Source organism: Vulpes lagopus, chromosome 21 (genome assembly GCF_018345385.1).
Source record: "Vulpes lagopus strain Blue_001 chromosome 21, ASM1834538v1, whole genome shotgun sequence".
Lineage (NCBI taxonomy): Eukaryota > Metazoa > Chordata > Mammalia > Carnivora > Canidae > Vulpes > Vulpes lagopus.
Window position 1 is genome coordinate 35,024,415 of NC_054844.1, and position 229,382 is coordinate 35,253,796.

A 229,382-nucleotide genomic window follows, 5' to 3' on the forward strand; every position below is an offset into this window, starting at 1 on the left:
CATGTTGGGCTCCCTGCATGGAGCCTGCTTCTCCCTCTACCTGTGTCTGTGTCTCTGCCTCTGTGTGTGTGTGTGTGTGTGTGTCTCATGAATAAATAAATAAAATCTTAAATAAAATAAAGTCTGTGTTTATAACTTATTTTATATCGACATTGTTGATTCTATATTTTGAAATGTATTTCTAATCATATGACTTTTATAAAGGTAATTTATTACTCACATTATTCAGTGGTGGGTCTTGCACATTATTCAGTGGTGGGTCTTGCTTCATTCCTGCAAACTGTGGAGCTGACCTCTCCAAGCCTGCACAGCTATACTTAAAACCCTAAAGGAAGAAAGATCCTCTCTCTGTCAGAATCTCTATATTAAAAAATCTCTATATACACATGCACAGATACACATTACCGTCTCTTCTCTGAATTCCCTATTTCCTCTGGAGTCAGATGTTACGTTGAAAAACTGCCTTTTGCATTGCAGGGGCTGGGAGCTGGCAGGTGAAATCAGGAGGAGTCAGCAAGCACCACTAACCCCCCTTAACTAACTTGCCCTCCCCTGCACAGATTTTCACCTCTTTTAGGGAATATTTGTTGAGCCTACTCTTCAGGTCTTCGTATGCATTACAGTTGGGGTTAGAGTTTGTAGATTTAGTTTGTATTTAATAATTTATTGTTCTCAAGCAAGTTCCCATTGGCTTGTCTTTTTTTTTTTTTTTTAAGATTTTATTTATTTACTCATGAGAGACACACACAGAGAGAGAGGCAGAGACACAGGCAGAGGGAGAAGCAGGCTCCATGTAGGGAGCCCAACACTGAAGGTGGCACTAAACCACTGAGCCACCGGGGCTGCCCCTCCAGAAAGGTTTAAATCTCACACCTTTCAGTTGGGATCCCTCATCATCTCTGGGCCACTCATATCCCTGTGCTGTTTATAGACTTATTTTGTTTAGTGCATCTTTACTGTACTTTAAAGGGGTTGAGGAGGATGGTAAATTAAATACATGTGCTCTATCTGCCATCTCAAATTGGTGATCAGAATAGAAATAACTTATAAATCCTTGAAACAGATTTCAAATTTCCCTAGATGTGTCATTTGACTTTTAGAAGTATAGAAAAATTAATTTATAAATGAATACCCTAAATAAAATCATGGAGTAGGTAATATTTTGCAGGAGTTTTTCATGACTTCTCACTTGCTTGTAATACATTTTGCCACTTGCTTTCTTTTGCTCATTTCATTTTGGAATTACTTTTCCAGGGTAGTGCGATTTTTTTTTTCCAGAAAAGGTGAAACAAAGAATAAAATACTTTTCTAAAAATTTACTAAGATAGCAATGTATATTTTTAAAAATCTGTCTACAGCTTATAACACAGCTAGTTCAATCTATCAACTTCAAGCAAAGTATAGGAAATTACTTTTAATAACTTTTTTTTTTACTGATTACAAGTAGTTCATGTTCATTATAGAAAATTGTAGAACACGTATAAGCATAATGAATGAAATAAAAATAAAATTATCTCCTAATCCTATTATTAGAATGATGAATTTCTTGAATCTCTCCTTCCACGTGACTTCTCAAAGTGTTTAATAATGATACCAAGAGGGATGCCTGGGTGGCTCAGCGGTTGAGTATCTGCCTTCAGTTCAGGGTATGATCCCAAGTCCAAGGATCGAGTCCCACGTCGGGCTCCCCGCATGGAGCCTGCTTCTCCCTTTGCCTGTGTCTCTGCCTCTCTGTCTGTGTCTCTCATGAATAAATAAATAAAATCTTAAAAAAAAGTAATGATACCAAGAAATGTATCAAACATTTTGCTCATCTGATCTTACTAATGCTCATTCAGTAGGTTACTTTCTTATAATCATACAGAGATGTGCCCTAATGAAGACTTTAGAATTACTTTTCTTTTTCAAAGGCATAAGTTAAGCTCTAAAAGATTTGACAAATCATAATTTTTTTTAATACACACTCTCTCTCTCTCTCTCTCACTCTCTCTCTCTCTCTGTCAAAACAGGGATTCTTCAGCCATTTGGTACTAACCCTAAAAGTCAGCAATTCCAAACCTGGTTTGTCTGTATTTTTCCTCTTTTTGTTTGTTCAAGTAAGATTTGAAAAATGCATGTGGGTTTTGAAACTCCTGCTGCGCCAGCCACGATTTCCCATAAAAGGGGGAACATTTATTTGTGTATATGAAGTCCTGGACAGCAGTACTTGGTCAGACGTGAGACAGATGTATGTGTGCACAGCTGTTTGTGTTTAAGGACAGAATACAGACATAAATAAGGTTAGATATCCTTGGTTTGATGCTAGAATATTTTCATACACCATATTCAAAGGAATATCTGTCATAACTGAAAACAAGGGGAAATTTATCAGAAACAGAGCACAGACCCTTTCCCCAGAGCCAGGATAAACAAAACCAATATGGGCCTATCAAGCTATGGTCTTGTAAAATAAACTTCATTGTACAAAAGAAAACCACCTTATTTATTCATAAAAATATTGTCAGATATTAAAGTCAGATAGTACTGTCTTCTATGAAATTAAAGAGTAGAGCTAGATTTTTCTGGCTTGTCTGTCAGGATCAAAATTGCCATTATGTTTAAACCTAATAACTCTAGAAAAGAATGCTTCACGAAAGAGTACCATTGCTGTTTTTGCCAGTAAGCTTTCCTAAGACAGACTAGCAACCTTTTTCTTTTCTATGAAAAAAAAAAATTTATATTGAAATCAAACTGCCACTTCTGTGGTATATTTCAATGCAAAATGATTCCCAGAAAGATGGTTCTCCCTGCATGATACAAAAAGCACAGAATAAAAATGACAAATCTGAGACCTAAGGTCACAAAGAATTTTAGAGAGTCTTAGAATTTGTTTTATGGCTATGATGACCCAAAAATTTGAGGAGAGCCTCAGAAAAAAAAGGCTAATGGGGAATTTTACTAATTCATTTATTTATTTAAATTCTCTTAGCCTAATCTGATTAAGAATCATTTACATTACATGCTAGCTGGAAAAATAACTTATTTGTAAAGCAGAATCCATTCAAATACGTTTTTCTAATGGATGGTCTAAATAATACTCATTTTCACACTATATCTGCCTAGATTTTCACATCTCAAGTCCTCTTTTCCCTCTCCCCAGGTCTTCCCTCCAGAAAAATCTCATTAAAAGTTCAGAGCAGGCCTTCAAAGTAACTGCATACTTTGTTTAGAAGGTACTCTTGTTTTGATGAAAATCCTAAAACAATTCCTTTAAAGGGTTTGTTTAAAAGAATCCAAGACACAGAGATATCCATAAGACTGAAATGCTATACTTTATTTACATAAGTTTGGACTTTGAAGAAGTGTTTTGTTTTGTTTTCTTGTCAACTCAATAAATCATATTGAGAATCATGGGTGACTTACAATGTTCAAGACCCAAAGAAGACAACTTAGTCTGTCCTTTTAACCTCACTCTGGTAACTTGGCCATTATTAGTTGAAGTCATATGATAAAAACAGAGGACTAAAAAATAGAATTTGCTGTTGCAATCTTTGCCTGGATAATCAAGGTATTTCACACTGTGTCTAAAGTGGATACTTGCTAAGCTTTTATAGGTCTTCAAAAATTGTAAAATTTCTTTAATATGTATAGGTAGCACTTGCATAGCATCATTTTTAGAAGTACATATTTTGTGTCATTATATGTACAGAGATATATAAGGGGGAATCAATGGAAAGGGAACAAAATTATGGAGCAATGAAAAGTCCTTTTTTTCCCCTTCTAAACTTGAAATTAATACGTGAAACGGTGTTAGTTAGAAAGAAGTTTATACTTTAAAATAAGATGCGCTTTTTATTGCCATAGATAAATGGTGGCATCATAATTTGGAGGGGGAAAAGCTTGCCCTAAAGACTTAATATTTCCAAGAGGAAGCTTTTAAATGATATTTTGCATGAACATTTTTAGAGTGTTTGTTCATTTTCTGATTTGATTATTTTATTCTCAGTCTATTATTACTCAGAGTATTGTATTAACAATAAAGACAAAACCACTAGCAGAGAAAGAAAATTTGCAAACTGACAAGGTAAGACACGATTTCAAGTCAAAGGAAAAATCATGCAATCTATGGTGAGGTAAAGGATTCTTCTGACACCTGCTTAGTGCCATGCCCACCAGCATTACTCCTACAACACCTGACGACAATGGCTTCTTGGGTCATCTGTCCTTACCCCCACTGCATTTGTACCACGAGCTCCACGAAGGAAGACAAGACCTTCTCTTTTTTTAAAGATTTTATGTATTTTTCCATGAGAGATACAGAGAGAGAGAGAGAGAGGCAGAGACATAGGCAGAGGAGAAGCAGGCTCCATGCAGGGAGTCCGATGTGGGACTCAATCCCAGGACCCCAGGATCATGACATGAGCCCAAGGCAGATACTCAACCACTGAGTCACCCAGGTGCCTGCCCCCAAGACCTTCTCTTAAGTCATCCTTTTTTTTTTTTTTTAAAGATTTTATTTATTTATTTATTTATGAAAGACAGGGAGAGAGGCAGAGGGAGAAGCAGGCTTCATGCAGGGACCCCAAAGTGGGACTCGATCCCCGGTCTCCAGGATCATGGCCTGAGCTAAAGGCAGGCGCCAAACCGCTGAGCCACCCAAGGATCCCCTTAAGTCATCCTTTTATTCCACACGCAAGGACAATGTTAACTTTGCAGATGAAAGGAGCCAGTGCTCCCACATGGAAAATAAGAATATGTCACATTCCATCTGCGGGTGTCATCACTCCTAAGGATTCCACAGGGAGCCTCCTTCTTATCACTGGATCATCACTCCATCCTGCTCCCACAGACATGTGTCATAAATAGACCCTCTTCTTCTTCAGTCCCTCCCCTTATGACCCTGTGCCAACACACACATGCATACACACACATACCACTTACTCTAAGATTCCTGAGTCACCCAGCAGAATAACTAGATCAGGCTCTGACTTCTTCCTGCTGGGCCTGGGCAGTCTCTCTGAAGCTCAGCCATTGGTGCATTTGACTGTAGAATGTTGTCAAGTGGCTGCTTCCCTACCATGACCCATCAGTGGCCTGCTTATCTAGCTCCTGGCCAATGAGATGCAACCAAGAACTGTGTCTACCTCATTTTAAATGAAATATCACAAACATACAGAAAATTATGATAGAACGGATAACTGTGTGTAATCACCATCAGTCTTATTAAATCTCAATATTTTGCTATATTTTCTTCAGATCTCTTTCCTTTTTAAAACATAGTATATAGGGGCACCTGGGTGGCTCAGGTAGTTAAGCATCTGCTTTCAGCTCGGGTCATGATCCCAAAGTCCTGGGATGAAGCCCCACATCAGGTTCCCTGCTCAGTGGGGAGCCTGATTCTCCCTCCCCCTCTGCCTGCTGCTCCCCATGCTCTTTGTGCTCTCACTCTCTCTCTCTGTCAAATAAATAATTTAAAAAAATATTTAAAAAAATAAAACATATGGTTAAGCTCCTCATGCCACCCACCTAGAACCCATCTCACACCCCTGCCCATGACATATATGAAGGTCAACACTAATCCACATTTGGTGTGTATTATTCTCTTGCATGGCTTTGTACATTTACTAGAATTGAATGCATCTATAAACATTGTATAAGTACTGACTTTATTTTATTTGCTTATTTCATACAAATATGTAGGTTTCATATTTTACATTTAATTCCACAACTTTTCTTTCAACATGATGTTTGTGATTTATAGATGTTGATTTTGAGTAATCTCCATGTTTGTACTCAGAACTATATAAATTACTTAGGAAAAAAAAGAAGAAAAAAATAAATTACTTAGAACCTAAAATGTGCTCTTTATAATGTTTATGCATTCTGGAAGGAATACATTCGTTGTAAATAACTAAAATCTTTTTCTAAAATATAGCATATAACTACAAAAGCACTTCAAAAATATGTCTTGTTGTAAAACTGCCAAATTAAACTTCATATTTGCCCATTTTACTAGTAGACAAGCCATTATTCTATAGGAAATTTCCCCAAGAATGAACAACTAGGTTGATATATGACACTGAATGGCATACTTATTCCTGACTTGTAAGATACCAAGATTCTGGATAGCTGCCAATATCCATCAGAATAATTTAGAAAAAAAAAGAGTTCTCTTCAACAAAAATATTTTTTAAGCAAACAAGAAAAAGAAAAAGTAAAAATAATGCCCATATATTTATGCTATTAATATTTGGAGTAAAATACACTGACAATATTAATTTTAATTATTGAAATGCTATTTGATACTTGGAAAAATATAACTACTTTTCCTCAGTTTGTATGAAAGAGTATGCCTAATATATTTTTTTAAAATAAGTAACAGGGTAGCCCTGGTGGCTCAGCGGTTTAGCGCCGCCTGCAGCCCAGGGCGTGATCCTGGAGACCCTGGATCGAGTCCCACGTCAGGTTCTCTGTATGATGCCTGCTTCTCCCTCTGCCTGTGTCTCTGCCTCTCTCTCTGTCTCTATGAATAAATAAATAAAATCTTTAAAAAAATAAAATAAGTAACATACTGCTTAGATTTCCTAAATCCGTTGTAAAACATAAAAACCATGAGAGAGCAGAAGTGAATGAAAAACCCACGGATTCACATTTTTTAATGAAAAGCCCACAGATTCACATTTTTATTCTTAAATTAGTGATGCAATGATAGTAAAGAACAAAATATAAGAAAGAAGTAATGGACAGAAGTTAGAATATAGAATCAGCTTTTTTATATGTTCCACTACACATTGTCTAAAAGCTTATATATTGTTGATTTTCAACCAACAATATTTATTAACTAGGCTTAGAAGCTCCCTTTGACTTGTAACATATTATTAGCATTGGCATTAACAAAAGTTACATCCTATTGAGTTTTTATTATATTCCAAACACAATATATAGTGTACATAGTATACACATAGTGTATATACACAGATAACATATAATAAATATTGCATAATTTTCTTGATAATCCAGTTAGAACGGTTTTCGTGGGATTTTTTTGGTTTGGTTTTTTATTTGGTTTGGTTTTTGTTGTTGTTGTAGGTGCTGCTTAATTTTATGGTTTGGGAAATTGAAGCTTAGAAAGGTGAAGAAAATTTTCCAAGATCAGCCCACTAATAAGTGGAAGATCCAAACCCAGACCTATATAATTCTAACATAAGGTTGCCAAATTTAACAAAATTGGATATAGGACAAACAGTTATTTTGAATTTCAGATAAATAATAATATTTTTAGTGTAAGTATGGCCCATGCAAGATTAGGGACATTTGTATGCTAATTGCATATAGTTTATCTGAATTCATATTTATCTGGGAATTCTATGTTTTAACTGGCAACCCTATTCTGAAGCTGATCCAGAGTCTTAACTCTCTGTTATTCTGACTCTGAAGAACTAGAAAGATTACCTTGGACAAAGAAGGAGACAACCATTATTTTGCTTTTCTAGAAAAGTGAAGGTCAGTTGTAATTGTCTAGTTGCCCCTTCAGCACTACCCAATAGTTCAATGGTTCTCAATTTTTAATGAATGTAAATATCACCTAAGGTGCTCATTGTAAATACATATTCTCCGCCAGAGTCTTTGGCTAAGCCTAGGAGTGTGTATTTTTAACAAGCACTCCAGATGTTTCTGATGTAGGCAGTCCTTGGCCTGTTCTCTGAGAAATAGTGAAATAGCTGGCCAAACTCAAGAGAAATGTAATGTCACTTGAAAATATGCTAGAAAAAGTAAAAATCATTTTAGGGGCCATGTGGGTGAAATTTGACTAAAATTATTAGAAATGCAATCTGGAAAAACATAAGTTGAAAAAAGATCTGATTGACCTTCATGTTGTCATGACACCCAAAGGTCAATAGTGTTTTTTAAAATGGGGTGACCAACTAAACCAATGCACATTTGATAGTCTACTATTGTTCTTCTGGTCACTGGCCATGGGAATTAAGGATGATGCCCTTGAACATGCTATAATACATCATATTTTCATATTTCCGCTCTTCTACTGCTAAGTAGCTCCTTTCCACCCAATGCCTCTTCTAGCTATTAAAGTTGGCCATTAAAAAAATAAATAAATAAAGTTGGCCATCTGGGGCAGAGACAATTCAATCATTCTGATCTCCTTCCAGATTTTGAATTACTTACTGATCTTTAGAATCATCATACAGATTAATAAAATAAGAATCAATTTAAGTAAATTAGTGCAATTAAAGGTTTTTCTTTTTTCCAGAGAGTGGGAGAGGAGCAGAAGAAGAAGGAGGGAGAGAATCTCAAGCAGTCTCCATGCCCAGGCATAGCCTGACTCGGGGCTTGATTTCACAACCTTGAGATCATGACCTGATTGGACACTTAACCAACTCAGCCACTCAGATGCCCCAAGCTAAATATTTTCCTATTAAATGCCATAAAGGAGTTCAAATCCCAAGAAATTTTAGAAAGATATAATCAAATTACTTTGTTTAAATTACTTTGAGATTTCACCTCTCCACATTCTTTCAAATGTTACCTGTGGACATTTTAGTATCCACATTCTTTTTTTTTTTTTTTTAGTATCCACATTCTTAAGCACTGAAATACACTTCCTTACTAAATGTACAGCTTACTTACTTAAAAAAAAAATCTTATTTCAATAATTTGATAATAGTGAGGCCCGAAATTGGGGAAGCAGTGTTAGACATGGAAAGGAGAGACCAAATAATAAAGACATTTTGGTAGTAGAATCAATAGAACTTGGTAATGTATTAAATATGTGGAGTGAGTATAATATTAGTTTTTCTCTATTGTTATTATGATCATTTTATTACTAATTCTCCCTTGCTAAGTAGTATGATATGCATCGTTTTGGTATCTATTAGATTGTGAAGGATTCATTTTCTTTTTTCATTTAGTAAGATGATGGCTGGTGTGGGTCTTCTTTTAAATATTCACTCATAACCATAGTCACACTGCTCCTAATTTGCTGTTTTATCCCTCCTAGAAAGAGCTGAATGCCACCAGGAGACGATAGTTGATCAAAACCTTTAAATGAATGTTAATTTATATGCTACCCAAAGGATTTTCTCAAGTTATGTATCCTGAGAGACAACATGAAGTAGGTTTGAACCTGCCATAACTCTCAGAGCCATGGCCCCAGTAAATAGGCACAATGAGTCTCCAGAGACATTATTAGGTATAAATTATTTCCCAACCTATGTTTTTTTCAGGATTCTGTCCTGGACCTGATATTCCATCAATACACATGTACACACATTCTCACTTAGAATACTTTCCCCAGGGGCTCCTGGGTGGCTCAGTCAGTCAAGTGTCTGCCTTAGGCTCAGGTCATGATCCTAGCATTCTGCGATAGAGCCCGGCTCCCTGCCAGCAAGGGACTCTGTTTCTCCCTTTCCATCTGCCCCACTCATGTGCTTTCTTTCTCTCTCAAATAAATACTTTTTTTTTTTTTAAAGTACTTTACATAAAACAAAAACAAAACAAACAACAGTGATGAAATACTTTACGTTAACATATTCTGAACCAATGGTGGAAGAGAGGTTTCTCATTTCTTTTATATAACTTAAAGCAGGAGCATTGAGTAACCATTTTCTTCCTTCACAAAGTCATTTTGTTATATGTCATCTCCTTTTTCTAGATAGCCGAGTTGCTGGGTAAATGGGATGATGCTATTCTGTCCTTGCTCGGAATGATATATTCCCACCAGTAGAGAGCATGTGTAATCCCACCTACCTGGTGAATTCTGAGTCCTTTTCCCTTCCACATGAGTTTTTTTCTAATAGGTTTATTAACTGTTTTCAGAAATGCCTATTAGGACTTTAAATAGGATTGCATTGAATTTATAGATAGGGAAGATTGCCAAGTTAACGAAATTGAATCTTCCATTTCATAAAAATTGTCTTGTAATTCCTGAAACCATCTCTCCACTTGTTTAGGGCATCTTTATTTTATAAAGTTTCTTTTTCAGTCTAGGGTTTCCGTTTGGTTCTTTTTATGGTTTCCTTTTAAAAAAAAAACAGAATTTCCATTTTTCCATTGAGATGTTTACCCATTAAAAACATCTATCTTTCTTTCTTTCTTTCTTTCTTCTTTCTTTCTTTCTTTCTTTCTTCTTTCTTTCTTCTTTCTTTCTTTCTTGTCTGCCTGGTTGTTGTTTTTTACTTTATTGAGGACAGTTATATTACTTTTAAAAAACTTTGTCCAATAGTATAACATGTAGTTCATCTTCATTCAAACTATTTTTTTTTTCCTCTTGAGAATGTGTTTCTTCTTCTTGGTTTTGTATATTTTGGGTATTTTGGGTAATCCTGGATTAAATTTGGATATTATAAATTTAAAGTTGTGGAGATTCTGGATTCTGCTTTCTCTGGTGAGCATTGCCTCTTCTGTTTAGCAAGTAATTGTCTCCACTGGGCTTGAACTTCAAACTCTTCTGGATTTCTTGAGTGGCCTCTCCAGTCCAGTTCGGACCTTCTGCTTTTAGTGGGCTGCTTTGCATCTACATGCATGATTCAGGGGGCAGCAATTTGGGCAGAGAGAATTTAAGGATCCCATTTTTGGCCCTTACATGTGTGAGGTTTACCCACCCTCCAGGGGATCAGGTTTTTAGATGCATTCTTCTTCTTTTTTTTTTTTTTTATTATTATTTAACGATTTTATTTGAGAGAGAAAGCACAAAGCGGGGGTGGGGCAGGGTGGCCAGAGGAAGAGGGAAAAGCAGACTCTGCTCAGAAGCCTGACATGGGGTCCAACCCCAGAACCCTAGGACCATGACCTGAGCCGAAGGCAGAGGCTTAACCAATTGAGCCGACTAGGTGCTCCTGGGTACATGCTTCTAATTCAGCTGGCCAGGATTGGGTCTTTCCACATGGATTCCACTCCCTTCTCTGTATCCCCTGGATGGCTCTTAGTCCTGGAGAAAGGCTATCAAGAGAGGAATTCACTTAAAGAGAGCTCCCTGTATTCCCTCTTTTAAGGATTCTCTACCAGGTCTCTCTTCTGTTCACTACCCAGTACCTTCAGGTAATTATTTTATGTATTACTTCCAGGTGTTACAATTACTCTCTATAGATTTTTTTTTTCCTTTGGTAGAGTCTTAGTCTATTATTTTAAGAAATAGAACTCTCTACCTAAAAACTGATCTTCCCAATGACAAAGATATTATTGAATCTATGAATTCAACTTGGATTTACTTGAAATACTGTCTTTACCCCAGCTGAAACAAGTCCTTTAATTACTGGTGAGCCCAACACGACTAGACACTCAATTACTCAGTGTTGATCATTCGTGAACATCCAAATTCCAAGAATTCTTTATGTTTCCATTACACCATAGTCTTTCCTTTTCACTATGGCCATTGACCTACAACATCAACTAGTAAAGTTAGAAGTAATAAACTCCTGGTCATTGCTTTCAATAAAAACAAATAGGAGAGAAACTAGCCAGTTTTGACTATAGTGAGATTTAAGAAATTCCACAGGATCTGCTTTCCTTTGCTAACCTTGATCCCTGTCCCTGTTTGAGGTGTACAGCCTGCTCTTCCAAGTTTGTGCTTAAAACTACTTTTAACCTCTCTCTTTTTATTTGGTAGATTCACCAAATTATTCATTGCATATTTATTTTCTCAACTGTTACTTCTTCCCAATTGTATTTCTTCTCCACTATTTATCTCTATTTTCCACGTTTACTTCACTTTTAGTGGACCACCTACCAAGCCTATTTAGCCTACCCCAATAAAGTTTTTTTAATTGAGCAGTCCTAGTATTCTTCTTTCATTCTTAAATATCTATACATTTGTGGCTGAGAGGGTTACAAAACCCTAAATTTCTTTCCTTCTTGACATCATCCATTTTCTCCCAACCAACTTAGAGTAGTTCTTTTTTTTTTTTTTTTTTTTGAGTAGTTCTTGAAATAGTGTAAATATTTGCTTAGGATTTTATCCGAATACCCCACTCACTGAGACATCAGTGGTAAAGAAAACAGCAGGGACATGTCACAGGGAATTTTCTACATTCTACAACCTAATGACTAAAGGGAATCTTTATTTAATTAAAATTTTATATCTGTCTTATTTCCGCTCATAAACAACGCTGAATTTCTCAGGGCCCTTATTTGCATTTTCCATTTCCTTTACGTTAATGATGTCTTGAATTCTTGGTTAGACCTCATCAGAAAAGTAATTTTCCCTTGAGTATGAGGAGCAAATGAAGTATACCTCTTAGACAATACTCTAAATTTCCCAAAAGCTTCAGAATAAAGCAGGTCACTGCCAGGCCCATCATGAAGGGATGTCCAAAATCTCATAGGTCTAGACATTTAATCAGAGAGGTCAGAGAAGACAAATAAGCTGTCAATAATTATTTTTCTTAATGTTTTGGGTTTTTTAAATCTATACGTTAAAGATAATTTTCAGTTCTATATAAATCTAAAATAGTTCTTCAGCCATACTCTATGTGAGACACTATTTAATACTTTACAAATATTAGCCCAAGCGTGCTGGGTTCTATTAATATTCTCATTCCATTAAAGCTCAAAAATTTGTAAAATATCATACACCTACATTTGGCAGAGCTGGGGCTTGAATCCTAGTATTTGGCTTCAGAGGCTGTGCTCCCATACACTACACAACACTGTGCTATCTTAGTACGTGTCACTTATGTCCTAATAGAGAAGAGTACTCACCGGGATCCCTGGGTGGCGCAGCGGTTTGGCGCCTGCCTTTGGCCCAGGGCGCGATCCTGGAGACCCGGGATCGAATCCCACATCAGGCTCCCGGTGCATGGAGCCTGCTTCTCCCTCTGCCTGTGTCTCTGCCTCTCTCTCTTTCTCTCTGTATGACTATCATAAAAAATAAAAAAAAAAAAAAAAAAAAAAAAAAAAGAAGAGTACTCACCAAGAAAGGACTCAAACCCAACAATAAATGAACTAAGAGATACTAAGATAAAGCGCTCAAAAAAATCTTGGAATATATAGTTAACTGTAAATGAGTGGTAATAAAGTAAATGGGAATGCATAATGTAAGGATCAGTTTGCACCACATGAAATTGCCGTTTTTATATGTCAAAATGTCTGAACAATAACAATTTCAAAGGGTTCAATCAAATATTAAATCAGGATACTTGAAATAGATATTCAAAAGAAAAATGGAATTAAAACATTCGTTATTTTAGCACAATCTGGGAGTTAGTGAGATGTGGCTGGGTGAGAGGGCATAAGTGAATTATTCTTAAAAGGTCCCCCTGTCGAAGAGGAAGCATGGGGAAGTAATACTGTGCTCAGGTTTTAGCTTAGTGAGGAGACACACAGCGAGAACAAGAATACCTTAGTGTGGTAAGCAGTGGGTTGGTATCTTATTGTTGCAGAAGAGCAGAGAAATATGTGTTTGATTACAAGCATCAAAAAAGGAAGGGTGTTTCTGGGGAATTGACCTTCACTGCAAGCCGGTAGCCAGTGTCTGGAGAACAGGCAGGTCAGGAAGGGTGGTGGGTGTTGAGGACCCCACCCTTTGCAAAGCCTGTTGGGAATGGCAAAAAGGAATTTCTCACACCTGGTCAGAGCCTTACTCTCTGTGGGTGGTATCATCCCCAGCTGTACCTAATCTAAATATGCTAGTGTCTTTTATGAGCTGCCTCTGGTAGAACACAACAACGTAAAAATATTGTGACCTAAAGAAATTGCCCTACTTTGAACCCTAGGCAAAGTTGTAAACATTGCTGACATTTCTTGAGGGGGATTTGATTGTATTTTCTAGCATTCTTTCTTAATTGGTTTTGACTGGACCGAGACATACTAATGACTACAGAATTCTTAATAGTTTCTACAACTTTCCAAAAGTCTTCAAGAAACTAGAGCACACTACTAAAACTGCTTGAAATAAAAATTTAAGTATGACTTGAATGCTTATGACCATGAATAGTTAGAAGAGAATCTGAGATAAAATCAAAGAACTTTATTTGTCTCTAATGTCCATTTGACTTCCCTTACTTATTGAACAGGATGCAGAGTTATCATGCATTCTATGCTTGTGTAGTATTTGGAATACCCTTGAAGAAATGGGGTTTCCTTTTTACTTTTTGTATAGAATTAGTATACTTAATAGAAACGACACACTTAGATCTAACTCCAGGATTATTAAAGAGGGAAATGGAAAATTCAGAAACAGGGAAAATACTAATTTGAACACACTGTTTGATATGTTTATTCTAGCATGGTATACCAAATATAATGCAAAGAGAAGAAAGTATATTAATAAACTCATATTAAAACAGAGTGAAAATAGAAAGTTACTTAAGTAGTAATATGATTTATGACCTTCTGGGAAACAGGGGCTGGCTAATTGAAATCAGTTGAGCCTGTCATAGGCCACATGTCCGTAAGGATGCTTGAAAAAGACAAAAAAAAATATAAAGTATGCTAGAAAAAAAATCATACCTACTGCTGGGAGTCGAGTGGTCAGTAATCTATTTCTACTAAAAATGGATGAGGTTCAGAGAAGATAAATCATTCCATTAATGACAATTATCAAAAACAGTTAACCCTTGAACAGCACGGGAATTGGGCCACCAACCCCAACACAGTCAAAAATCTCCATATAACTTTTAACACCCCAAAACCTTAACTACTAATAGCCCATTATTGACTAGAAGCCTTATCGATAACATAGAGTTAATTCACACATATTTTGTTGTTATATGTATACTGTATCCTTACAATAAAGTAAGCTAGAGAAAAAATGTTAAGAAAATCATGAGGCGGGCAGCCCTGGTGGCTCAGTGGTTAGCGCCTGCCTTCGGCCCAAGGCGAGATCCTGGAGACCTGGGATCGAGAGTCCCACATCGGGCTCCCTGCATGGAGCCTACTTCTCCCTCTGCCTGTGTCTCTGCCTCCCTCTCTCTCTCTCTATGTCACTCATGAATACATAAATTAAAAAAAAAAATAAAGAAAATCATGAGGAAGAAAAAGTACATTTATAGTACTGTATTATTGAAAACAATCCATACGTAAGTGAACCTATGCAGTTCAAACCCATATTGTTCAAGGGTCAACTGTACTTTGATATGTTTAAGTGATAAATTACAGCCTCCTTATACTCTGGCTGTGATGTGAAAAATACTAAGGAAACAACCCAAAAAAGAAAGAATGAAAAGAAAGAGATGATGAGGGCTGTTGAGTTGACACACTTTAGGTAATGGAAAGGGTAGCAGGAGCTGACTGCAGACAAACTAAAGCCTGAATCTGTTGAGAAATGCTCTGGGTTTTTGGGAAATTGATCTTTGTTTTACCCAATATCTCAGTAAACATTCTGGAATGTGCTAGAATTGTTTACATCAGCCACTTGCTTCTCACGAGCCAGCCAGTTTTCAGAACAGCCAGATGTGAGGGAGATCAAGAAATAAAGCCTTTCATGAGAATTACAAAAGGAGCTTCTCTAGCCAGTAGCATCCTCATTCCTTGTTAGTGATATTCACATTCCGTGTCCTTTGTCATTAAAAACATTTCGCCTCTTCCTCTGTTGGCACCTCTCCATCAATAACCCTATCACCTCATTGTAACAAGCATGATCAAGTTGAACTACAAGTAGAGTGGATGCCAGAATTAACTGCTAAATTAGCAAGTGGGAAAACAATTTTAAATAGCAAAGTCAAAAAGGTCTCAAAAGTAACATCATACACATTCTTTGTGTCGGGGAGGAAGAACTTCCTCTGCCCCAGGGTCCTTCTAGCTGGACTTAGAATCAAATTGACATGAGACAAATAAACAGGAAAAAATGAAATTCAATAGGCTAATGTACAGGGAATCCTCAGAGACATGAGATTCCAAAGACAGTGAGGCAACATGAAGCATCTTTGGGCTACGGAGAGGGGCAGGGCCTGAAGACAGCCCTGAGCAGGAAGGTGAAAAGAGGTGTTGGGAAAAACAAAGGTCATCCTATTATGCAAATAAATCCCTTGGGTAGAGGGGAGCCGCTTCCTGGTACAGGCTCTCCTTTCCAATGTAAATTTAGGCTACTGAGGAAGAGGCAGAGAGCTTGTAGGCATCTGCTGGGTTTTAATTCCTCTTAACTCAAAATAGTCTTTATGACATAGTGGCACATTCTGGGTGTCTCATCCTGCACCCCTTCAACTGAAAAATGAAAAGTGATCAAGATGAATGTCTCTCCTTCCAGTTTTTAAATTTTACTGATAACAGATGAGAAGTCAATGATTTTGCAACAAAGGAAGCCTAGATGAAATTAAAAGAGTGGAGATTTTACAGATCATAAATCATAAATTTACTGATCATAAATCAAAACGATGTAAAAAGGTAATGGGGAAACTTAATTACATAGAACTAGCTGGAAATTAAGAGCTATCTTTCTAAAGAAACTTTAAATCACAAGGTAAAAACTAAAATTTCAAAGCCATGTACAGTAAAAAGAGATAACATTATACCAAAATATAGGATAGAGCTAAAGCAAGAATACTTTCAAATTTAAAGAAGTTACACGGTGTAAAATTAGAAAAAGACCAGCAAAATTAACCAAGAGAAAATACATAAACAAAGTTAATAACAAAATTTAGAAAAGGAGAAATAGAAAACAAAATATTTAAGAAAGTATAGATAGACCCAAATTGCATTATTTGAAAAGGCCAACAAGAAAACAATTCCTAGCAAGATTGATGAAGGGGAAAATACAGAAAGAAAAATGCTGTAAGTTTAGAAATTAGGAGAAGATACAATTAAAGAAATTTAATAAAATAAAAAATAAAAAAAAGAAATGAGAAGATACGCGGTTGGTGATATACGAGTTATAAAAGAATGCCATCTACAAATTATGATGGGCATTTTCAAGACCCATAGGAAACTAATTTATTTGCAAAATATAAAAAATTTACTCAAGTAGGAGTAGCATGCTTACATAAACTGGTTATAAGACAATGGATTTACAATGTGTGGTAGGTTCCTCACAGTACGCACATCCCCACCCTGGTCATCCTGTATTTTTTCACCTCTTGACTTTAGGCTTGGCAGTGAGACTCTGTTTAACCATTTACTCAAACTATTTAGTTTCTTCACTGGTGGATACAGAGATCTTCAGGAAAGGCCTAGATGCCCCGCTGTAGGGAGCATTATCAGCAGATGGCCTCCTGCTGTCAGCTCCTTCTCCTTCGGTGTCAGCCTCAACTGCAGAGAAGCACTGCACCCAAGTCCTTCTGCCCTTCCTAGTGCCACATGCATCTGGTAGTGTTGTGCCCAAGATTGGGAATCCGAGAAACCACCAAGGAGCCGACATGATGCAAGCACACGAGGGTTTATTTACAAGCTCGAGCTTGGGTCCCAGTATGCTCCATACAGCAGAGCAGGGACTTGGACCCCGAAGTGGGTTACAGCTGGGTTTTTTATGGGCTGGTCTAGGGGATCTTCAGAAGGGGTGGAGGAATTTTTTCCATTCCAATATGGGGGAAAGGGTGGGGGAGTTTCTTAAGATCTGATATGGGATTCCCTGCCTAGGACATTCTGCAGTTTTTCCCGTAAAGTTCAGCTCTTATTCCCAGAGGCCTAAGATGGCTGTACTTGTGCTAATGCTAAACTTGAGGTGGAATGGCCTTAATTTTTCTTGGCCTCCACAGTGGTTGGGCAAGTTCTAAACGCCTGGACATTTCAATCCAACCTAGACAACTCTGTTGGCAATACCTGCTCCAGAGCCCCCTGCCAGTTGGCAGAGAACTTGATGGGCCTGAGTTTCAGTCACTCTCTCCCCCTGCCCCATTCACCTACCTCTGGGTCTCTCCTGCTCCTGAGCTGTGGCCTGTGATGGAAGCTCGACAGATCACTGTCACCTCAACCCTGTCTATCAGAGATCGAGCTCTGTTCCTCAGTTTCTAACCTCTGTGCAAAGGAGCTCAGATCTGTCAAAGGTTTTCAAAGGATGGTCCGTGGAATGCTTTGAAATAGGTCTGTGTTTCCTAAGAACCAAGATACCACAATACAGTTTTTCTGCCTATAAGGCCTGCAGGCTTAACTCCTGGCTGGTACATAGAGGAATTCAGCAAATCTGTGGTAAAGAAAACAACAACAACAGTGATTTGAGTCATCACACCAGACCCCTAAACCAATACAAGCTTTGCTCATTTCTATTCCCCCAGCAGAGATTCTTTCTGCTTAGGTAAACCCAACGTTGGCCTGTGCCCACACTCAAAATCAGCAAAATCTCCAAGCGGGAAACAAAGAAAAGAGCAAGAGACTATTAGCTCACCTCAGGAAGATTCTTTCTCTGGAATTTTAGTTGCTCGAAGAATCTGTACTTATACAGCTGCCCCATGACTTTAAAAATAGGATTTTAAAAAATTATCCAGCTTCTCTAGTTGTTACAGTGGGAGTATTGGTTATGTGGGAGGTCACACATCCTACTCAAACCGGAAGTCCCAGTAATTGGTACATCTTATTATTATTTTCCTTCTTGATCCATTCCACTGCCAAGTCCTATTGATTCTATGACCCCAAGGTTGCAGGAATCTTGTTCTATCTTTTTCTTTCTGTGGCCACCACTTCAGTTTGATTATCCCAACTTTGTTAACAAGGACACCAGTTTCTCCTGCATACCTCCCTAGACTCCTCTATAGACTAATCATGGTTAAACACAGATTTAATGACTTTGATTACCAGCTAGAATTTTCCCATGGCTTTTGCCACAGTTTAATCAAAAATTTGCCCCAAGATATCTCTTGTTTTACGTTTCCTATTGCTCACGCTTCACTCGAACCAGGCTCGTTAGTGTTCCATTACCACGCTCCACAAATTGCCACTATTTGGCCTTTGTCCGTGCTACTCTCTCTGCTTGACAAGTTATATTTTATCACCTTCTTTCTAAACATCTGCTTATAGAAACCCTCCTCATGATTCAAGTCACTGTTTAAATGCTGCCTCACCCATGAAATCTTCATTTAAGCACCAAGTTCTCCCAATTTTGCCTCCCTTTAAATCTGCCTTTTAAGTAGTTGTAATGTGTCTTCCCTACTAAGTCTGTCCTACCTTATATTGGTGTATCTTGACTACTAATATGTAAAATTTCAAGATCAAGGACCTACTTGTACTATGCTGTTTAAAATACACATTAATTGGGTGTCTAGGTGGCTCTGTTGGTTAAGTGTCTGCCTTCGGCTCAGGTCATGATCCCTGAGTCCCAAGATGAAGCCTCCCTCCCCCCCAACTGGGCTTCCTGCTCAGTGGGGCGTCTGCTTCTCCCTCTCCCTCTGCCTGCTGCTCCCCTGCTTGTGCTTTCTGTCAAATAAATACATGAATAAAATCCTTTAAAAAATAAAATGCATGTTAATTAAGCACATTTTGCACAAGGACGAATAATCAGCATTTGTAAAGGAACATGAGAGTCACATGATTGATCAAAAATAAGCCAGGTGTCTTATTAATTGTATAAACAAATTTTCTGATAGGGGAGTCCATTCTCTCCCTTTGTCACTTTGTTCTTCACCATATCTCTCCAACATTGGGTGTGGGAGGTATTCAGATTACGTGCAGTGGATGCTTGGACCAAGGTAAACCTGCTTGACTTTTCTGTTTTAGCTTGATCACCTTCAAGCCATTGTTATAGAGAAGCGTGATTTGGTATAAGCACAAAATATTGCTCTAGGCAGAGTAGTACGTTTGTCGTAATTTACAAGTCAAAGTTTAAAAATTCAGTATCTGTCTGCAAAGTGCTTTCGGCACCTCAGAGGAGTAACATAATCCAAATACAAAGTACCATTATGTTGTTATCTTCAGCTTCCCAGTTTATGAGGTCATGCTTATTACTCATGAAGTTGGATACTTTACATTTCTACAAATCCTTCCCAGAAATAGTCCCACCCTACATAAAACTGTTCAAAGTGAAAATCCTTCGTTTTAAAGTAAAAATAAATAAATGATGAAACTGGGTACAATGATCTGTTAAACTCCACTTGGAACAAAGAAGCATCGATGAGAAACTTTATAAATGAAGCAGAGAAACATTTATTTGTGCATCAGCTAACCTCTTTTCTCTATCGCCTGCAGACTATCAACTGTCATGTTCCATAAAACCATGAGTTATGAGTTGCCAACAAGTGCTTATCATTGCCCGTCATCAGCCTATGTGGACTTGGAGTTGGGGGAAATAAGCACAAGGGTCTCAAGCTTGAAATGATTAATAACCCAGTTGAGAGAGGTTGTAAGAGGAGAGTTCTTTCCTACCATTGCATACTCTGGTGTAAGTTATTTTGGTTGCATCTACATAAAAAAAAAAAAAAGTAAAACCTACTTGGTTCAGTAACTTGGTTTAAAAATAGACAAATTAATAGATAATTGAAGCTGTGCAGCCTGTATTTAATAATGTAAATCATGCAAATAAAACAAGATGTATGGTTTCGTGACTTGTATAATTTTAAAGCAAGTACCTTTATCTTTAAACTCCAGGATTAAATTGAAAAGTAGCTGAGGGTGAGCAGAAGGGTCAAGAGTGTAAACCCTGCAACAAGACTGCCTAGGTTCAAATTCCCAGCTCAACAATTAGCTATGTAGACTTAAGCAAGTTAATTAGAATCAAGGTTCCAATATACTGCTTACCCTGATTGGGGTGTTAGTTACTGGGTGTATATGTTTATTAAAACCCATTTAACTGAACACTTAAGATCTGTGGATTTTATTTTACGTAAATTTTATCTCAATAAAAAAGAAGTTAAAACTCAGCATTCCTGTAGGAAGGGAAAAATCACAGCAGTTATTACATGTATTTATATCTGAAATAAGATAACACACATCAAATGCCCCCAAATCATAACTAGTATCATAAGTGATCAAAATTTTGCAAGGTAAATATTCCTTCCCCCCCCCCCCCCCCTTTAAACTAATGAGGAAACAGAGTCTCGGAAATGTGCACTACCTTGCCAAGGATTTGAAGTTGAGCTTTAAATCCTGATCTGTTAAATGCCAAAGTTTTCTCCAGTGTAAAAGAAAATTATTATGGACTTTTTAGAGGAAGTTTAGCTGGAATGCATGAACAGTTTGGTGCAGATCCTGTTCTTTCCTTGTAGCTTAATCCTGGGGAAAAGAGCTCCAATGATTAACATGTTTTCTTTAGAAATATTCTGTTCACAGAAAATTCAAATTCGAAAGTTGGCTATTGAAAACCTTATAATAGGGTACAATAGGGAGAGATAATAACATTCCGGAAGATGGAAACTTCAATCTTGCTTTCTGTTAGCTGCTAAGGGAATAGTTCATTGTTTCAAATATGTTTAGACTGGTAATTTTCAGACTGACAGACTAATGGATGATTCTACAAAAACAGATATACTTTATGTATGTCTTCCTTCAGCATGTGGTGAAATATATACATAAACATGAAATTGGCTGCAAACATGTTACTTACATGGTTTGAAAACCACCATGAACTATATGGTTTGCCTATGTGAACCTATTTCCAAGTGATATTTTGTAGGTTATAAGATATTCACCTAAACATTCCTGTATAAAATATTTCCCAAAACAATGTTCCCACATTTCTGCTAAATTACAGTTGAATTTAATTCTACTTTTTTAGCTCATCACCTTTGGCTATATGAATGTGACCTTGAGAATTAAATAATATTCTAAATAAGTCATCAGCTTGGATTCTCTATTGTAAACTCGTTCATATCTTACAATTCATTCTGATTTTTGAAATTCTGACATTTTAAAGAAATTATGTAAATGGTTTGACTGTTCTTTTGGAATCTCATTTAAAATACTTAGGTATCAGCATGTTCATATAAAAAAAATCAATGTGTTTTTTTTAAGATTTTTATTTATTATTAATGAGAGTCACACGGGGGGGGGGGGTGCAAAGACACAGGCAGAGGGAGAAGCAGGCTCCATGTAGGGAGCCTGACGTGGGACTCAATCCTGGGTCTCCAGGATCAGGCCCTGGGCCAAAGGCAGTGATAAACCACTGAGCCACCCTCGCCGCCCCTCAATGTGTTTCCTTTATTCACTCATTAAAATAGGCTAACAATCACATTCAGAAAGAAAAGAACCTGCACTAAGTGTGGCTGGTGTGCCCAGGCATCCTTAAAGAACTGTCAATTTAGCAAAGGGAAAAAGAATTTATGCTGAAGTGACTATCATAGAAATCAGTATTTAAGGACATCATTTAACCCAAGAGCAGTGAGAACAAAGCAGGAAAGATACTTCTGAAAAGGCAGTTTATTCTACGTAGAGAAGGTTCAAATTTAAAAGTCATATATTTAATATAGATTTGACAGAGGGTAATGCAGTGAGAGGAACTAAAATAAGAAGAGACACAAGAACACAAGAGCAGAGACTCAGAGTAGGAAAATACACAAAACACTCTTTCCTCAGAGTAGAAAATAAACAGGAAGATTTTTTTTTTTTTTAGATTTTATATATTTATGCATGAGAGACATACACAGAGAGAGGCAGAGAGACACAGGCAAAGGGAGAAGCAGGCTCCATGCAGGGAGCCCGACATGGGACTCGATCCCAGGTCTCCAGGATCCCACCCCAAGCTGAAGGTGGTGCTAAACCGCTGAGCCACCGGGGCTGCCCAACAGGAAGATTTATAACAACTAGTCTACACCCTTCAGTTAATAGAAAAATGGGAGATAAGTATTAGGATGGTTGCAATCATATTGAGAAGGTCTGAGAATACTAATATACGGTTTGGACTTTTGATCTCCAGCCTGTGAAATCCTGGCCTTATCTTTGTTCTACACAGTGGTTCTCAAAGTGTGGTCTAGGGAACCCTAGGCCTCCATGAGACTTTCAGAGAATCCAATATGTCAAAATTATTTTCATTACAATGGTAAGACATTAATAGCCATTGTCACTCTCATTGTCTCGCAAGTTTACTGTGGACTTTTCACAATGTGTGACATCACAAAAGATTGAATACAGAAGCAGATGTAAGAATCTAGGTGTCTCTTCTTAAGCCAGATATTAAACAGATTTATAAAAACAGGGACGCCTGGGTGGCTCAGTGGTTGAGCATCTGCCTTTGGCTCAGGGTGTGATCCCTTGGTCCTGGGATCGAGTCCCACATCAGGCTCCCCACAGGGAGCCTGCTTCGCCCTCTGCCTATGTCTCTGCCTCTCTCTCTCTGTCTCTCATGAAAAAATAAGAAATAAAATCTTAAAAAAAAAAAGAGATTTATGAAAACATAAACACATACCATTCTTCTCAATATGACTTTTTTGAAGAATATACTTATTTTTATAAAAACATTATACTAACATGTAGTGGTTTATTATAGTTGACAATATTTTTTAAGTTGTCACTTTTACTCCTAATAATATATATGTATCAGTAGCTATAAACGCATTAAACCTAAGCTGTTTGGAGTCTTCCCTGATTTTTAGGAGTTTAAAGAGATTAACCCAAAAGGTATGAGAACCATTGCTCAAATAGTACTTTGGCCTTGATATAGACTCAATCGTGACCCCTAGTGGATACATCCAGCAATTTGTGGGATAAACTTGGAATTTGATTCAATCACCAAAATAAAAGGATGTCATTCGTAATTCCACTGTCAATTCTTCCTGAGACTTCATTCAGAGATTTCTGTCAGGGGGGGCAAATGCAGTTTCAGCTGGACTGGCTAAGGCCAGGATCTCCCAAGACATCCCTGGACTGGACCTTGAGGACCACCTGTGAAGCAGCCTTCAGGGGAGGATTCCTGGGTCTGCCCCAGGACTCCCAGCCATCTCTTATGGCAGATCCCCTCTGTGTCCTGTCAAGAGTCCCACATTGTTCTCATGAACACTGCCGCTTGAGATTCTCATTTTAGTATATTTGTGGTGTGCTCAAGTTTACAAAAGGGCATCAGAAAATCGTCATTAAAACTCACATGATATCACATATTTCCACTCAGCTCGAATCTCAGTTGCCGCAGATGTAGGTGTTTTGCAACCAGTAGGTAATTGATCGTCAAGCAAAAATTGAGAACCCTGAAGTTTTTTGGGGGGGGGCTTTTTCAGGGAAAGACGAAGTACCTGTAACTAAGACCTTAATTCACCAAACACAGCTCTGCTCTCACGGATCAGGGAAGTGTGGATTAAACCTGAACTTCTAAATTTCCAATGTGCAAAGGAACCACCAGAGACTACAAAACCTAAACTACTTACTCTCGACCATTTACAGAAGTTTAGTGACTCCTGTTCTACATCAGTGCTTTTAACACTTCAACAAATTAATCTTCCAGAGATCTTGTTAAAACGTAGATTTGAGGGGCTCCTGGGTGGCTCATTCATTTGAGCACCAACTCTTGGTTTTGGTTCAGGTCATGATCTCAGGGTCTGAGATGGAGCCCCCCTGGTCAGACTCCAAGCTCTCTTAGGCTCAACAGGGAGGGGGAGGCTGCTTGAAGATTCTCTCCATCTGCCCCCACCTGTACTCACATATATCCCTTAAAAAGTTAATAAATAACTCTTTTTTTAAAAGCACTGATTCAGATTCAGTGGATCTGGGGTCAAGATTCTTATTTCTAACTAGCTCTCAGGAGATGCTGCTGGCTTGCTGGCCGCCAAAGAAAGGCTTTGAAATGCAGGGCCTCGGAGCCTACTGCAGTCCCACTAAACTGGAAGCTGCATTTCACCAGGATCCACAGATGATTTTCATGTTCATCGATGATGACACCAGAAGCACTGGGGTAGATTCTAGAAAAAGCATGGTTTTTGACTTCAGAGAATGCTAAATTGGAATCTCAGTCTTCCCTACCAAGTGTGGGAATATTAGCATGCAATTCAAGCTCTCCATACCTCCTTTTCTTCATCTTTATTTTTTATTTTATTATTTTATTTTATTTTATTTTATTTTATTTTATATTTTTTCTTCATCTTTAAAGTAGGGACAAAAACACTTTCTCCACCCACTTTATAACTGTTATAAAAAATCAAATGAGATGACAGAAACAATTTAAATAATTTAAATAATACTACCACATACTGAGAGTTTTCTCCATGTTAGCCGTTATGGTGAATAATTTACAAACCAGTAGAAATTCTGAGAACAGAACTGTGCAAATTCTGAACAGAATTGTGCAAATTCTGTGAAGCTTTCTGAGAACAGAATTGTGCAAATTCTGAAACAACTTGTGCAAATTCACATAACAAGCTTGGGAAGGGGAGACCTGGTATCCAGTCCTGGCCAGGGGGCCCCAGCTCCTACATGCCTTAGAATCATAACTGTGCCACCTTGAGGGTCTTCCAGCCCAATTCAAAATCTTCATCGATGACTTCTCTTTTTCTTAAACTTATTCCAAGACACATCTCATTGTTCATAAAATCTGGGCCATGGGGCAAAATGCTGCAGACTATAGTACACACACTTGACCTTCCCCGAAAATCAAAAAACAGTGGAGTAAATTAAAAGTTGTCCTAACCCATGTTTGAACAACTTTGTTTAATTAAGTTCAAGCTTCCAAAAAAACAGGAATGGTCAACTCTTTTGGTAACTAAATCATATATTGAAGGAGATAGCAACGTGCAAGTACTTCAATTATATCGTTTCCTTGTCTTTAAAATCACCTTAGAGTATTATTCTCAGGACAGTTTTGGCACCAACATCTCCATCTGCTTATAATTTCCCTAGTGTTTTCATGGCTTTTTCAGTCCTTGCTGTTTTGTGCAGCAGGAAGTCAAATTGCATGAATCATTTTCACCAGGCAGTCCCCATCTCTGCAACTCACTTTCATTTTCCCTTCCTGCCCTTCCTAGAGGGTCACAGCCCTGGAAAGCTTTCTTTGAAAGGACGCTTTATAAAAGAGGCAACAGCATCCTCTACTGACAGTGGCTCAAAGTGTCAAAGGGGCACAAATTCACTTTAGTATTTGGGTATATAGTTTGGGTCATTCCTTCTTTAGTGTATTTATTAGAGCTTTTAATTTTCTTATTTTATGAGCTTTTCGATTTCAAATGAAACATTAAACCACTTTACAGAGGTATGACTAATATACAAAAAGTTATGTATATTCAATGTATACAATTTGAGGTAAGTATACATCCAAGAGACTATCACCATTCTATGCCATAAACACACCCATCACACCCAAAACTTCATTCTGTTTTATTTATTATTGTTGTTGTTGTTGTTAAGAATACTTAACATAATAGCTGCCCTCTAACAGATTTTGAAGTGCACAATACTATATTGTGAAGTGTAGGCTCTATGCTGTACAGTAGAGCTCTAGGATTTATTCATCTTGCACACATAAAACTTTGTACTCTTTGACTATAGCACTTAACATAATGCTCTCCAATGCCCTCCAAATTTATCCATATTGTTGCAAATGGCAGAACTTCCTTCTTTTTCAAGACTGAATAATATTCCGTTGTATTACATACCACATTTTCTTTATCCATTTATCTATTGATGTATATTGAGGTTGCTTCTACATTTTAGCTATTGTGAATAATGTTGTAACGAACCAGATGGCTAGTGTGTGTGAATTCTACAACATTTAAAGAAGAATAAATACTGATCCTTCTTATACTCTTTCTAAAAATAAGAGGAAACACTTCCAAATTCATTTTATGAAGCCAGTATCACCCTGATATCAGACCCAGAAAAAGACACCACTAAAAAACTACAGGCTAATAACCTTGGTGAACACAGGTGCAAAATTCCTTAAGGAAATACTGGCTAATTGAATTCAGCAGCCAATTAAAAGGATCAAACACGTGATCCAGTGGGATTTATTTCTGGGATGCAAGAGTAGTACACAAATCAGTCTGAGATACCACATTAACAGAAAGGCTAAAAAAAAAATTACTTGATCATTTCAATAGATGCAGAAAAAGCATCTGGCAAAATTCAACATGCTTTCATGAAATAAACTCTTAAAAAATTAAGTATAAAAGGAACTTAGCTCAACACAGTAAAATCCACATATGACAAACGCACAACTAACTTTATAATCAATGGTAAAACATTGACAACTTTTCTCCTAAGATCTGGAACGTGGCAAGGATGCCCACTCTCATCACTTTGATTCAGCATAGTACTGGAGGTCTTAGCAATCGTCAAGAAAATAAAAGATATCCAAATTGGAAAGGAAGGAGAAAGATTATCTCAGTTTGAAGATGATATTTTATATATAGAAACCCTAAAGACTTCACCAAGAAATTGCTAGAACTAATAAATGAATTCAGGAAAGTTGTAGGATACAAAAACCAACATAGAAAAAATTACTTTGCCAAACACCAACAACAAACTATCTGAAAAGGATAATTTACTTTTGAACAGTGCTTTTCAACTGCTTTTGAATGGTGAAATATCATGGTTTTCGGCAGAATAGCATACCAATGATTTTGAAAAGCATACAATTCTTCTCTCCAGATGGCATAGCCTTGCTTCGGAACCTCAGGGCCTTGCACTGATTCTTCCTCCAAGTCTTGTTGCAAAATTCACATATTTTCACCACCACCATTGATACCTCCAACTCTATACAGTCTGTTGGATCCATCTGGCCCAAGTGACAGGGTTACTTTTCCAGCTCCCTCTGCTCTGAGATCTATTCAGAGGTATCAGACTGTCACATAACCTGGTATAAGGGTCAGAGTAAACTCACAAAGCACCTACAGCATAATAAGTATATAAGCAATGTTTCTTAGTGAGAGAATAGTTGAACAAATGACATGTTTTCAGGGTGGGAAGTCCTAGGTCTACTTCTGAAATTTAATTATAGTTTAGATATTTCCCAGACTTTCTTATTTAGGTGGGTAGAACAGAATCTCAATAAAATAGAACTCTGCCATGGTCAAATGTATGCTTAACGCAATAAAGAGAAACTATTTATAAACTTAAGTAACAGTATAACTAATACTGTAGCACTTCGTGAGGAACATTTATATTGTATTTACAATGGATATGCATCCTCAAATGCAGCCACAGAATAGCTATCCTTGGAACTGACAAGATTGGCAGCAGATACGTCCCACTAAAAAAAAAAAAAAAACCTTTAATTAGATATTATGTTTTTATTTTTAAATCAGAGTCCATGTATTTTTAACTTTGCTCAAATCTCTTAGAGACTGAAGCTTTTTATCTCGCCTAATTGTGAAACTCGTATCTCTATCCTCAAATTTTATTTAAGAAAAAAATCTAAAAGACTCAATAAAACCATGATGACCAAGAAAACAAATTGAACTATTTTTGTGGATTATGATTTGACATCAGGTTAGAATTAGAAACAGAGCCCTTTCTCTCTATATTATTCAGAGAAAACCTCTAGCAACACTGAACACAGATTGATACTAACTACGTCTGCATAGTAATCATTTTTTGTTTTGTTCCTCTTTGCTTCAGAAACTGATTCTGATTTATTCAAGACAAAATAAGGTGTATCTGATTGAAGCCAGGAAAAGGCGCTAGATTCACTCCAATAACTGATGTATTGAAGATATACCGTATGCTGATACAAACGTAACAGCAATGCACTGGTCTCCTTGGCTTCTTCTGCTGATATAGGATGCTGTCACTAGAGCTCCCACTGCTGCCTCTGGGCCTTGATGGTAGCCATCACCAGTATCACCATTTGTTACTAATCTGGATTCTGCACTGCCTCTACTTCTTAGAGTCACTAACATCTGACTAAAATCAGAGATAGTGCTCCTGATTGACAGAGTAAGAGTCATATGACTGTGTCTTAGCTGCAAGAAAAGTCAGGAAAGCAAATTATCTGATATTTTCAGGAATATCACAGGAAAACATGGTCCACCTGATAAAATGGCGTATTCGTGGAACATGGAAAAGTTAGTTTAGAGGCTATGCACCAAAATAAATGATGACTGTCCTTCAGAGTCTGTCTCTAGCAAAATTTTAAGATAAACTATCTTTGTTTTAGTTTCTGTGCAACTTTCCTTTTCAGTTTCTTTCTTTCACATCTCACCCCAAATTCCAAGTCTAGGATTTGCCCTGCCTATACTCTAAAGACACAATGCTTCATTTTTTTTTTTTATGGCCAGTCCTAACTAAAACAAAAGGTAAACAGAAGAAAACAAACAAACAAAAAATCTCTACTATTTACCTATTACAGAAGGTTCTGAAAATCTATGTACCAAACTACATACTGTGTGATAGCAGGGACTGTGTCTACTTTCTCAGCCATTCTTAGCAGAGTGTCTGGGCCAGAGGTGGTCTCTATAAATATATGTATAATGGCTTTGGGAAATTTCTCTCTCCTTGATTAGACCACAAAGCTAAGTTCTGGAAAATTCAGTTCTTCTTGACTAGCTATACCTTATTTCAAGAGAGCAGAGAGCTATCCCATCATGTGGCAAATGTGATAAATTGGTAGGGGTTACCCATGGAATTATACCAAGGAGAATTTTGAGGATACATTTGGACTGATCGATCAGTAGAAATGTCTGGAATGATTAATGTTCACTCTGTGTACCAAATGGAACAGTGTTGGCGCATTTCCTGGTATCTGCCATCTCTGGCATAGATACAGAGAGATTATTATTATTTTATATTTTATTAGTTCAAAGCAAAATAGAGTTTCTTTAAAAGACCCCTTTTATAAAGTGATGGAAAGACAGAACCAAAAGGAAGAATGAATATGAACGTATGGGAGAGATAAGTGTCTCCATATAAAGGCAGTCTTTATGCTAATGTGAAAGAAGTTGACTACTTTTTGGCATGGCTGGCACTTTAACAAACATCATACTGAGGTCATCTTTTTCTGTCATCCAGGTTTGATGAAGCTGCTGAGAAATCACTCAACATTACCTTCTAATTGGTATTATAATAGGTCACACTGCTCCATTCATTGTGTGGTATATTGAAAGGGAATAAAGATTAGGCAAAGGAAAAGAGCGGATGTATAGGAGAAAGCATAGAGTCAGAAGGGACAGAAATGGCAAATCCTAAGTGAGACCAATATTGAGAAATCTAATCTACAAACTGGATTGTGGTAATGGTAATTATTTCCAAAGTGAGTGGTGGTACCTAATTTAGAACAGGTCAGGAATACAAGCAGTGGGGTTAAGTAGATGAAAGCATCAGATTTAAATCAGATTGCCCATGGAAAGCTAACAGGAAACAATGTATGAAAAATCAAAAAGCCTTTCTACTATCCCTGAGGCCTGAGGTAATCAAAGAAACACATCTCCCACTTCCCTACACGTTTGTATATGAGCTAATTCTGATCACAGAGGTACAGAAAGAGGCAGCCAGCCATTGTTGCACACACCGCTATATACATGCCCATTGTTTGTTCTTAGGCAAAGCAACTTTCAGGAAGATTAAAAAGCCAATTTCCTTCTCCTTTTGGGAACCAGATATTAAAGAGCAGGACATTAAGAAAAACCCAAACAACTGCTTTTGTTTTTTTGTTTTGTTTTGTTTTGTTTTTATTTTTTTTTAATTTATTTTATTTATTTATGATAGGCACACAGTGAGAGAGAGAGAGAGGCAGAGACACAGCCAGAGGGAGAAGCAGGCTCCATGCACCGGGAGCCTGACGTGGGATTCGATCCCGAGTCTCCAGGATCGTGCCCTGGGCCAAAGGCAGGCGCCAAACCGCTGCGCCACCCAGGGATCCCAAACAACTGCTTTTGAATTTACAAAGCTAATGTGCATGTTCAAGGAAAGGCACAGACTCAGAAAAAAACCTGAGAAGACTTCAAATTTATACCCAAGCTGATCTTCGGCACAGAGACATCCTATATCCATCAAGATCAAAACAGAAAAAAAAAAAAACCAACAAACCCTGGGTAAAGGGGAGAATCTGATTACCAAAATTACCACATAATTCGAATGCCCAGGGATTTATTTTTAAGTTTTATTTATTGATTCATGAGAGACACAGAACATGAGAGACAGAGAGAGAGAGAGAGAGAGAGAGACATAGGCAGAGGGAGAAGCAGGCTCCATGCAGGGAGCCAGACGTGGGACTCTATCCTGGGTCTCCAGGATCACAACCTGGGCTGAAGGCGGCGCTAAACCGCTGAGCCACCCAGGCTACCCCCCCCCCCCAGTTTTTAACAAGAACATTGTAAGACACACAAAAAACACAGGATGATATGGACCATTCAGAAGAAAAAAATGTGCCAAACTGTCCCTGAAAAAGACCAGATGGTAGACCTACTTGATAAAGACTTTAGAACAGTTGTCTTAAAAATGCTCAAAGAACTAAAAGATGACATACAGAAAACAATGTATACACAAAATGGAGATATTAATAAAAAGAACACCTAAAAAGAAATCAAAAATAAATTCTAGAAATGAAAACTACAGTTTATAAAATACAAAATTCACTGGAGGGATTCAATGACAGAGTCAACCAGGCAGAAGAATCTATGAACATGAAGATAGGACAATTACAATTATTAAGCCTGAAAAACAAAGAAAAAGAACTGAAAAAATGTTAATGGAACCTAAGGGACCATCAAGTGGATGAACATATAAATTGTGGGAACCCCAGAAGGAGAGGAGAAAGAGGCAGAGGAATAAGGGCAAAAAAAATTTAATGAAAGACATTAACAAAAACAACCAAGAAGCTCAATAAATTCCAAGATGAATTAAGAGAGATCCACGCTGACATACATTATAATCAAACTGTCCAAAGCCAAAAAAAAGCAAAGAGATGATACCAAAAGTAGCAAGAGAGAAGTAATTCATAAGGATCCTCAATAAGATTATGAGCAGATTTCTAATCAGAAGCTTTGGAAGCCAGAGGCAATGGGCTGATGTATTCAAAGAGCTGAAAGGAAAAAAAAAAAAAAAACAGCCTAGAATCTTACATCTGGCAAAACTATCCTTCTAAAGTGAGGGAGATCAAGACATTCCCAGACAAATGAAAACTGAGAGAGTTTGCTACCATCAGACCTACCCTGCAAAAAAATGCTAAAAGGACTTCTGAGAGTTGAAATGAGGAACACTAGCTAGTAACTCAAAGCCATAAGAAGAGACAAAGATTTTAGTAAAGAAAAATGATATATTATAAAAACTAGTATTATTGTTAACAATGTTTTTTTTCAAGATTTTATTTATTCATGAGAGAGAGAGAGAGAGAGAGAGAGAGAGAGAGAAGCAGAGACAAAAGCAGAGGAAGAAGCAGGTTCCATGCAGGAAGCCCGATGTGGGACTCCATACAAGGACCCCAGGATCACACCCTGAGCCAAAGGCAAATGCTCAACCACTGACCCCTAACAATGGTTTTTAACTCCACTTATTTTCTACCTGATTTAAGAGTCTATCACATTATAAAAACTAATTATCAGTTTATGTTCCAAGACACACAATGTATAAAGATGTAATCTTCTGACATCAATAACTGAAAGTAGTGGGAAAAAGCTCTAAAAGAACAGGTTTTTGTATGTTATTTGAAGTTAAGCTGATATAAGTTCAAATAAGAGTGTTATAACTTTAGGATGGTAAATGTAATCCTCACAGTAACTTCAAAGAAAATAGTAATAGAATACCACAAAAAAAATGAGAAGAAAATTAATATGTTCATTAAAAAAAAAATCAACCGAACACACAGACAACAGTAATATAGGAAATGAGGGACAAAAAAGCTATGAGGTATATATAAAACATAGCAAATAAAAGAAGTCCTTATCAGTAGTTACTCTAAATGTAAGTGGATTAAGCTCTCTAGTCAAAAGATGAGATTGGAAGAATTGATAATTAAAAAAATGTTGTTTTCATGTCAACTGCTATCTACAGGAGACTCACTTTAGCTCCAAAGACACCAATAGGTTGAAAGTGAAATGTTGGAAACAGATATTTCATTCAAATAGCAATCAGAAAAGGACAGAAGAGGCCATACTAACATCAGATAAAATGACTTTTAAATCAAAAAGTATATGAGATAAACAATGACATTATACATTTAAAAGAGCTTCAAAATAGCAAAATATAATAATTAGAAACATGTTTGCACCTAATAACAGACCATCAATACACATAAAGCATAAATTGATAAAATTGAAAGGAGAAATAAACATTTCTACAATAGCTGGAGATTTTAATAATCCACTCTCAATAATGGATAGGAAAACCAGACAAAAGATAGTTACTTAAACAGAGGACTTAACACAATAAACCAACAAGATATATATATATGAAACATACATATGGAACACACTACACTACCTAACAACAACAGAACAACAGAATATACATTATTCTCAAGTGCACATAGGACATTTTCCAATGAGAACAATGTGTTAAACCACAAACAAAGTCTTAATAGGTTGTAGAAGACAGATATCATTCAAAGTATCTCCTCTAAAAAAAACAAAAAAAAAAAAAAAAAAAAAAAGTATCTCCTCTGACTACAATGAAGGTAAGAGTTAGAAATGAATAACAGAAGTAAAACTGGAAAATATACAAATTTGTGGAAATGGAACAATATACTATTAAACAACCAATGGAGCAAAGAACAAATCACAAGAGAAATTATAAAATAATTTGAGATAAGTGAATATGAAAATACAACATGTCAAAATTTTGTGGGACATAGCAAAAGTAATCCTGAGAGGGAAATTTATAGCTAAAACACTTACATTAAGAAAGATCAACAACCTAACTTTACAACTTACAAAACTAGAAAGACTACAAACTAAAATCAAAGCTCACAGGAGGAATTAAATAATATAGATCAGAGAAGCAATACATGAAATCAATAGTAGAAAAACAGGAAAAAATCAATACAACCAAAAGTTGATTCTTCAAAAATATCACTGAAATTAAAAACCTTCAGCTGGATTAAGGGAAAAAAGAGAAAAGACTCCAATTATGAAAATCAGAGATGAAAATGGAGACATTACTACCAATTCTACAGAAATAAAAATTATTATAAGAGAAAAATATAAGAAATTCTTTGCCAAAAAGTTGGATAACCTAGATGAAGTGAACAAATTCTTAGAAACACAACACCTTTTTGAGATGGAGTCACAAAGATATAGAAAATCTGATTAGTAAGTAGATTGAATCAGCAATCAAAAAAAATTCAACAAAGAAAAGTTCTGGACCTGAAGACTTCCCTTGTGAATTCCACCAAACATCTAGAGAAGAAATAAAACCAATCCTCTTACACTTACCCCCCAGAATTGGAGAGGGCACTTCCTGACTCCTAATTCCTCCTTTGAAACCAACACTGTTCTGATACTAAAGCCAGACAACAACACTACAAGAAAACTGCAGACCAATAGCCTTATGAACATTGATGCAGTCTATGAAGCGGGAGAAAATATTGGTAAATCATGTTTTTGATAAGGGACTAATAACCAGAATATATAGAGAATTCCTACAATTCAACAACAACAAAAAGCAAACAACCTAATTAAAATATGGGCAAAGTACTTGCATAGACATTTCTCCAAAGAAGATATACAAATGATCAACAATCACATGAAAAAAGATCCAAATTACTAATCCTTAGGAAAATGCAAATCAAAATGGCAATGAGAAACCACCTTATAGTCACTACTATCAAAAATAAATGATGATGAAGACATGGAGAAATTGGATCCCTTTTGCACTGTTGGTAGAATTATAGAATGCTGCAACCACTATGTGAAGGAATATGGTGGTTCCTCAAAAAATTAAACACAGGACTACCATATGATCCAACAATTCTACTTCTGGGTATACACTCAAAAGAAATCAAAGCTGGGTCTCAAAGAAATATTGGTACACCCATGTCCATAGCAGCATCATTCACAAGCGCTAAAACATGGAAGTAACCTACGTATCCATCAACAGATGAGTGGATAAGCACAATGTGGTATATTCATGAAATGAAATATTATTAGCCTTAAAAGATGGAAGGCTACTCTGACATATGCTACAACGTGGATGAAACTTGAATAGAGCATTTTCATTTAATGGATAGTGTTTCTGTTCTACCAGATGTTCTGAAGATGGATGGTGACAATGGTTGCACAAATATAAATTACTGAATACCACTAAACTGTACGTTTTTTAAAAAATGACTAAGGTGGTAAATATTATGTGTATTTTACCACAACAAAAATCTAAAGGAAAAAAAAAGAAACCAACTTAAGTGCATGACTTAACACCAATACTTTACAGATTAATATTTTCAGCAACAGAATGAGAAAGGTATTATTAATACCTCAAATTTGTAGCTGCAACCATGAAATTTGGAAAGATTGAGTGACTTCTCCAATGTCACAGAGCGTACATAACCAGAGCTGGAGTGGAGACCCCAGCCCCCCCAGGGCCTGCCTTCTATTCACTACAGTACTTCAGAGCTATCTTCTCTATTTAAAATGAGACAGTGAAGCTAATTTAGTATTTTGTACTATTAAAAACATATTCACAAACAATAGCTCATTTGATCTCATAATCTTTATGTTAGGAAGGTAAATAAGACAATTTTTCTTCTACCCATTTTACAATTCACAATATTGAGGTCTGGATCATGTGCTTTGTTCTGAGACCCCACAGGTAGAAAAGGGCAAAACATACCAAAAACTCAGGTCTTAACTATGAAACACTGGGTATTAAACTGTGAAAGGACCTTATCTTTGCTTTGTTTGCTAGTCTGAACACTTTCTGTGTAGTAAAAGTGAAAGAGTAGAGAGGTGATCTATCCTCTCACAGAACTGTGTTTTTTATTCACATTAAATACTAAATAGCTTTATTTATGTAACAAAGAGTAACTGCCAACTAATGTACCAGGCAAATTATATATATATATATAAGCTTTTAGATCTGGAAAGCACCTTAGGAGCTATTTATTTCAAACCCCTTATTTTACAGCTGACCGAACAGACCTAAAGTTTAATGTTACACTAATTATTAATATTAGAGCGTGGTCTAGAAAGCTGGGGTATCTCTAAACTCTTGCTCCCATTTCAAGTTTCCTCTGTTTATACCATAAATCTTCTCAAAAAAATATTGCATTCAAAACAACTTCTTTATCTGCTCTTAGAGGCTAAGGAAGGTTGTATGTTAATGTTCTTAGATTGGGGACACCTGGGTGGCTCAGGGGTTGAGCATCTGCCTTCCACTCAGGGCATGATCCCACAGTTCTGGGATCGAGTCCCGCATGGGGCTTCCTGTGAGGAGCCTGCTTCTCCCTCTGCCTATGTCTCTGCCCCTCTCTCTCTCTCTCTCTGTGTGTCTCTCATGAATAAATGAATAAAATCTTTAAAAAATAAATAAAATTAAAAATTAAAAAATTAAAACAATTTTTAAAAAGACTGTTTTCAGATTGAAGTAGTGAAAAGAATACATGCACATTTATATGACAAGGATATAACGGTGCCTGGGTGGCTCAGTTGGTTAAGCATCTGCCTTTGGGCTCAAGTCATGATCTCAGGGTCCTGGAATCAAGTCCCACGTTGGGCCCTCTGCTCAACAGAGAGCCTGCTTCTCCCTCTGCTCCTCCCCCCTGCTTGTGCTCTCTCTCACTCACTCGCTCAGGCTCACTCTCTCTCAAATAAATCAAAACTTTAAAAAAAGACACAGATAGAGGTATCACTGTTAAATTGTGTTAAGAATAACTCAAAGACAGTTTGCCCAGTGCGTGGCAAGCAGTTGTTCCTCAAACTCTTCAGAAAACTGCAGAGGAAAATCCAGTTGACATTTTTTCTTTATTCCACTGAGAAATAGTTAAAAGTGGCCAGCAGATGCCACTGTTGTCAGTTGTAAATAATTTTTTACATTTCTATCTTTCTCTTCCCTTCTCTCTCTCTTGCTCTCAAAAAAAAAATCAATAAAATAAAATAAAATAAAAAATAAAATATCCCAGACAGAACAGTCCAGGAACTTTTATGGAGGTGGTCACACTGATTCTCATACTTGAGAGAGAATCAAGCATTTAAAGTGCAGAATAATGTGAAAGAATTTCATTTAAGATAAAGAGCAGACTATGAGAGAAGAACCAACAAAACATGGAACTCAACCCAATCATCATTCCTATTAACAGATCCAAAATAGTGTGTTTTAAAATCTGTTTAGAAATTAAGTGGTGAAATTTCTGAACTTCATAACTGTATTATGGTTATGTTAGAGACTATCTGCTTTCTTAACAAATGCCTATTAAAGTATTATGGAATAAAAGGGTCATGAAATACTCAATCTACTCTCATCTTAATAAGAATAAATAATATGTGAATATGCACATACATAATACATATCTATATACATATATATACACTTACATATTTATATATGCATATATTAAAAGAAGAAGAATGATGGGACAAATGTGACAAAATGTTAAAAATTAGTGAATCCAGCTAAAGGACATATGGGAACTATTTGTGCTATTCTTGTAAGTATTTGTAAGTTTTAAATTATGTCAGCATTTATAGATGAAGTTTAAAACTATGAAGGTGAACTAAAGACATTCCGATAAATGAAAGCTGAATTTGTGCCAGCAGGCTCAAACTGTAAGAAATTATGGAGAAGTTTCTTCAGGCTGGAGAAAAATTATAATAGAAAGGAACTCACATCTATAGGGAAGAATGAAGAGCAAGAGATAATAAATATATGGGTTTATATAAAGAATAATTTTATATTATCTTATTTATTTTAAAAGACATCTGACTAAAGCAAAAATTTATGTAAGATGTATTTTGGGTTTATAGCATTCAAAGTAGATTGTGATAGGTTAAGGATTTATATGGGAATCCCTAAAGCAAACACAAAGAAAAGAGGGGAGATAGATTAAAAAGAGAACATAAAATTGAGTATAAAAATAATCAATTCAAAAGTAGGCAGGAAAGGAAGAATAATAGAAGAAAGAATGTATGGGACAAGTAGAATACAAATAAGAAAATGCTGGGCTTAAATCCAACTCTATTAGTAGTTGCATTAAATATTAAATATAAATGGCCTTATATTTTTAAATATAAAAAAACTCACAGATTTTCAAAGTGGATTTAAACATTTTAAAAGCACAGAACAATTATAAGCTATTTACAAGAGACATTTAAAGATATATATTGGTTAAAAATAAAGGATGGCAAGAAATGTATCATGCAATGCTAACTAAAAGAAAGATGATGTACTTATTTCACTAACAATGTAAACTTTAAGGGAAGGAGTATCACTAGAGCTATACAGGAACATTTCATAAGGATAAGGGTGTCAATTCATCAAAAAGACATAACACTCAAGGGGTGCCTGGGTGGATCAGTGGTTAAACGTTTGCCTTTGGTTCAGGGCATGATCCCAGTCCCAGGATCCAGCCCCACATCAGGCTCACTGCAGGGAGCCTGCTTCTCCCTTTGCCTATGTCTCTGCCTCTCTCTCTGTGTCTCTCATGAATAAATAAATAAAATCTTTTAAAAAAAGACATAACACTCATAAGCATATAGATAGCTAATAACAGGACTTCTAAATTCATGACAAAATTTGGCAAAACTAAAGGGAGAAATAGACAAATCCACAATTATAGTTGAAGAATATAACATTACTATAATAGAATATCAATATCAGCATCATGTTAATATAATAATGATTATCAGTACTATAGTTAGAAGAGTAATCGATAGTACAATCGAGAAAAAATCTCAATACTATAATTGACACTATAATTTAAAAAACTGCATCTCTCAATAATTAACACTGCAATTAGAAAAATAATAATATAGAAAATATTTGAACAATACAATAACTTAACAACATTATTTACTTACCCAAATCTACACAAAATTACTGCCAAAAACACATTATTTTCATGAGCGCAGGGAAAACGCACCCAGATAGAGCATACACTAGACCATTAAACAAATCATAGAATTTCATGGAACTTTCCCTGCCAAATGCTATTGAGAAATTAAACGGGGAAAGAAAAACCCAACTCGGAATATATCAATTGTGCTGGGCAACTAGGAGTTCATGGTGATTTAGGGAAAGCAGTTTCAATAAAATATTGAAGGTTGGAAGTCATGGTATAAACGGACCAATTGAATGAAAGGTGAAGATGAAGAGACCATGAGGAGAGCAGTTTCTCTCAGAAAATAAGAGGAAGAACAGTGAGTAGTGATGGGCGAAGGGGGAGACATCTTTTTGTTTTAAAATAGAAGAGGACCTAGAATATACTATGCTAAGTGAAATAATTCAGAGAAAGACAAATACCATATGATGTCACTTATATGTGGAATCTAAGAAACAGAACAAACAGAAACAGACTCATACATACAAAGAACAAACTGCTGGTCCCTAGAGGGGAAGGAAATGGCAGGGAGGGGGAGGGGATGGGCGAACTAGGTGGAGAGGATTAAGAGGCACAAATTTCTAATTATAAAATAAATAAGTCACAGAGTGAAAAGTATAGTTTAAGAAATACAATAATAGTGTAACAACATTATATGGTAACAGGTGGTGACTACACTTATTGTTGTGGAATCCTTATGGTGTTCACCGTAAGCTAATAAAACATTGTTAAGTCAACTACAATGAAATTTTTTAAAAATAAAATAAAATGGAGAGAATTGAAAACTTTTTTTGGGGTGGGAGGGGATGAAGAGAAGGAGCCAGCAGAGAAAGAAAGGAAAGAGAGGGAGAGATAATAATCTGTGGGAAAAGGTTCTGGAGAATTCGGAGTGAGAAGAAATATGAGAGCAGAGGTTGGGGGACTGGCCTTCAGCAGGAGCAGGGAAATCTTTCTCCTTAAAGAGTGAGGGAAAATAGATAAAATACTTGTACAGAATGATTCATCTTAAATGATAAACAAGTATAGAAAATTACTATACACTGCATACTAATATTTGCAACTAATTTAAGGGAGAATCAAAAGCATGCTTTTTGATAAGAGATTCCCAAATGGTTTTTGTTTTAAAGATTTTATTTATTTATTCATGAGAGACACAGGGAGAGAGCCAGAGACACAGGCAGAGGGAGAAGCAGGCTCTCTGTGGGGAGCCCGATGTAGGACTTGATCCCACAGCCCAGGGATCACGACCTGAACCAAAGGAAGACACTCAACCACTGAGCCACTCAGGTGTCTCAACCAATTTTTTTTTTAAGATTTTATTTATTTATTCATGAGAGACACAGAGACATAGACAGAGGGAGAAGCAGGCTCCATGCAGGGAGCCTGACGTGGGACTCCATCCCAAGACCTCGGGATCACACCCTGAGCCTAAGGCAGATGCTCAACTACTGAGCCACCCAGATGTCCCCAGATTCCCAAATATTTAAAAACCCATTCACATAAAATGCTATACTCCCTTGTGTTTGTTTCTTTTTGTTTTTAATGACATGAGGAGTAGGGTAGGTGTATGAGAAGATGGGAAAGATGGTGGAGAAGAGGAGCAAAGAGAATACAAAACGATCAAGCAATTCTCAGAGAGAAACCTAATGGCAAAATATATATAAAAGAATCCTCATTCAATATAGCAATCAGATGAATATAAATATTCAAACAATGAAATACTGTGCTATTCCCCAGCAGATCAGATTTTTTTTTTAATTCATGTGCCATTGAGGATGTGGATTCTCTACAATTTTTACACGTGACCAGTAGTAATCTAAGTTGATTTAATTTGGATAACACTTTGACAATTTTGAGGGAAATTGAAGATGGATGGCTAAAGCATATTACTGTTTACAAGGATCTGTTCCTCTTAGGAGAGAATTCGAAGTCCTCACCCATTTCCCTGTGCCTAGCAATCCTCCCCTGTAGAAAGAGTATATTTCCCTGACCCAATGACTATGATTTGGTCACGTGATGTCATTTGGCTAATTGAATATGAGTATATATTCAATGACATGGGTATCCCTTGTATATACAGAAGCTTTTGTCAGTTTTTGTCAGCCTCCTGCTGTATTCCCTCTGCCATGATAAGGGTGTATAGCAGACATGAACCATTTCCATTCCAACTGCAACAATTTGAATAAAAAGTTCTCTGAATTTCTAGAGTGGTCATAGGGTTATAAACCTTCTTGGTAAAGAAATATTTTTTTTTTACACGTAAGAAAAATGAAAGCAAAATGCTAACATATCACACAAATAGGTTTATTATTCACATGTATATAAGTTGTAAGATTTTATGAATGAAAACATTTCTAGAAAATGTTACACATTTTGTACTAATGATTGTAACTGGTTTAAGGCACATAGTGCAAAATACTTTATTTCTGATACAGAGATCCCTAAATGTTTATCTAACCACATTGGCACAAAATTGCTTTAGTACCTTATATGGGGGAAAGAAATGTTTGGAGAAAAAATAAATAATAATAAATGTTTGGGGGGAAAAAGTTCGTGGGTAAAACTAGTACACTACTATTTACTGGCAAAAATCTATTAGTAGATTCATTTTTTGGTTTACAGAGTAAGTTGCCATAGAAAAATATTGTCTATGATTCTTTTAAAATCATATTATTATATAATACACAAATTATTCACCTGAAAAAAATCTCTTACTACCTGAGAATTTGCCCATGAATAGTTAATTTTTATACTATCTTTTATGTTTTGGCTTTGAGAAACCTCAGATGTAGAATAACTTGGACATCTCTAATAAAAATTTTGCACATATAAACATAATTTTGTCTACCAAAATAGGATTTTCAAAATTTCAATAATTCTCACTTCTCTACTTGATTAATAAAATACAGTACATAACTTTGAGAAAATAGATTTTTAAGAGTAAATATATACATATATGAGTTACAGAGACAGAATATAAACATTATAAAAACAATGTATTGCTCTTATAAGTACAATCAAATTAGAGGTAGGTGTTTTAGGTAAAATTCTACTATAGCATATCTTCTTCTGTTATATCCACAAATTTTCATATTTACTATTTAACCCAAGCATAGATTTTTAATATAAAAGTGTACTGCATTTTTAGGATTTTTTTTATTTGAAGCACCATAACCCACAATTTAAAATTAAAGGAAATATAAATCAAGGTATCTAAGCTGTATCAGTAGAAAGTATAATGGCTATGTACTTTTTTGATATGACTATGGGGATTTGCTGTTTGCCTGACAGATTCAGTAATGTTCATAGGAGTTTTAAATAAATTCATTTTCCTAGTTTTTACTTGCTCCATTTTAACAAGTAGAATAAACATTCATTGTACAGTACAATACTGAGTAGAGATTTATATGTGCGTTCATAGGCATAATATAACCACGATCCAGTCCAAGATGTTTGTTAACAGCAACATTATCTTGGTAGAATTCATGCAAATATCTCTGAATATCATACCATAAATTATTATGTCCTTTAAAAGAGTTCCTAATTAGAGTCATATATTTGTTAAGTTTACTTTGAAGGCTTTGGAAAAATTAAGCAGTGATTTGATTCCCTGATGAGCACCCTGAAAAAAAAAAAGGCACAGACATTTTGGACATGGAAATCTCAGGAAGAGAAAAGAAATGAGCACCGGTTATTTGCAGATATTCCAGGGAATATCTCCTCATACGTCCCACTTCTGAATGTTCATACTACTTGAATTGGGAGACCAGTAGTCATGTGAGGAACACACTTTCCACAGAACCCTCCACATCTGCCGTAGACTTTGGTTCCATCCTGAAAATAGGGAAAGGCAGAAATATAGGAGAATCGGACACAAACTGGTATCTTCGTGCATAGGCAGAAAAAGCAAATGCTTCGAATTATGTGGCTGAAATCATTAGCCAAAGTTTCCTATAACAATTACATCTGAGGTCAAAGATCATACCGTTTCAGGATCAGTTGAAACTGGTGGTCATTGGAATCAAACAACCTGAAATTCATATTAGCTCCTTGATGGTTATAAGCCACATTATAATTTAGACAATTCGTCTCAAGCCACATATTTTTCATCGAAGCGTCTATTTGCTTCAGTGAAGTTGTTAAAACCTCTCCCAATTTGCTGTTCAATATTTACATGATTTTATATAAGATTCTCATGGGCTAAATAAGGAATATGCAAACCAGAACTGTATACGAGGCATATTCTCTCTCATTAACCTCAACCTCAGGGAAGCCTTAGAAACACAGCATGAAGAAAAGTATAGAATTTGTGATAAAATAGGGGGGAAAACTGGAATGGAAGCAGTAATTATAATTAGAAAAGAAATAAGAAAGGAATTCTTTTTTTTAAAGAAAAGCAGAGCCCTTCACTGAGGACTAGGTTGACAGAAGCTGGTGAGAAGGGTGTGACAGTTGTTCTCTCTAAACAGTTTTCTATCGTTTGTCCAAAAGTCAAAAGACTGAAGGCATTTTGATAGGATGAGGCAAAACCAGTTTGAGCTTCTATGAGTTTCTGGAGAAAGTAAGGGTGATTTTTTGGGGGTGGGGTTTCTTTTGAAGGTTTGTTTTTATGATCAAAACAGGGAGGGCAGAGAAGGAAACTTTGAGTTCCTAGAACATTTTGGGATAAAGGCTGTTTTGAGATCAGGGGCTTTTGAAGTTGCCTTTTCTTTCAGAAATTTTTTTTAGCTCTCAAGAATCTAAGTAAACAGAGAAGATGGGAAAGGTAGTAAAAATTCTCATTTATGTACATCCCTATTACCAAATTATTTACATAAAAACCTAATCTTGATTAAATGTCTTGGCAAATGAAAAGACGTTTGCATTTCCACATGTAAACTCAGGTTCTACCTGTTGCAGCTTTACACCAGGTCACAGGCCTCAGGAAATACTTTCATGTGCAATATTTTTGATCGAGGTAGAAATTCTCAGTTGATTAAATAATTAATCTTTAGAATGGAACTCAAATAGAACCACAGGAATGATCATACTAAATATTCATATCTACTGGTGACCTCTTTACAATTAACCAAAAGATATCTAAAAGTTGGGTAAATAAGGTCAAAATATTTCATTGAGCTCTTTACACTGCTCAGAATATACTTTAGTTAAATAATTTATTCCCATTATTAGAATAATAATAATGGGAATAAATTCCCATTATTCCCATTATTTAGGATTAGACCTAAAAATGCCAAATGAAAATTTATAGTTGTTGGTTTTATTTTTTTAAAGGTTTTATTTATTTATTCATGAGAGACAGAGAGGCAGAGACACAGGCAGAGGGAGAAGCAGGCTCCATGCAAGGAGCCTGATGTGGGACTTGATCCTGGGACTCCAGGATCAGGACCTGAGCCAAAGGCAGATGCTTAACCACTGAGCCACCCAGGTGTCCCTATAGTTGTTTGTTTTAAAAGCCAATTTCTGGGGATGCCTGGGTGGCTCAGCGGTTGGGTGTTTGTCTGCCTTCGGCTTGGGTTGTGATCCTGGGGTCCTGGGATCGAGTCCCACATTGGGCTCCCTGCATGAAGCCTGCTTCTCCCCTTGCCTGTGTCTCTGCCTCTCTCTCTGTGTCTCTCATGAATAAATAAATAAAATCTTTAAAATAAAATAAATAAAATAAAATAAAGCCAGTTTCTTACCCGAATGACAGAAATAATTCAAAAAAATTAAATTCTTTGTTAATTAAAACTCAGTTTCATAGTCTTCAGAAATAGAATGTTAGAGACTATGAATATTGGAAAATTGAATTTCATTATAAATAATATTGATACAAGTGTAAAAAATAGTCACTTTTATCAAAAGAAAGAAAAAACACAAAACAGAATGAGCAAGGGCTGTTGATGGTGCTGACTGATGAGCAACAGAGGTGAGAACACTTATAAAATAGATCCTGATTTACTACAGATAGAGTCATGCTATCTGAGACATGGTCACTGTACGTAACAGGAGCCATCTCATAAAGTATCTTTGCCCGTACGCTATACCAGCAAAATTAAATGTGTTCTATCTGTAATACATATGCTATAGGTAAAAGCTAAGTACGATGTTATCTGGATAAAGGTGGAGGAAAATATTCATACAACCACAAAAATAGTCCTAATTCTTATAGTAACTATAAAGAGGTGTTAGATGAAAAATGGCTCTAACACCACCCCCATCACTAAATCAAAGCTGTGAGACAAATAAACCAAAAACCTACTCCTCAACTTTGAAATATTAAACCTACCAAATCTTTAATAATTAAAATATAGCTAACAGCACTACTTCTTTTTGAAGTACATGCATTTCAAATCATTAGGCCCAAACTTGAGCCTTAGTATTTGATATTTTAGGTTCAGATATCTGTAGCCTATACATGAATTTATATACGTATAAAGCAATATATGTACATTCATAAAAATGAACCCACTTTCATTATTTCATTAATATTATGCCCCATTATATGTAATATGCCTCATCTATGCAATAATTCATTAGTCATTAACTTTATAACTCATTAACTTTATAACTCAGTGAAAGTAGAGGACCTTTAATTCTAGTTCACAGCACTAAAGTATTTCAAAACGGTATTTGGGTCCAGCAGGACTTACTTGTGATCTGTGTATGATGACAGAGGCATAATTGCCCTGAGCAAGCCATTTTGCTATGCTGGATATCTTCATCCCCGTTCCTGCCAAGTTAATGCTGAACTGCCCCTAGATCATAAACAAAACAAAATAGATGAAATTCATAAAATATTTAAGAATGCTCTTTAATAGAACACCTGAATTTCATTTATATAAGAAAGGTCTCAAATTGCTTTTCAAGGGTCTTCCTTTAAAAAATGAAAGGATATTTTTTTTTGAGAGAGAGGAAGAGAGAGACAGAAACAATGCACACACAAGACAGGGGCAGAGGGAGAGGGAGGATCTTAAGCAGGCTCCATACCCAGCACTGAACCCAAGGAGGGGCTCCATCTCCTGGCCCTGAGATTATGACCTGAGCTGAAAACAGGAGTCTGATGCTTAGCCTATTGAGCCACCCAGGTGCTCCAAAATGAAAGAATATTGATAAAACTTTACTCTAAGGGAAATGAACCAGCTAAAGTTTTTTTTTAATTGATTGAAAAAAAAAAAATAAAAGGGACGCCTGGGTGGTTCAGTGGTTTAGCACCTGCCTTTGGCCCAGGGTGTGATCCTGGAGTCCCGGGGTCAGGTCCTACATCAGGTTTCTAGCATGGAGCCTGCTTCTCCCTCTGCCTCTCTCTCTCTCTCTCTGTGTCTCTCATGAATAAATAAATAAAATATTTTTAAAAATAAAAAAAATAAAAAATTGATTGTAAATAAGTCTTCTCAATACAAGACACGTGAATCAACACCATAAATGTTATTTGTGAAAAAGTAACTCTGTCCAACCCTAGGATTCTAAGACTTGACAACTAGAGCTAATGCTCCCATAGCAATGGGAAAGTCAGTCCTCACAGAAGGTGTGTTCATTAGGGATTAAGCAAGACTTTAAAATTTCTCCAATTTCTATTTTTTACTTCTTCTTTCTAATTTCCTTGATAAATTATACTTATGTAATATATTTTCTAGAACCTCCCCTTAATGTGCTCTTCTCTGTTGCCATAAAAATATTACTTCTTAATCCCCCACACAAAAGTACGGAATGTAATATTATTGCCCCAGGTAAACAGCCTTTTAAAAGTGCCCAGAATTGTATGTGGGATGTGTGATGCCACATGATTTACACACGTGGTGTGTGAGCCCCCTAGTGGCTTTATGATCTAATTCTTTTCAAGACACGAGAATCATTTTCATGTCAAAATATTTCAGACTATCTCTTTAAAAAATTAAACCTCAAGTATATGTTAATTAAGGAAATGTGTGACTAAAATGGGTAAAATTCTGGCACATTTACATTATCTTTCAGTACAAAATTACATACTGAAAAATAGAATTAATTAATCCTAATTAAGCCTATTGTCAGTGTTCAAATACACATAGATTCAGAGTGATAATCTTAGATCACATCACTATATCCCATAGTCTATATCCCATATCCATAGTATATCCCACATCACTATATCCCTCATGAATCTTGAGCAGGACTGTGATAAAATATTAGGGGTTACATTATGTGAATGAAAAAGTTATCTCATCATAAAAGCAAAAGTGAAGTAGATTTCAAATATATTTATAATGTAAATTATTACTATTGCTAAAGCAATTATATATCAATTTAGTTTATTGCTAAGAAGTCTAAGTTATTTCTTAATTAAAATAAAAGTAAATTCAAAGATATTTATAATACAATTTTAATAAATAATTTTCCCTATAAGAGAAACAATGTTTAGATAAACACCAAAGAAAATTTCTTATTATATACCATATTTAGTTATGAGTTTAGAATATGACCTACACGTTACATTGCTGTATTCTCATAGCCCAGAATAGGGTTTGGGTAATCACTTTTTTTGAATGAATTAAGTGCAGCATTACAAATATTAAATTTTAGCATTACATACACATAAGTAGACAAATACACCTCTAAACCTTTCACATGCCATGATAATGAGTGACATTAACACCAAACACATTGGTATTTTATATTGGTAAATACTTGAAAAATAACTAATTCTAACTACTTCTCTAATATTTGATACTTAGTCAACCTGATACAAGTTTTGCATTGAATATCATTATTATTAACTCATACTAGGTTTCTCACCAAATGAAGTCGCTTTAAAATAGAAATATATTCTGTGATGTAGATTTCCTGGACTTGCCACTTATTGAACACCCAAGTGGAGCCATACAGTGTTTTCAGAACCTAAATTCTATACTTTCACTAATTCTTTGCCTCTCTCCTCAAGATTGCTTCGGAAGCATTCAAATGTGTATGCACTGGAAGTGAAAGGGAAAGAAATCTGACTAGTGAGAGACTTAGACGGTCGTTAACACAATTGGTTGGACTAAAAATTATCTGTTGCTCCATTTCTCCAGAATAATTTCCATGAGCTTTACTTATGTCCTTAGTCGTCATTAAAAAGCAACATAATACAATCTCAAAGAAATGGTAAAATGATTCATCTGAAATTTGAGATAGTATTGATAGACATAAAAATACATTTCACTTACTCGTTCAAAATTAACTGAGTGACAGACATGGTGTCAACTACTGTGGCACTACAAAGACAGATCTCACTCTAAATATTTTAAGTGAAGAACAGATTGGTAGTTGCTGGGGAGGTTCAGGGGGATTAGGTCCTCACCCATGGTCAAAAGATATAAACTTCCAGTTATAAGATAAATTCTGGGAATGCAATGTGTGATTATATATAGATGATTATAGTTAAAATACTGTTCTGTGTATTTGAAAGTTGCTAAGAGTATAGTTCTTAAAAGTTCTCATCCCAAGAAAAAAAATTTGTAATTATGTGGGGTTACGGATGTGATTTTTTTTTTGATGGATGTTAATTACACTTTCTGTGGTGATCATTTTGCAATACATACATAAACAACTGACTATCTTGCATACCTTACACTAACTCAATGTTATAATGATAATTATATTTCACTAAAACTGGGGGAAAATAAATTAAAATATATATATATATATACACACACATACATATATATAAATGTTCATTTATATGGACATACTTTATGTCCATATAACATAAAAAGGTACTGGTACATTCCTATAGAAATTCAGAAGTAATAAATGATTGAATACATTATTTCAGTTCTATATTTCCTTTAAGATTAAAATGCAAACCACTTTAAAACCTAATCTTTAACTTAAAATTACTTCAATGTAGCTAATAAAAGTTTATTTTTTAAAAAGTAGTATGAGGTTTACCACCTCTTCTACTCTCAACATTTTTTTAGACTAGGCAAAACATAAGAAGTAAAATTCTAATAGCGAAATCACAAGTGGAAGGTGATTGAAAGATCCAATAATTCAACAAATTGAAATAGCTCTCCTTGAGTAATTTACTGCATCAAAAAAAAAAAAAAGATATGAGAAGAACCATAGACATAGATACAAGTTCTTTTTTTCTTTTAAATACAAGTTCTAATGTTCTACTTCTCTTTTTGACTGGTTCATGTGTACTCATTACATCATCATACTTCTATAATTTTAGAACATGTTGTACATATTTTATTATGAATGGGATCTATAATCTAATGCAATTCCAATAAAATTCCATTGGAGTTTTTGTAGCTCTAGAGAACTGATTTTTTAAAAGATTTTATTTTATTTTGTTTATTTATATTTTTATTTATTAGAGAGAGAGAAGGGGAGAAAGAGCACAAGCAGGGAGAGTGACAGGCAGAGGGAGAGCGAGAAGCAGACTCCTCACTAAGCAGAGAGCCCAATGACATATGACATACGGGGCTTAATCCCAGGACCCTGGGGATCATGACCTGAGCCAGCTGAGCCACCCAGGCACCGCTAGAGAACTGATTTTAAAATTTATATGAAAAGACAAAATAGTTAATACCATTTTTAAAAAGAATAACCTTGAGGAGCCCACACTACCTTATTTTAATGCTCATTGTAAAGCTTTCATTACCAAGACACTACTGTAAAAGATAAGTAGATCAATGGAACAGAATAGTCCAGAAATACACCCACATAAATATGTCCACTTGGCTTCTGACAAAGATGGAAAGGTAATTAAATGGAGAAAATATTGTCTTTTCAACAAATGGTATTTGGACAACTGGATATCTACATGTAAAAACCATCATTTTCACACAAAATTAATTCAAAATCAATCATATGTCTAGGTGTAAAACTATAAAACTATACAAACTTTTGAAGGAAATGAGAAAATCTTGGTAACTTAGAGTTAGTCAAAGAATTCTTCAATATGAAACTAAATACACAACCCATATAGGAAAAAATAATAATTTGATTTCATTAACATTTAAAATTTTTGCTGTGTGAAAGACACTTAAAAGAAAGATACAGTTCAGACTAGGAAAAATATTTGCAAATGCCATATGTAACAAAGGACTTGCATCTATGATATGTAAAGGACTCTTACAACTGAACAGTAGGAAATGAACAATCCAGTTTTTAAAATGGGCAAATGACTCGAACATACACTTCACCAAAGTGGATATGCAGATAACCAATAAACAGATGAAGGTTACTTAACATCTTTAACCATTAGTAAAATGCAAATTAAAACTACCTTGAAATTCCATAGGATATGGCGGGGGGCGGGGTGCAAAAAACTTGACATTACTAAGTGCTGATAGGGAAGCAAATCAACTAGAACTTTAATTTTCACTAGTGGGAATACAAAATAGTATAGCTATTCTATAAATCAGTTTGGTATTTCTTATAAATTAAATACACACATACTATAGGACCCTATAATTCCATTCATAGGGTATTTATCTCAGAAAAATGAAAATATATGTTTACACAAACACCTGTACACAAATGTGCATATTAGCTCTATTCATAATCTTCCCAGACTGTAATCAACCCGTATTCTTCCAATGGATGAATAGGACAACTGTAGAGCATCGGTATGATGGGATAATATTCTTAGCAATAAAAAAGGAACAAATTACTGACACATGCAACAACACAGGTGAATCTCAAAGGCATTATGCTGAGTGAAGAAAGTCAATCTTAAAAGGTTATATACCATATGACTCCATTTATATAACATTTGTATGACATTCCAGAAAAGGCAAACCCATAGCAACAGAAAAGAGATCAGTGTTTACCAGGAGTTAGGTCCAAGGGAGAAATTGACTTCAGGAAAGGAATGTGAAGGAACTGTCCTATACACTAATTATGATGGTGGTAAAATGAATCTGTCCATATGTTAAAACTGCATATTAAAAAAGGTAATTTTCTGTATGTTATAAATTTTTTAAATGTGAATGGGTATAACATTTATTTAAAGAATAAAATTTTCAATTCACTTGCAAACAAAACCCAGCAACATGTTATATGCAAGAGCTACTTAACATGATTCATAATGGCTAAAATTCAAAATTAAGCAAAAAAATATATACCAGGAAAATGATCATAAAAAAAGAAGGGCAGCAATCCTCAGGGACAAAGTAGAATTCATGTCTCAAATAAGGAAAATATGACCAATAAGTACTATAAACCATAATCTACAGTGAAGAAATATCACATAAATATCATGAATTGAATAACACAGCAACTTTTATGAAGCAAAATGACAAGAGATGCAAGTAGACATAGATCCGTAGAGATCCCCAATAGGAAATTTTAATATACTACTTTTAGTAACAAGGCAGACCAAAGAGGCAAAAATAGAGAGATAATCTAAACAATATAATCAAAAAGGTAGACCTTATGGATATATATCAAAATCTATATCCTTGTAGTAAAAAAAATACATGTTCAAAATATTTAACTGGCCCTGAATATTCAAAATAGATGCTGGCCATGATCAATTGACATTGGCTCAATGTGGTTATTTCTCTTGCTCTTATGTGATCAGTATTAATTACAAAAGAGCTGAAGATATACACATTAGGTTTTATTGTCAAATTTTTGTGGCTTTTTGAAAAGTACCAAACATTTTACTTTACTTCACTTTTGATATATATGTATTCTAAAGTCATCACACTCCTTAATTTCATCTTATATTGCAATGTGGCAAAGTTTATTTTCCCTAAAGAGTGCCATATGTATCCATTCTCTTTTTAGCATTCATGTCCCAGAGTGCCCTGTCATATGCAAACACAGAGGATGTGGTTTTGATGAATCCCAAACAAAATAACTTCTTTCTGTGACATCAAACATCTGGAGAGTATTCATGCAAATGTTGTATAACTTAACACAGAATCTGGTTTATATATTTGACAGAATATCTCTAGGAACACAGGACATTTTGTATTTTTGGTAACAGAAACCTCAGTCAGTTGAATAGAGAATGAATATAGATAGGCAAAGTTTCTATTGACAGCACATACCTAATCTATGCCCAATAACATCTAATTTTGGAAATAAAACTTTGTATTCCAGAAATGTCTGGAGAATTACATGAGGGAGTCATCTCACCTTGATGAGCAGAGAGGAATATTTTTATTACTGTACTGGTTCTGCCTCTGATTTTCTCAAGGTTCTTGGGCAGGTTATTAATATAGTTTGTTCTCTCAACTATAAAGAGAGAAACTTGGGATACTACAGGGGACAAAAAGAGGCTACGTTGAAATTGAATAAAAGGAGTTAGAAATTAATGGAAATAGCTATATTACCATTTGAAAACCTGATTGTGCTAACACCTCTTATTCAGGTTCCATGCTCATCAAGAAATATTCTGTTTATAATAATTAGCTTAATGGGGGATCCCTGGGTGGCGCAGCGGTTTGGTGCCTGCCTTTGGCCCAGGGCGCGATCCTGGAGACCCGGGATCGAATCCCACATCGGGCTCCCGGTGCATGGAGCCTGCTTCTCCCTCTGCCTGTGTCTCTGCCTCTCTCTCTCTCTCTCTCTCTGTGACTATAATACATAAGTAATAAATAAAAAAAAATTAAAAAAAATAATTAGCTTAACGTTATTTCCCATTAGGAAAGTTAAATGAGATAAAAATTTTGATTCCACTCGACAGTTATACAATTTACTTGATATCAGCCCTCTTATGAATTTTGTTGATGTCTTATTGACCGGACCTCAGAGAGTCACATTCTGGAAAGTAGATCAATCATCTGATAGGTCAATATGAATGAAGTAGGAAAGGGGAAGAATGAACATAGATAAAGCTAACCAGCTTCAAAGAAATGAATGAGAGCATGAGCCTCCTCTACCAAGCTTTCTACCTTTAAAAATATAGCAAAAAGAGGAAACACTTCTAGCATGAAAACTTGAGGAATCCTGTGGCCTCACTCTCCAGCAAAACCATCATAAATTTTTTATAACTAATCTTATAAAAATTATGAAATATAACATCCGTTTAAGGTCTCTGAAAATTATCTTAAGGTTAAACAATGAATGGAAAAAATTAATTCACAAAAATCTGTATCTAGGTAAGGACAAACATCTGTGACATTCGAACCATGACTTGCCCTTTCCTCCTCCTACCTCAGCAAAAATGACAGTTTTACTCTTGATGGGAACATTAAGACTCTATGTTCTCAGCTGCTTGTTAGGATTAAGTTTTCTCCCTAGGAGTGGCAAACCACCAGCAATTCTCATCTGACCCATCTCTGCACCACAGAAGCTCCATTATAGGCAAGAGTGGCCGAAGGTCTGAAGCTCCTGTCTATCACTCAGTTCCTACTCATAGAACAGAAGATCTACTCCAGGCACCCTAGGCTAAGAACACAAGGCTCAAATCACCCTCATTCAAAATTAATAGTAGGGCAGAGGTTCTATGCTGAGATGGGCAAGCCAAAAAGACCAGAAGCTACAGCTATTGCTCAGCATCCTGCTTCAAAAACTGGGATTGTTACTCTGAGAAGTTGTCCTATCCCTAGATCCACAGAATTGGTACAATGTTTCCTCCTTAGGAGAGAATCAAGATATAAGGACAAAAAGTTCCATAGCATTTTTTAAGAAGTATGAGCTTACTTGAGAGAGAACACGGGAGAATTTCAAGTCTAAAAATGCTACTGAAAACAAGACTTTCATGGTGTTCATCTAAGAGGAGGATGGTGATAGCTCAATGAGAGCAAGAAGCAAAATGGTAGATCAAATTGGAGTTTAAGAGAGAGAACCAAGCAAAGAGGCAGCTAAGAATGCTCCTTTTGAGGTCTGACTTGATCTCAAATCCCTGACCCATAATACCACCCTGGCCAAAGAGCTTAAGTTTAGGTGGATCAGACCATGGAGTAATTTACTCCTCCAGGATGTTACTGAAAGAATAGAGCAATCATCTAGCAATTAGTGGAGGCTAAGAGCCGAGTACGGTATCAGCAGATCAGACCAGTTTAAAAACTTAATTGGGAGTCAATAAAGAGACAGAGATCCCAGCTAAAAATACTATCATTCCAGGAGGATCAGAGTAACTATACATGTCCAAGGCTATGCCTTCCAAGGAATGACATCTGTGACTATCCACTACAGGGAAAAGAGATGTCACGGAAATAGTCCATCCAAAAAGCTAAGAAATAAGTAAGGAAGCAAACAATGTCCTAAAATAGTGGAGAGATTAATGCCCACAGTTACTTAAATACATTACCTAAAATGCCCAGTTTTCAACAAAAAAAACTGAGATATGTGAAGAAATTGGAAAAGATGACTCATATTCAGGAGAGAAGGGCAATAGAAACTGCCTTTGAGAGGTTTCAGATGTCTGGCTGAGCAGATAAAGACTTCAAAGCAGCTATTATAAATATGTTCAAAGAGCTAAAGAAAACCATGTTTTAAAGAAAGGTATGATAATGTCTCATCAAATAGAGAATATCTATACAAAGACAGAAGTTACATTTAGAAAAAGAGCAAAAGGACAATTCTGGAGTTGAAAGGTACAAAAACCAAAAATAAAAGCTTCATGAGAGGGGCTCAAACAGTAGATTGAAGGAGGCAGAAGAAAGAATTGAACAGATATCAACAGTGAATCTGAAGAAAGAAAAAAGAATTAAGAAAAATAAACAGAGCCTCAGAGATACAAGGGTACACCATTAAATGCACCAACATATGCATAATGGGAGTACCAGAAGGAAAGGAGAAAGGAGAAGAAAATATGTTTGAATAAATAATGTCTGAAAAAATTTCAAATTTGGTAAAATGCATCAACCTATACATCCAAGAAGCTCAATACATTCCAAGTTTGGTAGATACATAGAGATCTACATCTAAATATGTGATACTAAAGTTGATGAAAGTCAAAGACAAAGAAAATCTGAAAACCATCAGGAGATAAATGACCTCATACATAAGAACCCCCAAAAGATAAATAGCTGACTTCCATGTTTTTATGTAGAAGCCAGAATAGAGTGGGATGACATATTTAAAGTGCTGAAATATAAAAACTGTAAGTTGAAAATTTTATAACAAGCAAATCAATCTTTCAAGAATGAAGACATTTCCAGATAAACAAAACAGAGAGGATTTGTCACTAGTAGACCTGTTTCATGAGACATGCTAAAGGAATTTCTTCAAGCTGAAACGAAGTAATACCAGACATTAATGCAAAACAACCAAAGAATCCTGGTAATGGTAATTGTGTAGTAATGGTAACTGTGCAAGCCACTGTAATTGCACATTTCTCTTCCTTTCTTCCCTTACTTATTTTAAAACAATTGTACAAACTAATAATATGATCATATCATTGACCTGTAATGTACAGAAATTTAATATATTTGATAATAATGACAAAAATGAGGCAAGTGGAAGCAAAGCTGTTTGGGAATAAGAAAATGACACCAGCTAATAACTCAAACCCACAGGAAGAAAAGAAGGAAACTAGAAATGCTAAATATAAAGGCTCACATAAAAATCTCTGTGAATATGTAATTCCTGTTATTACTTCTCTCATATTCTCTGGAAAACATAAATTTGTATAAAGTTATTATAAAAAGGTATTGCCAGTTTATTACATACGTAGATTGTATAACAAACATAACACCACAAAAGGGAAGAGCACATAAAGGAGTAATGTTTTTATATTTCACTGAAATTAGGTAGTATAAATCTGAAGTCGATACTGATGTTTATCATAAACTCTTAAATAGCAATTAAGAAAGAAATCTTAAAAATACGGTGAAAAAATTATTACGGAAATGAAAATTTTACATTCAAAACATTCAATTGATAAAAAAGAAAGCAGTAATGAAGGACTGGAGGAAAAAAACAACATAAGACATATAGAAAACAATAAGTAAAATGGCAAATATAAATCCAGAAATATCAATATCATTAAACAATTCAAATCAAAGGCACAGATTCAATAAAGTGCTCTGTATAGGAGACACTCTTAAGATCCAAAGATATAAATAGTTTAAAAGTAAATGGGATAAAATTACATATCATGCACTATCTGTGAACTGAGGGGCCATTCTAATGCCAGATAAATTAGGCCTTTAAAACAAACAAAAATGCTACTTCAGATAAAGAAGAATATTTGATAATGATAAGAGTATCAATATATCAGGAAATTATGGCAATTTATAATCATAATCATATACAAAAAGGCAAAGTAAACTAACAAAATACAAAGTAAATAAAATAATAAGAATAAAGTAAGAAATAGACAATTCAATAATAATAATTGCAAACTTTTAGTGAATAGAACAGCTAGGCAGAAGGTCCACAAGGTAATGGAAAAGTTGAACCATACTTCAAACCAACTAGGCCTGACAAACATCTATAGAATATTTCACTGACAACAGAATACACATTCTTTCCCAGCACATATTGAACATTTTCCAGAATAGCCATATGCTATGTCATAAAACAAGACTCAATGCATTTAAGAGGTATTAAGAATATACAAAGTGTATTTTCTTTTCTTTTCTTTTTTTACAAAGTGTATTTTCCAATCACAGTGGAAAAAACTCAATAAGAGAAGGAAATTTGGGAAATTCACAAATATGTGGGCGTCAAACACTACATACTTAAAGAACCAATGAGTCATTGAAGACCTCACACATGATAATGGAAAATACTTTAAGATGAAAATGAACACACCACATACCAAAACTCATAGAATGCAGCAAAATAAACACATAAAGGGAAATTTAAATCTGGAAATGCTTATATTAAAAGAGAAAAAAAGATATATCAAAAACCTAATTTTCCACCTTAAAACACTGGAAAAAGAGCAAATTGAAGCAAGCGGAAATAAAGAAATAATAAAGAAATAGTCTGAAAATTGATTAAATAAATAAAAAATAGAGAAAATCAATAAAATCAAGTGTTGTTCTCTTTGTTCCTACAAACATATAACCTATCAAAACTAAGGCAGGAAGAAATAGTATATTCGAACAGACCAATTACCAGCAATAAAGTGGAATTAATAATCAAAAAACTCCCCAAAAACAAAAGTCCAGGATCAGATAGCTTCACAGGTAAATTCTACCAAGTATTTAAAGAGTTAATAAGTATTCTCCTCCTCTCTCTCTCTGTCTCTCATGAATAAATAAATAAAATCTTAAAAAAAAATAAGTACTCTCCTCAAACTGTTCAAAAAAATACAAGAGAAAGGAAAGCTTCCAAGCTTATTCTATGATGGCAATATCATTCTGATACAAAAACCAGATGAGACACCACAAAAAAAAAGAAGTATAGGGATCCCTGGGTGGCACAGAGGTTTAGCGCCTGCCTTTGGCCCAGGGCGCGATCCTGGAGACCTGGGATCAAATCCCACGTCGGGCTCCCTGTGCATGGAGCCTGCTTCTCCCTCTGCCTGTGTCTCTGCCTCTCTCTCTCTCTCTCTCTCTCTCTCTCTGTGACTATCATAAATAAATAAAAATTTTAAAAAAAGAAGTATAGGCCAATATCTCTGATGAACATAGATGCAAAAATCCTCAACCAAACACTAGCACACTGAATCCAACAATACATTAAAAAAATCATTCACGATGACCAAGTGGGATTTATTCCTGGGATGTAATGGTGGTTCAATATCCATAAAACAAATACGATACATCACATCAACAAGAGAAAGGATAAAAACAATATGTTTATTTCAATAGATGCATAAAAGAATTTGACAAAGTACCACATCCATTCATGTTAAAAAAGAAAACTCTCTGCAAAGCAAGTATAGTGGGAACATTCTTGAATATAATAAAGACCTTACGTGAAAAATTCATAGCCAATATTATACTTAACAGTAAAAAACTGAGAGCTTTCCCCCTAAAACCAGGAACAAGACAAGGATGTCCACTCTCACCACTTTTATTCAATATAGCACTGGAAGTCCTAGCCACAGCACTCAGATAACAAAAAGAAATAAGCATCCAAATTGATAAGGAAGCAAAGCTCTCACTATTTACAGATGACATGAGATTGAATATAGGAACCCTAAATACTCCACCAAAAAACTACTAGAACTGATAAATGGGTTCAACGTACAGAAACTTGTTACATTCCCACATACTAATAATGAAGCAGCAAAAAGTGAAATTAAGAAAACAATCCCAATTATAATTATACCAAAAAAGAATTTAAAAATCTAGGAATGAACTAAACCAAAGAAGTAAAAGACGTATACTCTGAAAACTATAAAACATTGATGAAAGAAATTGAAGACGATACAAAAAATGGACAGATATTCCATGCTCAAGGACTGGGAGAAGAAATATTGTATAAATGTCATACTACCCGAAACAATCCATAGATTGTTGGATTGGCTCAGTGGTTTGGTGCTGCCTTTGGCCCAGGGCCTGATCCTGGGGACCCGGGATCGAGTCCCACGTCGGGCTCCCTGCATGGAGCCTGCTTCTCCCTCTGCCTGTGTCTCTACCTCTCAGGGAGAAACCTCTCTGTGTCTCTCATGAATGAGTGAATAAAATCTTTTTAAAAAAATAAAACAATTGCTATAAAAACACCAACAGTATTTTTCACAGAACTAGAACAAACCTAAAATTAGTATGGAATCACAAAAGATTTTGAATAACCAAGTGATCTTGAAAAAAGAGTAACAAAACTGTAGGTATCACAATTCCGATTTCACATTGTATTATAAACTGTAGCAATCAAAATAGTATGGTACTAACACAAAAATAGATGCATAGATCAATGGAATAGAATAGAAAACCCAGAAATAAACCCAAGATTATACATTCAATTAATTTTTGACAGAGGAGGAATGACTATGTAATGGGAAAAAGACAGTCTTTTCAACAACTGGTGTTGGGGAAACTGGACAGCTACATGCAAAAGAATGAAGATGGGCCACTTTCTTGTACCATACACAAAAATAAACTCAAAATGGATTAAATACCTAAATGTGAGACCTGAAACCATAAAAATTCTGGAAGAGAGCCTAGGCAGTATTTTCTCTGACACTGGCCATAGCAACATTTTTCTAGATATGTCTCCTGAGGCAAGAGAAACAAAAGCTAACAAACTATTGGGACTACATCAAAATAAAAAGCTTCCGCACTGCAAAGGAAACAATCAACAAAGCTAAAAGGAAACCTACTGAATGGGAGAAGGTATTTGCAAATGACATATCCAATAAAGGATTAGTATCCAAAATATATAAAGAACTTATATAACTCAACACCAAAAACCCTCCAAAAATCCAACTACAAAACGGGCAGAAGACATGAACAGATGTTTCTCCAAAGAAAACATACACGTGAAAAGATGTTCATCATCATTCATCACCAGGGAAATGCAAATCAAAACCACAATGACATATCACCTCATATCTGTCAGAATGGCTAAAATCCACACATGAAACAAGTGTTGGTGAAGATGTGGAGAAAAAGGAATCCTCATACACTGTTGTTGAAAAAGCAAACTGGTACAACCACTGTGGAAAACAGTGTGGAGTTTCCTCAAAAAATTAAAAATAGAACTACCATATGATCCAGTAATTGCACTACCCCTGAAATACAAAAACACTAATTCGAAGTGATATGTGCACCCTTATGTTTGTTGCAGCATTATTTACAACAGTCAAGTTTTGGAAGCAGCCCAAACATTCATCAACAGATGAATAAAGAGGAGGTGGTGTGTTAAAAAAAAAAAAAATATATATATATATATATATATATGACTATTACCCAGTCACAAATAAGAATGAAATCTTCTCATTTGCAACAACATGGATAGATCCAGAGAGTATAATGCTCAGTGAAATAAGTCATAAAGACACATGCATATAATTTCATTCATATGTGGAATTTAAGAAACAAAACAAAGGAAAAAAGAGACAAACAGAAAAAAAGGCTTTTAACTACAGAGAACTAACTGATGGTTACCAGAGGGGAGGTGGGTGAAATGGGTGAAATAGGGGAGTAGGATTAAAAATGCATTTAACATGATGAGCACTGAGTAATGTATAGAATCATTGAATCACTGTATTTATACAGCTGCAGTTTAACACTATATATCAACTATACTGGAATTAAAATTTGATAAAAAGAAAAAAAAGAATTAATTATTCACAAATTGTTTCAAAAAAGTAGAAGAGGATGGAATACTTCCTAATTCACTTTACAAGGCTAGCATTTCCCTAATATCAAAACCAGATAAGGACCTCAAAAGAAAATTATTAGGCCAGTATCTCTTATGAAAATAGATGAGAAATTCTCAACAAATCAAATCAAATCTAGCAACATATAAAAAGAATTACACTCCATGGCCAAATGGGATCTCTCCCAGGAATGCAAGGTTGTTTCAACATAACGATAGTCAACCAGTGTGATACACCACAACACTGCAAGAATGGACAACAACCATAGGATCACCTCAGTATGTGGAGAAGAAGCATTTCAAAAACTGACACTGTTTCATGATAAACCCATTTAAATTAGGAATAGAAGAGCACTTTCTCAACTTGACTGAAGGTATCTACAACACATTCACAGCTAACACACTTAACGATGGACTGAATGCTTTTCTCATAAAATCAGGAATAAGACAAGTATGTCTACTCTCATCACTTTTACTTAACACTGCTATGGAAGTTTTAGACAGGGTAAGGAGGCAAGATAAAAAATAAATAGTATCCATATTGCCAAGGAAGAAGTAAAACTATGTTTATTTGTAGATGACATCACTGTGTATATAGAAAATCCCAAAGAATTCAGTAAAAAACTATTATAACTAAGAAATGAGTTCAGCAGGGTTGCAGGATAAAAGACCAATTTATAAAAACCGTAGGTAAAAATTAGTGATTTATTTGGGCCCCAGATCTGGGGGCTCTTTTTAGTAGACAAGTCTCTCTTGCCAGAAGCCTTCTTTATCTTGAGCTGGAATCCTCTCCTCTAGTTATGCCTCTTGGGATAACACACTGATCTTATTCCTCTTTCATGGAGCTCTTTAAATATTTAGAGATAGTTACCATAACTTCCAATTCTTTCCCTAGCTACTTTCATTTTCCTTATGTGACATGATTTAAACCCTCCTTTTTTCCCCTGGGTTTTGCCTCCTATCTCTAGATATATTAATAATTTACCTTTTTCAGAAATTTAAAATCTTTAGAGGTCAATATTGTGTTTGGGTATTTCATGATTACATGGAATGGTTTAGAAATTACTCCATAATCTACATGAGTCATACTGAATTCATGGTGGTTGGATAAAATACCTAGGTCTTTTTCATGTGACTTCACTGGATTTCTTTTGCATTTCTGGACCTAAAATCTATAAATTTATTCCAGTTAAGTTTTTCTTATTAATTTGAGCCCATACTCCTAATGTATTTGCTCTCCTTTACGTGTCCTTCTGTAGTATAGAAAATGCCCTCTCTTTTCAATATAAGCATACCTTCTCCATCATATGATGAAAACAGTGAATTGGACATTCCAAGAAGAGAATGCTCTGGCAAATCAGTAGCTATTTCTCTTTAAAATATCAGTATTATAATCATTACTTTTTGTACATGATTTTTTCAGTTAGTTCCAAACCTACCTAACAATGCCATATTACTCTGGCTTACGTTTCTCCATTTGATTATAACACTGTTTTTCACATAGACTACAAAATCTTTTGCTAAAAATGAGATGATAAATTTCTTCTAGAAAGCATACTCTATACTGGAAATCACAGAGGTGGCAGAAAGGGTGTATGAAAAGAACTCTGGAAATAAAAAATAAAACAAGAATAAAGTCATGGAAATATACTATTTCACAAATAAAAGAAAATTACTCTGGGATTGGTACAGACCCAGAAAGCTAATATAACCAATGTTAGCAACAGTATAGGAAGGTCACATGCTTGTGATCCATTCCTTCACTTTAGGTATATCCATTCATTTCCATTGGTTGGAAAGGTTAAAAATGAAATGTATGATGAAAGGAGAAATAGGTTCTTAACAATTCGAAATCCTTGTTATTATACACCTTTCAAACAAACCTAAAATTGGCAACAATGTTTATCCTCCAAAATTTATCTCTAACCTTTGAAATAAAATTCATATAGGAAATTCACGTTTCTCTATTTACTTATGTTTCTTGCAATATTCTGGTCAAGAAAACTAAGAGAAACAGTATCCATTTATTTTTTCATAGTGAGGGAAAAATAAACAAATATGAAATACCTGTGGGCATCTGGCAGCACTATAGCAATCTCCAGCTGTGGCAAATGGCACTGCTTTTCCAAATATTGTCTGAGCAAAAAGAAGATCTGTGGCTAAAAAAATAAATGAAACTTTTCAGCATTGAGGCATTGTATATTTTTCAAACTTCACTGCAAAACATACAGTCTTCATATTATATTCTTAAATATATTTATATAATTAGTTCAAAATTTTAAGCAAATGTGCTATGCAATTATAGTACACATGTCAGATTTTCAATAAAAAAATTTAATACAAAGATGTTTATCTCAAAAATTGCCCTAAAAATGGCAGGTACTTGTGTAATTAATCCAGAAGTTCTTTTTTTTTTAACTCAAAATGGATGAAACATCTAAATGTGCAACAAGATTCCATCAAAATCCTAGAGGAAAACACAGGCAACACCCTTTGAACTTGGCCACAGCAACTTCTTGCAAGATATATCTATGAAGCAAGGTAAAAGAAAAGCAAAAATGAACTATTGGGACTTAATCAAGATAAAAAGCTTCTGCACAGGGTAGCCCTAGTGGCAGAGTGGTTTAGCACCGCCTGCAGCCCGGGGTGTGATCCTGGAGACCCGGGATCGAGTCCCACGTCTGGCTTCCTGCATGGAGCCTGCTTTTCCCTCTGCCTGTGTCTCTGCCTCTCTCTCGCTCTCTCTGAATGAATAAATAAATAAATCTTAAAAAAAAAAAAGCAAAGCTTCTGCACAGAAAAGAAATAGTCAACAAAACTAAAAGACAACCTACAGAATGGGAGAAGATATTTGTAAATGACCTATCAGATAAAGGGCTAATATCCAAGATCTAGAAAGAACTTATTAAACTCAACAACAAAGAAGCAAACAATCCAATCATGAAATGGGCAAAAGACATGAACAGAAATCTCACAGAGGAAGACACAGACATGGTAGTGGAAAGGGAGGTGGGCGGGGGATTGGGGTGACTGGGTGATGGACACTGAAGGGGGCACTTGTCGGGATGAGCACTGGGTGTTATGCTAAATGTTGGCAAATTGAACTCCAATAAAAGATCTTTTAAATAAATAAATAAAACTAAATGCCTTATTATATTTTACCTTATAGTGAATATCTAAAATAAAATGCAAGAGCAAATTATAGAAGAAAAAACATTAAAGGTTAATACATCATGACAAAGCCACACCTGAGTGCTTATAGACGATATATATGATGTATATCAATTCACTTAGGCAACTGAAATACAAAAACATCCAGCTAAAACATTTGCTTTTTTGATTTCTAATATTACTGCATTACATTATTATTTTCTTTTGAATCTGACTTTTGCTAACATTGTTAGTGTGTCTCTTCCCAACATCATGTCCAATGAGCTCAGGTTGGTCGTTCAAAGTTAGCATGGTGGGAATATATTTAACCATGAACGTTGGTAAATGCTATAAACCATTTTTTTCCTGGTTGTTAAACATTTATCCACACACCACTGCTTATCCTGGCACTTATGGGTTAGGCTGAGGCAGGCAGACACAACTTTCAAATCAAGCATCCTTTGATACTATCTCCCTCATCTTTGCCTGGACAACCCATAGATACCCATAGATAGCTCTAACTCAGCGTGCCCAAACTAAATGCATTATCTTTTTCTCCAAACTTATTTCTTCTGCTATATTTCTCATCTCACTGAACTATATCACCATCCACCCTGGTATTTTGGAAATCTTTTTAAATATTCTATGTTGCAAATCCTCATATTCCTTCTGTCTGAAAGTTCTACAGAGTGTACCTCTTTAATACTTCACAAAGGCTCCCTATTCTTTTCTTTTTAAGATTTTATTTATTTATTCATGAGAAACACAGAGAGGAGAGAGAGAGAGAGAGAGAGAGAGAGAGAGGCAGAGACACAGGGAGAAGGAGAAGCAGGCTCCATGCAGGGAGCCTGACGTGGTACTCGATCCCAGGTCTCCAGGATCACGCCCTGGGCTGAAGGCGGCGCTAAACTGCTGAGCCACCGGGGCTGCCCAAGGCCCCCTATTCTGAACCATGTCTTATTTTAAGCCTGCATCACTTTCTTTTTTTTTTTTTTAAGATTTTTTATTTATTTATGAGAGATAGAGAGAGAGGGGTAGAGACATAGGCAGAGAGAGAGAAGCAGGCTTCCTGCTGGGAGCCCAATGTAGGACTCGATCCCAGGACTCCGGGATCATGCCCTAAGCCAAAGGCAGACACTCAACCACTGAGCCACCTAGGCATCCCAAGCCTGCATCATTTTCTATCTGGATTATTAGATTAGCTTCTTAGCTATTTTCATGGATACAATTTGTTCTCCAAGTTTTGTCCCTCTTGCTGAAACCGTCCCCCAGTGGTTTCTCATAACTTTTAAAATTCAAATTTGTAGTTAGTATACATTGTTTTTTATGATCTGCTCTCTGGGAACTTCTCTAACCAGCTGCCATCCCCCAATTTCCACTTAATTTATTCTTAGAGAAAAATGGACTTTTTTATTCTTTAACAGAAACAATAGGTTCACCTTTCCAGGCTTCTGTTTATGCTGTTCCCTTCTCCTGAAACTCCTTTTCTCCACTTCAGTTAATTCAAATTTGTCTTCAAGATTTCCTCAAGATGGCTTGTTGAGGAAAGTTAAAGACTTTTTATTCAACAAATACTTATTTAGAATCTATTATGTATTGGATATTATTTTAAGTACTCTAAGAACACATCAGTGGAGGAAACCGAGGCTGATGGAACCTGAGTCCTAACAGAGTGAGACAGGTAATAAAGTAAATGTTACATTAGACTAGGGGTGATAACTGCTATAGAAAAAAACACAACAAATTCATTTAAAAAAAGGAGAGAAGGGGATTTTAGGAGTACAGAGTGTTCCAGGATGACCTAATTGAGGAAGTGAAATTAAGCAGAAACCCAAAAGAAATAAAGGAGTAAACCATATAGGTAACTATACACAACTGTTCCAGGCAAATAGAACAAGGTGCAAAGGCCTTAAGATGAGAGCATCCTTGCTGTGTTTTAGGAACAGCAAAGAGACAAGTGTGTCCAGAGCAGAGTATGCAAGGAGGGAGCAGAGAGGTGATGGAGATGGGAGGTCATGTTGAATTTTGTTGACCATTGGAAGGAGTTTTCATTTTACTCTGAGTTACATGGGAAGTGTATGGAGAGTTTTGATCAGAATTCATGTCTGTTAAAAAGATGAAGTATGATAATGTATAAAACATGACGTGGCTTGGGACACCTGGGTATCTCAGTGGTTGAGCATCTGCCTTTGGCTCAGGTTGTGATCCTGGAGTCCTGGGGTCGAGTCCCACATCAGGTTCCCTGCAGAAACCCTGCTTCTCCCTCTGTCTATGTCTCTGCCTCTCCCTCTGTGTCTCTCATGAATAAACAAATAGAATCTTAAAAAAAAAAAAAAAAAACCATGACATGGCTTACGTTTTATAGGATCACTCTGTCTTGTCTGTTGAGAATGTAGGTCAGGAGGTGGGAGAATGGTACAATGCTGAAATAGGACTACTACAATTTTAGTAGGCATAATAATCCAGGTGGAAAATGGTGTGGACTGAGATGAAGGTGGTAGCAAATGAGGTAGTAAGAAAGTGATAGTTGATATGTGTCTTAGCTCAAGCTACCTAACAAACCACCATGAACTGGGTGGCTGAACCACCATAAATCTATATCTCTAAGATCTGGAGGCTGGAAGGTAGAGATCAGTGTGCCAGGATGGCATTCTGGTGAGGGCCCTCTTCCTGACTTGCAGATGGTCATCCTTCTTACTGTGCCCTCATATGGCACAGAGAGAGCTCTAGTGTCTTTTCCTCTTTTTATATTGGCATTACTCCCATCATGAGCACCCTACCTTCATGACCTCATCTAAACCTAATTATCTCTCCATAACCAAATATCATCACATTAGGGATTAGGGCTTCATCATATGAATGTCGGGAGACACGATTCAGTCCATAGTAACATATATGTTAGAGATTCACCTGACAGAATTTGATGATGGATTGCCTGTAGGTGGAGAGAAAGGGAGGAGCTAAGATGTTGCTAGATTGTAGCCGGAGTAATTAGGAGATTATAGGTACAATTTCCTGAGATAAAAATTTGGGATAGAGTAGATGTGGGAGGAAATACTGAAAGTACAGTTTTGGATACATTGAGTTTGAGATGCCAATTAGACATTGACGTGGGTGTGCTGAGTCAAGAGCTGAATACTGGAGTTTAGGGAAATAGTACATATTGGAGGTATACATTTGGGGCCATCGTTTAGAATCTATAAATAGGATGAGATTCCCAAAGGGATGACTGTGTCCCAAGGCTCTTCAAGATTCAGAGTTGTGGAAGATGAAGAGTAACCAGTCAAGCTGAGAAAGACAGGAGAAAGTGGCCAGGACAGGAATCCAGTAAGGTGAAAACCAAGAATTGTCACTGGATTTTGAGAAATGGAGGTAGAATTGGTAACTTAAAAGGGAAGGTAAAGTTTGCTGGGCAAATGTTCTCAAACAGGTACAAAGTCATGAGACTAGAGCACAAGAGAAGGTTGCCTTCGGTGGGAGTGGGAATAGTCCACCCACCGTGAGTAGGAGGGAAGGAAAAGTATGTAGGTAAAGATTTGGGTAGGTTCTAGATGGGGTGGTGGTAGATTGTGGAAATGCTCTTCTAGTTTAGTTTGTTTTTTCCTCAGTGACATCGGAAGCAAGATTATTGGCAATGAGCTAATAAAGCGGAAGTGTTGGAAATTTTAGAAATTTGAAGTTAGAGGAGATGCTAGTTGGGCATTTAGGGGGATGGGGGTGGGAATGAACTAGTGAAGGGCAACAGGATTACTCAAGCAGCATGTAGCTTGGTATCCATGCATTTAAGGTGAGATCAGTCAGAGGGGCAGTATATAAGGTGCCACACTCATGTTTTATTACAAGCGCAGCACAGAGGAAATGTTTAATCAAGACTAAGTTCCCCTAAAAAAAAAAAAGACTAAGTTCCCCTTATGTACTTAGCAATGCTACAACATGTGTATTAAACAACAACCCGTATTTATTGAGCATTTACTATATACAAGGCAATTAGTAGGTACGTTACAAGTATTATCCTTTAATCCTCGCCAGAGAGGAAAACAGAAGGAAAGAAGAAAGAAAGAAAGAAAAAAAAACCCTGAGAGGCAGTTTTCACTTTACAGATGAGGGAATTTAAGCTTAAAGAGATATGTCCAAGGTCACGTAACTGGTAAATGGATTCAAAGAATTTACTCCCAGTCAACTCCAGAGTCATTAACAACAGTATAATGTTTCCCCAGTTCAGTAACAGTAGGTGTTCAGTAAATAGAGGCTATTATTACTAACAAGAAGAGTTCATCATCATGTGTCTGTGATTTAGAGATTTTTTACTCATGCAATCCCTGCCTCAATAATTTTTTTTTTGTTTCTTTCTTTCTATAGTGTCTGCACCATGCTAGGTACTGGTGATTCAACTGCAATTTAAAGTTCCTGCTCCTGGGATCCCTGGGTGGCGCAGTGGTTTGGCGCCTGCCTTTGGCCCAGGGCGTGATCCTCGAGACCCGGGATCGAATCCCACGTCGGGCTCCCGGTGCATGGAGCCTGCTTCTCCCTCTGTCTATGTCTCTGCCTCTCTCTCTCTCTCTCTCTCTGTGACTATCATAAATAAATAAAAATTTAAAAAAATAAAAATTAAAAAAAAAAATAAAGTTCCTGCTCCTGAAATGAACTTCTTTGCCTTTTCTTGTAGGAATGCAAGTTCCAGAATGGCAGGTTGCGTCGTGTTCAGTGTATATTAGGTTCCATAAATATGTTTTGATTTTACTATACTCTGAACTACTTCCTAGAAAGGCAGCAGGTATAGAAGCTGGGATCTGTGGGTGGGACTTTATCTCTCAAGGCCAGTTACTAACTCTATGAATTGGGACAAGTCACTTAAGTTTTATTTTATTTTTTTTTAATTTTTTATTTATTTATCCATGATAGTCATACAGAGAGAAAGAGAGAGAGGCAGAGACACAGGCAGAGGGAGAAGCAGGCTCCATGCACCGGGAGCCTGACGTGGGATTCGATCCCGGGTCTCCAGGATCGCGCCCTGGGCCAAAGGCAGGCGCCAAACCGCTGCGCCACCCAGGGATCCCAGTCACTTAAGTTTTATAAGTGCGTCTTAATTTCATCACTTGCAACAATGTGATGCAATTCTGCTTTAACTAGTACAGAAAAAAAGATCCAAAAAAAAAAAAAAAAAAGAAAGAAAGAAAGAAAAGAAAAAAAGATCCAATGAGACAATTTATGGGAAAATACTTGACAAATTGTGACCTGAAACTAATGTTAATTATTACTGTAAGCCCTACAAAAGGCTTATACAACTATGTTGAAGATATTAGCTTCCTTGTCTTTAATGTGATTGAGGATTTTAAGGTAAAGGGTTTTATCTTGGAAGGGCAGCATCTTATCACTGCTGTTACCACTGCATTTTTATTGAGTCCCCGTAGTCCACGTCATTGCAAGAGAATTATGTAGCTGATAACTCTTTTTAAAAAAATTAAGTAATTATTGCACAATGCTGGGCCCTTCTCTATACCCTGGCTACCCACATATTAGAATTTCACTAGCAAATAGAGATCTTTCATTTTAGAGATTCAGCACTTACTTTTAATTTGCATGGAATTGAGATCAATTCTTATTTTGCTGAAAACAGTGCGTCCAGCAGCCAGGTAGTCATTTTTACACGCACAGTCTTGCCTCCTACTTCCATTAAAAGGACATTCATATGGATTTTGTAGTCTGAAACAACATTAGAATATTTTTAGTATTAGATGGTAATCCCATCACGGAGCTAAATGGTAAACTTTGGAAGTGGGAAGGTAAAAGATGCGCTCTTTAATATTATAATGTAATTTAAATGAGAAAGAAGTAAAAACTACTCAAGATTAACATATTATCCTCAATGGGAAGTTCAAGAATGGTGTATGGAAAATAATTCAGCTATAGTTCTCAGTTCTCCTCACCTTTATTACTGGTATTAATTTTGTTTCTATTAAAATACACTTAGCTCTAAACTCTTTTTTGTTGTTCCACAGCTCCCCCTCGGTATTTTTCTTAGTCAATCTGTGAGCATGTGTTAGTACTCAAGTATTTGTTATTCAACAGGCAAGGACAACATCTGGCTTAGGTCCTAATATTTCCACCTGCTCCTAAATTACTTGTCCCGCTTGTGAGATACTCAAGTATCACTCTGAAAGCTGGAACTTCTAATACTCTTGATGGACCATTACAATGCACGGATAAGCCAAAAATCTCCTACCTAACACCATACACTTCAGAGAAGTTGTCTTCTTCACCTTTGACCAATGATATATATTCCTTGGGGTTCTCTGAGTGCATGCCTGCGCAATAGATCTGGAGGGAAAATGCAAACATCTAGAAAAGCCGTTTCCAGTCAGTGGCCAATGTTAAAATCAAATACAAACTGCTTCCAAAATACCTTTATTATTCTTCCGTTAATGTTGAGATCATAGTCGCCATCCTTGGTAACGTTGTTTTTCACTTGGATTTCTTTGCAGCTGGTGAATGTTTTACCTTCAAGGACAAGTGAATGTAACTTGTTGACATTGAACCAGTTACAAACAATAGCATGAATTTAGCTCACTCATACAAATATTATACTTGGAAAAAATAGGCATTTTGTTTTGCAGAGCATATGAGCACTACAAATATTTATTTTCAAACTTTAATTGAAACTTCCTAGGAACACTTACATATTTGGTAGATTTTTAAAATCGATTACTTACAGTCATTGATGTAACACTTCTTTTGAGCATTTGGTTTTAAGCGCTTTAAACATAAGTTACTGGGCCAACCATGTTCAGCCATGCATTCTACTCTTCTCTCCATTGTCCCAGCTCCGCAAGTCACTGAGCACTGTGAACAGGGTACAGTTTAATGGATCCATTACAGTATAATGGATAAAAGGCCAGGAAACCCATATTTCCTTCTCTCACACTAGGCCCCTTTGGAACAAACTGACGATCAACTATTTTGTATAGTTATAGCAACAGAATATAGTAAATACTTGATATGCATTAATTAGTGATGGTTATTAAGACTACAGAGTTTTTCCCTCATTGTTATATGCTAGGGTTGCAAAGTAACATTTACTTGCTCTCTATCAAATTGGCAATGGGATATAGTACCAATGACTTTCATTATTCATATGTTAGATCTATTTACTTCTTCATTTGATCAATAAATATTTCAGAAGCATCGACTCAAAATGCAAGCCACTGCGCAAGGCTCTCTGAAGAACGGAAATAAGTTATTAGTTATGGTCCCTCCTTATAAACAGATTATCGCAAGCATAGAGAAAGAGATATTTAGGTAAGTAATTGAAAGTGGTTTTTATAGACAGAAGGGGTAGGAGACTAGATCTGAGATCTAGTTAGACATGCAGATTACCAGGCATCCTACACCTAGAAGATCTCAAAGGGCTTTCAATTCATAACTATATACTGACCTTGCTCCATTTCCCCACTTTCCAAGTGGCCATATGCAAACAGCTCCTAAAATTGCATTTGTAAACCTGAGGGGAAGGCAGCACAGGACATTCTCGATAGTCTATAGGCCAAAGTTGATGAAGCTTATATTTCTCAGTAGGCCAGATTGCAATGCAATATGTAATCCTTTGTCGGTGACTAAATCCACAGTTACCTGCACACTGAAAAATATACGATTTTAAAGGGAGAAAAAGATGCCTTTAAATTTAACGAGGGCCTACTACTTGCCAGGTGGTTAATACATATTAGGCTACATCATCTCCACAATAATCTTATTTAATAGCCTAACTTACAGATGAGTAAATAAATGTTCAGAGATATTAGGTAACATTTCCAGATGTGTGCCAATAAATGGGAAGGATGCAGACTCAGGCTAGACTATCTACTGGTACTGCCTATGTTCTTTGGTTTTGTTTTCCATTACACTGCTAAAAACAGTTTAATTGGATAAAGCTTTATCTCCTGATAGGCACAGCTTCAGATAAATGGAACATATTAGGGGTTCTTACCTGAAATAAAGAACAGTTATGATACCCACCATTTGCTTCAACGTGGATGGAACTGGAGGGTATTATGCTGAGTGAAATAAGTCAATTGGAGAAGGACAAACAGTGTATGTTCTCATTCATTTGGGGAATATAAATAATAGTGAAAGGGAATATAAAGGAAGGGAAAAGAAATGTTGGGAAATATCAGGAAGGGAGACAGAACATAAAGACTCCTAACTCGGGGAAACGAACTAGGGGTGGTGGAAGGGGAGGAGGGCGGGTGTTGGAGGGGCATGGGTGACGGGCACTGAGGTGGACACTTGACAGGATGAGCACTGGGTGTTTTTCTGTATGTTGGTAAATTGAACACCAATAAAAATTAATTAAAAAAAAAAGAACAGTTATGATTAACTTACTAGTAACTATATATGTTAGCATACATTTATCTTAATACACATAATGTGATGTATAATACCATTTGACTAAAATAACTAAGTGATAGATATAAATTAAAGAGCAAAAAATGGGCAAATCAATTTCTGCTTCCAGCAATAATGGAGCAACAAGAAATAAGTTACCTTCTAATATAAAGCAACAAAAACATCTGGTGAAAAGATAACAAACAATGGCTTTTCAGACACTAGACGTTGGACAATAAAGTGGTACATGGGAGACATAAATAAAACAAGTAATCCTACAACTGCTCTCATCTGCTACCTTGAGAGAGCTTCCAGGTCTTGGAACAAGAAAAGGAAACACAAAGGGACAGCAGAGTTCTGACCTGTGCACATACACACGTGAGGACATCAAGTAAGGCCAAAGAATGAACCAACCAAAAGATAGAAATTACTGTATATGGTACTCACATGGGATGAAATATCATGCTTATTTTCTCCAGCCAGACTGGAAAACTTTATATTCATGGGACAATAGGTATATTACTCAAAAGGGTCTTGCCACAGAGGAGAGGAATAATGTACCTTAGACTAAATAATGCACTGGCCTGACCTAACAAATCTTAAGAGCAAGACAAGAAAGGATCCAACTGTCTCCAGACAGAGTAACTTCATTCCAGAGTGAAGCTCATAATATGTGCATAGGAATCAAAACTATCCAGTAGGCAAAAAGGTAAAATTCATGTCTAACATGAAATCAGGAAAATTTACAGGGCATGCAAAGAAGCAAGAAATTATAACCCACAATGAGGAGAAAAACCCAGCTTTCAAAGCAGACCAAGGGGGTGAGTGAAAACAGCCAACTAAGGATCTTTGAAAATTCTCTCCTCCATAAAAACAATGAGAAGTTAACCGAAGGTTTACAGTGGTCTGGGAAGCATTTATTTCAAAACAAGGCTAAGTCTCAGGATGAAGAAGGAGCTTTGTGGTGTTTTGACTTACCCTATACCCATTCTCCCCTAACTCCATAGCAGCCTTCAAAATCAATAGTCCTGCAAACACGGTGAAAACCAGCAGCCTGGCAGCCATAAGAGAGGTGGAACTGGGTTGGACATCCTTCAAAACTTCCTTCCCACAGAACTGTCATAATTTGAACTGTTTGATGGTCTTCTAGAAGATCCCCCTTGCAAGGCTGACTTTATTTGACTCGACTCAGAGCTTGCCCAGTGCAAAAAGCCATTTCCCTAGGGGCATTTGTTGAGCCCAATTAAAGGCCACTGTTTAACTTTACAGCTTCCAGAACAGGGATAACAGTTTAGAACAAAAAACAGGCTAGTCAAAAAAGCTTAAAAGGAAAATCTGGGAAATGAAATATAACAGCTTTGAAAACCTCCAATATATTCATAGGAATCTGGAAACCTGTGGACATGCATGAGGTTGTGCGCATGTTCAGGGCTGCACACATGCTCAGGAAGCACCTGGGAAGGGCCTACACTCTCATCTCTGGCTGACATCCAGGCTATGCACAAAATCAGGACATTAAGCTTAAGAAAGAGCTGTCAACTTCCTGGCTGGGTGTTAAAGGTGCCTACGCCTTTTATTCTATCTGCATTGCCATTACTCTATCTGCACCATCCAACTGTCAGTGGTTTCATTCCCGCGATTGATATGCATATTGTTATCTACCCCCTTAGTCAAAAATTTTAAATGATTTTATTTATTTGAGAGAAAGAGAAAGAGAGAGAGAGAGTAGGAGCAGGGGGAGGGACAGAAGGAAAGAGAGAAGCAAACTCCTCGCTGCGCAGGGAGCCAGATGTGGGGCTCAATCCCAGGACCCCAGGATCATGACCTGAGCTGAAGGCAAACTCTTAACTGACTGAGCCACTCAGGTGCCCCCCCACCCACTGTATTCCAATTTAGTGACACAGTTTCAACTGTGTCAAGTTTGAGACTCAGTTGTTGAGACTCTTTCCAGGATCAAAACTTCTAAACGTTCTTTGTCTTACCTGTGATGAGTCTCCTGTTACCACAATATACCTGCAGGAAGGGTTCGGGCACTCTTTGATAGAAAGAGGCCTGGTGGAAGGATCACAGAAGCTCTCATTCACTTGACTGTTTTGTGCATCAGTGCACTTGACTTGCCGATGTGTCTCTTTTTGGTTACATGAAGTTGAACACTAGAAGTGCAATGACAGAATGAATAACACATTCTTTCATGCAATTCTTTGAAATTTTGCTTGTCAGTACTCACGTTCAGCCACTCTCCTGCCACCCACTGGTACTGTATGCAGTCCTGGTGCCAACATTGCCGCTGAGAATAAGGCCGAGTGGATTGAGCACACATTTCTTCAGCCACCCGACCAACGCCTCTGAGTCTACAGTACACATCTCTTTGCTGAACTCCAGAGCCACAGGTCACAGAGCACTACAGAGAAGCCCAAATGATTTGAGCAATTAGCTAACAAATATCAGATTTCAGAAAGATAGCAAAATAGTGCCATGGCCTGTTTTCTTATTTCTTTTAAACATAGCCTGATATTATCAGGCATTAAGTAGAAAATACATACAATTAGTATTTTTAAGACTCTCTAGTGTGAAGCATCTATACAAATAGGCAAATAAATTTTCTTTTTTTTGTAGTACCCCCTTAAGCCTTATGGAAACTATGACAAGCTGTATGACAAGTTATGTCAGACACTCCATCCCAATTGACAGCTCCCTATTCTCACTTAAATGTTCTTAATATCTTTAAAACTCATTGCACAACGAAACTATTCTACTATATTGCTTTTTTTTTTTTCAAAAAAAGATTTTATTTATTCATGAGAGACACAGAGAGAGAGAGAGGCAGAGACCCAGGCAGAGGGAGAAGCAGGCTCCATGCAGGGAACCTGATGTGGGACTCGATTCCGGGGCCTCAGGATCACACCCTGGGCCAACGGCAGGTGCTAAACCGCTGAGCCACCCAGGGATCCCCAACTACATTGCTTTTAAACATCACTTAAATTCTTAGACTATATGCATCATCTCCCTCAAAGGAATAATAATTTCCAAAATTGTGTTATATATTCATTTTTATACTTGCAGCACCTACGGTAGTTTGGGGACCCAAGTATTTGCTAATCTGCTGATTCATGATTATCTTTCAATGGACAAGTGTTTGGGGAAGCTGGTTGTATAAACCATAATAAACTTGGACCATCTTATCTTAGCCACCCCAGGTCTCATTTCTCTTCTGTGCACAAAGGAGATTTTGTATTATTTGCAAAATTTCAAAGAACGTTTCCATACATTTATTCCTGGTAACAGTTCAACCTCTGACAAGCAGTGCTGAAGACCTGAGACTCAGAGATGATAAGTCACTTACTTGAGCTCCTGCCTCTAGTTAGCAAAATGAAGCTCAGTTCTTCCTGACTCTAGATGCTGAGGTGTTATTGCGATGCCTGTGGGGGATGGAGAAGGATCTGGTAACCTCTCAGAGCGCTTGCTCCTCTAAAATGCTAGGTTCTATTACAACAGAGCTTGACTACAACCAAGAGCTGTGGTACCGACATCAATAAACTATGGAGAATGCCCAGGGTATTTATTTAATTTGCAAGCTTGGTTTTTTTATACTCTTTGTTATTTCAGAAGGGATGAGAAGTCCTACTGAGGAATATCTGTGGTCTCATCACTGTTCCCAGTTTTGATATTGTAAGGGTAAAAAATCATGTCCTTTGGGGCACCTGGATGGCTCAATTGGTTAAGCATCCCACTACTGATCTCTGCTTAGGTCATGATCTCAGGATCATAAGATGGAGCTCCATGATGGGTTTCATGCTCTGTGTGGAGTCTGCTTGGGATTCTCTCTGCCGCTCCCCTTGTTTGTGTGCAAAAATGCACTCTCTCTCTCTCTCTCTCTCTCTCTCTCTCTCTGTCTCTCTTTGTCTCTCTTAAAAAAATAAATGAATACATCTTTAAAACAAATCAGGTCCTTCACCAAGTTCTATGTTTCTGCAGGAGTCTCAGAGGGACAAACTTCTTTTTCCACAACAACAAATGTATATCTGCAGCATATGGGTTTACCATGAATGAAAAATTTTTAAGATCCCACAAAAGCTAAGAACTTGGCTCACTTGTAGACTTGAATCCCTCATACAAACTGTTGTAGCATTTTACTCTAAATGCATTTGACAATTTAGTTTTCTATTTTGTGGGTATAAGCAGTAACCACTGACTTGAAGAGAGTTTATATATATTTTTTAACCTATGAAGAACAGTCTTACCTACATAGCTTACATTTACCTTCATTGTATGCTTAGGCAGTTGAATTTTGCCCCCATTGAGTGTTTTCACAAAAAAACAGCTCCATTGCATGGAGACAACAATAATTTAGTGTGTGTTCTATGCTAGACACAATATTAAGTAGACTAAAATGTCTGGATGTAGTTTAGCTTATCTGAACCTCTTGTGAAAATATTTAGCCTATAAAATAAGGCTCCTGCAAACATTTTCCAGGGATAATTTCAGAAATATAAACTACATTTGGAAAACTTCCTACCTCTAAACCTGGAAAAATATAATTCACAAATCATAGCTTAGCAAGAAGTTCTAGCAGACAAATATAATTTTCTAAAATTCAATAAACCACAAGCGTTCACTGGTCCTTCTTTGGTCACAGCACATGTTTAGAAAAATCTTCTGTGACCATGGGTAACTACTATTACGGACCTCTTCCTTTCCCTTCCCCTATTATGGAAAAAAAAAAAAAAAAAGGTCTACTACTTGGAAGAAAACAAGTAACTTCTTGTTTTACAGTTTTTTTAAAGATAAGAGTACAAAAAAGTAAACTGATGCAACTTTAGATTTGAACAGAAAAGATAATATATGGCTTAAATGAAATATTTCTTAACCCAATGCCATCAATAACCTTAACTGCCAGATCCAACAAAAAGGTTTCAAATCTTTTTCTTAATCTCACCGACACATTCAGCAGCATTGATCACTTTCTGTTGAGCCACTCTGGCTTTTGTGATTGAAATCCCTTCAGGTTCTACTCTGCTTTTCTTAGATTGCTCCTTCTCAGAGTCCTTAACTGACTCTATTTTCTCAGTTAAGCCTTAAATGTTAGCATATCCCGGGATTCTGGCTTTTTTATTTTAAGATTTTATTTATTTATTTGAGAGAGAGAGAGAGAGAGAGGCAGAAATGGTGAGAGAAAGCACAAGCGGGCAAGAGAGGGAGAAGCAGACTCCCCACTGAGCAGGGAGCCCATTGTGGGCTCCATCCCAGAACCCTGGGATCATAACCTGAGCCAAAGGCAGACACTTACCCAACTGAGCCACCCAGGCGCCCTTGGGATTCTGTTTATGACCTGCTTCTCTTTATACCCCCTGAGCACTCTAAGCAATTTCTTCAATTTTCTTTTCTTTTTTTTTTTTTTTAAGATTTTATTTATTCATAGACACACAGAGAGAGAGAGGCAGAGACAGGCAGAAGGAGAAGCAGGCTCCATGCAGGGAGCCCGATGCGGAACTCGATCCCGGACCCCAGGATCACACCCCAGGCTGCAGGCAGCACCAAACCGCTGTGCCACTGGGGCTGCCCAATTTCTTCAATTTTCTAAATCTGTTCTCTCCAGCCTTGATCCTAATTCTGACCTTGGCATTTACATTTGCATGTGCTTACAAGAATGTTTTATGTATTTACAGAAATCTCATGTGTCTTCTATGTAGATATGTCAAAAGCACCTCAAAATGCAACATTTCCAAAGCAGAACCTTTGCCAGGCCAGGTCCCCTACGGTGATGGATGCTGTGAAGATATGATTAATTCACTCTTCGGTTGAGTGACTTCTAGAATGAATTCTCAAGGTACACCTCTACCTCTAAAATATGCATCCTGATTTAAGAGCTTCATAGAACATACTTATAAGCATGTTATACATTAGCTTTTTTTAAAGTCCAGATATCTAATATGAAAACTATAATTACAACACAAACGACTGAATGCACTAACTCATCAACACTGCATAATTTAATTTAGACAGGAAAAATAAGCCAAATATCCTATTTATATGTGATATACTATAACATTGCATGGACTGGCACTTGAAAGACTTGACAGCGGAATTGGAGAAGGTGAACTTTAGCCAATCCATGGGTACTGTAGCTATTTTAGCTACTGTAGAGTGGGCTTAAAGAACCATTAGAATGTGCATTGCAAAAATAGGTTCATCAAACTGCTATTTCATAAATTATTTAAAATGCAAATAGTGAAGTCTTCTCTCTTGATGCATTATTTATTAGTTCTTATTAACAGATTTAGGTTTTGATTTCCTCATAGTTATTTGGAACTATGGTTTAATCCAAGTGAGTCAATAATGTAGCAGTAGTATTAGCAACAACAGAGCATTTGGAATTAGGAAATACTCTAGGAATATGTAACTTCAGTTTCTCTTCAATTTTGAAATTCCTTTTCACAGTTATAGTAAATGAATAGCCATCAAACCTACCCATACTTACATACCTTTAATCTGGGTACATTTGACTACATCCTGAGAGCAGTCATTCCATTTTTGGGTGACTTTAAAGTTAGCAAATACCTATATTGAACTGAAATATTCTTATTTAAACATTTATCCATTGTCCAGAATCTGTTCCCCTTTCCAACACAAAACAAATACATATTCACTTTCATGTGAGAAAGTATGAAGCTGTAAGGGGTGACTATTTTATGAGCAATAGGAGTTGAGCAATAAAATCAAGAAATGCGAGTCCAGCACACTGACATTATAAAGCTGCTAAATCAAACTTAAAACCGGTGACCTAGTTCTGTTATGTAAAGAAGAAATGTCTTTGAATTTAAGCCTCGAATCATCAGGGCTTTTCCTACTTGGAGTAGGACACAGTGGAACAGACATAGAATAGTTGAAGCCATTTGATTATACTTCTCAGGGGATTTGGTAATTTGTCAAGACTTTTTTTTAAAGATTTTATTTATTTATTCATGAGAGACAGAGAGAGGCAGAGACACAGGCAGAGGGAGAAGCAGGCTCCATGCAGGGAGCCCGACGTGGGATTCGATCCCGAGTCTCCAGGATCGCGCCCTGGGCCAAAGGCAGGCGCTAAACTGCTGCGCCACCCAGGGATCCCGGCAACATACTTTTTTGACATAAGCTTGCAGTGAATTCAATACAACACAGAAATTACATTTCTGTTGAATGCATTACCATGGGATGCAGTGACAATCTACAATTGTTAACTTTAGGTGCCCTGGTAGGAGTGGCAATAAGTTGCTAAGGAAATATTAAAAAAAAAAAAAAAGGAAATATAAGGATAGGCTGATGTATAATGATAATAAGGAAATAATTATGACAGCAACTATTGTAAGGAGAGCTTAAGCACACCTGTGTTCAAATGCTTCCCCCCACCACCACTCACACAATTTTAGTCTGTGACCTGTATAAGCTACTTGGCCCCATAGCTGTTGCTTTCTCATCTCCGCACAAGGTCAAGAAGCAACTGTCCCTTATTGCTCCCCTCTTCTTCCCATTTCTTCACTTTTCTGGCAGAGATAAAGTTATGTCTGCCTTGAAACGTTTCTTGATACATGCCTTAAACCAGAGAGCTAGTCATCTCAGCCCACTCAAAGAAAGGCCATCGTAAGTATCAAGAAAGAGGAGAAACGAAGAGAGTGAACAGACAGCATAGAAATGTAAGAACAGAATTGTTGGCACCAGCCAGAAGGGATTGAGAAGCACAGTTTACTCAGCCCCAGAGCAAAAAAAGACATTCCCCCTGTCCTGTGGCTCCAGCCTCTCTTCACTGGTAGAAACATCACTTAGGAAGAGGATCTGGACTCTTGGTCAGTGGCTGTGGAAACTCAATTAAGATTTACTATCTTTCTAGGTTATAAGTGATAATATATGTATATATCAGAAATTTCTGAAAATATATAAATATGGACTTAAGTACTTTGAAAATACAGAAAATATGGAATTAGAGAAATACAAAATCACTTAAAATGCTAACAGCACAGAGTTTCAAAAATTTTTTTTTCGGGGGCTTTGGGAGAAGGGGACATTAGCTAATAGATTTGTGAGATTTTGGAACTTCTCTCACCTTTGGTTCCAGCTCTGATCTTAAACTTGTAGAAAGAAAATTATGGGTCTCAGAGAAGGGGAACGAGGCAAATGGTTGGTATCACATACTCTAGATTCAACAGAGTTGAGTGAGACCCCTCAGGCTGTCTTTCTAAGTTGTCCAACAGAAGTGTCATGATCAAGAGGAGGCAAGAATGCAGGACTTTTTTTTTTTCCCCTTGAGCATAAAAATTACATTTGGATGGTTCAGTAACCAAGTAGATGGAGCATGAGACAATGAGTACTTGAGCACCATGCTGGCCTTAAAAACTTGAATATACAAGTAAAGCTAGTATTCCCAAATAGGTAAAATTAAGTTAAAAAAAAAAAAAAGAAACAAACAAACAAACAAAAAGCCTTTCTGGTTTCAGAAAGTGGAGGGAATTCTTTTTTAAATGATTCCAGTATTTACTTTGCCTCTAAAGATATACAGCTGGAGCCAGAGGATAAATGGCCCCGTATACCAATGCTTGTTTCTGCTTAGCAGCAGTCACTGACATGCATTACTAAATCCTTTCATTGAAAAATGATATCAAAGACCAAATGAAGAGCGCTACTTCAAAACTCATTTGAGCACCTCTGTGGTCACAATTTGCTAAATGAGTCTTTCCATTTGAGGTATAATGTAAAATAGTAATAAAATGAAATTATTTTATAGTGAGTGATTATACTAAAGCAATGTTACAATTTATACAGTCGGAACAACGTAGCAACCAGTGATTATCTCGTATCTGCCTCTGAAATTACACTTCTGTTGAATATATTATTATATGTAGTGCAGTGACAGCCTGCAATTGTTAACTTCATGTGGGTACTTTTTATAGAATAAATCAAAAGCCAACGACTTCACAAATGGTCATTTGTTTCTGGCAGAGATTTGAGGACTGTGTGGGTGTCTGAAGCTAATTTCTATGACAAGGAAAACCAATTCAAAGAGAAGAAAGCAGACTCTGTACAAAAGCATCTGTGTTTTTTAACAGTCCTTGAATATTCATATCTATGTCTTAGAAACCTCTTAAACATGCTCACTTAAGTGAGTCTTATATCATTTTATACTTGGTGGTAAGCCAAGGCCAATTTGTTAGCACTGATGATTGATTCACTGTTGTGGGGCTGGAGGTCAAGGATCAGAAAGCGTCCCTCGTGAAAACTGATCACAGCAGCTGCAGCAGCTGCATAGCAGCAAGGGGGGATCCTGGGGATCAACAGGAATCCTGGTGGCCAAGATGCAAAAATTCTCTCCCTCTTCCACACGCCGGATGGCCCCCGCCACACCGCCCCGTGGTCCCTGAATGATGTCAGATTTAAGAAGTCTCTGCCACAGGCTGGGTTCACTAACTTTACAGCATTTCAGCCTTATGGGAAAGGCACTTTGCCATAATTCGGGCACATCTGGACCCAGATAAAGTGAGGCAAACCCTGATTTTACTCAGGAAACCACAATATGACAAATATATAAATTAAGAGTTAGAAAGTATTTTGGGCAACTAAATTACAATATTCAAGTTAAGAAATACTTAACTAGATGCGAAGTTAGGTGCTTAGTGAACAAGTTACCCATTGTCCCTGAGATTCAGTGGCCTGAGACAAGGGTGAAGAAGTAGGCATGGGTTAGGTTGTAGACTTACCATGTAAAGACAATGGTCAATCACAGAAGATAATAAGAGACACAATGATATCTAAGTTATTTTAGAGCTCACACTTCATGCAAATAAATAATGGCAAAAAGACATAGAGGGAGGCCATTGTCCACCTGGGAAGAGGTGATGAACTAGACTGGAGTGTCTGCAAGGAGACTCAAGAGTTATTTTGAAGGAGAATTGGAAGAATTTGTTGAGTCACTGACTGCAGGGTCAAGAGAGAAAGAGACAGAAGGATCCAGTGTTTCCTTCAGAATGATCCAGTGTTTTTTTCTTAAACAACTTAGTATGTAGTGGTGGTACTTACGAAATAAAATAGGTTTGTGGGAAATCTTTGAAATCGTGGCCTGTGCTAAAGCATGAAAAATCATTTTATTACCTTACCAAAATTCAATGTCAAAGCAAATGCTCATGATATATGTTTGTGTGTGTGTGTGGGAGGAGGATGAAAACAAACATGTTTTCCCCCAGTTTTCAGTCAAATATTAAGCACTATTCTGAACCTATGAACACTTGACAGAGTCTGTCTCTTCTACAAAGAAACCTGAGATGCTCAACTTGGAAGCATTTTATTCAAGAACAATGACAGGCCGACAGTGCCACTCAGAAGTCGGTGCCCTGTACTGAGGCTCTAACCTCACAGAGTAAATGTGACTTAGGAACCCAGGGGGACCTCACTTCTTCTAGATCCTCTCTGAACCCCTATCTTTAATAGACATTCACTACAACATCACACAAAAGCAAGGAATCTGCATCAGCAGAGGAGAGGTTTTCCTTCCATTCTCAGAACTATGCCCTTTTAGAAATGGCTAAGCACCCTGAGGTGCTGCTGAAAGCAGCCAGACAGCCTAACCCCACTGAAATCAGGCCCCCAGAAATTTTTCTAGTGACGTTTCCAACTTCATTCAGGGATTTTACCTCTTTGCTACTGCCCAAGCTGGTCTTTGCTTGACAGTCATGATCAAATGCATGCCACTCTCCATTTAGATTTTGAGCTTTTTTCCCTGAGTATGCCAGGGCACCTATCAATCACCCTCCTTTTATAAACTGAGTCCTCAGTCTGGATCTCATGTATATATCAGCTTCATTTTTTTTTTTGCTGAGTCTTTCCAAGTGTGTCTACTCTAGCCTTAGACTAGCCCAGGCTACCTAGTTCTGACATGTCCCTAACTCTTAACTCCAATTATGATGCTGTTTAGAACTTACCAGTCCCTTCTCCAACATGTAACCTTAGCTCAAATCTAAGACTTTGGTGTGGAAATACGGCAGTTATTAAATATCTTATTATCTATACTTTACTTTTAGACTACCTGGAATAATATTATGATTATGAGTAGATCCCTACCCCCCTGGTATTCAGGAACAGAATTTCTTGTAAAGTTTACAGTCACAAAAAAAAAATCAACCAACGATTCATTATTTAACTATAGACTTAGCAATTGTGTTAACATTGTACATTAATTCAGAGCATGCTGCAAAAAAATGTGTAACAGAATAAAACACACTTTAGTGGAGTAAAGCTGTCATGATTATTGAGACAGAGAATGGAGATTTTCTTTGTAAGCGCAAAAATACATTTATAATTATAAAATACATCACATACCTCCTTCCATCTATTGGCTTTCCATGAAGGGCATCTGACAGATCTACAAGCTTTGTGAGTTCGAGGTTTCTGTAGATGACTGCAATATTTTTCTTCTAATTTCCCTTGGAACTGGTCAACGCAAAGCACCTCACGGTACTTTAAACCTTTACCACAAGAAGCTGAGCACTAGAAAATAAACATGAATGCACTTGATTAATTTTATCTTGACTAATTTATCTTCAAAATGTATATTTAAAAAGCAATCAAAACATCATTGCTTTGATGTTTTCATTAAGATATACTTTGATATTTTTAACTAGAGAGAATTTATAATTTGTCTTTCTGCCCTGGACTACCAGAAGATGTTGATGCCATAAGGTATCCATTAATTCCACAAAAAGTACTGATTGTCTACAGTATACCAAGCATTTTTCTGGTACATAAATGTTTTAGATCTTTTAAGGTTAAAGCTAACTCCTGTTATCACACATAATCATTTAATTTTAATTTTATATGATCACAACCTATTCTATTTTTAATCCCATGTTTCCCTTACTTCGAAGTACATGTTGGATGTTTAAAAAAATGCAATGATTTCTCAATACAGGGATTGAAAAAGGAAAAAAATTATTTTTTTAAGTCCAATTCAGTTCAGCCTTGTTTTTTTTCATCAATCTGGGGAAATATCTCTCTGTACCATCAACCCTCCAATATATTCAGTAAGAAAAAAATATATGTATAATCTCTGTAAAGATATAAGTGAAATAATAATATGACTTCATTTTTCAGCCAGTTGCCATTTAATAAGTAAGGCCAGTGCAATGTAGTGGAAAGAGCTTGGGCTCTGGTATTGAAAACCAGATCTACCTCTTACTACTTGGGTGATTCTAGGCAGATATCATCATCTGTCCAAGATTCTGTTTCTGCATGTACAAATGGAGATAATAACACCAATATTACAGGTTCATTATGAAGATGAGATAAAGAATATGAAAGGTCTAATCTGGACCTATTAAATGTGGTGCATCCTCAGTAAATATTAGCTTCCTCTTCTACTGTTGTCATTTATGTAGTCTCAGGATGTTGGCAATTTTCAGCATGATATATGTACCAGAGAAAAGTTAAGCAAAGACATGGATTCCAGACAACTCCTCTCATACCTCTAAGACAGCTGTTCACATATGGTTTCATTTAGAAACATATACTGAGTTCAGAGAACATCAGATAATATATTATACATTTTATCTACTAGTTCAAAGGCTGTTAGACTTTCTAATACAGACTATTAGATGCTTAAAATATTTTAAATCAAAAAATAATTGGGAGATAATTTATCTTTTTATATTATCTGCAATATTATATCTCATTTGTGTAGCCAATTAATTTAATACAGGGCCTTGATTATTAGGATTTATTACCATATCCAAAATGTTATCTTTAACACAGCTTTACATGTCACTTAGAACATACTTTATTCTGTGAAAATCTCTAAGGGATCTTTGTAACTTGTACTGAGTATACATTCTTTCCTACTGACCTTCTCTTTTGGATCTACCTATATGCTCTATTCTCCTGACTTGATACTTTTCTGTTTCTTGACTTCCCTGTCTATTTTTCAAAGAGTAAGGCATGTTTTACACCAAAGACATCACTTATTATTGAGTATCAAGCATATATTCATCAAGAAATATATATACATATTCACACAAGGAAAAAATGGTATTCTCCTTAGGTATACATTATTTTTTCTAACCTTCATGATCTTTAAAACAGAAGAATATTCATTACTCTTCTTTGTAGCCCTTTTTAAAAAATAAGCATTACTGTGAATATTTAAGCTCAACACAGTTGGTCTTATGGAAGATGTAAAAATATTTAGTATCTTATTCATTCTGTGAATATTATTGCATTTCTACCATAAACCAAGAGTTGCAGACACAGACTCATTAAACATCTCATGCTTTTGCCCTTGATTTATTCTTTTTTTTTTTTTGCCCTTGATTTATTCTCAAAGTGCTTATAATCTATAATTTTCCAGCATGTGCCATTGATTAAATGAACAATACCAAAGTGGATCTTAGATAATATTAAGCCCAATAAGATCATGAAAAACACAAGACATAAAGGCCATGAAAATAATACAATAAAAATTATGGATTTAAGAAATTCTGAAAAGTAGCCATTCCTTTCTGGGATCTTTGATAAGTTCTCAAGGAGAAAGTGATATTTAAACTCAGTTTTGAAGAAGAAGGCTTGTTGATGGAAAAGATGGACAGTCATATATTTGTTTAATATCCTTATTTGGACATTGCCCACATGTCTGTTTTGTAAAATTCTCAGGTTCTGACAGTGCCAAGAATCAAGAGTCCAAGAATCACACCATAACTATGCAGTAAATTATTGATATTTCTGATAAGAATGACCAATTCACTTACAAAACTATGTAATATAAGAGGGGATACTGAAGATTCTTCTTTAGATTCAGCAATATATTTCTGCTATGAGCAGTTATCTACAAATGGAATGTAAACTCATACATTGATAGTGTACTTGCAGTATACTATCAAAGTCAAGATTATTTTTCACAAGATTGAATAGTGTCTCCTACTCTAACTCAAGATCATCTTTCTTTCTCTTCTTTATTATTCTAATCTTTAACCAAAACTATTATTAAATGTAATTTTAAATATTTTTTCTCAAAAAATGACAATAGCTGGGGCATCTGGGTGGCTGAGTGGTTGAGCATCTGCTCAGGATCCTGGAGACCCAGGACTGAGTCTCACATCGGGCTCCCTGCACGGAGCCTGCTTCTCCCTCTGCCTGTGTCTCTACCTCTCTCTGTGTGTCTCATGAATAAATAAAATTGTTTAAAAAAATAACAATAGCTCTTATCTTCAAAAATAGTCAGAATTTATATTCTTGTTTTTTTGAGCCACTAAATTTCAGTCAACATACCTTTCTGACCTTATATTCTGTTACTTTTTAACATGCAGCTTTGTTCCACTTAGGCATAATGTATTCACTCAACAAGAGTGCCTAATTCATGTTATTTCCTTTTACCTCAACCAATCACTTCCCCTGGTGCTTTCTAAATGTGACTTATCCTTAAAGCTTTAAGTCAGTCCCATGTCTAAGGTAAATACATATCAATCTTTCACTCCTCTGAACTCTTCTGAATCTCACTGGTTTTTAGCACTTCATCATTTTTTGCTTTTGTCACATGCTTTATCTATCCAGACTTCTGGAGGTCAAGGACCTTTTAGAGATTACTCATATCACCCACAAAATGGCAGGGACAATAAATATTGGCTGATTAATTGATGTTGATACTTAGTGTAAGCAATTCTTATTTGTTTTTGTTAAACTCGAAAGTAATTTATTAAAACATTTTAAATTCCTTGAAATATATTTATTGGCTTATAAACACAAGGCTTCTCTAGGAAAGATAGACAAAAAGTGCAAAATTACAGAACTGGAAAATAAATTGTGCTTGGTCACACTTGTAAAGTAGAGCTTTCATTCCTCAAACTTTGAAGAGGAGTAAAAACATTATCTTATGTCTGATGAATTCCATGTGAGGATTTAAGTAAAAGAGAACATGCAAAGAATTATGTTTTAGCTGGAATGAGGTAGTCATAAAGTAAATAACCAGTGAAATCCTACCCTCTTTCTCTCAAACCACAATACGTGCTGAGTTGTAAAGATACTACAAAATAGCTCACTTGATAGGGTACTCAAACATTACAATTCTTTTCTCTGGTATCCCAGCGATTTTGTTTGTTTTTTTCTCTATTTTATATTCCTGATGCCATCCAACTCCCGTGAGATTTTATTAACTCTGTATATTTTCCAGCATTCTTGTCAAAAGAATTCTTAAAAATCACCACTATTGTCCTTAGTTGACATAGTCTTAAATTCTGAGATGTATTTTCACGAGTACCATGGAACAGTAGATAGAGGATACAATCTACTTCAGAAGTAGTGACATTAAATACAACTAACCTGAACTGACTATTCCTGTAAATTAGGTGAGGACAAATGTCTACTTAAGGAAAAGAGAACATTTGAAACAAATGTAGAATTCCCAAGCCTTAGAAATGCAACAGAATCTCAAGAATTTTGCAGGTTGGATGGCACTTTCAATTCCAAGATGGAATTTTGGAGTTAATCATTCTAATATGCTTAACTTTGGAACAAGTCTATTCTTGTTTTTAAAGTTGTACATAATTCCAGAATAAGATTACTATCGATATTTAAGGTGTGGATTATTAGTTTCTTAAAGATATTACAGAAGAATGAATGGACAGTTTGTGAAAAATGTTGATTCTGGACACTTAAATACTTAAGTGTTAAGTGTTAACACTTAAGCAAAATAGGGCAATGAAGTTTATTTAGCTCCAGTCCTAGGAAATGGAAAACATCACCATCCAGTGCATGAAAAGGTGCTCAACATCACTAATCATCTGGGAAATGCAAATCAAAGCCACAATGAGATATCACATCACACCTGTCAGGATTACCATCATCAAAAAATTGAGATAATTAATGCTGATGATGATGTGGAGAAAGGGAACTCTTTTGCACTGCTGGTGAGACTGTAAACTGATACAACCACTATGGAAAATAGTACAGAGGATTCTTAAAAAATTAAAAATAAAACTACCTTATGACCCAGCCATTTCTCCTGAGAATTGATCCAAAGGAAATGAAACCAAAACTTGAAAAGATATCTGCATCCCTACATTCATAGCAGCAATACTAAAAAAGCCAAGACATAGAAACAACCTAGGTTCATCAATGGATAAATGGATAAAGAAGCTGCAGTATATAAATATACAATGGAATATTATTCTGCCACAAAATTGCAGAAAATCCTGCTATTTGCAACAATGGATGAAACTTGGAGCACTATGATAAGTGAAATAAGTCAGAGAAAGATAAATACGCTAAATAAGCTCTCACTTATATGTGGAGTCTTAAAAACAATAACAACAATGAACTCAAGAGATTATATTACTGGTTACCAGAGGTGGGGGAGGTTAAGAGGGAATTGGAGAAAGGTGATCAAAGGTACAAACTTCATAAGGACTAGGGATGGAATATATAGCATGACGACTATAGTTCACATTGTCATAATATATTTAGGAAATTATTGAGAGTAAATTCTAAAAGATCATAATGAATTTTGTTTTTTTACTTATATGAGAGGATGGATGCTAACCAAACTTACAGCAATGATCATTTCCTAGTATAAGTCAAACCATTATGCTGTATACCTTATACAGTGCTGTATGTCAATTATATTTCAAAACTGGAAAAAATTAGGTGAAGTGAATTTTTTCTTTATTTCTAGATATCACATCATCTGTTAGTTATCTGCTGAAAATGTAAAAATTCACAACCATATGGCTGGTTGTCATATCTATTCAATTGTTCATTGTATGTCAGGTTATTAACTAATTTCCTCAGACAACCAAGGAAAGCTTACTACCAGGTGACAAAAGTGTTCACACAGTCTTTTTAAGAAGAGCTAGACACAGAAATGCAATCATTACACATTAAAAATCTAAATCCAAATATGCTTTGTTACAAATTAGGAAATCACTTCCATCAAGTGCAACTGAAGAAGCATCAAATTATAATGTATTAAATGGAGTGGTTTTGATTTAAACTCAATAATAGCTAAAATATAATCAGGTATTGGAGTGTCTCTTGAAATAATTTGAGAGAATTAGCTGTGTTTTCCTTAGCCTCAAGTGACAATTCCAAAAGAATCAATGAACTTCTCAACATAGGGACATGTATTACTTATCTTTGTTTCGATCTTTTTTTCAAAACTGACTATATTATGGTTCTGTAGTAAAGTGAATTTTTTAAAAGATTTTATTATTTTATTATTATTTATTATTTTTTTAAATAATAAATTTATTTTTATTTGTGTTCAATCTGTCAACATACAGAATAACACCCAGTGCTCACCCCTTCAAGTGACCCCCTCAGTGCCCGTCACCCATTCACCCCCCGCCCTCCTCCCCTTCCACCACCCCTAGTTCGTTTCCCAGAGTTAGGAGTCTTTATGTTCTGTCTCCCTTTCTGATATTTCCTACCCATTTCTTCTCCCTTCCCTTCTATTCCCTTTCACTATTACTTATATTCCCCATATAAATGAGAACATATGTTTGTCCTTCTACGATTGACTTATTTAAAGTGAATTTTTTTAAATAAAAAGTTTAACCAAGCTATTTTGCAAGAGAATTTCTTTTAATGTTTTGGTGATCATATGCTAAATGTCTTTATAACACTATCACTAAACAAGATTTATCTATGAAATGATATAATAAAGAAATTATAGAGCTTAAGATCAAGATAGACCATAAATTAGATATTTCGTGGAATAAAATACTTGTGTGTATGCATTCATGCATGTATGTTTTATCTATTCTTTTTGATTTTTAAGAAGTCTGTAACATTCTCTAAATAAAATAAAGAGGCTACATCTTGAACCCCAGGAACAGCATGGTTTTTGAAATCTTCAGCAAGCCAGTAACATCTACATATCTAGGAGAAGAACCCAATTACAGTAAAATCTTAGATATGAGTTTTATACAATTACTCTGTAATTAGCGGCATTCCTCACATTGGTGGAACACTTTTAAATTGACTTCTCCTCAGTTATTAAAGAAGTAAAACATTAACATAGAATAAATAGGCCGACTATCCTAGAATAGGATATTCCTGCATTTAAACAAAAAATGACGAAATATGCATATTAAGAGTAAGATGTCAACTCTGCAAAATAGTACTGCTACTGTTCCTTTAATTCAATGCATATGTGCACTAAAAAGTAAGATACTAAATCTATCAACAGGGACCCTTTTCATAGTATTTCCTGAAAGATTATACTTAGAGTTTTAAAGTTAAATGGAGTTTGAAAATTCTTTTTAACCTGTTATAGTCTTTGACTATGCAGCTTTAATAAACCAAGACAGCATTTGGTATTAAAAATAATCACTACTGAAATACTTCATACTCTGTTGCATTTCCTCTAATTTAAAATTTACAACTTCAGACATTTAAAATTTTTTAAGTCAGATTTCATTTGCAAAAATGTTTTGAGTCCCAACTTAAAAGACAAAGAAATATATTATTAGCAAACATACCTAGCGAACTTTCATTATATTCAAGTCATTGTGCTAATTATAATATTTTAATTTCTACTTCATGTTCTAAAATGTTACTTCTAAATATATAGTCTATATGTATATATATTTATGTACACCATGAATTATAGTTCTAAACTAATAGGATTATCTCACATGTAAATAATTAAGCTAATTCAATTGGAAATACTATTTAAAGATAATTTGTTATATTTGTTAATATTTTCTAAATTAAAACTTTGGAAAAATTTTGTGATATTTTCACTTTCAAATATAAAACCTGAAGCAAAGTTGCAATAATTAATGCAAGTTCTTTACAGAAATTTTCACTTGTCACACAAAATTATTTTCTACACATAAAATATTAGAAAATCAGAAGGAAAAAAATCACACCTGTGAAAGATAACTAAAATATTCAATTATTGGATTAGTTTTCTTCAATAGTAAGATTTGATGAACAATCACCACAAACTCGCCAATGTCACTGAACTCAGGTTAATTTGCTATATGAAATAGTATATGTAATTCCAATTAAAAATGTTAACATTATCTGTAGCAAAAAAAATAGGAAAAAGTATTAGTTTAAGTCTTGTAATTTATCTTAGCTTTCTAATAGGATAGCTTATATGTAGTATAAAGGGGTAATTAACATTTTCAATTTTTTTATAAAATCTGTTTAGCAAGTGGAACTCATCTAAAGAGTTCCTGTTTAGAATTTTTATCGATTCATTGAGTAAAATAAATCTTTGCAATTATAGGGCAACAGGAAAAAAATGTTATCGTCAATATAAAAATAATATATATTTTCTCTTGGGGCCATTATTGTATGTTTACTTTTTCTTAATGTCTTTATACAAATCACAACAACTGGGACATAGTTACTTTTGTAAGACCATATGGCACATTCCCTGATGAAAACCCCACTCTTGTCCCCTGGGAGCCTACATCCAGAATCATGAGCATCTGCCTCCTGGATGGAACAAAGTAGAAAACTATTCAGTGTGGGCAGACCATAAAAAGGTAAAAAGATCAGAAAATAACTAAAGCATACCTTTTAAAAAAATATTGAATTTTAAGGCATTACTACGGTAACATTTACAAAATTCTTAATATCAAGTGCCAGCAGAATAACAGAATTTACCATTTCAAGTTTCTACAAATGTTTTTGTACTAGCTGTGGGAGTTAACAGAAATAAAGCCAAGAAGTTTGCTTTCAAGTAGGGTTATAAAGGTCTGAAAAGGAATATGCACAGAGAAGTCTCAGATGAGAAATAAAAAATGAGATCTATGAATGCTTTGATAAGACAAAGTCAGAGTTGAAATAAAAAAAATTTCCATTGAATACATTTATGTCTAATTATCATACGTAATAAGTTATGAAGCAAATATTGTAGGGATTAATTTCAATGACTTTAAGCTAATTTCATATTTAATTATATTAAAAAAGAATTCTTTCTGTTAGAATTTCAGGTGGGGTTTAATGTCTTTTACTATTGGAAATAGAAAATAAAAGGGCTTGGGATTTAAAATCGGACACGGATATTTGAATCTCCATGGTCAGTGGCTGAGCAACCTTGGGCTAGATGCTTAACCCTGCTGAACTTCAGTTTTCTTGGCAGAAGGTGGCAATAATAATACCTACCTCAGGGTAGTTGTGAGATTAAAGGATAACATATGAATAACCTAAAACAGTGCTTGACTAATTCTCTAAATGCATATTAATCTTCCATCCCCCTTTCTCTTTCTTCCTTTCCTAATCCTGAGGAAATATAAAATGGTGAAAATACAATCAATGACACGGATTTCTCTATGAAACACTTGAATAGAACATGGGGATTGTTCAAGGCTCACACATTTAGAATTCATTTAATGATAAGACTGAAGGATAATCACCCCAATGGAATTCCAGTAAGAGTCTATCCTGTTCTTCCTGAAAAAAAAAAAAAAAAAAAAAAAACCCTGCTTACCTAGACACTGATAAACACATCAGATATACCTTAAGTTATTGTCACAGTGGGCATAAAGAAAAGAAACTGAAAGCAAAGGCAAATAGATATCTGGTTAAAAAAATTAACCAGTTTCAGTTAAAAATGGTGGTGTGACCATATGTATTCATTTCCCTTTCCCCAAGTTTCTTCATCAAACAAAGTCAGAGTGAATCAAAGAGATTTCAATAATTTCTTATGAAGAAGACCAACACAAAGGAAGACAAACTTGTACCTGAAGAACCAAGAGGCTCAGCACCAGATGCAAGGAGGGGTGCTCTTACTCTCCCACTCTTCATTAGCCAGTTCAGAGGCTACTTCTCTGCAGAATTAAATGTGTGTGTTTGGGGGGCAAAGGAGCTGCTGAATTGGGGACGCTGAAGGAAAAACAATGGATTTCCACACATAGAACTCTTGACCCTTACTTCCTCTTTCTGTTCATAGCATTCTTGCTTGCAGACAGCGCATTAGAGGATCCTTCTCCAAGAAAGGAATAGATCTTCAAATATTGACTTACATGGAAAATCAGTTACTAAACTTTACTAAACTAAACCCCAATGCAGAGTTTCCAATCAATTCTCTAGTGCCTTATTTTTAAATAATAATGAGCTGCAGGAAATCATCAACTTTTGAAGAAAATCTTCAATAGGAAAAGCAGAAAACCATTCCCACCATCACCTTAAAGAAAGGGTATGAAGATTAAAGAGATAATCAAGAATCACTCCTCCAAAAAACTCTCATGAAAAAGAGTAGCTATTGTATAGATGAAATAAGAATAGGTTACTATGACCTCAAAACAATCAGGATGCAAGAAAAAAAAACTTCTAGTAATTAAAAACATAACTAAAATAATTCAAGAGATGGTTTAGATATTGACAGTTTCCCATTGAGTAAAACTAAAGGACAAAGATAGGAGAATATAAAGGAATTAGAGGATCAATCCAAGAATCCCAGTATCAAACTATAGTTCAGTAAAGAAAACCATTGCATAGAAGTTATATTTAAAAAAACAAATTTTAAAAAGATTTTATTTATTTACTTATTTACTTATTTACTTATTTATTTATTTGAGAGAGAAAGAGACAGAGATAGCGAGAGAGAATACAAGTGAGGAGAGGGAGAAGCAGGCTCCTGGGGAGCAGAAAGCCTGCTGCGGGACTTGATCTCAGGATCACCATCTAAGCCAAGTGCAGCCACTTAACCGACTGAGCCATCCAGGTGCCTTTGGACATAAGTCTCCTTAATGAAAGGGACTATAAAATGAATAGTAAACTGAATTTTAAAAACACATCATAAATTATTAGAATGACAGGGATAAAGATACCAAAGGCTTCAGCAGCATAGAAAGAAGGGCACATGGGACAGATTAGAATTCAGAAACATCAGGCTTCTCAATAAATAGGACAGATTGCTGGAAGATAATATCTTAAAAATTATAAGGGAATTTTTTTTCACTCATATGTGGAATTCAAGAAAACAAAACAAAGAAAAAAGATAAGATGATAAAAAAAAAAAACCGACACCAAACTTTTAACTTTACAGAACAAAATAGTGGTTGCCAGAGGGAAAGTGGGTAGGAGGCGATGGGTGAAAGAGACAAAGGGAATTAAAAGGTAAAAACTTCCAATTGCAAAATAAATAGGTTGCAGAGAAGCACAGTACATTAATTTGAAACAATATATGCACCCCTGTTTATTGCAGCATTATTTACAACAGCCAAGATATGGAAGCAACCCAAGTGTCCATCCATCAATGAATGGATAAGGATGTTGTGTATACATAGAATGGAATGTTACTCAGCTATAAAAATGAATGAGATCTTGCATTTGAAGCAACATGGATGAACTTAGAGGGTGTAATGCTAAGTGCAATAAGTCAGACACAGAAAGACAAATACCATATGATTTCACTCATATATGGAATTTCTGACCAAAAAAAAAGCAGACCAAAAAACCCCGCTCAAATACAGAGAATTGGTGGTTGCTAGAGGAGCAGTGGGTAGGAGGATGAGTGAAATAGATAAGAAGGTTAAGAATACACTTATTGTTATGAGCACTGAGTAATGTATAGAATTATTGAATTATATTGCCCACCCAAAACTAATATAGTGCTGTATGTTAATTATACTTCAATAAAGAATATAGAAAACATTGAAGAAAATTATTCTCAAACTAGAATTCTATAACCATCCAAATTATTAATCAAATATGAAAATTGATTAAAGATCTTTTCAGGTTTACAAGTTGGAAAAATGTTCTCTCGCTTTTCTTTTTTAGGAAGATGCATTGAAGTTTTTTAGAGAGAGGAAATTTTTATTTTATTTTTTTAATTTTATTTATTTATGATAGGCACACAGTGAGAGAGAGAGAAGCAGAGACACAGGAAGAGGGAGAAGCAGGCTCCATGCACCGGGAGCCCGACGTGGGATTCGATCCCGGGTCTCCAGGATCGCGCCCCGGGCCAAAGGCAGGCGCCAAACCGCTGCGCCACCCAGGGATCCCGAGAGAGGAAATTTTTAAAAAATGAAAATGAAAGTCATCAAACTTGAAGATGAGTAAAAGACTTTCATAGGATGAGAGATCGGTACAACTGGGTTAAGTTCATCCAGGCCAGATCAGAGGAGGAAGATTTTATTTTGGAAGGCGGGGGCAGTGTCTGTCTGCAAGGAGTCTAGGAAAGAGGAAATATCTGGGCATTTAAGAAAAAATGTTCATGGATATTTTACATACCTCTTCAGGCACTTGAGAGAAAAACTAGTGGTTGGACATTTAAAGAACTAAGGAAATTGTTTTTTAAGATTTATTTATGATAGAGAGAGAGAGAGAGAGAGAGAGAGAGAGGCAGAGACACAGGAGGAGGGAGAAGCAGGCTCCATGCCGGGAGCCCGATGTGGGACTCGATCCCAGGACTCTAGGATCGCATCTGGACCAAAGGCAGGCGCTAAACTGCTGATCCACCCAGGGACCCCCAGAACTAAAGAAATTTTTAAACAAAGCTACTATTAGCTCCAGGAAAATTAGAGTTGGATAAGTGCACCACAGTGTAGACAATGGCATAAAGAGTACTATTAACTGAAATTTATTTGGAAGATAGGATTAATGGCCTGAGTTAAAATCTCAACCTCTATTAATTTATGTTTTTTGATGCATATCAAGAAATAGCAGAAAAAGGCAATTAATTAGAAATATGGAGGCAAATATCAGAAAACAGAAGGAATTACAGATTATTTCTGGGTTAGGAAAGACTGCAACAGGAGATAGCTTTCTTTATCAACATTTTAGCACCATTTCTTAACTATGTACCTGTGTCATATAAGTAAGATTATTCAAAACTATAATCAATCATATTTGGTTCATTAATGGAGATTAAGGTCAAACTGGAGAGTTGTCTCTAGAGGTATGTTCTAGAGCTCTAAACCTGTCAGGGAGGATGCTATTAGCTACTTTATGAAGATAAGCATGCTTCCTGATTTACCTCTGACATGAAGTTGAGAGAACTTTTTTAAATTTATTTTTTATTTAAAAGTCAGATATGAGATTTCAAAAAAAGTTTAAACTAAGAAAAAAAGTCAAATATGAGAATTAAAAAGCAAATGAATTGAGACCAGAATAAAAATAAATAGAATAAAACTTCTACATACACCTTGACTTAAAAATATTATCTACTGCTAAGATTAATAAAATGACTAATGACAGTATCATAGGCTATACATACGGTTTATACTAATGTAAGAGAAATATAAGAAAATTGGGTGACTATTAAAAACAAATTTGACACAATATTGAATATACTGGATGGTGCCTTCACAGCAAGGGGGCAATATTCTTCACAACTATTCTTTATAGTTTGACCATTTTGCTAATAAATGAAATTCTAAATGTCATATTTTGAGAGTAATAAAGGAGATTGGGGTAAAGAGTTAAAATCAATATATTTAACCATATACAGAAGAACAGCTGTCTTCAGATATTTGTCCTGTGGAGGAGGAACTTAACACATTCTTCAGGGTGCAGAATGAGCATAACAGTTAAATATTTCATACATATAATTTTCAGCTCAAAATGAAGAATCATATATTTCCCTGAAAATAAGTAAGCTATACTGTGTTGTGGTATGGCCTCCAACTTTAGAAAGATTCGCTAGACATAGAAACTGCATATACTTCAGTTTAGAAGATTGAATTTAGGCTTTGTGTAGGAGAATAATGAATTCTCTCCCAATTTTAAAATGTGATACCAAAAAAAAAAAAAAAAAACCCAGTATTTTTCAAGTATTTTAAGAATCACAATTTAACTCTTTAGATGTATATTTAATGGGTTGATTTAAAAAAGGGGGGGGGGAATCCCTGGGTGGCTCAGAGGTTTAGCATCTGCCTTTGGCTCAGGGTGTGATCCCGGAGTCCCAGGAGCGAGTCCCACATCGGGCTCCCTGCATGGAGCCTGCTTCTCCCTCTGTCTGTGTCTCTGCCTCTCTCTCTCTCTCTGTGTCTCTCATGAATAAATAAATAAAATCTTAAAAAAATAAAACTACTTAAAAAATAGTTTTTTAACTATTTATATAGTTTAAGTGACAAATTCGAAGACAATATTTAATTTCATAAAACACAAAAATCTCCAAAGCTCTCAATATAAAGCATAATCTTAAATGATCTACTCCATGAATACCTTAATACAACAAAATTGGATATTAGGTGATTTTCACATATAAATCATGTGTCAGCAGAACAGCTAGACTTTCTACCAAAATATACCCACACATTAAAGATGTTGAAGAATTATGAGAATTCTAAACTTAAGAACAGAAACCACATCCAAGTTTACTGAATAAATGCCATGTGGAAACAAACATAAGGAAATATATACAAAGATCTTTTAAATATGCAATCTATTTTATATGGAGATAGAGTTGAATTTTATTCTACAAAAATAACACAGAAAGGAAAGCTTCGTGTAATAGAGCTCCTTCTTCAAAATTTTTGTTGTTGTTCTGATGCTATGGGGTGCCCTATGGATCAACAGAGATAAGGGCCTCCTCCTGGTTTCCTCTAAAACTGAGATCCTGCCAATTTCAGCAAAGAAATGCTGGCATGGAGACAGGAGCCCGTATGAGCTACTTTGAGCCTGTTCTCCTACCCTGAAGAAATGCTCAGAAGTGAGGAAGCAGCGATGCCTGATTATCTTCCAATACTACTAGATGTGAAAATCCTCCCAAAGCCTAGGAATCAACACTACAGAACTTTCTCTCAGATGGAAGAATGAGGACTCTCTCTGGTTGCAGGATAGGGAGCCATTTTTTATTAATGTGGTAGTATAAATTGACTTTTACTCTTCCATTCTACTAAAAATACATTACCACTTAAGAGAGCATAATTTGCATTTTAATTTTTTTTAAAGATTTTATTTTTTTGACACAGAGAGAGCACAAGCAGGGGAGTAGCAGGCAGAGGGAGAGGGAGAAGCAGGCTCCCTGCTGAGCAAGGAGCCCAGTGGAGTGTCCCAGCCCAGGACCCTGAGATCATGACCTGAGCTGAAGGCAGACACTTAACTGACTGAGCCACCCAGGCACCCCTGCGTTTTAATTCTCGCACTATATTTAAAGGTATCCCAAACAGAATGTTTAATTATTAATCATAGAAAAATGCTTTCTGGTTCTACCTATCAAATATTGTATTTGGGTTTATGATAGATAAAATCTACTCTAATGGAAAAAAACTTCCATAAATATGTTTATACCCAGAAAAAAATTACAAGCTATAATAGAAATGATTCTGTGGACAAATCTTCTTCTGACAATTTTAATGACTGCACCAAAGTTATATTCCACAGAAATCTAACTGCCTGATACAATATTTTCAATTATTTATTTTTTGGAATGAGTGTATAGTAATTATTAAATTATTTATAAAAATTAAAATTATTTAAATAAAAAATAAAATTTATAAAATTAAATAACATTTAAAAATTAAAAAAATAAAATGAATATTTGTCTCAAAAATAAATTATGACAATTATCTCTACTTTTTGTGGTTGAGCGCTGGATGTTATAAATGATGAATCACTAAATTTTACACCTGAAACTTATATTACCTTGTACATTAACTGGAATTTAAATAAAAATTTGGGAAGGAAAAAATAAAAATATTTATAGCTTTAAAAACAAAAGGCATTTGTATGTGGCCAACTTTTCAGCCTTCTGTAAAATTCTTACATGTGACTCAAAGATTTTTATCTGATAAAATATTTTTAATTTATAATTCTCATAAGGCTTGTTTCATGTTTAGTTTACATAATTACTAATTATTAATATAATGCATTTATGCTTCAAATCTTCATATTAATAACCAATATCAATATTTATCATAAAATAATTTCAACTTGCTTCAGTATTCATTTTTTTCATTGCTTTTTCTTATACTTGGTTCTTTCATACTCTGTCATTAAAATCTTTTCCAGATAGTAAGCAATAGCAGTCCATCTGTCAGCATACTGAACAGCAAGTCATAAGGTATGTAAAGTGAATGCCTTAAAACCAATGAAAAAATGAAAAACTATCCACCTTCCAACTCAAGGCACAGAGTATTATGTCCAAAGCCTTCCATATCCTTCTCACAATAGCACCCTTCCCTCCTTTTTCAGGGCCTACTGCAACCCCTAATTTTTGTTAATTATATCCTTACTTTTATATCTAGTTCTAAAATTGTCGTATCTTTAAGGTTTTAAACTTGAAAGGAAAACCACTATGAATATTATGGAACATGAGTTGTATTATATGAATCAGTCCTTACACAATCGTGGGAGGGGATGAAGGAGGAGAAGTCCAAAAAGGATCAGAAAAAATAAACATGCCTGGTATTATTATGTCAGACCTGGCAGGATGCTAGGCATATCCAGCGACTAGAGTGGAAGTACAAAAAGACTTGATGGACTCAAGGGAAAGTTATTGGCTCTTGGGGCTATTGCCTCATATGTAATATGCATGTAAATTTCCTCCCATATCTTCTATGGTCTGATAACTCACTTCTTTTAGTGAATAATATTCCATTGCCTGGATGTACCACAATTTATCCATTCCACTAAAGGCCATTTTCGATGCTTCCAATTTTTGGCAACTGTAAACAAAGCTGCTGTAAACACCAAAAATGTATTTTTTAGTTCTACTAGCTGCAATATATTTTTTAATATGTAACCTATTATCTCAATCCTATTGTTCTCCCCCATACCAAGTGATTTGTAAATATCACTCATACACAGTAACTGCTATGTAAAAATCTACTGAACAAGTTTAATAGAAATTCATGAAGATTATAAAATTAAAAAGTCTGATAATATCAAGTGTTAGGAAGGATATGAAACAATTGGAATTCTCATTCAACCATTCTCAGAAAACTGATATTTACTAAGCCCAAACCTGTGCATACGCTAAGATTCAACTCCTATCTACATACCCAAAAGATCTGCAAACCTATGCTCACCAAAAAATACATGTGAGAAACGTTAACAGCATTATTCCTAAATCTCGAATTTAAAATAATCCCAAATGCTTGCCAACTGGAGAATAATCATATAAATCATATTTATTTGTAAGTCACACAATGATATACTCCTACTAGATTTCAATGACAAACTACAACATGAATCTCATAGATGTAATATTGTGAATCTCAAATTATCTAAATTCTATTTATATAAGTTCAAAGGCAGGCCAACTTCTCTATGATATTTGATGTCTGAATCGTGTTTACCCTTGTGAAGGGATACAATGGGGTACATGGGGGAATTTCTAGGGTGTTGATATCCTTGGTTTCAGTGCTGATTACACAGATGTGTTCACTTTGGAAAATTCACTGAACTGTACTTTTGATATTTTGCTGGATAGATTTCCATAAAAGTTTACTTATAGAAACTCCAGTCCAAATTGATTTCTCTTATACTAGATCATAACTTGCTTCAGCAAATCTTGTTTCAGACTGTTTAGGGTGTTATCAGCCTTATATACTATTTGAGTTTTTAGCTCCTTGAAGTAAGAGAATTATTGGCTAAGTGTTAATTAGCAAAATACATTGAGCCTCTGTGGAACAGGCTCGAATGCCAACCACCCTACCTACCTGCTGTTCCATTTAGATAGTCACTGTTTTTAAATGAAAGTTTACATTTCTCTTGGTGAAATCAAGATTATACTCCCTTATGTGAGACTAACAGAAAACCAGTTTATGCATCATCAATCTGCAGTTTGCAATCCTAATACTCCAGATTCACTTGATTCATTGCTCAAACTTAATCTTGAAAGCTTCCATCATGACTTTGCACAACTCTTGACAGGATGGTCTCTTGTATATATTTTCCTTCCATCTCCAAATGCCACCTCACCTTTTGACCAAAAATGGTACCATCACTATCTCTCCTGGCTGCTTCTCCTCCACAATTTAAGTGTTAAAACAGTAAGTGTGAATAACTGAATGGTCCCTAAATCATCACCCTTGAGAAAAGCCCCCTCTTGGACTCTCCATTCGTAGTCTGTCATTTTCAACATGCTTATATGAGAATTGCTTAATAATTTTCCTAAAAACATAGCTTTCATATCCGCTCCAAAAAGTTTGATGGTTAATATTCAGGATTTTTAAATTTTTAAAAATATAAGCATGATCTTTATTAATCCTCCTTGATATAACCCTGTCATAATTTTTTCTTCAAGTTATTTAAATTTCAGTTAACATATACTGTAATGTTAATTTCAGGTGTAGAATTTAGTGATTCAACACCTCCCCCACCCCCAGCACAAGTACACTTCCTTAATCCTTATCACCTATTTAACCCATCTCCCACCCCTCTCCCCTCTGGGAAACCATCAGTTCTCTATAGTTAAAGAGTTTGTTTCCTGGTTTTCCTCTTTCTTCCCCCACCCCACCATGTTCATTTGTTTCTTAAATTCCACACGAGTGAAATCATATGGTATTTTTCTTTGCCCAACTCCTATTTCTATGCTCACTCTGTATCCTCACAAATCAATTTGTATTAGTCAAGATGAACCACTTTTCCTGGCCTCTGATTTTGCTACGGAATGGCCTTCCACCCCAGTAAGTTCTATCCACCAAGGCCAAGGCCTTCTCCACAAGTCCTTTCAAGTTCATGCAACTGAAGTCATACCTTCTCTGACTTTCTATGACATGTTTCTGCCTTGTTACTTGTGTATTTAATTGCCCCTTAACTCTGAGTCCTTTGAGGAGAATATGTCATTCTTATCTTTAGCTTTCTACAGTTCCTAGCCCAGTGCCTGATATAGGCAGGCTTTTAATGATCTCAAATGTATTGGTGATTTTCTTTTTCTTTTTTTTGGCAGTTCACTGGCCACTGTTGCCTTCCTTCATAGTTACTTCCAAAGTCTGTTTCCCCCGGTCACAACTGCAAAATATCAAAAGTCCGGGAAACTAAAAAAATAGTTCAGAATGGTCTTAGAGGTTCATTTTAGAAGTCAGTTAACTGGTAAAGAAGGATTTATGTGGTTTACCAAAAACTGCCATATTTCATTTAATTCTTACAAATATATGTATATCATAATATAGGAAGACTGAATACAGAGGTCATATTATACTATGATGTGATAAAGTACCTTCCTAAACATATCCTACTAGACTTAGGATTGAGTAAATTGGTGCAGCAATTTAAGAACAATCTTTTCTCTACTTTCTCGACAACTAGGAAGCAGATGGTATCTAGGAGAATAAGTTAGGTAATTCCAATCTCAACTGTAGTTTAAGGTTTTAGAGAGGTTACTAAACTTTTATGCCTCATAGAAATCTGTAAGGATCTAAGTCACAGCCTTTCAAAAGTCTCTCTCAGAGATGGCAAGGTGATTCAATGGAGTACCAACAAAATTTCTTACAAGAATTTGTTTATATTTACCTAAATTTGTTTATATTTACCATATGGGTTTATATGCTAACCTGACACATAACATACTCCAGGTATCCTGACAGAGATCATTACTCTGCCCTTCCACTTCATGTACCAACTGCAATTCATGCATGCCCCCTTAGGAAGATAAATGGATAATATCTACAAACTCAGTACTCTAGGGAGTGACAGGACAAACTTTAGCTTTAAGCTGTTTTGCTGGTTGTGTTCAAATTATCAAATGGGCTCATAAAGATAAATTGCTAATTTTTCCATTACAAAAAAAGAGGCTTGTTCAAATTTGATTTTTCTATAATGAGTGTAACACCTAATACTTAAAAAAAAAAAAAAAAAGACCCATAAAGTTCTTGTTTAAGGGGACATTTAAGAGTGGATGAGACAGCAATGGTTTTTGGAAACTACTACTTCTTAGAACATTTTTAAACATTTGGAAGTATTTCTGGTATTATGCGATTGTTACCATAAATATGTGTTTATCAAAACTATCAAACTTTCAAGTGTGTATTTTTAAAGCTTTGAAGCAAAATTTTGCTTAAATGGCTTCCAAATCTTTCAAAATCTCTTTGAATTTTAAGGCTATTTGTTAAAATATAAAGTTACACATCAAAAAAACAATCTAATGAGCAGAGGACCTGAAGAGACATTTTTCCAAAGATGACACACAGAGGTGACCAACAGGCACATGAAAAGATGTTTACTATCATTAAAAACCACCATATCACCTCATACTTATCAAAATGACTAGTATCAAAAAGAGAAGAAATAAGTGTTGGCAGGGATATGGAGAAAAAGCAACTCTCATGCACTGCTGGTGGGAATGTAAACTGATGCAGCCACTGTGGAGAACAGTATGGAGGATCCTCAAAAAATTAAAACGAGAACTACCATATGATTTGGTTATTCCACTACTGATATATCCCCCCAAATGAAAACACTAATGTGAAAGGCTATATGCACCCCTATCTTTGTTGCAGCATTATTAACAATAACCAATATATAGAAGCAACATAAGTGTCCATTGATAGATGAATGAATAAAGAAGTGATACACACACACAATGGAATAGTACTCAGCCATAACAAGGAGATCTTGCCATTTTTCACAACACAGAAGGATTCAGAGGGTATCACGCTAAGTGAAATAAGTCAAAGACAAATATGACTTCATATTTGTGGAATCCTAAAAGCAAAACAAGCAGAAACAGACCCAAAAATACAGAGGACACACTGGGGGTTCCCTGAGGAAGGGCAAAATGGGTTAATGAAAGTGGGTATAGGCTTCTAGGTATGGAATGAATAAGTCATGGGGATAATAAGCACAGAATAAGGAACACAGTCAATAGTACTGTAATAGCACTGTATGCTGACAGATGGTAGCTACACTTTTGGTGAGCATAGTGCATAAAGCTGTAGAATCACTATATGTTGCACATCTGAAATTAAGGTAATACTGTGTGTCAACTATACTGCAATAAAAAAATTACAAACCTGAAAATATATAATTCACTCTAGTAATTTTTTAAGAACTGAATGACATCATGGAAAATGGAAATTTGTCATACAAATTTCAATAATTTTGCTTAATTGGTAATTGAACTTAAAATCAGTTACTAACACACAACAGAAACACCCAGTGATAAACTTTTCTATATGAAGATATATATTTTTGTGAGTCCATTTTTTCAGCTATGGAAGCTACTGAAGTGACATAATGGAGATAAACCAGATTTTTAAAACTGCCATGACAGTGTTGAACCAAAATTTTCAAAACTAATGAAACACCATATTACTTTAAAAATTTTTAATTTTAGTCTGGTTAACAGTGTTGTTAGTTTCACGTGTACGATATAATGATTCAACACTCCCACACCTCACCCAGTTCTCATCGCCACACATGCACTCCTCAATCCCCATCATCCTACACTTTTTAAAAATGAGATTACCATCACAGTTCAGTAAGTTATTCATTAAAATTACTTATTCTAATTCATGTTTCATAAATCATTTATATATTAGCTTATAATGTCTAAATTTAAAAAGGGGACATGCTCAAAAGATGTTACTGAGAAATGTTATCTATGATTAAAAACTCAAACTATCTATCTAGAAAATGTCAAAGAGATGCTTTATGATATTAATGCCAAATATTGTTCCTGTAATTATATGGGAACTAAGATGGTTTTCTCAAACGACTGAAAGGTGACAGGAAAATTTGATTATTTAAATGAATATAACTGCCTATATATCTACATAAATAGGATCAAGTACAGAGAATATGTGGTGATAAAATATCTAAAAATCTATATCCAGATATTCTTAAAACATTCTCAAGCATTATATCTGGGAAAAAAGCATTACCACAGAAATACGTCCATTTTAATATAGATGCGTTAAAGAAAAACATGGCATATCACCATTTCATGTTGAGATTTTTTTCTAGAGTTAACATTCTAACTTCATTCAATATAATACAGTCACAAGTCTCTTTTATGATCTCATCAGTATATTTACTTAAATTTTTCCTAGGTTTTACATATCAAACCTGCAAGGCCCATTTGTATCTCCAAAATTATTTTCATACCATCATATACCTTGCTTGGTCCATTTTCTTTTTGGTAAGGCATGAAATCCATTTAAATAATGAAGATGCTGCAATTATACAAAATCTACTCTAGCAGAGAGACTTAGGACACCACTCATCTCTTTCCCGGTTATAATGGAATATTTCCTATTAGTTCAAGCTTTCTAAAAAAATCTACAGGCAGGATTATTGTGTTGTCAAGGACCATACTCATTATTAATTCTTGGATGATTACAACCTATTAAGGTCCCAGTATTAGGAGTCCTCAATATTACAAATCACATAAGTTACTGAAATCAGGAAGGAATCCCATTCTGCATTCTGACCATCTATTTAGTACATTCATCACTTAGCTGCAAACTTCTTGTACACAGGGATCGTGCCTGATTTATCCAGTGCACAATGCCTAACATGTAGGGGACGCTCATCTTTGGGAGAGTCAATGAATGTACTGTAGAAAGATATAGTAACAAATTAATGGAGATATTAGTTCAATACTAATAAGGTACATGAGAAACTATGATAAATTTGGAGTAAAATAGATTTCCAGCTTTTTCCTGTGGTTATATATCTTTTCCAAATTTAAAAAAACTTATTACTATAAACAGTTTTACTGAGTTCTACATGCTACAAAGAATTGATAGTTTCTTGAAACCATTTCCCTACACATTACCTTTCCCCTGGCTGCTACTGGCCTTATGAGCAACAGAGGCAGTTACAAGTTTCTTCCGGAGAGCATTTCATCCTGAGTGAGAGATACAGTGGAAGAAGCCTCCTAACATCTGTAGTCAGACCTTTGGTTTTTTTGTTTGTTTTCACAGAAAACTATGAATTTGGCAAACTGCACATTTACTGGGTATATGCTGCTACCACATGCTCATTGCTAAAAGTGCTTCTGTTTCATTCCGTCGTATCACATTAGCAATTTAGTATTGCCTATGTATATATATTTTAAAAAGAAACATTTTAGGGGAAAGCACTAGAATCTAGAAAATTCAACTATCAAAGCTTTCATTTTTTAAAATGAATTTTCTTATTTTTGGAAGGAAAAAAAAAAAACAATCCTTAATGGAAAAACTATGCTCTTTAGTTCTCTTGGATCATCATTAATCCCAGAACACAATGGAATACACATTTTCTTACCAAGCATGATTTCATTCTAGGTAGAGAATAAAAGCATTCTAGGAAAATGAATCAGCTAAATGAGACTTAATGGGAAAATAGATAAATTATTATAAATTTACTTAAAGAGCATTTGCTAGAATAGTTTGATTACAGTGCAATGTCCCTTAGTATATACAAAAGAGAAGAGAAAAAACTTTTACTCACCTTTTAAAGACTTAGTCATGAGCACATGTATTTTTAACTTATTAAATAAATAAATTCATATCATAAATTTTTATTGTTTATAAAAATATAAAAATTTCTAGTATTTAAGATAGCTAAACAATAGATCTTATGTTTTTAAACACCAATGTTAGTTTCTAATGGATTTAAAATATAATAGCTTAAATACTTAAATTATGAAAACATACACTATTCAGCAAATAATGTTTAATAAGAAATTAATGTTTGTTAATTTAAGAAAAACAGCACCAAGAGAAAAGGAGGCATTCATTACAATACAGGATCTGTTCAGGGACTTAAAACATTTTAGGTATTGATCTAAGCAGTAAAAATACAACATACATATGAATTATGCAAAGCACAAAGCCACAACACAAGTCATTAATAAACAAGGGTTAAAATACAATCATTTCACATTGACTAATCACAAAAATACAGTCATTAAATTAAGACATAGGTTAAGGTTTATTTCCTTAATCATGCTTATAAATTATTACAAGATTTTCCATAAGATGGAGAACATTTAAATGTAGATTTACAACTTTCTTCCCAGTTATATTTTAATGATTTAACACTTTATAATTCTGCTTAAAATGAAATGTTTGAGATTTCATATTGTTCATATATGCATAATACATATACACACATTTGTAGTTTTCTAACCTAGTGAATAGGATCTGAAATTAAAGTTACCCCTGAATGATTATTCATCTGTTAATAAGAGGTATTCTGAAGTTTGGGTAATATGTAGCAAAACAAAGAGGTAAAAGGTTATATCTAGTTTTAACAATAAAAACTTCAGATCCCTTAAACCCTTTTAATATAAAAGGCTAAATTAAGGAATAAAATTCTTCATATAATAAAAGAAATCCAGGCACTTTAATATATATGTATTTTATACCTATAAAAAGTGAATAAATACGTTTGTAAAAACTCTCATATAAACACTGTGATTTTTAAAATTTCACCTTCAATTTATGAAAAACAAAAAAAGGCATTACAGTTCTTCACTAGTGCAAAGACTGAATTATCCAATGAGCTCCTTTTGGAACAGGCTTGTAGTAAACAATGAAGAATTACGTACTTCTAAGTTACTACTTGGTAACTGTGGTTATTTTCTTGGTTATTAGTTTTTGTGAGAATAAAAAAGTTATCTATGCACAGAGCTTTACTGAACATGCAGGCTTTTTCACTTACAATATAATTTAATACAAATACCATGACACAGTATATTGGAACATAGTACTAGACACCTTCCAATACAATATATAAACATTGTGTGACACTGTGCGTGTATATATATCACAATGTTATATAACAATTATATCTCAAAATAGGGAAATAATTGTCTAAATGCCATAGAAATATGTAGAGAAGGTTGATAAACCTTGTAAGATGTTTTAAAATATTAAAAACATCTAAAACTGACCCCAAAGGAATAACTGTACTTAAAGTTATAGAATATGAGAATTACATTTTATGCTAAATTTAAAAAGGATCATTTTTATTAAATAGAACAGGGGTCAGCAAACATTTCCTGAAAGAGCTAGATAAAAAATATTTCAGGCTTTAAGGGCCAGTCTCTATTGCAATAATTGTATACCAAAAGCAGCCATAGTAATACATTAAAAAAATGAGGATGACTATGTTCCAATGAAACTTATTTACAAAAATAGGCAGGAGGTCAGATTTAGTCCATGTGCCATAGTCTGCTAACCACTTAAATAGAAAGTATAAAACAATTTTAGGTATTTCAATACCTAGCACAAAGCAGTAGGTAGAAGCAAATGTTTAAGGCTTTGTGAATTAATAAATTGATGAATGATTAGAAAAATAAAACTTCTGTGCTCAGAAACCAATGCCATTATAATTCAATCCTCTAAGTGGTCTGGAGCCTGCTTTCCTAACTGGGACAAAACCTGAAGAAAGCAGTCCATAGTCTCATTAGGAACTAGGTTTGCAAACTAAAGCCAAAAAAAAAACAACCGAAAGACAATGTAACAGATCTAGTAAAGAGAAAGTGAATTTCCAATGTAAGACAGCTAACAGAAAAGGGTATCTTTTTATATTTGAGTTCCTACATTATTTCAAATCTCTCCAACTAGACTATAAAGTCCATAGGAGTAAGAAATAGTTTTTTTTAAAAAAAATATCTGTAGCAAGCACAGTGTCTACGATACAGATGGTCAACATTTTATTAAGTAAATATGTGAATGTTTTCTATGGCAAAATATGCTTTTGTTAGTTCCAACAAAGTGATGCTACAATTTAAGATCTTCCTATAAAGTTAAATTTTCCTTTTGTTTTATAGCAGTCACACTATCCAGATGCATTTCAGCCTGAACTAGAACTTGACTTATTCATTAAATGGCATGAGTTTGAAACTTGGGTTTCTCACAATGTAAAGTTTTGACTTGGGAAAAGCAAACTGAGTGCAGGCACCAGTGTTGGTTATAAAGCCAGAGTTATAATTATTTTTTAAAAAAGAACTGTATAACTTTACAAATTATAAAGAGGCTCACATCAGTTTTTCATCTGGAAGAAGTATACTTGGTTGTTCAGGATTTAAAATATCAAAAGTGACCAAAATGCTAATTTCAACATATTTATATATTAATTATTCTTCAAAGCCTGGATATTTGAAATATACTAAATAAACCAGTCATGAACAATACTTATGAATTTTGTCTATGGCTCCAAAAAAAATAAATTAAAACACTCCCAAACACAGTAACTCCACACAGTGAAGAAATATTTAGATAAATTACTATATAAATATCTTTCCATGATGTATGTAATAAACTGTAAACAATTCACTTTAAATTTCTCTATCTTTTAATATTTTCACATTTCCAAACAAAATACTAAGTTTAACAATGATTTAAAAAAAAAGTTTTAAAGAATGTTATTTGCTTTTGGATCAGTTACTAGACATTGACAGACAAAAGCCACATACAGTTATACACTTAAACAAGACACAGCTTAATTTGCCATTGTAACAAGCAGAATGTTAACATTATATACAAATGTATACAGTAAAACATTTACAATTAGGAGACAAGCCAAAGATGTACCGTAGGAAAATATTTCCATTAGAATAGTGCTGTGGTTCAAAATTACTTATAAAAAATAAATACATATAAAACTATTATATATATTACAGTACTTGAAATTGAATGGATTTTTTTCCAAACTATCAAATTTAATAACACAAGCCAAGATGGCCAGGAATCTGCTTAAAATAAAAAATCAGAAGATATAGCATGTACCATAATTTATAAACAAGCAATTAAAGAAATGGGGGCATGATAAAACAAAACAAAACAGACAAAAATAAGATTATTATCGTACCGATTTCCATGGTCCCCGATGCCATGTTGCATCATCAGGGCAAGCATGCACATGACATTGCACCACACTAGGTGGCTTGTTTAAGATTTCACAGTTTTGCTCTTGTGACATTTGGCCATTGGGAAATTGACATATAACGAATCTTGATTTTATTCCTCCTCCACATGTTTGTGTACACTAAAAATAAGAAAATTCAAAACTATGTGGTTTTAAAGACAGTATTATATTGCTTTATTCAATGTTTAATACATAAGTATTAATGCTAGAGTTTTCTTCCTAGGTAAAAAAGTTTTAGTTCTATAATAAAAAAAATTGACAAAATTTTGAGAATTAGTACCATAAGATGTTTCAATATCAAGGACCTATAAAATAGACAAGTCAAAATAAAACTGATTTACTTAAGTAATAAATATTAACTACATAACTTATGATATCCCATCAATAGATTACTGGGTAACCATGAGAACTAGTAAGATCTAAACTTATAAACAGGGAAAGATGTTCGGGTATGTGTTACATGAAAATAGTAGGTGGCAGCTTGTGTAATATGAATCTATTTGTGGAATCCACACAAGACCAAAGTCTGGAAGGAAATGTATCAATATTAAAAGTTCTCATCTCCTCATAATTTTCCCTATCATCTGAATTTTTACAAAGAGCATGCCTAAATCAGGAGTAAAAATGTTATTTTCATTTTGGAAATTGTAAAAGAACATTTTTAAAATGTACTTGATATTTATTAGCAGCTGGTCAGAAGTGGATCTTTAAACAATGATTTCAAAATGCTCTATGAGAAACAAAGGGTTGCGGAAGGGGAGGTGGATGGGAGTATGGGGTAACTGGGTGACAGCACTAAGGAGGGCACTTGATGGGATGAGCCCTGGGTGTTATAGTATATGTTGGCAAATTTTTAATTTATTTTTTTAATTTAAATTCAAAAGAAATGCTCTATGAGAAAATATATACTAAAAGTCATTAAGTATATTTGACTAATTAGGTGATTTTGTTCATCCAAAGCCAATGTAAGTCTTTCTTACTCTTTCTCCTGCATAATACAGGTGGAATTTGTATTCATCAAAACTATTTTAAAAATTATCTTCATATCCCCAGTGTCTAGAAGAATGCCAGGACATGAAGTGCTCGATAATTGACAACTATCTCCTTAGAAAATTCACCACGTGAATGGTTCAGTAATAGGATAAAAGCATGGCCTATGTATATATCATCTAATTTTCTATCTTTATAGCAACGAAATTTTCTAAGAATATACTAATTTTAGAAAGGCATTAGTGATTCACAGACATATTGGCTAGCATAATAGATTCTGCTAAAAAATGTGGAGCATTTCCTATCACGAAGGAGTGATTTATACCATGACAGTCTATTAAAAGAACAAGATTTTCCTAAAAATGAAACCTTTCTGTGTAGTATGGTGAAGGAAGATTATCCCGCAGTAACAGCGTGAGGTACTTAACTTTCAATCTTCAGAGAGTCACCATCTCCAAAATTTGAGAAAACATTCAGACTTACTTCTCCCCAGCTGCCGTAGCTCCACCGTGGACAAGGGCCTGAATGGCAGTGCTGGGCCTCTGGGGGCCTGGAGGCTGCATCACAGGAAGTGGCACTCTGTCCGTCTTCATCCTGGCAGACCACAACTCTGCGCTGAACACCTCGAGCACAGCTGCTGGAGCACTGGCGAGGATAAAACACAAACTGTGGATGCCACATCGTGAAATTACATGGGGATAAATCAACATTTGGACTCAGGTTCAAACTCTCCCTTCTAAAATCCCCCTCTCGGGAAAATCTGAGTGGAGAAATCTGCCAAAAACATGAGTGTGTGTTAGAATTTGTTGATGGAAGGAGAAAAGGTAAAGTCTGCAATAGCGAATCCAGGCCCATACTAAGTGTTAAGTAGAAAGGAATTAAAAAAAGAAAGTCTCTAAGCTTTGACATTGTTTTCCTTTGTCTCAACTTTTATGTAAAATATGAACTACAATTGTACCTTTGGTAGGTTTGTGGTTTTACACCCGCTTACTGCACACTGCTATTGCAGTAATTTCTAGGTTTGATTTTTTTTCATAAACATTTGCAGTCTTAACCTCTTAAAAGATTCTTTTGTTTTTATCATAATGGACTCTAATCAAATTGTTTTTAAGTGCATTCCTCTGTAATCATAATATCACATTAGTGTATAGTTCAATAAGGACTCTGGGGATTTGCAATCTGCATCAAAAATCGTTTAATCCTTTTAAGATTCAAACTATTGATCTTCAGATAAATTTAGCATTAAAAGTATCTGAGGTCATTGCATACATATCTGTTAAAAGGCTATAATATAACAAAATTATAGAATTAATATAACTCAATAAAGACAACTTACTGATCCCCATGGTCCTGTTCTCCATTGGTTTCCTCTGATTGATGGGTAGACCCCCTGATTTTGATTATCCTCTGGTTTGTGAGTTAATGGAAAATTCCTGCCTGGAAAATGGCTTGGCTGCTCAGAGGAACTTGGAAAGTGACTGTACATGGGTGGGCAGGCTGCCAGGTTACATTCTTGTTCTATCAAAGGGCGAACTTCAGGGTCACAGTAATTCTCATTAATTGGCTGATGGTAGTTGATGCATAAAACTTGTCGAGTTGTTTTTCCATGGCCACAGGAAGCTGAACACTGATCACAAATTTACCCACATTTATAATGTAATAAATCACATTATTATACTGTCAATTATATTTGAACTTTTCATTTTATTTTTTCTTGTAAAAATACTTACAGGTGACCAATTCCCAGTTTGCCACTCCCCACAAGGGTTAAAACAAACAGATATTTCAGCAGGTCGGGGTAAATGGGCACAATAGGATTCATCTGCTATTCCATCATAAGCATCACGACAGCTTACATAACGGGCTTGATTACCTTGTCCACAAGACACAGAACACTTAAAAAAAAAAAAAAAAAAGATTGTACCAAGGTGTTATAACAGTACATCTCTCAGGTAGCTTTCGCTCCAATTTCTAAAACATGAAGTTTCTTTAAAAAATTATAAATAATATCACTTGGCATCACTTCTGAGTAAAATGAAGACAGGGCAATGAATACCCTACTCTTTGGTTCAGATCATAAATTTACAAATGAGATATTCACAGTAAGAATAAGATACTACTCAATTTCTTAGAATACAGATTATTATTTGCTAAAAAGATAAAGAAAACATTTTATAAAACAATCTTATTTTAAATATCTTTAAACATCTAATAGTCGATATAATCCCACAGTTAAAATATTCAGAGAATCTTTGAAGTTTACAAATATAGCTTCTATAAAAGATTAAAGCAAAGCATATATTCCAAGTAAAGTTTTCAGTTTAGAAAAACATGATGATGTTGATGGCTTAAACAAAGGATGATAAAAAGCCTAATTTCATGTCTGCTCTGCATAATCATCTATGAGACAAATATTATCATCCCCATTTGGTAGATGAGAAAAAAGACCTAGAAAACTTTAATTTTTACTCAGAGACATAGAGCTCTTGGTAAGAATAGTATTTAGCCATTAAATTATCCATCTCTGAACCCTACCCCACCTTCTACACCATCAAGGTACCTGAAAATGAATGCATAACATTAATTTGGCTAATCTGAAGCAACCATTTTGCTGATGTGTAAAAGTCTCCATAATACAAACACTATAGTTCTTTTTTTTTTTTTTTTTAAGATTTTATTTATTTGAGAGACAGAGCACTAGCAGGGAGGGTGGGCAGAGGGAGAGGAAGAGGGCTAAGCAGATTCCCTTGATTACATGGGAGCTCAACAGAGTGTTTGATTCCAGGACTCCAAGATCATGACTTGAGCTGAAGTCAGACAGCCTAACCATCTGAGCCACCCAGGAACCCCCAAACACTGTACTTCTTAAAGGAATTCACTTACTGGGGTCCAAGAACCATGTCGCCACTGGGCTATCTTTCCTATGGGAACAGCTGGCAATGAAGTGGCCCCAATTTTAGGGATAACTGGGCAAGGTATGACTATACAGTCCTGTTTAAAAGAAAAATGCATCTCAAAACATCAATGAATTAATCACTCTGATCTATATTAAATTCTATACTTCATTTCTTCCACATGTCTAATTCAGGAACAGCTGCATAATGACAAATTGATGATGTAAAAGTTTTTAATCTTTCAGAAGTACAAAGTACTATTCAAGGGCTACAAGTGAATAGTACAGATCTGAATCCCAAGGTTTGGATCATTCTATCTGATGACTGAAGAGAAAAATAGCAATAGTCCTTCAAAAATACCGCTAAGCTGAAACATCCTGAGTGAACATAGACCATCACTCTCAAAAAGCGTAACACACTTTAGAACTTCATCATATTCACAATAGATACTACCCTTCTGCCATGCAAAGAATTAAAATACCTAAATGAGTGATTCAATGGCAGATAAAGAGTAAAAAAATAAAGCTATAAAGCTGGCAACACCTTAAAAAATAAATTCTCCAACATACATGTGCACAAACATGTTTTCAAGGGCTATTAGGAAAAATATATGAAATAAGTTTAACACATTAATTTTCCTGTGACAAATCTTGTTTTACAATCTATGAAGAAGTATCCTTTACCTGCCTGTCACTTGGGCGACTGGCTCCATGGCACACTCTGTCATCTAACACTGCACTGAGCAGCTCATTGACACATTTAACAGCGCGCATCTGATACCCACGTCCGCATGTGGCCGTGCACTGGAAGGATACAAACACATATCCAACAATATTATTCAAAAATTGTATAAGCTTAATTTTCTTAATGCAGTTAATATCCTTTCAGATCTTTTTATTAGTCCTTTACATCAGATTCCATACAAAACTGGCAAATGTAATCAATATACATCTATTCCAATTTAGACAGCTAATAAAATTTTGAAGTTAAAATGGAAAACTGTTATTGTATCATTTTTTTTTGAAGAGAGATTATACATTTTTTTATTGGAGTTCAATTTGCCAACATATACCATAACACCCAGTGCTCATCCCATCAAGTGCCCCCCTCAGAGCCCATCACCCAGTCACTCCAACCCCCCAGCCACCTCCCCTTCCACCACCCCTTGTTCATTTCCCAGAGTTAGGAGTCTCTCATGTTTTGTCACCCTCACTGATATTTTCACTCCTTTTTCCTTTATTTCCTTTCACTATTTTTTATATTCCCCAAATGAATGAGATCATATAATGTTTGTCCTTTTCCAATTGACTTACTTCACTCAGCATAATACCCTCCAGTTCCATCCACGTCACAGCAAATGGTGGGTATTTGTCGTTTCTAATGGCTGAGTAATAGCCCATTGTATTCTATCTTTAAAAAGTTACATCAAAATGTCAATAGTCTTGACATTTTGGGGGTAGAGTTAATACAATTTAGGGGAACTAGATACTCTTCAAAATCTACCTGAGGTATGTCTTCTAATATGCTAAATAAATTTCAAAGAGATGAAGAAGGAAGAGCATAAAGTTAAACGGAAGGTGAAACAAGGTTTCCCATCCAGAGTGGCAGCCACCAGGAGTTAATAGGCCACCCATCATCCAGCCTGACCACTGCTCATCCTACAAATTCCTAGCTCCCTGTTTCACAAAACTTCTAAAGAATGCCTACTCTCAAGGCAGTAAAGCTAATTTAGACACAGAACACGAAAATATTTATAATTTAAACAAAGCTGAAGAATAAATTTGCAGCATTTTGGTTAACAAGTGAATTCAAAAGCAAAGCTGAACTGTTTACCACAGCAAAATTAGCAGCACTGATACAACTGTGTAGATAAGAGTTTACATTTCAAGGATTTTTTTTTTTAAACCCACATTTAGTTGCCTCCAGTAAGAGAATGAATACACCACAATTTCGGTGCTATTCTATAAAGATCAATTAAATCAGGAAAGCCATTCTTATACTCACAGAACCCCATGGTCCTACTTGCCAGGAAGCACATGTATGAAGCTCACATGGTCTCAAAGATTCAGGTTTGGTACCTGGATTACAGAGACCATCATTCAAATGATCTTCATTCAGCTGGCACCACACTTGCCTTTGTTTTGTTCCTTTTCCACATGTAACAAGACACTGAAAGAATACAAATGATTATTCTCAATATTAGTCAACATAAATGCCTTAAAAAAATGACACCATGACAAGTTACACATTAAAATGCATGTGAAAGACCATTCCTGGCACATTTTTCCCTTCATTCCTCCAGAGATATTCACCAGGTAAAATCAGCCACACCAAACTCACCGCCCAAATCTCAGTATAGCATTCATCTGTCCTAGAAACAAAGGTAAAAAACTAACTTTAAGTATATATCTCACGCTACTGTGAACACTGGGACTTCCTTATGAATATGGTTAGTGATTAAACACCAATCAATGTTATTGTTAGCTGGACAGTATGGTTTAAGAACAAACCATTAACTTGTAATTGCTTTGATGCAGTTATTTATAAAGTAAGATTAATTCTTTTTTACAACTTTGAAGCCTTAAATTGCAAAGCTTTCCTACAAGATATTATAACAGTTCTTAGCCTCATCTGTTCAATGTTACCTCACTCCACTCACTAGTAGCCCAACTGGGACAGGAAAATTCATTGCAATTCTCCGTTGTCACTCGGGGAAGCTCTTGGCATTCTCTGCTGGCAACATGGTGGCCAAAGTTATTTATACAGTACGATTCTCGAGACCTTTCCCCTCCTCCACAACTCCTGGAACACTGATTTAAATGACAAAAACAAAAACAAAGTGACAAATGAAAAAAGATTTGACCAAAAATATACTTTAGAGTAATAAATATTAAAAAAATATATATAGGCAACTTTTCTTAAGCACTACTGGTTATTTGTACCTGGGACCATTCTGAATAATGCCATCTTGTTAAGACACAGTCACCATGGCAGGGTTCTCGTGTGGGAGGTTTAAGTTGGTCACCACAGTAGTGGTCATCTACTGGAACAGTCTGTCCTTTATGAATGGAGTACTTCATGCAGTGGACATCCAGTGATCTATATCCTTGACCACAATGGGATGAACATTCACTTTTGCTAATGATGTGCCACCTAGAAAAAAAGGATGTTATTATACTTAGGGATGCCAATTAATGCAATTTTAAAAAATGGATTCAGAGAAATTCATGCATAGGATTCAATTTTGAAAATTCTGTTAGAATTGATTGACAAGCTGCCTGGATATATATCATTAGATGAAAAATTCTGAGGTAAGCCCAAACTTTCATTTTTATAGATGAGAAAATGAGGCCCAGAGGTAGAAATTATTTTATCCCCAAAAGAAAATCTATCTTGTCCCCCAAATATATAAAAATGATGGTGGTCTGGCTAAAGCTAAAGAAAGGGAACCAGCACTATATCTAGTGATGTCAGTCTGGCATTTGGTGGTGGCTTTGTAGGTTCAAGGAACCCCAAGCTTTCCCAAAAGCCTTTGAAAACAACTGGTTTAGATCACGATTACCTAATTACTTAGTGGTAGATTTAAGACTGAATATATCTGACTCACAAACAGGTAGTATGTCTCTATGCAATCACACTAAAGTATTTCATGATTGGGAAATATCTTACTAGACCAGTAAGACAAAGCCTTTAAACATTGGCAAACTAGGTTTTTATAAGGCATATTATATTTTCTAATTCTTGTAAACTATTTTTTAGACATGTTTTCAGAGAAAACATTTTTTTCTGCAAGTAATCTGCTTGTTTTAGCCAAATTACCACAATTATAGCCTAGCGATCTATCAGACAAGATGAGTGCAACAGTAAAACAGAGCACAGAATTCACAAAGTTTGTTTCAATTCCCAATAGCATCTCAGGGATTTCACTGTGCTTCACTCCACAGCAATAAGTGGATGAGATTTATTCAAGCAACTCTTCTACTACGCTTTCAAACAATAACATAAATATATAAAAATGATCATCCTTGCTGACTGAGAGATTGGGGCCATGCCTCAATGTTAATGGTCACTCACTAGATAGGGTTGTTCTTAACTTTGCTCTAAGACCAATTCCAGTCACCATCACCCTCTCCAAAAGACAGGTAAAATTTAGAAGTGGATACTTCCCTGTCCCATAATCTAGGATCATGTTTCTTAATGTTTAATGGACAAAATATTGATAAGATCAAGAAACCACTCTACTGATTCTTTAATCCTCAAACTTGAAAAGTTTATTCATAGGTTCAAAGGGAACTATACAATCATTCTCCAAAATTTATTGTTTCAGATCTTTAAACTATGGATTTTAAGATTAGAGTTTACCTATATCTTACAAATTTGTTTCCAATCCTTACACAAAATTGAGACCTATATACTGGTATTCATCAAATACTATGAATAAACATTCAAATCAGTTGCCAAGTTTCACAATAAACTAGTGAACCTGACATTTTATACTAGCAGGGACAGAGGATAGACATTAATTACAGGTCCATCCGAGCAGGCACTGTGCTAGATGCTTTACATCATATCTCACTTATTGATTTTACCCTGGTTACATAACACATTATTGCTTTACCTTAGTTCACAGTCTGTATTACACCTTTCAGTCACAAACAATGGAAGTGGCAAATGGTCACATCTTTGGTCGGACACTACCATGTGATCACTCTTCCGAATGCAGGTAATTTTTCTTCTGTGAAGACCTTGGTGAAAGTCAAATGACAATTAAATGGAAAGTTCTCTTAAGTAGATGTTCTAGAATTATTTAATTCTGCTAATAGCCTAAGCAATTCAGTGAAGTAAAAAAAAAAAAAAAATTCCAACACAAGATACAGTATAGACTAGCATTTAATTTAGTCAAAAATGACTTTCTGGAGTAAGCAAGCTGAATCCTGACTGAGAAGTTTGCTTAGTAAAGTGACACACGGAGGGTGGGCCAGATAGAGAGTAGAAAGAAATTCATGAGAGCTGGCTAGCGGGGTCAGAGTTGACACTGATGCTCTGTAGTCCACTACTGTTTCCCATTATTTGCTTGCCTCTTCCCCAGAGAAGTATTGCATACCTTCACTTGCTACATGTTACTCCAACTTCCTAAGAGAGGTATATACCTCCATGTTCATTGACTTTGGGCTTATGCCAACCAACTGCAAAAGAATATGACCCTTTTCCACTTCTAAGCAGAAGCTCTAAAAGCTACTATATACTTCTGTCCAGCTCACTTTCCCTTTCCCCTGTCTCTAAAGTAGCCTTTCCCAGATAAGGTTGATCTTTCAGATTGGAATTGTGAATGGAAAAGACACAAACAATAAAAAGATCATTGGCTATCAGTTTGACAGGGTATGGAGGGAGGGATTTTTAGCGCAGGGAAAGTATTCTGCATGATGCTGTAATATGTATACGTGCAATTAAACATTTGTTAAAATCCACTGGATGTATAACACAGCGAACTGTAAACTATGGGTTGTAGTTAATAACACATCAATTGCAACAAATGTGTCTCACTAATTCAAGAAGTTATAGCGGAATGGGAGGGAGGAGGTGAAAGACAATGTGTGAATTTTCTGTACCTTCTGCCTCAATTTTTCTATCAACCAAAACTGCTCTAAAAATAATCTTTTTTTTGGATGCCTGGGTGGCTCAGCAGTTGAGTGTCTGCCTTTGGTTCAGGGCATGACCCTGGGGTCCTGGAATCCAGTCCCACATCAGGCTCCCTGCATGGAGCTGAGGTTTGCTGGTTGGTTGTACACAGCATCACCACAGTGAAAGCAAAGCTAAGAAGTGATTATAATGGGCCAGAATAGACAGATCTTTACACTTTCTGCAATGAGGAGACAGGAAAAAGTTTAGGCAGAGACATGATCAAGTTTCTATTTCATCAAAGTTCAACTGCATACTTTCAGTTAGCTAAACATGAACATGCATGTTTATCTTTGCTCTGTCCTAAAAACCATCTGAAAAAAACATAAGGAATTTTGAAAAGGAATAAACCTAACAGAACAATAAGAATAAAAAAAGGAAGCACAGTAGGCAAGGAAAGAAATTCTGAATATGAAAAGGGGATGGAAATAACTAACAGAGCCCAGGAAGCTGAAACTTAAGCCTGTAGAGGGACCAAGTGAATAAGAAACAATACATTCATGCTAAAGCATCCAAGAAAATCCCAGGAATTGAAAACACCAGGTTCTGTTGAAGAAGTGAACGGTGAAGGGTAGGCCGGAAAAAAATGGAAGAGTGATTGAAAAGTACTGATGAAGAATAGTTGGACTCCTACCCTTCTAGTCGAGAGCAGCATTGTCCAATAAAAATAGAATGTGAGCCATGTATGTAATTTCATATTTTCTAGTTGTCACGTTAATAAAAAAAAAGACATGGGTGAAATTGATATTTGGTACGTCTAACCTCAAGTACCTAAAATATCATTTTAGCTATGTTTTACTTTTTTTTTTTTCCACACTGAGTTCTCAAAATTCATTGTGCATTTCACGCTTATACCACATTTCAATCGGTTAGCTGTATTTGGCCACTGGCTACCATACTGGACAGCAAAGCTCCAGAAAAAGTGAACCTGGGGAGATAGACAGCTTAAGGAAGTTGGGGGAAGTACTGTACCAAAAATAAGAGAATTAAGAAAAAGTCTCCATATTGAATGATGAGAACCAGGCCTACTGGACTCTCCATTCCCCTCTGGCTCCAAGCCGACTTTTATGGTTCTCTCGTTTCCAGGCTGACCATTAGAAGATTCCCCACTTGAGAGGCTCTTTAACCCCCAAGAAGATTAACTGACAATGACATGTGGGGTTTCTCCTCCAATGACACATGAAAGGGCTATTTAGTGATCCAATTACTCTATAATGAGGTCCTACTTCACTTATCTGACCAACACAGAACTCTCAATCTGCATTTTAGTCTTAAATATGAACAAATAGCCAAGGATCAGCAGACGTTTCAGGAAATTCACTGACACACAAGAGACCAAAATAAACAAAAACAAAGTAAAACTAAAATGAAACAGATTATGTCAGATAGAAGAAAATCTAAAGACTATGATTAATACTGTCAGAGACACAGATATTACACGTCTATGAAACAAAAGCAAGATGTTATGACTAAGAATGTTAACAATGTAAATTCAGAAAAGAAATTAGCAAATAGTGATTGGTTCAGGAGGTTGAATGTCTGAAATGTATAAATATCAGAAAGATTTAAGAGAAAATTCAATGTAAGGAAATCATTAAATCATACAGTAAAATTTCTCAAGTCAAAGAACCTGTTTCCAAATGTGAGTGGCATCCTAATGACCCAGGAAAACAGATGAAAGAAACACCAACATCAAGGCAAATTGTCCTGAAATTTCACACACTAGAATTCAAGAGAGGAGCCACAAAACTTCCACAATGGAAAGTGTCAGAGAAACACAGGAAACCAGAGAACAAGACTTTCAACCTTCTAACGTACAAAATCTTAGCGTTTATTCCAGTCAAACTACTGAGCAAACATGAGAATAATGCCATTTTCATATATGAAAGGTTTCAACAAACTACCTTTTTCAGGAATATTATTAAGGGATATGTTTCATCAGTGGGGGAAATAAAAAGAGGAATTCATGGGATTTAGAAAACAGGGAACACAGAAGAGAATCCCCCAAAAAATAATGAAGGGAAAGTTCACGAGGACAGTCATGTAAAAGGACCAAAAGCAACAAAACCAAATTAGAGCAAGAGAAAAGAGGGCCACAGTAACAGTAGACTGATTCAAAAAGTAAAGAATTGAAACTGCCAGATTAAGTAACGTACTTGAAAATATTCAGATAAAATTTCTAAGCTCTCACAAAGTTTGGGAACTCATTACATTCAGTACACAGAGTAACAAAACTGAGGGAATTTCAATCTTAATTTTTTAAAAAGAACGTATATGTGTGTGTATGTGTTTATTTAGCTAGCAGGTCCGGGAGAGGGGGTGGGCAGAGGGAGCCGCAGATTCCCCACTGAGCTGGGAGCCTGACATGGGGCTCAACGCCACGACTCTGGGACCATGACCCGAGCAGAAGGCAGACGCTGAACTGAGCCACTCAGGCACCTCTCTTTTTTTTTTTGAAGAGAACGTGCACACGTGTGCACGCACTCATGGTGCAGAGAGGGGCAAAAGGAGAGTGAGAATCTTAGGCTGGTTCCATGCCCAGAGCAGAGCCTGATGCAAGGGCTCAATCTCACAACCCTGAGATCTTGACCCAAGTGGAAATTAAGAGTTGGACATTTAACCAACTGAGCCACCAGGCCCCCCTATGGGAATTTCCTTTTAGAAAAACTAAAAAGTTACAAAGAGTGAATATAACCATCGTATACTATGTGGCAACTAACAGTTTTTTCCCTCCAGCTCAAAATTGTTGAAGAGATATCACTCTGGTTCAGGCTCCCAAACCACTGCATCAGGTCTTGATGAACCTTTTATTTGGATCTTTCTCTTTTTTACTCGATACATTCTCCACATTTTCACACATTCCCTCACTCACTTGATGTTTGGATTTGTTCCTAGCTCCCCATATCCACTGCCACAGACCAGGGTACCCATTCAGTGCTGGAATGCTGTTCCCTGTTCTCAAAACCTCCATTTCCTTTTGTAAGGCCCATCTAGGGTCCTTCTGTCTCCTCCTCTGTACCAAAACTTTGTTCCTCCTTCCAGCATTTATGCCAGTCAGTCATTTACTATCTACGGCAGTCTCCCTCCACAGACATCGTCCCAATGAAAACATCTGTTCCCACGCAATCAATCTGAGCACCACAATCCCAACATCACAGGACCAAGTCTGTGTGTGTGTGTGTGTGTGTGTGTGTGTGTGTGTTTCAGAACAGGACACCACAATTTCTTTGGCACCTTGAGGTCAGTTTGTTAGTCTGTTCCTCACATTCCTCTCATCTATGGTCACTGCCTCTGGCTACCCACCTCATTTCAGCTCATTTCCATTTGGTTCTGAGCAACGTCTCCTCTGAACCACTGCTCCCCTAATTTCTAAAACTTTTCTCCAGTCCCCATGAGAACTACTTTCCACTGCATCAGACTTTCCTGTGCCTTCATATGGAATCTCCTCACACACTGCTCTTTTTTGCACTTCTCTGGGCACATCTGTAGCACTGCATTTACTTAGACCAAGAAAATCTACTCATGCTGGTTTTATCCACTAGAAATTAAAACTCGGATGCAGAATTGAGGTCTTAATTCGAACCAAAGTAAAGTAGTCCCTCAAAGTTACTGATTTGAGAAGTATTACACAATTAAGTATCCATAACTACACATTTCCCAAAGATTACAGTCTCTTCACATATTCTTTCTCGACCATAAACGTCCCTGCTTTTCCATTTCCTGGTACGCTCTTTTCACTTATTCATGCCAACACTACAAATGTACTTTCTTGTGGTCATGGAAAGAAAATAAAAGAATGCAAGGATGTTGGGTACCCCAACACCGAACGGAAGAGATTGGTTACTAGGAAAGTGTATGGAGGTGAGTGCGTGAGAGAACACTTATTTCACTGGGAAAGAGTATCTATTAGTTCCCCTTCATCTGTGGTCTCAGTACTGCAGTCAACCACGGGCCAAAGATGATCCACTTTTTAATGCACCACCTGAAGATCAATAGAGCCTAGAGCCTAACAGAATTCACCACACTTCATCTCATCACGTGAGCATTTTATCACCTCACATCATCACAAGAAGGGTGAGTACAGTACAATAAATTTTGAGAGAGACCACATTCACAGAAATTTTATTAGGTACAGGTGATCCTTCAACAACATGGGTTTGAACTATGCAGGTCCACTCACACATGTTTTTTGATAAATACCATAGATGTATCTTGGCTTCTGGTTTTGTTAACATTTTTTTTTCTCTAGCTTGCTTTATTGTAAAACGACAGTAATTAATAAATATAACATACAAAACAGGTGTTAAGTGCTTGTTATCGATAAGATTTCCAGTCAACTGTAGGCTAATAGTAGTTAAGTTCTTGGGGAGTCAAAAGTTTTATGTGAATTTTTAACTCCATGGAGGTTGGTACTCCTAACCCTTGTATTGTTCAAGAGTCAACTATATAGTGTTATAATTGTTTGATTTTATTACCAATCTCTTACTAATTTATAAACTTTATCATAGTAACTATATACAGGAAAAGACAAAGTATGTATGAGATTCGATGCTCTCTATTGTTTCAGGCACAGAATCCTGAGGGGTACATGGAATGTATCCCTCCTCCAAAAAGCACAGTGGATTACTGTACAAGTTAGAGAAACTGCTTGCAACTCCAAGAAAGAATGAGAAAAAAAGCAGTAATAGAGAATGTTGGAAAGGGGAGAGACAGATGAGGCTGTTAAGTATCAGAAACCATGAATGGGGAGAAAAGTAGGAGGAAAAAAGGTAGGAAACCCTTGTTATGTTCGTGCAGTGATGTGTGTCTGTGTAGATATTTGGGGGACTCTGTAGGCAGACAGCCCGAAAGTACTCCATACCAGCATGCACAGGCAAGCTTCTGTCTCTTTCACTCAACACCAGTGTACCTTGACACATCTTGGTGCAGTCTTGCCATGGTCCATACGGATCCCATGTGACTAGGTCGTTCTTCTCTTCCACGGGGATATTGAAGGAATATCGTACATCAGGGTTGTATAAATTACCCACACATAAAACCTCAATAGAAATACACAGGAGCACACAATTAATTCATAAAAAGATATTCCTGAAAGACATCATTTTTATGTTTAATAAATACAAAGCCCTTAACCATCAGTTTATGGATAGGATTAAAAAGGAGTCTTATCAAGGACGCCTGAGAATTTACCTGCAAAACAACTTCTTCTTCCAGCCGATCAGTACTATTAATTCTTTCAATTGAGCTGTTTGAACCACTGTATTCAAAAATAGCTCCTTGTATGTTGATTTCCTTTTTTGACATACTTACAACAAAATTCCCATTCAAAAGAAAATTCCCTTGAGTGTCAGATAATGCTGTAAAAGAACAGTACTCATGAAATAGTAAAACAGTTCAGTCAATAATACAAGAAATATTTAACTTTTAAAATTCAAATCCTTTTCTGAAATTAACATAAATGTAAATTAATTTTGGGAAATAAATATTTTACTATAACATGTTATCTAACCCATACAAAGAGAAACTCCAGCATATCAGCTAAAGATACTAAATTTACCCTATACTTTTCTGAGAATGTCCTCCCTCTACCAGACATACAGCTTCAGGAAGGACATGTAGGAAGAGGAAAAACAGAAGTTATAGATTCAGGAGATACATCAGCTAAATCAGTCCTGGTCATCAATGGTGAGGAAACAACGAACGACCACTCAGACCGCTATAATATTTCATTTATGCTCTTCTCAGAAACAAAGGTACAAAGCTATAAAATTCTAGGGGTCAATTTTTTTTTAGTATTTTATTTATTCATGAGAGACACAGAGAGAGAGGCGGAGACATAGACAGGGAGAGAAGCAGGCTCCCCAAAGGGAGCCTGATGTGGGACTCAATCCTGGGACTCTGGGATCACACCTCAAGCCAAAGGCAGCCACTCAACCACTGGGCCACTCAGGTGTCCCTAGGGGTCAATATTCTAAGAGCCATCTGATGACCATACTATTCTTTATATAAATGTCTGGATCTTTTTCATGGAGAGGCACTCTGACGCTGTTGACATACATGTGAATGACTGCTACTACCTCTCTGTTCCTGCAACTTGTTCTCAGTCCCAGTGATGTGTTAGTACAAGCCTGTCTAATATGTATTTGTGTATATTTATAGGCTATATAAAATACATATGTATAAATTTTTATGTATAAATATGTAAAATAATATCGTATGCATTCACAGTTTCTTTTAAAATATAAAACTGCATGGTGTTCACAGTAACTGAGTAATAAAATGAAACAAATTGGTATTAGAATAATGGGTTTAAATTCAAGTTGTTCCAATTAATTCCTATGTGAGTTTGGACTAACCACTTGCTTAGTTTCCTAACTGTACCAGGCATAGAAATTCCTACTTTTAAATCAGCCTTTTAAATCAGGATCAAATTTGGAAAACATTTGTAAAAAGTGTGTAAGTTGTAAAGCTCTGTGCATTTTTAACTTTTAAGAGAACGTATAATATTTGTTAGACTAATATAAGCTCTGTACTAATCAAATACTATTTTGCTTCCTTTACTTACATATTATTCAGTGGAGCAATAACCTTTTTAGTAAACGTTTGTTTGACCTTCCAGGAAACTCCACACCCAAAGTGCACAAGTTACCCAGAACTAAGCTTTGTAATAAATACTACACTCCTGGAAAAAGCAACCCTGAAGGAATTACTGCTAAATAAATTTGGCATTTCTGTGTCTGTATGGACTGTCTGTTTATATTACACTAAATTCCATGAAAAACCAGTAAAATTCTCTACGTATCCTATAAAATGAAAATTCCTCTAAAGAATCTGTACTTTATCAAAAGTGAATAGGTCTACTTAAGGAACTATCAGTTATATTATAATTAAGAGAAATAAAACTTTACTTAGAAAAAGTTTGTACATTTCACTACTTTTGGTTACCAAAGCCAATTTCATAAATATAAATGTTTATAAACCCCTTCTAATAATTTCACATATTTGCTCAAGTTAGATTTTGATAGTTCCATTACTACCTCTTTTACAGAGTATACTAATATCTTATTGGTAAACATTTTTTTAAAATTTATTTATTGATGAGGGACAAAGAGAGAGAGAGGCAGAGACACAGGCAGAGGGAGAAGCAGGCTCCATGCAGGGAGCCTGACATGGGACTCGATCCTGGGTCTCCAGGTTCACAACCCAGGCTGCAGGCGGCGCTAAACCGCTGTGCCACCGGAGCTGCCCCTGGTAAACATTTCTAATTTTTAAACTGGTGGTCCATTCCTAGGTAAACACAAATATCTACATTTGGAACCTAAGAGCAACATGTTAAATATCTACAATATGGTTACATCTATTGATATATATGTACCAAGGTAATATTTTTGGCAAAAGAAAAATAATTGCAACAAAATATAAAAGGAAAATATATCAAAATATTTACACTTGATTTGAGAAATTTTGTGTTTTTTTTTTTATAAAAGGGAAATTGACAAAATTAACCATTTAAAAGTGAACAATTCAATGGCATTTAGTATATTCATGTTGTACAACCACTACTTCTAACTAGTTCTAAAACTTTTCATCATCTCAAAAGAAAATTTGTATCCCTGAAGCACTTATTCCCTTTGCATTTAACTTTCTAATGTCAGATTCAAGTCTTGTGATAAGCTTCATGATAGATTCAGACTCCTCACTTAGTAGCATTGATAACTTGGGCCAATATTTCACTTTAATGTGAACCAGGTACTTGCAATATCTGCTCTATACCATCTCCTATTCCAGCTTGGTGAGTTGCTGAAAAGTCAATACTAAGGTATTTCCCAGACAGAAGGAAAAGGTTTGTAAAGAATTCTTTTCATCTTTGGGCCTAAGTGAAATTCCTTAAGGCTAAAAACTAATTCCTAAAAATAAACATAAACGAAGAAGCCTATACCCTAGATGTAGCTAAAGGACAATACACTGTGGCTATCTTCATTAACATTTAAAAATCTGAAATCAATTCTCTGTCTTGCTTTAACATAAGCGTTCCATAATGGAATACTAAGCCATTCAAAAAATGAAATCTTGTCATTTACAACTACATGGGTAGAACTAGAGAGTTATTATGCTAAGCAAAATAAGTCAATCAGAGAGACAATTATGTTATTTCATTCATATGTGGAATTTAAAAAAATAGAATCATAAGGGAAGAGAGGGGAAAAATAAAAGATGCTATCAGAGAGGGAGACAAACCATAAGAGACTCAATCATAGGAACAAACTGAGGGTTGCTGGAGAGGAGGCAGGGGATGGGGTAACTGGGTGATGCACATTAAGGCGGGCACGTGACGTGACAATCACTGAGTGTTATATACAACTGATGAATCACTGAACTTTACTTCTAAAACTAATAATACACTATATGTTAATTAAATTTAAAAAATTTTAAATAAGTGTTTTGTTTCAAGTTTTTATTTAAATTCTAGTTAGTTAACATATACTGTATACTGTAATACTGACTTCAGGAACAGAATTTAGTGATTCATCATTTACATATAATACCCAGTGCTCAGCACAGTGCTCTTCTTAATCTCCATCCCACTCGCCTCTAGCAACTCTCAGTTTGTTCTCTATAGGTAAATCTCTTATGATTTGCTTCCTTTTTTCTCCTTCCCCAATGTTCATCTCTTCTGTTTTTTAATTTCCACGTATGAGTGAAACCATTTAATGTTTTTTAAAGTTTATATTTAAGTCCTTTTGATACATTAAAAAACAGTTAATAAATTCTTTAAAGAACATTTAACCACAAAAAAAGTCTATAATTAATTTTGGATAAAAAGAAAATAATTTCATTCTAAATAAACACGCAACTCTGAATATAATCTTTGGTTATTTAAAACACTATGTGGTAAAAGCAAATTTTTCAGAATTTTACTCAGTGTTTTTATTTTTATTTTTTAAAGATTTTACTTACTTATTCATGAGACACACAGAGAGAGAGGCCACAGACATAGGCAGAGGGAGAAGCAGGCTCCCTGCAGGATGCAGGACCTGATCTTAGGACTCAGGATCATGACCTGAGCAGAAGGCAGATGCTCAACGACTGAGCCACTCAGGTGTCTTGTTCAGTGTTTTAGAAATAAGTATATAACTCAAGAGGAAAATATGTATAGGAAGTCAGATGACTTAAGCTCAGTATGAAATGAAAATGCGTTGTTTGTTCAAGGGGCTCTTCTTGCCTTCTAAGAATTTACATCAACCGCAGACCTCCATGAAATTGAACACAAATCACATATTGGCTGTTTACTAGAAATGTTTACCAAGGTAATTGTCATCTTCTGGTTTTCCAGAATAGCTATGCTGAAGAATATCAATGTTTGTTGCTCCTGCTGGAATCTTGACAACAACATTATAACCTGCAATATAATTTGATACATGTTAACTTTCACAAGCTGATGGCCCAGAGGCTATTACAGCTGGATGATTAAAAAAAAAAAAAAACTGAATAGCACAATTTCATTTTATCTTTGAAAAATGATACAGTACTTATTCTTTTTTAATCAATGCATTACACAATTACTAAGGATTGAGAAAAAAATGGTTGTCTACAAATATACAGTTTGGGATCCTTAAAGTACTTCCTATTTTCTTTTCTAAAATTCTGAACACAGAATGAGAAAGGAGTTAAAATTATAGTTCCTGAGATAATTAGAACACATATTCATTCTCAAATTTGACTAATACTTTTAGACTTTATACTTCCCAATGGAAAAAAATAGAGGATTTCAATGTTATTCACCAATCCAAAAAGTATCAAAATAGTTGGTGATTGCTCTGTGTTTACACAGAGATTTGGTGACAGGCAAAAACAACAAAAGTTAACATTTTTTAAGCTTTTGGGTTTCTAGTGTAAGCAAGAAGTCTATAGCTACTCCCAAAATTTTACATTATTTTCAAAAGTCTAACAAATTGTCATGAGAGAAGTAAAATGTTTATTTGAGGGAAATCAAAGTAATATTTCTATTTTATGAGACCAAATTCAACAGTACTGGCACTGCTCAAAAGATGAGGAAATACTACATAGTAAACAAAAAATGTTTTCCCTACACCACACTCATTACATAGTTCTCCAAATACTCTCAGATTCTGTCAGCAACTGATTTTCCTCTAGTGATTATTCTAAGTTGTTCCTTTGCCTTAGTTTTTCCTTGTATTTAATACACGAGTAAAACGAGTTGTATGAGTTTTTCTCATACACTAACTTTTAAAAAAGATTAAATTTACAGCCCTGACATGAGAATACCTCGCATGTTTTAGTGTTCTAATTTATATTCCTTAAAGACATCACATTTTAAATATAAGGTGATAAATGGTCTGCTGACTCTGCATACATTATATGCATATTGGTTGTAAATCATCAGCCTACAAGAATAATTTTAACTTATTATTTTTCCACTATAAGATATTCCTACTACCTCCTATTTACATCTTTCCAGTTTTTTAAGAAAGCAATTCCCAGGCATTACAAATGTGAAAGACAAAGGCTACCACCAGAGGGCAGAAATGTGACAAATGTTACACTACAAAGGAGTTTAATATCTTTTTCCATTCGCAAATGATTAATTCATAATACAATTTTGGCAGAGTTGTATATTTTATCCTAATTTAATATACGTGGTTTTGTGTGGGAAAAAAATGTTTTCTAGTGGGTAGAGACTGATTTCTGGTAAATGTGTCACTGGTTTAAACAAAAGATCAAATGTGTGTGGCTCACATGAACTAATGAATCTTACCTACAAAAATAATGTCATATCTAGTAACTAAGATTCATAAGCATTACCAGAGTATAAATGTTACTATATTTTTACTATGGATAAAAATATAAATTTTGCATTTTAAATCATATTACTTTAATTGAGGCAATTCATACTAACTTAACTGTGTTCAAACACATGTGAACATAATTTAAGGTTGACAATAAAACTATAAAAAAATAATACATTTTTCATTTTGCAAGGAAATTTGGTACCATAAAAAGGAAAAGGTTTTCCTAGAAAAGTCTCAGAAGAGAAAATATCTCATACTCTCATAACAATTTTAAAGAAAAATGAAATCATGGCCAAATAGGATTTATATACGTAATCTAGATACTTCCTGAAAAATCAAATATAATAATCCCAAATCAACACTTAAATTAATGGTTTCATCCTTCACTCATTTTAATATAGTGGTTCAAATGATGAAAAGTAATTGAAAGCAATTCTCCTGGGAAAACCATAAATATATACATTTCAGACTACAGGAACAGCAATAAAGACCCTATTAATTGGAGGACTATTCAAACATCACTGGCAAGTAGCACTGGATTTACTCTAATAAATACACCTACTGTATTTTCAAGAATCTGATTTGCCTTGAGCAAATGAATTCATTAATCCAAGGATACATCTGGTATATTTTTCTATATTTAGAAATATTTTACATTTTTATATTTAGGAAATTTTTACTAATCATTTTTTTAAAATTTTATTTATGATAGTCACACAGAGAGAGAGAGAGAGAGGCAGAGACATAGGCAGAGGGAGAAGCAGGCTCCATGCACCGGGAGCCCGACGTGGGATTCGATCCTGGGTCTCCAGGATCGCGCCCTGGGCCAAAGGCAGGCGCTAAACCGCTGCACCACCCAGGGATCCCCTTACTAATCATTTTGAACTAAAGGTACAGAGTGGGCAAAACAATAAACCATTATTATGCCTTGATCATATACTCTCATTATATCAAATAAAAGGGAAAATTAACAACAAATATATAGCTTACCATAATGAGCACTGTTGAAGACACCTGTCATTGTCCTGCATGAAGAGTTATCCCCACCACACACTCCACATTTGTCTCTCCTGGCCTTGGAGTTTAACACATGATCACAGCCAGCTTGCTTCAAAATAACAATAATTATAATCAGTATTATAAAAGTGACTGTTATAAGCATGGTGTTTTATAAAATTTTCACAAATATTCTTGCAATTAACGGGAGATTCGGTACAACAGGATTTTTCAGAGTATCTACTGTACCTACTGGTTTTGTTGTGCCAAAGTATCTACTGGTTTTGTTTTTTAATATTTCACACACCTTTTCATCACATGGTTGAAAAAACAGTGCTTTTCAAAGGGTTGTCCACCTACCTCCTGCATCAAAACCACATGGGATGACATTTAAAAAGGTAGATTCCCGATTTTCTAAATTAAAAAATCCTTGGAGGTAAGAACTAGGACTCTGCATTGTAACAAACATGGACAATAATTACTTTGTCCACTGTCTAAGCCATTCTTTAAAAAAATATAATTCAAAGAGACAAAAAAGCATGATTATGTAAGAACACATTTAAAATAACTTCAGAGATGACTTTCATGATTTTTTAAACTCATGGATCTTAGAACTCCAGGAATAAATGGAGTACATTTGAAAATTTATTTCTTCAAAATTAATAACCATCTTATTAAGTTGTGTTTATGTAAAAAGTGAATAATTGGACAAAGGTTGAAAGTGAATGGTTTCATTTAGGACTTTAAAAGAGTAAGTGCAGTTCTCCATGCAGATACTGTCCTCTGCATGCACTGTCCTAACTCTTAGTTCCTTAGAATACTCCTCCAAAATTTCATGATAAGAAAATTTCATAAGCCTCATTCTTTTATACACAAGGTGAATTATTTCCAAAATGAATGTCAACCAGATGTTTCCTGAAAGGAACATGCATCTGTAAGTTCAGATAATCATTGTTTTTCATGGTATAGGATTTTGTGCTAATTCAGATAAAACTTTTTCAGGCCACCGAGTACCCTTTTTCTAGTCTGTTTCCTTTGTTTTGAACATCTCATTAGACCTTCGAGTGCAAAGCATTTTATCACTAGGCAACTGGTAACAGATGTTTGACTAAGAGAAAATTGGTACCTTAACCCAAGGAATGAATTCATAATATTACCCTTGTATTCTTTAGACAGAATTCATTATCCTAGTTCTCAAACTCACCATTTTTAAGACCTCATTCTGCAGTGTGGCTGCTTTAATTCAGAATCTCATCTGCTTCTCACCTAGAATCCGAAGTGGCTATCTCCAATCTTCTCCCAACCCCATATATTTTTGAAGATTCTAACATGCAGATCAAATAACATCTCTCACTCAACTCCAAATTCTCCTAAGGGACCTCCAGGACCTCAGAAAAAAAAAGTGAATTTAAAGCTAGTCCCTATGTCCAATCAGTCCTTTACCTCCTCACCTTTCTAAATCCTATTCATCCTCAATAATTAGCTCAAGCCTCACATTCTCATGAGCATTCTCTGAACCATTTACATACTTCCCCACAAAACACTCCTTTCTCGATATCCCTATGCCACTGTGCTGATGACCCCATAGCCCTGCATTGGAATTATTCACATGTCTATCTGTGACCACCTTGGGGTTTATGGTTCTGTTTCAGTCTTTCATCCTGGTGACTAGAACAGTATCTAACATTTAGTAGGTACCCAGCGAATGTCGTTGAATACACCCAGGAAGTAAAACACAAGGATGAAAAGAGGAAGGGGCAAGGGTGCCTGGGTGGCTCAGTCCCCTGTTAAGCGCTTGACTCTTGGTTTCAGCTTAGCTCACGATCTCAGGGTCATGCAATGAAGCTCCACATCAAGCTCCATATGCATCTACTTAGGTTTCTCTCTCCTTCTACCTGCCCCCCTCCCAAATAAATAGATCTTAAAAAAAAAAAAAAAAAAAGAGGGAGGGAGAAATAGCATCACTAACCAACAAGGAGGGGGTCACAAGAGGTCACATTTGAAGTAGCCAAAGAACTCTACAACCCTGTGTCCTAATATTTTCTTTTTAAGAAGTCAATTCTCACAACTCATTTTGATCTTGAGTACCATAAGCAAAACAAAATCAGCAAACTTAATGTTTCATGAGTCACTCTTGATGACAGAGAATTGCCTAGTAACAAAGTCTCCTGACCATACTTCTAAAGATAGAATGGTATATTTGAAGGGTGCTGCACTGGAATTCGTGAAAATGTATTCTGAGGTAGAGAAAAAGAATATTATGAAATATAAGTTTAAATATAAGTTTACTTACCCGACAGAGGCCTTGAACACAGATATCATTAGTTTCGGTTCCACAAGGAGTACCATCAGCAACCCTATCCTTCAACTGGTAGAAGTTAGTGGTTCCGGCAACCCGACAATACAGTTTACAGCGATCTTTTATGGCAACTGTAAGAAAAAGTTACATTTTTGGTGTACAATAATATGGCTGTATGGTCCTAGGTCTCAAGAAATTTTTACATCAAAAAATATTCTAACTACTTACTCCCACTGTATTTTGGAAGCCACCTCACATTAGGGGAAAGACCATTGATGTTGAAATGTTTACCATCAAAATCAGAGCACTGCTTCTCTCGAAAGTCTTGCTTGCCTTTTGGACATGAATCAGTATTACATGATCGAAATTTCATCCTGCGGCCCACACAGTACTTTCCTCCGTTTCTTGGCCTAGTCAAATTCATTACATTTTAAAGCACATCAGTATAATATTCTTTCTGCCATTTACTTCTAAAACTGTTCCACTCTGTCCCAGGATCTGGAAAACCACTTATGTCCCACTAACACTTTTTAACAGGAGTACGTTACATGGTTTTTAAGCAATTCAGTGGCTAACAAACTGTAAAAATACTCATCTTAGGATAGATACTGTGGGCTAGAAGGCAGCACTGATCACTTATTCATGACTTGGTCAACTCACAAGGAACTAATGACAGGAATTTGTTTTAAAATGTCAAAATAGGGTTTGTTCACTTTGAGGGGTTAAGAAAAAAAGACCTAGTGAACCAAAGATGATACCATGTTAAAGAAATATACAGGCATTTTTGTTGCATATATACTACTTATCACTCACTTCAAAGAGTTTTGTGGTATTAATCTATATCCATCCATCTCTTTATTTCAACTTATGCTGGAAAATAAAAACTCTTTTTGTCAGCATTTTTTAAACAAAAACTTCTAGCATAATTTAAATACCATGAAATTCAAATGAACTAAGTCATTTTGCTCAAAGTCCTAACTACACATAAAGAATTCTTTATTGCTTACCAATTTATATATCATAACAGACACATTTAGAAATCTTTATGGAATCTCTACATTCTTTTAAATATTTTGATCAGGGGGAAAATATGCTTCAGTACTTATTCAACCTAAAGACACTGATGCATCTATAATATGAGAAGCAGAGAAAGAAAATAGGACATGTCAAATTACACAAAACAGTAAAAAACAGGTAATGAAAATACATATTTTATGCAGAAGAGCCAAGAGACAATTTTAAAGGAGCCAGGAATTTCAATGGAAACACAGTAAATGTAAAAACTCCATTATATTACTGTCATTTTTACAACTACTTCGCAAATTTACACTAAATCAGAAAAAAATCAAGGATCCTATCTTAACTCATAGTCTAAAGATTAAGCTAGTTAATATATTTTTTTAAAGGTTTGAATCTACCAAGATAAGGTAATATGGCTTAAAGTATTCCAGAAGTTTTCTAAATCTCAGAAATTTACAGACTGACCTCCAGTTTAGAAGTGAATGAAACTGATGTCTACTTTCTGGTGCCTTGAGATAATCTTAATTTACAGTGACATAAAAAAGACATACTCAGGGCGATTACAGAGCCTGGTTGTGCTTTTGATTCCACCTCCACATGTTCTTGAACAAGAGCTGTAAGGTCCCCATGGTCCCCATTCACCATCTACCGGACGTGTTTCCATTTCTTTGTTTACACATAGCCCATGATGGCAATGCTTAAAAAAAAACACACACACACATACACACACCACAATGAAATGATTCATACATACAAAATTAGAATATCAGTAATTATAATAGCATAAATATCAATAAAGAAAATGTATACAACTTAAAGCAAAATATTAATTCAGAAATGTGATTACATTTGGCACTCAAATATTTTCTGATTATCTGCTAAGTAACTGTAAAAAGATCTGTGGAATGAAGAAATAGGAAATTTCCCTTGCCTTTGAGATTTTTGAGTCTCACTGAGGGAGGGAAGACCTGCTGTATGGGGAAAGTGTAGTAAAATGAAAATTTAAGTGAGTAATGCATATCTGTGATTCTGGTTTTCTATGCAAAGATATGTATCACTCTTCCACTCTTCTAGCTAACTTTTTACTTCATCTCATTCAAAGTCTCAATGCTCACTTTCTTACTTTCACCAAAAAAATGGAAATGTACAAAAGAATCTGCTCACAATCTCCTACTCCTTTTACTCACCTAAACTGCCCTGGGGCTCAGTGCTCAGCCGTCCCGTCTGTTAGTGTACATGAAAATTCCAGGATCCTAGGGAAAGTCAACCCCTCTACTTGTGTACTTAATCTCAAACCCTCACTGCAACAGTTCTCCCATCTCTCCTACATCATGGTTCTAGTCTCTGCTATAACAAAAAGATGGTCCATGCACTGTTGCCACCCTGTCAACTAGTCACTGCAAGGAGTACAGAAATCGAAAGTTAGCATTTAGAAACATTTATAGGATTTCGACATAATGTCATGTTTACCAAAGTTAATTAATTAATTTTTAAAATTAAATTAGTTAAAAGTTGGCTTATATTTGTTTTCACTGTGGCAAAATACACACCATAAAATTTACCATCTTAACCATTTTTAAGTGTACAGTTCAGTGGTATTAAAATGCATTCACAGTGTTGTGCAATCATCACCATCAATCCACATAACTCTCCATCTTCCCACTCTGAGACTATACCCTTGAAACAATTAACTCCTCCTTCTCTCCTCTCCCAAGCCCCCGGCAATCTCCATTCTACTGTGTTTGTATGTATTTGGCTACTCTGTGTATCTCATATAATTAAAATCGTGCATCTTTTTGTGACTGGCTCATTTCACTTAGCATAGTGTTGTCAAAACTCATCCATGTTGTAGCATGTGTCAGAATTTCCTTCCTTTTAAGGCTGAATAATATTCCACTGCATGTGTAGATTACATTTTGTTTATTCATTCATCCCCTGATGGCCACTTGGGTTACTTCCATCTCTGGCTACTGTGGATAATGCTGATATGAACAGGAGTGTGTAAGAGATCTCTTCAAGACTCTATTTTCAGTTCTTTGGGATATACACCCATAAGTGGTGATGCTGGATCAGATAATTCATTTTTAATTTGAAGACTGGCCACACTGTTTTCCACAGAAAAATTTGGCTTACATTTTGAATGTCTTTTTTCATTTTGTTGTTCTAATCATTTCTATCATTTTGTAAAAGTATCAGTTTAAATTATCAGAAATTTGTAAAAAGACTGGTCCTTTAACTAGAGATGATTTTGGAAATATTCCACTAAGATAATTCTCAATATACAAATATACTATGTCCCCTCTTTATCTTTTAAAGATTTATTTATTTGGAGAGAGAGCACATACACAAACAGGGGGAGGGGCAGAGGAAAAGGGAAAAATATCCTCAAGCAGACTCCCCGATAAGCACAGAGCATGAGGTGGGCTCCATCCCAGGACACTGAGATATGACCTGACACAAAATCAAGAGCTAGATGCTCAACCAACTGAGCCACCCAAGTGCCCCTATTTCCAGTCTTTAAAAACAAAACTTAGATCTCACTTTCCTCACCAGCTACTGTCCTGTTTCTCACTGAAAGAGCTGTCCATGTGCATTGTCTAACGCTCGATGCCTATGCTCTCCTGGTTCTACCATCCATGTCTCTGCTCATGCATACTCAACCAATGATCAGTTCTCTTTCTTGATTTAGCAGTATATTCGTTTTTTTTTTCTCTTGGTTTCTAGGGATCCACTTAATGCTGGAAAGTCCTGGGCTCAGATCTCGGTCCTTTATTCTTCCCCATCAATAATCACTGCCAGCCCAAATCCCCCGCCTGAACTCCAGACTCATGTACACAGGCTGCTTACGCTTCTTCACTGTAATGTCTAATAAACATTTCAGACATCATACCTAAAACCGAACCGCTGACCCCTCAAAATTCTGCTGAGTTGATTAGCTAAAAACAGTCATCCTACCTCTAACAGTTCACATTTAATATTTTGGTAAATGATCTTGTAGTTTCTTCAAGACCAAACCAAAAAAAAATTGACTTTTAATTATCACCCCAGTGATCCCAACTCTGGTGTAAGCCATCATCTCTCATCTCTTTTTTTTTTAAGATTTTATTTTATTTATTCAGAGAGACACACAGAGAGGCAGACACACTGGCAGAAGGAGAAGCAGACTCCATGCAGGGAGCCCGACGTGGGACTCGATCCTGGGTCTCTAGGATCACGCTCTGGGCTGAAGGCGGCGCTAAACCGCTGGGCCACCGGGGCTGCCCTCATCTCTCATCTCTATCGCTGCCATACCTAAGTAGATCTGTTTCCAACTCTTGCCCCCTATAGTTCAGTCTCAACAGTGAGCAGAATGGTCCTTTTCAACTTATTTCAAAAAAATCCTTCAATTATTTCATTTTGAATAAATGCAAAGTTCTCCCAACAGCTCACAGGGCCCTACATAATATTCTTCCCGTTACTTCCTCTCCATCTCTCTTCATCCCAGCCACAAGGTCAAGCTTACCTGTTTCACTTTGCCTGGAGCTCACTTCTCCACCATATCCTCCATAGCTAATTCTCTCACTTTAAGACAGCTCATTAGGCAACTTCCTCTAAGATCTACTTTGATCACTACATTTTAAATTGCAATCTGCCCTCTTATAACACAAAACTTCCAGTCCTTTTCTTGCTCTAATTTTCTTGGCACTTATTAGCTTTATGGTAGTATTATATTGTTTGTAATATTGTAGTCTCCCCCTAGAACGTAAGCTCCCTGAGGGCAGGGATCTTCTCTCTTTTGTTCACTGGTGTACTCTAAGCACCTCGAATAGTGCCTGACATATAGTGGGCCCTTGACAAGTCTTTGTTGAATGAATGAATCCTATAACCAAGTTTATTAGCAATAAAAAAGCCTTGTGCCCCCCATTAGAACAACAAATCATTCAAAATGAGAAAGTCATATTAGAAGTGAACAAAAATCTCAGAATACAATGTTCTATGTGCATCCTCCAGAAACATTTCAAATAATCCTTGAGGGACTATTTCTGATAAATCCAAGAATGAAGAAGATAGAGTATTATATTTTTCACCATGTCCTAAATTAAGTCATTGTCAGGTGAGTCCTACCGTATTTTCACACAAATGGATTTATTACCACTTTAAGTACTAAAAAGATAGTCTTACATGTAAGATAGTCACAAGATAAGGGACTAAGAATGTTAAGGCAAAAAACAGGACATCTATTTAAAATTTCTCTTGGGGATCCCTGGGTGGCACAGCGGTTTAGCACCTGCCTTTGGCCCAGGGCGAGATCCTGGAGACCCGGGATCGAATCCCACGTCGGGCTCCCTGCATGGAGCCTGCTTCTCCCTCTGCCTGTGTCTCTGCCTCTCTCTCTGTCTCTGTGTGACTATCATAAATAAATTTAAAAAAATTAAAAATAAATAAATAAAATTTCTCTTGAATAAAAGGTCTACTGAATACTGAAAATGGCTAATGCATAGGAGCTCATTTGTTTTAATTAAAAAAAAAACAAGTTTACAGCTATCATGATCCACATGTTGCTACCCCAAATGGCATTTCTGCTTTTAATCTACACAAGCTTTAACATAGGACCCAGTATCTCAACATGTTTGCCTTGAATTCCAACAAACCTATACCCTTCAAGCCACCTCGTTGGGAAATTATTCAAATAGCTAGTGAGCACATGAAAAGATGCTCAATATTGACAATAATCAGGATAATACAAACTAAAACCATAATGATATCTCATTTTGTACCTAAAATGGCTATCATCTTGTTAAAAAATTAATAATAGCAAAAATTGGCAAGAAATGCAGAGCAACTGGAACTTTCACACGTTGCTTGCAAGAGTTTAAAATGATTACACATATTAAAGATCAAACTGCAAAATTTAGTTCTAGCTCCAAACCATGATCTGAAGAATTCCACTAGAATTTTGGTCCTAAAATAATTGGGGTGCTCAACCATTTCACAGAGTACTTCAGCTACTACAGAAACTGCTAGCACTGGTGGGGATTTACCCCAAAGATACAGATGTAGTGAAACTCTGGCACACCTGCACCCCAATGTTTAGAGCAGCAATGTCCACAATAGCCAAACTGTGGAAGGAGCCTCAGTGTCCACTGAAAGATGAATGGATAAAAGAAGGTGTGGTCTATATATACAATGGAATATTACTCAGCCATTAGAAACGACGAATACCCACCATTTGCTTTAATGTGGATGGAACTGGAAGGTATTATGCTGAGTGAAGTAAGTCAATCGGAGAAAGACAATCATATGGTTTCACTCATATGGGCAATATAAAAAATAGTGAAAGGAATTATAGGGGAAAGGAGAGAAAATGAGCAGGAAAAATCAAAAAGGATTACAAAACATGAGAGACTCCTCCTAACTCTGGGAAATGAACAAGGGGTAGTGGAAGGGGAGGCAGGCGGGGGGATGGGGTGACTGGGTGACGGGTACTGAGGGGAGCACTTGATGGCATAAGCACTGTGTTGTTATACTATATGCTGGCAAATTGAACTCCAATAAAAAAATACATATATAAAAAAAATAAACTGAAGTTCCAAATACAATGTTAATATTCAATTCATTTGTGATACAAGTTATATTCATGGAAAACACATGCCTTTTGATGGAAGGCATCAGAGAGAAGGGCAGTAGCTGGTATAAACGTTCAGTAAGCAACAGCTGATAAAGCACAAGGTCAGCTACTCAACCCATCCCAAAAGTTTCTACTTGCGCCCAGTGTGAAGTTAACAAAAGCAGCAGCACTGGCCAACCTATCACTAAGCCAAGTGCTCCATTTGTGCTGTGGTACCTCAGAGAAGCCGTGAACAGACTAAAACTTCCTCAGTGCAGACAACATTGGCTACCAAGGCCAAAGAAGCGTGCCTTCATCTTGAAGCACCAAGAACAACCTGACTTCATCCTTACATGTCTATTTTGGTGAACCCTGTCACTCAGCATCACGTGTGCAGATGTAGATTAGTTTGTGATGTTAGAATGGTAAAAATGTAGGATGTTTACGTAATTTTAGAGATATATTTCAAGATATTTACAACCAATAAGTATCTGAAGCAGCCACTTAAAATGTTTAATCATACTTAATTGAACTTTATGGGAGAAAATGTATACAATGGTAGCATCCTTGAATTTGGGGAGATTGCTGAAATATTAGGACTTTTATGTTATACTCATTGTTAACAAGTCTATAACATAGTCAGATAACAATCCATGTAGTTACCTATATGATTTTAACATTCATCTGCTAGATCTTGGGAGGGGGGGAAGGGTAAAATTAAAAATTTAATTCACTTGACTATGTACTACATCAAACTAACATGGCAACACTGCTCCACTAGCAGAGCAAAAGCTGAGGAATAATGAGGAGTGTGGAAATTGCAGAGCCATCACATCCTAGGATAATCTCTTGACACAAGATTCACCCTCCGAGGAAACCTACCATCCCAGGACCACAGTGTGTTCCATCTGCCAGGGGCATGTGTTGAGTGCGACAGCCCTTGTGTACTCCTTCTGCACTAGTGCACCAGAGACGCCTGCACTGCTTCTGCATGGTAACGTAAAGCAGACAAACAAGAGTAAACCAACACTATGACCACTGGATCAATCTAGTGTAATGCATTGGTTTCTACATTGATCTTATATATGTCACAGTTTCATGGTCAGAGGTAGAAATAATCAGCAAAAGAAAAATCTTTACTAAGTTCTAGTCATCAATTTACCTCTAAACATATAAAATGGCAAGGTTTAGTTTTAGATTTTCATCATACATTGAACAACGAGAGAGAGAAATTAGAGTGGAAATATTCAAAATTATGGGAAACATTTCTCTTTGCAAGATATTTTTCTAAAGGACTTTTTGTTGTAAAATGTTATTCACAAGGAGTTTCCAAAAGCCTCTTTTGATACGATGATAGAATGTATGAATAATGTGCATAGAAATACTGTATAATGTATACTGGTTTCCTACTTTGTGAATATAATGCATACTTTCAACTTTTGAACAAAGGGTTCTCAAGTTTTCACAAGAAATAAAATCCACAGAGGTTCACAGGAGCTATACCCAAGATAATTCTCTTCTTTTTCTGAATTTAAATTCAAAGTTTATTTAGTGTATAAATCAGGTAAAAAAGAAATGTATCTTGAACAAAAAAATTAAATCTTCCCCTCCTCCTTAGTGGATTTTTAAAAGCTTATTAACATTTTTTATTCAAAGATTTTAAAAACAATATTACTATGTGGAATAAATATGCTTTGCCTATCTTTGCACTCACTGTTATCTTTCTTTCTTTCTTCCTTTCTTTCTTTCATTCATTCATTCATTCGAGATTTAGTTTATGACAGATCCTGAATAGAACACTGGGGATATATATTTCAATGAGTGAATGAAGTTGCATTCCTGGTGCAATGATCCTCACAATCTAGGAGTGTATCTAACCTATGAAATATCCTCAAAGTTATAGAGTTTAATGATAACAACAGGCCCTAAATTTCATTTCTTTGGATTCAAATCTACGTAAATTAAAATGTAGTCTATTTGGATTCCCGGGGCTTTTAATATAACTCATTATCAAGACATTTCAATTTTATCACCCACCCCAAAAAATAGCATTTGAACATAAATATTTGAATGCTTTTCATTTTCAATAACCTCTCAGTGTCTATTTTCTAAATGAGGAGTACTTCACATAGGATTTTGTGAGAGTTAATGAAAATAATTAAGTACTTAACACAGTACATAGCACATAATAAGTACTCACTAAATTTTAGTTTCCCTTTTTTTTAACCGCTTTCTGGCAAACGGTCAAATTTCTCTAAGACTTACTAACTCTAAAATACACTTGAACCTTCTGTTCAAGAGAATAAATGTATATTTTTGAAACATATTCTAACTGTAACTTTATGGTAGTCTTAAAAAAAATGGATAGAATTTTTCTTACCAAGTATGGACACACTTGTGATCCAGGACCAAACATAAGTTCACACTGCTTGTTTACATCATACATTAATCCAGGAGGTTGTGAAGATAGATCATATATTCTTCCATTTGGTCTGTCAAGGAGGCATTCCCCATGACCAGTACTGTGCCAATGACCGAAAATATCATTAACAGATGTGGATGCCTAAGATTCTTTATCACATTTTCTGTGTTCTACACTTTCAAAAAGAATATCAGTATTTTTTTTTCATAATTTAAAAACCAATGCATATCAAAGTCAGGAAGAAAACCTTACAATTCACAAAGGACTTTTAACGTGTTTGTTCTCATTTGAATACTACAACAGCTTTGAAGATACAATTTTTAAAAAGAACAATGACAAACTAATCAGAATATAATTTTATGAAACTTATTCATAAAATCACACTACACTTTTGATCTATTTTGTTGCCCAATAGGAATGCCTTATATTTAATGCCCAAATTGTCAAGATGTTAAAAAGTTTTCAAATCATTTGAGAAAGTACATTTACAGTTCTATATAACAAAACAAGGGAATTTCAGAAATCGTTATGTTGTTTCCACTTTAAAGGGCTAGAGTTTGCTTTTTGGTTCTACTGCTTCCCAGGATGCATGGCTGTGGACAACTTCCCTGAGTCTCTTCACCTATGGTAACAGTGACATTATTCACCTTACAAGTTTCTATTAAAGTGTGTGTGTATATACACATATACACACACACACTTTATATAGAAACATACACACACACACACACTTATATAGACACACATTAATATATACATTAATATATAATGTATTATATATAATATATAATATATATAATATATACATATATACATTATATATATGTATATGTATATACAATGTATATATAATGTATACATATGTATACATATATACATGTATATATAATGTATATATACATTATATATAATATAATATACATGTATATACATTATATATAATATATAATGTATAAACACACATTTATATAGACACACATTAATATATAATTCATATATTAATATAAATATTTATAAATTAATATAAATATCAATATATAAATATTAATATAAATATAATTTAATGCTTCATAATTTAATAAATTAATACTATAATTTAATATTTAATTAATTTAATAAATTAATATAAATATTAATATAAATATAATTTAATATTAATATTGAATATTAATATATAAATATATAAATATATGTGTGTATACACACACATAACGATTTCTGAAATATATATATTTATATTATATATAATATTATTATATATATATATATATATATAAAGGACTTAGAAAAGTAGTAAACAGCTGGGGAAATGAGTGTTTATTACTCTTAGTTTGTAATGCAGTATCTAGTGTACAGGAAACTGAAAATGTTCAATCATTCCAATTGGGTTAAAAACATTTTGTTTTCAAAAAAAAAAAATAGAAATGAGGGACGCCTAGATGACTCAGTGGTTGGGAGTCTGCCTTTGGCTCAGGGCATGATCCTGCGGTCCCGGGATCGAGTCCCACATCGGGCTCCCTGCATGGAGCGTGCTTCTCCCTCTGCCTCTCTCTCTCTGTCGCTCATGAATAAAATCTTAAAAAAAAAAAATAGAAACGATCGTTCCATTGCCATAATTTAGAAATCTACAATTTTTTACTGGCTAGAAAGACATTAAATTTTGTCCAAAACTGAACATATAAACTTTTGGGAAAAAATGAGCACATATATATGTATTTTTAACTCCCATGGAGAGAATCCCATTACCCCCTTTCAAAAATAAGGACATTTACTGGTATTTTTAATCAGCATCTCAGTTGGCCATTGAACAAAGCTATATGCAATCACATATAGATCAGCAACTCTCTATTATGCTTTTAAATCAACTCTCCAAACAAGGATCACTGATAACTTTGTGATAAAGTTATGATAAAGTTAAAGTTGTGATAAAGTTATCACTGATAACTTTGGATTATATTTATGAACATATAATCCAAAGCATGCTTTCATTTATTCTCATAGTTCTCATAAAGAGAGGTAACTAGAAAGTGCATAGATTGGGGATTAGAATATGTAGAAAAAAAAGAATACTTCATTTATACCAAAAAAAATTACTTGGAAAGAGTTTGGCCTTACCTTTTAGCAACTGTCAATAAATAGGACAGAAACACCACTTGGATAAAAGTGGGAATTAAGAAGCCTAGTGGAAGGTGGAGAGATGAGACAAGAAAAATCTGGATCCACCTCTTCTCTTCAAACCTAGGAAAATCTTCCAAAAGAACATGTAAACATATAGATGCCAGACCTCTCTGGTTGTACTAAGCTACTTCAAAGATTCATAGTTTGACATCAGCTATTGTCTGTCCTTCAAAGGCACCTCAAACATGAGCCACTCAAACTCCTCTCAAAATATTATTCAGTAGCTTCTGAAAAAATTGAAACACACACACACACACAAGGAAGTGTAAATCTTAGTAGGGCTCTCCTTGAAAAGTTTTCCTAATAGAGCACCTAAACTGTTAAAAAAAAAAAAAAAAGTGGAAGGGAGAGAAAGAGAGAGAGAGAGAGAGAAATAGAGAAAGAAAAAGAAAGCAAAGCTAGCCTCTGTCTGACCTGCCCCCTCCCTAAATATTTTATTTTTTAAAAAGATTTTATTTATTTATTCATGAGAGACACAGAAAGAGAAAGAGAGAGAGAGAGAGAGAGAGAGAGAGACAGGCAGAGGGAGAAGCAGGCTCCATGCAGGGAGCCTGACGTGGGACTCGATCCCGGGTCTCTAGAATCACACCCTGGGCTGAAAGCAGCGCTAAACCACTGAGCCACTGGGGCTGCCCCCAAAATATTTTAGAAGTAAGTATGTATATACAACCCTTTTCTTATTTTCAAAAATGCATTTGTATAAAGAACACTCTTAAACAGAAAAACTAAACAGAAATTGAACCACTTTAAAAGAACATATGAATTTCAGATTCTATAGTCTATTAAATGTTTCATTTAACTAAAGGAATATAATTTCAGACTTACTCTAGGAATTCGGTGATATATTTCTGACTACATTTTGACCAGGTCCAAGGACTTGTGTGGTAATTTAAAGTTGGAGCCATTACATGATATTGATGTTTACTTCCAGTTTCCTTACATTTAAAACTATCATCATGTGGAACATTAAATCTAAAAATGAAAATAAACACTTAAAAAAAGAATATGAAAATATGAATACAACATTAGTAACAGATCTCTTATAAGGTAAAAGACAAATAAATCCAATCATATTAAAACTTATACTTTTTTTTAAATTAATTTTTATTGGTGTTCAATTTACCAACATACAGAAAAACACCCAGTGCTCATCCCGTCAAGTGTCCACCTCAGTGCCCGTCACCCATTCCCCTCCAACACCCGCCCTCCTCCCCCCTTCCACCACCCCTAGTTCGTTTCCCCGAGTTAGGAGTCTTTATGTTCTGTAAAACTTATACTCTTGATCTCTCCCTTTGAGCACTGTAAAACCAGGGCTATCTTCATGTTTAGAAGCACATGATCTGAGAAACACTAGATTATAACTTTGATCAGCAGCACGGTCTGTTGACTTGGTAGCTTGAGTCTAAAGAATCAAAATACATTGACTCTGGCTCACCTCATCACAATATAGATATAACATTCACATAAATACTTGCAGGTTTCAGCATGCATATCCTAAGAGGTGTGTAGGTAGATTACATAAAAGCGATACCACACTCATTTGTAGATCACTGACTATTTACTACAGTATCAAAATTTCTTGATAGAAAAGAACCCCTAATTCTTTATCATTCTATAGCATCCATCTGTTTTACACGAAACAGCCTACGTACTGTTTCCAGTCTATACTCAGTGATTATTGATAGAACTGGAATAACAAAAACCTTCCTAAAGGGCAACCAATTCTTTGTAAGATCAAGGATTTTAAATAATTAGCTGGCCAGCAGCAGAGCCTATGCATTCTTTTGAGGACCTAAGTATGAACTTGCATTTAGAAGGAACACTGAATCCACCTAACTCAGCTCTTTGCCTGCTGAGATTTGTACTTAAAAATCAGTCAATTAAGCTACCTACCCATATTCTAAAGACACCCAAAGAGTTTTTCAGGAAGAAAATAAATGTCTAAGATGGCAGTCTCTGCGAGAACAGTTTTCCATTAGTTAGTAGCCTTGGAAATCAGCTAACAGTACTTTCCAGATGTTACTACAATGCATCTACGGCCCTCAGGTAAGCTCCTGATCCCATCCCCCCCTCACTCAAACAATTGGAGTGTACACCTTGCTGATAATGCTGAAACATAACGGTGCTAAAAGGGAACTGAAGAGGCACTGTTCAATAAAAATGATTTCCACTTGAAATTATTCCTGTTGGATACCCTAATGATGTAAGGCATGACCAGGGAAAGAAAATGTAGTGAAACTAAAAGAGGCAACTCTAGCCTCAATTCCTTATTAGCATATAAACAAGAAATCCCAAGAATGCTGGGGGTACACATATGGAACCCTTTCAGAGGATGAGTTTGTAGGGGTTTCTGACTTTCCATGGGAGCTCCGAGGCTATCATGGGGAATCATGGCCTGCATTCTTAGAGCATAGAACCCCAGTAGAATTTTTAATAATGCAGGAACAGATAGAACCCTTCATTTGTACAAACAAAAAACAAAAAAACAAAACCAAAAAACAACTATGAAGCTAGAGAAATAACTAAAAAAAATCTCTTAATGATTAAGAAATTCCCACATGCCACATTCTCTGCTGGGGCTCTGAGCTATAAGAGCAACAAGTGAGTTGGTATTATAAATATTATTGATTGGGAGTTCCCCAGAACCAGAAGCCCCTGCAGGCCCTCCCATAAGATGGAAGAGGACAGTACCTGGTCATGTATGGGATAACAAGGGATAGAGGCCAGAAGTGCTGGTCATGTAATCCAATACAGTAAATGAAATAAAAATTCCCAAGTTCTAGTTCTTTGCTTAGTCTGTTGATCTGTGCAGCCTGTCTGACCTAACAGATCACAAAAGAGCCAGAGTTAGCATTTCAGGGATGAAAATTACACTAACAATATTTTTAAAGACATAAAGCTGCTAATTACTCAATTGAAGATGGAATTGTAGGCATTCTGTGCAATGATTAATAGAAAGCACATCACTGAGGTAGCAGAAGGTACTTACACATGCCCGAGCTCGTGGGCGATGGTAAAGGCAGCGCTGAGTCCATTTTCTTCACTAATAGAGCAGCTCCGTAAAGGATCACATAGGGTACCTAACTCTGCTAAACCTGAAAAATTTCATGTTTGTATTTCAAAATGGGAAGTATCAAATTATAAAGAACTAAATTTTAAAGCTTTTACTATTGGCAATACTACTTAGAAACGGATACAGAGTTGGCTATTAATATCACAAATATTTTATAAGGTGAAGGAAACAAGAATAGAATGATTTATCTGCAGCTGAAATCTTTTTAAGCCAATTCTTGGATTCTTTTACTGAAGAAAATAACCCAAAATATGGGGTGAACAATTCTTAAAAAAAAAAAAAAAAAGGAAGAGGATGTTCGCAAATTGAATTTAAAATAACAAAAATTTTTTAAAAAGAGTAAAAAAAGTTTGTTATAGGAAGGATGAGGTTTTAGGCAACATTAGCGTAGAGACTAGACAAATCAATGAAAGTTGGTAAAAGAACTAATATAGAAGATACCACAGAACACTATAAATTAATGAATTTGCTTTACTATTTAAAGTTTTGAGGCAGCATACAATTATTCAGCTATAATTAAATGAGTGATTATATGTTAAGTGCATAGAATAGGACCTGGCATCTAAAATGTGTTAAATAAAATATTAAAGGTACCCAATTTTATAAATGTTTAGAAAATGTATCCTATTAAGATCTATTCACTCTTTAATATGAAGAATATCACACAATGCCAACTTGCTGCTGAAAGATAGAGCTGATATAATCCAGAATAAGAAATTGAAAATAAGTGTTCCTTACAACAATCCATAGTCCGTCAACTCAGCTGGCATTTATTTACCGTGATGGCATAGTTTTTGCTACTATTATCCTTCAGAATTTTATTGTAAGTTATCTGCTCTCCTAAGGACAATCCTTTCATAAAAAAGCAGAATTTTTCATATATAACCAGTTGCTTACTGGAAAGTTTTTGCATTTAGAAAGTTTTTAATATAGAGTAGACTTGTATTAACTACTGTGCTTTAGATCTATACTCCTCTGTATTCTTTCATTTATAAAACTTAAAAGCATGCACATTTTCCTAGCATTATGGTAATTTCCAAAAACTGAGAAATGTTTTGTTGTGCTTTAAAAAACGCTGAACGAAAAAATTAAAAAATAAAAAATAAAAACACACTGAACTGAGGAATCTAAAAATGCCAGAAAAATCCAGATGAACATGTTCAATTACCAATACTTCTTTCCTTAATAAACAAAAGTATTTGCTCTCTGAAACCACAGCCCAAGGCATTGCTTGGACAAAGATCCCCCCCCCCCCAAAATACCATTTTCTTAGTTAGAATCAAAGTAAAAAATGAGCAAGGAAAAAAAACAAGATTATTTAACAGTCTGCTCTCCCAAGTATGCAAAAATTATTGTTTTACTAAAGTATGACTTCCTACTTTATGTGCCATTTTTTAGACAATTTTGGTCAATTTTATATTTCTCCTTTACTAGAGGTTAAAACTAAACACATTTTTATTGAATATCTTGCTATTCCTGCGCCTTCTTTAGTATTTTAAATCTGTTAAGTGGCTCAATTTCCATATATTCATTTCTAAGACTACATAGATATTTCAAACAAAATATTGACTATTATCAAATTTTATGTTTCATGCTTAAAGATGAATATATTCCAAGCTAACCTGTCCTGTTCTATTGACTATGTGTCTTTTTGTGTCAGTGCCATACTCTTTTGATTACTGTAGTTTTGTAGTATAATTTGAAATCTGGGATTATGAAACCTCCAGCTTTGTTCTTCCATATCTGAAAGCTTTAAAAAATATTTTATTTTTTTAGGAAGAGGAGGAGGAAAAGGAGGAGAAAGGGAGGGAAAGGTAGGGAGGGGTAGAGGGAGACAGAAAATCTTAAGCAGGCTCCATGCCCAGAGTGGAGCCCAACATGGGGCTCAATCTCAGAACCCTGAGAATATGACCTGAGCCAAAATCAAAGTCAGATGCTTAACTGACTGAGCCACCCAGGTGCCCCATACCTCTGGTCTTTTTGATGACCATTATTCTAACAGGTGTGGAGTGTGATTTTGATTTACACTTCCCTAATTAGTGATTTTGTGCATTTTTCATATATTTGTTCCATTTGTATGTCTTCTTTTGAGATCCGTATCCATAGTAACATTGTCATGTCTGTTAGTAATATGTGATCCTAATGAGTAATTTAACTTTTTGAAATTAGTTGGATACTTAAACTGAGCCATCTAGGTGCCCCTGAAATCATTTATTAGTGTAATGATAATGAGAGCTGACCTGGGTGCTTACTATGTATCTTATACTATTGTAAGGTTTTATGTGATAGAGCTCATTTATTCTTCATAGCAAATCTATGAAGCTAAGAGTAACTTTCAGTTTCATAGATGAGTATAAGTCATGTGCCCAAGGCTGTACAATTTGTATTAACACAAGGATTAGTATTTTATTTTGTCATCTAAAACATGTGGAAAAATCACTAAGTATTCTGCTATATATTATCTTTTGTAGATATCATTGCCCAGTCTTTGAACCTTTTTTGCAAAGCATGTTGAAAATGGTTTTCCTTCTTTATATTTTTTAAGAGTTTATTTATTTATTCATGAGAGACAGAGAGAGAGGCAGAGACACAGGCAGAGGAAGAAGGAGGCTCCACGCAGGGACCCTGACGTGGGACTCGATCCCGGGTTTCCAGGATCACACCCTAGGCTGAAGACAGTGCTAAACCGCTGAGACACCCGGGCTGTCCGGTTTTCCTTCTTTAATATGGCTAGATTGGGTGACTCTGTGCAGCTTCTTGAACTTCTAAAAATAGGGAGCCTGTATCAGATTTGGGCCCAAGCTACCTTATTTTATCTCTGACCACTTTTATAGAACCCCATATTAGCTTGAGTGAATTTAGGTACAAACCATCAATTAGCTGCTTGGTGCCATGATGTTATATATTCACTTTGATTTGTTTTTGTTCTTGCCTGTTTATGGGCATATTTTGAGTTGGGTCTTTAATCATATACAAAACATATTTCCATGGATCTGTATGTGATTAACATGGTTAGCTTGTTGGTGGGAATGTAAATTGGTGCACCACTATGGAAGACAGTATGGAATGGTTCCCTCAAAAAACTAAAAATAGAAAGATTATGTGATCCAGCAATTCCGTTTTTGGCTATTTACCTGAAAACAAAAACACTAATTTGAAAAGATATATGCATTCCTATGTTCACTGCAACATTTACAATAGCCAAGATATGGAAACTACCTAATTGCTAAGATTACTGATAGATGAATGGATAAAGAAGATGTGATATATAAGTATACAATAGAACATTATTCAACCATAAAAAAGAATGAAATCTTGCCATTTGTGATAACACAGATGGATTTAGAGTATTTATGCTAAGTAAGGTAAGTCAGAGAAATACAAACACCATTTAATTTTACTTATATGTGAAATCTACAAAACAAATCAACCAACCAACCAGTTTGATCAATACAGAGAACAAACTGGTAGTTGCCATGGAGGGTAGGGAGTGGGTGAAAAAGGTGAGGGGGATTAAAAAGAACAAACTTCCATTTATAAAATAAATCACAGAAATATAAAGCACAGCATAGGGAATAAGCCAATAACAATACTATAATAACTGTGGTGATATATAATAGCTTATCACAGTAAGCATTTCACAATGTGTATGTAAATGTTGACTAACTATAAGGTACAAGTTAAACCAATATTGTGTGATAATTATACTAAAATTAGAAAAAGGAAGTAAACATGCTTTTTAGGACTCAATACTTAGGATTAAATTTTTTGCCAAGAACCTATGACAAATATTCTTAACAGTGTAACTTTATTAGTATTCCCTAAAGAAAAAATTATTGAAAAGTAAGGATAATTGCCATAATTCACAAATGATATGACTGTCCATGAGATTTTGAGTGATGAATCAGTGGCTAGAATTAAAATCAATAAACCAAATAGTCTATTGCATTTCTATTAATCAGTATTCTGTGCTCTTTACAATAAAAAAGTCTAACAAAATTTGTGCATGACTAGCATGAAAGAAAACATGTATTACTGAAAGACATTTAAAAAGATCTACAGAAATGGACAGATGATGTTTTATAATGAGTTGAAACGCAGATCTAAAATTTTTTATGGAAAAACAAAGTCTAAGAATAGCCAAAATACTGTTGCCAAAAATAAGGTAAAGTTATATACCCTGCCAATTAGTAGGATTTATTACAGGGCTACAAAAATTAAAATACAATTGATTCTTGAACAGCATGGGAATTAGGGACACCAACCCTGTGCAGTGAAAAAGCATATAACTTTTGACTCCCAAAAACGTAATGGCCAACAGCTGACCAGAAGCCTTACAATAAGAGAATTACTGACACATGTTTTGTGTATGAATTATACATTGTATTCTTACAATAAAGCTAAAGAAAATCATAAGTAAAATACATGTACAATACTGTACTGAAACAATCTATGTGTTAGTCTCTGTATAATTTGACTGGCTCAGCTCAAACTATGTTGTTCAAAGGTCAACTGGTAGAGTAGAATTGGTACATAAACTAGGAAAGTAATTAATGGAATGGAGGAATGATTTGCAGACACTCATGCAAATGCAAAATTTTTAGGAGACTGCAGTTACTAAGTAAAGGAAGTGAACTATTCGATGTATGGTCTGAGGAAACTGACTAAATAGAAAAGGAACAAAACTAGGTCCGTATCTAGTTTTATCCCAAATGGTTTAGAAATTTAAACATGAAAGGACCAATTTTTAAATGTTTATAAGAAAAAAGGATATGTTTAGACTTTGAGTTACAGAAGGTTTTTTTTTTTTTTTTAAAGATTTTATTTTTTTTATTCATGAGAGACACAGAGAAGGAGGCAGAGACATAGGCAGAGGTTGAAGTAGGTTCCTTGCAGGGAGCCCGATGTGCGAATCCTACCAGGATCCCAGAATCACGACCTGAGCCAAAGGCAGACGCTTAACCACTGAGCCACCCAGGTATAACAAATATAAAATTGCCATAAATTCAGAGTTTACACCTTTTCGCAAACACACAGAAACAAAAACTAAGCAACAAATTATTGAAGGGTATCTGTGAAACACAGAAGCCAAAATGGATTTAGTATCACAAAGTTATAAATAACATCTAAAAAGCAGTAAGACAGTCCAATTTGCTGGCATATAGTTTTTCATAATATTCTCTTATAATTGTATTTCTGTGGTGTGTTATTTCTCTCCTCTCGTTTGTGATTTATTTTGAGTCCTTTTTCTTTTTGATAAGTTCAGCTAGGGGTTTATGAAATTTATTAATTTTTTCAAAGAAACAGCTCCTGGTTTCATTGATCTGTTCTATTGTTTTCTTAGTTTCTGTGCCATTTATTTCTGTTTCTAATCTTGATTATTTCCCTTCTGTGTTCTATGAACACTGATTCTAGGCTTTGTTTTTCTAGCTCCTTTATGTGTAAAGTTAGATTTATTTAAGATTTTTCTTATCAAAACTACAAGGAGCTATCCCCTCACACCTGTCAGAATGGCTGAAACTAATAACTCAGGAAACAACAGGTGTTGGCAAGGACACAGAGAAAAGGAAACCCTTTTGCACCATTGGTGGGAACACGAACTGGTGAGCCACTCTGGAAAACAGCATGGAGGTTCCTCAAAAAGTTAAAAATAGAACTACCCTATGATCCAGCAATTGCCTTACTAGTTATTTACCTAAAGGATATAAAAATACTGATTCTAAGGGATACATGTACCCCGACATTTATAGCAGCATTATCCACAATAGTTAAGTTACAGAAAGAGCCCAAATGTCTATTGAATGATGAGTGGATAAAAAAATTGTGGGGTGTTTGTGTGTGTGTGTGTGTGTGTGTCATATGATCTTACTCATGTGGAATTTAAGAAACAAAACAATCATGGAGGGGTAGGAAAAGCAGGAAACAACAGACTCCTGGCTATAGAAAACAAACTGATGGTTACCAGAGGAGAGGTAGGGAGGGGGGGCTGGGATGGGTTAAACAGGTGATAGGGATTATGAAGGGCACTTGCTATGATGAGCACTGGGTGTGGTATGGAGTATGGAGGTGCTGAATCACTAAAGTCTATATTCGCAATTAATACTACCCTGCATGTAACTGGAATTTAAATGAAAACTTGGGAAAGAATTTAGTAAAAATAAAAATAAATAAAAAGCAGAAGAAAATGACAAACACCACAGTGGGAAAATGAAAATCTTTTCATATCTAATGGCTATTTATATTTCCTTTACTCTGAGGAATTAAAGAAATATGACAAACTCAATTAGGGAACTGAAAATTACTACTATAATGAAATATATTACATCTAGATTGGCAAAATGAGAAATCTGAAGATACCTTGGGTTGAGAAGGACATAATGAAAAGAAATGTTTATACACTATCGATAAAGAGATCACGTGGTACAGTCACTTTAAGATATACCAAAGTGGAACATGAGCACATTTAAATGCATAACATTTTAATTGTAGGAATATACCCTAGATTTTAAGGTTAAGTTCATAATGAAAACCTGGAACTGGCCCAAATATCATGATAGCATGTAGATATGTAAACTGAGGATGAATTATTATACAGGAGTGAAAATTCATGAACTACAACTACAATGCTCAAAAAAGAACCAAAACCAAACAATTCCTTTTATGAACACAGATATATAGAACTATGTTTCAACATGGATGAAAGGAACTAGAACATATAAAATTCATGGTATTAGCTACCTCTTAGAGACATGCAAAGGGATAGAATAAGGACTTAGCGCAGGCCATATGATTGTATTAAGTTTGGCTCTTAAATTTGGTGGTAGATTTATGACTATTCATCTTATTATTTTGCTTTAAATTTACAAATAGTTTATATGTATGTAGTAACTGGCACAGTATCAGTTCCTATTCTTTAATATGTACTGAAGCAGAAGCTAAGAATGACAATCAGTAATGAAGACAATCAAAATGATTACAATGTAAAATAAAAGGAAAACATTTTAAACAATTCAGTAAACAATTATAGAAATTCTATTTATTAAAGATTTTTTTATTTGAAAAAGAGGGAGAACATGCAAGCTGTGCGGAGGGGTAAACAAAGTCTTAAGCCAACTCCGTGCTGAGCACCGGGCTCGATCTCATGACCTGAGAGCATAACCTGAGCCAAAACCAAGAGTCAGATGCTTAACCAACTGTGCCACCCAGGCACCTAAGTTATATGTAATTTGTAAAGTAACTTACCCAATGTGTCACATTTCTCTCTAGCTCCACAAATGTCTTCCCTTAAAACAAAAAATTTTGAAGCACTTTCAGAAAGTATTTTTCAACAAGTCAAAACAAAAAGAAGCTTGAACTATATGATGTGACTATTAGGACTAACTCACTTCCAAATTCAGTCTTATTAAGCTCTCAATAATTTAAACCTAGGGTAATACAGCATTTGTATATACCAATAAGCAACAGATGCTACATAAAAGTGACTACTAGAAAGAGCTGAGGTTTAACCACATTCAGCAATAAGCTCTGTATCTTTCACCTCTCTGCCTTTACTTACGCTGTGTGATGTAGTTTTTGCTTTTCTAGATGTTCCAACTCATTATGAGCTTCAGCTATTATACTCCACCACAAATAATGTTCTCAGACATTACCAAATTGCTTAATTTTTTTTTCTTCTGCATTACTTAGTCTGTAAGCATTCAATTTGACAGTTCTCTTGTCTTTCCTTATGGTCTTCCCTATTCTAGCCTTTTTTTTTTTGTAACTCCCATCTTGTAATTCATTATCTCCAATTTTTGTTGCTTGGCCTCTAACTATAATCCAGGGAAGAACCATGGACTGATGATATAATATGGTGGATAAAATTAAGTCAATTCTGCTTTAGTTCTGAAAAGAGATAAAGCACACAGACTACACGTCACCTATTTTACATTGACCAAGTGTTTCATTTCAGAGTTTTCGAAAGTAGAGATTGCAGAGTTTGACCTCTAAGTGGAACAATTATTTCCTTTTGTCTACCAACCAATCCTAAGATCTAAATATCCCAGTAGCCACCAGTGTTGCTGAAGCAAAGGCATGAATTAACAATGTATAGTGGTGCTTGTAAAATGGACAATCATTTTTATAATAGCAGAAGTAAGCAAGTTGAGAAAGACCCTCATAAATGCAGCCTAGTAATTAAGATACATATTGAACACCAAAACGAGGAACAGATTATTTTTAAACTACAAGAAGTCCAAAAGGTGGACAACCAATTAAATCCTAAAGCTCTTTCCAAGTGATTGAGGATCAAGGGGGGAATGAACATAACCTGTATCCAGTTCCATAACTAAGTTCATTTGTAATTATTTTTCATAATTCTGTCACTAAAAAGAAATTATTTGGGTCAATCCATTACTCAGCAACCTAACATTGCTAATTTCCTAAGGAATCAACTAGCATTGCAAGAACAAGATTTCCATACAATAATATCTTTTGCCATACAAGTTCTCAAGAACACTTCTGTACATTATCAATAAAGCATTACGGTAACAAGAAGTATCAGTGATCATGCACAAGAGAAAGGGTAAACAACTGCAGCTGGATAAGTTATTTCTGAAACTGTACCTAGTGATAAGAACAGCAGTGTCATGGTGAGAAGGGTGAGCATCATCAAGAACATTCTGAGTTTGCTGCCACAAACAGAAGTTGCGCAATGTGGTAGCTGCGTTGTAACTGATGACTGGTCCTTCCTACGGGGGGGGGAAAAAAAAGAGCAATTCATTATTACACAAAATATCCGCAAGCCTCTTTTCTCTCCAAGCTTGTCAGCATCCTTGCAGTTTACCAAATAGCATTTTAGAGGCAGATGAAGTGGCACTTCTCCCTCATATTTATTCAAAAATATTTTAGCAATACTTAAGACTTGATGATCAAAAGGAAATCTAGTGAGACCTTTTCAATGTAACCATCCAATTTTTAGGATCAAAAGATTTCTAAAAACTGTATTTTAAAACCTTCAATTTCAAAAGAGAATACATCATTGCTTTTAAACCTTAAGTTTTTAAGTGTTATTACTTCCTTTGAAAAGTTTATTTCCATTACAACATAAAAAGTTAATCTCACTCCTTTTTAAATCAAGTTTTTAAATGTAGATTTTAGAAATATCTCATTTTTTTAATATCTCATTTCTAATAACTTTGTGATTTACATGTATTGTTACTAGGAGCCTCTACAATTAAGATGACTAACTTTAGGCCGGTTTCTTACCTGTTCATTATGAATTACAACTAATTTTACAATTACTATGTTGATGAGATTTCCAATACTTGAGTCCTTGTAGATTGCTGCAACCTGCAAGGAAGAAATTGTTGGATTATCTGCATTGTGGAAGATTAAGCAGCATTAGAGTTCTAGGTCTCAATAGAACTGCACTTAATTATTAATATTGACCTTTCAAGGGCTGTGCTATAATGAGACTATGTACTATCTTAGTGTTAAAATCTTATTATGTATACTTTAGGATTTTCCAAGATACTTCTTTAAATGTTGTAAATGTAAATTTTAATGTAGTACTGCCAACAAAACTATACTGAACATGTTTTATTTAAAACACTCATTTAGATGCCTAAGTGAGTTACTTCTTCTCAAACATAAATTGAAACCAGTCCTAGAACATCATATCTCTGATTTAGCTGCACACTGGAATTTCCTATGGACCTTTTCACAAATCCAGATGCCCAGGCCACATCCCTGACAAATTAAATCAAAATCTATAGGGTTGAGACCGAAGCATCAGTATCTTTTAAATTTCCTTTTTAATATTTTATTTATTCATGAGAGAGAAAGAGAGAGAGAGAGAGAGAGAGGGAAAGAGAGAGGCAAAGACACAGGCAGTGGGAGAAGCAGGCTCCATGCAGAAGCCTGACGTGGAACTCGATCCCAGGACTCCAGGATCATGCCTCAGGCTGAGGGCAGGCACTAAACCGCTGAGCCCCCCAGGGATCCCCTCTAAGTCTCCCCTTTTAATGATTCCAATGTGAACCTGAGTTTGAGAACCTGTATCCTTAAACCTACTCCTGAGATCAGTCCATAGATCAGCAGCATATGTATGTATCACCTAGAGCTGATTAGAAATGCAGAAATGTAGGCCCCACCCTGGACTAGTGAATCAATTTGTATTTGAACAAAATCCTCGAGAAATCTGATCACTCAGAGCCTGGAAAATATTTTAGATGATTCAGAAGGAATTTTACTTCATTCTGTGTCACAATTCATAATTTACATAAGTATTATTTAGATATATAAGTTTTAACTATTTTTCTAGTAGTTTTAACTAATATTTTCCACAGTGGCTGCAAATTTCCAATTCTGAGTATGCCTATAATTTTTTTAGATTTTTTTTTTTTATTCATGAGAGGGGGAGTGCAGAGATGGAGGCAGAGGGAGAAGCAGGCCCATGCAGGGAGCATGATGCAGGACTCGATCCCAGGACCCCAGGGTCACTCCCCAGGCTGAAGGCAGGCTCAAACCACTGAGCCACCCAGGAATCCCTAGAATTTTTAATGGTTAGGCACTACTGGAATCCATGGAAACAGATTCATCCAAAATCCTTTAAGGAATCATAGGAGAAGTCACAGATCACAACCTGGTCTTTAATTCTCCAAGACAGAAAAATGCAATTCTATGAGGCACTCTACATGGGCTCAGTTTGTGATTCCTGGTTAAGGTGTTAATTCACTAGATTCATCTCCTCTTCTTGTAGCCATCATATAGGTTTCCAATGCAGTAATGGTTTCTTCCACATCCAATGCCTCTGTCTTGCACTCCTTCAGAGACCCAGTCCTCTTGAGCCCTGGATCACCTGTGCAATGAAAATTGTTTCCAAAGACAGGCAGTAGCCTCTTTGACAATGCCCTTAGTAACCTCTTTTTAGATAGGTCTCAGGCATGGGGAAAAAAGCAAACTAAACTACTAAGACTATACCAAAATAAAAAGCTTTTGTACAACAAGGACATCATCATCAAAATTAAAGGCAATCTACTACATATTTGCAAACGATATATCCAATAGGGATTAGTATCAAAAATATATAAAGAACTTAAAAACAAATTAAAATAGAGCAAACGACCCGAATAGACATCCTTCCAAAGATGACACACACATTGCCAAAAGACACGTGAAAAGTTGCTTAATATCACTGACCAAGGAAATGCAAACCAAAACCACAAGATAACACCTTATACCTATCACAAATGGTTAGTATCAAAAAGACAAGAATTAAGTGTTGGTTAAGATGTGGAAAAAAAGGAACCCTGTGCACCATGGATGAGAATGTTAAGTGGTTGCAACCACTGTAGAAAACTGCATAAAGGTTCTTCAAACAATAAAAATAGGAATAACAGTAATTCCACCACGGCTATTTACCCAAAGAAAACCCTAATTCAAAAAGATAGATAACCTTTATTTATGCTTATTACAACAGCATTATTTCTACTAGCCAATATACAGAAGCAATCTAAGTGTCCACTGATAGATGAATGGTTAAAACATGATGTATATATACATAACAGAATATTACTCAGCCATACGAATGAGATGTTGCCATTTGTGAAAACATGGAGGAACCTAGAGAGTATAATGCTAAGTGAAATAAGTCAGACAAAAAAAAAGACAAATACATGTAATTTCACTTATATATGAAATCTAGAAAGCAAAACATTAGTAGACCCATAAATACAGAAGGCAAACTGGTGGTTGCAAGAGCAGAGGGGATGGGGAATGGGCAAAATGGGTGAAAGAGTAGGAGGTACAAGTTTCCAGTTATGAAATAAGTCATGGGGATGAAGGGTACTACATAAGGAATAGTCAATGATATTGTAATAGCGGTGACAATGGTAGCTAATGGTGAGCGCAGCGGAACAGGAAGAGTTGTTTTATCACTCAAATCACTGTTGTAAACTTTGTTAACTATACCTCATTAAAAAAAAAAAAAAAAGTTTCTGAAACCAGGATCATCATCTCCTGGACCACTACCAAAGCAACATAGCAATTGCTTCAGGAGGTATTACTATTCTTATCTTTTTGAAATGTTCAGTATCTACACTCTGCTTTGTTGGCTAGCAAACCAGAGATAAGGAAGACATGGACCCTGGCCTTCTGGAGCTTAGAATTTACTGGAAGTACTAATAGTGGAGCCCTCATTCCATCAGCCAAAGCTGTTTCAAAATAATGAATCACCTACATGACTGCTGCTGCTGTTTCTTTTGCTACGTGGAGTACAATCAAAACCAGAGCCAAAAGCATCTCTGGAAATACTGACACTGTAGGGTCAGCATGGAATTCAATATACATTCCTGCACCTCTCCTATTGTTTTAGCTGCACAGCCACAAATATTTACAGGTTGGTCTACCAACAGTGGTGCCTTCAGCTTTAGCAAGAGCTTTTTTTTGGGGGGAGGCAAAAGTGGTCTTGTAGAGTTGAGAGTAAGTTAAGACAGGACAATCAAATGACTGGCAATTTCAAGCAGGTCTGTTAACACAGCAGTATTGCTCGCTTGAAAATGGGAGCTGTGGAAATTTGTAGCTAATTGATATTTTCCATGTAACTTTTTTTTTTTTAAGATTTTATTTATTTATTCATAGACAGAGAGAGAGAGGCAGAGACACAGGCAGAGGGAGAAGCAGGCTCCATGCAGGGAGCCCAATGTGGGACTCGATCCCGGGTCTCCAGGATCACACCCCAGGCTGCAGGCGGCGCCAAACTGCTGCGCCACCAGGGCTGCCCTCCATATAACTTTAAACAATACTTATCTCCCACAGAAAACAAAGTATACCCATACTTGTAACTATAGGGTTATCCTTTGATCCAGTGAGTTTAAAACTGGATGCTTTTCTAAGTCAAATTACAAAATAAATAATACACCTCAAAGGTATGCACAAAGGCTCTTTTCCCCCTTAAAAATGAACAGTTGTGAAGACTTCTATGTCACAGGAGAGCAGGCATTCCCAGTTACCCCATATAGAAAAGAGCTTAAGTACTATGAAGTACCTACATGGCTAATTTCTCCACTCACTGCCCCAAAGATATTGACCAAAAATGACAATCTGGATGTTTTAGTGTCAGCTACAAAATATACAGTCATAAAAATTTGAGTTTCAGAAAGAAACATATTGCCCCTTAATTGAAAAATAACAGTTCTATAAGGAAGATGTAGTATATGTATCTACTGTGGAATACTACTCAGCCATACAGAAGAATGAAATCTTGCCATTTGCAATGACAAAGATGGAGCTACAGAGTATTATGCTAAGCGAAATAAATTAATCATATACAAATACCATACAATTTCATGCAAATATGGAATTTAAGAAACAAAACAAATCTGTATTTGAGGGGAGGGGGAAGAGGCACACCTGGAAATAAACTAGAGAGAACTGATGGTTACCAGAAGAGAGGTGGGTGGGGGGAAATGGATGAAATAGGTGATGGGGACTAAAAAGCACACTTGCTATAATGAATTCCAAGTGATGTATGGAAGGTTGAATTACTCAGTTGTACACCTGAAACTAATATTATACTATATGTTAACTGGAACTTAAATAAAAACTTAAAAACTCACTGATACGAAAATAGAGGGCTCAACTTAATTCTTCATATACACTTCTCCCCCAAAACACCCTCAGATTGATATTTTGCTTTTATACTAAAATGGCATCATGAAGTAACTAAATTAAGGTCATCCTATTTAAATGTAGGCATTTCCCATTGTATGTGCTGACCTTCATCATCTATGTGCTCATATTCAATATATATATATATATATATATATATACACACCTCTTATTATGTTCAGATATTTATAGGTGCCATTTATAAATATTCAATTAAATGGAATTGTGAAGCAGGCAGATGAATGATGACAAGGCCCATTTCATTACTCAGAGGCTTTTCTAACTGGCATGTACAACATGCTTCTCTCATCCCCAAACTACCACCCCATATTAGATTGCCATGATGGTAGAGTACCATGTTTGCTACTGCTTCATCAATATATTAATAAGTGTATTGGCTGTAGCTCTAACTTTTGTATCTATCTTAGGGAATTTCAGCATTCCACCCAAAGTCCTTCTAATCAGCTGTTGGTACAAACATTTCTTTCAGAACCCTTATGTGTTTCATGACATTGAAACAAGTTGCTATTGTCAACTTGACCATGGCCTCAGAGAAGTCCTACGTAGTCAGGAGACCTTGGTTTTAGTTCTAGCTTTATTACTAGTTAGAAGGAAGTTTCTCAACTCTGGAAACGGGTCTATCTACTTTTTGTCTCAATATCTGCAACCATATTGAGGCACTGAGTACTGGGTCACAATGCCCTAGCAAATTAAATTAGTATTTACCAGATGCTGTTGAGGGAGGAGTGTGAAGGGCTTTTGTCTTAAAGGACAAAATTATTCCCTAGTATGAGAAATGTTGAATAAAAAAGCAGGTATTTTCAGAGTCTCAAATAGGCTAACATATATACATATAATCTGAGAGATATTATTTCACATAAATGCTTGAACATTTTTTCCTCTTCTTCCTATGGAACATGTCACAAGACTATTAACCCATTCCATAGATTACACCTTAGAAAATATTAGATCAGATTTCTAAGGCAACCTCTTGTTCTAAAGAGCCATGCAATGTTGATATATAGAACTATAATCACCACATATCAGAGTTCTGCATTTTAGAATTTTTATTGATCTAATTGAAATGTATTGAAACTTTTACTCTTTAAGTATTTCTTTCCCTGGCATATCAGGTTTCTTTGTAGGTCTCATAGAACAGTAATTCATAAACATTTAACTAAAAAGGTAGAGATGAAATGGTATAAATTGTTATTTAAATATTTTAAGAAAATTCTAGGCAAAATACACTTTATGCAAATCATGAAGTTACTAGCACCATTGACCATACACTTTATGCAAATCATGAAGTTACTAACACCATTAATTGGCCAACTATTTTGAAATAATTCATACACAGAGTTTCAGCAAATGTACATATATGATATACCTAGAGGCTATCTTCATTTTTATCATTTTAGTCATTTTTAAGATAACTGACATATTAGTTTTAGATATATATACAATGATGTATGTATATATTGTGAAATGATAACTACAATAATAACCATCACCACAGTTATTTTTTTCTTGTGATGAGAACTTTTCAGATCTATTCTAAGCAAACTTGCAAAGTAATCACCATGTCAACTATTCACTATGCTGTGCATTATACTCCTAGGACTTCTAATTGGAAGTTTGTACCTTTTGACCACCTTCACCTTTAAAATCACCTATATAGGGGCAGCCCGGGTGGCTCAGCGGTTTAGCACTGCCTTTGGCCCAGGGCGTGATCCTGGAGACCCGGGATCAAGTCCCACGTCGGGCTACCTGCATGGAGCCTGCTTCTCCCTCTGCCTGTGTCTCTGCCTCTCTCTCTCTCTCTGTCTCTCATGAATAAATAAATAAAATCTTAAAAAAAAAAAAATCACCTATATAAAACTGATTTTAACAAGGAGATTTTGTTTACAAAGATCACTACTCTTATCAGATCTTTTTGCTCAAATTTAGAAAATGACATTCCACCACAAAGTAAATGTGTGCAGAAAATTAAACTGAAATACTGTATGTCAACTTTATTTCAATTTTAAAAGTTAAAATTAAAAAATAACCAGAACATGGAGATGAAGAAAGGAAAAAAAAAAAACATTAATGGTCATACCTGAAGTATGAAAGTATATGGTCTTTATTTTAATGTGACTAAAAATTCTCTACCCTGAATAACATGACTGAATGCAATATTAAGTTAGTGTAGTGCAAGTTAGGGTTTTAGTCTATAAATGCCTCTAACAGTAACTATATTTTAATAAACAGGGCTAATGCCTGATGATCACATGGTACTCCTTAAATTTACATTGTTAAATCTATAAGAAAGTGAATATCATAAAGCCAAACCTTTGTAAACACAATGGAGTATAGAAGTCTGACTTATGGTAAATATTGTCAAGGTTTATTAAATAACTCACTGAAAACACCAAGTAAGTCTGTTGCCGAAAGTAACTCCTCTAGTTGACAAATACTTTGGTAGTTTAATTTCAGTAAATGCCATTTTAGCCAAATATTGTCACCCAAATTCTCTAAAGATAAAAGCCTTGGTATAGAAAACAGTTGATCATCTCTGACCATTTAACACAAACTCATTTCATTAGATACACTATACACAATTCTGTTCATCCTTATTTTAATGTTACCAGAAATACTTTGAATAAGAGATCTCTACGCTATTTGTACACAGCATTCAAGTGAATTAAATCACACATTTCTGTATCACATTATGCAGATACTGTTAAACTGTTGAAAGTAAGGAAAAGTTTAAGACACCATAAATGTTTCCTTTCTGCAGATAATCCTCTCTCTAAATGGTGTATATAATCCAGCTGGTCAGTGTTGAAGCATTTAGTTGTTTCCCCTATTTTATCTAGAGTCAATAAACAAAAACTTCTTCATGACTCTGAACTTTTCTTTAAATGGTTCATAATTATACTTCAAGTCTAAATCATATTTTCCTGTTTTTCCTAAATTTACATTACCAATACCTTGTGTGTGTTTGAATAAATGCAGTTAATGCCTTCTTAAAAAGGAGGACAGAATGTGCAAAATCGGTTCCTTTCTCAACCGGAAACATCTGTGGACACTTACATGGACAGCATTTCTCTTACCTCTTTAATTTTGGAAATGGTATTCATGAGTAGAGATAAAACAAGCTGAACTAGATTTGACTATCTCTACAAGGTGTGCCCAACTGTCCTGTTTACTTAGGACAAAGGGGTTTCCAAGGACATGAGTCTTAACACTAAAACTAGGAAAGTCCCAGGCAAAACAAGGAGAGTCTGTCACTCTTGCTCAGTTTCCTTTTGCATGGTTTATATCTGCAAATATAGTTGTGATCATCGCTTTTCACTAACAATAATATATATGCAGAACCATAAAGTCTGCTGGCCATCCTGTATCTTTATCTGAACATTCTCTTTTTATGTAAATCCCAGTTAGTTAACATACAGTGTAATATTAGCTTCAAAAGTACCACATAGTGGTTCAACACTTCCATACAATACCTAGTGCTCATCACAAATACCCTCCTTAATCCCCATCACCTATTTCACTCATCTCCCCACCTACCTCCCCTCTAGTAATCTCATTAGTTAGTTCTCTATAGTTAAGAGTTCTCCTTGATTTGCCTCGTTTTCCCTGTCCTCATTGTTTCTTAAATTCCACACTTTCTTTTAATGAAAAAGAACGGAGAAAGCATTAAACCCAGGTAATTTATAAATCATCTGCAATTTGACGTCTGAAAAGGAAAGGAAGCATGTATCAAACCCAAACCACCTCAAAAGACAGACTCTCGATTTTTCCTCCTACCTACCTACACTTGGAATGCTTCCCCTCTTCCTTAAACCCACTGCGGTCTGTCTCCTTATCGATGAAAGCTCAACACAACTGGTTGACTAGATCTACAAACATCTAATCTTCAACTGAAACTGGCTCTCCTAGTGGAACTAAGAGCCTGGAACATGATACACGCTCACATTGGGCTACTGTGTCAAGCAATCTGAGCAGCTGATTTACTTTCTATGAAGTCAAAAGGTCTATTTCGCCCTTGATGAACTGTGGTTTAAAACTCCCATAGAAGGGAAGGGAGAAAAAATGGGTAGGAAATATCAGAAAGGGAGACAGAACATAAAGACTCCTAACTCTGGGAAATGAACTAGGGGTGGTGGAAGGGGATGAGGGCGGCGGGTGGGGGTGAATGGGTGACGGGCACTGAGGGGGGCACTTGACGGGATGAGCACTGGGTGTTATTCTGTATGTTGGAAAATTGAACACCAATAAAAAATATATTATTAAAAAATAATAATAAAAAAATAAAACTCCCATAGACAACTTCAAGAATCTCTGGGTTATGCCACAGTATCTTCCAAACAGTGATTATATTGATTCTTATGTGAAATACAGGTAACAAAACTCTTCTGAGGATGCCATTATCACCAAAACTGCATGTAAGCTATTTCAATTTTTTTTTTCCCAATCAATATTTCCCTTGTGCTCCTTCCCTCCTTCTAGTCCATATTTCTGTGGCACAGATATCAAAGTTGCCTATCATTAAACAGGCTTCACAATCTGTTGCATTTACAAAATTGAATATTTTCCTTTGGTATCTCTACCCTCCTCCCCACAATTTTCTTAATGAATATCTCCTTTAACCATTTAAAATTATAAAGTTCATCCTATACTGTTCCAGATAATTGATTCAATTTCCTACATTATCAATGACTACCTCTGTGTCACTGCTCTTATTAAAATCCCCTCATAATGAGCATGCCACACCCACATGTAGATAATTATATATCTAGATAATTATACATCTAGTTTCTTCAGGTTCAGAAGTAAAAACATGTTAGCCAGATAAATTTCTATGTATAGCTCTGTTTTCATTTTAGAAAGTCAAGTCAACAAGTCTCCATTTTTTATACTTCTAGAAGTTATTTTGAATCATCTGTTTTTGGTCATCATGCATTTGGTCAACATCATGCATTCTGAAACAAAATATTAATCGCTTATTCATTATTTCTTTCATAAACTATTGCATGCCCACCTTGTACCACATACTGTGATTAGACAACAATGGCTATATATTCTTAGCACATATAATCATAAGAATTTAAGATAAAATGTTATACATAAGGAAATAATTATATGCTAACAAATTGGGACACCCTAAAAGAAATGAATTCCTAGAAACATATAACCTATCAAAACTGAAGCTGGAAGAAATAGAAACTTTGAACAGACCGATAACCAGCAATGAAATTGAATAAGTAATCGAAGAACTCCCTACAAACAAAAGTCCAGGACCAGATGGCTTCACAGATGAATTCCAAATATTTATTATTTTTTAAAGATTTTATTTACTTATTCATGAGAGACAGAGAGAGAGGCAGAGACACAGGCAGAGGCAGAAGCAGGCTCTCCATGGGGAGCCCCATGCGGGACTCGATCTCAGGACCCTGGGATCACACCCTGAGCTGAAGGCCAGTGCTCAACCGGTGAGCCACCCAGGTGCCCCTTCCAAATATTTAAAGAAGCATTAATACCTATTCTCCTCAAACTATTCCAAAAACTAGAAGAGAAAGGAAAACTTCCGAATTCATCCTGAGGCTAGCATTACTCAGATATCAAAACTAGATAAAGATATGACACAAAAAGAGAACCACAGGCCAGTATCTCTGATGAACATGGGTACAAAAATCCTTAACAAAATAGTAGCAAAATGAATCCAATAATATGTTTAAAAAAAAAATCATTCACCACTATCAAGTAGAATTTATTCCCAGGATGCAAGAGTAGTTCAATATTCACAAATCAATGTGATACATCACATCAATAAGGATAAAAATCATATGATCATATGAATAGATGCAGAAAAAGCATTTGACAAAGTAAAAACATCTATTCATGATAAAAACCCTTAAAGTAGGTTTAGAGAGAACATACCTCAACATAATAAAGGCCTTCTCTGAAAAACCCACAGCTGGGTCACCTAGGTGGCTCAGGTCATGATCTCAGGGTCCTGGGATGCAGACTCATGTTGGGCTTCCCCACTCAACAAGGGGTCTTATTGTTTCTTTCCCTCTGCCCTACTCCCGGCTTGTGTGCTCTCACTTTAAAAAAAAAAAAAAAAAAAAGAAAAGAAAGGAAAAGGAAAGGAAAAAGGAAAGGAAAAAGGAAAGGAAAAAGGAAAGGAAAAAGGAAAGGAAAGAAAAGAAAAGAAAAACCCACAGCCAACATCACACTCAATGGGGAAAAAAACAGAGCCTTTCCTCTAAGATCGGGAACAGGACAAGGGTGCCCACTCTCTCATTACTTCATTCAACATAGTACTGGAAGTCCTAGCCACAGTATTAGGAAACAAACAAAATAATAGGCAACCAAACTGTTAACAAGTAAAACTTTCACTATTTGCAAATGGGGTAATACTACATATAGAAAACCCTAAAGATCCAAACTACTACTAGAACTGATAAATGAATTCAGTAAAGTTGCAGGATACAAAATCAATGATCAATGTATAGAAACTGTACCAAGAATAAAGCAACAGAAAGAGAAAGAAAAGAATTCCATTTACAACTGTCCTAAAAATAAAATATCTAGGAAGCTTAACCAAAGAGGTGAAAGGCCTATACTTTAAAAACTATAAAATACTGATGAAAAAAGTCCAAGAAGACCCAAAGAAATGGCAAAGCATTCCATGCTCATGGATTAGAAGAACAAATACTGTTGAAATGTCTATGCCACACAAAGCAATCTACACTTATATAATGCAATCCCTATCAAAATACCAACAGCATTTCTCACAGAGCTAGAACAATCCTAAAATTTGTATGGAACCACAAAAGACCCTGAATAGCCAAAGCAATCTTGAAAAATTCCATACTTTTCATACATGAAAAGTGTATTTTCATACATATTACAAAGTTCTAGTAATTTCTTTTTAAAGATTTTATTTATTCATGAGAGACACTCATGACACTCAACTCCATGACAAGAGACTGGAGTTGTTGACTGAATGGAGTGGCACCAAGACACTCACCTGGGATGAAAACAGCAGCTGCCTCTGATGGCTAGGTGATGGAAACCGCTTGAGTGCGTGACAACTGAAGAAATCAAAGTGGTGATATAGGAGCTCTGGACTACCTTGAACTGAAAGAGGACGCTAACTAGTGATGAACATACAAAACGAGACCATGTATCTGTGAGGCTGGCATGAGAAGGGCAAAAGCACAAAATGAATGGAAATGTGTGAAATAAAAAAGCCTTAGAGTACAATCAGGAACAAGGGGAGAAAGGTTAGCTGGTACATGTGAGGATGGAAATCTGCTGAACTTGAATTGTGTCAATGGGCCTGAATTTTAAATAGCAACCGTGACAAAAACAAAGTTAGGTACCTGTGAACCTGAAGACAGGTATATTTAAAAAAAAAAAAAAAAAAAACCCTCCCAATAAATACGGGCTTTCAAGTCTCAAAAAAAAAACAAAAAAAACAACACAGAGAGAGGGATAGAGAGAGGCAGAGACAGGCAGAGGGAGAAGCAGGCTCCACGCAGGGAGCCTGATGCAGGACTCGATCCCGGGGCTCCAGGATCATGCCCGAAGGCAGGTGCCAAACCGCTGAGCCACCCAGGGATCCCCAAAGCTCTAGCAATTAAAACAGTATGGTACTGGCATAAAAATAGACGCATAGATCATCAGAAGAGAAAACCCAAAATACATCCACAACGATACGGTCAATTAATTTTCAACAAAGAGGGAAACAATAACCAAGGAGAAAAAGAATCTCTTCAACAAAGAGCGTAGGGAAAACTGGATAGTTACACACAAAAGAAGGAAACCTGATCACTTTTTCATGCCATGCACAAAAATAAACTCAAAATGATTAAAGACCAAATATGAGACCTGAAACCAAGAAGATCCTAGAAGAGAGAACGGGCAACAATTTCTCTGACATCAGCCATAGCAACAGTTTAGAGAGGTCTCCTAAAGCAAGGGAAATAAAAAATAGTAATAATCTGTTGAGACTACATCAAAATACAAAGCTTCTAAAATAAAAATTACAAAGCTTCTGCATAGCAAAGGAAACAAGATTAAGAAGCAACCTATGGAACAGGAGAAGCTATTTGCAAATGGTATAGCCAATAAAGGGTAAGATCCAAAATATATAAAGAACTGATACAACTCAACACCCTAAAAACTAATCAAATTAAAAAATGAGCAGAAGACATGAACTGACATTTCTCCAAAGACATCCAGATAGCCAACACATGAAAAGTTCCTCAACATCACTCATCATCAGGGAAATGCAAATCAAAACCACAATGAGGTATCACCTCATACCTATCAGAATAGCTAAAATAAAAAAGACACAAGAAACAAGTGTTGGTGAGGATGTGGAAAATAAGGAACCCTCTTTCACTATTCATGGGAAGGCAAACTGGTGTAGCCACTGTGGAAAATAGTGTGGAGTTTCTTCGACAAGTTAATGGTATTACCCTATAATCAGTAATCACACTACTGGGTATTTGCCCCAAAATACAAATTCAACAGGATACACACTCCCGTATGTTTACTGAAGCATTATTTACGACAGCCAAATTATGCAAGCAGCCCAAGTGTCCACTGATAATATGAATGGATAAAGAAGAGGTGGTATATACACAACGGAATATTACTAAGCCATAAAAAATGAAACCTTGCCATTTGCAACAACATGGAGCTAGAGAATATAATGCTAAGCAAAATAAGCCACAGAAAGACAAATATGTGATCTCACTCACATGTGAAATTAAAAAAAAAAGAAAGAAAGAAACCAAGAAACAGACTCTTAACTACAGAGAACTGATGGTTACCAGAGGAGGAGGTGGGTGAAATAGGTGATGGGAGATTAAAGAGTACATTTATCATGATGAGCACTGAATAGTGCTTAGGATGGTTGAATCACTATATTTATTCATCTGTAACCAATATAACACTAGGTTAATAAAAAATATTATTTGCCCTAATTTCTGATTTGGCAAGTGTAGCAACAGCAAAATAGGATTTCCTTCCATCTGTGAAGAAATAAAAGGGTTGAAAAACAAGATTCATGGGATGCCCAGGTGGCTCAGTGGTTGAGCATCTGCCTTCGGCCCAGGGTGTGATCCTGGAGTTCCGGATAAAGTCCCACGTCGGGCTCCCTGCAGAGAGCCTGCTTCTCCCTCTGCCTAGGTCTCTGCCTTTCTCTTCCTATGTCTCTCATAAATAAATAAAATCTTTAAAACAAAAAATCAGATTCAAGGCCCAAAAGCTCAGAGCTACCAGGATCTTCCCTGTCACCAAGGGGTAGAAAGCATTCATGTGATAAAGAATAATTTAAGCATTTTCTATAAGTGTTCTCAGAGATTTTCAAGTGCTTTAAAAAGTTGCTCAAGTAACTTTTAAGTTAAATGTAAAGAAAACATTAAGCATCTTAGAAAGTTTAAATGAGTTTACTTACAATTGACATTAGAGTTAGTACATAGTGCTGCAGATTCTGTCCATGATGATGAACCATTTTAGCATCAGCTGTAACCATGACTTCCACGTATCTTGGATAAGATAAGAAACGTTTTTTCCTGGAATGTAATTGACTTCTTTCATCTTCCAAGGATTTATTTTTTGAAGGGTGCCCTAAAACCATTTCCTTCTTTACATTAGGATCTTCGTTCATGTTGCTGTAGTTGTGAAGGGGTAAAGTGGTTTGCTTTATTTGACTTTCTGGGGGGAAAAATATAATGCAGAGCCATTAAATTAGATGTGACTAAAAATAATGCACAAAATAGCCAAAAATTTAATACATACACATCTGATTCCAATGTGAAATACAAGGATAAAAAGGAAATTAAGCAATGTTGTGCAGCAGTATCCTGAAGATTACCATTCCTAGTAATAAGATGTTCATTTTCATAGATTGCCTGAAGAAAAACCAAACTCTTAAGTATTTTTTTTAAACAGCTCTGACTGTTCAAGTCCATTTATTAACTACTGGGTTAATAAAAAATCAGAGTCCCCATTTCTCTCAGCAGGTAAACTGGATCCTCAAGCCAATGGTATTTCAACTCATTACAGAGTAATCATATTTTGTATAAGATACAGAACAAAAGCTTCGGTTAAACAATATGTGAAGATCACCACAGACAGAAAAATTAAACCATATAATGGTGGCTTTTTGAATCCAGAAAATCAAATGTAGACATAAACTTCATAATATTTGGTTATATAAAATACCTGACAACTTATGTTTGCTTATGTTTAAATGCAGCATTCAAATTATTCAACATTAGAGATTTTTAAGAGGCCACATCTAAGCCCTATGCATTTATAGGACCTGTGCATATTAAGATTGGCATATAAATCAATGGAATAGAATACAAAGCCCAGAAGGAAACACTCATATGTATGGTCAATGATCTTCAACAAGGATGGCAAGACCTCTCTATGGGAAAAGAATGGTCTCAAACAAGAGGTGATGGAAAAACTGGACATTCACATGCAGAAGAATGAAATTAGAGACTTATAAAAACTAAAAAACAGATTAAGACCTTAAAAGACACCAAACACTGAAAGTCCTAAAAGAGAACACGATAGAAAAGCTTCATGACATTGGATTTGGCAAGGATTTCTTAAGATACCAAAGCACAGTTAACAAAATAGACAAATGGGACAACCAAATTTTTCAGTTGCACCAAAAGACATAACAGAGTGAAAAGGCAACCTATTGAATGAGAGAAAAGATCTACAAATCTTTTTTTCCTTGAGAAGAGTAAAAAATGTCTTGTTTTAAGTGCTTTTAGTTCAAAGTAATCCTGATGCCAAAGTGGTATATCTTGGATTGGCATATATCTGCCACTCATCAGAGGACCAAAAGGTTTTCAAGGAATAAATTAGATAATTCAAAAAAGCTATTAGATCAGTACTAAGTAAATGGGAGTTATTACTTTTGTTATTACTAATTATATTAAATTAGTATGTGCTGTTGACACATACTCTTCAAATTAGCTTTTAAAAAATTGACTATAAAAAAATTTAAAAATTAAAAAAATAAAATAAAAAAAATTGACTATAACTGCTTTGTTTAGGAAAAACAGTTGGCTGCTTTGTTGCTAGGTTTTATAAAGCTAAAAATGCCTATTCAGAATTGTGCTGTGATGCTGCCGAAATTCTTGAGGCAGGAGCTATATGTGATTTTTTGGCAATCACAGTGATTACCCAAGCCTGTGGCAAAAGAACGAAAAAGTTTTTCATTCTCAAGACTTTTGGGGAGTGATTTACAAGTGCATAACCGTTCTTATAGCAGAGTTGAGTGTACCCTAACTCCCTCATTTTAAAAATACTTTTCAGATAAATCTTATGAAACATGTAGCCTTAGTTTTAGGGTGATGGTGATAAATAACAGCAGCTGCTTTGTATTTTGGGGTTTTTCATTGTCATTACTGAAGACAAATAGACTTCCAAAGCTATTGAGCATGTTTCTATTCTTCTTATAAATCTTAACGATGTGCCAGGTTCTGGAGTATTTGCTTAGCTGATGCTTTGGGAAGCCTGAGGGAAAAGCACTGATTAGGCTCTTTCAGGCTAAGAGCCACATTCAGCTACTTAGCTGGCAGGAAAGGCCTCATTTTTTTCCATTAGGGAAACTAGTGGTAGCAGGATCTTGTCTAGCAATACTGAGTAGTCATAAGCACTGTCCACTGTCTACCTGTGAATACTGTTGGTAAGCAAAGGAATGTGCTTGAATCTGCCTTAAAATTTTTTAAATGGATCTCTGTCAATACTTACTAAAGGTCATGAGGTTTTCTGTGTATTTGCTAGAATAAATCATTCTGTGACATACTCCTGAAACTCCGCTGAATGTACTGTAATCTGATTTGAAAATATCATAGAAAAATTTTTCCACCTTTTTTTTATTGATGAGTATCAATTCAATAGATGTGTGCTGTGAACCAGTGCTATAACAACTTGATAGAAAAAAAAAACTTGATAGACTACAATGATTGTGGTCATAAGTGCCAATCACTCAAACATCACATGAAAAAAAAAGGATCAGAACTATAATGAAATGCAGGATGTGGTTTTATTTATTTATTTATGAACTGAAAAATGTCAGCTCCATTAACCCACTATTCTTTTTTTTTTTTTTTTTCCCTGAGCAAGATAATTTCATTCTAGTGGAAATACAGGAATACAACTTCCTAAACAAGTGGAATCGTGCATATAAATGTACACAATGTTTTTAAAAGACTCCTACAACTCCACACACACAAAAAGCCCTATTCAAACATGAGCAAAGGATGTGAATAGACATTTCAGCCAAGATAATAAATAAATACCTAACAAGCATGTGACAAGATACTCAACCTTCCTAATTAGAAAAACTCAAATCAAAACTACAGTGAGCTATCACTCCACACCCATTAGGATGGCTATTATAATAATTTAAGTGTTGGCAAAAATGTGGAGAGGTTGGAATCGCTGCACACTATTGGTGGAATTATGAAATGATGCAATTGCTACATAAAATATAAAGGTGCCTAAAAAAATTACAAATAGAACTACCATATGATCCAGCAACTCTGAGTATATATTCAAAAATATCAAAAACAGGGTCATAAAGAAACATCCATGTTCATTGCAGCATTATTCACAACACCAAAAGGTATTATCCAATAGCCAAATGTCCATCAATGGATAAATGAATAATGAAGTGTGGTGTGTGTGTGGATTATTCAGCCTTAAAGGGAAATTCTGTTACACGTTACAATATAGATGAACCTTGAAGATGTTATGCTAAGTAAAATGAGCCAGTCACGAAAGAAAAAAAAAAAGAATGCTGTAGGATTTCACTTACATGAGGTGTCTAAAACAATCAAGTTCATATAAAGTTGAATGGGCAGTCACAAAGGCCTGTCAATAGCTCACTGCCTAAGAAATCACCCAAAGTCTGCCCAGCTTGGGTGCTAAGAAATCAAATATTTCTCTGGCTTGCAATAGTAGGTAAAATGAGAACACAATCCAATTAAGGAAGCACTGTGGTCTGACGTAGACTGACAAAGTTAGAATAGATGGCTCTGTGTAGGCTGAAGTAACAAATAAGAACTCCAAATTGGAACGAAAACAGTAAAAGGATAGAGCAGTTAATAGGAAATGCAAAAATAGGAAAAAAATAGGATAATGGGGGGGGGGGGAATCCTTAGAACAAAATTACCCAATTTCAAATCTAAAGATTGTATTCTTAACAGCACCATAGGAGATAGGTATTGTTAATTCCATATTACAGATGAAGAATCTGCAATATGGAAATTAAAAAACTCACAACCACAGTTGATCACCAATGGAGATGCAAATAAAAACAGAAGGAACAAAACTAAATAGGCCATTTATCATAATAACAGTGAACAGTTTAGTAGATCTGCCTATCAAAAACAAAAGTTTCATATAATTGAGTTAATAAAATCCAGTCGTATGTTAAATAGCACATCTGGGATTCAAATTCTGGGAATCTGGCTCAAGTCAGTGGTTTTAACCACTAACGATACTGTTTGACAATGAAGGTTAAAGGAAAAAAAGAACCAGAATCTAAGAAACACAGTATTAGAGATCTCAAAGCTTAATTTCTATAGCAAATAAAATGGGAATGTTCTACATAACTGTCAAAATAATTGAATTCAAAAGAAATATTTCATGCTCCAACTTGTAATAGTATGAATGCATCTTGTCACTAAGTTTAAAAATTGAGAAAGGTAAAATAAAGCCTATTTCTTGGTGGTTTATAAACTAAATACACACTTTTACCAACACATATGGAACATAAAAAGCAAGAGAACGACCTACGTGGGACTTAAAATGATGGATGCCTCAGGTGAGAGGATTATTGGACAAATGGGAGGACAAAATGGGAGGGTGGGTAGGAGTGGAATTATGTAGCTACATATGAGTTGCTGTTCGAGTCCTGCATTTCATAATGAATCATATATTCAGGATATGTATTTTATTAAATTCTTAATAATATACCAAACTAATAACTATTAAAATATGACCACTCAAAAAAAAAAAAATATGACCACTCTCGCTACTATCATGTACTATTGTTTTGGTAATGCTACCTAATGCAGTAAGACAATAAAATGAAACGTACAATGAGTATCAGGAAGAAAGTTTTGACTTGGCAGATAAATGTCCTTATAACTTAAAATCCCAATAGACTCAATTTAAGACTTTCCAAACTAACAACCTTAACACAGGAATAACTGAGTAATGAAATATTATTCAGTTGTTAAGAAATGAATTAAGTCTGTGTGTCTGATATGAAAGGATGACCATGTGTTTTTTAGTAAAAAATGTGTCAGTAATATGTGTAGTATCTTATTTTTGTAAAAACTTCCACAGAATATACAAGTATTTGGCGATAAAAATTTATATAAAATGAGCCAAAAAGTATACATGCCAAACTTTTAACATTGGTGGTGCTGGATGTGTGTGTCTAGAAGGTGGACAGAACTATTTAATTCAATATCCCTAAGTCCATTAAACCATTACAAATAACTTGTTTTATCATGATTTTTTTTTTAGTTACCCATGTTTTTAAAAACAGCATCTGTAACTTTTTACAAGCTTAAACATTTAATCTCATTATGTTTCGATATTCATAATTAAGCAGTTTAACAAATGATAAAGTGACCTTTCCAAATATTCAAATGGGCATTATTCAAAGCTCATTGGTCAGTTACATCATCTTCATGAAACGCTGGTCTTTATTTATGTTCCAAGTCAAATGCTAAAATGAAGTCCCATCCTTTATTAATAGCAAGTGTATTATAACCCAAAAATAATTTAGAGCAAACCATTCCCATCAAATCAGGAACATCATGCAATGGATTAACTGCCCACTAGAACATAAAATAATTACATCTATAAATAAAACCTTTTTAACAGTATAGTGTATTGTAGAATGCAAGGAGACCATTGAAAATAATGCCTAACATTACACTATAAAATTTACTAAATTTCACTAAAAAATTTACTGGTAAACAGTGTAATTAGAAACCCATAATTCTACATGAATGCCCTACTCGCACTTCGAATTATACAAAATTGAATTCATTTTCTTTTCCTATTCCCATGTATGTTCTATTAATGAGTAATAACTTCCTAATATGCAAAACTCATGCTAAACCATGCACTACCAGGGAGCTCTTCTTTTTACCCTTTGTATCTGGTTACCAAGTTCTGCCATTTCTTTCAAATTTTTACTTGTTTTGTTCCTATGGTCAACAGTGGCCTTATGTCTCCCAACTCTTTCAGGTCCTCTCACCTTTAGAATATTAGAATCACGAATGCAAAATTAAACACAGTCTCCAAAGTGATCCCATCATCTTCAATCCCTGACCCCCATTCATCCTTCATTCATGTCCAAAAAAATTCATTTCCAAGAGCATCCCTTTTACCTCAAGAAATTACCACTGATGCACACAGACCACAAGCCCAAGCTATTCCCCAAAGCCCACCACTAAACAGTGTTGTCATACTAGCACTACCAGGCAAGCTATAAACTCTTTAAATACTAAGAATGGGGGCACCTGGGTGGCTCAGTGGTTGAGCATCTGCCTTTGGCTTAGGTTGTGACCCTAGGGTCCTGGGATCAAGTCCTGCATTAGGCACCCCGCAGAGAGCCTGCCTCGCCTTCTGCCTCTGTGTCTCTCATGAATAAATAAAATATAAAAATAAAAGAAAAAAAATTAAGAACAATGCTGGGCAACGTGTTATGCCCCCTATAAGTGTTCAACAAATGTTCATGGAGAGAAGGAAAAAAAAAAAAAACAGGAAAACAGACGAAAATTGGGAGAGAAAGGAAAGAAAGGAATACACTGAGGGACAAAAGGTTTATGAGCCCAGAAATTCACAGTAGGAGTAACTAATTGTGATGTACAACAGCAGCAATTCAAAGATGGAGAGATTGCTTTCAATTTTCCTGATAGCAAGTAAAACACTCACTCTGGCCTCTACCTAGGTCAGAACTGACAATAATGCTCTGTATTTGATCACGTGAACAAATTTTATGCTTCTCCAATAGCATGAGTATAAAATCAAATGAAGCTTATTCTGGATCATCACCTTTTTTTTTTTTTTTAGATTGTATCTATGTGACAGAGTACAAGCAGGGGAAAGGCAGGCAGAGGGAGAGGGAGAAGCAGGCTCCCTGCTCAGTGGGGCAGGGCTCAATCCTAGGACCCCGGAATCATAACCTGAGCTGAAGGCAGACACGTAGCCAACTGAGCCACCCAGGTGCCCTGGATCATTAGCATTTTAAACCGCTTGTTAAGTAGCCAACAGGGCTCCCAATTCAAAGAACTGTATGTGCCTTGAAATAGTGATCATATCAGGTATTATAAAATCTAACTTATTTCCTCAGGATTTAGGTTTTCTGGATTCTATGTCCTATTATGTCAGGCTACTGAGTTTTGTTATTGATGCTACTATGGACACTAATAAACCTAATAAACACTTAGTAATTTACCATGGACTGGTGTACTTCACCTAAGTTATCTCCTTTATTATTAATTCTGTAAAGTAGGTACTTTTAATATCCTCATTTTATGTGAAAAGGGGAAACAGGAAGGTTAAAGTCAACTATCCAGGTAATAAAATAATTCTGGAACTTTTTTTTTTTAAACATTAGTATTCAATACAAAGACTTATGAAAATCTATAGTCTCCATGACTTTTCAATATTAAAAATCACCACCACCCTTTTAGAATTATGGTACATAGCTTCTAAAGTATTTTACAAAGTTGTATTTCAAAGAGGTTCCCCCGTTAATTAGAAGCCTACCTACTAGTCATAAGTGTGCAGATTATGGACTTGCCTGTGACTGGCCAAAACTTGAAACATAAAAGAATCATTACATCACTAGTCCTCATTGCATCCCTGAATCAGTTTCTATTATAGTACACATTTTAAAACAGACATGTGACACAGGTTACACGCGATTTCAACAGCCACCAACTGAGTAAGTGGCATAACAAGGAAATGAATTCAGATTTCCTCAGTATCAATTATTAGAATTCCAGATCACATGACTCTTCTAAAGGTCATATGTAGTAAGACATGTAGAATGTTAAGAATTTAGTTAACCAGGGTCATAATGGAAAATGCTGTCTCCTACAAAACCAAAAGAGGAACTAACTAGTCATATTCATATTCATGAGAATATGGGGTCTAGTCCTTCTTGAATTTCAGAATCAGAGCTGAGCCAAGATTTAGACATAAAGTCATTTAGCTCCACTGTGCATGGGCTTGAGACAGTTTCAGTACCATCCTTTCACTCTAGAGGCCCCGAAACAAACAAACCAAAAAAAAAAAAAAAAAAACCACTGGAAACCCCCAAAGTATTCCCATTAATCCTATATGTAGCAAGAAATTCTAGTTCCTTCTGCTATGAAGGCTGACAGGACAAAGAACACACATGTCAAGCATTACAGTAAATAAAATACCCTTTCTTCACCTACCTTTTCAAGAAGCCGCCCCTGTGAGTTCACTCTAAAGATGCAGAAGACAGGTCTCCCTAACAAGCTGAATCAATCCTTACACAGGAGTTGAAAACAGGCACACGTTCATTCATAAGTTCAAAACCTTAAGATGATTTTTGGTAGAAAGGAACATGCACTGGCTTTCTCTTGAGCTTTTGGCAGCCCAATCATTACACCCAAATGGTACAGAAGACAAATTGCATAATCTTTTGCATTTTACGAAGTGCTTTTTACCCACAACTTCAAATCCTATCCCTTATCAACAATTCTAAGCAAAAGGAGACTAAGATAAATTAGTCAACTGACACAAGTGTTAAGACAACCATACACATGCCAATAGGATATTCTAAACTCCTACTCTATGGCTTCTTGAAGAGACGTCTGAAAGTCTTAGGAGTTAAATTTACATCCGAGCATCTGAAAATACAAATGAAACGTGACATTTCATTCTTTATGGAAAAATCACTTATTCAGAACTCATGTTGAACAATGATCTCTAGTGGGTTTATTTTGCAAGTGTGGCTGAAAATATAGCAGAACACGAATAAAACTGACAACAGTACAGAATTCTACTTTATTCATCTTATCTTCCTACCTTCAGATGAGCCATCATGACAATCCAATTCTAACTCATATCCACTTAGCATGATTTTTTTTAAACAATAGAGAGGCCACTTGAGTTGGGAATGGTGAGAGGGAGAGAAGAAACCCAAGAAGGCCCCACACTCAGAATGGAGCCCGACTCGGGGCTTGAAGTCATGACCCTGAGATCATGACCTGAGCTGAAATCAAGAGTCAGATGCTTAACAGACTGAGCCACCCAGGCGCTCCACCACTTACTAAGAATTAACACCTAACCTATTAACTGTTGCCCAAATTTCAGAGGAGTTGCTCCGGAACTACAAGATTTCCCACAGAGGACAGTCGGCCTCATGCCTGTGGAATCATTCCAAAAACACAGTTAGGTCATTTTAAGTACTGAGTATTCTAATACCTCCCAAAATGCAGTTAGATAAAAGCAGGCATTTGTAAATATTATGACCTCTATTTGCTCTATCACAATTCAAGTGTTGGTGTTATATTATTTTTCCACCCTAGGACTAACTTGTTAAAAATACTAGTATGGGTATTTCCTATTAGTTTGTCTTGAGTGGTTTTTTTTTTTTTTTTTTTTTTTTTTTGAAAATAAGGTTATAACTCCTAAGAATCTAAAAATGAATCTAACCTTATACTTCAACTCATTCTTGCCTAATGCTACTCTGGCCATTCTAATTTCTCCTAGACCTGGCATTCTGAAATAGCTTTTGACTGAAAATAGAATGCTCGTGTGAAATATTCTTCTACTCTTTGATATTTGCTTGAGAGGTTTTTTTTTTTTTTAAATATGGTATTAATGTTAAGAAACTTAGGTCTAATTAAAGGCCATCATAATATAAAATGTTAAAACGAAAACTCTGAAATCATAGTACTTAATGTCTGTATCATGGAATTAACTTTTATTCACATTGCTTTTGTCAGCTTTTATGAAGTCCACTGATTTTGATTTGAGATACGTGGGAAAAAAAGAAATCAAACTTTGAAGTCATTGATAAACTTAATTCTTATTTTCAAAAAAAAAAAAAATCTTTTTTTTTTTTTTTTTTTTTTTTTTAATTTTTACTTATTTATGATAGTCACACACAGAGAGAGAGAGAGGCAGAGACACAGGCAGAGGGAGAAGCAGGCTCCATGCACCGGGAGCCCGACGTGGGATTCGATCCCGGTCTCCAGGATCGCGCCCTGGGCCAAAGGCAGGCGCCAAACCGCTGCGCCACCCAGGGATCCCTTAATTCTTATTTTCAAATAGATACTCATTTTATGGTACATCTCAGAATGTCATAGATCACCATGATTTAAAAAAGAGCGTTTTTGTCAATCTTAACATCAGGATATTAATCTAATCTAACATCTAGGCACAGTTATGCATATGCAAAGAAAGTTGTAGACTGCAGACTAACAGGTCACAATGAGGGAGTTTTATCCTCTTCAGTTTTCTGGCTCTCTTCCAAGATAGAAAAGCCCAAGAAAGCAGCCTTCTTGGGGTAGGTCCAAAGGTCTGGATATTCTCCACATGAAACAGTGTATCTGTCGCCTGACCTGGCAAGGGGCCCAACTCTTACTCCAGCAGTAATGATCTTCACAAAGAGTAGAACACAGGCGGGGACCAGCCAAGAGCATGGACCATGCTTGTGCAGTTTCCCCTGCATTTGTACTCATTGTGAGAGCAGCCCAATCTCATGTCTCCAGGTCTTTAAATAGGGCAGCAATACTGAATCAGATTCTAATTGCAAATAATTAAAGTCTTTACTTCCTTTTCAGGAGGAATTATCACATGGGTAAGCAGTAGAGAGCCAAAGATTAAAATTTACTTCACTAAGCATTTGCAATTAAGTTGTGGTTGGTAGACCAAAGGAAAACTGTAGAATGAGCCATATGGCTGATTAACAATCTAAAACTATAGGTAGAAAAATTTATGTTTACTGCTCCCTACAAATCTATTAAGTTATTTTCACTTCTTTGGTCTGTAGACTCGGGATCGAGTCCCATGTTGGGCTCTCTGCATGGAGCCTGCTTCTCCCTCTGCCTGTGTCTCTGCCTCGCTCTCTCAACTGTGTCCCTCATGGATAAATAAATAAGATCTTTAAAAAAAAATGTGGGAAATAAATAAATGGAGGATATGCCATATTGATGGGTTAGAAGACACTATAAAGATACCACCTCGCCAGATTGAGCTCTTGATTAATAAAATCCATTTTTTTTCCTTTTGCAGAAACCAACAACCTGATTCCTAGATTTATATGTAAATGCAAAGGGTAAAGAATAACCAAGACAATCTTGCGAAGTCAAGGGCTTCTTCCACCACATTTCATAACTTACAGAGCTATTTTTTAAATACACAATTTTTTAAAGTACAGTAGCACAATGAATAGACCAACAGAAGTCCCAAATAGATCCACATATAGGGACACTTTTCTGAATAAATGTGATACATTTTTAAAATTCTTATGAAATATCTGTTAACTTTAACAAAATAAAGTTTTATTTACTATTGCTTTGAATGGTTTTTTTAAGTCCATTTTGGGGATTTTGACAAGAGTAATGTGTTTAAAATTGACAGACTGAGCTCTTATTTTCAGATAGGTTTTTTATTTAATGCTATATCCCAAAGTTTAACATAGGACTTTTTAAATGAAGCTTTTCACAACAGGATTAGTTCCTAACAAAGGCAGCCTAAAAATAATTCATCTGAGTCTCTTCACAATACTAAAGTTTTATTCATGCCAAGATTCTTGAACCCATTTCAATTAGCACATCTGAGGTCACCAATCATCCCTAACTTAGCAAAATTCAGTAATCAGTTCCAAATCTTCATATTCTTTGAATTCCTATCATTTAGCCAATTAATCTATCCTACGCTTCTGAGAAGTCTTCACATGGCTTTGGGGCACACATTCCGGTCCCTTTACTACCTTCCTGGCTTCTTAAACTTTCCTAGTTTAATCCTCACCTTTTCAAGTGTTAAACACTGGCATTGCACACAGTTCAGTTCTCTTCTGTATTCTGATCTATTCTCCATGCAACTTCATACAGCCTTAGATGTAGGATATAGGATATGCTACTCTAATTCCTGTTATTTCAAGCCCAGACGCCCTTACTGACCTTCCAATTTATTTTCTATTGCCTACTTGGCTTGTCTCCCTCTGGATATCTAGTTGGCAGCTCAAACCCAAAATATCTAAGGAGAAAAAACAAAAACAAAAACAAAAACTCCTGATGTTCCTTCCTAAACCTGTGGTTCCCATAGCCTTCCCCATTCTCAGTAAATGAAAACTCCATCCTTCCATTTGTTCAGGCAAAAATTAAACACACTATTTAGGATAACCTGACCACTCTTACTCTCAACATTCAACTCCCAACACTTGTCAGCTTGACCATCAAAACACATATGGTTTTGCAGGTGGCTACTTCTAACTTTATGGCTACACTCTAACTCCAGACCTCATCATTGCTCAGCCTGATTACTGCAGTACCCTCCTAATTCTCCTTGCTTTTCCCTTGTTCTGCTGGTCTTTTCTGCATGTAATGATCTGTATGATCTCTTTAAAACGTAGGCTGATCTAGGTCTCTCTCCTGTTCAAAATCCTTCTAATATTGGAGCCAAAATCCTTATTATGATTTACAATACCCTATGTGTTGGGGTAGATTCACCATGAACCAAAAGCTACTTAAACTTCTGGTCTCTCACTTATAAAAATCCCTTTTCCAGGCCTTAAAAAGAATCCTAGAGATTTTGCATTAATTTTTCTTAAAGCACCCTCCCTTTAATCTGTTTAGTCTTCAGGCCCCACAACCTGGATCCACCCATTAACAACTCAATCTAGCCTCCCACTACCACTGTGACTTCATCTCCTACTACCCACCCTCCCTCCCTCTACTTGTACAGGCTGGTTATGGGACATGTTAAACAGGCCCCAGCACCTTTGTAGCTTCAGCGAAGGAGGCACTCAATAAATATTTTACAAATGAAGGAACAAATGAATAAACAAATCCATGTTGGGGCAAGGTTGAGACCTTAGCCTCCAGAGTTATTAATGCAGAACAAGAACAAGAATCTCCCCTTAGCAGCTTTTTTCTTCACTTAATCACATGGAACAGGAAAAACCCCTACGTGTCTTACCACTGCACTCATCTTGCTTACCTTCTCCTTCCTTCTCCCAGCCCACCATGAGGTGAGAAACAAAGGGCAGACTACTGACCCAGCACCATAAATTTTCTCTTTCCAGCTGAATGCTATGAACAGAAGCCTCCAGGACTAGTAGTGAATATACTACAAAGAATTCAGAAATTTCTATTTGCTGTTGCAAAATTAGATTTTGAAAATCAAAACCTGAATATTACCTTTGGACTTCCACTTTGTACTTTCCCCATCCCCCAAATAAGATGCTGAGGAATATGTCTAGAAAGCCAAGTGAGTAATCCCAATTTGCTAAAATATATACAAAATTATTAGATATAGCAGTAGAAAAGTGAATTAACCTAAAACTCTACACCAAACGTACTACTGGTCCTTTTACATAGCCTGTATGTTACTAATATCTCAGCCCTCTATCCACTCTATCTCTCGGCAGCTTTACCTACTAATCTATTGATGTCAAAAACATCCTTCATTCTGAATTTCTCACCAGTTTTGGGCTTTTCATTTTGTAGTGCTTAAAGTATCTCAATTTTTCCAACACTAATCACAACTGTTCACCTGTTTGTACATTTTCTCTACCTAGCATCTATTCCTCCAACAGTCCCCAGTTTCAACTTGGGTACCTATCCCAGCAACCCCAGTGCTGTCTATGATTCCAGTTGTATTGTCCTAACCCACAAGCAAGGTTGGTCTGTCTGATTACAGCTCTCCCACCAATAACAGCAATTTGTTTCAGGCCAAGTCAGATCCCACAAAATAATCAGACCCTATGCTAGAACCTTAGTTTGAACTACTGAGGCGATGTAGTTCCCAATATCCCCTGGATTGGTGTGGTTAAAGTCCAAATCCCTTCACCAGGCTTACCCATACCTTCATTAGTTTGCTCCTCCTTACTTCTCCAGCATCACATCATCCTGGCATCTTCTGGCACCCCACGCTTTACTTTTGGTTTCCTAAGTGGTTTAAGCACTGACTCCTCCCCAGGCATTTGCACATGCTGTTGCTTCTATCTGGAATACTTTTTGCCCTCTCCCTTTCTCCTGACCAATCCTGCTCATCTTTTGAGCTTCGGATAAGGAGTTATTTTTTCAAGTAAGCCTTCTGACTTTCCCACCTGAGCTACATCTTCCTATGAGGCCCCAAATCATCTTCCGAATTAACCTTGTCTTACACACCTGACGGAGCAGAAAGGTTATTTTGGTACTAATAATTCTCATTCGTCCGCCAAGCAGTTATTATATACATAATTAGTATTAGTTGCTGTGAAGAATGTAAAAAAAAAAAGTGGAATAAAATGCTACCATTTCCTTTAAAGAACATAAACAAAATCTTAAAATCAACAGGTGGGACAGAAGTATAACAAATTTAAGAACAATGCAAGACAGTGTTAATTACATGAACAATATAGCCCCTAAATTTTGGGCTATTCCATAGCTCAAAATTCCAGAGACCACATTCTTAACCTTAAAAAACTGTAAGCAGGTATATGAACCAGAAGAAAATAATTAAGATGCTAATTATAAAACAATTTAATAGCAATTTTTAGTAAAGCAAGAAATTAAGAATGTACAATCAGTGAAAGACCTAAAAATGAATGATTCCAATCACATTTAATATTTTTTTGTTTGTATAAATGAAGACCATCTTAAGTATTTACATCAACTCCTATTTAGAGTAAAGGTTTGTTTTACACAAATTTGAGATGGAAAAGATCAAGGAAAATTGTGTAAGGCTGACTAAATATGAAACAAGCCAAAGGAAATACAAGATAGTAGATCACTGAAGAGCAAGCACTACTATGAGGCTAAATGGAAATGTATTCAATTCCAGCAGAGGAGGCTTACACTGCTGTCAAGTGAAAACTCACAGGAATTTTACCAAGTTGCAAAGGGACTAAAAACCTTATACACGAATTTCAAAAACACAAAGTGCACCAACCTAAAGCAAAGATGAAAAGTTCTTAATGGAGGTACAACAGAAAAACAAACGTGTATTTCAATGGGTTAATAGTCTCAGTCCCTCCTCAACCGATTTGATAATTACGTGAACCAAAACAAGTTGACAAGAGTAAAAATAAATAAATTAATTAATTAAAACTCCTAACCCATGAGAAGCTCTAATTTTACAGCCATGGAAGGAAATAAAATTGTAATGGATTTAAAGTAGTTTGACACCATTATATTCAAGACACTAGCAGATCTTACTCTCCAATCAAGGGCTATGATTAGGATAGCTTCTCTTACACCTTAAGACTCGTAATCCTCTCCTAATTCATTTCCAAGTTAGCAGAGAGGTTATCAAGGGGAAAACAACCTTGCCTTCAAAACTGAGAAAAAATCAGTATTTCTAATCTAATGATACAGTATAAATAACCCTTGTATAAAGAAGAGATTTAGAAAAACTCAATTCTTAGGAGTAGACAGGTAGACAAAAAGAACTGTTACTGCACCTAAAATGTAAGAGATTAAAGTTACTTTCCATGTTCGGTTTTCAAAATGCTCCCAACTCTGGTTCCTAGGATATTGGTTCCCTTCCTCACTACTCATTTCACATAACTTAATCGAGGTAGGAATTAGCCACTTATTAGCAACCCTTGACAGTATAAGATTTCAGGCAAAACAGAACTTCAAAGCTCTGGGACATGGTCACAGACTTAACACAAAATAAGCATCATATATGGGAGATGAATTCTTCTGTTTAGAATACACTATTACATGCAAATTTCATTATACAAGCAGAGCATTCAACTGGCAAAATAGGTCCGCTAATAAGAACCCTGTATGCATGGAACAACAGTCACACCACTACTAGGTTCCTACCCTTCCCTTCAGAGGACACATCTATAAGATGACCATGAAGAGCACGCTTCATAATTCGCGTTAGGCAGCCATACTGCAGAGGATTCACAATCTCAAAACCTTAACAGATCAAATTTCACTATTTAGGATTTTTCCTTGGGGACAAAATTTAACTTCAAAACATTACTAATAAGACTGATGAGGGCAGCCCAGGTGGCTCAGCGGTTTAGTGCCACCTTCAGCCCAGGGTGTGATCCTGGAGACCGGGGATCGAGTCCCACGTCAGGCTCCCTGCATGGAGCCTGCTTCTCCCTCTGCCTGTGTCTCTGCCTCTGTGTCTCTCTCATGAATAAATAAATAAAATTAAAAAAAAAAGACTGATGAATAACTACTTAAAATATTCTAAAGGACATGAAAGTTAAAGCAAAAAGGGAGATCTGAAAAGCTGAGGCAGATGATCTGTCATTCAAATACACATCTTCTCTAGGTAATTACTTTTCAAAAGTAATACTTGCTAAATTTCCATTGTATAGCACGCATTTGATTTAGATAGACTTGGCCCTCCCCACCACCAAAAAAGGCTTCTTTGGTGACTGGTAGAGATGGAGAGGGAGGTAGAGGAGAGTGGTGGCTTCAAGATTTAGATGCATTGGATCCAAGTGCCACTGAGACACCCAACAAAACACAAGTAGCAGACAACCGTAGGCCTGAGATTTAACCTTAACAAGCTAGAGTTAACATTTAGAGGGTATATCCTTTAATTAGGGAAGTAGGAAAAAAAATCACGCAGACTATTTAAAAATGGTCTAAAACGGTGGCCACAAAAAGCACTTAAAAAAAACTTAGAATATGGATGGGAGAGCAGTAACCAGCAGGGAGAGAAATGGGATGAATGGTAAAAAAGAGGTCAAAGTGGAAACAAATTAGTTCAGAGAAACCAAAGGCGTAGGACGACAATTACATTAAAGTCAAGCAACAGGGGCGCCTGGGTGGCTCAGTCAGTTGAGTGACTCAATTTTGGCTCAGGTCACCTCAGGGTTGTGAGACTGAGCCCCACATCGGCTCTATGCCAGCTGGGAATCTGCATGAAGATTCTCTCCCACTGCCCTTCCCCCTCACCCAGGCACTCTCTCAAACAAAACCAAAAAAAAAAAAAAGTCACTCCATACTGAGAAATACCCCCTAAAAACGAGTTAGTGGTGAGAGGTTATTGCTTTTGGCAAGTAGGTCACAAGTGATCTTGAGAGTAGTTTTAGTAAAGGGTGGGCAGATGAGTGAGTTCTCTGTAGCTTTTTCTATATGTATTTAGAAGCTTGAATTGACTCTTAAATGCACCATTAACAAGTTTATTAGCTCAAAATATTGGCCATGGTCAGGGATCTTGGAAAGTTTTAGGATTTGTAAACAGGTAGCTAACCAGCCAAATGCAGCTCTTGTGTTTCTTCCCCATCCCCACCCCCATCCCCTACACAAAAATATGAGATTTTCAAATCATAAAATACAAATGATCCGGTAATACTGGTCTCCCATTCGCTGTGTGCCTTTTGCCAGAAGCATGCCTGTGTCCTGGTGGATACCTCTGTGTCTTAATGGCACCTCACTTTACTCATTTCCTACGACTTCTTGGTCCCCAAAGCTGTGAAGTACTGAAGCTGGAAACCTGGAAACTTGACCTTTACTGAAATAAACACTAGCCATTTACTGTCTACTCTAGGTTAAGACCGAGAAAGGTAAAGTCTCAAAGCCAGAAGAACTCTTCCTGACTCCTGGCTTAAGTCAACTGTGGTCCCTGCTGACACTAAAGACATCCAGCTTTCCCCAAACTGATGCTGATTTAATCTTTAAAAGGGAAATCATCCGTGTGTGAAGGAAATTTGCAAGAATTTTCATGCATTCACAGGAATATTATCCACATGGCTTACACACAGAACAGCTTTACCACCTCAAAGCGGAGGAAAAAGCTTTAAGGAAATTATCTTCCATGTACCGTCTTACGTGCACTTCACTGGACATTCCAATCCTTTGTCAACAACAGAGCTGCTTCGGTTCAGTACCCTGGCCTTCAGTCTCTTCTCATTCAAACCCAAAACTATCTCTAAAAAATAAATACTGGGCAGCCCAGGTGGCTCAGCGGTTTAGCGCCACCTTCAGTCCGGGGCCTGATCCTGGAGACCCGGGATTGAGTCCCACGTCCAGCTCCCTGCATGGAGCCTGCTTCTCCCTCTGCCTGTGTCTCTGCCTCCCTCTCTCTCTCTCTCTCTCTCTCGCTCTCTCAATAAATAAATATTTTTAAAAATAAATACTGCCAAATGAGTAACACCTTCAAAAGATCATAGGATGTCTCAGCTTTAAAACGGTTTCCTCAAAGCCTATGGAATAACCCACAAATCCTACAGTCCTTTCAGATCTGCATCTGTACCTTCAGAATCCCATTTCCCCTACCTTCCCATACTCTTCGTGCACGTCAGGCCTCTGAACATACCAATACTACTCCCTCTTCTCTACAGACCTCTTCTAACTCCTACGGATTAATTCATGATTTGACATTCAGCCACAGAATCAAACTGTTTTATGCTTATGTCTGCCAGCACAGCCCAGCTTTCACAGGCACATTAAAGTCCTTAAAAGCCCTCAACCTACAAACCCCAGTACTGAGTTTACTTTCTGCCCAACAGAGGCTCTCTCCACCTAACAACCTCCCAACAGTGTAGTAATAAAGCCTTTTGCCCATACTCTCTCCCACACTTCCCCGCCTCCTGACCAACCCAGATGCTTCCCCACATGGCTTATCATGGGCCGTGTCCCCATCTCTTGAAAATTTTAAGAGATTTCTTTTAAAGGCAGTATCTCCATGTCTGTCACTTTACCATGCGTTATCCAAAACTTTTGAATGCAAGTCCTCCTCTACTACCACCCTTTTTATTTTGCTTAGAAAATGCTTATGAATCCTTCACAATGGAGATTAAGTGGTTTAAATATCACCACCTTGGTAAAACCCAAAGCAGTTATTCTCAGCTCCTTCAGCTGCATAAAATATCGCTCCTAACCCAGGGCAGCCTTGGTTGTTTTGTGATTTCTGTTCTTGTGTTCTTTTACACCCACTGGGCTTTGAGAACCTGAATGAAGAGAATCATGCAAGTCTTACCCAGTACAATCCTTTGTACATATTAGGGACTCAAAGACTAAGAAAGAAGAAACTTAGAAAAAACTAGAAAAAAATCACAGAAACTTTAAAGCTGGCTAACATCATCTAAAATCTACTGAAAGACATTTAATTTTCACTCACATCAAGTTCTGTTTAATAGAACAAATGTTTTAAGCTCCTAACCCCATAACACGGAGAGAAGAGGGACAGAGTAGCAGCGGAAGAAAGGGAGCAGGGCTTGCCAAATCTGAGAAACCTATCAGTTCTGCTCTGCCTTGGATGATAAGCAATAGAACCTCACTTAAGATCCAGAAGATTTTTCATTCCTGTCAACCTTTTCAGAGCTTCCCCCATTCTGAGGTTTTAGTTTTGTTAGGGTAGATGGTGGTAGTGTTGTGGGGGGCTAAGGGGAAACATTTGCTCATTTTGAGGGTTTTTCTGTGTTTTGTTATTTCTACTCAATTTTACTTCCATCTGATGCCTACCTGGGAGCCTGGTATCCACAACAGGTAGGTTTGGCTACCAAATATAATTTGAATGGCCTTAAGATACATGGTGAACTCTGATGTTGAAAACAACCTAATTCATCAAGGCTGAAACTGCTATGAATTGCAACATTTTTGAGTCACAATGAATTAAGACCATGAACATAGGTGTGAAAAAATGAGTTTTCCACTTAACATTTTTGGTTCATATGCTAAATATCTTTAAGCCAACCTATTTGAAGAGGTTCTCATGAATGCTCACCTACAGAATATAAGATCCTCCAAGTATTTCTGAATAATGTGTGAATTGAGGAAGAAAAAGCCTTTGATAACATTTTAGTAATTACATTCCCAACTCTCCATTTTTACTAACAAAATGATGATTAGCAGCTAATTATTTAGGCCATTAATTGATTGCTTTGTGATTAAAACTATGTATGTTAACTGTACTTAAAAACGGAGGTACTTTAAGAATGGGTATTGCCTTCCATGTTTTAGTAATTAAATGTTGTGGAAAAGTACATTGTGATTAGAAAACAAAATACCATAGCTTTTTCTATTTTTGTGGGTTTTTTTATAATAAATCTTTAGTCTAAAAATTTTTTTAAACAAAAGCCTCTGGCTTTTCTTGTACCATTCTCTTTCTGATAATGAACACTGAGTGTGAATGCAAAACCCTGCATATCATTATGTGAAACATTTATGCATTCAGAGTGTCTACTTGGTGGTTTTCTTCTTAAGAAGCTAAACAATTCATTAAACAAGCTGCTCCTGAATGGTAGATCAGAACAAGCATAAGCTGCCTTCTGTAGAATTCTATTGTGAAGCTGTACCCATTTGTGTTTTCTTTGAAGCCATAAAAATGAAACCCTTATGCTCATATTAAAAGCATAAGAAAGACATCTATTATGTCAATAGATTTAAAACACGGCCTTAGACACAGTGAGAACCACTCCAAAATGGCACTCTTATAATAGCAAAGGTTAAGAAGTGCATTCCCAGAGAAAACCTTCAAAGGCCTACATATCATTATATCCCAAAACAGATGGCATTGCAGTGTTTGGAACTATAGTTTATGGACACCTACAATCTCAAATAAATCCTTTCTAATCCCACTCTTTTGTCTAGATTTTGTACTTTGATGATAACTGCAGGTGCCTTTCTCCATTCTTCAGAGAATGACAAGGATATGAAGATTCATGTACACACATGGACACAACTCTTACTAGGACTTTAATGCACAAATATTTTACTAGCATCAGATTTATACTTTATAGATACCTAGGATTCCTACCTTCTAATCCATTATAAATCTTCAGCCTGAATTTTGTACGAAAATCAAACATATACGTCATCCTGGTGGAAGTATAAACTCATGAAAATCATTTTACAAACAATATGAGTTCTCTACAATTTGTGTGTATACTCAGGAGAATCTCAACACAGCAGATGGAAACAAGAAAATTCACAGCAGCACCATTTATAAGAATGACAAAATGCACATAGCCCAGCCCAAAAGTTTATCAATAGGAAAATGAACAAATGGACTGTAATATACTCAATATTGCATAGCAATGAAGAATGAACCTCTGCACACACCAATATAAACCTCAAAAGCAATGTTGAGCAAGAGTAAGAAAACTATGAGTGTTTCCTTTACATATAAAGTTGAAAGGGTACAAGATTGAGCAACGAATTATTGTTCCTTAGCTTATTCAATTAACTAAAACTCTTAAGGAAAAGCACACTAGTGTGACTGATTGCAGCATAAAGTTTATGATTATTTGTTACAGATCTCAAACTGAATGCTTCTTTGGATCTTAGTTTACAAAATTGCCTGCAGACACTAAATTCTAATGGGTCCTTACGGGCCAAGAAATTTGTTTAAAATATATTTCAATATTTAAGGAAAATGTCAATTCTAACCGATAAAGATATTTAAGTAGTATAATTATACCGAAAGAGTTTTACTTCACAATTTACCTGAAACTTCACAAGGCTTGTGAGACTGCAGAAAATAGTTGCTCTTTATTTCCTGTCTGTATATAAGATGTGGTTTGTTATGATCATCTTCATGCTCGCTCCCATCTGCCTTCATTATAGGTTCTAAGAAATATTCACCATCATGTGCTTTAAATGTTCCCATCTGAAAACAAACAAAAGAATTAACTTGGTCACTAAGGGAAAGCATGCAGTGCCACAGGTGAAAGGGAGCACCAGAAAGCAGGACATCCAGAATTCTGTTCACTAAATGTCATCCACTGATTAGAACATTTTCTTTCCATGGTTCCCTTCATTCTCATATATTGAGTCATGAAGACTGGATAGTGTTCTCACAGGCAGAGTTGAGATGACTGGCATCCCAGGTGTAAACAGTGGTACAGGTGATGACATCAAAATGGAAAAAAAAAAAAATCTAGCACATTCTAGTAATAAGAAAGCCTGTTTGGCTTGGTCTATAGCAGGCAGTGAGAGACAAGACAAGGTTGTCTGGGGTCAGATTAGAGATCTTCAAAGGTGATGCTAGCAATTTAGAATTTGTTTTGTTTTTTTTTTTTAATTTTTTTTTTAATTTTTATTTATTTATGATAGTCACAGAGAGAGAGAGAGAGAGGCAGAGACACAGGCAGAGGGAGAAGCAGGCTCCATGCACCGGGAGCCTGATGTGGGATTCGATCCCGGGTCTCCAGGATCGCGCCCTGGGCCAAAGACAAGCGCCAAACCGCTGCGCCACCCAGGGATCCCGCAATTTAGAATTTGTAAGCAATGCAGAGCCACTGAAGAGTTTTCACGAAGGTCTACCTTCTAAATTCCAGAATCCACTAACTTGCCTTTACATAACTAGTAGCATTTTCAACTTGAACCTGTCCAAAGCCAAACTTGATTTGCAGTCCAAAACTGTCCTTTCTTCAATGGCCCCTATGTCAGTAAATGGCAACCGTATCATTCCAATAATTCAGGCCAAAAGTTTTTAGAGAAATCAAGGATGGGCTCTTGTGTCCACACAGACATCCCACATTCAATTCATCTGCAAATCCTGATGGCTCAACCTTCAAAGCATAACTGAAATCCAACCACTTCTGCCAAATTTTACTACCGCATCCATATCTAACCTCACGCTTGGTTTCCTCTGTAAACCAACTGCCCTCCAGTCTCTATGGAATAGTCACAGTAATTCCTCAAGTCTAGATCAGGTCACTCAAAAAACAAACATGACCAAGTCATTCAGTAAGATCCAAACTCCTTACAATAGTCTACAATGTCCTGATGTCTCCACCCTTTCCCCCACTGTCCCTCCAAGCACACGACCAATTGTGATTTCTCCCACTTCCACCTTGGCTCATTCTACAGCTCTACTCCTGGCACCTCTGCTATTCCTCAAATATGACGAGGAAATGCCTACCTCAGGACCTTTGCTAAAACTTCTGTTTCAAACGCTTCTCCCAGCTAGCTCCTCTAGCACTTGTTTCAGGTTTCTGCTTGACACTTAACACCCTCTAAGAAATGTCACCCCACCTCCTAGATCCACTCCTTTCATCCAGTTTCAGTTTTCTTCCCTTATCACTACCTCATTTTGTTTGATGCCCACTACAATATAAGCTCCATAGCAGAACTTTTGCCTATACTCTTCTCTGCATGCCTCTCATGCCTGCCACATACCAGACATCGGTGTATGAGTAACATTAAATTAATGAAAAAGACTAAAAGTCAACTATTTTTAAGAAGACTATAGGGATGAAGTTTAATTTAGCACTTTTGTGTGTTATAGATGGTGGCAAGAAAACCAAAACACATTAGCAGTTCTAAGATAAAGGCTATAAAACCCTAAAGAGGTAACAGAACCTGATTTATAGTGACAGCAATGGTAAGAGTTGGAAGAGAAAGACTACAAGATGTGAATGCCTAAGGAAAGCAAAAAAAAAAAAAAAAAAAAAATTTAAATAGAGACCGCGAGGGAGAATTTATGATAGAGATACTTTTCTGATGAAATAGGATTTACCAAAAGGACTCCAGAAATGTTGAAACTCCAAATAGACCCCATACAGATCCAATTCAAAGACCACTGACCACCTCTATTTACATAAACTATGGTACAGCCATACAGTGGAATATCCTGTGGTTACAAAGAATAAACATTTCGTGTAGTGTTACAGAAAGACCTCCGATTATTTCTTGGATACTCTTTTTTTTTTCCCTTACTCTTCTAGTGGCCTATGCTCTAGCATCTCTAATACTACCAGTGCCCGTTTTCCAACCACAAATCACTTATTTTCAATATATAAGAAAAATCCAGCTCTCTATGGCTTCCCTGAAAATATATTTTCAGTTTCTACTTATGCAAATTTCAATTTTACTTATGCTTATAAGTAACAGACTAATTTTGACACCTGAGTAAATGAACCCACAGAAAAATTGCTTTCTGCCTTTTTAAAAAGGCATGCTAAAGAAGGGAAGTGTGATAGTATCTTGGTAAAAGATACCAATAGATTATGAGGTGGCTTATTACATATCTCAATGCACGCACCCACAAAACTACTTTGAATACAAAACTACTTCTCCCAAGCTATACTGAAGATCTACCTTGGAAGTTTTTATACTCTTTTTGGATCAAAATCCGACAATAAGGTATTTCTATCATAATGTTCCAGTCAGACTGCACAGGAGTCAAACCTGAATTCCCACATGAGAAGTGAGAATAGCTCTATCCAGAGTCCATAAGAACCTCCTTTTAAGTTGTGCTAGAACACCGTAGCCTGCTAAGAATATGTGTTAGAACTCAAAGGCTTTTCTTCAACAAGGACTTTATGTTTTAGAATACTTGAAGAATAATTTGTCCTCAAAGTGAGACTCTTTTGGATTTATCAATGAGGAACTTATAAACAGATTACTTCCATCATTTTTTTTCTATAATCCACCCCACTGCAGAGGACTTTCTGTTCAAATAAAAGTATTAGAGCTTTGCCTAAAATCTCTTAAGAAAGGGGTTTTTTGTTGTTGTTGTTGGTTTTGTGTATGCAGTTTGTGTGTCTGTGTGTGTTTTTTAACTTGGAAAGAAACCTGGTAAGATATTGACGGACTTAAAACAGGTGGTTCATAGAATTATATTTAGATCATGCCATATTTTTAGCAACCTGCCTATCTGCAGAGGGCCACTGCAATTTGATTCATGAGAAATGCCAATCAAATTCCAAACACTTTCTTTGGAACACTATTAAAAGCAACAAAACTAGTTTTCACTTGGGAAAGGGTTTCCCACTTATTGGAGCAATGATCTTCTATTTGCCAAGCTGTACTGAAAGGCAGTAAGTGATTATACATACAACTGGTTCCAATTTAGTCTCATAGGTCAAAATTTTTATGTTTAGAGTATTTTTTATAATATGTAATTGTTTTTCCAAAATGTTACTTCATATTGTGGCATTTATACATACTTTTTTCCAAATACATGGCAAACACATGTACTGTAGCCACAACCAATAATGTACTCAGATTTCATTAAAGAGTAAAAACAAGTAGAATATATAAACCATTTGGATGCTTTTCCCAAATCGTTTACAGTTATCACATTAGTATTGGCAACTACAGAACATTCAAAATAAGATCCAACTGAGTAAGTCAATTAGAGGCTCTACTGAATTTTAGCAACAAATTACTCTCAACGATTAATAAAATTGGATTTTAATTCCAGGGGTGGATCACAATTACGTATTTCAGTCTTTGTGGTGGTAGTTATTCATAAGTCATAATGAGACTCAGTTTAATGCTATTTACAATAAGAGCCTGAATAGGAGTTCTGCGTTTATACTTACAGAAACTTGGGCAAGTCACTTCATATCTGATCCTCAGTTCCACGACTTGTAGAGTAGAACTAAAACTACCTAATTTCTTGAGAAAGGCAATATGTTAAAATGTCAATGATTTTGAAATGGGATGAAAAATTCTCCACTAAAAACACAGATGTTACCGCCACCCTTTTTCCTCTGGGCAGAGTTTAATCGTTATGTAATGAAAGATCATAAAAATTAAAAAAAAAAAAAAAAAAAGGGGATCCCTGGGTGGCGCAGCGGTTTGGCGCCTGCCTTTGGCCCAGGGCGCGATCCTGGAGACCCGGGATCGAATCCCACGTCGGGCTCCCGCTGCATGGAGCCTGCTTCTCCCTCTGCCTGTGTCTCTGCCTCTCTCTCTATCTCTCTGTGACTATCATAAATAAATAAAAATTAAAAAAAAAAAAAAAAAGAAAGATCATGAAGATGAACTCAGATTTGTTGTTACTTTTGGATCCTCCATTAGGTGCAGAAGGTTTTTTTTCTCCCCAACAGTTCATGATAACACCACTGATCAAGCCTAAGATATAGAGTATTATACATAAGCATGCACTGAATGAATCAGCAATATGAAGAAAATCAGTTGTCTCCAGGCACCTGAAGTAGAAAATTCTAAGGTTTTCAAGAAGGGTCTTTCTTTCCTCTAACAACATTCTTTATTCCCCATTCCATGGACAACTCCAGATCTCCAGTATAAAAGTGAGAGGAAGCTATAGAGAGGAAGTGTATTGCCTATACTTCCCCTGAAAAGAGACCACTCTCACCAATCCTTGCTCATAAGGATCAAGAAAAGGACTCTGGACTCATCCACCTAAGCCTTAGATAACCAAATGAGTCTGATCCAAGCAGTATCCCAGCAACATTAATAACAAGGAATAAATTCCACAGTACTCCTCTTTCTTCTAGGCACAGAGGTGTTTTTGAAGTTATGGGAATGCACTAAAAGCAGAACAGTCAAGAAGGACTAGGGAGTGGTTCTCAGGAGTCTCCCAACTTCCTGAAATATCTGGAGACATAAAAACGAAAGTCATAACAATTAATTTGTTAGTTATTCAGAACTGCTTGGAGATGTGTAACGGGAAGATCTTCATGATCTATTGTTAAATGTTTTAAGCCATTGCTTGAAAATATGTAACATCTAGAAGGACACATGCCATACACCTGCCAGACCATTGGTCATATTAATAGCATGTTTTTTTTTTCCTAGTTTCTTATGATTTACAATTAACATATGTACTCTTCAATTATTTAGAGAAATAGTTTTCATTTTCAGGCCTCCCATTCTATTTTTCCCTGAAGTTTACAACATATTGTAGTTTTGTTCTACTTTAGTACAGCTGGACTTCTATTGAGCTCATCAGTGAGGTGAGAATCCAGTATTTTGCTTTTCCTTAGGAGATCTCCTCAGCATTCCGATTGCACATCAATGCCTTTTAGACTGTGGCAACTGTCACAGAAAACTCGAAGCAATTACCAAAACTCGATCTGCCATCAGAAGTCAACTAAGTTTTTGAGGTATTTGTCAAAGAACCATGGGCCTAGACTAAAGAAGCCTTGACTGCTTTAGTTGTAACATAATCCATAGACCCTTAATTACTTCAGCATTCCTGAAAAGTGTCCCCACCCCCACCACCTGACAGCATCCTCCTAGCAGCTTAGATATGGCCATGGAAGACGACAGGCAAGACCCTCCCGGAAAGCAGAACCAGGGGCCTTGTTAACTGGACTTCCCAGAAAGAAGAATCAAGGAAGGTAATCAAAGAACTCTCTTACCAAAGGAGTAGGCAAACTCTCCACAGCCCCTCTGTAGAAGTCCAACATTGCTATAAATCAGTTACTAATGGGTACCTCTTTCTATAGGAAGTTTAAGGTTAGGGTTGTAATCATGCTGTATATAGGGTTGGGAATAGAAGACAGTGTCCCTCTGAAGTTGTCAAGATGACAATGACATGTAGGAAGGAAGAACAAAGGGACACTTGGTGAACGGAAGAAGAGCCTATAGTAAAGACCGGGGGTGAGCACCAGTATCTATTCTCTCTTCTTCCTGGTCATATTACTTGCCCCTCACTTTTCAGCCCTTTGCAGCTCAGCAGAGCCAGGCATCAGCAGAATGCAAACAGAAGTAGTGTGTCACTTTTAGACTAAGATAATCAAGAGCCAGTATGCCTTCATGCTATTACTATGGTAATAAGGCATTCATGTAGCTCATGAACAATTGAATATTCTTGTATTGACATACTGTACCACTAGTATATAACAGTGACCAGTACACAACAAATGACTTCTAAGTATTTGTTGAAAAAATTTCTTCCCCCAAATATTAATATGAATTAAACAGCTTAAGTATATTTCATAGAAACAGGAAGTATGAGCAAAACAAAGCCTCAGGTAACAAGGTACAACATAACCCCATATGAATGGTACTACTCAGAGATCTCAGATTTAAGCTATGCACAGTTTGATGTCCAAGTACCTCAACTAAAATCACTAAAATTAATTTTCCTGCATTGCAAGAGTGATATAAAGAACTAGCCTAATTACTTAACACATTAAAAGTGGCTTTAGCTCATTCATCCACCTATGTATTGAGCATTTCCACGTTCTGTATCGGTTGTTACAATCATCCCCGCACTTAAAACCTATAAATAAGATAGAAGTGTGAACAACCGCAATTCAATAAATGGTGTATAAAGAGTCATCCAGTAGTGGAACAAAGGCAGGCCTGTCAGCTCTGTCTAGAGAAAATCAGGGATAAGGAAAGGTTTAAAATTGATCTGAAGAAAAATATAAAATAAAATAAAATAAAATTGATCTGAAGGATGAAGAGTTTAGGAGAAAGGACTTTCTAGACAAAGTAAATAGAAATTAAAAGTATTATAAATAATATATAAACCTATTCTGGAACCAAACACGTGTTTCTAGAATTCTCTTCCTTGCCACCTGTTTGTCAATATCTTTCTTGGTTAATGGTCACAGGATCATGCAGCCATTTAAGTAAGTCAAGATTATTTTGATCTCCTTTTAGGGTCCAAAATTCTAGTCTGTTTCCTACAAGGCTGTTCAACTTCAGCGCTGACATTTTGATAGTTACTTGTAGAAGAGGCTGTTCTGTGCATTGGGGGAAGTTTAGCAACATCTTTGTCTTCTAGCCACTAGATGCTAAGAGCATCTGCTTTACCGCCCCCGCCACCCCAATTGTAACTGGTAAAATGGTTTCCAAACATCATCGAGAACGTGCCCGCAGTTGAGAACCACTAGTCTACATTAGCACACCTTCCATAGGCACCCACTCTTCCCTTCACTGCCGCAATCGCTTTACTTCAAGGGGCTCTTTTTCCTGCTCCATGGTAGACTAAGAGTGGTCCTTTCAATGACTTGCTGCCTCCCCTAGACCCTGCACAAAACCACATGAGGGGAGGCCCCTCCTAACACATCAAACCAACCCACCATCCCAGCTCAAGCCTCACTCTCTCACAGCGAGTCCAGGCCTCCCCCCACTCTCAACCCACTCCCTTTTCTGGCTGCACAAGGCCATGAGCTTGACTTTCCATATCCACATGGAGTCATCCTGCAAAGTGTAGTTGAGGGTCTTATTTCCACTACAAGTCTCAATGCTCTTACTCTTTCCTCCAAGTTCACACAACACTCTCCACAGTCCTCTCAAGAGCCTAAAACAGACTTCCAGTGTTTGTGTGCCTGGGGTCTGTATAAGGTGGCCCTTAGAATGCTGAGCATAATTGGCCAAGGGCCCCAGCTACTGGGGTTTGAAATCCATCGCTGTCTGCAGACCAGCCATCTCTCTCAAATGCTACTCCCATTTAGTAACGGAGTGTGACAATACTAAGGGTATACTCATCCTCAGGCAGGAGACTCTTCTCCCAGCCCAATCTGGCTTGGAGCAGGCTTTACTGAACCTTGCTTAGATTCCCAGCAGCCTTGGATTCCTCTACCCAACAGTCCCATCCTCCCTGTTTCAAATTTCACCACTCTATTTTCTGACACAGGCACTTCCCCCTAAAAGAAAAAAAAAAAAAAATGCTTGCATACACAATCCCACCTTGTCATCTTCTTCTTGGAGAATCTAAACTAAGATTAGAATGTTAAGTGGCATAAGAAATTCTCCGTGGTATTGGAGTACTTAATAGAGTATGTGAATAACCAAGAGGTCCTTATGAATTTTTTCCACCAAAAAAAATATATATATATGAATGCAGAATGGCATATGTCATGATGTGAGGCTATGTCAGTCATGGACAAATAGGAAGTTTAGAAAACTTTCCTTGAATAGACAAAAACCAGTAAAAAGACAGATAAGAAATGACCATATGGAAAGTGAACAAGAAGTCACTAAAGCAACTCAATAATCAGAGCATTAGTGCCTGACATGCTGCAGAATGGTTATGAGAAACTTCAAAAAAGTACACAGCGCCACTGCAAGTTACTGCAGGAGAACACTGTATAAGCCAGATGCAATGTCTGGTTTTATGACATCTGGAAACGGTTTCTTTCAACCAAAGAGACTGCACTGCTTCAAATCCCACCAAGAAATAGTGAAGTTAACAGTCTAGGCAGTCGGGTTAGTCCCTGAGGGCCTTTGGAAGAAGGGAACCCACTGGGTAATATGAGAAGAGGGCTAGTAGAGACAGAGGTTGCTGCAAGAAGCCTCTGTATAATCTATACATGCCATCCTGACAAGTCTACACCCAAAATTCAGCTCATTAAAATACTGACCTCTACTACTTTGGCAACAGTGCTAACATTACGAGAAGATAGAGAACAGGACCATGAAAACGAAGCTTAAAGAGGAATAGAGGGGGATTAAGGCCTGATAACTATGCATTCTGTGACAGTTTATCAGTGGACTAAAAAAGTTTGACTAGCCATTAGGACTTACAGGTAGCTTTAGTAGTTTCATTTTCATATCTACCGTAGATTTTAGAAATGAATTAATCTGTTTAGATATGTTTGAATTATGTTATACTTATGAGAAATTAAACAGAAAAGCGAAAGTTATACACACATGAAATAAGACTGCTGGCAGATCCTTAGCCCCTTCTGGTTCTTGGGCCCAAAACACTAGTACTAGTCACAGTTCAGTGATTTAGTGAAATATGTAAATACGGAGACTCCAAAAATGGAAAGAAATGGACCATATAGAAATTAAAGTTCACATGTTTAAAGTTAATGCCACACTAGCGCTCTACTTAATTCACGTTGGAGTATTTTTTTTTTTTTTTAATGGTTGCACAGAAATATTTTGAAGACTTTCTGGCTTTCATTCCCTTCCTCTAGAATAGATAGTTCTCAGTAGCCACCAGAGAAAGGTGGGAAGATGGAAGGGGAACTGGTCAAGTAAACGAGATGTGAAGGGGGAACTTCGTTGGATTCCAGGAAGAAAGGATGACAGGAGACAAGGAGATGACAAGATGTACTCATGGCAACTTCTCCACCAAGGATTAAGATCCTAGAGAGAGAAGACATATTAGTTTAAGGGAATTGCCAAGATAAGTGGTTCAGCATGCTGAGTAGGATTCAGGGAAAGGATGTCTCAAAGAGATCCCTCCCCCACCCCCCCACATGCCCCCACTACATGGGAAGTGTAGCAGAATTTGGTAAACGGAAGAACGAAGTCCCCCTTGACGTTCAAATGCCACGGAGTATTTCAGACCCTTAGAGGGCTCTACAAGGCTACCAACAGCAACACTAAGCCACCTTACATGGTGAAGGTACAGCAGCGGAAGCAGCGATTGAGAAGGGCTGCACAATGCAGCAGCCAGACAGATTAGGTAGTGTGGCAGTCAGACCTTGTAGGGACAGGCAGCACCAGTGACATCCAGGAGCCTCAACTGGCCAAAGGAGGCCACAAGTTCTCAGGCCTAGATTTGAGCTGCTGGTGCAAGATGCCAAGATGCCCAGCAACTAAGGTACAAAAGACACCAGAAACTAGAGGAACTGGGGGATCATCTCTCCTCCTTCCTCCCCAACAACGACTTTAGGACAAACAGTATGGCCTCGTATGGGGTCAATTTTCATCAGTCGTCAATGTATGCTTGAATCTAGCAACATAGGGGACAATACACATTAATAGAGAAAAAAAAATCACATTCATTTCAATATACTCAGGAACACACATCCATTTATAATTAAATGCAAACGTAAAGCAAAAAAATAAAGAAACTAGAAAAAAAGAACCCCTCTAAATTTTAAGTCTGGCTCTAACAATCCTTCAGTAAACTTCAATGTTAGTGTTTAACGGACTGGCAGAGGTCAAAGCTAGATCAGAGTCACATACACAAAGTCAAACACCAGTCCGGGAGCAAGAAGGAGCAGGGCCAGAAGATTAGCATTAGTAACTTCATAGGCATTGTAGCGAGGTTGATCTGCAAACAATCCAGCTGGTCCAGGTTGTGGGTACAACAATTTTATCCAAATCTAAAGACTAATCTGAGAGTAAGGAGGATTGCATATAATGACAAATGCACTGTAGAATCTACCAGAAGTTCAGCTATTTGAGGACACCACTGTTGTCAAAGTAGTTAATGACTGAGTCAGGGTACAAAGAAGACACACAGCCAAAAATACATAACTAATACTGGTTCTGGTAAAAAGAGCAGAAGTGGGAAAGTCAAAGAACGGTCATTAATCCCAATAATTTAGACTTTGAATTGGTCATGATCACACCATTAAAGACACTTAGAATATTTCCAGTAATACAGCGAATACCAGGATCTAGCTCTACCATGACTGGGGTATCCTCAATGCAGCCTTACAAATAAATTAAAACGCATTAGATACAAAGTAAGTTTTTTAAATGTTAAGTCTGATAAGGTCAACAAATCTCTCAAAAGCAGAGTGCATACATAAGTCAGACTAATAATGTATAATTTAGACAGCTATATCCAAATTGGCACAGTAACAGGCGAGAAGAACTCCAGTCAAGACCTAAAAACATTTCCGTTTCTTGATTTCAAAAAGGGGATATTGAATAATTTGATCTACACCAGCATTATGAATCAACACGAGCAGAAACCTCACTCTTAATAATGCTTCCCATCTGGAATACTTTTCCATGCTGTGAAACACTAAATCAAGAAAACATTAACCATGACAAATTGTGGTAGTAAATCTAGAATTTTCCAGATGAGCTAGCCATTCTGAAAGGCTCTAGAAAATAATATTTTTCTTTCCTTTGATATATAGGTGGCTGTATAAATATTAGCGCCTCTGCCAATCTGGTGTTGCAAGCTTCTTACATTTAACACAGCAGAAAGGAAGGAAATTGTTCGAGGCATTCTATGTAAATACAGCTCAAAGTAGCAGGAAAAAGAGCAAGACCTTCCAAATTTACTTAGTGATGACCAACACTCAAACCCAGGAAGACGGCTTACATCAATTAACCTAAGAGGAAGCACTGCATTTGAATTCGAGAATCCAGTAACCAGATTCTTAGTTGTTTCTTCCTGAACAGGTCTTCCATCAGGAGTTCATGAAGCATCTATTTTAACAGATCAAAACCTGGGGTTTCAGAAACTTGAATGGGAAAGCGTTAGACCTATTTTTCTGATACTTAACATTTCCTTTAATTAGGATTGTAGGTGAAACCACAGACATTGTGACTTTGTTATCAAAAAGATACCTTTGTTATCAAAAAGTTGGTGTAGCTGGTTTACACTCATGATCACCGCCATAGCAAACAGACCCCTCCCCAACAGACTGCTTAGGGCATTAATGAAGTATATTATGAAACCGTAAATTGTAGTCTTTCTAACATTTTGACTACTGTGAACCCTTAAAAGGAAGCCAATTAACATTTTACACATTAAAAGTATGTTGAGAAAAGGTCCTAAGTTTCCTCAGACTGATGTTCATGGTTAAAGGGAAGGGAGGAGGGGGAGGATTAGAACCTCTGCCTTCAAGCGAAGGGAACAAAACACAAAGAACCCGCTATTTTATTTCATTTCCTTTCTCTGGAGTTTTCCTTCATCAAAATTACCATTTTTTACTCCTGTCACTCTAAGGATCGCTTCTCACTTGCTGGTACCAGGTCTTTGTAGACACTGTCAAACTGTAGTACATTTTGAACAGGGGCAGGTGCAGCCTCTACGGCTAGACCCGTGCGTGCTATCAAGAAAGCCAACTTCTCTTAAGACTTTGCATTTGACGTATATTCGTTTCCTCCTAAACTCAAGGAGCAGATTTAATTCAGGGGAGTCCACCTAATTCAGGGGACCCTGCCTCCCTAAGGGCTCCAAAAACGTTGGTGTGTCAATGAAGTCCATTTGCCCTCCTGCTGGAAAAGATCTTCCACGTGCGGCACAGGCCCCAAAGAACCACCCCCTGACTCGCACGCTCAAGAGCTGACACTTCCAGAAGTCTCCAGGCTTTGCACACGGGGGGAGGGGGTCAGTTTTGCCAGCAGGGAGACTACGGGGCCCCCAACACCCTGTCCCCGTGCAAGAGACAGCGGCCTTGGGCTTGGGCTCCTCGGTGCGTTGCTCCCTCTGACCTCCGGGGTCCCCCAGCCCCCAACCTGGAAAATGTTGGCCAACGGCCCCCCGAACACAGCCCCTAACCGGATCCCAGGGGACCCGCCGAGGGCCCCGAGGGCACTCACCAGGCCTCCGCAGAGGCTGAAGACCGCCGTGTGCTCCCGGCGAGCGTTGACCTGGCCGCGGTAGAAGCAGTGGCGCAGGTCCGGGGGCGCCCCGCCGAGCCCCTCCGCCCCGCGCGCGGGGGCGCCCAGGTGCACCTCGGTGTAGCCGGCGGCCAGGAAGGCCGCGTCCGCGCTCAGGTTCAGCTGGAAGAGCTGCCCGTAGGCGCGGATCCGGTAGTGCGTCCTGGCGGGCGGCGGCCCCGGCGCCCCCGAGCTGCGCTTCCTCCGGCTGAAGTGGTGGCTCTGCGGGAGCACTTCGCCGAACTCATTGACCCGCGCGGGCGTCACCACCTCGTAGGAGACCAGCGTCCTCACCAGGGCTTCTGCAACCGCGGAGACAGGCCACTGAGCGCCCCCCCCCCCCCGCCGCGCGCGCACACCCCCACCCCCATCCCCATCCCCGCCCCGCCCGGGCCCCCGCGCCCCCGGGTCACGCCGAAGGCGCACCGCCGGCGGGAGCGCGCGCGCGCACAGGCGCACACACGTGCTCCGCTGTCCCACACCCCCGCCCCGCCCCGCCCCGCCCCCGCCCCCGCGGCCCTGCGGGGGCGACTCCTCCAAGCCCGGCTCAGCCTCGCCCCCGCGGGATGCTCGGGGCCGGCGGACCCGGGGGGCCCCGCGAGCGCCCCTGCAGGGCCGGGGAGCAGGGGCCCCGCCGCGACCTCACCTTGCCGGGGGTGCAAGTGAATTTCCCAGGACCTGGCGATGAAGAGCGAGAGCTGATAGAGCAGCCCCGTCAGCCACTCGGCCACCCGCATGGTCGCGCCGGGGCCGGCCCGGGCCGCCCGCCGCGCAGCCCGGCTCCCCCGCGCCCCGCCGCGCCCCGCCGCCCGCCGCTCTCCGCCGCCCGCCGCGCTGCACGCCGACCCCGCGGCGCCCGCCTCAGCAGCCTCCGGAGCAGCAGTCCCGGCCCCGGGCCGGGCCGTGAAGCCGCGCCGCCAGCCTCCGCGCCCCGAGCCGCTGCTGCATCGCACCGCAGCCCCCCGGCCCCCCGCTCCCCGCTCCCGCCCCGCGTCGGCGGCCCCGCGCCCGCGCCGCCCTCGGACGCCTTCCCGGGGCCCGAGCGACGCGGGCAGGCGAGCCGCGCCGGCAGGCTCGGGGCCAATATAGCCCCCGCGGGCCGGGCGAGCGCGGGGAGAGCCCGCCCCCGGGGCCGCGCGCGGCCAATCAGCGGCGGGCGCGGCCGGGCTCGTGCTCCCGCGCGGGGCCCGCCCCCGCCCCCGCCCCCGCCGCCCGCGCCCCCGCCCCCGCCGCCCCTCGAGCGCCGTCCGTGTGGCGGGTGCGCGCAGCCCCGCACCTGGAGCGCCCGGGGCCGCGCACGCCGAAGTGTCAGGCAAAGCGTCCGCCGCAGGGTCTGTGCCCCTTACGGCTCGCGGGGATCCGAGGCTTCTCCGGGTCCCGCGCGACGTGCTGCGGCCGAGGGGTGACCCCGGTGCAGCCTGGTGGCCCGGTCCCGCGGCGAGCCCCTCTGTGTTCCCGGAGCCGCCGGAGCTGAAGCGCGCTCGAGGTGCAGAGGGCGACGCGAGCTTGCAGGCGGCCGGCGTCTCTGGGGCTCCTCTGCCGGCGGCACGACCTCAGCCTCCACAGTTCCTGTACTCGCGGGGTTTTCCCCCCTTTTACTATTCATTTTTGTGCTTAATTTTGTTTAAGCCTCACCCCCCCCCCCGCCGCCCCGCCTCCAGGGGCGCCTGAGTGGCTCAGTCGGTTAAGTGGCTGCCTTAGGCTCAGGTCATGACCTCGGGCTCCCGGGATGGAGCCCTGCATCCTGCATCCTGCATCCCGCATCCTGCTCAGCAGGGAGCCTGCTTCTCCCTCTCTGTTCCTCTCCCCGTCTTGTGCGCTCTCTCTCTCTCTCTCTCCCTCTCTCTCTCTCTCAAATAAATAAAAATAAAATATTTTTAAAGGGGCCCCCAAATTACTGAGACATCAAGCCCCATGGCTCAGGTCATGACCTCAGGCTCCAGGGATGGAGCCCTGCATCCTGCTCAGCAGGGAGCCTGCTTCTCCCTCTCTGTTCCTCTTGCTCTCTGCTCTCTCTCTCTCTCAAATAAATAAAAATAAAATATTTTTAAAGGGGCCCCCAAATTACTGAGACATCAAGCCCCATGGCTCAGGTCATGACCTCAGGCTCCAGGGATGGAGCCCTGCATCCTGCATCCTGCTCAACAGGGAGCGTGCTTCTCCCTCCCTGTTCCTCTCTCATCTTGTGCTCTCTCTCTCTCTCTCTCTCTCTCTCTCTCAAATAAATAAAAATAAAATATCTTTAAAGGGGCCCCCAAATTACTGAAACATCAAGCCCCGCAAAACTTGTGTCAACCCCTTCCATTGTATCTCTGGGTCATTTTATGAGCCTTTCTGCAGGTAGTTTCACAGTATTAATCCGTCCTTTCTTTATGATATCCAAACGACCCCAGGCATCTACAATTAGCTTCATCATCCTCAACAACTGTTGTAGCTCTGGCTCCAGTTGTCACCTGATGTCTGTTAAATTCTACAAACCTCAATAGCCACAGAAAGCAATGATTATTTCGGAACTACTTTCTCACTTCTCAAATGCACCTGTTTGATTTGCAGGCTCCATATTACTTCTCTCTGTCACCTGTATGAAAATAAAAGCGGAGTAAGGGGTCAGATGGTCTTGAAATCCAACCAAGGGAGAGAAAAAATGTGAAGGTAAAGGTAGAGGAATAATTGAGTAAATCTTCACAAACACAAAGGAAGACACTCTCAGTTTAGTTCCTGGCAAGCCTTCCTCCCCTGAACTCTCAACAATAAAAATTCTGTTCACTTGGAACTGGCCTCTCATGGCAGGCCTCCCCACCTTCATATCCTACGCTTGGCCCATCTGGTGTTCGCCACGGATGTGAACAAGTCTTGTTTGAGGAAGGAGATTAATTTTGCTTTTACCAAGGAAATGACCCACCTCGGTGATGGCGATTCTTCCACAATTAGTCCCCCTTCTTTTGTACCCCTTCCTCACAAGTGTCGTTTCATCCATCACAGAATTACAGACATCTAATTTTTCCCCCTAAAGTAAGCATCCTGTCACTTTAAACAAAACAAAAACAGACTTTTCCCACACCTGTCTCTATAGTGGTTACCTTCAGTACATTGTAATTTAGAGTCATTTAATTACATTGCAGCCCTAAATGTATCTTTACATCAAGAGCCATGCCTCCTCTCATAGAAACAACAGAGAATAGAACTGCGCCTATGTAATTGGCTATCTGCTTAATGAAGGCAAAATAAATATTTCCTTTCCATTACTGAAGGTGTGCCACTCAAAGTGGGTTTTGCAATGGAATATTTGATTTTCAGTCTGTTCTGATTTTTTGGAAATGCTCTTTCTAAAATAGAACTCTTTTACCTTTTATTAGAGAAGCGGGGAAGGGGGCAGCCCCTGTGGCCCAGGGGTTTAGCGCCACCCTCAGCCCAGGGCGTGATCCTGGAGACCCAGGATCGAGACCCACATTGTGCTCCTTGCATGGAGCCTGCTTCTCCCTCTCCCTGTCTCTGCCTCTCTGTCTCTCATGAATAAATAAAATCTTTTTTAAAAAGAGAGAAATGGGAAGCTGTATGGGATGTGTATTCCATGTTATTATAATCTTTACTATGTTCGGTAAAGAGCATTATTTCCCTCATTTTATAGAAGATAACTGTTACTTTTCACACGGCATCTAAGTAACAAAGCCAGGTTTCCACAAATCCTTTCTGGCTTCAATGCCTTCTCATTACATTAGGCTTAACTATTATGATATTCATATTGTCTGTCTCTCTTCCTTTCTCCTTCTCTGCCAATGAAAATGCCAGGAAGAAACTAATCTATGCCATATCAATCAAACAATTTCTTCACATTGATAATTATAGCTACCACTTGTGGAATTTTTCTTTGACATGTAGATGCTGCATGTCAAAGAAATATGGCCTCATTTAATTTACACAAACACACACACACACACACACACCCGGCAGAACTCAGAAATTAAGTAATTTACCCAGATCACATATCAAGTTAGACTCAGATCTCTTTGGTGTCAAATTCTGTATTTTTATAAGAAAATTATACTCTTCATACCAGCTCAAATCTAATATAGTGCAGTTGTAACCAGCAACAAATCAGAAAATGAAAGCCATCGTTAAGTGTAATTTTGTTGGATTTGTAATTGTGACAATCATCATTATAAATATAAGCTACGCTATGAGGTTGGCACAGAGTAGAGAAAGTGTTTTTAATCTTGCAAGCAGGAATATGCTCACTGTACATGGATAGATCTTGTTTTTATAACTAAGTCTACCCTAACCAGCTGTGTAAAGTTCAACAATTTACCTAAACTCTATACGCCAATTGCAAAATGGAAGTAATAATAATCTCATGCAATTGTTAAGGTGCTTAAAAGAGATAATACAGGTAACATATTTGGCATAATATTGGCCAAAATGTACTCAACGCATGTTCATGCTGATTATGATTTTTATTACATTATAATATGGGACTGATGTTCATACCAAAAGGAACAACTGTTTGAATAGAGACTGCTTTTCTAATATTAGGAGGTTGAAGTAAGGTGATCAATCTTCACTGTATACATGAGACTAGGGAGTCTCCTGAGATGCAGGACTTTCAGTACTAAAACTTGAGAAGTCCTGGGCAGACTCAGATGAATTGGTCACACAAGTTTAGGGGTTCTCAACTGAGGCAGTACTGAGTTTTGGGACTAGGTGAGGGGTAGGGGAGCTGCCCTATTCAACATAGAATGTGTAGCAGCATCCCTGGCCTCACTCGATGCCAGTAGCCCTCCACCCGTGTTGCGACAACCTCAAATATTTCCAGACATCGTCAGATGTCCCCTGGGAGTAAAACTGGCCCCAGTTGAGAACCACTGACCTAACAGGGGGATAGGATTGGAAAATGATAAATGCACAGAAATGGGTTTGGCAGGAAATCCCACAGATGCTGCTCCATCCTTAATTACAAATGGCCAATTGCTAAGTAGAAACGTTATATATTGCAGCAGGTATGGGAAGTTATCCATCATTATAATTAAAACAGTATAAGCTGTGGTCATTATGTCAATTTTTAAAGCATTATTATTTCTAGGTATGCAGAGAAGAATCAAGCTCCTCTGCCCAAGCAATTATTACACTCTGTTCTAATTTTTTACTTACTTGTCTGCATTCAATACCAGACGGTTAGGGTCACATGAGGAAGAACTATAGACAGGCTGAGGCAGTATTCCCAGCACCAAATGTTGTGTCCTCTTGGAACAGAAAAAAAAAACTAATATTCATTGTGTAAATACGTACTCATATTAAAATTTATATAACCTAGAAGAATAGGCAAATTAGCAGCCAATCTTAGCATCTGCTTTTAATTAGGATATTTATACCATTTAAATTTAATATAATAATTAATATATTTGCCTTCAAGTCTATCATCTTGCTATTCTTTTTCTAATTGTCCTGTTCTTTTGTTTCTGCCTTCTTTCAGATTAACTATATGTGTTCTATCATCCCATTTAATCTGTGTTATCTATAACTCTGTCATTATTTAGGTGGTTACCCTAGGATTTATAGCATACATCTAACTTCTCTCTAACTACCTTCAAGCATGCTATGCAAATTCAATTTCATCCCTCCCAACATTTGTGCTGTTGTTGTTGTCATATGTTCAGCCTTTGCATTTGTTACAAATCCCACTTTGCATTGATGTTATTTTTATTTAAACAGCTATTTCCATCTCATATCATTTTTGTTCTGCCTGAAAGGCTTTCTTTAACATTTCTTGGAGTGCAGGTTCTACTGGAGATGAGTTCTCTTTTTTTTTTTTTTCTGAACACACTTCTTTTCTTTAAGTTTTTTAAAATTCTTTTTGTATTTTTTTAATTTAAATTCAATTAACACTTGGTGTATTGTGAGTTTCAGACCTAGAGTTCAGTGATTCATCAGTCTTATATAATACCCAGTGTTCACAATACATCACATGCTCTCCTTCATATCGATCACTTAGTTACCCCACCCCACCACCACCCTATTTCAAGTTTATTTTTGCGATCAATTTTTCCTGGGTATAGAATTCTAGTTTGAAAGGGTTTTTTTTTTCTTTTTAGTTATTGAAAGCTGTTGATTACTGTCTTTCACATTTTTTATAACAAGAAATCAGTCCTCATATTCTGTACATAAGGTATCTTTTTGTTGTGGCTGCTTTTAAGATTTTCTCTTTATCACTAGTTTTGTTTGATTTATTTGCAGTGTACCTTGATGTGATTCTTTTTCATGTTTCTTATGCTTAGACTCCATTGAGTTTTGGGAGACAATGAGTTTATTATTCTCATCAAATATGCAAAATTTGGGGTCATTATTTTTTCTTTTTTTCAGATTTTATTTAAATTCTAGTTAGTTAACATACAATGCATTATTTTTTCAAATATAAGTTTTTGTTCCCTCTCCCTGTTCTCCCTCAAGGACTCCAATTATGTGTATATGGAGACTGCACACAATTGTCCCACAACTCTCTAAAGCAGTGTTGTTTTAAATTCTCTTCTTCCTGTATCTCTAATGGATAATTTTTATACTGTCTTCAAGTTCACTCTTCTTTTCTTCTACAATGTCTAATTTATAATTAATTGTATTCACCGTATCTTTCATCTTACATACTATCATTTTTTCCTCTAAAACTTTAGTTTGGGCCTCTTTCTGTATCTTACATGCCTCTACTTAACTTTTTGAACATATGGAATGAAGTTATAATCATTCTTTGGATGTCCATTCTAAAATATGGGTCAGTTCTTGGTCGGTTTTGAGTAATTGATTTTTCCCCTCAGTGTTGGTCATACCTTCCTACACTTTAAAGCCTGATAATTTTACATTGAATGAATTTTACCTTTGTGGGTGCTGGATAGATTTGTGTTCCTACAAATCTTGAGTTTTATGCTGGGACACAATTAGATGTCTTGGAAATAGATCTTTCCTGATCTTTCTTTTAGAATGTATTAAGCAAGAATGAAGCAATGGTGACTCTAAGCATAATTTATTCCCCACTACAGAAGCCAGACCATTCTATGTACTTTACCCAATATTCATTATTCAAGAGATTTTCCAGTCTGGTTACTGGAAATGGGCACTATTCCCATCCCTGGAAGAGTGTTACTTCTAATTCTGTTGGGTCAATTTTTCCCTATTCTTGTGGAATTGTTTTCACATGTACATGCACTAATTTTAAGACTGAACTATTTCATGTTGTTTGAGAATAGAGAGATACTCAAAAGGTGAATATTGCTACACACATCAGGATGGTTCACCACCTCCTCCTGGAAATTTTCTTTAAAAAAAGAGAATGATAACTCCCAGATCATATACCAATTACCATAAATAAGTAAGGAAGAAGCAAGGTAAAGGAAGTAAAGAAAATATTCAGACAGGAGCAATAAAGTACAACAGGGAGAGTGGCACAGCGGTTTAGCGCCTGCCTTTGGCCCAGGGCGCGATCCTGGAGACCCAGGATCGAATCCCACGTCGGGCTCCCAGTGCATGGAGCCTGCTTCTCCCTCTGCCTGTGTCTCTGCCTCTCTCTCTCTTTCTCTCTGTGACTATCATGAATAAATAAATTTAAAAATCTTAAAAAAAAAAAGTACAACAGGGACATATATCAAATAAACCAGGAAAACAACTAACCTTCTGAAGGTGAGTAGTCACCCTGTTTTGTAAAAGCTATAGTCCTTGTGCAGAACATTGAAGATTGTATACACAAGCAGGTCCATTAGCAGAAATGCTCCTGTTCCTTTGTCCAGAGAAGCAGAGGAAGTAGGCTATGCAAATAATAACAAAGAGGAGCCAGAACTATGGGAAGCAGTCTGTCTCTGTGACAGCAGAGAAAGAAAACAGCTAGAAGTCTACTCTGTACATTTCAGCCCAACAAATAGCTGGTCCAGGAAAATCAAATTCAAGAATGAGGGGTTTGGTTTTTTTTTTTTAAAGGATTACACACAATAAATGCAGTAAACTTTAAGAAAGAAATTGGGGAAGAGCATCAAAACTCATCTACAGGTGAAGAAAACAAACCAGAAAAATACTACTAGAAGCATAGAAAAAAATGTAACCAAACATTTTGTTATGGATCATAAAAAAAAATGAAGAGATTACTTTTGAAGTCATATCTAAATTAGAAGTATAGGAACTCAGGGAAGATATAGAAAGAAACAGGAAGAAATAAGATATGATTTAGCAGAATTCAAAAAAGAAGTAGAGGTAAAAAAGCGTCTTAACAAAATTGAAAACAGCATGAGAGAGAATAGAAAGTGTGCGCGGGCGGGGGAGGGATATGGAAAAATAAGAAAAGTGACCTCATTGAAGTGGAAATAAAGAGGAAAGAGAGAAAAGAAGGAACGAAGGAAGGATGGAGAAAGTATGGAAGGAAAGAAGGGAAGAAGGAAGGAAAGGAGGAGGGAAGGAGGGTTTGGGAGAAAAAAATTAATAGAAAAGATATGCATTAGAGATCCACACACATATATTTGAAGCAGCCTCTGAAGAAAAAAGAATCAAACAAATAAACAGAACATATTTTCAAGTTATAATTCAGGAGTGCCTTTGTTGAAATAATAGGCCTGAATCTATGTATTGAAAAGACACAATGGATACAAAGAATCGACGGAGAATGGTCAACATCAAGACATTTACTAGTAAAGCTATTGTGCTTTAAAATGAAATGTTTGTCTTGGTTTGGTTTTTCTTTTGTTCCCAGTGAGACAAAATAAGTGTTATTTATGGGCATAAAATAAGTAGGTTATATTCACATTTCTCCACTGCAACATTCAACATCAGAAGATAATGGAAGAAAATTTTTAATAGACGTACTCAAGGAAAGAAAATGTGAGACAAGGATCATATCAAGCCAAGCTGTCCTTTAAGTATATGCTATAGGCAAACAGTTTTAAATACACAAGAACTCAGAGAGTATTTTTCTGGTGACCAAAATGTAGTCAACCAAAGTGGGTGAATGGTGGCAAAATGAATGATGTTGAGCTTTGAATGATTTTAACTTAGAACTAAGACTGATATAAATGTTGAATAACAGAAGGAATGCAAATATTTAGAATAAAATGAAAAAGATATAAATAAGTGGCAGTTACAAATATATAACTATATATCATAGCAACCACCTCATGTAGCACAAACTGAGTATTATAAGAAGACAGGAAAAAACAGTTCAGTAATAAGAGTTTTTAATTCACCTCTATCAGTTTATGACAGAGTACAAAGACAAGAACATAAATGAGAATATAGAAGACCTATATAACTTAATTAATAAAATAGCTCAGTCTTGAAAATATACCTTTTTTATAAGTATATAGCATTCATAAATTCCAAAAAGTAAAAGTAGTTTAGGTAACATTCTCTGATCACAGTTTAATAAAACTAAAAAAATAACAAAAGCAGAAAAATCAAAGTTTGTTATTGAGGAAGTTTTTTAAAAGTCTTGGGAAATAGAAAATGCAAACATGCATTGAAAAATTGGTTTAGAAAATCAACAATAATTAAAAGCTATATATCTGAACATATGGGAGATACAACAGGACTCAAGAAAATTTAAAACCTTCAGGTTTTAGGTCACTTTAAAAAAATGAAAATCTAATTCAGCAAATCATTAAAATATTGGTTAAAAAAAGAAAGTAGAATAAAGGAATGAAGATACTGCAGAAATGAAAGGATTAGAAAGCAAATTATAGGCCTTTAAGTAATAATAATGTGTTTAACTGACTTTGGTGGGAAAATTAATCACAGATGAAGGAAAATTCAAAATCCGCTTGAGAAGTTAGCCTATGGTATATGAAGCTGAAAATTAAAAAAGTATTCATATTGTCCTAGGAACAAACTTTTGTGACTTGTTTTGTTTTTTGTCATGAGTGATGAGTAAATTTCCAATAAAAAGAACTAGACAACTTATTCTCAGTTTATATAACTGAGAGGAATAAAAACATTAATAGTAAGTTTTATAATAGTACCATAAAGTAATGAAATTAATAAATAGTAACAAAAGCTTTGTGTGGAAAGATGCACCACAGTGATTGTATCTATCCTTGGTAGACCATAGCTAATGTCTATTCTCCATGTTTCTCTACAATGAGCACATATGCCTTAAGTAATAATAATTAAAATATGATTGCCTCCCTTACAACATACCTAAAAATCAATTCCGGATGGACTGCAGATCTAAATGTGAAAGATAAAGCAATTGAGCTTTTAAAGAAAAGAGGATAACATATTTATGACCTTGGAGTAGACAAAACTTTCTTTAGAAGAATACATGTCAACCAAAAATGATAAACTGGATTGAAGTAAGATTCGGAACTTATGTTCATCAAAAGATATTATTTATTAGAAGAAATAAAAATGTGGAAGAAATTTTTTGCAAGTCATATATATGACAAAGGACTAGTTTCTAAATATATATAGGTAAGAATCATCTCAGAATTATGGTAAATTAAGAACTTCTCAAGACACGATTAAGAGAGTAGGAAGTGTGAGGAATATTATTTGCAATACATTTATCTGAGAAAAAAATTGTATCCAGAACACCTTTGAATGACAGATGACCAAACAGAAAAATAGTCAAAAAACTTCAAAATACATGTGGTAAAGGAAAATACCAAAATAGCCAACATAGGAAAATATGCTCAACATTAGTCATGAAGGAAATGCAAATAAAAGATGCAAGGAAACACTACCACACACTGGCAAAATCAATTCATTTAAAGATAGAAAAGAAAACAAAAATAAAATGTCAAATGGTGACAAGGACTTGGTGCAACTGGAGCTTTCAGACACTGCTGGTGGGGATGTCTGAGAAACAAATTGCTATAATCACTTTGGAAACTGCTGAATATAAACAAATACTGTATATCCCAACGAGAAATGCATCCATAAGTTTGGAGAAAGAGAGGTACAAGAATGTTCAAGGAAGCACTATTTCTGTAATAGTCAAAAACTAGGGGATCCCTGGGTGGTTCAGTGGATTAGCGCCTGCCTCTGGCTCAGCGCGTGATCCTGGAGACCTGGGATGCAGTTCCCCATTGGGCTCCCTGCATGGAGCCTGCTTCTCCCTCTGCCTGTGTCTCTGCCTCTCTCTCTCTCTCTCTGTGTCTATCATGAATAGGTGAATAAAATCTTTAAATAAAAAAAAAACAAAACAAGAAAAACTAAACACTACCCAAGAGCCAACCAATAGTACAATAGGTCAACGAATTGTGCTATATGTACACAATAGTATTTTTTTTTTTAATTTTTATTTATTTATGATAGTCACAGAGAGAGAGAGAGAGAGGCAGAGACACAGGCAGAGGGAGAAGCAGGCTCCATGCACCGGGAGCCCGATGTGGGATTCGATCCCGGGTCTCCAGGATCGCGCCCTGGGCCAAAGGCAGGCGCCAAACCGCTGCGCCACCCAGGGATCCCCACAATAGTATTTTAAAAGGAATGAGAAAGTACAATCTTAACAACTACATGCAAGAACATAAATTAATCTCATAAAAATATTGTTTATAGTAAGACCCAGATCCCCTACCCCATCCCCAAAAAAGGACATACTGCATGATTCAATCTCTATGCAATATACAAAAGCAGGCAAAACTATTTAATGCTAATAGAAGTCAAGATAGTGCCCAACCCTTGGGGTAGAGAGAATAGAGATTGGAATAAAGATGAATGGACTTTTAAGATGCTGGTAAAATTCTGTTTTTTTGATCTGGGTTCTAGTTGCACAGATAGGTTTGGTTTGTGAACGTTCATATATCTGCACTCTTTTGATGTATATTTTCATATCATAATGCTATGTACCATTTTTCTGTGTGTATGTATGTGTATAATGTTATATGAAACATTTATTTTTAGATGAAACATTTTTAACTAAAATAATTTACCATAGAGAAAATATACATAGAACAACTTTAAGAGAATTTCAGGTAATTAAATATTAAAATAATCTTTTGAAGTAAATATTTAATGTTCCCCCCCACGCCACCCCCAACACAATTTAATCCAATAACCAGAACCTATAGAATCTCATGAGCCTAAAATCCAGGAAAATCCTGACAACAATAAATATCTTCCACAGATATTTTCTGTCACATAACCACATATTGAATTTTTCTTTTCAAAATAAAAAAGGAAAGGGGCACCTGGGTGGCTTAGTTGGTTAAGCGACTATTTCAGCTCAGGTCATGATCTCAAGGTCCGGAGGTCAAGCCCCACATCAGGCTCTGTGCTGGGTGGGGGTGGGGAGGTCTGCTTGAGATTCTCTCCCTCTCTCACTTCCCCTCCCCCTGCTGGCACTCTGTCATTCTTTCTCTCAAAAAATTGATAAATCTTTACAAAATAATAAAAAGAAAAGTAAAGGGCAGCCCGAGTGGCTCGACTGTTTAGCGCTGCCTTTGGTCTAGGGTATGATCCTGGAGATCCAGGATCGAGTCCCACCACGGGCTCCCTGTGTGGAGCCTGTTTCTCCCTCTGCCTGTGTCTCTGCCTCTCTCTCTCTCTCTCTCTCTCTGTGTCTCTCATGAATAAATAAATAAATAAAATATTTTAAAAAAGAAAAAAAGGAAATAGATATATATTTTCGTCCAAAGAATGTATTTGTATTTAATTAAAATATATTGCTAACTACATGATAGCTCATAAGTTAGAAAAGGAAGGAAGGAAGGAAGGAAGGAAGGAAGGAAGGAAGGAAGGAAGGAAGGAAGGAAGGAAGGAAGGAAGGAAAGAAAGAAAGAAAAGTAGAAGGGAGGGAAGGAAAGGAAATTTAATAAATCTTGATTTTGAGGGATTTATCAGTTTTCTTTTAAACTATGTAGTGCTAAATTCACTCAGGAGAATGTTAGAATTCTGATGAATATAATCATTATTTTACACCTTATTTGCAAATTCTTGAACTTTTATATTGTACTGCATGTGATAGTCCATAACCTGTAGGATATTTGATATCCTACAAATCCTATATTGTAGGATATCTTGATAGAAGTATTTTCTGACACATTGGATTTTCACTGAATACATCAGCTGACTTTCTATCCAGATGTTAATATTCCATGAAAATGAAATATGATTGGAAGGACTGCTTTAAAAGGAAGTAAGTTTTTCTAAATACTGACACAATTTGTATGTGCTTAAGAGGTCTTTATATTGGGATAAACTGATGTGTCTTGATTCTGAAAACTGGTCTTTTGGTCAAATACTCTTGAAAACAAGTTCTTGATAGTTTATGGTCTAAATCTATATTAACAAAATTCTTCCTTCTAGACACAGTATTTAATAAGGAATATATTTTGCATTTCATTTTGTGAATGAAAATTCTAGAAATCTATTAGGGATTAAAAAAAGTTCAAGAGAATTATTACCACTATTTTTTTTTTAATTCTATGCTAAGGAAAAGATATAGTCTACTTAGGAAAAACAAAAATTACTTTCTTTTAAGAAGATGCTAAATTGAAAATAGATACTGTGGCGTTTAATTAGTAGAATTTTTGCCAGAAAATTTAAAAAGGTAAATCAGAGAGCACAGGAACCAGTCTTAAAATTTACCTCCATGACATGAATGACTGCCAAATAAAGTGGAATACCACCAATATGAGTAGAAAATAAGGCAAGGAACCTTTAGCAAGCCAATGAGGGAAAAGGTGGCATCATTCCAAGGTCTAAAGAAGAAAGGAGTGCTCTCTCCAAGCTCCAGCTTAAATTACAAAACTCTGGAAGTGATGGGAGGGGCTAATAATACAGCTCTGTTCTAGCTGGGGAGATGCCTGGAAACCCATCAGACTAACATGATGATGATTGAGTGATTTAAATATAAGACTAGTGGTGTTTACAAAGAGCCAAGTAAATGTCTGCACTCAGGAGAATATGACACCAAGCAAAAATTCATCCAGGCTTTTTCATTTCAATATATATTACCACATTTTTTGAGAAATTTGATAATCTATTTTCTAAAACTACAGAGTATTTAGAGTGACGCTCAAGGATGTTGTCACATCAAAGAACAAATATGTCAGGTCTCTTAATCTTGAGGTCTCAGTGTGTTATCTTACCTATGAACCGCAAAGGTTGAACTGGATAACTTCTGTAACTATTTACAAATGTAACATTTTATTTATCTGTGATTTTATAATTTGAGATAAAGTATAAAATACCCAAGATACACCAGAGAATGGAAGAGATAATGGGCTGAAGAAGGTCAACATGAATAGGGGATCTTTATTATAGAGGCAAAGTAGCAAAAATGGATATTGCACTTTGGGATATAAGACAGGAACTTGAAAGAATTCCTTATTTTTTAATGAAACAAGATAAGGTGGAAGTCGAAAGCTGACATAATTATTTTGGCATCCAAAGGAGGTCAATGAAGCTCAGATGAATTACACTTAGTCAACCAAGTTACATAAATAGGGTAGAGAGAAAAGTATGCACTGCACGGTTTATTTTGAGATGTTCTATAGAAACAAAATTTATGCATACTGACTTTTTTAGTTCCATCCTTTTACATTGCACACAAATATAGAAAGAATTCCTTAAGTATTAAGGTTGATAAAAACTGAAATGAACTCTTAGCAGAAACACAATGTCTTCATGACTTCATATATACACACAAGCAAACTGAGACCAACAATATATTTCATGTCAAGGTGTGTACTTTTTACAGAAAACTAAAGAAAGAAAAACACCTTATAAAGGAAGCATAATTCTTTTTTTAAAAAACTCTTCCTTTTTTTTTTTTTAGATTTTATTTATTTATTCATAGAGACACAGAGAGAGAGTGAGAGGCAGAGACACAGGCAGAGGGAGAAGCAGGCTCCATGCAGAAAGGCTGACGTGGGACTCGATCCAGGGTCTCCAGGATCACGCCCTGGGCTGCAGGCAGGGCTAAACTGCTGCACCACCGGGGCTGCCCAAGGAAGCATAATTCTACACTGTTTTCCGATTGTTTGCTTTTTCCTAATTTTATCTAAAAGTGCAGGAAAGTAGTTGGAAAAGTGAACATTTCAGAACCCAATTATGAGCCATGTAAGTAAGTCGCTTTATCTATTTTACTACCGTATTTTTAAAAAAGATTTTATTTATTTATTCATGAGAGATACAGAGAGAAAGAGAGGCAGAGACACAGGCAGAGGGAGAAGCAGGCTCCATGCAGGGAGCCTGATGTGGGACTCAATCCCGGGTCTCCAGGGTCACACCCTGGGCCAAAGGCAGTGCTAAACCCCTGAGCCACCCAGGATGCCCTACCACATGTTTTTTAACCCATTACCCAATTTGCATACTTGCTTCCAATTGAGTAGTGAGTATTCAAAACCTAAAATACCTCAAGGCCTCCAGTGAGGATCTTAAACATTTTTGCTAATAACTGTAAGAGAAATTCTAAAAGAAAATTACAATCTATTTTTGGAAAAAGCAATGGTCCTTGTCACAGAGCATAGTAAAACTAAATGTAGTTTTGTTGAATTAATTATTACACATTCTTTTTTGAAACTATGAGCATCAACTATTATCTATATATCTATCACATAATCCGCTTGACCAAAATTATTCAATGTATATGATTAAAAGATAAAATGATTTTCAGCCTGACATAGCTAATTAAGCTAACTCTCAAAAATTAAGGAATACCTAACACAATCTTTCTTCACTCTTGAGGTTTTAGAGAAATACACATAAGTGTTATTCTAAGTTTCTCTTCCCTATGAGATGACGCTGTGATACACAAAGGTTGTTGTGTCCAAATTAGAAGCATTGCTGAAATGCAAACAATGTATTATCATCTTTTCTCCATTCTTTTAGAAGGAAACAAAAATTTTAACAAGCACACTAAGCTTGTACCATACAGACTTGGAACTTTGAAAATACCTAGATACTCATTTCCTTGAATAAATATATAAAAATAAGAAATGGTAGGCTAATTATATATTATATATTATTAATTACAATTAATAATTAATTAATATAATATGTAATTAATAATAAATTATAATTAATAATATATTATTAATATATATTATATATTATATATATTTAGAGACAGAGAACACAAGTGAGAGTGGGGGAGGGGAAGAGGGGAAGAGAGAGAACCTTAAGCAGACTCCTTGCCTGATGCGGGGCTCAGTCTCACAACCCTGAGATCATGACCTAGCTGAAATTAAGAGTCAGACATTTAACTGACTGAGCCACCCAGATACTCCTAATTACCTATTTTGACAGTGATTTTCCAGGATCTTTATCAGAACCTATAGCATTGAAATATTTATTAATAATTCTTATTTGCTCTTTGTCTCATTTAATGTAAGTTACAATGAAGATAGGAGGAGCAGAGTGGGAAGACTGAGCTATGTGTGAAACCACCATGGAAACCACATCTATGGCCAATCAGTGAGAACTGGTAGACATGATTCTGTAATTATTATTACAAAACTCCAAGTATAAACTTATTTAAATCCCCTGTGTTTCATTGTATATCTATTTTGACTTAATACAATACTGAGACTTTTTTCCAGAGTCATCCCTAACCTCCATATAACCACAGATCTCCACCAGCCACTTCTCTTAAAACTTGGCCTCAGAATCATCTCTTGATGCATAATGGGGACATTTATTCTCTGAATCAATCTCTCCCTCTCTCTCTCCCTCTCCCCCCTCTGCCTGCCTCCATATTCCTTTTTCAAATATAGGAACAAGAATAGAGATATGTCTTCTTCTGTGGGATTAGTTTATTACAACTGGGATTGGAAACAAGCTATAGGGTAGTTCATTTTAAGTTACTGTCTTAAAGAATCAGGACAGAATGTTGAAATGGGAGCCAAAGTATTTGCAGAACAGGAGTAATCAACTAAGAAGTGGGGGGAGTATCAAATAAAACAAGTGATAAATATCTATTGGATTTCACAAAAAGGAAGTTATTGGTGACCTTGTTGGAGCTATTGGTGTGAAACTGGAGTAGATGAAAGCGATACAAAGGCTGAGGAGGTGCAGACAGTGAGCTTAGATGTGCTTTCAAGCCACGTCATTATGAAGAGAGAATAGTCTCTGAGAGAGATGTGGTTGAAGAAGGGCTTGTGTTTTCTAAACTTTTTAAAGACCAGAGTGTCTTGAGGCTCTTTAAAACCCAGTGGGAAAAAAATAAAAAATAAAAATAAGAATAAAAATAAAACCCAGTGGGATGAAGCCAGTAGAGAGGAGGTAATTAGGAATGAGAGGCGAAAGAGAGGGCAAGGATGGGATCCTGGGAAGTGGTAGGTGGATGGGTTTTGGGAAGAAAGAGATGGTAAAAAGGTGGGTTATAATTCAATAAATATATCAGGGTGGAGGCAGGAAATTGAAGGAATTCCACTCTTAGACACCTGTTTTCCCTGTGATGTACGTAACAAAGTTACCTTCTATAAAGGAAGGGCAGGACAGGGGGCAAGAGGCTTGGGGTAAATTGAGAAGGTTTGAAAGGTCTTTTAGTCCTGACACAGGGGGAGATACGGAGAGATATGGAGGGAAAAGTTAAAAGATGGCCTGGAAATATTGAGAAGCCACCTAAGGTTGGAGAAGTTCAAAGTGGCACCAGATTCTTGTTTAGGCCATTTTTTTTTTCAACAGAACCCCAATAGAAAAGATATTGAGAAAAATAAAATGATATTTCTAAAGATTCCTGAGATCGTACTACTTAATGGAAATTGCATAGCTTGTTTTAGGCTTTAAGATCAATTTAAATACGTGAATACTGAATCTTCCAAGAGGACCAAGATTTCTCATATTTCTAGGTAATATCACTGTCAGCCTACTGAAGGGCAGTGATCATATCTTTTTACATTCTGTCCCAAGGACCTAACAGGGCCAAGCATGCAACAGACTTAGTACATTTTAGTAAATATGTATTGAAAATTACAGGCAAATTGCATGTGGAAAGACATACGGGTACTTTCAATTTGTTACTTTTTCACAGGAATATATTTAAAAGAGACCCAAGATACCCCTACTCAAAGGAGCTTGTTGTAGCTAATCAATGTAAGCCTTAGAAGGAGGTAGTAGCCAAATAACCGGGGGCTGATCTCAGGAAATGCGGTGAGCACAAATAGAAATTTCACGGTCTTATTGATGGTCCATGGACTTAATCATAAAACAAGAAATGATCGTAGCTATTCACTATTAACAATAACATTCTGAGATGCTAATTATGTGCCATGTTCTGGGATCAGCACTTAGATGAATGTTCTAATCCTCACAACACCCCCTAATTAGGGGCAGGTACTACTATACTAGCATCCTCTGTTGGCACATGAGGGAATGATTCTTGAAGGCATTTTTTTTTTTTTTTTGAAGACACAGATTAACTAACAGATCTGGTAAGAGGCAGAGCTCATATAGATCCAGCTCTCTCTGTCACCAGAACCCACACTTCTTCCCATGATGTCTGTCCATCCAATGAAATGCCTTCATTTGTCAAATGTGGAAACCGAGGCTCAGGGAATAAATGAGTATTCATATACCTTGTTAATTCTAAAACCATAAATGGAACTCAGACATCTTCATTCCCAGCCCAATAATCTCTTACCCATTCTTGAAAATCATAAACCCTGACACATTAATTGCTAGTGTTTGAAACTTACCTCAACTCCAATCCACTGACTTTAGTGACCAAAATTCACCCTTGGTTAACTGACCGGATGCATTTTCCATCTCAGTGCTCCTGACCAAGCTGAGATGACTCTATTTCCATTCATTGATTACATAGAGAATATATTTTAAACTCAGATACTTGAGAAAATTTTTGAATTAGTACCCCTCCCTATTCTCCCAACACTGTAATGTAAGGGAAGCAAGAAGCAAAGGCCACTATCAGAAGCTTTTGGGAGAATACTCAAAATAGGAACACGATAGTAGCTAAACATTACTATAATAAGGCAATAACCTAGGCCCATCTAATTTATTAATTCATTTAAAATGCACAGAATCGTACCAGAGAAAATGGATACAATTAGTATTCACATTTTCTGGTTGGGGAATGTGAAGTACAAAGGGTTCCTGTCATACATTTAGGAAATGGCAGACTGTATGGGGGTCTTGACCCTCTAGCTCCACAGTCCACACTCCTACTGAGAACCTTTTCATTTATATTCACATTTATAATCATAAGAGAATGTTAAATAGGGCTTCTCCAGGCTTTTTTTTTTTTTTTAAATTTCAGCTGAGGCCCCAGATCTGAGGTCAATGGATATGATCCAAAGGATAGGTTTTCCAACTATTCCAGAAGCCATCACCTGGAACAGTCTATGGAAGATAAGGCTAGAGATTTACTCGAGAGGCATTCCTTCTAGGGCAATTTGTAGGATGATTCCCTAGTGATAGAAGGCAAAGAGAAATCTTTACATACACTACTTGGGTGGCACAGTCATAGGGAAAAATCAACTGGCATCTCATTCCCCAATGAGATGCTTCCTTCGCTGCATAAACTCCGTGGCTCCTCCTAGGCTAATACAACAATGATGTATGAGAGTCCCTTGGGGAATCTAATGAATTCCTGGAGTTTGGGGTGCAGACTCTATGACTCTTGCCTGGAGTAGTCTGGAGGTGGTGCATGGATGCAATTGCCTTTGTCTGCTAAATGAGTAGAGAGAAGAGGGCAGTCACGGAAGTGCAGGTTGCATTTCCAGAATTTTGCAGAACCTGGATGCATGAGTTCTAGTGGACCAAGTAAACTCCATTGAATTAAGCCAGATTCCAGCCTAAGAGCTGCTTACCTAACCCCGTACCTAAGAAACTTGTCTGATGGAGGAAGAAGACCCAGCAGAAAAAGACTGTCTGTGGGGTGCCTGCATGGCTCAGTTGGTTAAGTGTCTAACTCTTGCCTTTGATTCAGGTCATGATCTTAGGGTCATAAGATCAAGCCCTGTGTGAGGCTCCGCACTGGGCATAGAGCCTGCTTAGGATTCTCTCTCTCCCTCACCCTCTGCATCCCCTCCCCATTTTCTCTCTTTTTAAAGAGACAGAGAGAGAAAGAAAAAAGAAAAACATTGGGGTCCACCTTCAGTTCAGAAGTGAGGTGAGGGGCCAAACAATGAAGTGTGTGGGATCAGTGCGTGCACAGACAAGTTAAATCAGGGTAGCCGTGTCTGTGATGTTATGACGTGCCAGCCTGAGCAGTGGCCATGGATGAATCACAGAATTAGTTAGAAACTATAGAAACAACATCCTGTGGCTGCAGCAGAACACTCCAGAAGTCACAAGCAGCACGTGTAAGTCCCTTCACCAGAGAAAGGGGTTTGGATTTCAGTTTTGGCTACTTATCACGCCCCTATATCCCAGTGCAGGAGAAACTGCATGTCAAGGGTTACAGACACTTAATAAATATCCGTTGAATAAATAATAAACACACTGTCCTCTGTAGAGTATCTCATTACCAGTTCTTGCAAAACAGCAGGTCTGGCAATTCTCACCATATTCCTCATTATTTTTTCAAACTTTTTCATATAATAGCCGTCCAGATCTTCCTCAGCTAAACATGCCTCTTTCCCCTTATTCTAGTAAAAGCAATGTCATCTTTTGTAAAACTTAGTCCTCCCCTGCTTAAACTTTTTGACATCAGCGAAGCCGCCAGTCACAGGCACGTGAACCAGGCTCAACCATTCAAAGGGTCCCATTGTTTTAGCAACAGGGATTGTGTAAAGGATTGGCACAAGACTCAAACCTGGTTAATCAGCATTATTCCATAGAAGTGTCATATATGGAAGCAGAAGAGAGTGAGCCTGTCTTGTCTTGGAGTCATGAAGCTCTCACGTTTAGAACCTTAGAGCTGCTGCCACCAGTCATGTTCACTGTTGTCGCATGGAGAAAGCCAGTTGGAAGGAGGCACGCTGGGGTTCTGTGTGCACGTGTGTGTGCATGAGCATGTAAGAGAGAGAGAGAGAATGACAGAAGCAGAGGAAAAAAAACAAATGTTCCATAAGAAAGGTAGTGATTACAATTTTCAGTTTAGATTTTCTTTATTAACGTTTTCGTGCTGTTTCAACAAAAATTATTTTCATAAATCAAAAGAAAACACAAACATACATAATAGAGTACATATTGGAAAGACACATGTGAATGTTTATCATCATTTAGCTGATCCGGCCTCACCAGGCTTGCCTATTTTAGACTGTTTATTTCAACTCTGTCACCATGTGTGACACTAATGAAGACTCTAGCTTCATAGTCCATGTGCTAGGAGCTGCATTGTTTTCTGTAACACTCCGGAGTCCCCCATAAATATTTAAAGCATGCCAAGCTTGTTATCTGCAAAGGAGATTCTGGGCAAGAAGTGCGCGCTAAAGCTCCCCTAGAACATTAGAATGGGGGTAAGAGAGCCATTTTAAAATCACAAAGCTTTGTAAAATTCAGGCTGACTTCTCCTTATTTTAGAAGTTGTTTCTCAGTTTTCTCATATATCTTCCTTTGTATATCCTGTTTCTAACTGGATGGTCTTGTTTAGTATTTCTAAAAGGAGATCACCACACTGATTCTTAAAATCAAAGAACTTAAGGCAGAGGGGGAAAAAAAACCTATGGTTGAAAATGAAGCAAACTATAAAATGTTAAAGAAAAGCAAATCAAAATTGTCATGAAACACCAACAGATTTGAAAGTTGAATTATTCAAGACGGCAAATTTTCTGGATTCCAGCTCTATGCTGCAAGAATTGGAAACAGATAACAGAGGCATTGTTATATATTTTTCACTGCCAGCCTTCTGCTGCCACCACAAAGCACCCCAGTCTCTGTCCCCATTGCCAGTCGGCAAGAACCTTGCATGGAAAATAACAAACAGTGTCCCTGGTTTTATTTTTCAGCAAAAGACACACCTTTAGATTTTTACAAAGAAGAAACTCCATCTAAAGTTGTAATTAATCCATTTGTGTAATAATGTACCAGGTAAGGCTTGGTTTTATTGTTTTTTTTTTCCACAGTTAGGCACGATTACAAATATAAAGACTGGATATAACAGGGCAGATAGTTTTGGAAAACGCATAAAATTCCCATCATTTCTCTCGAACTCATAATCTTTGAATTGGCATCGCCCCACAGTTATGCTAAAATCACATAAATGAGAGACTCTCCAACTTCAACTTCCTTGCAAAGTTTGATGCCTTCTAGCTCCACACATTTTTAAAAATAATCGAGACATCAACAAAAAAAACTGAATTAAATCGACTTTTCAAAGACACTCTTCCTTTGTTGTTGTTGTTTTTGTTTTTTAATTTCCTGCTCCTCACTTTAACAGTACTTGTCCATAGGGTTTGTTTCCTACATGAAGGCAGTCCTAGTCTCTGTGTGATTTGAAGAGTTCTGAGGAGGAGCCCTGCCCACATACTTATTTTTATTCTCCTCAGACTAGTTTGTATGAAATCCCACATCTCTAGAAAGCCACAGTCATGCTGCAGGGAAATTCCTGAAACAGGGAGGAGGAGGAGGAGGAGGAGGAGGAGGAGGAGGAGGAGGAGGAGGAGGAGGAGAAAAGCTGGAGTGGGCTGGCCAGCAAGGGAAGGGAAATATGATGGCAACACCCAGCAAAGGAATAACTAAAAGGGCGTAGCGTCAAAGGAGAGGTGAGTTTTTCCTTCAGACTCAAGTGATACAACATGAGAAAGCACTACTACAGAGCCTGGTATACCAAGCTTGTGTACAAGTATTTCCTTCCTTCCTCGCTTCCTTGCCAGTTCTCCGTAAAACAGAGAACGAGACTGATGGGGGGATACCCCACATGTCCAACAACGGGTTGGAGTTAGGCTAACTTGGTAGGTACCATGCTTGCAGCAGACTTGTTCTAGACAATGCATGTCTAATAAAATAAGTTTGGAAGGTCTAAAAGTTCCCACCATATCTCTCAGCTAAAATTACATACAGATGCTGCTCAGTGCCTGTATTAACTTGTAACTGTGAACAAATTATAAGGTTTTAAGATCACAGAAAGGTTTTTGAAGTTGAAAATAACCACCATTACAGACAAAATAACCTGTCACTTCTTTTAGAGTTCAGGAAAATAAAATGTTGGTAAGAAAATAAAACATTCTGGCTTCATGCCAGAACATAACATTACACTCTCCCACATACTTCTAAAGTGCTTATCTTAAGTGTCAGCAAATGGCTGTTTGTTTAAATCCATCTCCCTTAAAAATATTTAAGGTCTTTTCCATTGACAATACAGAGTGTCTGTTATATACAAGATTATATGTTAACTTTGTTCTAAAAGAATAGCATCTGAACTTTTATTTCATCTGAATCAAACTCACATTCATTGTAAAACTCACCCACAAATCAAGGAAAGAAAACTATTTGATATATTTAACGAAAAGGGTGATAACTATCTACATTTTAATTCCGCAACATGACTTTTTTCTGGCTTTCATTATTTGAAACAAACAACATGCCAAATTTAGAATCTATGCATGACACCGTAAAATGTCCGTCTACAGATATTATATTTTATAATAATAAAGTTTTAAGAAATATGTAACTTCAGACAAAAAGGCCTAATTATCATTTTATTCCATGGTTTTGAAAGTAATTATTTAATCACAATATGTAACTGATAGGAAATGTAAAGGAGGTTGCTTTCACCAACACTCTGATTAATCAGAAAATACGTGGCATTAGCTCTCAAAGGGGAAAAAAAAACTAGTTCTCTTGAGATTTCTCATCTGCAGCTGTATTCTATAGAGGTCTAAAAATCATTGAAATGAATTGCCCCAAGGTTCAACCCAAACTTTTTCTTTGAAGGGCACACTGAGGGTAAAGTTTTGAGCCTAATTATTATGCCACTTCAAATACACTCTTTCAGCTGGATCCGTGGAACACAGCCATCCGCACACGGGTTCAGCATCGCAAACGTCTACCCTTCTGACCCTTCCTTAGTTCCTCTTCCTGCATGCCACACTTTTCTGGCTTTTATTTTCCCTCTTCCATCTTTCTGACTCTCCAAGAAAAAAGAAAAAAAAAAAAAACTAATGTGAAAGAGACTGGGCGTGTAGTTTCACAAAGAGAATCTAGCATACACGGAGTCAAAGCTCTCTGAATCGTTGGCTTCAAATAATGACTACCAGGAAAATGATTCTTAACTGTCGCTGCACTATCAGGCCTGATATGCCAAAATGCCAGAAAGTTCAAAATCTGAGAGTGCCTTCTGAAGCGTACCATTCATACATCACCCCATTCAGCATGAGGATTATCATTTAATTTTGTATTAGCAGGTCTAATGCTTTTGGCTATTTGGGGATTGTATTAATTGGTCTAAAGGTCAGAAGATCTAGGATCTCCTCTACCCTTAGAACTCTGTGTAACCTTGAACAATTCATGGTTATGCACATGACCTGTTCATGCCCATGACCTGTTCCAAATCATTTGTTCCCTCATTGGTAAAATAAGGAAGCTGGACCAAATCAGTTTCTAGCCTATGGGTCAAAACCCCCTTCAGGGCCATGAAGTTGCTAAAAAGGGTCAGATAAATCAAATGTATAACTGAATAAATACAACTATCATACAAATAGAGGTAATACTAATACCTTCACTGTGTGCAGATACTATTGCTGTTAGTAAAATAGAAGTTCATTTAGAGACTTATTAAATTCAAAAATGCATTTTGCTACTTTGCATTTTTATGAATCATCCAATAGTAAAATCACGACTGCTATGTGAGCAGTCCCCTTAAAATGGTTGGTGAAATCTGAGATTACTGCCACCTCTCAAATTCTAAAAATCCTTGGAAAACAAATTCCATGCAAAATTCCTAGGCTGCTCTCTAGAAGGACTATAGAAATTTTAAAGTAGAGTTAAGGGACATCTCTCTGTCCTGTGGCCTGTTTTCTGCCTCACTAGCCAAGGGTGACCATTACTGGGTATAGGAGTATGGATTCTAACCAGAATGCCTTCAGACTCCAACTGGAGCTTGGCACACCAAAGACTTTGAAATATGTTTCTTTCTCTGTCTCATAATTACCCACGGAGATAGTCTAGCCCGTAACAACTGCAACGTTCTTCTTTGAGTGCAAAATATCAGCTATGAATTCCATGTTAGAAAATAGTTTTAAGAGACCACAAGAGAAATTTCCCATAATACTTTTAGAAGAAAAATAAAGTAGCATTGGGGAAATAAAATACTTCTACAAAGTTAGTCCCAAAAAGATAAGAAAAGCTGTTTTCTGTATCCATTGTGATGCTTTAGATATGATAGATTTTCTCTTTTCCTTTTTTCTTTCATTAGTCTTATACTAAAATATATGTGTCCCAAACTGCCAAGTGGGCTAACGTCCTTAGCAGGGATAGCAACTAATTAATTATTAAGATAACTTATAATTATTTCTTTGATTGATTCATCCACTATCATTATCTCTATTGTCCATATATCCCCACAACCCCTCCAGTGGAATCTTCTCAGGTTTCCATACCTCCCAAATCTCAGAGCTCTGGATCCCTCTCAGCAGAGTTCAGAATGCTAATGCTTACCTTCTCTCTATATTCTGATTTCTTCCAGATAGAGTTCATGTTGTCCCAGTGAAACCACCCCTTTCCCATCCCTGCTTGATTCCAGTTCACTCCCTA

The 229,382-nt window shown here is 36.4% G+C and overlaps 1 protein-coding gene across 3 annotated transcripts; it reads right to left on the bottom strand.

Moving 5' to 3' along the window:
* Window positions 1-40,959: 40,959 nt before the first annotated feature.
* On the bottom strand, window positions 40,960-204,735 carry ADAMTS20 (ADAM metallopeptidase with thrombospondin type 1 motif 20). Of its 3 annotated transcripts, XM_041736785.1 has the most exons (39): window positions 204,469-204,733; window positions 203,763-204,124; window positions 191,307-191,469; window positions 170,093-170,352; window positions 156,226-156,309; window positions 155,584-155,708; window positions 154,222-154,262; window positions 146,896-147,001; window positions 144,732-144,878; window positions 141,687-141,828; window positions 140,189-140,293; window positions 134,271-134,416; window positions 132,928-133,109; window positions 132,694-132,830; window positions 130,395-130,512; window positions 127,898-127,993; window positions 123,784-123,950; window positions 123,503-123,632; window positions 117,533-117,659; window positions 115,857-116,067; window positions 115,560-115,724; window positions 114,919-115,083; window positions 113,598-113,717; window positions 112,904-113,011; window positions 111,751-111,915; window positions 111,357-111,647; window positions 110,504-110,665; window positions 108,974-109,150; window positions 82,658-82,825; window positions 73,545-73,718; window positions 73,300-73,470; window positions 70,371-70,571; window positions 69,649-69,778; window positions 69,342-69,436; window positions 69,162-69,256; window positions 68,508-68,641; window positions 61,856-61,947; window positions 45,298-45,402; window positions 40,960-42,499 (listed from the first exon to the last, which is right to left on the bottom strand). In XM_041736785.1, exons 1-39 carry the CDS (start codon window positions 204,557-204,559, stop codon window positions 42,410-42,412), a joined length of 5,748 nt encoding a protein of 1,915 aa, XP_041592719.1. In that variant the 5' UTR covers window positions 204,560-204,733; the 3' UTR covers window positions 40,960-42,409. The 3 variants fall into 3 exon arrangements, 2 of the variants coding, with proteins under 2 accessions (XP_041592719.1, XP_041592720.1); XM_041736786.1 differs by lacking the exon at window positions 108,974-109,150 and having other exon boundaries at window positions 204,469-204,734; XR_005984934.1 differs by lacking the exons at window positions 40,960-42,499; window positions 45,298-45,402; window positions 69,162-69,256 and having other exon boundaries at window positions 204,469-204,735.
* Window positions 204,736-229,382: the final 24,647 nt, after the last annotated feature.

Excerpts from the sequence above, each read along its gene's own strand:
- ADAMTS20 (XM_041736785.1), bottom strand. The coding sequence starts at position 204,559 with ATGCGGGTGGCCGAGTGGCTGACGGGGCTGCTCTATCAGCTCTCGCTC. Across the intron at positions 123,951-127,897 it reads AGAAGATGACAATTACCTTG|CATTATCTGACACTCAAGGG; the intron begins GTAAACATTTCT and ends GTTCTTTTACAG. Across the intron at positions 42,500-45,297 it reads TCATCATACACAGATCACAA|GATGGAACCAAAGTCTACGG; the intron begins GTAAGTCCTGCT and ends CCCTATTTTCAG.